This window comes from Xenopus tropicalis, chromosome 2, assembly GCF_000004195.4.
Source record: "Xenopus tropicalis strain Nigerian chromosome 2, UCB_Xtro_10.0, whole genome shotgun sequence".
Lineage (NCBI taxonomy): Eukaryota > Metazoa > Chordata > Amphibia > Anura > Pipidae > Xenopus > Xenopus tropicalis.
The window spans coordinates 78,906,057-79,194,414 of NC_030678.2; the positions used below are offsets into that span (position 1 = coordinate 78,906,057).

Consider the following 288,358-nt stretch of genomic DNA (forward strand, 5'->3'; position numbering starts at 1 on the left):
AATTTTGCCATGTGGCTAATTTTTCTGCAATTTCTTATGGGCCACTTTCGCTCATCACTAGTTATCCTCTTTCCCTGGAAGCACAATTTCTGAGCTTTATGCACTTAAGCACTTAATCAGTTTGATATGTGTAATAAATATGTAATTATTACCCCTGGGCGGTGTGTTCCAGCGAGTACTGTGTTTCAGTCTTTGTGGATTTATAAAAGTGATATATTCTTATTGGAAATATTTTTTGAGGATGTGTGGATGTGCTGAAGGTATAAAGACCTCATGATTCACCCGTCTTGGGCCCCCACCAGCATCACTTGCTCCTTCCCTCCCTGTAAATTCCAATCATAGTTTGTGTTTTCACTTCCTGCTTCATGTGGGTTCCAGTTTCTTTGTGAAATTGGTGACCTTTACAAAACAAGAAAATGCCTTCCTTATGTTAACATAAGATGAATTAAGTGCTGTACTTAATCCGGTGAGCAGATCTACCTTCTAGAGCTGACATTAAATCGCACAAGCTTTCTCATTTATATGGGATCCATCTATTGTTCTTCAGGAATGAATTATGGTAAGGGTGAATCTATTCTTCCTTACAGATGTTAGGGTGGAGAACAAAGGGCGGTTATACTGGGCTGCAGTATAAAAATATAAATATTTTAATTCTTCGTTTTTATCATTTTAGGATCATGTGATAGAAAACAATTGCGTTCCAGTGAACCTTAATGGGGTAAGATGCAAAGGGCAAAAACTATTACACGTTTATCCATTTTCTTGCATGTTGTTTGGAGGGGAGGGCACAGTGAGTGATTCTTTGGAAGACAAGTTAGATGATGTAGTGGGCACAGTAAGGAAAAATGGGGCAAATCTGTCCTGTTTCGCTTTGCCTTAAAAGATCAGCGAAACGACGAAAATGTGTATCAAAAAAAAATTGTTGGCCTCGACAATTCCTTTTACAGGGGCGACAATTCTTTTGACTTGCGACTATTCTTTTAATGTGCGACTATTCTTTTGACGTTGGCAACAATTCTTTTGAAGCGGGCAACAATTTAAAAAAAAATTTTGACGCGGGCAACAATTTTTGGACGTGGCAAATTTTTTCATATGTTTTGCAAAAAAGGCAGCCAATGGCGAAACGCAGAAATTCGACCCAAATCAATGCCAGGTGAAACATTTCACCCATTAAATGTTGGCAAATGTGCTAAATCAGCTATTTTCTTCAGTGTATACAATAGAGAAGCCAAAGTGCCAAGATCCACCAAATAGCTGCACTGTTGGCTCAGCTCAATCTAGTGGTTAATGCAGGATATGGTACATAAAGGGTTACTCAAAAATAATGTAAACAAAGCACCAGGGCCAGATGGAATACACTCTTGGGTACTGAGAAAGCTTAGTTCAGTTTTAGCCAGGCCTTTGTTTCTGATATTCTGAGAATCGCTTTCATCTGATATGGTACCTATGGATTGGAGGAAAGCTGATGTCATTCCTATATTTAAGAAGGGATTATGATCGCAGCCTGGCAATTATAGGCCTGTAAGTTTGGTGGGCAAGTTATTTGAAGGCTTGTTAAGGGATCACATACAAAATTATGTTGTGGAAAATAGCAAAATGAGCAGTAATCAGTATGACTTTATAAAGGACAGGTCATGTCAGACCAATTTAATTGCTTTTTATGATGAGGTTAGTAAGAAGCTGGCCAGTAGGGGTGCAGTAGATGTGACATATTTGGATTTTGCCAAAGCATTTGATACAGTGCCCCACAAACTACTGCTTTCTAAATTAAGGTCTGTTGGTCTTAGTGAAGTCGTTTGCATATGGATAGGAAACTGGCTACAGGATTGGGTACAGAGGGTTGTTGTACAGTCTCTACTTGGAGTAAGGTACTTAGTGGGGTCCCTCAGGGTTCTGTGCATTTTTATTTAACTTGTTCATTAATGACTTAGGAAAGGTTATTATAAGTAATGTATCAGTGTTTGCAGATGACACAAAACTCTGAAGCCCAATTAATTCCATCCAGGATGTGGCATCCTTGCAGTAGGATCCTGACAAACTGGCAATCTGGGCAGCTAAGTGGCAGATAATATTTAATGCCGACAAATGTACCTGTGATGTAAAAATATACAAGCCACTTACACAAGTATTGGGACTGCGCTAGGCAAATCCATAATGGAAAAGGACCTTGGAGACCTTGTAATTAATAAACTTGTCTGAAGCAAGCAATGCCAGGCAGCAGCTGCAAGGGCAAACACGTTTTGAGCTGTATTAAAAGGGGCATAGATTCACTGGTGGAGGAGGTTATTCTTCCACTTTAGAGAGAGCTGGTAAGGCCCCATCTAGAATATCCTGTGCAGCCTTGGTCTTCAGTGCTCAAACGGGACATTAATGATTTAGAGAGAGTACACAGAAGGGCAACTAAGCTGGTAAAGGGTATGGAATGTCTCAGTTATGAAGAAAGACTGGCCAAGATGTGATTTTTTACACTGGAGAAGAGGCACTTAAGGGTTGATATGATAACTATGTATAAATATATAAGGGGATCTAATAATAATATCATTAATGCTTTATTTACCAGTAGGTCCTTCCAGTGGACACAAGGGCACCAATTCCGATTACAAGAAAGGAGGTTCCATCTAAATATTTGGAAAGGGTTTTTTTATAGTGAGAGCTGATACATTATATAGCTTCAAGAAGGGGTTGGATGGCTTTTTAGCAGGTGAGGAAATTTATAGGTTATGGAAGATAACTCATAGTACAAGTTGATCCAGGGACTGGTCCGATTGCCATCTTGGAGTCAGGAAGGAATTTTTTTCCCCATCTGTGGAAAATTATAGAGGCTTCAGATGGGTTTTTGCCTTCCTCTGGATCAACTAGCAGTTAGGAAGGTTATATATAGGAAAAAAAGGTTGAACTTGATGGGTGTGTCTTTTTTCTTTACTGATATTTTTCCAGAAAAGTTGGCAAGCAAACCCTTAATCAGCTGAGTACTTGATTTGGTTGAGCATGGCTAGTTTTAAACTTTTCTGCATGGACTTTGTTCTAATGCATGCCAGTAGAGCAGTGACTGGTCTTTATACAAACCATAAGTTATTACTAACCAGAAAATGTCCAGGGCAGGAAAAATTCACATGGAAAGCTTATTTGCCAGTCCTAGCCATCTTTTTTTAAGATGGACATACATGGGCCGATTTCAGCTGCCGATATTGGTCCTTTAGACCTGCTCGCTTGGCAACCTTGCGAAGAGTGGTTCTTACAGTGTATGGCCACCTTTACCAGCACTCTGAGCAAAGAAAAAGAGTAAAGAAACAATGTCCCTTAATCAAAACTAAAAGCCCATATAGAAGCCATTGGGCATGACCATACTTCTCATTTAAATACTTTAATGCTTGTCTTCATTCAGCAACAATTAAATATGCATGTGGCTTCTAGAATATCATATTCATAGGCTGCATAATGTGTCATCTGTGATAACTCTTGCACTTAAATTCTTTAGCTCATGAGCTGAGAACTGTGTAAGACTTGAAGGTTGGTTTACTATGAGTAGGTGCCAGTCCCTCTGCTATTCAAGATTTGTTCTTTTATACAGTCTTTTATTAGTTTAAAGGAAAACTATACCCCCAGAAGGAATTCTTAACCAACAGATAGTTTATATTATGTTAAGTGACCTATTAAAGAATCTTGACAAACTGGAATATATATATCAGTAAATATTGCCCTTTTACATCTTTTCCCTTGACCAACTATTTAGTGATGGGCTGTGTGCTCCCTCGGAGATCACCTGACAGGAAGTAATGCAGCTCTAACTGTAACAGGAAGTAGTGTGGAAGCAAAATACAGAACTCTGTCCATTAATTGGCTGATGTGACCTAGCATGTATGTGTGCCTTGGCTTGATTGTGTGCACTGGGAATCCTATGACCCCAGGAGGTGGCCCTAAATTCTTAAAATGGCATTTTTTTTATTCAGGAGTACCCAGTGGCACATACTACTAAAAAAGTATAATTTCATGAAAATGGTTTATTTAGATGAAGCAGGGTTTTACATATGAGCTTGTTTATGCAATATAAGAATATCTTAAGAATATTTTACAGTCCACCAACAATTCAAAGGAAAACATTTAGGTATTGCTACCAACACCAATTAAACAGCCAACACCCTGTCTGAGTTAAACAAGATTATAAATGTGCTATGAACACTCCCACCGTACTGCATAACTTGGTAGATTTGCATTGATGCCTTTCAGTGCTAATATCCTGGGACTGATTCCAGCCAGGGCTCCCTGTGTTTGTGGAGAAAGGAAATTTAGAGGGAATTTGTGCACATTATGCAAAATTTCAGCACATTATGCCCACAACAGCATGTTTACTATTTTAAGTAATCATAAAATGTTGTTGTATTGATGTCCTGATGTATTGAGTCAAACGGAGTAAAAAATAACTTTAACACTAGTAAATAAGCCCTATACACATTAATCTCCACTATGGATGGAATATAATAATACAAACAGTAGAGGGAGCCCTGTTCCCTGCTGCAATGCTGCATTCTTGTTTCTCATACTGAGCTTGCTCTGCTCTACTGTTTGATTAGAGTAGCTAGAAATAATATATTGAACCACATTGTAAAAACCAGCCCAGTCTCCTCTCTGTGTATATATGATTCTCCCCAAACTTTTTGCTGAATTAAACACACTAGTGAGAATATTAGTTGTCTATATGTAATGCTGCCATAATCCATATTACTATCACCTGTTTTTCTACCAATTAGTAACTGGATAAAGAGTATTCGATTGCCAATAAAATATTGACATTTAAATACTCTGACCTTTGTTCTTTTCCACTTGGGTGGGTGCAGCTTTATTTAGACATATTTCTGTTAATATTGCTTGTTTGTGAATATTTGCTGGGAAAATTCATGAAATTTACACCAAATATTGCACTGCATATCTCTACTAGGTTGGTAGGTACAGTAAAATAGACTTAGCAGATGTTATAAAATCCCACAAGGCAATTTTGTTGGCCAAAAAAAGCAGTGGGAAAATACACCTGCAAACATTCTGTCAGAGGCCCCACCAGGGTTACCTTAAATGATAGGTGCTGCACAGCTAACAGTTATGCAAACAAAGCCATACGTACCATAGTCTTTGCTTTGGCTAATAACGTGTGGCTATAACTCTTGCTACATTTGAAATCATCATTATATGGACAACAAAATCTGGACACCTGTCTGTCCAATATCTCATTTCAAAACCAAATGTATGCAATTGAAGTCATCCTCCTTTTGCTTTTAGAATAGCCTCTATTTTTTTTGGTTTTCCACTAGATGTTAGAACATTGTAAGTGAGATTTGCTTCCATTTATATGTAAGAGGTTGGGCAAAGATATTGAGGATCAGGCCTGACCGTGAACCTTAAGCAATGGCTAATAAATATTATTAAAATAATATATATATATATATATGTTTTAGATTTCAGTTTCTACAGTGAAGTTTCACAGCCTGCAGAGGCTACTAGGCTATAAGTGTGGGTGACTAGTTACCCTGAGCTTCATATTCAGATAAAAGCTCACAATATCTTATAGTGTTCTAATCTGGGTAATTTAGGGTGTGCCTCTGAGCCACCCAACCACACCTGATCTGCCAGAAACCCCACCCATTTTTGTTTAAAGGGGTACATCACCCTCTCAAAATCTACTGTTTTTAAATTTAATAATACAAATAATGAATAATAACCACAAATAATGACTTTTTTTTAACTGCTTCACAATTTTTATTGTTTAACGATATTCTAAAATCTATGTTTAAAAAACTATTTTTTTTGTTTTTTCCCAGGTGCAGTTTAGTAAGCCTTGTGTGCGATTCTCTCTTAGTTTCACCATGTTAACGTAGGCCAGTCAGCATTGCTTAATTTTGTAACCTTTACATTGAGATAGTGACTAAAGACTACAGTCTAAAAGTCTCATGCAAGTGTGACACTTTGTAGAGATAAGAGGAATAATTTCTTTGGGTTATTAGACTTAGAGCAAACTTTGCACATGTTATTACACTGTCCCATATAGGGGCAGACTTAGTCAGCAGAGGGGCCTGATGATTCAGGGCTGCTATGAGCCCTGAAGGGCTGTGCATCTGCACAGGCTGAATTTACAATGCCCCCTTATATTATATACTGGTGAAAAAATAAATTACCCCAGAGAGAAAGATGCCTTGGAATGGCAATGGTCCAATCTAAATATAACAAGAAGTAAAATGGCAGGTTTTATCATTAAAATCCTAAATGGTTATTGCTATGTATATTTAATTATACTGTATGATTGTATGTATTTTATTATTTTATGATGCTCTGTGTTATTTTTAGTCTATTTCATTTTGTAAAGTGACAAACAGAATTGCAGGTCGTATGTAGACGTTTTCATAGCAACACAGAAGCAGTGTGCCTTGGTAACCATAATGAAGGTTTAATGCAACCAATCAACAAGGAGCATATAATGGTCACCAGTTTGAAAGCAAATATCTTATTGGTTGCTGTGGGTTACTGCACCTGGCAAAAAATTATGCCTTTTATTACATGCGTGGGTTACAGAGAACATGGGTGGCATTTGCACCATGGCAACCAGAAAGTATACATGTAATTCCCAGCCAAATGAAACACCAATGTAAACAATGAGTGCCATGCCAACAGTATAATAATTGTAAACATATTATTATATAGCACTAGTGCAAACATGAATAAAATTGAATCAATAACAAAAGAAAAGTGAAAAGTCCATATAAAATAAGTGTACAATATAGACACAATATAATAAACAAAAGTGCAAACAGCAAAAAAAATGTAGAAAAGGTCCTTTTTGTTCAGTCACAGAGCATAAGGTTTGTCCCACTTAATAGTCACCAAGGACAGCTAATGCCAAAAATGCAAAAAAGTTAGATCTCATAAAAGAAGCAGTAGGCTAAAGGGAGAGAGCATATGGAGGATCTTAGATCTTAGATAGATCTTTTTCTCACATGCAAGAGAAGCATAAACTGAAATGTGAAGCAGCCAACAGTGTAATATGCAGGGCTGAAGACATATAAGGGGACTGAAGAACTGATTTAAGGAACAACTGGTACATGAGTTTTGGGGGTGACAACAAGGAAGGGGGGGTCCAGCTGGCTCATGGGTGCATGGTCCCATTTGTGCTTGCCTCTTTATAAACTCTTTATACTGTAAGCTTGTTCAGTTTGTATTCCATGTATTGTATCTCATACAACTGCATTGTTAATGTATTTGTAACTTATTTTCTGGTTTTACTCCTATCATTATTAATGTGTTTCTCTTAAGATACATATTTTCTTTCTGATATAATTGGTGAAAACTGCTTTGAGTACCATCTTAACAATAATATTGTCTCTATGACAATGATAACCTTCAACCTCTGTTACACTTCTTATGCAAGAAAATGATGAAAGTCATATCATGGCTGCTTCCTGCATTCCCAGCCAACCACAAACAAGCTAGATCTCGCCTTTCTGTTTCAGATACATTTCTCATGTGTAATCACACAGCAGGATTAGGGACAGAGTATTGCAGTCTGCACCAGATATGCACATTGGTTGCCATTTGTAATTGCCCCTGTTTGTCCTGAAATATATTCTGTGCATTTGGAGCTTTATGAAGAAGTAGTCCTGCCACTGGTGTTTTGCTAAAAAGACTGTGATTACGGGAAAGGCTTTATCTGTAGCTGCCTTGATAGAGATGCCATAAATGATAATACAAGTTGTTAAAAACATTTGCTGATTCTGCATGGCTATAGATAAATATTTATGCATATTAAACTTGCTAGGAGACATGCAATTTACACACTGTACAGCGCTGCGTACATAAGTAGCGCTTTATAAATAAAGATATACATACATACACGTCCCCTATGATCTAATGAGTCTGTTGGATGCAAACTAATGTAGAGTACTGTAATCAAAGCATGGCTGCATATAACTGGCAAATTTCAGTATGGTGTCAGCATGGGTTTAAATTCAATTCTCAGGCTTTAAAAAAAAGACATAAAAATATTTGCTGTGTTTTACTCAAATATCTTTTTTTCCTTTTTTCCAATTCTAAATGTATGTTTTTATTACATTGGCTACTGTAGAAAACCACAGCAACGTTGCTGTTCTATAAAAACTGTAATCTGGAGCAGTACAAGGTGACCTTTCTGTGCTGTTCCTTTATTTTCATTTTATAGTTTCATATCAGACATACTTTCTGGCTTGTCATTTGTTTCTTGGGTAATGTAGATGTTGTTGTGGCATAATAATAGATGCAAATTTTATTCCGCTACTCCAAAAACCCATAGCAACTAATCCACAGATAGTATTTACTGCTTTGCTGTTTGAAAGCAAAACTGTGATTTGCTGCTGTGGCTTACTAAACCTGAGGTATACACTTTGCTTTATAATGGATATTTGAACCCAAAAAACTACAGAGCAACTGCATAGAACTTAATGTAAGCACTAATAAAGTACAATCAACAATACATTATACATACCGCCTATATGCAAAAAAAGTAAAGCAGACACATGGGCAATAAAAGAGAATAGCCTGATGTTTCAGAGCCAAGTCCTTACTCAGGGAAATCCACTTGAATGAATAACTGTTTCATTTAAGGTTTAACTGTTTCACATTTTGATTATGATGAGCAGTATGCTATCATTCACTGCATTTTAAGCTCTTGCTCCTTCCATGGCAAGACAATTTTTATTGCCTAATGGTATAATTTAAGGGTCTATGTTGTAACAGTACAGAGTTCCATGTCCTTATCAGTAGTCTTGTTTTATTCTGCGTACCCCTTACAAGAGCATTTGTGGATAGAAACTCTTCTAATATGGCTACAAAATAAAAACAATTTGGGGGGGCACCTGTGCTTCAATAAAAGAGAAAGAGTAGGTGACCATGAATGCAGAGTAGTAACAATGTACACAGTAGTTAGGTGCAAGAGGCAGCTATGCCAGCGGTTCTCAACCTGTGGGTCAGGACCCCTTTGGGGGTCGAACGACCCTTTCACAGGGGTCGCCTAAGACCATTGGAAAACACATATTTCCAATGGTCTTAGGAATAATTTTATGGTTGGGGGACACCACAACATGAGCAACTGTATTAAAGGGTTGCGCTTTAGGAATGATTGAGAATCACTGAGCTATACCCTTGAAGTACCCAGAGGTAGAAAGGCCAGGGAGTTAGAGATACAGTCGTCCCAGATACTTATCTGACATCAGCAGGAAGGAGATATTCAAAGGGTTCCAAAAGATTAATCTGTCATCTGTAGCATGTGAGTTTGGTTGCACATTTTCATTGGTTATATAGGGTATTTTTATTGTGCTTATTCATTTAGAAATAAGAGGCATACAGTGTCCTTAAGTTGGCAGCACACAGGCACTTAGAACTAACTTGTCATTTTCAGGGTCAGAAACAGAGGGTTGGTATACTTCTCTTTGTTCGGTGGCAGCAATGTGGGGGTGGCTAGGCGCTGGAACTATGTGGGGGAAACTATATGACTCAGATTCTGCCTTCTGGCCTGGGGATAAAAGAGTTGAAGGTCAATAAATAAGGTGAGTGAACACTGAAGGGCTCCCTGGCACTGATTTTGCTTTCAAGTCAAGGAGTACTTACAGGAGAAGCCATTCACATCTGCTTTGACAACTGGGCATGCGGTTGTGCATGTGGAACTGAACTGTTGTTTAAGACTCTGCTAGTCACCTTGGAATAACTTATCTCGTTGTTTATCACATGAAAACTCGATTGAAGTTTATGGGGGTAAAAACTGAAACTGAATTAAGGGAAAGTTTTTTCTCCTCAAATTAAGTCATGTGATAAACAAAACAATATAATTGTCTCATGGATCTGAATCTGGCCAATAATTCCATAATATATGGTTGATGTATGTGATTAGATAAACTACCCTGGTGTGTCATTGTGTTATTCTTCTTCAAAAAGATTTCCATTGCAAAGTGTGTAAGACCCAGTGTAACAGCATTCCTTGAGTATGCATGGTTCCCAGTGATAAAAAGGTTGCACTTTTTATATATCGCTTTAAATTCTCTACAAGCAGTGCTGTTTAAGCTGGAAGTGACTGGAATAGCATTACAAGCTAGTTTAAGAGCCTAGCACTGAATGTTTACTGTATGTTTCATACATTTGAAAAACATGCAATAAGACACAGCCATTTTTAAATAAATTAAAATTCCTAAAGGCTCAAGGAAATTGCTGATGAACCCTTCCTGTAAATAATCTCAGCTTATAGTTTCTTTTTTACTTTATAAGGCTATTATTATTTATTCTTCATTTACAGTTTCGATAACTGTCACTCAAACGACTCACAGGCATATTTAGCAAAGGCAAAACCAAATTTTATGTTAAGGAAAAGCCCTATTCTTAGCATTTTGTCAGTGGGTCTCTGATTATTAATTTTGTATAGTTTTTTTTAATTACGGTATTTGCTTTGCTCTTCGGCCTCTTTACTTTTTTATTACTTACAGTTTGATTCGGAACATCTCCTATTCAGTCTTTTGCTCAAACTATTGCCTGGTTGTTAGGGTAAATTGGACCCTAGAAACTGGATAGCTGCTAAAGTTCAAAACTGCAACTAAGCAAAAAGTCTAATAATTGAAAAAAATAATGCTCAAAAACTAAACATGACAACCATTTGCAAATTGTCTTAGGATAATTGTTGTAATTGTCTCAGACAAAACGTTAACTTGAAAGTGAGCTGCCCCTTTTTGTTGCATACTTGTTATTTCACTGCCTGATTCTTCCTAATAAAGCTTGCAATTAGCAACGGATTCTGTTGGCTTTATTCCCATACGCTTGACATAAACTCAGCGCTCTGGAATGTTGGGGACATCCAAATGATGTCACTGACAAACAAAGTCTAGGCCAAGACGGCACTGTGTGAATGATATCATAAGAACCCATGGAATAAAAATGCCAGTAATTCAGCAAGATTACACAACATGACATGGGTCTGTGTTCCAGGCAGTAGTGGTTAGCTGCCAACAATTGGTTTTCTTAGGTTCTCCTGTTTATTTTGGGTTTTGGAGCTGGGAGTCTGTTTATATGCCATGTTTATGTAGATAAGCCAAATACGTGAACATTCCCTGTATGTTAACAGCAACTGATTAAATTAGTAAGGAATGTACCACCTTTATTACAGTCACACCCTCCAAATAAACATATTAGGTCATTTGTCACTTTACCTACTTTAACATTTTTCTCACTTTCTGTAATTGCTCCTTTAAAAGAGAGAACTAATATTTATTGCCCTATATGTAATGCGTACTAACATGTTAAGATCACAGTTACTATTCACTAAAAGTACATGCAGTGGGTGCTAGTTGTCAGGTCTGGGATTCAAAATACGCCCTGGCATTGTAAGTATACAGAGGCCAAACAGCCTTCACCAGGCCCGATAAATAGTAACTGTCTATGGCATCTTACAGCAGCCTCTCTGGCATTTGCCAAAACTCACAGATTGCTAGTGCGGCCATCTAGTAGTGGTCATCAACAGTTATTAGGTTGCAAACTAGCCAAGACCAATATAAAGCTTTACTGCTGCCATCTTGCCCTGATATGCCTGTTATACCTCATTCTGACTACCCGCAACTGATGTTCTACCTCACTGTGTCCTAGCACCAGGGCACAATGTCACTGCTAAGTGCACCCATACAAAAAATTGCTCTGCTGCCATCTCGGATCCTAGTCTTACTGCTAAGTAAAGGAGGATCCATAATGACACAAAACATAAAAGTTCATGCCACTTTATGTCAACAGAGAGGCTCAGCACTTATACCTGGCTTTCTACCACTGTGACATATTTATAGACAACCATTGCCATATAAATGGGGTCATTTACAACCCTCTTAATAACACGATATTATAAATGTTCTTCCAATTTCTTAACCTCCCATTATTGATAACTTGTGCACTCCCTGGTGGTTTTTTTCTGCACATTTATTTGTGTTTGATGGCTACTCTTTTACTATTGTATATACTTTGTTCTTATTTTTCTTCCCTAAAGTAAATATACCCTTTTGACTTTTTTTTTACTATGGGCTCATTCACAGGTGTAGTAGAATTTGCAAAGAGCAGATTTCAGATGCAAAATGCCATGTCTTTTATCCATAATTCAGCCGTTTCGGGATGCATCAATTTAGTTGCAAATCAGAGCCTTTTTTTAAATGCATTATTGGCAAATAGTGTTATTTCTCATCTGAAGCGTTAATAATGGCTTTAGCGACCTGAATTACCATCAGATCCAAGTGGCCAATAATTCCAGGGTTCAGTAGAGCCTGTGCACGCACTTCATCGGGGCAAGCTGGGTAGACACATACGTGCTCCTTGCAAGTTGCTGAGGAGCATATAGGGACACAAAGAAACTTGGTGAATAGGCTCAATGCTTATTCAGTTTTGCATTCATCTTAGCACTTTGCAGTTGCACTTGTATTCGTAAATGTCCCTTTTATTATTTTTGGAGGATAGTGTCTAGGAGTATATATACCCTTAATATGTCCGTCTATTCAGTATTGTTACACTACATGAATAATGCAACATATAAATATATGCTAAGAGACTATCAATAGTACCAATCCCTGAAAAAAAATATATTACAATTTTTTTCTGGGAGTTTCTGTGGAAGCCCAATGCATCTTTTCATCTCTGCCACTGGAATCTCTACAACAGCATGCAAAGAATGCTAGCTGCTTATACTCTTTGTGAGCTTTACTTTGGCATTTATGCCTAGAGCTATTCTGGATACATTATTAGCACTCCAAGTTTTCTTTCTTTTTTTTTGGCATGTTTGCTTAAACTTGGATCTAAAGTTGTATTTATAGAAGGCAAACCAGCTCTGTTGGTATATGCGCCTCGCTCTTTAGCCATTAAACATGTCACGTCAAAGACCTGCAGTAATGTTGTCTCCTGGGCACTGGCCCTGTTCCACATTTAAAACATCACAATCATTAGGTCACCCCTGTCTTGGTGAAACATGCCCATTACATGCAGCTTGGCAATGACAAGCCAACTTGATTAATCCCTAAAGAATTCTCTGTGAGGATCAAGAAATTACAAATAGTAATTAGGATTAATGTTTGTTTGACTTTCTAAAGGACAAGTGACGTCACTGACAGCCAATAAGCAGCCCTGATGTGCTCTGTTGTTTAACACTTTAAGTTCCAGAATTTCTTATGTGTCATCATTTTAATGGTATTTGTCCAGCAAAAAAATTGCTATTTGATGTTTAGCTGAAAATTCAGACAGCAATGCTTCCTATGATTTACTTTTATTTGGCTATAAACTTTGTGATCCATGTATTCAGTCACAATGAAATGTAGCTATGGTGGGGAAAAGCTGCTATGTATGTATGTATGTATATCTTTATTTAAAAAAGCGCTACTTATGTATGCAGCGCTGTACAGTAGAATACATTAAAACAAACAGGGGGTTAAAGATAATGGATAAATACAAAGTACAACAATAAATACAAATAAATACAAGGTACAGTTACAATAAGAGTCAGAAACACAAGATGAAGGAGGTCCCTGCCCCGTAGAGCTTACAATCTATATGGCAGGGGTAACTAACAGACGCAAATGTAAGTGCTGTAGGTCACAGTGGGTGACACTACTATGTTGGTTTGATTCCTTATTATGGTTATTTTGTACCAACTGTGCAACTCCTTATTGTGCTCAAGAAGGCTATAGAGGTCACCCTAAAGTGAGGATAGATATATGCTTGGCTTTGATTCATGCCACAAAGGGTGTCCATAATGTGCTTCGAAAGGCGCTAAATAGATACCCAAGGTTATGTTGCAGAACTGCTTCTGCACTCTACACCCAGGGCTGGAACTAGGGTTAGGCAGAAGAGGCAACAATTGGGGGCGCCAGGCAAGAGCCTCTCCTGTCTACCCCTAGTCTGTGCTCCTTTGTCATTGCCCCGCCACTTGTCATTATGCGGTGTGGGCAATGACCCATCGCATTCCATTCCAGGCAAGAGCCTCTCCTGCCTACCCCTAGTCCATGCTCCTTTGTCATTGCCCCGCCGCTTGTCATTATGCGGTGTGGGCAATGACCCATCGCATTGCACCCCCCTGGAACTGTGCATGCGCACCAAAGCACACGCGAGGGGGGGGTAAGGTACAGGGGCGAGTTGCCTAGGGCACCCGGTCAGTTTGGCCCACCCCTGTCTGCACCAGATCAAAAACCTGCCTCTACATACAGAGTGCAGAGCTGTCTGGTGCAAGACAGCCCTATGTTTAATGCCTAAGTGCATGGCTAGTGCCTACTGCAAGCTAGCTAAGAGTGTCCCATGGGATGTAGATGTTCCACCCACCCTTCCACTTTGCGCTGTATACTAGGAGAGCAGGAGAATACTTTGGGCTCAGCTTGTAAATTGGATTGGGAAATGGGTCATAGTGAAAAAAAAACATGAGGGGTCAGTTATGACCACAAGTGCAGTTGGATAAGTGCAATTTATATACCATATAAGTGTTATGACTGCAAGTGCAGTGTTTTTTTGGTATCCTTATAGGCACACTCTCTGGCCTCTTCACCACCAGCATATACAATTAACAAAGTAGAAAGTAGTCAGTACCTGTAGTGGTGATATAGGGTATTCATATCCCTGACGTGCCCATAGTCTTATTCCTCAATAGGATTTGACATGTATCTGTCCTGTTTCTCTTTTGACTTTTTGTAGCATTTTTTCTGTGTTCCCCTTGCCCCTAAACATATATACACTTACTTAATTGTATGCCCAGTATGCCCTTGCTTAATTGGACATACTGTAGCTGACTTCCTTGGAAGAAATGCAGACAAAGCTCTTATATAGAATGATTTGCTATTTTTATCCACTGGTTTATGGTATAAGGATGTGCAGTATCTGTTCTCCTGCCTTTTTACTCTTATTTACATTCAAAAATTCACAATACATTTTTTCATAGTTAAGTAAAAATTTGATGGTGTGGTTTACTTTGTTAATACATTCAAAGAATTGCCACTCCAAATAACATATCATCCACATACCTATTATACCAAAAAACATTTTTAAAGGACATGTAAACCCTATAAACAACAACAAGAGATCCTCTGCACTCACCCATTATCAATATACATAGGACATTAAGACATTCGGTGCATTTAAGCTACTAAGAAATGCCCTCCCCTTTAAGCAAAACAGGGATTGTTTGTCCATATATTGCAATATACTTCAAGCTGGCTAACTGCGTCAAAGTCATCCCTTTTGACCAGTTCCTACACTGACTTATGCGATTCATTAAGATTTCTACTGCTTCAATATACATTTAGCCAAGGGACTAAGTTTTACCTGCAACTTACTTGCTTTCAAGGTTAAAACCCCCATATGGTTGCCCTTTTATTGGCTCCTCTGGGATCACCTGGCTGTAGCTGGGGAGGGTGGGAGCTACAACATGTGGTCACAGCCTCATTGCACCCCTGCCTAATGATTTCAAATGTAGTGGATGAGCACAACTTTCCCTTTTTTTGCTTTAGTTTATACAGGAGCAGTGGCCAGCTCCATGTTGCAGCTCCTACCCTTCCCAGCTGCAGTCAGGTGATTAAAACAGTACCTTGTACTTGATCCCAACTAAGATATAATTGATCTTTGTTCGAAGCAAAACAATCCTATTGGGTTTGTCTAATGTTTAAATGATTTTTTACTAGACTTAAAATATAAAGTTCCAAATTACAGAAAGACCCCTTATCCAGAAAACCCCAGGTCCCGAGCATTCTGGATAACAGGTCTCATACCTGTATTGTTAAGCTGAGCTCAGAGGAAATTAGGTTTCTCCAGTAGAGTGCACAGCTAGAGTTTCTATGGAAACTAGTAATGCCATCTCTTCACTGGCTGCTAGACTGGGGGGGGGTGTTTGGTAGCCTGAGTTGAGAAGTACTGAGCATGCCCAGTAGCCAACAGCCAAAGTGAATTCCTAAGAGAGGGGGCTGAGTGGGTTACAGGAGGAGAAGGAATCCTAAGTGATTAAGGAGATGCTGCAGCCTTACTACTAATCTTTTAACAACCAAAATGGCAGGCATTTAAAGATTTCAAAGAGTTCACTGATTACATTTTTTTGAGGGGTGTTTATATATTCTTTATAACATGGTATGCATGCATGGTATGCGGTATGATTTCAGGTCATACATGAAAATATTGGCATAGCTATGAGCTATGTTGGTACCCATACTGGGCCCCTGGCTGCCTGGTTGAGAGGTAGTGATAGAATGGAATATGTAGTTCCAAGCGCAACTATACTGAAGTGTAAAGAGTGCCCTTTGATGCTTTTTATGGTAAAATTCGCTGCAGGGAAATTTGTGCTAGCTGCCGTAAATGGGCCTGTATATGGGTCTGTAGAGTTGGCTGGGGCATGTGGCCAATATGGCTTTACACTGGAGAAACACATTATATTCTATAAAATTTTCCTTAACATTATCTATACTGCAGTGAGCAATGAATTGTTCCCTTGTTTAGAATTAAACACCAGTCTAGATGACATTGCTACAGCGTCACCCTTAACCTTTCTTAACACTAACTGCTGTCATGTATAGCTATGTATAGCCATGTATAGCCATAAACCATGATGTACACTGGGAAAGGAATATAGCTGATACTGTGCCAAGTGGCATCTGAGAAATGCATTCCTTTCCTCTGCGCTGTTTGTGTTAAGTTTCCTATGAGGGAACATGTATAATGATACACAGAGTACCAATGATAAGGCAAGGTAGATTAAATGAATCATCTCATACTCTTCGAATAATTAAATTAGAGGATTTTTGACATTGCTGTCTCCCCACAGGGAGAGACAGGGCCACTAAAGGTGGCCATACACGCACCGATAATATCGTACGAAACCTCGTACGAAACCTCGCAGGAAGCTGCTATCGGCCGACTCGCCGATCGGACCAGTTTGAAAATTTTGATTCGGCGCCATAGAAGGCGCCTGACCAAAATCTCCCTTCAGCGCTGAATCGGCAGAAGGAGGTAGAAATCCTATTGTTTCTACCTCCTTACCTGCCGATTCAGCCCTGAATGGTGTGTGGCGGATCTGATGATGGTCGCACGAAACATCGTCAGATCGCTACGTGTATGGCCAGCTTAAGTGATTTAAGATACTCTCATCCCATGACTATCTGCAGACAATTGAATATTGTTTCCTTACACTGTTGCTCTGTAAGGCTATGTACAAACATAGGTCCTATATTGCACAAGTGCAGTTGCCGAGACAAACTAATTAAAATTAGTTCTGAACAATCTACTAAAAGATAAAAAATAAAAGCAATGACCTGATTGGTTACTATTGGCACCTCTGTTCCTCAATGAGCACCCCCCCCTTGTATTTTAGAATCCCCAAATCCCAAAATGATATAGTCCTTGTGTCTAGACAGTTTCCCATCAATATTGTGTAACTCAGGACCATTTAAGTTGCCAGCCTGATCTCTGTTTTTATACTTGTGTAGCCTAAAGTAATTCCACAACAGTAGCGTCCACTAAGGCATTCAGTCTGCACTAACATTATGTACATTTCTGTAGTAGGTGTATATTTAGGGACAGTGTAACAGAGATATATGACCTTAAATTTTCGCAGTCGTGACAAATACGTCACAGTTACAACAAAAAAATAAATTGCGTCAGAAAAGGTCACGCTTGTCAAAAATTTCATGGTATTTGCATTTCGCTAATTTTCCAGCAGTTTCACTAATTCGCACATGTATATACAAAGTAATTTAACCATGCAGAGAAAAATGTGCATTTATTACTGTAAGTTTCAATCAGAAGGTAGAGTGCAGAGAGGCTGGAAAGGAAAGCAAGAACTGCCCTGGTTTTCAGTCAACAGTTGTGACCTTAGTTGGAACTTGCCAAAAAACCTTGATAGTCAAATACCTTCCATACAAAGTATAGGGAATGTTCTATCTTTGGCAGATGCAGATGGTCAGGCAGGGGTAGGCAGAAAAGTTATGTGTGCAAGTGGGGGGAGCACTAGGCTTTTAGTACCAGCACTGCAGGTGGTTATAGGTGAGACCACTCAGAAATGCACGCTGCAATTAACCACTAGAACATCAAAGTTCACCAAAAATAAACTAAACATGTACATTTAAAAATTATGTCCTGGGGGAAAAGTGCATGGCAGCCTGGGTCTAATATGGCTGGCCTAAGGATTCGTAAGTGCAAATATTTATTTATTTTAAGATATTTCCTACAATTTTAAGTTGATTGTAAAGTATTGGTAGAGCAGAAGGAGCACTGAGTAGTGAGGCAGCAACTATACAAACCCCTCCTATCCTGTATTACTTTGTGTATTTCTTGGAGCAACTACATCTGAAGAAGGCATGAGCAAGCAGAAGGCCACAATCGTTTTCCAAGACCTGAGGAAAGTCACTTTCTGTGATCGAGATGCTGAATAGTTTTTAGTTATGCACTTTCTATTTACATAGTACTTATATATAAAAACAACACAAACAGGGTTGGACTGGGCTGCCAGGGCATGGGAAAAAACCTGGTGGGCCCCAGCGGCTCCGACCGAGTCCCTGTTGCCGCTCCCCCAGTTGCCGCTGTCCATCCCCTGATGCGTTGGATGTAAGTTTCGCTCTGGGGAGGACGTCAAGTGGGTGGCGGGGGCCCCTGCGGGGGGTTAGGGTGGTGCGGCGGGGGGTGCTGGGGATACAGCAGGGGCACCTTGGGGGGGTGCAGGGACACTGCACCCCCCAGTCTGACCCTGAACACAGAAATGGAACAGCTGGGAAACAGTACAATGAAAGAACATAACTAAATAGCTACAATTAAAATTGCATTTACGATAAATGAGAAACAAAAAAGAAGGTCAGTGTCCCATAGAGCTTACAACCTAAGTAATTTTTAGTTATATTTTAAGTCTTTTTGAGCCAAGAAACTTTGCACACACAAGTGTGAAAATAAATCACAGCTGAAAAACCTCAGAAACTGAATAAGTAAATAGGAGGTGACTGTTTAAATACCTCTCGTTCACTAGACCTTAGGAAATGTACTTTGTTTTAATTGATCTGCCAGGACTTATTTTCCCCTTGTCTATAGAACTGTAGCTATCATGCACACCAGGGGGTTGATCTTTCTCCGATGATGGGCCCCCTGCAGAGGCTATAGAATGCATAATGCAAAAATGACCAAATAAATGGAAATTCTTGAAGTGTTTTAACCCTGTAGCTAGTCTGATGGGAAATAACTGGAAGTCTGAGGTTACACACTCCTTTGTGTGTTTGAGTGTGTGTATATATATGTGTGTGTGTGTGTGTGTGTGTATGTATGTATATATGTGTGTGTGTGTGTGTGTGTGTATATATGTGTATATGTATGTATATGTGTATGTGTGTGTGTGTATATGTGTATGTGTGTGTGTGTGTCTGTGTGTGTTAATAGCTGTCATTCGCACCAATTTATTACTATACTTCAGCAATCCCTTTTATGCAGGTCTTTTAACCCTGTAGCTAGTCTGATGGGAAATAACTGGAAGTCTGAGATTACAGGTAGAGATGGGTCAGCCTCTATGTGTGTTTGATTGTGTGTGTGTGTGTATGTGTGTGTGTATTTACATAGTTACATAGTTACATAGGGTTGAAAAAAGACCAGAGTCCATCAAGTTCAACCCTTCCAAGTAAACCCAGCACACACAACCTATACTGACCTATCTATACACTCACATACATAAACTATAAATACAACCACTAATACTAACTGTAGATATTAGTATCACAATAGCCTTGGATAGTCGGTTTGTTCAAAAACTTATCCAGGCCCCTCTTAAAGGCATTAACAGAATCTGCCATTACCACATCACTAGGAAGGGCATTCCCCAGCCTCACTGCCCTCACCGTGAAAACCACCTACGCTGCTTCAAATGGAAGCTCCGTTCCTCTAATCTAAAGGGGTGTCCTCTGGTGCATTGATTGTTTTTATGGGAAAAAAGAACATCCCCCATCTGCCTATAATCCCCTCTAATGTACTTGTACAGAGTAATCATGTCCCCTCGCAAGCGCCTCTTTTCCAGAGAAAACAACCCCAACAAAAACCCCTAGATCCTTCTCCATTAAGGAAACCCCCAACACACTACCATTCAGTAGATAGTTTGCCATTATATTATTTCTACCAAAGTGCATAACTTTGCCATTATTTGTTTGTGTATGTGTACGTGTGTTTGTGTATGTATGTGTGTGTATGTGTGTGTGTTAATGGCGGTCATCCACACCAATTTATCTTACTATACTTCAGCAATCCCTTTTATGCAAGTCTTTCACCCATGACTCAGGGACCTGGCTAAGATTCTTGCTCATGGTCCCACAGCCGTATTGGAATTTGCCTTTGGCATGATCCTAAGAATAGTGGAATTATTTTGCTTCTGCTCTGATGGTTTCACAAAAATCTGCTGAACAGAATTTGGATCCTTAATTTAGGAAAATAATTAACACTTTAGGAATTGAGCACTGAATTATAATTCATCGCTAACATCATTCTTAATGCGGGTAAACTACCAGACCTTTGCCCATTTTAATCACCTAAATGTTGGGGCAAAGTGGCACATCATTTAATTCACACATTCTCATTATATAGGGGGACAGTTTAAAAGATTTCCAGATTCCAGGGCTGAATGTGGTCTATGGGATTTTCCACCAGTTCTATGCAAATACATTTTGCACATCCATGGGCCAATCCACTGACAAGTCTGTGAGTTCAGTGGCAACCGGGGGATCCTGGCAAATACCAGTGGGGCTGCTATGAGTTGCCAGCTATGAGACAGCCACTAGTTACTGGGGGTTGTTAGGCCTCTATGTATTGTACTGAAATGATAGATTTTATTTAAAATCTCAGTCCAGACCTGTTGGCATTTCTACAGCTCCAGACACATAGTAACCCTATTTTAATGAGTTTATCCCTACATTATATCTTTATAATATTTCACAAGAATATGATGAATGACAGGGAAAGACTATTTGTTTAACACCTTATTATAGGGACTGAAGAGTCCAACCCTCTACTCTCTACATGTTTTCTAGAAACTTTACACTGCTGGCAGTTTGAGCCTGTTCCCAGTTTCAAGGACATTCCCTTGATGTCTAGTACTAAGGTATGCCGGTTGCTTTAACCCCCAAAATGCCAGATGCTGCTTAGTCAGTGATACATTACGCATTTTAATTGTATGTTATAATCACATTGTTTCTAGATTAAAAACTTAAAACAAATAATAACATAATAGATAATAAAGTGTCTTCCCCTTATTCTGTCAAGTTACAATTATGTTATGTAATCAGATGAAGGCACAGGCTTCTCTTGCATAGGGTTTGGGTAAATGTGCCACCATACTCTGCAGGTTCCAAAGTTGTGGAATGGGGATAGGCAGAGAAAAATACAGTGATAGGAGGTGCCATTAATGTTTGACATTTAGCAACAAGCCTAGTCGGTACATTATCTGCAAAGTCCAGGAGACCCCCACTGTATCCCTGCATAGACTCCACATAAGCCATAGCTCACATAGGTAGGCTAACAGTCAGTGCAAATTGGGTTAAAATAAGTTTCATTGTTTTCTTGGAGTGCCTAATAAATAACTTGCTACATAGAAATCAATGAATCATATTTTAAACAGCAATAATTAATTTCACTGTGCAAAATTGGTTTAACACCATCGGCTCCTGACCTGGTCAAATTGCAACAGTTCACGTCTTATCAAAATCTGCTGCTGAGCTGCTGCCAGTTTTTTTTTTTTTTTTTGGCAATGATGCTGTTTTTACAGAACCAGGACTTTGTATGTGGTTTCTAGTAATAAAACATTTTGGGAACAGCAAGCTGTGGTTTTCCATATCTGGGACCAATGTTTGTCAGTAACAGTAATGTTAAGGTCTTTATTCCATGCTTGAGTATATGGTAGAGGGTCCTTTGAATGTGTGTCCAGTAGTAATCTATACCGGTTTGAGATTAAACCCTTTGAGTATGTCTATGAAGATTCTCATTCATCCAGGTCATGATATACAGTATCTAGTAGAATTAAGTCTAAAACAACTGGACTTTTCTGAGTTTTTCTTGAAAACGTTTCACCACTCATCCAAGTGGCTTCTTCAGTTCAAATGACTGGTAGGGAATTCCCCGGTATTTAAACTCTTGATGGTAGTAGAGTCACAGACATCCAATCACAATGGTTCCATTGAACTTGTTCAGTTAGGTGTTAGCTGAAACTGACAGGTGTGAGAAGGTATGATCCAATCACAATGGTACCAAGATTCTCATTGATGAAGGTGTTAATCCTTCAAAGTACATGACTGGAAGTGTGAACTGTTGTGAAACTGCCGGGGTAAGGATGTCAACGCGCCATTGTATGTTGGTGACAAGCGGTGTCTCAGGCCCCCTCCTCTGTTCAGGGATGGTTTTTCCAGGCTGGCATAAATGGCCTCTTTCACACCTCTTTCAAACCATCTGTCCTCTCGGTCCAAAATATGCACGTTACTGTCCTCACAAGAGTCACCTTTTTCTTTGAGGTGTAGATAGACTGCTGAGTCTTGTCCTGAGGAGTTTGCCCGCCTATGTTGGGCCATTCTCTTACAGAGAGGTTGTTTTGTCTCCCCAATGTATAAGTCAGAGCACTTTTCACTACACTGGACAGCATAGACCACATTACTTTTCATGTGCTTGGGTGTTGGGTCTTTCGGGTGCACCAGCCTTTGAGTATGGATATTTGATACAGACTGTTTCAAAATAGGTGGGAGTTAAAGGGGATTTATATTTGTTGATTGTGCTGACAAAATAAAATTTATCGGTTGGTAGTGAAAGGCATTAAGGGAGGTGAATTATAGGCTTCTTGAATTATTGCCCATGTTTTAAGGCCTGATAGAGGGTAAAAATGATATATGAATGTGAAGCCATTTAACCATTGAAAGTAGATGGTGTTGCCGGGAAAGTTGGTGATAAAAGTTTGGCTAAGTATTTATATTTGTCCCAAATTGCTTTAGAATGAACTAGGAAGGGGTCTGTATATTCAGGGCATTTTGAGGGGGGAGGACCATAATAATGCATTTGGAGAAATCAGGTACAACTGGTGTTTTAATATAGTAAGCCACTTAGGGGGAGTTATGGATTAGTGGCACCGATTGGGCCGCCACATACTAGTTTTGTAGGACACTCAGACCCCCTTGATATTTGGTTCTATACATAGTTTGTTGAGTAATTCTAGGATGTTTATCTGCCCATAAAAATTGAGTAGTATGTAGAGAATTCTTGAATTGTTTTTTGGGGGTTACTTGTTAAATTACCTGTTCTCGTGCAGATTGTGGTTGGTGGTGGGGTATAGTAGGCTGGTTGATTTAGTTTCTGGGCTAGAAGTTACTTTGTTACTTTGGGTATAAAACCTCTGTTTAGTCCATTGTAATTGCTTCTCAGTTGCTTGGATCATGGAGCTTTTGCAGTCCTGAGTACATTTCTTTTGCAAATATAGTCTATAGTATATGAAACACAGAAAGAAACCAGTCATTGACCAGCTGCAAGAAGCACCCTTTTGCCAGCACTCAGTCTAACCCACGTTCTGGGGTTGAACAGCTGTTAGAAACCATAAAAATCCATTATTTGTAGACAAAAAGAAAAATTGCCAATCCCCGGTTTGCCTTTAAAAAGTAATTTTTACAAAAAAATAAGGGGTTTGTACCCCACTGTGGCCAAAATGTAATTTGACATGACATATCAACATCCCTCATTGTACATGAGTCCTACACTACCTATTAGCATTCTAAGGTGTATATTATCATGCTGTGTAAAAATTGAGTGAAATATTACCAGTGATGTTGCTTATAGCAGCAAATCGGATGCTTTGCTTTGGTTTTCTAACTGTTGAAATCTAATTTCTGATTGGTTGCCCTGGGCAACATCACCGGTAATGCTTCACTCCACTTTTTACTCAAGATGATAAATATACCCCATAGTCTGTAGTGCAATTAAAATCATGCCCCCCAGAAAACAGGGTGACTAAGTATTAAGGCCCTGTTGCACTTATCCTTAATGCAGGAGTTCTAGGGAGAAAGCAAATTGTAACCAAACATTACTTCTAGCTGCCATTCAGCTAAAAAGCTAGTAGTAAAGTTAAAATATTTCATGAAAGGTAACACAGGTGTTGTTAAGAAAAACGGAACATATTTGAAGGAAAACACAACTCCAGGAAATGCACTCACTGAAATGCATTAGGATAGGAAGGGGCTGCAAAATAAATTGTGTAAAATGCGGGGCCATAAAATTGACGTTTGACTGTAGCATAAAGTACAAAAAGCCCCAGTCTGATAAGCCCCTGATATTCATACAATCACATAAAATAGTAACAAGTAGTGTAATAGTGTGTACTGTTGTTTTGCGCCTTCAACTAATGCCTAACTTATTAATTGCTACAGCAGTATAGGTATATCAGTAATAGACTAACAGACAGAACATCTACATCTTTCTTGTAAAATGAAGAGGTTAGGGTCATGCATGCAAGGATGTATGGTTTGTTTGCAAATTGCTACTTATGTACTGAGCATTATTAAACCAAACATTAATCATAAAGACAGGAATATACATACATACAGGTATGGGATCTCTTATCCGGAAACCCATTATCCAGAAAGTTCTGAATTACGGGAAGGCCATCTCCCATAGACTCCAATATAAGCAAATAATTCTCATTTTTAAAAATGATTTCCTTTTTCTCTGTAATAATAAAACAGTACCTTGTACTTGATCCCAACTAAGATATAATTCTATAATATATAATAATCCTTATTGGAGGCAAAAGAAAACCTATTAGGTTAATTTAATATTTAAATGATTTTTAGCAAACTTTAGTTATGAAGATCCAAATTACGGAAAGATTCCATTATCCGGAAAACCCCAGGTCCCGAACATTCTGGATAACAGGTCCCATACCTATGTATGTATGTATATATATATATATATATATACTCAGTTATATCAAAGCAACAGGATAAAAGTAGTACCAAATATTAAAGAAAAAAATAGTAAGTGATGGGCCATAAAATCAACAAAAAGGACCAGCAAAGGTCTGTATAAAAGTAGAAAAGGATTTTTTCTTTAGATTCCAATGCATTGCTCATGATGCTATATACCCATTTTTAAGGCAAAGTAAATTTCCCTGTCATGGCTTCAGGACAGGTTCTTTTGAAATTGCCGAAACCTTTGGCCTACCAGTATACTTAAATATCAATACCCATTGTTCTGTTGTCTGTTGTTACAATGTTATACGTACAATCAGCTCAGCTGCAAACATTCAGGGGACAATGTTAAATCATGCATAGAAACACTGCTACAATACAAGTGGATATGAACGGCTTAGAAAGTACAGCCATAAATACCAAACGGTTGTGAAATGAAAGAAAGCAAAAGGGTTTTGGCGTAAAATGGCATTTTATTGTATTGTTTGAAAGCGATAACCTGTAGTAAAGGTATTTTATTATAGTATGCACTGTAAGTTTAGAGTAAAAAGGTTTTTTTCCCAGTCAAAATATATGGATGCAAACAAAATATCACACTGGAAGGTAACAATATATTATATTAGAAATGTACAGAATCCAAATGCTAATGTACTTATTTTTCTTTTTTTGGATGGGCCTTTAATTTGTAATTTTGGATTTTTTTATATGCAAATATGATGAAAATAAAAGATGACTTGACTTATTGGGAGAAGCTAAATATGTAATCATTTTCTAAGCTCACATAAAGGCCTTACCCACAAATCAAACAAACAGTCTCAATATTATCCTTATAGAACAATAATTACTACAGAAATTATAAGGTATTTCTAAAGAATCATTAATCATATATCAAATGATTAAAAGGAGATTTTATTACTAACAGGTCTTATGTAAGAATTGCATCTTGCCCCAGGACCATATCCCTTAGAGGCAGAGGCTCATGGGTATAGGGTTTCCAAAGTCTTACACCAGTTTTTTTTTCATGAAAGATAACTCATACGTGTGCCTAATCTGCTCCGGTGGTGTGGGACTCTCACAGAATGCAATATCCTGCATTTTAAGGTTTAGCTCCCCATTTAAAAATTCCATCACATTTCTGAAAACAAAAATTGTAATGGCAAAATAAAACCAGGAACTGAAACTACTCCAGCATTAATGGCAGTTGTACTTAAAAGGGCCAGATGGAGACATCCCTTCTAAGCCATCACCCTGATATCTTATCAGAAGTTCTATAGTTGAAAGAGTGTTGTAGCGGAGTGCAGTGAGCGATCTCTGTCCCCAACATCCAATAGTCATGCCATCCACGTGTGACAAGTTTATCTTCTCCAACTGCCAGTATTTCTAACAATCACATACATGGCACCTCAGCTATCATTTCTTTTTCAGCAAATTATGATTCTTGGGTGTCCCCAGGTACTGATATGTTCATTCTCAATCTCTTATCAGAGCTGCTGCATGAGGAACTTGCCAGACAATGCAACTAACTAAGTACTGTAAATACTACTCCAGTAAACGCTGGGAGAAGGGTATTAAGCTTTCAGGAGTGGCCCGTTTCTTAGGACCACTAACCTTTGGAACCTATGGGCAGGGGTACATGGGGAGATTAGCCTTGAGAGGAAACTTCGGGCAACTGCAGGACATGTATGCCATCCCACCGGCGATTTACATTCTAGCCGGTGGGATGGCATTGCGGGGAGATTAGTCCCCGCAACAACAAAGATTTGTCGCTGGGCAACTAATCTCCCCATGTACCCCTGCCCTGAGAGAATGATGAGAGGAGGAGAACATCAATCTTCATCATACTTCATAATCTTCCACACTTTCTTCACACTGAGATACTGAGAGGATATGACCTGTTTTCAGTTCTATTCAGAAAAATTAAGGGCAAGCACCCACGGAGCAACTTACTCAACCCCGATAGATTGCTGCTATCGTGGGCAAGCACCCACTCCGAAAAGGGTTTTCATCGGCAACAACAGAAGTCGCCAGTGAAAATCCCTTTGCATAACTTTGGTTTCCAAAGTTGTGTGGAATTTTCTCCTGCAAGCAAACCGGAGTGATGCAAAGGGCTTTCCACCGGCGACTTCAATTGTTGCTGGTGGAAACCCTTTTCGGAGCAGGTACTCGCCCACCATAGCAGCTATCTATCGCGGGCAAGTAAGTCGCTCTGTGGAGTCTTGCCCTTCATGAAACTGGAGTCAGTAATCAAAAGAGTCAGTAAAGAGAGCCTTGCATTGCTTCCAGCTCTATTAGCTATCTTCTCCAGTTTTTACAAAGACAATTTTCATTGGTAACCCACCCTTCATGATTGTTTCATAGTAAATGTATAACAAAGAAATCATAGTAGTTTACAAACATACTTTATATCACAAAAAAACTGTTATCTGAACCATTTCTATTCAAGACCTTTGATTGTACAGAAGATGCCACCTACTGAATGGTGTAATTTTTCCACTATTGGTGACCATTAGACAAATGTCTGTTATAGAAGAATAAGAGCTGCTACCTCAGTTTTCTGTAGCTGCACATCACATTGCCTTTCCTCGCATCATATAAATGAGAATAATGTCTTAACAGTTACATACCGAAAAAAACGTCTTTTCTCATTTTTGGGACATTGTGATGTTGTTTGTCTTTCTCAAGCACTTTCAATAGTAATTAGCTTTTTTCTGTGTGCAGACATTTCATATTTTCCCTTGATCCACTGCTTTCATATGTCTCTTAATTTGTAAAAATTCCAGTCACGTATTAGCTCTTTTAATCCGGTATTGTTCTAGATGGGGATCTCTTCAAAGCAAAGGGAACACACGACAAAAAGCTTGATATTCCTTATTCCATCAACTTTATCATAACCCTTTTCTGAGTAAATGCACAAGTGTTCTGCATGTCAAAGTCTTCAGGGTCATGAAAAAAAGTTGCTTCACCCTTGACAAGTATGGCTGAACAGCCTTTGGTTATGGAATATAGCTCCATCTGGGAAACCAAAAAACGGAAGAACCCTCCTCCTGAATATTTGGAGCTTTATTTACGCCTCTATTATTTAAAGGCTTTTTACTCTCTGCCTCTCGCTGCCTCTATTTTCATAATCTATCTCTTCTTCTTCCAACTCATGGAGTCCAGAAACAGTGAGGAAGGGTTAGAGCCATGGTTGGTTTTTAGGTTGCCCAATGCTGAGATGTCTCTGTGGAAGAAAACAGTCAGTAAGTTCTTTCCAAATGTCATCTTACTTTGCAATTGATAAACTTCTAGCTACAGTAATTGCTGTCAACTTTTATTTCAATCAAGACTGCATATTTTCTTGCTATAACCCTAAAATCCTTTAGATCCATGCCAAGGTAATTGAGTTTGTTTATATCTCTTATCTCAGTAATGTTTATAGAGCAATCTAAGGCTTTCTGCCCTCACTGTGCCTGTAAATGAGAGGGGTGTGGGAGGTAAAAGTTAAATCTAAGGGCAAGCCATGAGCATAAACAGAAGCAGACTTCAACTTAAGCTTGCCATACACGCACCGATTTGTGTGATTTTTGGACCATGTCTGGGCTCCGAATTATTCCCCCCATAATTTTCATACCATGGTGATCAGTCATTTAGTCAATTGGACAGGTTAGTAACTTTAGGTTGAATACTGATATAATCTGTGCATGTATTGTGTATCTGACGATATCCTTGGGGGACCTACAATGCAATTCCAGGAAGTAACTTTTGTACGATTGGTGTCTGGCAACTATTTCATGTTCAGAACATCCTCCGATTTAGGGCTTTATACTACAATTTCAATCTGAATGTTAGATGAACATCATTGCATTTAAACTACAATCGATATCTGAACGTTCTTCGGAAAGTGTATGGCCAGCTTTACTCCATTTTAACAGAACTGCTTGGGATTCAATTTCTACCATGGCTACTGCTGCGAGATAGGAAAGCTATGATGGAAATAATGGGTCTGTTTTACTTTTGCCAGTGGAATAGACTTGTGTTCAGTATATTTAGAGATTACACACTGTATGCCTCCTGTATTGAAATCAATACAATAATACAGCATCTTTAGGAAGGAGGTTTATTTATTAAAGGACAAGAAAAGTCCAATAAAGAGTTTACATCCTTTGAAAGGCAGACCTCCAGTGTGTATAGCATTGCTATTCTCTATCTTCTCTATTTTCATCCATTTATCTGTTTAAACACCACATTTTAAATGACATTAAGAAGAAAAAAACCCATGATGCAGCACTCCTTCACTAAGACCAAGACCTGGAGCAAGCCCATAGGATAGTCATTAGTAAGCAGTGTATGCGCATAAAAGAACTTCCTGAGCGCCCAAGGTGAGTGTTGAGAGGAATTTTCTAGGCTTGCGCATATCTTTTATGGTGGCTATCTTAATGACATAATTAGAGGAAAGATGCTATAAGAGTCTGTTATTGGAAGTCACCAGGGGAGAAAGGAGAGCTATTTTTAATAACTAAGGTAGCAATTGGGTACAGCAAGGGGGTATCTCTAGATACTAGAGATTCGGGGTGCAGGTTTTCCTTGTCCTCTTAATTGTTTTGTTACCTGCTGTAAAGGGATAAAAAATAATATTGAATCTTACCGCCAAATATGTAAGAAGTTGACTTGCGATTTCTTCACTTTTCGGAAGTGTTTTTGTAGCAGATCTATATTGACCGCTCTTGATTTATTGTCAACAACGTCCCTGAAGTAAGATAAGGCAATTTAATGACATCTATTCCAAGTGCAGAGTGGATAAGGACAAGGCGCAGACTCAGTGTGAAGCAAAGGTCTGGCCACTGACATTAATAAATCACTAATCTGTCCTACCCTTTAGAGTGTCAGAGGTGATAGTTCCCCTTGAGGAATGTGTCACAGTGCATTGAGGGGAACAGACACAATGTCCCAAAGATATGCAAAGGGTTAAAGTTATGGAATGTATATTTTTTATGTTTAATTGTTTTATTATGCCTGTTTTACGGGTGCAATAAAAGATAACAGTATTTTGTGTGCCTTTCTTCCATGACACCACCCAGCTATTAGAAGCCTGCAAGACACAACTGAATCGGGTGACGAAGAAAGACATCCGCCATGTGCGGGCATCAAGATCAAGAAATGCTTGAGAGGAAGATTGTCTAGGGGAGTTGTTTACTGTTAGTTCTTGCTCTCTTTTATTGCAATGAGGGTGACGTAAATAGCCGAGATAAAGATTACCTATTCATAGCCAGGAAGGTAAGGGTCAAACCTTCCAACCCACAATGGAATGGATGGACTTCTACTTTAAGGGCTCAAACTCCCCAGCGTTTTTTCCTGCGCTGCCCTGTGGTGGCGTTGTTGTGTGTTCCACTGGGGTGTGCACAGAAAGAAACACATCCCATTCTTTCTAATGGGGCTGTACTAACTGTGGCATGATCCAGTGTGTTAAAAATCTAAATGCTATAATTCCTACTTTATAGGATCGTCTTTAAAGGTTATATCTCTTTACTTTGCACTGCAAATAAAATATCTGTTGGCGGCAAGAATTCTATTTTATATGAGAAAGGTTTTCATCCTATAAGTGTGTATAGAACTATGAATGTCATTTGACCCCTGTTTATCTTCACTCAAACAATAAAACCACTGCATTCTTAACAGCCTGCGGGGCCTATAGCACTAACAAAGCTATACTGCATCTTTAAAAGTCTAGCAAATCCAAAATAAAAAAATTATGAAATGTACCTTTTTATTAATTTTCTGCATAAATAAAAATTATTTTTGTGCAAATTAATTTTTTGTATGATTGGACATTTAAACACGTTATAAATATTCTAAGTAAAACTGAAAGCTGAAACGTTTTGGTCATCATAAGAGACTTGCACCTGTGCAGTGGCCCTTAGCAACTACATAGCAACACAAAGTCTCCAACTTTCCACTCACTTTTGTTACTTTGCCCTGTTGGAATTTTTGCATGTGACTAATAGGGAAGCTTCTGCACTATGCCCTATGACCAATTCTGATTAGTTTTAATGTGTTATTTATTACTTGTTCCAGACATGTGAATGGCATGTTACCATATGGTAACTACAAGTGAATGCAGAAAACTGCATATATTAAATTCTTACCCCATGTGTAATAAAAGGCCCTAAGTTAGCCCAGTAGCAGTAACCCATAGCAACCAATAAGATGTTTGCTTTTAAATAGGTGACCAGTAAATTCTAACTGCTGATTGGTAGCTATGGGTTACTGCTCCTGGGCAAAATTAATACATTTTATTACATCATAAATTTTATTACATAAATGATCAAATAGATTAAACTAGTCCTATTTTTTTGCCTAGCCAAATACAAGTCTGTGTGAAAAACCATCAAATTCAGGTTATAAACTTTGTAAATCATGGTAGAAGCATATTCTTCTAAAGTGCCCATATACTGCCAAGCCCACACTACAGGGGATATATAGCTTTGTCTACTCCACTGCAAAACTAGATGTAATTGAAAAATAAGAGTTGGTGAGCACAGATTAGGTTGGACATTTACCTTGCTTCTTGGTGGCAGAAGGTTTCACATACTCTGTCTCCCTTATTCTCACATTGACAGCGGGATGTTGTTCTCTTACGACGCCTTGGTGGGTTCCCTAGCCCATAAGGAAGGGTTTGTCTATAACAACAGGTAAGAAGATGATCCAAATAAGAACACAATTGCTCAAGCTCAGTTCAGCCTGAATTATTCGGGCCAGACTTTATTTCCTTTGATATTCAGACACATTAGAATGCAGTACAAAAATTGATAAACGTCACCCATACTTTTCTATGGTCAGTGGTTTTAAAATTGCTTCTGTATGTACAGACATATAAAGAAACATGATATGGTCAACCTGTGACTGTTGAAGTTAGATAGTATAAAGCTGGCCATATATTTAAAGATCCACTTTCCTCGATTTCCCCCCATATGCCCACATTGAGGTAGGCAATATTGTGCTGATCCAATCACTTGGCCTTTGGGCCAAAGCACCGGATCACAATGATGGTAAATGCAGGCTGTCAGGACAAGAACTACATTCAGGAGATGATGCTGTCCTTGACTTGATGGAATTTTTATACCTGTCCAATCAATATTTGGTTGATTATTTAGCCAGATATCAACTCAACCAAAAAAAAAGTTGATTGGGTAAAATTACTGCTCCTCACTAACCTCAAAAAGGTCAACATTGCAATAGCCTCCTATATGTATTTCGCTGTACACTCTATTTTTAAAGAAAAGGAGAGCAGGTAGTATTCCCAATATAGAAAAAGATGCTAATTACATTTTGATGCATATCTGGGTAAGAAAGAGGTTCATATTGGTGCTACTGTTTATGATAAAAAATAGTCCCAAATAAAGTAGAGTAGGCAAGGTACAATTGCTAAAAAGTGTAACATTTATTTTACATTAGCTGGGACCAGTCAATGAGGTAAAGAGCTGATCTCTGGAAAGGTTCTCTTTAAAATCTGTCTATAATAAAATTGAATCGTTGTTCATAAATTAAACAGTAAAACTACCCAAAATAATGCAACACTCAACTTTTCCCCTAGAGAAAAAATATCCCATGGGTGCTCTGGCAGCACGATCTGTAATGATATTGAATCTGCCTGGTCTCGAGACTGAAACCTCCAGAGACAGATACTCTTGGCAACAGCTGTTAAAGCAGGTGCACATTATCTGGCTATTGGCTGTGTCCTCAGTCTCTTCAATAAACCTTATATCAAATATCTTGGTGATAATCCTCCACTGTTCCTTAGTCCACACTGTCGTACTGCCTATTCTAAGTATGTGAGATGACTAGATTATAAGGGCATCTTCAATCGAACTCTGGTTTTGCATAATATTAAAAAAAAAATTATTTTTAACATGTTTAACTGGCAAATTACACCTTGGGTTGCTTCTGAAGGTGCCCAACCCAATTTGTTGAATACACAATGCATTCAATTTCTCTGACCTTCACAGCAATGCAGTAAGGCAAACTGCTCAGAAACTAAAAGATGACTCAAATGTAACTGGCTGGGATATATTTGCACACCATCAGAACTTGCCTGTAATCAGACATGTGGGATAAGTATGGAAGTAGATATTCATTTTTACCTAGGGTGCACTTGATTGAATATGTGTGGGTCTATAGAGAACAAGGAGTGGTACCCCAGATATGGGGTATATTTATCAAAGGTTAAATAGATCTTTTCACATTTCACAGTTTTCTATTCACTAGTACATTTTTAGGGGCATATTTGGGTAAAAGCGAGAGTTTTCCCTTTGATAAATAAACCCCCATAAAATCCTGAGACAAGTTTCGTTTACCTCTGATAAAGCTACCCTTTTGTATTCTTACGGGCTGTCTTCCAAAACCTCTGTATGTATATCCATAACTAATTCATAAAGAATTTCTTTAACATAGGGCCTATTGTCCTGACAGTCAGTGGTAACGGCACAGAAGGAGATTTGTTGCTTGCGGGAAAATTTCACTACAGTGAGTGACAAATCTCCTGAAAATGCCATGCCATTCACTAACCTTTGGATTGCCATGTATAAGACATATTACGTGTAATCCAGTTTCATCATGGGAAAATGCCTGCTTCCACATTTTCCAACGATTAAGCTGGGTCGCTGCATGTGCAGACAGTAATGTGTTTTAAAGGCGGCAGTCTAAAGGTTAGTGAATTGTTAGGCATTTTTAGGAGACTTATCACCTGTGGGTAGCTCTGATTTCCCACAGGCAAAAAAATCTCACCATGCACCATTGCCCTAAATTTAAAGAATGATTACTGCTGTCTGTGGAGAGAGCACAGATACTCAGATACTCACCCTCCAGTGTTTACCCATATAATATCCAGGTGACAGAAGTACACACACTCCTTATCCATCCATGTATTGCAGGAACATCTCTTTGCCCTTGTGTGCAGGTTGAATTTTGGGAGAGAGGGAGGTGCTGGGAGGGAAAGCACTGCTGTTACTGGAGAAGGAAAAACACAATTAAGTTCCAAAATGATGATAATTTAAAGAAATCAACCATAATTACTATTACTGGAACTAGTATTATTATTTATGAAGAATCATCATTTGTGTTCTATTCTTAGGGGCACATTTACTTATCCACGAATGCTCCGACCGTTCGCTCGATCGGTCCAATCTTATTTTCCGTGACTTTTTCGTACCTTGCACGACTTTTTCGTATTTTTAGCGCAAAAAAATCGGATCGGTTTTGCCGCTGTTTACAATCATTCAGTACGAAAATTTCATGACTTTCGGATCGCCAATACGATATTATTGTGACTAATATGATTTTTTCGGAAGCATTTTTGTGATATTTGCGATCTTCAGAAATTTTTGTTTCCAATCCGAATTTTTCCCATTCGGGATTCAAACTCGTGTTTTGATAAATCTGCCCCTTAGAGTAGTGTTGCCTTTTAGTGAACAGATACTATGGAACAGTTATTTTCTGCTAATTTCCCCGCAGTAAGTTGCACTTAAAGCCCCATTCTTTAAAGGTACTTGTGTCAAAATGCTTTCTTTGCACTTCGTATAATTGCGCTCTGCACCGGACTGCTGCCTCAAGTTCTGAAGTGCAGTTGTGTCTACTGACACAGAGCAACCCAGGGTCACCGAGTGCAGCACAATCATATCTAGAGAATAAGGCACACACATCACTCACACATACAGAACACTGGAAATAATGCCAACTAGGCTTCAAAAATATTAAATATTGTGTGAATTTTGACACATCAATTGCAATAGCGTCAGTACCAATTCCCCCTCCCGAGCACAACAAAACTGGAATTTTGAGAAAACTGCTGCTTTTTTTTTTTTTTTTTTAAAAACTATGGCATTCACACTTAAAATTGCACTTTGCTCAATGCACTTGCAGATGTAAATGAACCCTAATATGCTGTAGTAGTGCTTAACCTCCTGAAAATGAAGGAAACCTGTTATCCAGAAATCTCACACATATTAAAATGTTATTTCCCATAGTTCCTATAACGATTCTTAATTTTTGACTGGTTTGTTTCTTTCTGTGTAATAATGGCAAAGTACATTGTACATGATGATAACTAAATTAGAGTATGTGTTGACAAAAAAAACATCCTATTGGTTTGCTTTCATTTCTAAATTTGTTGTAGCCTTAAGACATGCTGCTTCGTTATACAAAGATCCCTTATCCAGAAATTTAAAGATCCTAAGCATTCTGGATAACAGATCTAAAACCTGTACAAAGAGTTATTCTGCAAATGTAATGCAGTTCAGGGGTCTGGGGGATAAAGTATGAGTGGGAGTATTTCCATATAACACTGACTGACTCATACATTCAAATTTCCCTAATCTGTGTGGTAATAATTGCCATCATTACACAGAGCAGCCTGTTGGCTAAGACTGCTGCATTCCTTACAATATATTAATTGCTAGCATACACATAAGCATATATCTATAGAGCCACATATCTCCATTCTTTTTTCCCTTGCTAGAGAAGCTGACAGGGCATATTCATTTATGGACCTCAATTAACCACTAATTCACCTTTAAAACACACCTTTACTCCGGCCGGAGTTACACAACAACCAAACCTGACGCATGCCAAGGAAAGGTTTATATAAATAAATCATTTAGAGCAGCAAGGTCCAAATCCATTGAGCCTCATGGGAAGAATACTAAGGCCATAGAACACCTTAAATCTGGCCCATGGGTAGTTGGAAACCCCTGACTTAGGGTGCATAGATACTCTACATTATAAGAACTCTTCAAATTGCTGCACAAGCAGCTAATAAGATGAAACTGCATGCACTGGGAATGGGACATAAGTTGGGTGGCTGGGTATTTCCATAGGGTGAGTCAGTATGAAGTGTCTATCAACAGCGGCGGAATTCCACACATCTGACACAAAGTTTCTGTTAACTAAACTCATGCACCGCGTTAGTGGGGAAAATCCTGTATTATACAGTGGCACTGACACACGCATACATTTCCATACAGAAAGGATTCCAAATACGTAATGCAACCATTTTAGTTTTGTGATGCCTCTGTTTATTAGACTTTAGCAAGAAATCCCTTACATCAGACAGGATATAGCTGAAATTCAGAATATTTATAGAAAATCGTTCCCCAGCAGAATGTGTTCTAATTAATGACAGTTATGTTGTGCTGGGGAATGTCCATGACTATTTTATAGTCACATCAAATGAGATCCGGCGTTATACAGATAATACACTGTGCATCATCTCAGGGTAGCTGCAGGTTTATGGCACACATTGCATCTAACGCATTCTTTCCATATTTCAATTTTAGACGAATTCTAAGGCTTCTGGCAATGTAATATGTATGTGTAATATGTATATGTGTTTTTTGCCATTTTCAGTTGATAATTCATATTAAATCATTTCTGAGTAGATGTTCCTGAGCTCTTGTATTGCTTCCCTGTATCTAGTTGCTCTTTAGTTAATACTGTTTTATACCTATCCAATTGATTTAGAGAAATAAAAAATGTATATACAGTCATGGGACCAATTATCTGGAAAACGGTTTTTCTGATATATCCAGCAATGTCATTTTGAATAGTATCTAATATAAATCTTTCACCTTTGAGTTATGTTTTCTAGACAGGACCCAATAATTAATATAGCATATATCCATATTAATGTTAGAACCACCCTATTAGGATTTTGTTGAAATGTTTTTATAGCCTTAAGATATGGTGCTCTATATTATAGAAATACCCCTTACCTAGAAACCCAAGTCCCAAGCATTCCATGAAATAGATCCCATAACATAACTGCAATGTAAGCATTGTATAACACGTTATTTAACCTGGTGCCGATTGGCCCACATGAGTATCCCAGAACAGCCAATAGGATACTTTTTCACAATATCCTAACTACGCTAAGCCATGGAATCTAAAAGCTCATTGGTTTCTATGAATTATTGCAGCATAACTGCAACTGAGGTACTGGAAGCACTCGCCACTGATGTAGTAAAGACTGGCCATTGTGATAAATGTTTAGGTTATAGCGCAGATTCATAATGAATTTCATCAACATATCATAACACATGAGAAATGTGTGCACTGTAAATTTCTGTTTATAAACCTTTTATCCAAGAGCTAGCTTTACAACCCAAAAATCTCTTTTCATTCACTTTATCTTTCCTTGCTACCCCCTAATGTATATGCAATGGCTTTACTTTATCTTACACATACTAGCTTATTTTCTTCATTCCAGGCATCTGTGAAGCGTAAAGAGCAAGCCCTCAGTTATACATAAACCTGCATAGTCATCACAGAATATACTCATGAAAGAACTTACCTGCTATAGCAATGTACGGCAGTATTAAAGCTGTTCTCTGCATCTTGTATGCTGAACAGGTGCTCAAGTGGCCTGAACCTTCCCTTGTCCTACTGTTTAAATAACAGCCCCCTCCCTCTCCTGTACCACACCCTCACTCCCTGTCTCTTCCAGGTGAGGGATATAGGTGCTGCTTGGCTCCCTCCCAGCGACTACCTCTTGTTGGATAAGCTGCAGACAAAAAGGACTGGGTGATGAGGATTATTTAACCCTCACGGTGTAAGGAAGGGGTGGGGGAGAAAGTGTCAGGGAAAACAAGGCTGTCAAAGGCATCTGATTTTGTAAGAATTAAACAGAAGAGAACAATGATTTAGTACATAGTGCTGTACAGTACATTGGTGCAGAATGTATTTGCTAGAATTCAGTACAAACCACCATGTATATTTCTCTGTTGATTAAACAGGATTTGTATTCTTTATAATGATATGGAAACGTGTACCTTTCCAGTAGAACATCAGAGGAGCTTATGACTCAGATTCAATAATCCGATACTAGGCTCTACTGCAGAGAAAGTACACAAAAGCCTGTTGATATTATTAGTTGGCACATCTATAGATGTAAAAAAGTGTGCAAAATTGCATATGTTTACATGTCTTTGGTCAAACTGTAAGTATGGGGCTCCATTTGCACTAGTGAATGCCTGTGAAATATCATGCAATTGAAAGGTGGCTATACCCCACTCATGTAATACCCATAATGCTAAAGTAGCAAATTACATGGTCTTTAAAAACAGACTTACGTTTTCCACCCATGCTGTGATATAAATTGATTTTGGCAGTGATTTGTCCTGATTAATTGAAACTACATATCAGTAGTCATCTCCCCTTCAGACAAGGTTCCTGATCTCACAGTGACTTGCATATTCTGTAAGTAACAGACCTGTAAAGTAGCAGAATCACAATGCAAAGCATTTTGGGAAATGAAGAGTTGGCTAAAGGAGAGTTGACTACTGACTACATAGCATTGTGTTAATGTTGCATGTAATTAGAACTAACATGAATGATTAACAAAGGACAGAAAGATACTGTTTTCAATAACAAACATATACCAATATCCTTTTATTAATTACAACTATGTAATTAATTCAAGTTCCCCTGGAATTTCTGTAGAGCTAGAACCTACAGTCCCAATACTGGGATAATTTAGAAATTATATCTTTATATTAATTAGAAATTATATATCTTCTTCCTTCGCTTCTGATTGGCTGGTGGGCATGTGTAGCTCAGAACAGGAGACAGGATCAAGTTACACACATGCTCAGAGAATAGGAAGGCTGCCGCTGGCACCTACAGGAAGGGGAGAGAGATTTCAGTGATGTCACTGTAGTCTTTACACTGCTGTAGGCTGCCAGCACCATATCTCAGAGAAGCAAGCAGGGATCTGGGAATTTAGATATGCAGTAAGTACTTAAAAAGAATGCCTTTAGACTTACTTTTAATTTATATTAACCTTTCCTTGTCCTTTAAGCCTTGGAGAAGGACACATTTATAGGGGTCCCCAACGGCCATTTTCTAATACACCTAACTGTGTGTAGCACTGGTAAAGTAACCCACAGTGAGTACTATGTCAGTCTGAGCATAATGGGCCTACCATAAGTTTATATGGGAGACTAAAGATTCAGGGTACATAAAGAATCTTTTAAAAACGTTTTAGAAATAGGTGACAGTTAAGGGGACTTTTATCTGAACCTACACAGCAAGCCCTGTCAATCTGCTATAATACATACGGGTGATGTGGAAATTTGTCACGTTGTTCTGTATTGTTACAGTCTCAGTGCAAAATGAATACTATTTGTTTGCATCAGTACATATGGAAAGGGAGTATGTCCCACTTCTGAGGGGTAGCTAGCAATATTTGTTATTCATGTAATGCACGTTACTGTATAATTGAATTATGGATTCAGTATTTTTATAAAAGAAAAAAGTAGGGAGGTAGTTTTTTGTGCATAGAAAATAAGGAAAACATCCTGTAATCTGTGTGTATATTTCCATTTCCAGCCAGGATCCAGGCACATCTTTGTAACATATAACCAGACTGCAAGAGTGTGATAATATACTTATAGGAGGATGATAATAATAACAAATACCTCATACCACAAGAGACACCAGAGGTACAGGGAATGTCTACTCCATTACCAAAATGATGGCATTGCTTAATAAATGTGACTGGCAGGTACTTGGAGTGCATAACACATTGGGTAGATATGAGAAAATGTTTCCACAATGTGATATATCCAGTGTCGGACTGGCCCACCAGAATACCAGGTAAATTCCCGGTGGGCTAAGGTGTCAGTGGGCCCTCCTGCTCCTGACCTTTTAGCCTACTTCATGGGTATTTGCTATTTCTGAATGGGAACAAAGAGGAAAAAGAAGGATAGATGCTAGCATGTAATTAAAAATAACAGGAGAATAAAGATGTTGACTGAGAAAAGAAGGAAAAATATTTTGGAGAGTGGGCCCATGATCTAACGTTTTCTGGTGGGCCCCTGAGGTCCCAGTCCGACATTGGATATATCAATTATGAACAGTACATACAACAAGCAAAAAAAAGAACTAGAATGAACAGTATTGTGTGGAGATGTAACTAAAGTTGCAAAGTTTCCACCAGGTCTAGTCACCCATAGCAACCAATCACAGGGAATAATTTACAAGTCTGTAAAAGTAATATATCTAATTGGTTACTAGACCTGATGCAGGTTTCTGCTTGCTATATTGTGCTGTGCATATATATTTCTTTGCAATAACAAAGGTTTCACTTTTCTTATATAGGCTTTGTGTATATTTGTGACGAAAATACAGATCAAAAGATGCATAGCGCATATAATCTATAACACATCTACATGACATAACAAAATCCTGTATATTTCTTTCTGTTAACTGATAATAGGGCAAATTATGGAATAAGGCTCTGCACATTTTGACATCCTGCCTGTCTTGAAATGTCATAAAGATAAGATGAAAAATAAGATACAAAGGCTGATTGATTCACAGCCTTCCCCTGTATGTTAAGGCCAAGCAGGAAAGAGAGGTACATTAGTGGGACAGGTCCACAGAGACTCAATCACAGGTAGGTATTTCTCTTTACTGCCTTTGACATGGAAAATAAACATAGTATTGATTTGTATTTCTGAGACCATCTACCCTTTCCAATGTCCCATCAAATGACAGAATGGAATAAAAAGTAGTGATGAGCGAATTTTGTTCGCCAGGCATGGATTCGCAGCGAATTTACACATTTCGTCATATAACTCCAGTGAAAATTTGCTGCGGAAAAATTAGTTGCACAGAATTTTTTTTTGTCGCACGTGAAACTGGGCACAGTTGCATCAGAAAGGGCGTGATCGCGTCAAAATTGGCGCGGCTGTGTCAAAAAAGCACGAGCAACAAAGTTGTGGTGACAAAAAAATTGCTGCAGGCAACAAAAAAGACACGGGCGACAAAAAAATCACGCAACAAATGCGTTTTGCAAATTTTTCGCCGTTTCGCAAATTTCCTTGCTGTTTCGCAAATTTTATGGTGAAGCGAAACAGGACAGATTCGCTCATCACTAATAAAAAGTATTGTTCCTAGACAAGGAATCTGAATTAGGACACCGCATTCCCTTACCTCCTGCTACGGAATAAGTAAAGGTCCTATTACTCACAATGAAGAAGCTTTACAGTAACCACTCAACCAGAGGGCCCAAGAAATGTTTTACTCTGGAAATTACTATTAGTTGATACATTGAATATTAGTTGAACATTACAGTGTGCTAGACAGATTAGTGCTCTCTGGATTAGCAGGTGATGTAGGAAACATATTTGTGGTTACTTTTACACCAAAGGTCACTGTAAAGTTATGGCCACGTGGGGCTGATTCTTGGCCTTAAGATAAATGCAGGCTGAGAATCAGCTCCTATGCTCCAAATAGCCTTTCCGACTGTCTGCACTTGGAGCCATTGTGTCGGCCTGGGATGGGCTAAGGCAGTAGCTCCAGGTGCAGGTACATGTGAAAGCTGAGAATAGGGGCCAATTCTCAGCCTGCGTGTTTCCACAGGTCAAGAATCAGCCCTGTGTGATGCTAGCCTTAGGGCCTCACAGCTTGCATTAGTCGGGTTGCTACTAATTTGTGACTGCCACACATAATCCAGCTGACGAAAAATACTGCATGAATATACAACATACCTCCCAACTGTCCCGATTTTCTCGCAGTCCCGTATTCTTATTGAAAAGTCCCTCATTTCCCTTTGATCTCCTGCACTGAACGCCAAAAAGATACAGAGTTTCTCAAACTTAATTAGATAAGTAGCTTTTGGCTCAACAGTCAACACCAGCACTTAGATACAATTGCAACTAATAAGCTAAACAGGTCAGTTTGGGAACTAAGGCTTGCAGCTTAGAAGGGAATTTCACCTTCATTAGCAAAACTGTAATAACACATAAAACAAGACCCCAAAATCCCCATAAATGTGTTCAAACTTTACATAACCTGCCAAATTTTGTAAAATGGGAGTGGCATTTAGGGGGTGTGGTCACAAAAATGGGCGTGGTCGACATGTATGTGTGCCATTTCTTTCAGTCCCTTTTTGCATTTTTCAAATGTTGGGAGGCATGCAATCTATCCACATGTTTCTTACAAAGTATGGGCTGGCAGCTAACTACATTTCCCAGAATGCAGCAGGGCAGTGAAACAACCGTCGCACCAGAGCCCTATTTTTAATCACACCCCATTCTTAATACTGTATAAACAGTAAAGATGCACCAAAACTCAGATTTGTCTAAATCCAAACCTTTTTTTGCAGGATTTGGTAAAGCCTGACAGAACCTACTCTAAACCCTAAAAAAATCATGTGATATACTGAACTCTTCTACATGTTAGAGGCTGGATTGGGTTGATTGGGATTTGGCTACATCTTTTGATGCAGCATTCAGTTAAATCCTAAAATTGTGAATTTGATGCATTTCTAATAAAAAAAAACTGTGGGACACAGAAGGGAGATTCTTGCTACTGATCCTAACTGCTGCTAGATCTGCTATGCACTAAACCAGGCATCCTGAAACTATGGCCCACGGACTAGATATGGCCCCCAAGGTAACTTACCCGGCCCCCATTATGATCTGATGTGAGGACGCAGGGGGGAGCGAGAGGAAGCAGCAGGGAGCGAGAGGAAACAGGGGGGAGCGAGAGGAAGCAGGGGGAGCGGGAGGTCAAAGCGGGGAGCCAGAGGAAGCAGTGGGGAGCCAGAGGATGCAGGGGGAGCTGGAGGAAGCAGCAGAGAGCTGGAGGACACAGGGGGGAGCCGGAGGTTGAAGCGGGGAGTTGGAGGAAGCAGCGGGGAGCAGGAGGACGCTTATGGATTATTTGTAACAGCTAATCTGTGATAGGCACCCAGAAGCAGACTTGCTAGGGTCTAAAGCTAGGGTTTGTTGATCAACTAATATCAAATTTTAACAGGTTAAGAGCAGTGGCTATAGTAACTATAGAGGAAGCAGACCCTGCAGTCGCACGGGGGCCTGGGAGACAGGGGGATCTGCTATCTCTATAAATGTGAAAAAATCCCCTCCTCCACAGCTGCTTTCCTACCTGCAGCCAGGCAGGAGGCTCCAGTGGGTGGCAGTCCAAGTAGTTAGAGTTGTGTGCTGGGTCCTTCCAAACTTTTTTTGCAGGGGGGGGGGGGGCGGCATACCCTAATTACACCACTGGTTAAAAGAGTCATTTACTGCTCCTGGGAAAAATGAAAGGGTGGCAAAAAAAAAAAAGAATTAACCAAAAATTATGAATGCAAAGAGATTCAAATTACTGATTCAAAATTACTGGTTGATAACCTTAAAGGAGTCCTGTCACCTAGACATAAAACGCAGTCTAATAAAAGTCCTTTTCAAATTTAACATAAAACCAATATTCTTTTTTTTATTAAAACATCCATACTCAGGCACAGAGGTGGGGTAGGCAATTACTTTTACTTTTAATTCTGCACTTCCTAGGTGTCACCATCTCTACTTGCTGCCTAGGACTGTGTATCCCCTGCATGGGCCTCAGATGCCCAATCCTGGTGCATAAATGAGATTTCTGGGATGATGCAAAGCTTGTCTTAATAAAAATGGTGCTTGCCTTCTTGCTGTAATTTTAAATTCTGAGACTGAAAGTTTTATATAATTTATATAGTGTAAGTAAAATGTATTTTACTTAGGATGATAGGTCACCTTTAATTTGCTTAATATTTCTTGTTACAGTCAGTTACCTACAGTAGTTGCTAATTAGGGACATGGCCCATGGTGAAATTAGTCGCCTGCGGTTAATCTCGGCTACTGTGGGCAACTGACCTCCCCAAAATTCCTTTTCACTGGCAATAAAGTAAATCACCGGTCACTTCATTTTGCAAAGGTGTGCGAAGTTTACTCTTGTAGGAAACTTTGCACAAGTTTGAAAACAAACACATTTTTCCTTCCAAGCGGCAATTCATGCCAATGGGAAGACTAGTTGTAGTAACCTGCTTGTGTAGATATTTTGGTTAATGGCATGGTTGTTCTGATCAGTGCACATTAAAGGGATCATCTACTATTGCAAAAGTCCAAAAGCACTAAGGGGCACAAGAGTGCATCCCTTAATGCTCATGCACGTGGCACATGGCCGGGGGAATGGTTGTGCTGTGCACCTCATGCAGATAAATATAAATATGGTGCAAGGTGCACAGTTCAGTATCAGAGGCACATTAAAGGAAGCTGCACAAAAAAATGGGCTGCATTTCTTAAAGTAAATGACCCCTTAAATCTTTTTGACTATAATCAAACAGTGCCCATAATGGTAAATAATAAAATGCTTACTTAGTTTAACAAGGTAGTAAACATTTGAATGAAGCATCTCCTCATCAAATCCATGTTTCACCCATCCCTGCCTTGGGAAATACCACTCAGTTGCTGCAGTTAAAGCAAGGTGCTGAGTATGATAAAGGCCAAAAAATCCAGCCAAGTGAATATTCTCGTTTGCTAAGGTGAAAATGAACGTGAATTATTTAACAGGAAAATAATTTGTTTTATGTGAATCATTTACTGCAAACAGGAGAATTCATTCACTTGGATGAAACTTTTATTAAAGTGTATAGTCTTAATGCAGGTTCGTCTGTTTAGGGGCCTGATATCGTAGGGCCCACCAGAGTACTAACACCGAGGTTCCACTCTGGCAACAAATAGATTTAGACATGCATGGGGATTATTTATCAATACTGGGCAAAACTGCCCATGGGCAGTAACCCTTGGCAATCAAATTGTTGCATTCATTGTTCAACCTGCAGCTGGCTAGAAAAAGCTAATCATTGATTGGTTGCTAAGGGTTACTGCCCACGGGCAAATTTGCCCAGTGTTGATAACTGAGGCCCATGTGTTAGGTGTATTATAAACAGACCTGGACTTGTATTAAAATTAGGCCCTGGCACAGAGGCCCAAATAAATAGTGACTGCCTATGGCATTTTACAGCAGCCCCTCTGGCATTTGCCAGAATCTACAGATTTCCAGTCCAGGCCTGATTATAAACCTTTAGTGTAACAAATAAAGACCTGAGGGAAAGTGTGCTTGGCTGGGGCCTGAGAGCTCCTCTGCTACTCAGTCAGCTGAGATCAACCTTTTTATTCAGTAGGCAATTGCTTGTTATTTTTTTGATTCTTTATCTGTTTGCATCATTATCATGCTCAGAAGTAAACTGTGCAGCCAGTAGAGGGCAGTAACTAAAAACAATCTCATTTCTGGCAAAATAATTTGGCAGGCATGGATTCACAGCGAGTTTCCGCGTTTTGCCATTGGCAGATTTTTTTGTAAAATGGGCAACAAAATTCGCTGTGTGACAAATAATCGACCCCCACGTCAAAAAGTATTTGTTGGGTGCATAAAAAAAAAGTTGCACACCTCATTTTTTAAGCGCGACAAAGAAATTAATACGCAACATATTCACCATTTTGCGAATCTTTTCAAAGATTCTCAGATTTTTCACCAAAATGAAACGGGACAGATTTCCTCATCACTACCCAGCTGGTTTGGCCTGACACTGTAGTCAATGAGCTTTTTGCTTCAATGTGATTTTTTTGGTTCAAAAAAAGAAAACAAGAGAAAGGCAACGGTTCAGGCCTAACTGGGCTCTTCATCAAGCCTTTATCCTTTATAAAGATAAAAGGGCTCAGTAAGGCCCAAAACTGTCTTTTCTCTTGTCTACTTTTTTAAACCAATGAAATCATGTGGAAGCAAAAAGTACTTTGATTCACAGTGTGCTGCAGTTTTTTGGACTTGAGCTACAGTAAGGACCCTGGGCAGGTTGGGTCAATTCACCACATAGCACCTGATCCTAAAGGATTTTTCCACAAAAGTAGAGCACTTCAATATAGTGTGGAACTGTAGTCAACCAAAATGCTGGTAACTTATGTACTTTAATTTCCAGTATGTGCTACAACAGCTAGCTAAATAGTATAAAAGCTGCTTATAATAGTACAATATCTGTGACATAACATAACATTGGTCAAACCTAAATATAGTTGACTTCAGAATGGCGAGATCTCGGCATAAAAGTGTTTAACCAAAAGAAGAGAAGCAAACTGTGCACTTACCAGAAATGCATGACCCAGAAATGTCTCTGTAATAAAACAGCAACATTGCAAAACTGAAGAAACATGGTTGCTTAGAGTCAAATCATAAAATAAATAGCAAGGATAAGTAACTATATAAACGGTAGATAAGCAGAGATACAGTTGGTAGGGAAGATAATATAAATTAACCCAATAAATGTTGCCGACATGCTGTGTTACGGTTAGCATTTCTGGGATGTCATAAAAAGTACAGCAGTGGCTCAGCTCACCTTAGCTTTGCTGTACACATACTATTTCATGTTATAAAGTCAGAAATTAGGAAGTGAGTAATTAAGCAATTATACAGCATGAGCATGGCAGAATATGATCTTTGGACGGCTACTTTGGGGGGGATAAGAGGGACTGGAATGTGAACACAGAAAATTTTAGGGCAATATGGGGTCTCCTTTACCCATGGTCATTCTAGCACTTACACAACAACCATTTAGTTAAATGGGGTCTGCAGATTAATGAAGAAAGAGGTGTGTAGGAAAAGTGACAGACATAGCAGCACAAAATTGCAATAGCAGGGTAAAGTTGGGGACTGCACCTCATTCTTCTGATCCTGTCTCTCTTCAGTTGCGAGTAGGGTTTCCAGCTTTTCTGTAAAAAAAATACCAGCCTTGCTATATTTTTATGTTTTTTTTCCTACATTGGCATCAAGCAACATTTTTTTCCCAGCCAGGTAGTAACCCTACTTGCTGTTAAAAAAGAATGTCCAGCACCCACCATATATATATATGATAGCAAAATGTGATATTGTAAGAGTTACAATTCGGAAGATTACAATGGTTTCCAGGGGCAGATATTTTAGAAAAGACTGTTAAAGTCCCACCTGATTCAGAAACTATTAGCTGTAAATGCTGCAATTTGTACTTTTATTTCAGGAACTATGGACCGCAAATTATTTTCAGCATAGTCTGCCACCTACTGGCCAAGTATGAATTTATTACTGATTGGGATACATTCTTTATTGAATGTGCAAAAATGTGTCTGGGATTTAGCTCAGATGTGCCCACAAGGTATTCTTAGAATTGAATTCACAGAGGGTCTGAATGCTGGTGACCGATATGAGAAAAGAGTATCACCTCAAAAGTGTTCTTACAACTTGCTCCAATGTACCCATTTAATGCAGTTGCCCAGGTGCTCAATATAGGGTACCCCTTAAGGAATTGCACCTTTTAAGGTCTAAGAGAACTTGTTTCTGTGCCACAACTTTGTTATTCCAACTTTTTAAACAAATAGAATTTTCCCAACATCTGACTTTCAGAAATTCCCAGCCCCCAAACATTCAAAGAATTATGGCAATATGTTTCCCTCTATAAGACATACTTTCCATTCTATTGTGGTTCGGGTTCCTCTGCCTCTGTTTAGCTTCTTTTATTATTTTAACCGCTCTGCTACGTTGCATAGGCTTTAACACCAAAGAGAAACAGAAGACAAGTGGTCTTGATTCATTTTCTGAGCTCTGCTTTAATGCCACCTTGATGAAAAAAGAATCTCAGGGTGTAACTTTCATTCAGAATGGGCCCTGCAGCCCTGTACAGCTGACCCCACTGCAACAAAAAGTTATATATAGTAAAGGTGTTATGGATTCTGAAGCAAACACACAGCTTTTAAATGTGCAAAGTAACATGGAAGTCAGTGGCAGGGCAGGGAAGGAAGTTTTTTTTTTTCAACGGCCCCTGAAGGAGGTTATTATAGTACACATATAAAGAATCAGTTCTTGGTAATTCCTGTTTTTTCATTTTCTTTTCAAAGCAGTGACTGCTGCATTGTCATGGGTCTTCCATCATGTGCATGTCACATTAGGCACCTCAGTATCTGCTTTTCTATGAGCAGCGCTCTCTGCACTTTAATAGTTTAATGTTTCATTTACCCTTGCTCTTATGTAGATACACACACATATAGCCAGGTTAACTTGTTGCTCCTTACATCTGGAATTCCATCCTGGAAAGTCTCCGTGAAGCCTCTCCCACACCATCTTCAGTAGCAAACTTTTGCCTGTGTGCAGTAAAAGACACTGGGGTCATTTCTAAATTTTGCGCAGCGCATATTTTTTTCACAAGCGGTTGTTTGAAGTGAAATGCAAATTGCCACAAAAATTTACAAATAAGATTGCGGTTTGCATGAGCATGCCCCCTGTGTGCATTTATTATGTGTGAATATAGCGCCAATTTTGTATTTGCAAATATAAATTTGAAATTTGCTAAATCAGTTTAGTGAATATTTTTTCTGCCACTAAAGCTGTGATGTAACTTGGACATAGAGCAGGGGTGGCCACAATTTTTACCTTTGCGGTTGACAACCGTGGAATGCGGAAGTGCGGCTTGAATGCGTACGTACGCGACGCAGAATTAACAGGTAACCAGTTAATTCTACCTGCTAACTGGTTACTTTATGGGTAACTTTAGTGCCTTTTATTAGAAAACCCCCTTAAAGCACTAATTGTAAGCAATTTAGTATTGGCAGCTATGCACCTGTACCCCAGCCAATGTGAATTGATGCACTTATCACCCTCTCTGTGCCACTCACTTAGATTGTTAGTTCTGTAGGACAGGGACCCCCTTGCTCAACTGTGCCTTAACACCTTTGATGTAATTGGGTATATATTTACTATGTTATTTATGGTCACCACTGTTCACAATCTGTACTTTATTGTAAGAAAAGGTGCAGGGTTGTGCAAATTAGTGCTTTATAAATAAAAATATACGTTGTTGGTATGTTGTTATACATATGTATGTTAAATACATATATATTATGTATGCTTTATGTACATTAGTTATATTTAAGTGCAGTTTTTTGCAGCTTGTTCTTAAAAAGGATTTTACACATATCTGTCTCCTTTTGTCCCCATGGCAACCTACTGCTAAATTAAGAAGATACAGTTTGCTGAGAGAGCATATTGGGAAGGAAGTGTTGTGACTATACGGCTACACATGGAATGTGTCCTATCACACGCCATGATATCTCCCCTACCTCATTCCTTGATCTTCTGAACTTGGTTTATTATAAGCTTTCATTTTCCGACAACGGTATGTTCATTAAACAATGTACAGTTCATTAAACTGAACATCCATTATATCTTTTTCTACCTCCTCCTGTACTTCTGTCTCCTCCAATGGCCAAGTCATCACTCTGGGCCAGTAGGACATTTTTTATGGATCACAAGATTTGATATTTCCACAGCTCTAATGGCACAAAAAAGAGACAAAGCAATTTATCAATATCATTTTATAGTTGTAACACAAAGGATGCTTTGTGGGTGGATCTGGAAAAAACAGCCTGTCTTTTATTGCTTCTTTTCCAGCATTTTTTCTGCTGTCCACAAGGAGGCGCTGCCTTATCACACATCCTACAGAATGCTGCACATTCAGGCTAAGAGGGGACAGATTAGGAAATTATCTATTATTAAAAGTTTGAAGCTGTAGTTCTCAGGGTTAAACATTATCATTTATTTTGGCCAATATAAATTTACTTTCAGTTCAAATGTATCAGTTTATAGATTTTGTTTTAAACTGTCAGGTAATGAATCTATTAGTTCCACAATTCCCACCGCCTGGGTTATACATGCAATCCACATGTACTGTGGGAACAACAGACTCTCACCAATAAATCAAATCCTTGCTGCTACATGTGAATGTGCTTCTAGGTACTAAATACACTTCTCATCATTTCCCATAATCCCATCCTTTAATAGTCCATCACACATTTGTCCATTATAATGTGTAGAAAATCTTCAGGCAGCTGTTCCCCTTACAAACTGAATTTATATCAAAGTAACAGGAGGCTGATACCTGTTTAAGATTCTGTTGTTCCTATAAAAAAATGATGTGAAATTAGATAACTGTACCTGCTTTATCCAACGGCTGAGTCACTAAACCATATGCCTTAAAGGGATACTGTCATGATATTTATGGGTATCTAGTATAAATAATTTTACAGCAACTGGACTTGTTCAGTAATCATTGAAGACGTTTCACTACTCATCCGAGCAGCTTCTTCAGTTCAACTGACTGGTATGGGAAGTCCTCAGCATATATACTCTTCCACTAATCCAATCACAATGGCACTTTGTAACTCTTCAGAAAGGTGAGAGTTACAAAGTGCCATTGTGATTGGATTAGTGGAAGAGTATATATGCTGAGGACTTCCCATACCAGTCAGTTGAACTGAAGAAGCTGCTCGGATGAGTAGTGAAACGTCTTCAATGATTACTAAACAAGTCCAGTTGCTGTAAAATTATTTATACTAGATATACCATGACCTGGATGAATGAGAATCTTCATAGACATATTAATGGATACTTTTTATTTCTTAATTACATTGTTTACATAGCAAATTATTCACTCTACCATTTAAAGGAGAAGGAAAGATAAAAACTAAGTAAGCTTTATCAGAAAGGTTGTAAGCACTCATAGAAACACTGCACTGACTTCTATGTCAAAAGATACAGGATTTCTTGTCTCTTTGTTGTCCTGTGCCAGAGTCTGCACAGCTCTTTCCTCTCTCCCCTCCCCCTCAAGAACTCCCTCCCCTCCTTACGAATGTGGATCTGAGCCAATCAGCAGGAAGCTTCCTCATAGTCTTACAAACTGCGCATGTACATCAGTCTTGGTGCAGGAGTGAGGCATTATGGGAACTTTCTTTACAGAGCTCAGTGTTTTTTTTTTCTATGAGGCTTCTGATCATCTGAATGGGAGAAATATGGGGAGACTTAAGGGCACTATTGAGACAACTGAAGGTATGCCTGCAGCTTGAGATTAACTCTTTATTAGCCTTTCCTTCTCTTTTAAAACTTTAGAACTGCTTTCCATTGTTATGCTGATCGGCTGCTGGGAGGAGGGTGATATTACTTTACATTGCAGCTCAGCAGTAAAGTGTGACTGAAATTTATCAGAGCAGAGTCCCATATGAAATTTCAAAATTAAATATAAAAAAAACATTTTTTTTAAACAGATTTCAATGCAGGATTCTGCCGAAGATTCTCTATTAACTGATGCATTTTGAAAAAAAAATGTTATCCAGTGACAGCATTCCTTTAAAAGAGAAGGAAAGGTAAAAACTAAGTGAGCTTTATTAGAAAGGTCTATGTAAATACAGCCATAAGCACTCACAGAAAAGCTGCACTGAGTCCTCTGTCAAAAGAAACACAGAATTTCTTGTCTCCTTTTTTTGTGAACATGTTCTTCTGTATCAGACTTCCTCTCTTTTAGGGCTCCTTCAGGTTTGGGGCATGAATCTGCTCAGTTACCTCCCTCTTTCCCATCTCCTGCTCTCCCCTCCCATAAGAATGCATAAGAACTCACTGCCCCCTCCCTTAGGAATGTGTGATCTGCACTTCCAATGGCTATAACTGCAGCAGGAAGCTACCAAGACTAAGCTAAAATGGCATCTGTTATCAGAGGGATAGCCACTAATGTGGCAAATTTATTGGCAGTAAAATGCCAAAATGATTTCTTTTCCTTAAATGACACCATTTTCACTAACCCTTTTTCGAGCCCTGCTTTACACAAAACTGAGGGGTTGGCTATTCCTCATATAAAATATGTTTGAGTACTGTGAAAAGGGCAAAATTCTTGTTGCCCTTTAATATGGAATTAAAGCCCTTATCTTTTTTTAACTAGCCCTTTGCACAGGTCCCCCTGAAACCTCAACTCCTCAAACAATTTTAAACCCTTAAAAACTGACCCCTTCCCCCATACCTGAAAGACAAATTAAAAGCGGAGTGGCAAGGTTGGTGTTAGCCATATTTGGTTGTCACATCCAGTCCCAGGCTTCCTGGCCAAGATGGCAGACTAGGAGCATACCCTCTGGTAGTCACGGTGGTTATCTAACCACTGGAGGAGAAAGTAAGAAATGCAAAAGAGACACAAAGAAATAGAAGAAAAAACCTAGCAGGGCACAAATCAGGCTGAGATGGTGACTGGCCTAAGGGATCAGGCAGAAAATTACCTTGTATTATAGGGAATTTTATAGTTGCTTAAAGTGATCCTGACACGAAAAAAATACTTCAGAATTTAAATATACATAAAAAGTTACCTGTAGCTTATGTTGACTGGTTTTCATGGATAGTCCTGCTCTGTAAGTAATTGTTAGCTGAAGTTCCCAAACCTGACTGTCCCTTTACAACTTGTCTGTTACAGCTTCTAATGCTGATAATGCCTAATAAGGCAGCCCCCATATATGCTGTCTTCAATACTTTTGCACTTGTGGAAGGAACACACGTATCTGTGAAGACTAATATGATCCAATGAATAAAGCAAATCTTTCAAGGAAAAAAACATTGTAAATATGTAAATTTGCAAAAAGATATTTCCTCTTTAATTATTGTTTGGGATAAAGTATGTACCATCTTTGCACGCTGTGATGTTGGACTATTTTTCTGGGCATATATGCTCTAGGTTGTTTAGGATAGTTGAAGAATAGAGGTCAGAGCTTGGTTGGTCTCATTGTAGCACATTTACATTCATTCTTTGTTTCCTATTTAATTCTGTTAAGGGTTCTGAATCTTTTAGTGGTTCAGAACTGTAAGCAGAAACTGTTCCCAACTATATAATGTTTTATATATAACATAATCTTCAACAAACAAATGTTCAATACCCAATTAGTTAATTGCAGATTCCTTATCATCCATCCTCCAAAATCTGATACAAAAGTGGTAAAACTACAAGGACACGCACATTAATTAAAAACTATAAAGTGTAGTAATTTAATATGAATTATGTGTTTGTATAGATATACAGTGGCTAGCAAAAGTATTCGGCCCCCTTGAACTTTTCCACATTTTGTCACATTACAGCCACAAACATGAATCAATTTTATTGGAATTCCACGTGAAAGACCAATACAAAGTGGTGTACACGTGAGAAGTGGAACGAAAATCATACATGATTCCAAACATTTTTTACAAATAAATAACTGCAAAGTGGGGTGTGCGTAATTATTCAGCCCCCTTTGGTCTGAGTGCAGTCAGTTGCCCATAGACATTGCCTGATGAGTGCTAATGACTAAATAGAGTGCACCTGTGTGTAATCTAATGTCAGTACAAATACAGCTGCTCTGTGACGGCCTCAGAGGTTGTCTAAGCGAATATTGGGAGCAACAACACCATGAAGTCCAAAGAACACACCAGACAGGTCAGGGATAAAGTTATTGAGAAATTTAAAGCAGGCTTAGGCTACAAAAAGATTTCCAAAGCCTTGAACATCCCACGGAGCACTGTTCCACCGATCATTCAGAAATGGAAGGAGTATGGCACAACTGTAACCCTACCAAGGCAAGGCCGTCCCCCTAAACTCACAGGCCGAACAAGGAGAGCGCTGATCAGAAATGCAGCCAAGAGGCCCATGGGGACTCTGGACGAGCTGCAGAGATCTACAGATCAGGTGGGGGAATCTGTCCATAGGACAACTATTAGTCGTGCACTGCACAAAGTTGGCCTTTATGGAAGAGTGGCAAGTAGAAAGCCATTGTTAACAGAAAACCATAAGAAGTCCTGTTTGCAGTTTGCCACAAGCCATGTGGGGGACACAGCAAACATGTGGAAGAAGGTGCTCTGGTCAGATGAGACCAAAATGGAACTTTTTGGCCAAAATGCAAAACGCTATGTGTGGTGGAAAACTAACACTGCACATCACTCTGAACACACCATCCCCACTGTCAAATATGGTGGTGGCAGCATCATGCTCTGGGGGTGCTTCTCTTCAGCAGGGACAGGGAAGCTGGTCAGAGTTGATGGGAAGATGGATGGAGCCAAATACAGGGCAATCTTGGAAGAAAACCTCTTGGAGTCTGCAAAAGACTTGAGACTGGGGCGTAAAATCATGTATGATTTTCCTTCCACTTTTCACGTGTACACCACTTTGTATTGGTCTTTCAAGTGGAATTCCAATAAAATTGATTCATGTTTGTGGCTGTAATGTGACAAAATGTGGAAAAGTTCAAGGGGGCCGAATACTTTTGCAAGCCACTGTAAGTGAAAAGTGAGCAATAACATTCAAGTGCACTTGTCTGATCTCTCCTTCACTACGCACCCAGTGAGTCAGCCTGCTCACCAGATAGAGATCACTATTAAAACAAATGGAAAGAAATTATATGGGGCATATGGTTCTGCAGCAGATCTTCAAATGATCCAGCGATGTCAAAATATTCTAATGCTCCACAGGTTGGACATGGGATATACGAGTGAGTAAACCACTAAAAATGGGTACCATATTGGCGCATGTTAAATAAAGGGAGAAACTCCCAAGACAAGGCTGCTATTTTTATTTAATGTATGCTTCCTTTTTTACTTTTTACTACTTTTGTATGACATTCAAGATGGCACCCTGGCATAATAACACAATATGATAGACTACAACATCAGTGTGTATATTTGTATAACAACCTACCTGTAGCACTTCACAAGCTAAAAAGTAAAATAAACTTAAAATAAAAATATTAAGCCTCACAGCCTTACAGTTTTGGCCTGCTCATAGACATGCAAGCTCCACTGAACCCCAAACATTATAAATGAACATATATATTTATTACCTGCAGCATAACCAAAATAAAGACATCACAATTTATTGGGAATGTAAAAATTTATTCCACATGCTCATTATTTTTCTTACTTTTTATTATTAAAAATTCTTCCCAGGCCATTGTCTTGACCCGGGCAGATACAAAGAGAAATATTGTACAGGGAGAAAGATTGATACTCACTGAAAGGGTCATTTACAATAAATGAGGGGCGCTCATATCAAATACTGACACAAACACAACCTTCTACTTAAACCTCTCCAATGTATTTTTTTTTTTTATTTTACATGACATTCTGTGCTTTACACTCCTTTTGCTGTTTTACTGGTTTGCTAATAACTCCCCAGACCCCACAATTATACCCACCCCCTGCTTGTATTTACAAGTTTACAGCACCGTATCTCGTGCACGTAGGAATGTATTGCCATTTGACTCTAGGAAACGGGTTTAAAGAGGACAGGTAAGCTCTCCTAAGCCAACCCCTTCTGTGCGAAAGAAGTGTACAGACTGCGGCCACATAAGTGCAGATAGTAGAAAGGGCAGTTAAGGAAAGTGGGTAACCGTAAGGGGAATGAATGATGTCTAGGAGTTATGGGAGATGAACATATGAAAGCAATACATATACATATAAAAAGTTAGTTCAAATAGTTAGAGATGCAGTAAAATGTGCAAAAGATGGAATAAGAAGTAGTCTTCAGTTAACACCAGGTATCTTCCTATAAATGCCTCCCATTAAGCTCGAAAAAAGGGTAACAGATGTTCCTTAATGTAACAGTTGGACCTCAACATCCAAAGCCCATTTTATTTCCTAGTATTAATGAAATGTATTTAGAGATAGGAATTTAAGAGCCCTTTAATCCAGAAACAAGTCAGTGAGGGGTAACAACATATGCTCATGGAATGTCATTTAAAGTGCAATCTACATCCAAATGAAGTCAAGAATCTTTCACTTGTTCAGTAATCATAGGAAGAGAGTGTCTCCCACTGGTTTCATATTAGCATGTATCAAAAGGTGTGACACAGACACTTTGCTGATAATATGTAAACAATCCATGAATTTCACAAGGCTGAGACATTTACAGAAGTCATTTTATTTTTTCCGTTTTCCATCTAATTGCAGCTGTAATTTTGTCCCAAATCAGGTTCCCCTGGATGCCTATTTAAGCCAGTAAATGGACTGGTAGTAACAGGCTATATCTGTAACTCACTGAGTTAATAAGAGTCTCAGACCAAAAAAATAAATAAATACCCTTGCTAAAAATGTACTATTACAGTCTTAGAACCTTGTAAACCACTAGTCCTGAATTTCCCAATGGTTTTGTTAATATAACCCTTCTTGCAAGCAAACCTCTGCACAGGGCTAAGACACTGAGTGATGTTGTACAGAATGGAGGTTGCTACTTCTAACATCCCCCGCCCAAGAAAAGGAATCAGCAGTTATTTCATTTTTAATTGCGCTACAAAAGAAGTCTTAAACTTTGTATAAAATCTAGCTGCCCTTTTGTAAGTGATCCGAACATATAAACCAGACTTGCAGTCAGAGCATTATGCTTTTCCTTTATTTGGAAATGCTTTAGTGCTAAAGGAACATCGGGGGCTTAAAGAAAATTTGGCTAATGTGGAAATTTATGGTGGGGTTGAAAATCTTAGGACATGGCACATATAAAATATTGTGTGTGAAATGGAACATAAGGCATTGTGTCTGCGAATATAAGGTTATTTGTTGGAGAAGACTAAAATGGGATATGTGTCTTACGAGTAAACAAGAACATACATGTATTATGTACATGTTAACTGCTATATGTATAACGTTTATTATAATGTGTTTTTATCAAGCACAGGCACACAGATGAATGCTTATGTGTGCGTATTAAATTATAGCAAGATTAAGATTCAAGAAATCCCACGGCTTCAAGGAATGAAAGTATATATCATAACAATTATAATAGCCAGCTACTCATCTTTAACAGGCTTAGGAAAAAAACACAGGTCAGTGGGGGAATTCACAAAGCCATGGCAACCAATCAGCCATTAGCACAAAACGGTCAACTGTACTTGGTTGCTATGGGTTACAGATCCGGAGAAATTTTACTTTAGTTCTGTGACCCCCACCCCCATGTCTCGCTAGTATTTAGAAATAAAGATACATTGTATTTTTTTTCTTCTCTTGTCTGTTTTATCCTATGAAATAAATCTGTATTTTTCACACAAGGCAACATATCTGAAGGGGGGGGGGTCTCATTTTTTAACATGATAGAAGATGATAAAATTCTAAGAAAATTTGCAGTTGGTCATGAATTTTTCACATTTAAACTGCTACTTGGTCTCTAACACATGATCTGTTTCTCAGCATACTCTGAAAAATTAGACAATAAAGAAAAGATTATCCTGATAGTATAGGGAAACCAAGCAGTTGAGATGAAAAATATATGTCGTAATATCTTCACATTCTCAAAAACAAAAAGCCAAGAAGCATTTAAAAGCTTGTCAAACTTCTAAGTAAATAATACTGTGCTTATAACAAGTAATAATGGAGGCTGGAGAAACCCATGTGCCCCCCACACAAGGCACAGCGCCCCTTCGGGAAAATTAATGGCTTGGAGCTTTCCACTTGACAAGCAAAAACTTATGTGTAGCTGGGGGATCACTGGCACATGGTGCACCATTCCACATATTGGGGTTTGGACTGTTTAAATAGCCAGCAGGTAAAGAAAAGGAGGTGAGCACATTTGTTGACCTGTTTGCCACACTTCCATCCTATGCATTAATATGGGACTGTAAAGGCTCATATTTATTAATTTCAAACTTAAGATGCACTGTGACCACACACACATATATAAACATATAAAATCATCCAATACACTATTATTAGTTACCGGATATACTGTGCACACATAAGGGTTGATTCACTAAACGAGCGCTTAACGCACGATTCACTAAAAGGATACTTGCGTTAATTTAGACTCAATGGTGTTTGCGTTATTTAAGTCGCGAAGACTATTTTTGTTCGGTATTTAAAACAACGCGCGCTAATTAACGCAGCGCACGCAAATTGTCACCGCATGGAAAAAAACGCACACCATATTAGCCATACACGCCATTACTTTGGGAAAACTACTGTTCTGAAAATGACCATTTCCCTGCAAACTGGAGGATGCATCACTGTAGGGCCAACACATACTTGAATAAATCCCACTGCAAAGTCCATATTGTGTTGCCAAAAGCTCATGAACTGTACTTTTCTATAATTACCGCCTGCCCCAAGTAGGTGTTAATTTTCGCACAGACTAATGCGATATTAGCGCATCTAAGTGTTTGTGAATCATGCGTTAGTATTATTTCTGCGCACTAATTAACACAATGCGTTAAAATTAAGGCATTCGGTTGCACACTTTTTAACGTATGAGATATGTGACAGCGCATGTGATAATACTTTAGCGAAACGCGCGTTTTTTCGCATCAATTTTAACGCAAAAAAGCATGCGATAATGCTTATCTACCTTTAGTGAATCAACCCTATAATGTGTACACATAATAAGTGATGCGTACCAATCCCAAAACATTTTGATCCACTGTGATTTGACAAGTGTTAAAATGATCATTCCGTCACCCACACCTCAGCAACACTAAGTACCATTAAACACTGTGCCCAACAATCACGCCAGTCCCAAAAATATAGTTTCCTTGTGCCTTACACTATTTCTCCTAGAAGGGCATCACAAAATCTACTTTGTTGTCACAAGTTAATAACCATATATTAAAGGTATAATGAATAAAAGATAAATTATAAACAGAGTGCTTTTCTCCTATAATGGGATGGATAAGAGCATTTTCAAAATACCCCAAAGTACCATTGTTTTAGAATAAGTTAGAAAAACATATAGACCTGTAGTCAATGAACCCTAGGGGAAAACAATATTTCTACTGTTTATGTCTAAATCCATTTAATGGATGACATGGATGATCAATGGATGAGAAAATTAAAGCACAGATACAGCCTGTAGCATATTTGTTATTTATAGTATCGTTGCCAAAATGTTTGAAAAGAAAACAAAATTCTTGTCAGTGAAAAAGCAAATCCATTCCTCCAAAACCTTAGAAATGTAAATAGGGTTTGGCAGTATTTCTAGGGGAAATTTTCTTCTGAGCACAAAATGCCCCTAAAAGTCTTCATGTGCAGGGTAAAATGTGAATATCCATAACCAAGCCAGGAGCTCCTCTGCCTACACACAGCCTCTGGCTAAAACACCAACTGGCAGCTATTTCTACATGCCAGCATATTCTATTAGTACGACCAAAACACTTTTTGTCTTACTGCATGTCTGCATATGATACATTAGAGGCATGTCCACTGTAAAGATATTTGTGAGCTATGCACAATAGGGGTATTTTGGTGGTCAGCAGCTCCATTTTAGCATTGCTGCTGCAAAAATACACATGCTTCACGGATGCAGCCATAAAGTATTCCAAAAGATAAGTGCATACACATCACCTGGCATGCCACAAGGAAAATATTATTTAGTCTTATTCATCCTTGTTGGTCAATACCTATGGGGCTACAGAAAAAATTTGAACACAAAAAACAAACTGAGTTTTGGTCTCTGTCTTCACAAGTACATTTACAAATGCTGTGTAAACACTGTTGATATGTAGTTTTATATATATATATATATATATATATATATATATATATATATATATATATATATATATAATATACAATATGTATGTATGTGTGTGTGTATATGTATGTGTATGTGTGTGGAAGTGCAAGTATTAGCCCACAGGGACACAAAGCTCTTTTTTTTTATTATATAGCAGAACAATAGGGCTTCATTTCCTTTCTGTTTTATATTTGGCTTCAAATATGTAAGGTTCAGATATAAATATTTTTTTCTTTTTAAGTTATGTGGCAGGAACTGTGTAATGTGGAACCATAAATACACTTTAACTAAAGAGTTGACAGATGCTAGGGATAACAGTTCCAACTATGGCAATCATTATGGGATCACAGTATCAGCTATGGCAATCATTCAGGATCTTGTCATTTTTCCCAATCTAAAGTTGAAAAATTAAATAGTGCAAAAAAATCCCTTTTATGTATTGTGGATGTGCTGATTTAGGGTTAAATGCAATTGTTGGAAGAAGAAAATCAGAGATTAGTTAAATATGGGGCTCATGGACATGATTCAAGTGGGATAAATCTTCATCAAAAGGTATAGTTAGTAGGAAGGACATGGAAATATATGTAGAAATATAGGAAAAAGAGGAAATTAGAATAAGGTGCAATGTGGAATCACATCTATCTATATAAGTGCTATGACAAGAGATCATGCTCTAAGTAGAACTAGAAAGAAGCAATACATTGCAAAAAGGGCAGTGAGTGCAAAGACAGCAGTTCATTAAATCTGGGAAAGCTAACTAACAATAGCAGGCCAAAGCAGCTCACTCACATATAATGACACCAGACCGGAACGTACCAAAACCCCATTATTAACCATGGCTAATAGGTCTGAGGGTTAAAGCTACACTGACGTGATCCCTGCTGTATAGCAATGCTGAATATGTACTTCATAGGTAATAATACTTGGGCCTGCTGTGTAAAGAAGGGAGTTCTTTTAAGATCCTCCTCATTATACAGCGCAGAAAGTTAATTAATATACAGATACTCAGCATTATTATACAACACAAAGTGTTATTACTGAAATAGACACAAAACTGCACAGAGTGCATATTTTCAGTAAGTATATACTCAGTTTCACTAAAAGCACAGCAGTGTCACTTTTACCCACATTAGAAGTGCTGGGTGTTTAAAAAACATTAACGATTCAAAATAAAGTCTTCTCAACCCCCCCCCCCCAAAGCTCCTTAAAGCAGGAAAAAAGACAATACAGCTTTTCTTAAATAAATTCATAATATAAATATATTTCTGTACACCATGGCTGATGCCTATCCCAGCTCAATATATATAGATATATATATATTTTTTCTGATATATATGTTAGAAATAAAAATAATTCAAATAAAACACCTTAAATTTTTCAGTGCACGTCCTACCCAGATCTCAATATCACATTAAAGTAACAATGGGTGGGGCTCCCAGAGCAGGGTAGTCACAGAATGTATTCCCACCTAATTGTTTCTTACGAATGGGTGCATGATACAAATATTTCACATTATTTCACAGCATTGAAAGTTCCGTTTTCCTTGTAGGATTATTGTGATTTGCATTTTAAAAGCAAATTGGTTATAAAAGGCACAGATAAACTGCATATGAAAGAGGGAGTAGTGTACTAAGGGGAAAGGAAGAGAGCTAAATGGAATGAAATGAAGGTAGTCACTCTCTCCAAGCCAAGAATGGGAAGAAGCAGAACTTCTCTGTGTTCCTAAAATAATTCATGTTGTAGATTAAAAAAAGATCCAGGATGTCTATTATAATCCTAACATAATTTTAAAAGGATTGGTAAACTGTACCATAAGCATCCTTACTTTAAATCCTAAATTGATCCCTTTTCCGTACCATGGATATCCATCCCATATTCTATAAGAAAGTCTCTCTTGTAACCTAGGCTGTCGATCTTATATCCACAAGGGACCTTTATTCCAGACCTAGGAAATGCCCTTTATACTGAAAGGACTGCCATCCCATACCACAGTATTCTCACTCTATAATCCAAACACTGTGCAACCAAAACTCGCCTGCTTATTCGAGGATTCTTTCCATGTATCCTTAACAGATCCTTAACTAACTTCACAAGCCCATTATCATACATCCTAGGATTCCTACTATATATCCTTTACAGGATCCATATTCCATATCCTAGGATAATCTTTTCTCCTAAAGGGGTTTCTTTCTTGTATCTTGAAAAGATCACCCTATATCCTGAACATACAAGATATCATAAGGAGAGTTTTAAAGGAGGGTGTTCCCTATCAAAGGTGTCCAGTCATCCTTCTCCCACATGCTCCCCATGGCATAGGTCAGTTTCAGCTTGGGACATCTCAGGCTGAGGAGGGGTGGAAGCTGTTTGGCAGTAAGTGCTTGAGGGAGAAACTGTTGGGGCTGTGCTGATAGGGGGTATTACCCTGTCTTTTGCCTCCTCTTTCCTGCTAGTCCTGATTTGTTCATCATTTTCTTCTTGGTGCTGCTGTTCAAATGGCACTGCTTCAAGATCTCCAGGTTGTGGTTCAAAGAATGATTGCCCCAACAGTTCTGGGTGAGGGCTAGGTCGCGCCTGAACCATTTGGATGCCCCCAATTGGTATCATTGGGTAAGGGGTTCTTTGCAGATGCTGAGAGTGCAGCGGTAGGTGGGTGAACAAGTTTTCTGCACTTCTTGCCAGGTAGTGAGGTGTAAGCTGTGAGCAGAGGGGTCTTAACATGACTGGGAAATTAGATGGTCCCAACTTCTGCAATAAAAAGGTTTAAACACAGGCATAAATCATCATCACTTGTTAATCACTATGTCTATGTTCATAGTAAGCACTCACCAGATTAAACAATTCTGAATATTTATTCATTTCTTCAGTTCAGAGATGTAATGAATCCATAATTTTTGTATTCTGATATTTTATGCTCTAGAAGTGGTCCAATACTGAATCTAAACTTCAATTAGCATTTTACATTTTTAGCAAACTCAGAAATATTATAATTTATCAAAAACTGTATCATCTTTAGGTATTGAAAAGTGACACAACATATCAAATATTGACCTGGTCGGTATTTTTGAAGACCATCTTCAAACCTGATATATGAGTCAATTTATCAGAAAGTGATTGGCTGCTTTAAGCAGTTGAACACCATTCTGATCTACAGAGTAGTAGTATTCAGTGCCTCTGAGAAAGAGTTAAGCATTATCACATGTCTGAATTCTTTCTTAAACTGGACACCCTTCTCTAATATTCCTTGTAAATATTCCTTGTAAAGTTTATACAGGGCACAATATAACTAGTATTTTATGTATTACGTACTTACTGTACAGTGAGATGTTTATTATCTGTAAAATTACACTCTATCTTTATTATTACATCTACAAGCATGTACTTTTCAGTGAATTCACAGAATCAAATACATCAGCCTTGTAGAGAATATTTTCCTTCGTAAGAAAGATGCCCTTTCATTGGTTGAAATAGCTTCCAAAATTCTTACCTGTTTGTTGCATGCAGCCTCAGAAGTCCGATGAGGTAGAGCCAGGGATGAAAAAAACCCTTGCTGAACTTTAATGTGTGTCTGAGTCTCTGATCTACTTAGTTGCTGCTCATCCCTTCCAGGGGATGCATAACGAGGTGGTGAAGCGAGTCCAGGTCTAAGAGTTGTGCACTGAAGACCTGTCAACTCTCTACTTGGGGAAATATGTCTCACTGGTGGGGAGGCCCCACGCTCAGGTGACATGTAGGTCCTTGGTGATAGATCTCGATGCGGAGACAGGTGTCGAGGGGAAATACACCGCAAAGGAGAAACTTCTTTTGCAGATGCCAATCGTTGGCATGGTGACATGCCCCTGCGGGGTGAAGGACAACCAGTTGTCGAAAAGCATTTTGGCGAGGTTTCTCTCTTTTGTAAAAGATGCCTCCTTGAAGGACCTGGCCTACTGCATCCTGATACTTCCTTGCCAGGAGACCATCGCCTACAAGACAAAGTATCTCGGGAGGCAGGCAAGTCAAAGCTCCTTGCTCGGTTGTCTTTCTCAGGGGCCTCTACAGTGGGAAAGGGATTTGGGGAGAACTGGTATGCTGGAGAACTTCCTGCAGTCTCAGGATCTTGTGTAGGTTCATTAGGAGAGTCTCTCACTGTTGGTGAAGGGTGCTTTTCTTCCTGGCTTTCCTCTTCATCTTCTTCCTCATCGTCCTCTTCATCAGAATCTTCATCATCGTCAGAGTCCTCAAAGTCTGAGAACTGGTGCTCTTCAAGCAAATCACTATCCTGCCATCGTTCATCACTGGTCCCTGTGAAATTAAAAAATACAATCTAGTTTATAAACACAAAATGAAGCAGCCTCCAGACACCACTAACAATCTAACTGCTAAACATGTATAAATGGAAAAACAGCTTCAACATTTTATTGCTATCATGTTTAATACATCTCTGATACCACGTAAAACTTTACTGTGTGTAGCAATTTGTAGCATGCTAAAGGCCTCAATGAGATAACACCATTAAACACACTGTAGCATGCTAAAAGCATAAACAGAAACAACAGCATTAAACACAATATATTACCTTCTTCTGCATCCAGCTCTGCTTGGGATGGTGGCAGCAGTCCTAGTTCCTGGCACTTTTTACTATGTGCTTTGGATTTCATGTGTTTAGTCAAGTTCCCTGAAAAAGAATAACAATTATCAAAAAAAAAAGTCTGAATTTTTTTGTCCAGCAATGACAACTTTATGATGTGCTTGTGGCACTTGTTATCTACTAAATACTCTGGTTTGCCATGGCATATCTTTTCTGCCCGAGAAATGCCAGAAACTACTTATGCTGCCTGCATAAAATAGAAAAAGCCTGCTTATAGAGGCAGATTTCAGCTGTAAAATACTTAAATCCATATTTGTGGGTGAAAATACGTATTTGCCATGAAAAATTAATGGCAGGTGGTGAAAGTGCTTTTGGGATTTTCTCTACCAGAAGAGATGTGCCATTAGTGGCAAAGAGATTGCAATATTACACTGTGTTTTTGCGGTGACAGATCAAGCTCTCCTGTCACAATATACAACACATTATAGTTACCTTTGGTTTTAAAAGCAAAGTTACAATGTTTGCAAACATAGGGTCGGAGGTCAGTGTGGGTACGAATATGCTTTTTTAGCATGCTTGGTTTCTTGCATCGAATTCCACACTCCTCACACACGTATTTCCCTCGTCCGCGACCTCTTACATAGACATACTCCTCATTGGATTTGTACCTGGAGCAAAAATAACACATGCAGAGAGTTAATACATACATAATGAACTTTTTTTTTTTCTATAAAAAGGCTACATTTAATGAAACACCAACATACTGAACATTTTTTTAGAGACAGCATGTGCTGCAAAGGTGTGTTAATTGATCCAAAAGAATTTTTGTTAAAAGTAGTAGTGTCACAAGACATAATATAAATTAAATAAGGAGGGTCTAAAAAAATGGCACATATATGTATAAGAAAATGTGTTGAGTTAGAACATCACTGATTTTGTATTCTCACAAAACTAAATGATAAAAATGGCTCATGTGTCCCTGGGTGGAGAAACACGAGAGTGTAGATCAGAGCAGGGGAGTGGCTTTTCTCTACTGCCCCGTGTGGCAGAAGCCTAATAATATAGTAGGCAAGTTTAAAAAAAAGACTGTTCTTTTCACACAAGAGATAGTTTTGGAACACTAGCATTGGCGAATGGCAACTAAGTAATGTGTACCACAACCTGCATATAGTCTATCAATGCCATGTGTTTGCTTTGGTAAACTAGGCTTATTTAAAAAAAACAAAAATAAACAAATAAGTATAAAAAAACAATAAATCTAAATTGAACCAATGCAGTTAACCATAGAAACCAACCAGACCTTTCCTTTCATATTTTAACTTGCAGTAATGTGTTCAAAGATAATTGCTGCCTGGTTGCTACTGGCAACTGTACTTGTGTAATTTAGCACCTACAGTCTTCTCCCCAGGTCCTTTTTGCCAGACACATCGCGTGGCAGTTTTTTCCTGCCGCCTGGCTCTGCTCTGACAACCACATCATGCATCGACAAGAAATTTTATTACAGAAGTCTGAAGTGTATGGTGTATTTGCAGAAACACACCATCATATCAGCTTCTGAAAAAAAATACTCTTTTAGGACAGGAGAGGTGGGAAGGCACATATACTTATTTTTCCCCCTACCTGGCTCAATGTTTGACCAACTATGAGGAAACAATCTTATGTTAGCATCCTTAAGGCAACTATTAATTCCAGGGCAGCTTTTTTTTCAGCAAAGTGGAATTATTGAGTGTTTTGACACAAAGCATTTTGCACTTGTGCAAGTAAATAAGCTTTACAGTGTTTTTTATGAGATGGGGTGCTGTGCAAAATAATATTTTGATAATAAAGAGCATCAATGAGCATAACGAGATACAAAATATGAATGAAATGGAAAATCAACCACTTTTTTTACAGGTGGCCATACACGTTACAATTACGATCTTTCCTGCGACCACTGGTCGCAGGAAAGATCGTTCTTATACTCCACTAATGGATATGGAGGTAGAAACAATAGGAATTCTACCCCTATCTGATGATTCAGTGTAAACGCACACCTTTACGCAGACACCTTCAACAGAGCCTGATCAAAATCTTCTGTCCCACCCGATCAAAGAGACATTCGATATCCAAGGCTTTTGCAATATCGGCCACCTCATCAATCCACCATACACGTGCTGATATTGTACGAAACCCTGTTTCCTACGATAATATCGCCCCGTGCATGGCCAGCTTAAGTACTGTTTACATTCACTTTGTTTCTCATTTAATGTTCAGTAGAACATATTGGTATGGGATATTCTACACAATGAAACACATTTTGTAGTAACATCCAAAGGCTGCAAAGAAACCACACTACAGTGAACAAATTAGCATGAAAAATAACAGTGTATTTGGTTTATTTTACAGAGTAACTGCTTTCAAACCAAGCATCATTTGGACATGTTTATTTGTTGGAACACGTTGTGGGTACATGGAAAATGCCTAAGTGTAAACATTGGCAATGACAGTCATCCTGTGTGCATTAGAAATCAGAATGAGGACATAAAGGAAACCAGGAACACCAAGCTGTACGAGAGTGAAAAGCAATGCAGTATAGTAGGTCTGCATAAATCAATATGAATAATTTACATCTGCACTTGCATGGAAGCTGGTAGAGAAATATATTTTAAGGCACAACTATATTTGGTATTTTTAAACAAGTGGTAACAAAATAAATATAAGAGCATTTCAACTAGCAAAATTAGTGAAAATTGAACTTGTACACATTTTACTATATTACTACCGTGTAGTCTACAGCTCAGTCACTATCAGTGGAACAGCAAGAGCAAGTCATTGCATGCAGAGTTGGTAACAGTTCTGGTTTTCTTTAAACATTAGGATCAAGAAGTTGATTAAGTGAAAAAGGTCTGCATGCTCCTAGTGCACAAAAATAACTTCAGAATGACCACAAAAACAACATTAATATTTGTTATTAAGTAGAGGAACAATCTAGGTCACAATATCTATGTGCAGTATTATAAGGAAGCAGTATACAAGAGGAATCCTGAAAGTAAAAGGCGGTTGAACAGGGCAGTTGTAATCATATAAGGCCAAGGTGTTGTTATTATTATTTATTATTATTTATAAAAAATAGTACAGAATGGTTACCTAACAGTAATTGGGCCACATTGACACTGCGTCTGATACACCAATGAAAACTCTGATCCTGCATCTTAGCATGCGTTGGGAAGCAGTTTATCTACCACTCTTCATGCTCTCACCTTTTCCTTCCCTTTCTTTCTTTGTTGACCTTGTTCACAATGCTGTGAACGGTTATATGTTATTTCCAATTCCAGATGAAATAAAGAAGGATATTGAGCTGGGGTGTGGGGGTATGCCAAAGCTACATCACATATATGTATGTCTTGGGGTCAAGTACTTTATACCTGCTCATTTACATTAAAGCTTCTTTAACAAGATTTTGCCACCAAAGAAGCAGATAAGAAGGGAGGTGTTTTGGGGTAAATGCCTGCCTTGTTAACATAACATTATCACCTTCAGGACACAAAGCAGACAGACTTCTGGTGAGTACATTTGGGAGGGGGACTGGGTGGTGAGATCATTGCAGAAAACTCGAGCCTGAGTTAATATGTGTCTGCAACAGCATGATGTAAGATTTGAGAATGCAGTCAACTCCACTTAAAAGAAGTAAAAGGGGAAGTAGTACAAGGGAAAGAATAAAGACAGAAAAAATGAAACAAAGTATAGGATAAAAAGAAAGGGCCTAAACAAAACAGAGGGAAAGGAATAGAGATACTTTGGATTCTAAGCTGATTTTCAACAAAATGAAGATATAGAAATGATAGAAAGTCTGTTTTTTTATGCATAACGTTGATGTTATGTGCTCTCAATAAAGTCGCATTGCTCACCCTATTTACAGTGTAATATCTAAAGCTGGCCATACACACACCGATATAAGCATACAAAAACAAATTTGAAATGCACACATTTTACAAATCAATGAACAAAAACGTGTTCAGTTCAGCTGAAAATCTTGGATTTGGTAAAATTTGAATCTTGAAAAAAGTGCTGGATTCAGGACAAACCCCCATATAATATGGAATACCATGTCTCTATTAAACTCACCCTCCTTCAAATATCCGAATGCGTGCTGGTTCACTCCGCCTGACAGTTGGCCCTGTATCCTCTGGCTTTCCTCTCTTGTCTTCCTCCTTTTCTGCATTTGGTACTTCCTTCTGCACACGAGGGGGTAAGTGAGCCTGTAAAGCCACAAATCAATGTAAAATTAAGGCACAGTAATGTTGATGATAACACACATACATAATACATTGTGGAGTTTGCCCCATAAATCCCTGATACAGAGGGTATTTAATTATGTGTCCTGCTTTATCAGTTACAACCTATTAGAGGTGTCACACAGAGTTCCCTGCACATAACATTCTGGTTCACAAATATGCTGTTATTAAGGAATATAAACATAACAGTGAGAATGCTCTGTAAGCATCAAATAACCCTTATGTTTTCATAAGTGTACACGGAAGAAATAAAGATCTATATAAATTAAATTAAGGTCAAGGTCATTTACAATTCATAATACTCTACTGAACTTCTATTTTTGGGTGGCCAGTTAAAGTCAGACTGACCACCTTTGAAGCTATATGGAACTTAACATCAACCACATTGGATCATTGTGTGATAAAATAGCCTTCGTTACTTTTCTCGGAATCAAGGATGTATTTGTTTCCCTAGTTGACCCTTCCCACAAATGGCGACCACTCTGGGACTTCCGGACTCTGGAACAGGGTTCCTCTGGGACACATTAATGCAGTAGGCATTTGGAGAAGACATTCCCACTCCTCAGCTTTTGCATTCTTTTAGGGGCGGATTGTAGGGACCACACAGCTGTGCTTGAAGATAATCCTGTGGTGTTACCACCTCACAGCTCCACATATAGCTTCAGTGGGAATGACTATAAAATACTTATTAACTAAAGCTTTTTCTGGTTAAGGCCACAAACCCAAAATAGGACAGCTAACCGCTCTGGTTTATAACTCTCCAAATATGGACAGCACTACTCACTGTGGCTTGGATGTTACTTGGGGTCATCCCAAAAACAGCAGAATCAGTAGACATATATCTCATATCCAAAATAATCATTCCAATGAAAACACCATAATGTAGCATAGAAATCCACACAATAATTTGGAGGAAACATACAGTTATCTGTTAAAAATTACTATTCTCATTTGGAAAACTTGGGCTACATTGGTACAACATAGATGAGCAGTAACTAAGAGGCACTAAAAGTACAATAGTAAAATAGTAAAAAAAAAAAAAATGAACAACAACTTTTACTTTAAAGTAAGCCACACAGATGTGAAAAGTGTTGGTGAGCCACACAAACATAAATAAAGATCTTTGGGGATGCCAAATAAGGACTGTAATTGGCTATTGGTAGCCCCATGTGGACTGCTAGCCTGCAGGAGGCTCTGCTTGGAGTAAAGCTGTGTCTCTGGGCTTCTAAAACTTGTCTCCAAGCCATAAATTAATAATGGGCAGCTACTTGGAGGCCACTGGGAGCAACATGTTGCTCATGAGCCACTAGATGGGGAATCACTGATACAGAGTATACTAATTAAACAGGTAAATACCTTAGGGGAAATATATTATGTGATATTAGGTTCAGTGTCAAATACAAAGGAAGCTAAACTAAGCAAGAATTAGATGCAGGGTACTTAAAGGAGAAATAAAGGTAATAACTAAGTAAGCTTTATCAGAAAGGTCTATGTAAATACAGCCATAAGCACTCACAGAACTGCTGCACTGACTTATCTGTGAAAAGATTTATTGTGTCTGTAATTCATGTGCCAAAGACACACAGCTGCCTGCTGTCTCAATCCCCACCTTAGGAATGTGGATCTGAGCCAATCAGCATGGAGCTTCCTCATAGTCTTACTAACTGAGCATGTTCACTTGGTCAGGGTGTCTGTGCAGGAGTGAGGCATTATGGGAACTTTCTTTCCACAGCTCAGCGTTTTTTCTTCCTGTTTGGCTTCTGATCATCTGAACGGGTTAAATATGGGGATACTTAAGGGCACTATTGAGACAACTGAAGGTATGCCTGCAGCTTGAGATTAACTCTTTATTAGCCTTTCCTTCTCCTTTAATTCCTGAAAAGACATGTGGCATTGTTCCCTCTAAGCTTTGCATTCATGCATATACACACATCTTTTAGAATCCTAAAACAATCTGCAGTTGGTCTGTATTCTTTATTTTGTTCTCATTTTTTTTCCAACTACTGCATGCTTTTCTGCTGTTCACAAGCTTAGAATTTAAACCGGTTAAGATAATTAGTAGAATGCTTCAAATTAAGCTCTAAAAATGTTTTTTTTTTGTGTACCAGGGTCAGTGACCCCACAACCAGACAGGATTGTGAGCTTAGAAAGGTTAACAATTCAAAAACTATACAAAATAAATAATAAACAACAACTGAAACAATGCTTAGAACAGGTCCATATATAACAAACTAAAAGTTATTGCACTTTAAAATGACCCTTTAAAAATGATGGCATACATGTTAAATTTTGTGCAGTGCTTGCCAGTAAGTATGACGCATTATTCAGTAACTTTACAGAGCCATATACAGAAGCTGCACACATAATGCAAACCTTTTACAAAATGTTAAACAAAAGAAAATATTGTGCACACAAAAAATGACAGGGAACATTGGCTGAAGATTTACTATAGGCATGCAGATTGCAAAGCAGGCACTTCTAGTCTGTGATGAACCCTGTGCCAGGCAAAATATTTAAAAAAGCATCCCCTTAGTAAATGAACCCTCTGTATGCACATTTATTGATGCAAGCCAGCAGCAGTCACTAAGCACAGGGAAAAGGGCTGGGAGGCATCAAACACAACTTTTGGAGAATACATCGATTTATGATTTTTAATGTAATAAAATGATTTGGTTACCTAAGCCTAGCCCCCTGTTCTCCTGCTAATCTAATGGACTACAATGAGACTCAAACATAATGTAACAGCAGCCGACTGTCCACAGTCTGCCTTCAGCCTGCATCCTCCAAATCCTACAATTCCCTGCACATATGATGTCAGTAAGGAAAGTAACACTGAAGTACAATGCAGTGTAAGCTTTGTAGTTCCTGCATGCTGTCTGTAAACTGTGGAGAAGTTGTTAAAATTTGCAACATCCATGTGTTTGTCCCTCCTCCCTTACCAGGATTTCAAATGATGCAGAAAGAGAACTGTTTTGAAGGTTGTTTCAGCATAAAAAAATGATATTTATTCAAACTTTTTGAAGGAAAAGATTACAGTAATAGGAATACCGGGTGTTTCTGTGTTATGTAGGGCTCTACGAATTTTGGTTAAGAAGCTGGAGTTACCCTTTCATTATAAATTAAAACGGTTGTTTCTTTTATTTTGCAAAATTTATGTTGTAAGGGACATGGTAAACTTAAAGTGCTGATTTATTGACATATAACATTTTTTACTGCGATTCACAAGAAAAAATCATGATCACAGTTTTTTATCTCAATCGTGTTGTTTTATCACAATGATAAATTTCTGGCAAAATCAAAGTTGCATGTTAACACATCAGCTTCTAAACATTTGATTCCCATCATAATCTCAGGGAAGACTATACTGACCAATGAAATCTTGAACCACTAGCAGCTATTTCTCATGACAGTGTACAGAGAACACACTGCCTGCAGAACACAATTATGAAGATAGATTTGTCTGCACGCTGCCTTGTTCAATTTTTTCATTCCCATACACCATAGGTAGCCTTTTTTTTACCCTTTACTGTAATGGAAACAGCTGCCAGAAGTTTAGGGCTATTTAATAACAATATTTGTAAGTCATAAGTTTGCCCTAGGTAGGACTGGCATGTCAGAGTACCGGGAAAATCCCCAGCAGGCCCGGGGGGAGTTGGTCCTTCCCCATTTTGCAGCAAAGAGCATTAACTCCTTAATGCCTTTTCCAGGTTCAAGCTTGTGTCATTATTTTTCCCTAGTTGTAATCTTTTTCAGAATGCAAAAGTGTAAAATTCTCAAGTGCTATAAAATCTGTTAGGATAGGACAGGGCTCAACAAATGCACAATAGGTAGGACATATGTATTCTGCCTATAATTTTAATATATTCATAGTTCCCATTTTTTTTTTGCTAATACAAAGCATTAATGGAAAATTGTGTTGTTATTCACATAGCTCCCCCACCCACAATGTAATTTGTTCAAATGAGATCTGTATAAACAAAACCTGTCTTCCCTAAGCTACAGACATAGGCTTCAAGATAGGGAGCAACTAATTATTCAAATGGAGATAATAAGCTCTGTATAAACAAACACTGCCTTCTCTAAGCTGAAGCCTTCCTTAGAGTTTTAGATAACGAGCAGGTGACTGTACAGAAGGTGTATCTGCCGACTGCTCATTCCTGCTTGACATGCGGCAGGAAAATATATCTGCATTCTGCAATTTGGACATAATATCTATAAACAGGCCATACACAGACCAATAAATAATGGGTAACAGATGACTGATTACAGTCTATTATCATGTTCCAAAATTACACAATAATCTCAGTATGCAAGATGTCAGTGTTGGTAACAAGCATTTTCATTGATGAACTCCATAGTAGCTGTAACAAAGTTTTTGGTCTGTAGTAGGGGCAGGGCCACCATTAGAAAACTTAGGGCCCTGTGCAAGTTTTAGGTCTGGAGGCCCTCCCAAAAACACAATCGCATAGTACCCATTTTTTGGCCACACCACTACACTGAAAAATTAATTAGCAGTTAGGCAGGTTTTGCTAAGACAAGAGGTTGAACTTGATGAATGTATTTTATTAACCACAGGTACAATGACACAAACTCATAAATGATTTTACTTAAAAGCATGGGTGTAACTATAGAGGAAACAGATCCTGCAACTGCTTGGGGGGGGGGCGTAGGCATTATAGGGGGTCAGTGGGATTTTGACTGATAAGCGACTGCAATATATGATTATGGAAAATGAAAACTGTTCACAAATTTAAGTGGGCCTAGTACTCTTGCTGTGGGATCTAATATAACTTTGCTTTATGGAGGTGACAGCTCAAATAATAAGTATAGATCACAATAAATATAGTTGATGTTACTCTACAATTAGCAATTCATATAAATAGTAAGTAGATTAATGTACTAAAGTGATACTGACGTGAAAAAACTACTTTTCAAAATATGAATATACATAAAAAGCTACCTATAGGTCGTGTTGACGGTTTTTCGCTGACAGGTTTGCTTTTCTAAGTAATTGTTACTTGAAGTTCCTAAACCTGACTGTTTTGCCAACCTGACTGTCTCTTCTCAGCCTGTCAGTTATAGCTTCTAATGCTAACGGACAGATATGGCCGCCCCCTCTTTGAGAAACATGGGAGATCAGACAGGTAATGTAAAAGCACCAGGCAAATAGTTTTATGGCAAAATTATAAACTTCTTGCAAAAGACAATGTTATGATAGATGTAAAAAAAGATTTAATTTGTGGTGTCAGTATCTCTTAATAAGTCAGTCAGTTCATTGGTGGTCCGTGGTGTTTAAACCCCGACACACCTGCTGTCCCTGTGAAGCTGCTCTTCATTGCTGTTGCTTAATATGTAAGTTCTGTAAATTATTAAGTTCTGCAAGTGTTTACGGTAATATGTAAATTTCAACATAGTTTAAGCAAATTACCCAGCCGCCCCCTTTTTTTAATCAAATTTTACCTGGGGACCCAGGCAACAGGCCCCCTTGTACCAACCCCCCCCCCCCCCCCCCCCCGTCATGCTGAGAAAGTTATATGAAGGGCTAAGGATCCCTTTAATATATGAAAGCTCAGTTCCTATTTAATAAAGCAAAGACTACTATGCCTTGTTCTAGCCCTGCCAAAAAGGGTAGGACATCTGAGTTGTTAACATTTCCAAACCACATGATGGCACTACAAGAATAGGGTTTGGTATACAGTTCATTCCCTTGTGATGTCACTTTAGAAAGCAGAATCTGGCAATAACAATTCACATAGAATTTGCTATTTTCAGCATGAGTGCGCAAAACCTGTCATGGAAAGTGCGGCCCATCAAACTTGTCTATTTCTATTCATACAAATATTTTCTAAGTTTTCACCACCATTTTCTCTCATACTATCGCTTAATATATAATTATAAAATATACTTTTTAGCACTGTTCTGTATTTGAAAAAACATCAATGGAAAATACATGTAATATCCAAAATGTAAAAAAAGTCAGGATTTTATATTTCTTGGTCTTCTATTGTTTCATTAGCAGGAATAACAATAATCTCAGCAAACTGGATTTGCCTTATTTAGTGATTCCCTTAGGGTAGGCAACTAGACGTTCTGCAGTCCCACTAAATCTCCTCCAAAAAACATTTGAATCTAATAATCACACACATACTGGAGGACAGTCAGACTGACCTCGATAAAATGTATTGTCACCCACACTGGAGTAGACTTACAGTATATGACAATAAATCCTGTGTGCCATTACCCTTAAACAGCAATTAAAGTCTAAATAAAAACTCTCCTCTTACTTTTTCTGATGCCCAAGGGCAGTGCTGTCCAACTTCTGTGGTGCCAAGGGCTGGAATTTCTCTAGAATATATAGTGGAGGGCCACTAATGGAAGCCAGTTTTGACCACATACCTTTGGTGGTAGTGCAGCAAAATCCCAAATGGTTGGTGCTCACTGCAGGGATATCAACCATCATTCATATGTGAAAGAATTATATTATGTCATATTAAGACTCACCCTTAAATCCATACGCCTCCTCCTCCCCTGTGGATAGCACAGCAACTCCCAGAACATAATTACACACCTTAGGGGACATTTAATGGCTATTTCCAACTACTAATAAACTCCCAGAACAAATCTCTGCCAGATTCACCTCCTACAGGCAGCATAGGGCAGACAGAGCATGGCACACACAGGAAGCATAGGGCAGACAGAGTATGGCACACACAGGAAGCATAGGGCAGACAGAGTATGGAACATACAGGCAGCATAGGGCAGTTAGATTATGGCACACACAGGCAGCATAAGGCAGGCAGAGTATGGCACACACAGGCAGCATAGGGCAGGCAGAGTATAGCAGACACAGGCAGCATTAGGCAGGCAGAGTATGGCACACACAGGCAGCATAGCACAGGCAGAGTATACATAGTTATAGTTACATAGTTACGTAGGGTTGAAAAAAGACCATTGTCCATCAAGTTCAACCCATCCGAGTAAACCCAGCACACAACCTATACTAACCAATCTATACACTCACATACATAAACTTTATATATACAACCAGTAATACTAACTGTAGATATTAGTATCACAATAGCCTTGGATATTCTGCTTGTTCAAAAACTCATCCAGGCCCCTCTTAAAGGCATTAACAGAGTCTGCCATTACCACATCACTAGGAAGGGCATTCCACAGCCTCACTGCCCTCACCGTGAAAAACCACCTATGCTGCTTCAATGGAAGCTCTGTTCCTCTAATCTATAGGGGTGACCTCTGGTGCGCTGATTGTTTTTATGGGAAAAAAGAACATCCCCCAACTGCCTATAATCCCCTCTAATGTACTTGTACAGAGTAATCATGTCCCCTCGCAAGCGCCTCTTTTCCAGAGAAAACAACCCCAACCTCGACAGTCTAACCTCATAGCTTAAATCTTCCATCCCCTTTACCAGTTTAGTTGCACGTCTCTGCACTCTCTCCAGCTCATTAATATCCTTCTTAAGGACTGGAGCCCAAAACTGCACCGCATACTCAAGGTGAGGCCTTACCAGGGACCTATAAAGCGGCAAAAATATGTCCTCATCCCTTGAGTCAATGCCCTTTTTTATACAAGACAGCACTTTATTTGCTGTAGTAGCCACAGAATGACAACTTGTGATCTACAAAAACCCCTAGATCCTTCTCCATTAAGGATGCCCCCAACACACTACCATTCAGTAGATAGTTCGCGTTTATATTATTCCTACCAAAGTGCATAACTTTGCACTTGTCAACATTGAACCTCATTTTCCAGTTTGCTGCCCAGTTTTCCAATTTTGTCAAATCGCTCTGCAAAGCGGCAGCATCCTGCATGGAACTTATAGTTTTGCACAATTTAGTGTCATCAGCAAAAATAGAAACAGTACTCTCTATGCCCACCTCCAGGTCATTAATAAACAAGTTAAAAAGCAAAGGACCAAGGACTGACCCCTGCGGTACTCCACTAACCACACTGGCCCAATTAGAAAATGTTCCATTTACCACCACTCTTTGTACTCTATCCTTCAGCCAGTTTTCTATGCAATTACAAATATTATGTTCTAGGCCAATATTCCTCAATTTGATCATTAACCTTCTGTGAGGTACTGTATCAAACGCTTTAGCAAAATCTAAGTAGATGACATCAACTGCCATTCCAGCATCAAGGTTCCTGCTCACCTCCTCATAAAAGGCAACTAAATTAGTCTGGCAAGATCTGTTACGCATAAAACCATGCTGGCACAAACTAATAGTATTGTGAACTGCAATGTATTCAACTATCCTATCCCTTATTACCCCTTCCAGAAGCTTTCCTACTACTGATGTCAGACTAACAGGCCTATAGTTTTCAGGCTGAGAACGAGATCCCTTTTTAAATAACGGCACCACATTAGCAATCCGCCAGTCTCTCGGCACCATGCCAAACCTCAACGAATCCTGAAAAATTATGTGAAGAGGCTTGGCAATCACAGCGCTCAGCTCATTTAATACCCTGGGATGAATCCCATCCGGTCCTGGACCTTTGTTTACCTTTACATGTTCAAGTCTCTTTTGAATTTCCTCCTGAGTGACCCACGCGTCAGTAGCTAAATTACTAGCACTGGGTATATTAAAAGGGAAGCCTTCATTATCTGGCTCCTCAGATGACAGATAGACAGATGAAAAATAAGAGTTCAAAATTTCTGCTTTTTCCCCGTTCTCATCAACCAACGTACCTCCCCGTGATAATAAAGTTCCCACCCCTTCTTGCTTCATTTTTTTACTATTCACATAATTAAAAAATAATTTTGGATTCTTTTTAATCCTAGCTGCAATATCCCTTTCCATCTCTATTTAAGCTTGCCTGATAGCTTTTTTGCATGCTTTATTTGCTTCCTTGTACCTGATGAAAGTTTCCGCTGTCCAAGCTAACTTGAATGCTTTAAAAGCACGTTTTTTATTACCAACCTCGACCTTAACTCTTTTATTCAGCCATAAAGGTTTTGCTTTGCGATGCCTCTCCTTGCTTACAAGGGGAATATACTGTTGTGTATACTTGCAAAGCAATGTTTTAAAGATGTTCCATTTTCCTTCTGTGTCTAACCCCATGAAAAGCCTTTCCCAGTTGACACATTGCAGAGATGCCCTTAAACTGGCAAAGTCTGCACGTCTAAAATTGAGCGTTTTAGTTACTCCCTTATAGAGCTGTCTCTGTAGCATTATCTCAAAGGAGACCATGTTGTGATCACTGTTCCCCAAATGCTCACCCACACAAATGTTAGAGATAAGTTCAGTATTATTAGATATTACCAGGTCCAAAATAGACTTATTCCGAGTAGGTTCTTGAACCACCTGAAATAAAAAGTTGTCATTTAGCATATTTACAAACCTACTAGCTTTTTCTGACTTAGCCACCCCATTACTCCAGTCAATGTCCGGATAATTAAAGTCCCCCATAATAACAACTTGACCCAATTTTGAAGCCTCCTCCATTTGCAAAAGTAGCTGGGACTCATCCCCCTCATCTATACGGGGTGGTTTATAGCATACACCAATGATCATTTTCTTTGTGACCTTCAGCCCTACTGAAATTTCTACCCAAAGAGATTCAACGTTTTCATTTGTAATGTCTTTATTACATGGCTTTAAATCTGACTTTACATAAAGACAAACCCCTCCACCCTTTTTAATCCCTCTGTCTCTCCTAAAAAGCGTATACCCATTTAAATTCACAGCCCAGTCGCATTTTTCATCCCACCAGGTCTCAGTGATACCAATTAAGTCAGTACTCTGCCTGCCCTGCCTGTGTGTGCCATACTCTGCCTGCCCTATGCTGCCTGTGTGTGCCATACTCTGCCCTATGCTTCCTGTGTATGCCATACTCTGCCTGCCCTATGCTGCCTGTATGTGCCATACTCTGCCTGTCCTATGCTTCCTGTGTGTGCCATACTCTGCCCTATGCTGCCTGTGTGTGCCATGCTCTGTCTGCCCTATGCTGTCTGTGTATGCCATACTCTGCCTGCCCTATGCTGCCTGTATGTGCCATACTCTGCCCTATGCTGCCTGTGTGTGCCATGCTGTCTGCCCTATGCTGCCTGTGTGTGCCATACTCTGCCCTATGCTGTCTGTGTATGCCATACTCTGCCTGCCCTATGCTGCCTGTATGTGCCATACTTTGCCCTATTCTGCCTGTGTGTGCCATACTCTGCCTGCCCTATGCTGCCTGTGTGTGCCATACTCTGCCCTATGCTGCCTGTGTGTGCCATGCTCTGTCTGCCCTATGCTGCCTGTGTGTGCCATACTCTGCCCTATGCTGTCTGTGTATGCCATACTCTGCCTGCCCTATGCTGCCTGTATGTGCCATACTTTGCCCTATTCTGCCTGTGTGTGCCATAAACTGCCTGCCCTATGCTGCCTGTGTGTGCCATACTCTGCCCTATGCTGCCTGTGTGTGCCATGCTCTGTCTGCCCTATGCTGCCTGTGTGTGCCATACTCTGCCCTATGTTGCCTGTGTGTGCCATGCTCTGTCTGCCCTATGCTGCCTGTATGTGCTATACACAGTACATATAGTGACACAATGCTGGCACTGTTCCTACAGTCTGTCTGAGGTGTGAAGAAGTGAACAACGTGGGGGATTACAGCCTGGCCCGCGGCCACCAGCTGGACGGCACTGCCGTAGGGTACCAAATCCCTAAAAACTCTCTACCAAAAAACCTTTATAAATATGATATGCTTCATTATCATTTTCTCCCAATTTTCTTTCCCAGCACTGAACTATTTCTGGATCAGTCAACTAGACCATGCTATCAATAAAAGACTGATGACACAACACAAGCCACCTATGCAGTAGAGAGCTAAAATAGCCTAGTGTACAAGTGTCATAAATATTAAGCTAACTGTGATGCAGGCAAAATAAAGATTGTACTAACAATGACCATACAGTAATTAGGAGCTTGTGAAATGTAGACATTTAAGGCATAGATGAATAACTTAATCTGTGACAGATCTAATTTAATATATCAATGACTAAATCATACAGGTTGTTAACAGGGTGACAATTGAATTTGCTAGTACAGATATGGGATCACTTATCCGGAAACCCGTTATCCAGAAAGTTCCAAATTATGGAAAGGCCATCTCCGATAGACTTTATTATAAGCAAATAATTCTAATTTTTAAAAATGATTTCATTTTTCTCTGTTATAATAAAACAGTACCTTGTACTTGATCCCAACTAAGACATAATTAATCCTAATTGGAGGCAAAACAATCCTATTAGGGTTATTCAATATTTAAATGATTTTTAGCAGACTTAAGTTATGGACATCCAAATTAAAGAAAGATCCCTTATCTGGAAAATCCCAGGTCCCAAGCATTCTGGATAACAGGTCCCATACCTGTATATGGTTTATTGTTACATGGCTATACTTGTTTGAAGAAAAACACATTGCAGTTTACCATGTGTACTTTTTCACATAAACCTGTGTATCCATAGGAACACTATTGCTGGCCCTAATATCTCCCCACAGGAATCTTTTATTAAATTTTAAAGGAGAAGGAAAGGTACAATCACTTCTAGGCACCCCCCAGTGAGTGTAATCACATAGCTTATACCCAGGGCTATTGCTCCGCACCAGTACAGGGTAGCTGCAAGACAGCAATCCTCTTCCTTCTTTTCTCTTTGCACCACTTACGCATGTGTAGTAGAATAAAAAGCCATACTTTAACAAAAAAAAGTTGGCTTTTTCTCTCTACATGCTCCATGAGAGAAGGAAGAGGAACGCTCGTTCACAGCTACCATGGGCTGGTGCTTTTTTTGTAACAGGAGCAACAGCCTGGGGTATAAGGTAAGAAATTACAATAATTTGGGCATGCCTAACATTTTGGCACCCCCAGTGATTTTACCTTTCCTTCTCTTTAAGAGGTTGTACATTCAAATATGAAAATTTTTATAATTAAAGCAAATATAATTCTAATATTTTTCCATTACATTTAATAACACATTTTTCATTAATTTAAAGTTAGTTTTCAATATAATTGCTATTGAAAGGAGTAACTATATATTGCTATTTCCTGGCTTGCTGGTCTTGACTACATGTACCATTGAAACAATGCTGCAATAATTAGTTCCACCCCAGCCAAGGTTTCTGTTTGCACAATGTTTAGCATGTTCTATGATTAATAGACCTTCAAAGAAAATAGCATAGACCATCCAGGTGATGCTTTCAATAGCAATTACATTTGCTAGTGTAAAAAAGTGTCACATCAGGGAAATACTTTATGAATTATAGATTTGTGGGTCCACAAAAAACATTAAATAAAGGTATGTTGGATTAAGGATTCACTGTATCAACGTGCATAAGCTATGCTACACCACACCCTTAAAATGCAGGAGTCAGTAAAACAGAAAAGGGGTTGCTCATCTTCAGTGTCCAAATCTTATTAAATCACCAACAATGCTCTCAGCTTTTTCTACTTGTTAAATCAGTCCTTCTTCTGTCTTTCTAATCAGTTTTTTTAAGGGATGGGAGTGGCCTATTTTGAACCTGACACACTGAGAACTTTCTATATGCTTTCATCATAACGCTGGTCACTGTCATGGGCACAGGAAGCAATGTCAGATTGACAGGAGACACAGCCAATAGGGGTTAAGCCTGCTGCCAGTACCACCCCCAGCACAGTGTCTGTGAAGAAGTGAAGGATCAGCAGAGGGATGATTCTGAGGGGAATATGTCTTCAGCTGCACATTTTTTGATAACTATATATATGGCATAGATTGTTCTATTAATGTTAACTGTTAGATTTATGAATGTTGTACAAAGGTGAACAACCCCTTTAAAAGAGAACTAAAGCTTAACAACAAAGTGGGCTAGAAATGCTAGACAATATGTTTTAGGCGTCTTTATTAGTTCAAGGCAACCAATCACCTTTTAGAAGCCGTTGTTCTGTGCCTCTAAAGGTGTCCCCAGTAGGTCACCACCTTCTTTCCTGCTGTTTCACATCATATGCTCTGGGCTGTTGCCAGTGTTCTGAGCTTAGGAACCAACTCACAATATACATTATATATTAAAAAAAAGTCATGACACAAGACTAATGAGAAATTAATTTCTTCTAATCAGCTTTCTAGCATCAGCTTCTATGACAGACAAACCTCATGTTCTGCTTAATTTCCCAACAACCCCAAAGCTTCTCTTTTCAACAGCAGCCAAGAGTCAATGAAAACGTTGTAGACATACTCTGTTACAGGGCTAGGCTAGTACAGTAAGTACAATATATGAAATACAGCATTTATAGGCTTTAAGTCTCCTATAAATGTACCATTTAGAATAGGTAGCCCCCTCTAACATGCAACATTCCCAGCACAAGGTCATCTCACTACATACAGTAGTGTTCACTAGATAGAATCCATGCTACAGAATAATCCTTGATCTCAAGTTACCTAGATCCACAGAACAAATAAATAAAGTTTATAATGTCCTGGGTTTAGGAAGGGTCCTGCCTATTACAAAACATAAATACAGTTTGCACTACAGGGCTATATAAAAGGCTCACTCGTAGCAAAGGGTTTCAGTGCTACCACAGGCCCCCAACACTTACAGAACATCTATCATACATCCTTTCTATTTAGCTGGTAACACACTGGTCATCATTTCTGACCACATTGTGTCACTATCTTTCCAAATATGGGCCCCCAATTAAAGATTCAGCCAAAACACAGTTTGAGAAAAGCATAAAAAACCCAGTGTTGCTCAGGGTAATAGAAGCCCCTTTATCAGTAGATTTATGTATATTTTTACCATTAACTCTTTTTTAAACTGTGTGTTTTTCTACCACATTAACCAATTGTTCTCCATCATCATTATTTTGTGCAATCAAAATTGTAAACATTTGTTTCCTCATGCACCTTTAACATAAAACTTTTATGTACTTTATAAGTTCCAACATAAATTAATTTTGCAATTTTCGCCCTTAAATTTTGTAATGCCATCTATTCCTCAGTACATTTAAATATTATTTAACCACTGAATCTGTCGGTGAACTTTGCCTATATGGATTCAGCCTTTACAATAGTTTCATCCTTTAAACTCCATCAATACAATTTTTTGACATAGAAAGCAATTAAAAAGAAAGTGCTACACATGCATTTGCACTTTTAAGAAGGAGAATATGTGTTTTGGATTTATTTATGGAGCAATTCTTACCTCTGTCATTTTGGGTTTTCGGACTCTGGAGGGCACAACCAAATCTGTGTCAGAGTGTGTGGTATCGGCTGTTGTATAGATCTCAGTGCTAGTCTTTTGCTTGGACCTTAGCAGGGAGAGTGCTGCCCTTGTGGATATGCCTGGAAGGTTGGGGTTGTACAGACTGATGCACCAGCTACCGTAAACAGAAGCCCTTCGGTCGGTTTGCTGGGCATGATTTGGCTTAACATAATTCAAGTAGCACCAACTGACATTAGTGGTTGTGTGCAGAGTAGGGAAAGTCTGCACCTTTTTAGTTTCTGTAACTTCTGATCCACCCGGCACATAAAGGTTGACCGGTACCCTGGTGCTCAAAGAAGTGTATGTGGAAAGGGGTTCAACAAGTTCCTCAGGATGTTCTGTTTTAACAGTTATTTTACATGAATATATCTGCTCTTTATATTCCTCAGGTGACTTGGTGTGGGATGGGCCTGCAAGTGTTGGAGATAGACTTTTGCTGCTGGCTTTTGGTGATGAATCCTCATGGATGGCTTGGCAGGATGGCAACTGCTCTAGCCTGCCTTTTGCTAAGCTGACAACTGTATCAGTGCTTACTGTTCTACCTTCATCTTGTGCCTTCAACATCTCACAGTGCCCCCCCTCTTCTGGGACATTTTCCTCTTTCACTCTCTTCTGCTGCTGAGTCTCCATTGTAAGTTCCAAGCTGCCAGCAGGAGATAACATTCGTTTACTGCCCCCAACAGATGCAGAGCTTAGATCTGATCCCAGTGCACTTTCAGAAGATGATGCAAGTGGCATATAGTGGGTGGTTTCCACCTTTGTAAATGGCACCCTAAGATAGGGTGTTTGAAGGAGATTATCCTGATGTACTGGTAAAATATGTGCCAAATTAGAGCCATGAGATCCTTCAGACTGGTTCTCAAGCCTCTGTATAACTAATGCAGATGGACTGCAATGTGAATGGGTAACTAAGATTTGAGAAAGAGTGGTATACATTGCACTACCAATGGACGGCATATGTGTTTGAAGTCTCACAGGAACCACAAGCGAAACCACTGGATCTGAATGTACAGTAACCCCCTGAGAAGAAGGCTCTGAAGTGAGTGGACTGTGAGATGGGCAATGCAGTGCCTCAGAGAAATAATCTTTGTGTGGTGATACACTAGATACACCAATGGGAGGGGGGATAACTGATTTTAACTGAGAATAATGTCCTTCAATTTCAGTTGGAGTTGACAAAGCAAACTGGGGTTGTACTGGAATAAATAAAGTTGGTGAAAATGGTGAGGATCCTGGATAAGGCAAGTGTACATATGGAGGCAGCTGTCTGAAAGAAGTACCCATAGTTTGTTCATTTAGATGATGTGGTATCTGAAGATGATCTGGGTGAAGTAGTGCAATAGGTGGTCTGTGAAAGACAGATGGAGTAACTGAAGGAAGAGAAAATGGAGCAGAAAGAATATCAGACAGTGGCTGAGAAGGAAAAAGCTCTGAAGATTGTTTAGGTAGTATTAGGGGATGTGGTAAAACAGGAAGCTGATGTGATAAACAGGCTTTCTCTTGTAATTCAGTATTGGGCTGAACTGCTTTAGGAGTTTGTTTTGGTTGAGGAGAATCACTCTTCTGATCCTTTTGTGAAGTGACAGAAGACTGATAGAAAACACTTTTAGCAATGATATGGCTAGATGAAGATGGCTGCTCTGTTTCACTCCAGTCTCTGAGCATCATATCAGGTTCATGTGCTACATGTTTACTAAGGGAAGTCTGACGGATGGAAAAGCATTTTCTCCTTTCCTGAGCAGTAGGACTGGATGTTGAAGCTGGGGATGTTAAATTTCCATAATCAAAAGATTTGCTTCTGTTTTCTGATATCTGAGGTGTTTGAGACACATTAGGAGTCTGTTCTGATGCAGATCTTCTCATCTCTCTTGCATGATGATGATGTGAGGGCACAGTTAGCATATGATGACCCTGAGACTTAGAAGGTGACTCAGATGTTTGACATTGCATCTCAGCCTTAAAGCCCTCCTCCCTTTCAAATGAAACCGAACGGCTTGAGGCATGGGAAACACTGCTTTCTTGGCTTGGACTTCTTGTAAGGGACATAGATTCAAAGCTGGATTCTCCAGAGGACTGGGTCATCTCTGCTAAGCGCAGTCTCTTCTTTTTTGGAGGAAGTTTCTCTGCAGGTAGCTGAGAGAGTGTCTGACTTCTCTGAGGCCACTGGAATTCTTCTGCTTTTCCCTGCTCTTTGGGAGGTGGCTCAAGATCTGTTTCGGATTTATCTGGTTCCTCTGTTACTAAAATTTCTGGTACCTGAATGTTGTGCTGACGAACCAGTCTAGGCTGCAATGAGTGAGGAGTGTGTCTTGCAGAACATAAAGATGCTAGTGCTGCTGGTTTATCTTCCTCATCAAAACTGCTTAGTTGTTCCATTGACTCTGATCTCTCAAAGGAACTGGTATGCTGGATAACTGATATTTCTTTAGAGAGGACAGCCTTTTCTTTACTCTCCAAGGCTGGCATTCGACACTGCACATCAGACACTGAAACTGATTCACTATAATCTGTGGCTGTCTTCCCAGCATCCCTATGTATGTTTAAAGCTCTATCTGATAATGTGAAGGGGGATCCTGGTGCTACAGAAGTTGCCTGACTCTCAGGCATATCAAAAGATTGACTTTCTTCATCATCACCTGGACTCTTCACTATTCTTCTTTTCCTTATAGTAGACTGCTCTAGGCCTGGACTGACTTTATAATGGAGCATATGAGGCCATTTTTCATGTTCTGTAAATCCTTTTCTTGTTTCCACAGACCCTTGATCACCAGCAATTTGTGGTTTTAAAGTCTGCAGTTCTGAGCAATAGTATTTCTTATGAGTTTCGTAGTTGCCCCTTTTCTTGTAACGAGCACCACAAATATTACATTCATACAAGCCCTTGGCTCTTCCAACTTTCCCTGACTTTTTAGAAAGCTCACTTTCTTTAACTTCCAGTTCATCTGATGGCTTGCATGGGGTATCTTTAATTACTGAGCTACATTCCTCTGAGGTGTACTCCATTCCCAAAGGCAGCTCAATTGCTGGTTGTCTCTTCAGAAGCCGTGGGTGTGAGGAGAAGACGTGGCTTTGGCTCGAGACTGCAGGTTCAACAATCCTGTCATCAAATGAGTAGCTTGCTCGGAAAGTGTGTGGAGAGCTTATAGTGCAGGCAGAGGAAGGCATTGAGTGGCTTCGGAGAAGAGGCACAGTCTCTGTGGCACTATGAGATTGCTTAAGTGATAAAAATGAGTGCTCACCTTTTGTTTTTTCGGGTAGGCATTTTGGATCAAACTGGAAAGGGTCTCGATACAAAGCAGCTTTTGGAGATTCTATACTGCTCCGTCTTGATAGTGAGCTTCGCCTTGGTTTTACACTGTCAATCTCACTGGTATCTACCACAGCCTCATTAATAGTAATGAGCTTGGTGATGTGTTCAATGACCTGAGTCCTGGGCACTGATATAGGCCCTATACTTGGCTTTTCTTCAGTAGGTCCTTGCTGAAGAGCAGGTGTAGTCATTGTCGATCTTTGCCCAATTCTTCCACATTTTCCCAAAATTATTTCTGCATAAGATTTAGCATTGGTGTTGGGCGGGCTAAGCTGCTGTTCTGCACTTTCTGAACGTGAAAAATAACCTGATTCTGTGCTTCCTTTGCTCCCTGGGCTGAGAAACATCTGCTCTTCACTTGCCTTTTTTCTCTCACTAAGCCTCAAGGCTAGTTTCTGTTTTATGGTATGGGTGTCTTCTGATTTATGAAGAGGATCCATGGAGGGGTCTCCAAATTGAGTAAACTCCTCTGGTTTTATGGATACAGATGGATGTGGTACAGAAGTAAGTTCATGGCTCAAAACTTTCTGGCCTACTATAAAGGATGAATGACATTGCTTTTGTCGTGGAGAGAGCTCTGTTAGGCTTAACATTGTGCTTGTCTCTTCCTCAGAATCTGTGCTTTCTCCTTCAGTAGGATAATCAATTTCCTCACCTCCTAGTTGCTCCATCTCTAAACAGGGCGGATACATCTCTCCTCCAGTTTCTGAGGCCAGACCAGCTTTTATTCTGTGAGCATGAGATTTCCTATGTTTGTACAGATTGCTTTTTGTTTTGAAAGAAAATCCACATGGAATGCAGGGGTATGGACGCTCCCCTGTATGAGACCTGATATGTTTTTGGAGAACACTGGGCTTGGCACATGGCCGACTGCAGTACTGACAAATATATTTGCCTGGTTTTTGAGGCTTCTTTTCTTTTTTGTGGGGTTCCTCTCCTTGTTTAACAGAAACCTCAGTTGGTCGGTGAAGATAAGTTTTCTGAGAAGGGTCCTCTGTGGGACAGGTAATCCTGGCATGTAGGGCAGAATAGGAACTGGATGGACCTGGATGTATTGGATCTACAACTTGCCATGTCGACCCTTCAAGGCTATGATCTGGTGCAGCCCGGGGAGCCATAAATGCTGGTGATGTTGTCTGTGACTTTGACAGCTGTTCACTGAGTGGACCTTTGGGTTTGCACGGCCTCCCTACCCTTCTGGGGGGTCCCTCTCTTGGAATTTTTAAGGAGCTTGGAAAACTCTGTTGTACAACAACTTCCCCTGGCGGCTTAGAAGGTAAGCCTGCTGGAGATGATGGGACCTGTAAAGCCTCTTCTTTGGACAGCCTTTTCCTCACACCTTCCTCCAACTTCCTTGTGCTCTTCTGGCTTTTCTCTGGCTCCATTACCTACAACAAAGGCTCCCAGTCCTAGGTTTGTAAAGTCCTGGGGGACAGCACGGACTAATAATCATGGTAAGAGTTGCTTAAAACTTGCATTGCAACTCCTGAAAGCAAAGCTTAAGAGCAGAAAATAGTTTTTTTTTTTAACTTTTAGTCACTTTTAGTCTTTTGTGAAATGAAATAAAAAAAAAAAAAAAAAGAATCCAAGTTTCAGTTTTTGTAATCCATAATAAGTCATTTAAACCGCAGGACAAGCAGGAAGTCGTCTAGTACAAATTTAAACTTTTTAGAAAATTTGAGTCTAGCCATTTTTATCTCTTCATTCCTCTTCCAAACTTTAACATAGTCTTTGAATGTATCTTTTTAAACAGTGCTTGGTAACTGCAAAGTGTTCACTGCAGTCATATAAATGAGTCCCTTCTCAAAGTTTTAGCACTGCAGACCTATAGGAAAATAAAATTATAAATATACTTAGAACATGACACATACTTTTCTAATGTCTAACAGAAAAAAACACACCACAATTATATATATTGACAAAAATATATTATTATATTATATTATAATATATTATGACTATATTATTATGTAACTATTATATAATTATCACAAATGAAAAGGGTGGTTCACCTTTAAAGTAACTTTTAGTGTGTTAAAGCATGTCATTTTCCTAGCAACTTTGCAATTGGCCTTCATTATATATTCTATAAAGTTTTTGTGTTATATGCCTTCCTTAAATCCCAGCTTTCAAATGGGGTCCCTGACCCTGGTAGTCAAAAAGCTATTGATCTGCGAGGTAACAATTGTATTGTTATTGTTCCTTTTTATTACTTATTACTTATTTTATTACTCGGGACCTGGAGGCGTTATATGCCTTGATTTAAGAAAGTTCTCACAGCAATATAGAGACATTCACATTTTAAATAACTTTTAGCAAGTTATCAATGGGCCAATTCTAATTAACTTTTATAAATTTATAATTTTTGTAATTTTTTTTTTTCTTTTGAATGTATGCTGTTTACATGTATGTGTAAATGTTATTATACACACACAAAATTGTTTATATACAGGATTATACATAAATGTATATACAACAATTAAATAATTAAGTAAATAAAATAGTATTACAATTTTAACTCACTGTGAGAGGTAAAAAATAGTTCTCTTATAGGGACACACTTATCAAAATGTGAAATTAGAGCTCAACACAGTAAAATTCACACACTTTAATTACTATGGGTTTGTTAAAGGCATATTTATCAATGGCTGAATTTAGAATTCCCCATTTGATAAATACACCTCTACAAATCCTATAGGAATGAATAGAGAGTAGGCGAATATTTACCAAAGACAGGGTCTTAATGATTGTGCTTAGAAATTAACACTAATAAGAGTTTAATTCTATAATACTGTTCTAAATAAAACCAATTTATGTACCACTATTCAGTGCACTGGTGCTCCTTCGTGTAAACTTCATTGATCCAACATGTGGGTGTTCTAAGAAGAGAAGAAAATGTAATGATTAAGGCAATACAACAAAGATTAAGTAATTTTGCAAATGGCCTAACTTCTTTTGAGTGTTTTCTCTTACTGAAAAAAACACCAATAGCAAATTGTCACATTAACCTAACTAGTTTTCTGGCAGAGACATTTTTATTTAAGAACTATGTGTAGAGGGGTTACAAAAACAAAGTACAAACATGGATGAAAGAGTTAAAAACAAAATGCAAAAAGACAAGACACACGAGCAAATGAGTACTAAAGAAAAAAACAAAACAGCCACATAACTGAAGGTCATGTATTAATTTAGACAGTAGCTAGTTTCAGAAAATGTTACTTTTTAGTAACAGTTATGTTAGCTATAAAGTACCTAAAATGTGTTCCACATTGTAGTAGTAGTAATGGGAACTGACGCAAACACTTAACAAATACATATTTGGGGTTAAGTTTGGGTATAGCATGTTGAGGTTAAAAGTCACGGAGTTTAAAAAAGCCACTGGCAATATACCCTATTACATTGGTTCCCTAGATGCAGGGCTCAGTGATTTGGCTTTGATTCTAGCTGGAGGACAGTAGGGGCAGACTTGGGTAAAATGGCTTTCTTCACTAGATACTCTGGAAAGGTCCATTAGATCAAGATGTGTTTAATGCCTTAGATCAGTGCTGTCCAACTGGCGGCCCACAGCCCTCTCCTTGTTTGGTCCCCCATCTTTCTGGCTGCTGTGATTGCTTATTTTTGTGTAAGCTTTAAATGGCATCTGTACTGAGATAAACTGGCCCCTGCATTGTTCACACCTCAGATTGAAGGCTGTAAGACCTGTATTGTTCACATCTGTAAGGCCCTGCATTATCCACATCCATAATGCCACACATTGTTTACATCCTTAAGGCCCTGCATTGTTCATACCCATAAAGCCCTGCATTGTTCATATCCGTAAGGCCCTGCATTGCTTGCACCAGAAGACCTAAGACTTTAGGCGCCAACTTTGTTCATCTGTTCACACCTCAAACAGACTGTAGGAGCAGTACCGACATTGTGTCACTATACGTAGTACAGAGTATGTGTTTGCCATACTCTGCCTGCCCTATGCTGCCTGTGTGTGCCATATTCTGCCCGCCCTGTGCTGCTTGTATGTGCCTTACTCTGCCTGCCCTGTGCTACCTGTGTTTGCATACTCTGCCTGCCCTTTCAGATGTTTGTAACATTAATATGAGCTTATGAGAACCTTGACCAAATGCTAGGCCTCAAAGCACAGACTGAACTGAATAAGGACACTGCCCTATTACACAAAGCACTACAAATTCTGAATTTCATTACATTACCCACACAGATTAACTCCTTTATTGTGTTTGTGGATTCTATCTACCTCCATTGGCTAAGACTATAGTCACACAGGGCTGTTTGTTGGCTTCTGCTCGTGTTTGCACTAACAAGCACTGCACTGGGCAGTTTGTTAACAGATGGATTGGAGCTTGGTACTAAAATGCGCATTCGTACATTTCCTCGGCAAAATCTGCTTTGTGTGTCTGCATGCAGACAAACACACTGCAGACACAAGAGCGGGCTAAGCATAGTCGATTGCGTGTTTATACGCAAGCTGGGAAAAAAATACTATATAGTGCCTATTAATTGCGGGGCATTTTACTTTAAATGTGACATTGTACATTAGATGGTATTTGGTGGCAATATCCTTAGGAGCATAGCAATGACAAGCTCTTTGTAATTATATTAATATATCTGATGCTTATCACTATATTAGATAAACAGGAGGCATCTCTCTTTGTCAGACAGGTGCTGAGATTTCTCACCTCTGAGCCGAACAGAATATGCTTCTCTCACCCTCTATGCTGGAAAAAACTGCTAGACTTTTCACCAGAAACAACTGCTCAACTGTGTGACTGATTGAAACTGCTCATATATCTGTGTTAAATAGAAACTGGTCATGTCTTGATACCAAATAAATTGTGCTAATTCCTGTGCCAGTGAGAAGGTGCTCCTCTCATACAGGATTTAAACTGTGTATCTCTCTGTAGATTACAGAAACAACTCATCTACAGTATCTGTGCTGAAAAAAGGCTACATACTGACACGCACAATCTTCTTTCCACTACCCAAAGCTATTTTGCTGAACACCTAGGGTCAGAGGGTTTGAAATTCAAAGAATAAGTGTATAATCACTGGCAATGACTAATTGGTACATTTCCAGATAATAATATTCAGTAAAAGTGACAGCAGACAGAAGGCAAGGCCAGTGTATAAGGACTGCAATAGGTATATTTCTTTCTTGTTTCTACAATTCTTATATTATTGAACATACACATTAACCCAAGCCCCAGTGCAGCCAGCCTGCCAGATATTCTAAGCAACATTACAATGCAATGCAAGCTACCTGTTCTTGCCCAGACATATTAAAAATGAGACATTCCAGTGCCTTGTTTAAAGACTAGTGGTCAAAATAGATTTGTACAGAATTCTTGGGACATGGTGTTTTCCAGATGGGACTTTTTATACTGCTAAAAATATTAAAAAGCAACAACTTGTTTTAACTTGTTCGTTACCATCAATTTATGTACAAGGTACTATCTTATTGTAACAGAGCAAAAATATATAAATAAGAAAATATCAGGACATTATGGTAATTTTATGGATAATGGGTTTCTGTATAATAGATCCCATACCAGTCTAGTGAAAGGTAGTTTCAATTCAATGCATTAGGAATACATGTTATGTACAGGCAATAATATCTGTAAAGTAGATGACTGGTGTGTCAGTGTTTGTAAAGGTGGATTAGTGACATAATTATACACAATGTATATTATACATGGTAGGTAAAGCACATAGTTTTTGTATGGGGTGTGTTATCCAGAATTCTTGGGACCTGGGGGTTTTGGACAAGTAATTTATTAACTTAGATCTCCATATTTAAGTCTACTAAAAAATCCTATAAACACTTAAACACTAATTAAAGCCAATATTTAGGGGCCGATTCACGAGTTCAAATCCCAAATGGGAAAAATTCGGATTGGATACAATAATTTCTGAAGATCGCAAATATCATGAAAATGCTTACAGAAAAATCGTATTAGTCACGATAATATTGTATTGGCGATCCGAAAGTCACAAAATTTTTGTACCGAACGATTGTAAACAGCGACAGAACCTTTCCGAATTTTCCGCACAAGAATACGAAAAAGTTGCGCGGGCGCCGAAAAAATCGTCGAAAATACGCTCAGAGCGCTCGAATGAACGCTGCGAGCGTTAGTGTCTTAATAAATCTCCCCCTTAATGTTAGTTGGGATCAAGTGCAAGGCCCTGTTTTATTTTTACAGAGATAAAGGAAATAATTTTTTAAAATTTGAATTATTTGATTTATAATGGAGTCTGTGGGAGATGCCCTCTAATTCTGAACTTTCTGGATTACAGGTTTCCAGAAAATGGAAATCCATATTGGTGGAAAAACAATCCTGGGTTTAATAAATGTTTAAATATGTTTTAGTAGACAAAAGAAATGGAGATCCAAATTAAGGAAAAAGCCATTACTGGGAGCGCCCCAGGTTTAAGCATTTCAGATAACACATCCTATTCTTGTATATGTAAGAGAGTTTCCTGCTAAAAACATATTTGTGCATATAAATGTAGATTAAATGGAATAAGCATAACCTGCTAGTTTTAGCTTGTGTAAAGTTTAAAATGTGGCAATAAATTATGAGATTTTTTCAGACCAACTTTTCACCCGTTCTGGCACACGTGGTGCTATCAATCAACAGACAACTACCCAGGCCTGCTTTTTTACTCTACCAGAAATCAGTCAGATCATTTGCTCATCCTGAACTGGCTGGTCATGATGATTAAGATAATGTGGCCCATTAATGAATTATCCTCTCAAGAATAAATAATAATAACAATACATATTTAGTTGTCATAATATCTCATTTAAGGGAGCAGTGCCATGCCCCTGATGTGAGAAAGAACAGTGTAACAGATGCCATCAGCTTCTTGTGATGGGCTGCTCACTAAATTTTATGATCACTTAATTCAGTTTTGCAGTTTCTCCAATAAAATCAACACCACCACTAGGGTATCTAAGGCCAACAGCACACAGGCATTTTGATCGTGACAACTTGCTAATAATGCCCACTCCCTGTGTTGGCTTGCTTCCTACTGAAGCATAGAAAGCACCATAGAAAAAATTATAAGCTGAAACGATATTTATATGCAATAGCTGACTGAAACTAAAAATGGCATATAATAGGCATATAATGTGGCAAAGTTTCTTTTTAGAAACATAACACATTCATTAAGAGCAAATAAGTGCCACACATGTTTATTTTAAAGGAAATCACTGACAGTGAGAAGTAGATTTAAATGCTGGGGAGCTTATAGTGTCTGCTTCCTCAGGCAGCAAAATATCAATATGAGCCCAGTCCCAATAATGCCACAATGATTCTGATTAGACCTTATAACTAATGCCTCCTTTTTATTAAAAATCACATACCTTAATAACTATAGGAAATATAACAGACTTAGATTACTGTTGCAATGTTCAGCACAGTTTTTAGAGAGACTGAACTATGAAATTACAAAAAATAATTAAAAGTCTATACTAGCAGAGAGGAAACAGCAACAGAAATGCTTCAAGTCTTCCCTTTCCTGACTCTACCCATCTGTTAATTTGTGGTAAAAGTACAAGGTGAAATAGAGTATTGTGTATAGACAAGAGGAACTGATATAATTCACACATCAAATTAAAGGATTGCTCCTTAAAACAGATGAATAACTCCCTCTCACCAGTGTAAGGGTATGTGTACTTAACAGTATGGGGGGGGGGGGGTTATGAAATGACAAGGAGGTAAAGGGTTCCCCTCATCTCAACTTAAGTTGAGTCCCAGTAGGGCTGTAAAGTGGCCAACTAACAAGAAAGCTTCTTATCCCAAAGTAGAAGTTCCTCCCAGAAATTCCTCCCTACTTCAATCTGACAAACAGGGCTTCTCAGTATGTAAGAGCTCACAATCACAAGGAAGAAAATAGAACGATGTACACGTGGACATAGAACGCTGTAATAGAGATAGATATATATATATATATATACACACAATCTCCAAGAAGAGTGCCAGACACATTTTTTTAAATTAAGAGAGGGAAAAAGGGTGGCTGACACGTCTTACATGTGAGAACTAGAAAAGCAATGCACAGAAAAATACTGCCAGTCCCACAGGCTAATTCTTCCATACACTTAGATCTTTTGCTACAAAACAAACAGCAGACAGCGATGTAGACAGAAAACAGGGACAATATAAACCCTAAACATACAGCCAATACAGTAAAATACACAGCAGAGATTTTGCACCATACAGAACTGGTCATATAATCACAGGAATCCTACCACCAATCAGAAACATTGTACTATATGGAAGAAACAGTAGGACTAGTTTAAGATCCAAAAAGGTACATTTTTAATTCTACGATGGGAATTCTACAAAAAACTATATATATTGCAAACATGTTCCAGACTGTATTAGTCTGCACTTCTAAGATGTTTATTTTTAAATCTTTTCCTCCTTTATACAACACTGCAGAACATCCTGATGCTAGATCAATAGAAGTCAGTCAGGGAATATACAAGCATAGAAATCTTCATGGTGAATATATAATTCCCATAATAACAAGATAAGGAAAGAAAGGTGCACTAAAAAGCAAAGTGGAAGACAATAATACTATAAAAATTATATGAAATCAAATGAAAATAAAAATAAAGAAAACTTGTGAATGAAAGTGTAGCTATCTCAGGGTCAAAAGAGATAACAATCAAATGATAGAGCAGAATGACACACTTCTCCATCCTGCAACTTATCAAAAGGCCAGTCTGAATGAGTAGCAGCATACACAGTAGTAGTGTCCCTGAAGTTGTCCAGTCCTTTCTGACTCCCACTATATTCCTCCTGCAGCAGACGGGAGGGGGGTATCCTCAGACGCCCTCCACCTCTTTCCATAGACTGAACTCTTATGAACACCTTTCTCTAAGGGTAATTCTCTATGCAGCGCTCCTGTCGATGTAGGCTGTTTGCAGTCACAATGAATGGGCCTTTCAGTATATGTAAATAGGTATGTCTCACCTGCACCATGCTCGTGTCTGCTCTGCATTCAGTGTTTCTTCAGCGGCTAGAGGAAATCATGAAAGAAAATAACACACATTTATTTCAAAGCTCCTTATTTGGGCCGTGATGTCAGGGGGGAAATTGCTAATCTGAGAGCCGCCCACATCTCTCCCCCTCCCTTTCCCCTTTTCCTCTCGCATCCTTTCTCTATCTTTTCCTTTCTCTCGCTCATTCTTTTTCCAGTCAGTTCAGCTGCCCTAGCTAAAAAAAATAAGGGAAATCTTGGAAGAAAAGAAGGAAAAGAGGAAAAGAAGAAATTGGGGCGAGGAGAACCATAATGAAATGTAGTCTCTGGAAGTGACCGGGAAAAGATAGAAAGATAAGAATAGCATGCAGAGAAACATGTCACTTGTGGGTCACTACAGCTACTCTCATCCCATCCTGCGCAGACATTCAGAGACCTAATACTGCCACTAATGCTTAAACTAAAAGGGAAACAGTGCTTACACAGGAGAACTACAGTATACAAATACATACATATATAACTCCTATGTACTCCAAGGTACACATAATAGGTATAGGAATACTGTTGTCAGAACTGTTTTACTTTGATCTTTCTCCCACAATTAAAAGCCAGACATGAGTGCTGAAACAGTCAGACGTAGTGGCATGAATGCCAGACTGGGGTCGGCAATGGATACATTTAAAATAAAATAAACATAAGCAGATAATGTCAACTTATACATACTGTTACAAAAACGTACATTCTCAAGCAGCTTATGTTACCTCTATTAACAACATAGTAAAAGTTCACTTTTACTTGTCCTGTGTCTTTTAACAAGCTTCAAATAAAATGAAACTGAGACAATTATGACATTATTTGGCATTCATTCAGGGGAAGAAAAGAAGAAAATATGCTTAGAAAAAAGAGTATATTTATATATATATATATATATATAAATAAAAAAATAGTTGTCTTGCCACTTCAATAAAGTACTCAAAATGAACCTTAAGTCCTGTGTGCGCGGTACCTAACTACTGGATTTTATTACTATTAATACTGTCCTGTGGGTAAGCACATCTCATACCCTGAATGTGAGCTGACAGGTTGGGCCGTCTATCCCAGTTGTGGTATATACTACACAGGAAGTTATAATGACAAAGCAAGAGGCATATTCACTGCTTCCTGGTACATTTAACCCTTACTTATTGGAGTCTTCCATTGCTACAGTGCTTTTATGAAGCTACTGATTAACTAGAAAGTACACTTAATTTAGTTTTGGCAAGCATACAGAAATGTTGGGAAACTGCTTAGCCACCTGGTCTGTATTCATTCATAAACAAGACTGATGAACCGGTAAACATTTTAAATTTGTCAAAGAAAAAGAAACAGCAAGACATAACAAGAAAAAACATTTTTTTTGTGGTAATATGATACCTTTTACTGGCTAACAAATATATATATATACATAGAATGCAAGCGTTCAAGAACAAATTACATCTCTTCATCAGGCATTTCATTTATATATATATTATATATATATATATTTAGTCCAAAGTGGGGAGGGAGCACACCATAAGAAAAGTTAATAATACCTAGGTGCCAGAGCTATGAAACAATCATTAGGCAAAAATTACGGCACTCATAGGCTTTTCACAATAAAGAATGCGAGTGGTGAGTTTTTAATGATCCAACATTTCAGTCCATAACTCGGACTTCCGTTAAGTCCGATAAACAGAACCTGCACACCATTTCACAGCAATTCCTCTATTTATTCATTCACCGTGCATTCCAACGTTTCAGTCCCTCCTGGGACCTTTATCAAGGACACACAGCTTGACTATATATATATATATATGTCCATAAAGATGCCAGCACTCACGTCTACTGGGAACGTACAGGAGCCTGGGTGCAGGTCACAGTAGATTAACAGATGCAGCAAGAAGAGGATCCGCACTCACACCGTTTTTTCTTCATAAGTCCTGTGAGTGCGGATCCTCTTCTTGCTGTGTATATATATATATATATATATATATATATATATATATATATATATATATATATATATATATATAGTAAGCCAATAAATGGTATCATTTTACCACAAATTCTATTTTAGGTCTCGCTGTTTTTTTTCCTTTTTAGAACTATGGATAACAGGGTATAATACTCTACTACTTGACATAGTAAGACACAGAAATAATGGAGTAGCCTGGTTAAAGACAGTTTATGGAATTTGCTGAAGACCTGGTAAATACATTACAGGTACATGATAATGCATTTCTATCATGCATATGGCATTCCTTAATAATAATAACGAGAGGTTGTTTCAGCTATGACAAAGTGAAAACATAACAGGACATGGCCAATAGTATGCGCAGAAAACTCCTTCAAGTTATACATATAATACAGAAGGCTTGAATATTATTTCACAGGGATTCTTGATAGCAGGAAGGTCATTTTTTGGCAAGCTCTTAGTATAATGCCCTTCAAAAGCCATCTGATGAAGTTCTTCAGGAACATCAAGCACTTGCATTATTAACATGCATGTTTTGTCTCCTTTGCAGCCTGTTTTACAGTCAGCAATATGTATTTGTTTTACATTTTATATGAAATGGCCTGTTCGTCAACACAAGTCAATAGGGGTCATTTACTATACCCCAGGAGCAACTGCTAAAACACTTACTTCTTAGTTCTTACTTAAAAAGCACTTGGTAAGCTATGGTCTTTTCCTTGCACCGGTTTGAAAGGCTGACACAAGGAACAGAGTGAGGCACATCTAGCTTTGTCGTCACACCCCCCCAAGGACAGGGCCCCAATGACTCCCACTCACTCCTTTTAAATCAAATGCTCCCTAACGCCTGTAGCGCTCAATTCAAAGGTCATGCAGCAGGTCTCTGCATTTCAGAAAGGAGCCCACTGCAGCCTGTTTTTGCACTTTGCACATTGTATGGTGCATTGTCAATAACCAACTGTTAAGTACAAACTGTGAAATTAAAATAAATATCTGTCAAAGTGCATGTATGCCTACTTAAATCCAGGCAACCAACAGTGACTTAAGGGTTTATTTCCAAACTTGTGCCTAAACACACTTCCCAAGTACGTGCTGTGTCAGCACAGCAGACTTTTGTCTAAAGCATCATATGTAGACTTCATTTTACCATCAAGGGCTAACTCAAATGGGTGAATTTTACCACACTGGCTGCAACTGGACCGTGTGCAATCCAATTGCTGCTGCAAATAAGCTGGGGAAACACTTTATAAGAAACAGTACAAATTGAGTTTGAACTTGCACTTTGCACATGGCACTCTAGATGTAAACTATTCAGGAGATTTTGTAGGCTTGTGTCAGATCAGCAGATCGCATCATACAAGTCAGATATATTTGCATGGGTCAAACTATACTGGGACTAATAATAAAATGTGATGTGCAAACTACAGGAAAGATTTACCTTTCGACACACCTGTCAGATGGGAACGCAGCATAACAATGCAGATAATGACCCACAAAATCTGATCAAAATCTCCCATCTAGTTTAACCCTTAACAGATCATGTTTCTAATGAGAAAACTGCTATGCTCATATAAGCTGGATAAATGTAATGCAGTGAGTGGATGCAGAACACAAATTTTTCAAAAGCCCATGGTTCAGAATATCACAGACTTTGCAAAAGATATTCAGTATACCTGAAGGCTTTCTCAGTGGCTGTCCTAAGGGGAGTGAATTAAGGTCAAGTAAAACCGCAAGAAAAAATATCAAGAAACATATTATTACTGACCACGCTGAGTTCAGCAGGGCTACTGATGTGAATGGGGCACTTTACTGCACATTAATATGTCCCAGGCTTAAGAAATATATTTAGATGCATCTACTAAAAAAAAGAGGCCCTCAAAAATATATTTTTTTAAATAAGCCCTTATTTTGCATAAATATTTATAGATACAGATGCATAAATAAAGCATAAAGTAGCACAGTAACTATTATACTGTGTCCTTTTATATCTGTATTTGTAAAAACTGCCAGTTGAATGGTTAAAGTAATGCTAAATGCTTAGTTACTAATTAAACAGCATCATACTGAAATCTAATAAATCGGGAGCTTTAAACCATGGGTTCAAACCCATAGTAAATACAAAATGGTACACTGTTCATTTTAAACATAATCTAAGATAGCAAAGCAGATTTCCCAAATGAATCTGGGACCAATCTTACAAAAGCTAAATAATGAGTTTAATATACCCATAAGGTGAGTAAAAAGTGAACTCTTCAATATCATACTGTCCAACATTTGAAAAATGAAAAAGGGGATAAAATAAATGCCACACCCATTTTTGTGACCACAGCCCCTAAATACCACTCCCATTTTAAAACATTTGGCAGGTTATGCAACATTTGAACACATTTCTGGAGGATTTGGGATATTGTTTTATGTGTAATCATAGTTTTTCCAATGAGGGTGAAACTAGCCTTTAAGCTCCAAGTCTCAGTTCCCCCAAGAGACCTGTTTATCTTGTTAGTTACAAATGTATCTAAGTGCAGGTTTTGACTGTTGAGTATTCTGGGCTATCTGCCAAAAGCCTACTTATCTAATTACGTTTGAGAAACATTGTCTCTTTTTGGGCATTCAGTACAGGAGAGCAAAGGGAAATGAGGGACTTTTCAATAAGAACCCTCAACTGCAGGTTGAGCTGTTAAAATCGGGACTGTCCCACGAAAATCGGGACAGTTGGAAGGTGTGTTCAATCTTAATACTTTCTTACATACAATTATATTTATTGTATATCTAGTGTTATGTTGAACTAAGTTTTTATGCTTGTATCCGATCACTCTAAACCCTATTGTTTTTATCCCCCTTACTGCTCTTTACATAATGCACATATATCACTTTCTGTTGGGCACACTCTAGGCTTATGTAGAACCTTAGACTGATCTTCTCTTCTACAGTTCATCAGGCACCACAGATAATTCAACTTCCATATGCCCTAAATATCTTCAGAGAAGGTTACTTGATTAGTGGTCATTCACCTCTTCCTACAAACTAAACTGACCTTTACCTATCTATCCCTAGCACTTAACATTCAGCCATATCTTAAGGGTGAAGACACATGGGGCTACTAGTAGCAGTTACTTGTCATGGCTACTAAAATAGACAATGATGATCATTTAACTGTCTCTACGTGTGTTTTAGCAATTCTCAGTATTATCTATGGCAGGGTATTTTCTGGCAGTGTCGGACTGGGTGTCAAGGGCCCACCAGAAAACTTTAGACCTTAGGCCCACTCTCCTTTTTCACTCCCCTTGTTCACTCACTTTCTTTAGTCTGTTAATTACTTCTTTTTACATACTATTATCTATCCTTTCCTCCATTTTTTCTGTTTCTTCTCATACAGAACTGAGTAATGATCATAGTATAGGCATACAAGGCAAATGGCTGGGTGAGCAGAAGGGCTCACTGACACCTGGGCCCACCGGGAGATTTCCTGTTATCCTGGTGGGCCAGTCTGACACTGTTTTCTGGAGTCTCATAGCCATTAAAAAGTATATGCTACTAAAAGCTCCATGTGTCTTCACCCTTATTGCAGTGTCCTGACGGGTGCAAAATTACCAACTTCTACTAAAATCTACTAACTTACATCAACCAATGTCAAAGTAGAAATACCATGTCAGCATTGTGATAACGTTAAATTGAGTTCTGTGGGTTGTTAGGCCTGAAACTTTGCACGTGCTTATAATCTCCCTTGTCTATTTATACAACATTTAAAGAAGAGATCCTCAAACTATGGTCTGCCAAGGTCATTTACCTCACCCCTGCCCCTACTGTGTCCTCACCCCTGGCTACTACTCGTCTGCCTCAGTGTTGTCATTGGCCCCGGCGTGTTCTGTACAGCGTCATTAACGTCAGCTGGTGTGACGGGATGGCACCCTGGGGCCCAAGGGCGGCTCTGAGGTAGACAGGTAGTAGCCAGGGATGAGAACACAGAGGGGGCGGGGGGGCATAGATTGAGGCCTAATTATAGGCTGGCCCCCAAAAGTCATAGGGACCGTGAACTGGCTCCCTTTTTAAAACATTTGAGGACCCCTGATTTAAAGTTTTCCTAATTATACCTAGTACATATTCAGTACACTTTACACTTTTTGCAACAGGCTATATATATTGATTGTGAGCCACCTGCCCTTTACTACCACTTCTTCCACACTCACATTTTAACTCTACACTCATAAAAATTGCTTTGATTGAGATGTTTTGGCCAGGTCCTCAGCCTTTTTTCAAACCTCTTGATAAAAAATGTTTATTTCACTTTAATTCCTGTAAGTGTGGTGTCTCCTTGGATGAATGTTTGTACATTTTTGCACCATTTATAAACTCCCATGACTGTTCTTTTTTATTATTATTATCTGGGATTCATTTTTTAGCACCAGGATCCTTATATATGACTGACATGTATTATTTGGTTGCTATGTACAACTTCTGCATCTTTATATGGTTACATGTTAATATGTATCAATTGTATCATGTATCAATTCATATAACCTTAATGTTTTTGAAAAGATCTTGAGGTGATGAACCTTGAGTTAAGGAGTTAACAGCTGCATGAGGTACATGTTTACAAACAGAGATTTTCTCTCTTGTGTTCCACAGCCAGCCACACTGTAGCTGGACCAGCTCCAAGCATGGTGCGGCGAGGTGGATTAAATGTATTATCCTGAGGGAAATTTATGCCTCTTAAGGTGGCCATACACTCTATAATTACGATCTTTCCCACAATCAATGGTCGTAGGAAAGATTGTTTGTCCACTCTACTAACGTTATGAGCTGAATTGTCAGATATGCAGGTAAAAACAAAGGAATTCTTTACCCCATCTAACGATTCAGCATTAACGTTACAATGTTTGGGCACTTTCAAAGGCGTTCAATCAAAATTTTCAGTCCTGCTCAATCAATGAGATGACCGATAGCCAAGATTTTTACCGATATCGGACGCCGCGTCTCGCACCATACACGCACCGATTATCGTACGTATGATAATATCGATACATGTATGGCCACTTTTAGAGCTGAAGGTCAGGGATATCATAAAAGATAAGTCTGTTTGTGAAAGAGAGAGGGTGTGTGCTTCTATCACTTTAAGTTGGGGAAGAAAACCTAAAAGAGAAAAAGACAGGAATACAGACACAGAAATGGTGGATTAGGTGTATTATTAGCATAACCTATTTCTTCTTCTTAGTAGTATTATTATTAACATGTGCTTAAATAAAATGCCAACATATTCTGCAGTGTTGTACAATGACTGTGTATACATTAAATTGAGTATCATACTAATATAAAATAATGTACACAGGATTATCTAGAATAGTTGACAAATTATATTCTCAGTGGCATCAGGTATCCACACAATGGTAATAAACACATTACATAGCATGCTGAGTGTCTGTACATGGATAATGAATGTATTGCACTGAGTATTTTAGCTGTGATAAGGAATATGTTACTCTAATAAACTACCCTGAACAAATAAACTACCCTGTACATGATGGCAAAAATAATATTTGCATTGTTAAAAACAGAGTTAAATTTGGGAGACACCCAGCAAAATGGCACCTAGCAAAATCTAGGAGAAAAAGATTTCTATGTCACCCAGCAGTTAATTCTACTAGGGAGATACATTTCTTTCAGAGCAAGAATTTATATACAAAATGTATGTGCAGTACTGTGATTTGTAAAGTTGTATTATAACAAAATCCTATTTGGTACTGAAGTAGGAGGCTCCTTTAAAATTTTCTTTTCTTTGAAAGGTTAGCTGAGGACACCTCTGGTATGTGTAAATACTGGCCCTTTAACAAGATGCAGCTCTCCCTGAGAGTTAGAGAAGATGCTAAATTGGAGAATCATTGTCGAGTTGCCATAGCAACAGTGTCACGGAACTGATACTGCATCCTGTGGTCATGGCAACAAGATCCCACTTAACCCCCTGTGTACTGAATGCTGGTAATGACAAGCTCTCAGGAAGGAGATGACCAAGTGGAACAGCTATGATGTATTCATTGCTGCTGTACAATTAGCAAGATGTTTGGAGCAGGATGATACTGTTTGTTGTATTTGAAACAATACATTTCACTATATTTCTGAAAATTTGTAAATTTGTCTAAAAAATAATGCCACAAAACATGGTTGTTTTTTTTTATTGTAAAGTCATATTAAAATTTCTATTGCGTGATATAAAACAAAATCATATTTGCTCATCTTTTTCAATTTCAGCTCCAAGCTAAATCTCTATATCCCCCTTTATTAATAAGGCTTCTCTTCTATTAATAGTCCTTCTTCATCTACAGTGTACACGCAGAACCTTATCTCCCAGTATAACTGCATTTATAAATATGATGAGTATGATCTTCAATATACCTAAATACAAGTTGCCATAAACTACAACTGAAGAGTAGCTTCAGGTTTCAATAATGAAGTCAGGTTGAGACTACTAGGATGACGTAATGCAAAAGTCCACAGTATAGCTATTCCCACTGTAATAAAACAGTCCAAATTTGTAGAGAAAGAAGCATTTATGCACTGGCGGCTGCATTTAAAAAACACAGATTAAAAACCGGAACATTTTTAAAAACAGACCTGATTCATCCAATTTCATAATAAGCATTTTACATGATATAGAGTTTAAAGTCAGATATAGGATGTGAAATCTTTTTTTAGACTGAAAACGAAAACATGCAGGGCTTTCCAAACCTCAAAGGTTTTATTTTCAGAAGAAAGGAAGTTACAACTTTTCCTTTACTTTTATAAATACAGTTATCAAGGTTTCAGATTAATCTATGAAGATATGATTCCTATAGGCAGCTAGATGTCCAGTTACCACTTTCCGCTTTTATAAAGCACTGAAGCCTGATGTGCAACAAAGAAGCATGTAAACTCATTTTCCTATTCAGTCATGGCCATTAAACAGTAATGTACAAAGAAGTTATAAATGCATTTTCCTGCATAGCAAATAAACTAGCCTGTAGTGTGTTTAAAATATTTATACAAAATAGGGGTGGTTACCACAAAGAAAGATTTTATTTAAAAATGCAGGAATGCATGTAAAGTCCTTCTAGGGAATCAGAGAAAAAAAAAGAAAGGTCTGAGGATAAGAAATGTAATTTGCCAATAAACACTCACACAGCTGCTGCAAAGCCTTGAAAGGCTGCTTGCTTTTATGCTAAGATTTCTGCACAGATGAATGGGGGACAAAGGGTGACAGTCACAGGACAAGCCCAGTAAAGCAGTGACAGGGGGAAGCATCAGGGTGTAAAGAGACCTGCCAGATCCTCTGCTCACTCTACCAGGGACAATACGTATTCTGTGTGCCCTTCTACTCCCACCATTCAGTATCCCATACAAAGCAGAAAAGGAGCATGTACACATATATTACGTATGTAAACAACAAACAAAGTTAACATGTATTGAGTATTTTGCACAAGTTATTTGCAGTAATAGCATAAATATGCACATGCAGTAATTTAAATGTACAGTAAAACCAAAACCAAAGAAGTATATAATGTATGCACTTGCATTTATATTATGAATTGCTTTGGCACAAAGTCAAAGATCACAGGCAAGCCCAAATGAATCCCCCTCTTTACATGATGACCTTACAGACAAGGGGCAGGTTGTTTTACCTCTGCTTTTAAAGAAGACTATTTGTAATATATTTGTGTAATATTGTACAAGAAGCCTTAAACCACACCACTGCATAACACTCTCCCCATTAGCTGGAGGCCACGATGGCAAGCTCTCATGAAAGCACAATTCAGGGACAACACTACAACCATTTGCAAACTACCAGTGATCAGATGATCAGGCAGAACTGTGGTGAATAAGTGAACTTCACAGTCAATCAGCATTATAGTGCAAAACACTACTACAGAATCCTGAAAAAAAACTGTATAGTGTGTAAAAGTACCAGGGACACAGACTTTAAATTCTACTGTGACTTAGACTTATGTGAAACTGATGTGATGTATAATCACTGTTAAGTGCTGCAAAATATGTTAAAGATATACAAATAAATAAATAATAAAATGTAAGGGGCACTATACACTACTTTACTGCACTTCTCAACTACACATCACTCAGTTGTCGATGAACTACAAATTCCAACATATTTTCAAGGTTAAGACATGCTTGGAGTTGTAGTCCAGCTAGTCAAGGTTATTACTTAAAGGAGAAGGAAAGGCTAAATCATTAGGGGGTGCCAAATGTTACCTGAAACCCCCAGGTCGGCTCTGCTATTTGAAAAAATCTGCACTAGCTTGGGGTAAATGCAGGTGAGCGATCCTCTTCCTTCCTTCTCCTTTTTCAGCAATCTTGGGGCCTGAGCATGTGGCTTTTTTGTTAAAGTTCAGCTTTTCACTCTACCTCGGCTGGAGCAGTTTTCTCCTAACAGGAACACCGGCCATGGCTTTCAGGTAAGCAATTACAATCACCTTTTCTTACAAAGGAACTTGAAGAAGTCCACTTATACTGCCTAACTTTTCCCTATCGGTTTCATCATAATTTCACATGGTATAGTTCTGCAATGAATCAGGTACCTGAAGGCACCTGCCAAACACCCGCAAAATGGTTGGAATAACCTTTATTTTCCAGCCATATGGGCAGTCCACAGGCAAACTTTAGATGCAGGTGGATAAAGTGTAGGCCTACTTTACTCTGGTGATAATGTTCTGCAGCGCAATGTCACTTGCGATTCCATTACAGCACATGCGTTTTTTGCGGGGCGGGTTTGACATCATGGGAAAAAGAATACGGGTAATCTGGTTGGGTGGTTGTTAATTTGTTGGGAAATACTAGACTTCCAATCTGTTACCTCTGTTCCTTGACTTCCAATCTGTTACCTGCCTGTGTGTGCCATACTCTGCCTGCCCTAACTTGCCTGTGTGTGCCATACTCTACCTGCCCTAACTTGCCTGTGTGTGCCATACTCTGCCTGACCTATGCTGGCTGTGTGTGCCATACTCTGCCTGCCCTAACCTGCCTGTGTTTGCCATACTCTGCCTGCCCTAACCTGCCTGTGTGTGCCAGGGCCAGAACTACTGCTCCTACAGTCTGAGGTGTGAACAGGTGAACAATGTGAGTGATTACAGTGTGAGCCTGAGGTGTGAACATTGCAGAGGGTGAACAATTTAAGGATTAAATGGTGTGAACAACACAGGGGATTACATTTTTAAAACAATAAAGGGGGATTACAGCCTGAATCTGAGGTGAGAACCATGCAGGGGGCCAGTTAATCACAGTACTGATACCATTTAAAGTTTACACAAAGGTAAGTCATCAAAGCAGCCTGACAGGTGGGGGGCCACACAGAGGGGGGTCGCGGGCCACCAGTTGGAGAGCACTGGTTAAGCCATTTAAAACTTAAGGTGGCCACACATGTGGCAATTTTCGATCTTTGTGTGCCATACTCTTTTCATACTCTTTCGCATGAAAGATCGTTCAATCCGCCACTAACGTTCAGGGCTGAAACGGCAGATAAGGAGGTTGAAAAAATAGGATTACTACCTCCTTCTGCCGATTCAGCCCTGAAGGCAGATTTTGATCAGACGCCTTCTATGGTGCCTGATCAAAATCTTTTAACCAGCCCGATCGGTGAGTTTTAACCAGCCTCCTGAGATATCGGTCGACTCGCCCACTTGCCAATATTACCCTTTTACATCCTTTCCCTTGATCCACCATTTTGTGTTGGTCTGTGTGCTCCCTCAGAGATTACATGACCAGAAATAATACAGCTTTAACTGTCCTAGCATGTATGTGTGCCTTGGCTTGTTTGTGTGGACTGTGAATCCTATGATACAAGGAGGCGGCCCTTATTCTTATAATGACAGTTTTCTATTTAGCAGTACCCAATAGCACAAACAAACAAAGGTTTATTTTTATGAAAATGGTTTACTTACACGAAGCAGGGTTTTACATATGAGCTTGTATGCAATACAGTTTTATAAAGACCTAAAATGTTCAGGGGTATAGTTTTCCTTTGCAGGGGAATTGTCTTTGATAGCCCAGCAGTTAATGCTTAAAGGATGCCTTCCTCCCCCATCCTGAAAAGCTGCAGTGTTGGTGGGTGCTCTTCTACAATTGCCTGATCAAAGCATGTCCAGTTGAAGCCTGGACTAGATTGGCTTCAATTGTGTATGCTTAGTGTCAGCGATCACAGATAGGAGGGACTGAAGCTGGCACAAGATGGCTCCTGCCAACCCCACTGCGGTACTCTGCTTTTTAGGTACAGCAAACAGTGTACCTTAGGAGAGTCTAAGTTGAGCAGTTCAGGGGGGAGAGAGGGCAGCCTCTGGTGGGAGGCAGAATATTATAACAGACTTTTCAATTATTTTTTACAAATAGGGTTTACTTTTTTCCCATCCCTTTTCACATGTAAATTTTGCTTCCTCAATCTAAAATATTTTTCCTGTTTTTCAGTAGTGCAATGCAAATTTCTGGCTCAGGTGGGAATTAGCCAGTTACAGCAGCTGTCTGCCACTCAAGGCATGAGTGTGTTGTTTACAAATGAAAAAAATGTTGAGCTGACGAACTTACAAATTAAAGGGCACATATCTCACATATGGGTTAACAGCCTGGATTCCGATTAGGGGAAACAATAGAATTTCTTCAAGAAGACCACCCCTCATGAGAGCTATACCCACCGCACCACAAGGAAGCTCTCATTATGGCATGCATGTGACTTGGTATCGGTTGACGCATTGTTACATATATGCATATAATGGCCGATCTGGGGGATTCACTCATTATGTGCATGCATGAGCCACCTGCAAATTTTGATGTGATAGGTTTTAAATTGTAATATACATGGAGCAGTGTTTGAACGGAAAAAAAAAATATTAAGTGATGTAAAACCTTACCAATGATCACTATTTGTAGGTAAAATGCATATATCTGGGAGGCGCAATGTTACTACATCACTTGAAGTGACATAGGCAATTAAAGAAAGAAAACATAATTCTACGCAACTTTGCAATATACATTCATTACAAATTTGCAATGTTTTTTGACTTATTTGTATATATAATTGCTATTAGAAGCAGTCTGTCCTTTTCTGTTCTTTGCCCTTGTGGCTCTGGCATTTGAAACAATGTAACACAAGGCAGCAGCCACAGACCTGACTTGCTGGAGGAGACTTACTTTTGCAACACTGTTTACAAAGTAACAACCAGGAGTTCAGCAAATGCCGCTTTCAATAGCAATTACATTTACAAATACGCACTAAAATTTTTTAATAAATTCACATTGAAAAGTTGTTTGGAATTATGATTTCTTTTATTAGGCAAAAAATTACTTTTGGGGTTGACATGTCTTTTAAGTTTTAAACAAATATTGTTTTTTCTGTATCCCTTTGTAACATATCAGACAGAGGAAGACAACAACTTGAGGTTAAAAAAGTGAACATAATAAAGTATTTTCCTATTTTTACTGTATAAAGGGGAAAATATGAATGTGACAAACTGTATAAGAGCACTGTTCCAGATTCTGTATAAATGTGCAGAGGTGTAAAATTTACAACCTACATTCTAGTACAGGTACAGAATCCGTTATATGAAAATCAGTTTTAAATCTTCCACAAAGTCCATTTTAATCAAACAATTCTAATTTTTAAAAATGACTTCCTTTTTTGTGTAAAGATAAAACAATAAATTGTACTCGATCCTAACCAAGACAGAATTCATCCTTACAGGAGGCAAAACAATCCTCTGGGGTTTATTAAATGTTTAAATGATTTTTTAGACGACTCCCTATCTGGAAAACCCCAAGTCCTGAGCATTGTGGATAACAAGTCTTGTACCCTGAAACATAACTTTAATTTTGCCAAGAATTTCCTTGGGTTACAAGTCATAGCCGAAAAAGTACTCTGCCACACACATCGCTTTCCTGTAATTTAACATCCTATTGTCAAATTAATAAAAATCAACAAAACAAATACATGTTTTATTTATATTTAACAGCAGCCTTAATTATTTTTTTACCTAATTTAACATGTATATCTTGCTATCTTATATTTGTTCTTTTTGTTCCCAAAGGGATCTTACACAAAAACTTGTCATATTAGCTTCAATGCAATTTGAAAGGCAAATTTAAACCATAAAACTAAACCATAACAATTAAAAATGTCATATTTTATATACTGAACTTATTGCACCAGCCTAAAGGTTCAGCATCTCTAAAACAGCAATGATCCAGGCCTTCAAAGTTTGTATCTGTATTTTACTTATCGGTCTTATATTGTGACATTTGTATTCTATGTTATACATTGGTCTGATCTCAGTAACTGACACAGAGCATATTCAGTGAATCAGCAGAAGAAAAGATGGGGGGGCTACTGAGGAAATATTTGGAGGCACAGATCTTCACTGCTAAAGGGCTGTTTCCTTAGGGTGGTACAGAAGCCCAAAACATAATGTACAACATTTCTGCTCTAATTTTTAGTTAAGCTTTAGTTCTCATTTAGCTGCATAATCCACAAACCTAAATAGCTAAATGCTATTACTGTATAATGCAGCCCACTGTAGCATATACATATATGCTTCATCAATATCAAACCTATGAGCGCAGCCTATACAATTTCTATGCTGTTTTTCAAAGCTCCAGTACTAAATAATTCTGCACATTATTCGCAATTTATGGCACTTGTACACTGGACAATAACAGGAATTTAGCCTGCTGCATTTATCAGTAACCCAAATACAAGAGAAAAAAATGATTAATATTCGCCCTCCATTATCCCCAATGAGAATTGCATGAATGCCCTAGCACTGTTCGGTTAAGAATTATCATAGAATACAATAAATGGTGATTTTGAACATTAGGGCCCCTTGTAATTGGGCTGCAAGATCAGTATGTGAAGCTGCACTAAATTACAATTTAAGAGCAGGGTTGACATTACTGCTGGAAAACTGAAAACCATTATATTGATGGAAAATTTTTAAATGCCTCCGCTGCGGTTTTTCAGGAATAACCAAAAACTGTGCTACAGAAGGTTTTAGGAGTTTGGCAGCACACGTTTGGGTAACTAATATGTAGCAGGAAAGACATGCTAATGAATGTTAATAAATAAGCCCCAAGTGTAGGAAATTTTAAGGACCAGCCTTCTCATGTCCAGTTGCCCCATTTAGCAGCCTCATATACATCACACTAGTTATGTTTTATGTTACAGCAAAACCACTGTAAACATAGCAGATGGTCACAGAAGGTCAAGTAGTATCATTCTGATTATTTTAGTAATATTGGTAAAGAACAAAACTACTGGCCATAAGCTAGCACAACTAGCCATAATGTGTCATCCCTTGTGGTTTTACTTTCCACTATGTCACACTGATAATCCAATAAAAACAAAGAAACAACTGGTTGCAACAAGCAATTTAGCACCTATTCGGTCCCCCCAGTATACATATCTAAAATGTTGATGTTAACCAAGCTAGCATAAATTCATGTTTGATGACAAAACAACCCTTTTCTTTCTGTTAAAATGTTTTAGTAGCCTTAAGGTATGGTGCATTATATTACACCGTAGATCCCACAGCCATGTATGCATATTTGTAAAAACACTGCTTTACTAACATAAGCTAGTACAATTATAATGAACAAGTCACAGTGTAGTTTTGATTACGGAAGTATTTCCAGGCTTACTTTAGCCTTTGGTAGAGAGGAAGTGTCTATATATAGCTAGATTTCCACCCCCGCATTGCTTTCTGGTGCCCACGCACACTCTAACCCATGTCTATATTTAGCTGCCTGAGAAATAGCTCTACATGATAACATAGTTCTGCGGATGTGGTAAGATGGGGAAGTTTAAAAACGTGGTAACATGACAATGACACAGACGTGGGATCAAGTGAAGTCATCATACACCCACTAGTCTTACAGTCTTAAGATAACAATACATATATTCAAATCCCTTCCCACTCAACAGTAGTTGATGTCATAACAACTGCATGCACAGTTTCCCCTGCCTGCGACTGGCTGGACAGCACAAGGCATAAAATACAGTTTCAGTTAGTGTGATCAATTATTTATGGTGAGGAGTTGCGTTTGAGACATTGATTTTGAGATTTACAAGGCATATTCTTGATCTGTGTATATATAGATTGGAAAGCAGCAGAAGGAGTTAAAATAGCCCTGTCATTCTATCTCTGTTCTTTTCCACTATTACTTCTCTTCCAATATATACTATAAAATCCACTAATTAAAACAGACATAGACTGTTTTATAGGGCACAGTTAAGTGTTATATTTGTTTTTAATATCTCTGTACTACTGATGCGCAGGTCAGACAAAATTGCAAGCCTAACCTGCTCCTAAGTGACCTAAATTTGCCCCAGCCCAACTCCATCTAATGTATATATAACTCCATCTATTGTATATATAACCTGACCCTGCAGGTTGGGGAATTGGCCACACCACTGGCATCACCAAGGGGGATGGGGCAGCAGGAGAAAACAGCTCTTAAAGTGGTGAAGGGGATAAGGGAGCAAGCACAGAAATACGGGCATTACACCTGCCATCCATCCAAACCCAAGCAGACCTCTGGTAACCAGAACTCTCACTGCACCTAAATCATTGTGTACTTTTACAATTACCCAAACGTTAGACAACTGCTGTTTTGACTTAGGTCTATGAACTATGTACAAGAATTAAAAGGGTATGATGTAATACGTACACACATTAATTAGTTTATGAGATAAAAGACAATAGGGGCAGATTTATCAAAATGAGTTTAGAGCTTAATACATAATAACCCACATGCTATAGAAGCATATTTATCAATGGGTAAAAGTTAGAACTCACCATTTAATAATCATGCTTCTAAAAATTCAATAGGAATGAATAGACTATGGTTGAGTTTTTATGTATTAAGCTCTAAACATTTTGATAAATCTGCCCTATAGCCACCAATAAGCATGTACCATTTACTGATCACCTGTTTTAAAGCAAACACCTTATTGGCTCTAAGTTGGCAAACTTAGCACCACTAAGAAAACACAATTAAATAACAATCACATGGCTTGGCCAATGAAAATATACCATATGCCAGTTTGAAAAGTTTTTCCAATATATAGAAAATGCAGGACTATGTAAGGGCTTAGCTGTGTGCACAAAGACAAGTATTAAGTTTTAAAGTATATTAGGCAATTAGGATTAGTTTATGCATGTAAGATAGACCCTTGTGCCTCACTTATATAAATGAGAATAAATTATCAAAAATAATGAAAACACTAATACAAATCTCTTATTAAAATCTGTATTACCTACAACAAATAATTGCTGCTTCCCTGCTTATGATTTAGACTAACTATGCCTGCAGGATCTCCCACCCAGCATATGCCCACAACCATCACAAAATTCACTATATAGTTGCACGGAGGCAAGCTGAATGCAGATTATTGCTGTGAATTAACCTGACTATGGAAAGAATGCTTAAAAAGGATTATTATAAGGCACAGCTAGAAATATTCTTCACACATAAACTGCAATTGTGATTTAGTTAAGGCTGCCATCCAAGCATTAGTGTTTCTGGATCCTCAGTAACAGCTGGCCTTGTGTTTTTTATTTAGGGTTGCCTCTTCACTAGCATTGTGCCAGCCTAGTGTTTATAGCACTAGTTAAAGTGATCTAGACCCAAAAGATTATTTGAAGTAAAATGACACTGAGCACTTTTGTCATTCATTTCTTTTCTATTGAGCCAGGCTTTTGGCTCAGTGGTTCTATCTGAAAGTTATAGAGTTGGCAACCATAGGGTTATCTGACTATACAGTAGTGCATATACAGGGTTGCTGACACTCTGACCTTCAAAGAAAGCTGTTGAGCCTAAAACTGTTAATATCCAACTGACTTGACCAGATTACAAAAAGATTTTGTACTTACTTAATGTTATAACCATGTTCTCTATTCTCAATAGCAAAATATAGAATAACTGAAACTTGGTTTTGCCTTCTTCAAACTTATTTTAAGGTACTTTGTGAATTATTTGAAAAAAAGTGCAAAGGTACCTTTATTTTTGGCCACAACTGTAAATGTCTTTAAGTAATGGTCATAGCCACCATCAGTGGGCATAGAGCCCCATGGCAGAAGGAAAGACCCAAGCAAGGCAAAGACACAAATTAGGGTTCACAACAGGGACAGGCTTGTGGGTTTTTTGCTTGTCTGGGGTGGTTTCTACAATGACATTCTTTTGGGAGCATTATTCCTCTTTTAAATACACTGCAGTCACTATTATGCATTTAGGCAGGTAGAGTCCTCCTGGCAAACCAGTGCTATTCATCACTTCAGAGAATATGTCAACACTCCATTAGCAGTAACCTTTATACCTCTGCAGGCTCGGACTGGCAATCTGTAGATTCTGGTAAGTGCCAGAGGGGCTGCTGTCAGTTGTCACCAAATGGAATCCATTTTGTTATGATTCTGACAAATAGTTTTTGCACTGACAAGGCACAGGCACAGTTTGGAATCAGTGTTCGAGTTAAGGAGTTATATACTTCCTGCTTTGGCATTCACCAGAACCTTTCCATAGCCTACCATAAATGAACTGTTATTTCCTTTTTTCTACGTCACAAACCTTTCACTTTTAGTGAATATGGATAGCTTTGACGCAGCAGAAATTTGATTAATTTGAGTGGAACAATATAGAAGTCATTGAGCTCTCTAGTATTATTAATTCTTCTATTGATACTTGTTGCAGGTGATACCATGGCTGAATGTTTAATCATACATTTTTGTCACCAACTATCGTGACTCAAATAGATACTTTTATTAATCAAAAGTGGTATGCAGATACCCCTGCCATATACAGGTATGGGATCCCTTATCCAGAAAGCTCAGAATTATGGGAAGGTGTAAAGTCACAATTTCAAGCAAATAATTCTTATTTTTAAAAGCAATTTCCTTTTTTTTCTGTATTAATAAAACAGTGCATTGTAGTTGATCCCAACTAAGCTGAATGAATCCATATTGGTGGCAAAGCAAATCATATGATATAGTAATACTCCGATTTCGTGCACACGTAAAACCCCTCTATGGAGAGATCTGAGTCCTAAACAAGCCAATGTGCATGTGCAAATCCTAACTTATTGGACAAAGAGAAATAGCTGACCAAGGTTGCACTGTGTGTTATGAGCTCTCTTCCTATAAGTGCTTCATCTCTGATGCTATCTGTGTACTTGGCCCCTGCTAAATTTGTAACACTTGCTGTCTTTAAAAAAACATTATTGCAGCAGTGCAGGCCTTGTAATTACTGGTGTATCTGTGGTCACACATGCTGTGGGAAAGCAAGCTGTTCAACCCTGCTCCATAAAAGAAAATCTTAATACTACAACTGGGATTTCAGCTTTTCCTTCCTGCAGGTTAGACAGCAGCATTGCTATAGTTTCAGATGTATTACTTAGTTGCAGTGTGATGCTCTGGGTGTCTGTGGCCACAGCGTGTATCTAAACTGTATCTAAACTGTATCTAAACTGCTTGCGCTACCAGTATCCACAGCATTTTATATTATGTGGTTGGATTCCAAGAACCTCTCCGTCTATAAAGTTAATTGAGGTGCCAGTGCCCACTGTTTCTAATTATATAATGTGCTTGGGGGTTACAGTTCTTACAACTTTTGCTGTATAATGCTCTTGGGGTGCCAGTGCCCAGTGATTCTCACTATATAATGTGCTTCTGATGCCTATGCATTCATAGGTAATCATGCTTGGACTAAAGGCTGCAAGAATGTTTAATGATATTCTCCAGCTCAGAGCTGGCCGGTCCCATTGCCAAGCCTACTCTTAACTAATCACAGTCTATCAGAAATATTTTCTCTGCAGCTATTTCAGTCCATGTTTGGCCACCCAGCCTACTCTTAATTTGAGTATATCAGTAAACTTTTCTTTGCAGCTTTCAGTCTTTAAGTTTCTATATATAAACTTCAGAAGGACAACACAAACAAAATAATTAAGAAGGGTTAGGGTAACAGAGAAATCAAGGGAGAGAATGGGGCAATGGGAAGAAGGGAATGAGAATAGTAGGAAAGCAAAATGGTTGAAATGGTTGGAGCAAAGAGTGAAAAGATGAAGCTGGGAAGAGGGGCGAATATATGAAATTGGGTAGGGAAAGAATGAGGATAATAGAGCAGAGAAGATATATATATTTAGATATATATGTCAATTAATGCCCAACAGGTACTACCATTGATAGTATTCTTTAATACACTGTGATCTTCCTACAATAGACAAATGTATTTAAAATGTAAAATGGCATTAATACAATTCCATTTCTAGGAGCCCTAGGGTGCAGCCCCTATTTCCCATTCTATTTTAAAAAAATTAAGAAACATAAAATTTATCAAAAATGGCAAAGTGCGTTTTATTCATTTTACAGCTATTTGGAAGTTGCTTTAAAACCAACCAGTACATTAAATACAATCCATTTCCTGAAGTATATTTTGTGAACCTAAAGTAATTAAGGTGATTTAACTTGAAAAAATTACCATTTACTTAAAACTTAACACCTATCCTATTGGCTGGGTTTATATTTATTATGAGTGGCTTTTGCATAGTAAAATTAGACCTGTCTTTCTACTTTCCATACATGTATGTAAATTGCCAGACACAGAGCAAAGTGCTGGTGGGTGGGTTGTGTCCTGCTGAGTAAAAAGAGGAACTAAATCATAAAGATAAAATACAAAAAATACAAACATTCATGAATGTTTACAGAAACTGTTAGTTACCTCAAAATATAAAATGGGTATTATACAGTAATGAAAATCTGCTAGTATGTATTTGTATGTAATTTTCATGTTTCATGTATACACCCCTTTATTGTAGAACACTGTAGAATATGCTTTAGAAAGAAAAGTGTTAATAATGAACATTCCTACATCTTGAAACACTGCTACCTTGCCTTTTTCCTAAGCCTTTCTCATATTTTAGCAGTAAAGGTTATGAGTGATGTGTAATCTCCCTAGGGAATATATCAGCACTATTTAAAGTATAATAATTAGCTATATTACTGTGTATTGCTTGTATAGGTTTGTTTTCTTTATTACTAAAAAAGCACACTACATATTGCAATACTTTATGTCTATTTGTTTTGTTTTATCCAATTTCTAATACACATGCCTATGCTTGGGCTGCTGAGCTAATTTTTGGCTGACCATTGCTACATAAGAGAAGCAGTTTCAATAGATAGTCCTGTGATTCCAATGCATCACAACTAGTCTTTCAGAAGAGAAACTCTCAGAGGCAATAACTGTACATTTAAAAGAGAAATAACCTTTTCTACAATTAGAAGTTGTGTGGATCCTATGGATAATTAAATATAGGCCCAGTGTATTACGTTTTTGTGCCATATACATATTTTGATGCTTACATTTACATTTGTGCAATGGCAGACCATAAATACATGCCTAATAAGTTAGCCAAAGAAAAGAGTGGGGGGTGGCAATAACATTGTAAACATATTTTACCTTAATAAACCAATAAAAAGTATAATTTACTTTAAATAATAACAAATACTTATATTTCGATTGCCCTTAAATAGTTTCTCCTTCATTACCTATACCAATAAATAAATAAATAATGCTATTATTTACATTTTCCTTACGTTTTATGACGTCTCATAACTAAAATGTGTGTTTAAAATTAAAATAGATACACAAGCTTGCATTAACAAAAATTTTTTTAAAAAATGGCTATTAAATTTCTATCCTTTTTAGTGCTGTATGAGGTGATCCTAGGACATGAGGGAAGGAGGAGATTTTCAGTGTTGTTAGCTGGCACTGTAGAATCGGATGAGACACACACACTGCACCTGCTCAGCCACCCCGGCTGATTCCTTACTGCATCAGTAATGAAGCTGTATGGAAGACACACAGTGGAGTCCCACTCATTTATCGTGACTCTATTAAGACCAAATAGATCAGCCTAACAGCCTGGCCCTATCCATCTGCCTTTTTTGTATCTACTTTAAAAACCTAAGATTCTAGCTTTTTCTTGTAATTATTTTGATATTCACAATGTCAACCACCTTGGCCGAGAAGCTATTCCGTTACTGTAAGACCCCCAGTTTTATTCTTTCTTAATTCAATATTCTTGAATTTTTCAATACATTTATTAATTACTGAGTACAGAACAATGTTAAGCTTACTGGGTACTTTTCATAAACAGACAGATTTAAATGGATTTGTGTTTAAAATGTCTTTTTGTATACATCTTCTAGAACAAAAGGCATAATAAGCTTGGTATAATGAGATCTTAGCTCTTGTCCATGTGGTCTGTACTCTGAGACATAATCAAAAGTACTTACAATGCAGACAGTGAACACCCTAACCTAACATGAAGATGTGGACTAATAATGAAATTACAGAATATATTAACCATTGCAAAATTTAAGGGATAATATATATGACTTTATAATACAACACGCTGTAGCGTTTTTTTCATCACTGTCGCGATTTTTTCGTATTTTGCACGACTTTTTCGTTGCCGTCACGACTTTATCGTATTGAGCAATTGTAAACGGCGGAAAAACCAATCCGAATTTTTCATGATGGCGATGAAAAAGTCGCGGAAAATATACGAAAAAGTCGTGCAAAATACGTGGATTAGTAAATGTGCCCCTAAGTGTGGGGGGCTGGGGCAAGCATTACCGCAGATTTGACCAAAGAAGCTTGTTGGGCTTTCTGTGCCCTTGAACACATAAATTAGGATGGCTTGTTAGCAATCCAAAGAATCCAAGAGAAAAGTGGCAACAATGACTGGTAAACTGTGGCATGAAAACAACAGAGCAGTGCAGCAGAGAATGCATGAAGAGTGGATATGTGTCACGGGGGTTCATTGCTACATAAAAGGATATGAAGAGGAAATGAAAAATAATCAGAGAAGGCACAGGCTAGAAATACACAAAAAAACAATTTGCTGTTTGGTTACTACTGGTAACTGCAGTAGAGTTATTTAGAACCTACAATAGTAAATTAGCCACATGACATTAAGCTGGGTTGGTGATATTAAGGGTTGTTGAATGTAATTTTCATCACACTTTATTAAATTAAAGTAACACATTTTCATTTTAATGTTTTTAAAAGTCTACAATGTTCTTGAACAAAAGCTGCAATTTTACAATTTTTCCAAATAATCAAGTTACTAGTAGGAACCACACAGCAATTAGCTCTGATCAGTATACTAGAAGTCAGAAGATCATTTCAATTACTTTCATCACAAGTCACCACCCACAATTTCTAAATCAGCAGGTAAAAAGGCCTACCTTAATTAACAGATTTTCTGTGCAGGAATACTATGCCACTTTGTATTTTCTTCCTGCAGTAGGGTCTGTAGAAAAAGGAAACATTCAAGCTATAACTTAATACAGTTTTAGGTTCCAGACCATAACATGCCTGCAGTCCCATTATAAAAAGTATGTCCATCCAATCAGAGACCAGCACCATTATCCTGCCCAATATAGAATGCATGGACACCCCACTATTTAAAGGGGATCTAAACCCAAAAAATAAATTTTTATAAACTTACCATAAGTGGTTTCTGAGATATTACCAAATTGAATATGAATGTAAATTGCAAATGTGCTCAGAGAAGTAGCACACATAAATTTCTTTGATTTGTTTTAGGTTTAGATCCTCGTTAAAGAGGTAGTTTACCTTTAAATAATTTCTGGTATGATACAGACTGATAATCTGCAATTTGCCTTCATTTTTTTATTTTTGTATATTTTTAATTATTTAGTTTTTTGAAACTTTTATTTGCTAGGGTCCAGTTTACCCTAGCAATCAGACAGCTGACCGAATAAGAGATGTAAAGATGAATAGGAGAGAACATGATTAAAAAGAAAAGTAATTAAAAGTAACAATAAAATTAAAATTATTATACCCTCACAGCAATTGCTTTTTGGCTGCCTGGGTCAATGACTCCTTCTGAAAGCTGGAAAGAGGCAGAACAGGAAGATAAATAATGCAAAAACTATAGAAAAAATAAAGAATTAAGATCAATTGAAAAGTTGCTAAGAATAGTCCATACTCAACCATACTGAAAGTAACTGAAAGGTAAGAAAAGTACATCTAAGCCAATATTCCCTCTAAGCTGGTCGCTTGTGCACAGGAACACAAATTGTGAGACCAGCGCACACAATAATTTGTTGTGCACACAAGGAATTTTGTGTGAAAACATATAATTTTGTACTGGGCACACATTTTTAAAAAGTGTGCACAAAAGAAAATTTTTGCACACATAGCCAAGAAGAAATTAGAGGGAACATTAATCTAAGCCATACCTCTTGAAATTAGTTTGAAATGATCTTTTATAAAAATCAATTACATTTTTAATTTCATGATAAAACTGGCCACAATGATAGCTTACATTAGAAAAGAACAAAAACAATGATACTTTTGCACCTTGTCTATATCAGAAAAAATGGATTCTGCAGTGTTTTGAGCATATAAAATACAGCACCTAATATAAAAATATAGTACAGGTATCGGACCCCTTATCCGGAAACCCGTTATCCAGAAAGCTCCGAATTACGGAAAGCCTGTCTCCCATAGACTCCATTTTAATCACATAATTCAGAATTTTAAAACTGATTTTCTTTTTCTCTGTAGTAATAAAACAGTACCTTGTAATTGATCCCAACTAAGATATAAATAATCCTTATTGGATGCAAAACAATCCTACTGGGGTTAATTAATGTTTTATTGATTTTTTAGCAGACTTAAGGTATTGAGTTCCAAATTACGGAAAGACCCCTTATCCGGAATACCCTTGGTCCTGAGCATTCTGGATAATGGGTCCTATACCTGTATATAAATAAAAATATACAAAAATAAAATGCAACACACATACCATTAGTATATGTCCAATATAATAAAAATCTGTAAAAACAATAGTTTTGTTTTTTTCTGGCCTTCAATTTGTATAAACTCGACATGGTATAAATTCGAATTAAACTCGATCATTGTTCTATTTATAAAATGTAACGATAATGCTTGAATCAGTCATACGAGAATTTCGAGTTTACATTTGAAAATCACAAATTATTCAAGCAGAAAATATCATTAAAACTCGAAAGATTTTAACCGACATTTGTTTCCATGAATCCTCTTTATTTTTCCCAAATAGGGGCTGCTCCAGCAGCGATTGTAGGAGCATTGGCACTCACACAATAATGTGTTTAAGTTTCACTTAAAACTGGGTAAAATGGAAAAAAATACAGGATTAATTTTCCCTTGAAAACATGTGAAATAGAAACTATGAATGGATTCACTTCCTCTTGAAATTGGGTGAAACAAACACAAATTGGGGGATTAACTTCTCCTTGAAAATGTGTCAAGGGCATGCTGTCACTGACTATTCTATTCCACTACTATTCCTCATAGGACTCAATGGTACTCGAAAAATCAAACCTGCCTATTTTTTCTTTTTTTTTTTTACAAAAAAAAGTTAACTATTAATAAATAACAAATTATGGGAGTTATTTTCGAAAAATTTCCAAAAAACTCAAAAAAGTTTTCAAGAAACAATATCAGAACTGGCAAGGCCCCATTTGTAAATCGACTTTTTCTCTAAATTGTTTAGTAAATGTGCCCCTATGTCTCCAAATTTTAAATTGGATAATTGGTAGAACCCAGTAACAATTCCAGTTATAATAATAATTTATTAATGTAAGTATGCATTGTGGCTGGAGCTTTGAATCTTACCAGATGGTTCTAGCAAGAATACAGCAGTGCATACTCTAAGAACAAAACTACTAAACAAATTATTATTGATAAATACATCTTGGTCCTAATTAGGTTGATTGTATTACCATTTATAAACAGCGAGCTACACAAGACACTGCAAAATATTTATGAGCATGATTCTTCCTTCCTCCCACTTCTCCAGCTCTGTCTGTCACATTTAGAGCATAATAACAGCAGTTCGCCAGCATCTGCTTTACTACACATGGAATGTCACACAGAGACAAAGACAGAGGGAAGCAGTGGGACAAAATCTCCCCCTGCAGCCACAGCATGACAAACACGTTAAAAAAAACACAACCAGAGATCCTCAGTGGCAGTAGGGTTTTTATATGTATGTGACAGTAACGGCCACAGAAAATAGAAAGATCTAAGACACATTTTTACTATGGATGATTTTGCAGTAAATATTACAACAAAGGTTTTCAATTTTTTCCACTATAATGCTGTTCTCAAAAAATATGAACCATCATAAAACCAATAATGGATTTGGATTTTGCAAATTGTGAACATCAGCCCAAAAGACTTCAATAATCTATCCTTAAACCAGGAATGCCAGTCTAATTCAATCTCAAAAGAATATGCAGCACTTATCAATTGAAGCATGAAATGAACCCTAAATTTACAAACAAATGGGAACTGAAATTTTTTTCTGGCAGATTGGGAGCAGTGCTTCATATTGTCTCAAGTGCCTCCACGACAACTCAAGAAACGTATTATAAAATGATTGTTAGATAGTATTTCTGCATGGAGATCCTTCGCCAGGGGGGGCATTTATAAATGGTCTCTTTCTGATTGGATTTTTAGAGCTAAAAGTCACTGAAAAAAAGATGTGAGTTTTTCAAGACTTACTATGCATCAAAATGTCTAAAAATCTGAATCTGACAATTTGCCAGCTAAAACCTGCCAAGATCATGTAGAAGTCAAAGGCAGATGTCCCTTGCCATTGGGATCCTTCTTTTGCTTCAAAATTGTAGAGTTTTGGTTTTTTTAAGCTGTTTTTTTTTGTGTGACAATTCAAAAGAGAAGAGGTTTCAGCGCAACAATTCGAAAAAAATCCACAACTTTTGTGCAACTTTTTCCTGCACTTTTTCAGTTCAGACATTTGTAGAAATAAGTTTTTTCGAATTTTAAAAATAAAAAAAGTGACTAAAATGTTAGAGTTTTAGTAAATGCACTCCCAGATGTTCCCTGACAAGTACCCAGTTTGCTGGGGATGTAATACAGAAAAAGCCACCACACTACAATATGGCAGTGTTGTAGGCAGATCCAACCATTTTGGACACAGGTCATCAAATATATAAAGACCCAGCAGTTATACTACTTTCTATGTTGCCAGGTCCAGTCATCACTAAAAAAAATCTCTTCCTCCTATTTCATATTTAAGCAGCCAGGGAAGGAGCCAAAGACAATGGAAATCTACTCTAACCCCCAATATAACGGAGTGGTTAGGGAAGTACTTTAAATCATAACAATAGAATATCTCACATACACAATAAAAGGTCAACCTCTGAAATTTACAGAAAATATCAAATTAATTTATCTGGGATTAGACAGGATATTCATGATTATCATACCATGTGTATAAAATGGGAGTTTAGTTGTTAGTGTAAACATAGTTGGACTAACTGTATTTTATGCCAATTTGTCTCCCCAGCTCCCACCCCAATCTTATTCCTTATAGAACCATCTCTCTACACCCATTTTGTTCCGATTACTGTGTGACAAAACGGAAAAATCCGAATCCGATAATACGCCAGCTAAAACTTGTGGAGATCAAGTAGAAGTCAATAGCAGATCTTTCTTTTGCTTAGGGGTTTTGGATTTGTGATGCTGAAGAGGTTTTGATGCGACAATTTGAAAAAGTCGCAACTTTTCTGTGACTTTTTCCCGCACTTTTTCAGTTCAGACTTTAAAGTAAATGTCAGACATTCATAGAAATTAGTTGTTTTGAATTTTGAAAAATAAAAAAATTAAGATATGTTAGAGTTTTAGTAAACGTGCCCCTAAAAGTATGGCCTGTGACCTACTATTATGGCGGCATGACCCCAACCAACACATCACCAGTTATATTGTTTTTTCTCTTTCCTCCAACTTTCTATTCTTTTATATTTCTCTTCTCCTTTCAACTACTACCCTCTTCATGTGCACCCTTTTACCTTTCTTCTCCTCTATCATCTTTTCTTCTCTCCCCTCCTCTCTACTCCATTCCTAAATAATATCCCACATATACTCTCTCATATGTATCTGCTTTTCCACTGTCTTGTAATCTTGGCACTTTTATAGAAATTATCTCCTTTCCCTTGTTTAGTTAGCAGCCATTTCATATCTGTGCCCTTATTGGGTCAGTGTGTGGCTCTCCCCAGCCCTTGTCTGGAAAAAGAGGTTCAGTGTTGATAAGTGCAAAGTTATGCACTTTGATAGAAGTAATATAAAAGTGAGTTATATACTAAATAGTAGTGTGTAGGGAGTATCCTTAACTGAGAAGGATCTGGGGATTTTTGTAGACTATGAGGGAGGACTGGCAACTGGACATGATTACTCTTTTTCTCTTTCATTTCAAGCAGTGTATGTGGTTTTTCATTGTGTGGTCAGTGAGGTTGTAGAATATCCTGCTGGGTGATGTGATGGCAGATTCTAGTAATGCCTTTAAGAGTGGCTTGGATGATTTCTTGAACAAGCATATTATCCAAGGCTACTGTTATACTAAAATCTACAATTGTAGATTGTAGAATTAATGCAATGTGGATTGGCATGAATTTTGAAGAGGAGCATGTTGTTTGGCAACTGAAATGTCCTTGAATTTTTCCCATAGCCTCAGTATAAAAAATGTATAGTCTAGCCCAGTGATCCCCAGTGGCTTGGGAGCAGCCCCCTTAGATGTTGCTTCCAGTGGCATCCAAGCCACTGGAGGCACATTGTGATTGCATAGAAACCAGATGTTTAGTAGGTATTATACAAAATCAATAGTGCATTACTAGAAATACAGGTAGGGGATCTGTTATCCGGAAACCTGTTATCCAAAAAGTTCAGAAATAGGGAAATGCCATCTCCCATATACTCCATTATAAGCAAATAATTCTAATTTTTAAAAATGATTTTTTTCTCTGTAATAATACAATAGTACCTTGTACTTGATCACAACTAAGATATCATTAATCTTTATTGGAGGCAAAACAATCCTACTGGGTTTATTTAACCTTTAAATGACTTTTTAGTAGATTTAAGGTATGGAGATCCAAATTATGGAAAGATTCCTTATCTGGAAAACCCCAAGTCCCAAGTATTCTAGATAAAAAGTCCCATACCTGTACTGACACATTATGGGAACATGTCAGTATGGACACCACTAGGGGGCTATGTTGTATGTACCAGTGGATTGCTGATAAAAGTGAGCTGTTCACCTTGTGGATTGCAACTGGTACTTGCTTGCTTCCCCCAAACCTTTTTACTCTTGAATGCAATAAATTTCCAGTTTGAATCCTGCTAATAAAGGGTGTTGTATTCATGTTTCGTGCTAGTTTGCGACACCTCACACTTGTGGTATGACATAAATTAAAGGTGAACTAAACATGGAAATATGTGGAGCAATACCATAACTTATTAAGGGGCTCAGATTCATCAGACTCACAGTTTAGACTCAGAGTCTATCCCTTAGGAAAATCTGGTTCACAGTATACATAGTGAGGCCACACGGAGCAGCAGTTGGGCAGGAAGAAAGCTTACTAACACACAACAAATCTACTTATTCACTACAAAGGCAACATCTATAGTAGTTGAGGGAATAATAAAACCTAGGTCTGCCAATGAGTGGAATTATTGATATAGCAGGAAAAGGTAGCAACAGTACCACAGTGCTGCTCACGTTGTGGTCTTCAAGCTGAAGTTCACCAACAGCTGAATGACCATACATTTTACTTTAAGATAATATTCCTACTTGATATAAATAATTGTCTCTACAAAGTCTGTTTTGCCCTGAGCACTACCACAAAGATGTTCCAATTTTTTAAGGCTTCAAGCACACAAGCATCTGTTACTGCAATGGTCCCCCCAAACCCTGTTCTGTATGACTGGCATCAAACTGGAGCAGAAAGAAAAATAGGGTCCTTTGCTTTCCAATGTGACAGACACATACATATGCTAAATGAAAACTGAACAAGAGAAAAATAGGTCAACCTATTTTTGGATATCAACCTAACATATAAATTGCTCATTTCTAATACAGCAAATTGTATTCATGATTCCTACAAATGTGGTATTTTGGTTATCTAATTTTTTAGCTTCACTTTCCCAGAGCATCCTTCTAATGAGTTTGCTACTGGCTGCCATATTTTTGATCACACACACACTGACTTTCCCAGTAAAATGCTTGAAGCTGCTGCTAATTGTATGAGACTAAACTCTGGAGATGTAGAAAAACAAAAGAGGTGAATGATGGAGATCACTGCAAAACTGATATTACATTTTTAAATATTTCCAAAAACCTATTAATTAAATGTCAACCATAGCTGATGATATGTTGCTGTAGGACAATAATGTGTCTTAAACCAGTAATTCAAGGTTCCCGTGCTCATGGCAATTATTATAAGAATATACCCAAGTCCATCTCCTAAAGGCTAAATTACACAAGGAGACTTCAGTTTGATTACCATGTAACCATGTGTGACAGCAGAAAATTTGAAGGGTGCTACAAAATCTGATCAGATAAAGTGAAGCCAAAACCTATATCATTTTAACATTTTGGATAAAAATGTAGATTGTAGAGTTCCCTACCAACAGTTTTATTGTGCTGTGCAAATTAGCAAAAAATCATTTAAATGCCCTCCTTTTTATAATGCCAGTCTTGGTTTGTTATTGAAGTATGCCAGGGAAGTAGTAGGGTTCATATCTTCTTTTAACCCGGCAGTACACTGAGACGACAACTTGAACATTCTGAACAATACCCCTACTGGTATAAAAACCCTTGCAGTAAGATTTTTTTTTTAGCCTGCTGTAAGAAACAAATTAGGTAATATAGTATACATCATTGTCTCCAAACAGGGGCATCATGTTACTTATGATTTAAAATCGTTTTCATTATCTGGTAAAAAATGTTATCGAAATTCCACCCAATGTCCATTTTTCACAGCATCCCATATGTTTCACTGTTGTTTACTTCATCAGATTTCTTCTGCTGTTTACGATGCTAATGTTGGTTTACCTGTTGCCATGGAAATGAAAAAAATAACAGTTCTTTTACCCTTATAGTTGTCTGAAAGGACCTGAAAAGATTTATAGCAATGATGTCATGTTTTCCATGTCATTTTATTAATCAAGGTATCTATATACAATTACATTTTTACCTATTATTTATATACCTAGCAATATCCAGCAAGCCCTATGTACTTCACACCAGAAAGTAAGACCGTCCCAGGAAAAGCTGGGCATAATATATTTATGATCCATTAAATTAAACAAATGCTACAGGTAATTAAAAAAAAGTAGTAAAATTGTTTTAATTCAACCTTGTGCATGCTGGCTTAAAGCAAATCCATATTCTAAAAGCAAAATTACTCTTCTGTTTATCAACTTTAGGAGTGCAGTAGACATAAAAGGGTTGATTCACTAAAGTGCGATAACGCTTATTGCATGCTTTTTTGCATTAAAATTGGAACGGAAAAAAACTGTGCGAATCGCTACAGTATTATCGCATGCGTGAAGTCGCATATCGCATGTGTTAAATAGCGCGCAACCGAATGCGTTAATTTTACCACATTGCATTAATTCTCGGGCATAAATAATACTAACGCATGATTCACAAACACTTAGACGCGCTAAATATTGTATTAGTCTGTGCGAAAATTAACACCTACTTGGGGCAGGCGGTAATTATAAAAAAGTAGAGTTCATGAGCTTTTGGCAACACAATATAGACTTTGAAGTCTGATTTATTCAAGTATGTTTTGGCCCTATAGTGATGTAGGGAAATGGTCATTTTCAAAAAAGTAGTTTTACGAATGTAATGATGTGTATGGCTAATATGCCGTGCGCGCGCTAAGTAGCACACGTGCGTTAATTAGCGCGTGCAACAAGTAGCGTGCTGTGTTGTGTTAATTAGCGCGCGTTGCATCAAATACCTCATGAAAATAGTCTTTGCGACTTAAATAGCGCAAACAGCATCGCGTCTAAATTAACGCAAATATCCTTTTAGTGAATCGTGCATTAAGACGCGAAAAATAAGACACGATAAAATTTTTAGCGCATGCTACAAATAGAGCTCATTTTATCGCACTTTAGTGAATCAACCCTAAAGTTTCTTGTTTCCTTCTCTACTCATTTATACATTGTTGTTTTCAACTTTTCCTTTACCATACCTTCATATTTTAGGCCTTGTGCCATCTTGTGTGTGACAGATCTCTGTCAGGAATCCAGATCCTCTTGACTCAGGTCAGTCCCACACAACCACGCCTAACACAAAATCCAGCTATTTTGAGGTCAGTCTTAGTGGCCATAGGATATACATAACAAAGTGTATGTAATATGCATAATTTAATATACCTGCAACATTGTTCTGACTTAAAAGGGGCTGATCAACTGTTGGACTACAGCATGGGATTAAAAAACAAAAAATGCAATAACCAATTCCTTACTGTCTGGCCTTCTATACCACAATTTATAAATAAAGCTTCCATTTAGTATTGGCTCTTCTTTTGCTCTGCCATTCAGTTTCCACAATACAATATAACAACTTATCTGCTAAACTCTACAATATTTCTCCTCTATACATTTTAGCTGGTGTCCTATTAAATCATATTGATTTCAAAAATATCAAGTTGTAAAATATCCATGTCTTTTGAGTAAATTTATCTGATTAATAATGGGATACAATAGACTATATAGGCTTTATTTTATTCAGCGCTATAACTATGGCTCACTATAAAGACTAACTACTGATAATGTTGTCTTCATTAATTTAAAAAGTAGCTTTTGGCAGAAAGCCCAGAAAAGTTAACAAGCTGCGCATTCCATGTGCATCAAGGCAGATTCTGCAACTGCCACCAGAAGTGTCACAGGGACGTGACAATAAGGTCCACAGAAAGGATCTGAGATGACACTCTCTAATGCACTAGATGCTTTGGGAGACTACTGATCGTTTAATTGATTTTCCCACAGGGAATATTCATTACACACCTGCAATAAAAGAATATATCACAACAAACCCGTAAAGGAAACTTAATAAATGACTTGCATGTTTAAATAGCTAGCAGGGGCTTTTGCTTTCTTTGTTAAAAGGTCAAGTCAGAGCAGCAAGAGAATGGCAGTCTCTCACCTTAACCTACCTTCTGAGCTTCCCTGAAGCAGCCCAGCTTTTCCAAGTCACTGACATATCGCATATTCCATGTGCCTCCTCAGACAAAAAGGAAAAGACCATAGCCTAATGAACCTGAACGGTACATAGAGTAGTTTGGGAACGATGTCTACACACATATGAATCTTTATGAACACACTACTCTGGGCCAACAATTATTGTGATTTTAAACATGTTTAAACCATTGGTTTAGATGGATAATAGAAAATATACTAAACAGAAAAAGATATTTTGTATATTTAAGATAATGATGTCTATATCACAGAGTGGTTCCACATTATCAGTAAAATAAGTTTTAGTCACATCTTAAAATAATGTGTTTTCTAATTAATAGGGTTATAATCTGAAAGAGTTAAGTATAGCATAAATAGATTTTGTTTTACTTGAGTGCCAAATCCTTTCCTCCAGCTTCAATGTGTCTGTGTAGCCTACAATGAGGCTAAATTAGTGGTTCTTATCTAAATTATTAGCTATTATTATTACAACGTATCATTAACACGTTTTTATAATGCATCAACACTGTACCATATATGGGTATATACAATGCACACACACATTATGTACAACGACAAAGAAGATTACAATACAAGAGGTGAAGAGTGGCCTGCCTAAAAATGAATACTGTCAAAGCCTGCAGCCTAGGAAAACATTAATTGTTATAGGGACACAATCATCAGATATTGTTATTTTCTTTTTTATTTATTTTTTATCATTTTAAAAGTGTGCTTGTAATTAGGGTTTTTCTAAAGCATATTTATTTTATTTGTTCCACCTTTCTTGTGTAAACAAATAATCAAACTGCAGTGTTGTCATATATGGCTATGGCCACAAAAGTCCGATTCTCGGCCACCTGAATAAATGCAGGCTAATGATCAGCCCTCAAGGAGAATGCGGTTTTAATGCAGTTTCGTTTATTAATTTTGTTGCAAATACAGGTATGGGACCTATTATCCAAAATGTTTGGGACCTGGGGTTTTCCGGATAAGAAATCTTACTATAGTTTGCATCTCCATACCTTAAGTCTACTAAAATATAATTTAAACATTAATTAAACCCAGTTTTACCTCCAATAAGGATTAATTATATCTTAGTTGGAATCAAATACAAGGTACTGTTTTATTATTACATAGAAAAAGAAAATAATTTTTAAAAATTGTGAGATGGCCTTCGTGTACTTCGGAATTTTCTGGATAACAGGGCTGTGGAGTTGGAAGCAATTGTGGGTACCTAGAGTCAGAGTCGGTGGTGCCATAAACTGAGGAGTCAGAATTGGAGTCAAAGGATTTATGTACCGACTCCACAGCCCCACTGCATAGCGGGTTTATGGCTAATATATTCTTTACCTGTATACTTAAATGAGGAAGAAAGCTGATATTTAGTAATGTACTTATGAGTCATTTAATGGGGGGGTGAGAAGGAAAGAGGTAGCCTGCCAGGCAAAGTAATCATGTGTTGCTGCAGCTAGTCCACATTTTGGGGTACAATAATATTCCAACAATAATATGCTGTACCCCTAATTGCGTCTATGTCATGTAAAGCAGTGTGTGCAACAGCACACATTTCTACAGCTTATTTAGTCTAGATTTTGCTTTACCTTATTGCACTCAATACTGATCTTCATTCTGGTGGTTACAGACCAATTGGGAATCAAGATGGCACCACAATGCAGAAAATATCTAAATAACACCTGGATATTTTTTTTACAGCAAAGTGTTCCAAATTGCTGTAAGCTCACAGCAGAATGCTCCCTTATAGTAATTCTGTGCTAAATGCAGTGTATGCTAAACATTGGGGCTGATCTACAAACACAAGTGCTACATTGTGCACCAGTGGCTGATTTTCTTTTCACACCAGTGTTGGCATATATGGTTATGTCCCTGCCAGCCCTTACATTCCTAACAGTATTAACTTGCAGGCCTGTGCTAAAAGCTTAAACTACAATCGATGTTGCTGGTGCCAATCTATGGGGCACATTTACTAATCCACGAACGCTCCGAGCGTTCGATCGGCGTATTTTCGCCAACTTTGTCGTACCTTGCGCAACTTTTGCGTATTTTTCGTGACTTTTTCATACTTTGCGACAAAATTTGTGCGACAAAATCGTATTGTCGCGCCGAGTACGAAAGTTTCGGATTCATTCAAGCTTCGGTATGGTGACTTTCCTTGGGCCAGGTTGGAGCTGCAGAGTGCCATTGATTCCTTTGGGAGGCTTCCAAAATCATGCACAGAAGGAAAGGTTTTCCTGCATTTCCTGCATTTTACGATCGTTCGGATATGAAAATTTTGTGACTTTCCGATCGCTAATACGATATTATCGTGACTAATATGATTTTTTCGCAAGCATATTCGTGATATTTGCAATCTTAAGAAATTATCATATCCAATCCGAATTTATCCCATTAGGGATTCGAACTCGCGTTTTCATGAATGTGCCCCTATGTCTATGTATAATGAAGTAAGGATATATGTTGCCAGTTTTGTTTGGGTAGGAGCTTGTAACTGTAGCGCAGGGTTTCTGATCAGCAAATGGGAATGATGCCTGACATAAACAACACTGAATAGTCTAAATAAGCCTCTGAGTTTGTATAATAGCATTCATAATCCAAGTTTAAGAAATAAATAGAAACCAGTATTTTTCTATAATTAGAATAATAGGCAGCGTATATTTTCTTTCTAGTAAGAACATCATAACGGCATGAAAGGTAATGGAATGAAAGGTATATAATATTAATAGGCTTTTAATAGGCTTTCACTCAGCATCAAAAACAATTATGTTAACCAGTTTTATGAATGAAATATGACCCAGAATCCTGGCTTCTAACACCACATATCTTATGGTGGGACTGATGCAGGAAGTAAAATTGAAAAGGAAGTCTCATAATAAGGCCTTGAATTTGTTATAGAGGATGTAAACCAAAAATTCTTGGCAACTTTTTAGTATACATTCATTACACATTTACAGTGTAAATAACACTGCAAATTTACAAATAGTAAATGTTTTTGCTATGAAAGGCCTTTCTGTCTGCCCCTTGCTATTGGCTGCTCTCCTGGTTGTCACTTTTAACTATGTAAACAAAACTAGCTGTGCACTGTGGGAAATGGAGTCATGGCTGTTGCTGTTTTAAGATTCTGAAGCAGCAGTACATGGAGGGGCAGAACAATACTGCTTTCAATTGCAGTTACATTTACAAATAACCAGAATCACTGAAATATGACTTACATTAATATAAAATTGAGATGCACCAAATCCAGAATTTGGTTTGATATTCAGCCAAGATTCAGCCCTTTTTAGCAGGATTTCGGTCGAATCCATGGTCCTGGCTAAACTGAATCGGAATCCTTAAAATTACGAGACTTTTTGTCACATAAATATGAAAGTAGACACTTTTTGCCGCGCGTGTAGAGCGCAGTTCTCTTTAACCCTTCTTTAGCCCAATTTGCATATCCAAATTAGGGTTTGAATTCATTTCGGTATTCGGCTGAATCTTTCACAAAGGATTCAGGGTTTCGCCACCCCCCCTCAAGTCACTGATTGGCTACTCACTGTTTAGAGCTTAGAGAGCTGTAACGGAGGAAGTAGTGTTATGGCCATTTTTGGACATTTTTGCCTAACTAACTATATTGAAAACATTTTTTATTTTGCGCAGTCTATCTATTTTGCAAATTATCATTTTTACACTGATCTGCTTCTTTAAGTTGAAACTAGGCTGGTAACAATAAATTATAAAAATATAAAAAAGCGGCACAGAGATGAAAAAGCAATGTCACTATTTTTAAACCTGCTGGAAAGATGTGAAAGTTTTCAGATACTTTGTATCATTGTGCTACTAAAGAAAACACATAATTTATCTAAGGCTTATCTAAGTTTTATCTAAGGCAACCCAAGCCTTCAAATAATTTGTTGATTAGTACCCAGTTTCTGTCTGATATCAGAGGATCTCCTAATAAAGCTAGCACAAAGTGGTTAATGAAAGTGAGAAAATGGTGCAACATATAGATGAATTCAGTAGATTTCAGTTGGCAGAAATAACAACAATCCTGCCTCTCTCCAGCCTGAATACAATTCATCATTATTGCTACTTTTCTTAAATTTTATAGAACTGAACAAAAATACAAATAAAAGCAGAAAGAAATAAAATCACCTACATGAAAAAGCTAAAACTTCCCTTTAAAAGCAAGGGGGGGGGGTGGATATGAATCTCTGAGGGACATAATTCCAGCCAAAGACGTTAAGCAATTCAGGAGGAGCAGGGAAGTCATGCTATTTACTAGAAATGAAAGAGAATTTGCATCTGAGAAATGCAGAAGCACAAAAAAAACTAAAGTAAGTTTAGTATCTAAGGCAATGAACAAGGAGAGGCTGCATATTTTCAGTAGTATGGATAAATACAATGTACAGTTGTAAATCAGTGTATATGTCGGCATAAAACTAGCAAATATGTGAGCTAGACAGAGAGACATATTTGAACCATGAAGCAATCGTTAGTTTCATTCCAAGTAGGTGGAGCCAGACTGTGTTCTACTGTGATACATACAAAATATTTGTAGCATGGACTAAATTTGTGTTATTTAACTTTTTTTGTTCCATATTTACTGGTGCTAAAGCCTTTTGGGATGCAGTGGTTACTACTGTCATTATTTCTTTTCACAACTGAAGGCTACATCTAAACTACTTTTTTTAATTTAATGCCAGAGTTTAAATCTGGGCATGTTACTATCAGGATGAACATTGTAGTTCTATACATTGTAGTTGTATTGAATATCTTAAAGAAACAATCAGAGAATTCAGCCAGTAGGAAGTGTAATAGATGGGTGGAACTTCTCAATAAATCAGTCCAAAACACAACTTTTGTAAGCACAATCCTTCCAGAATTGGTGTATAATTCACTGGTACATTCTTAATTTTTATATATGTTCTTTTACTCTTGTTCTTTCACCTGCACAGCTTTATAAACTACAAACCCAGGACCCCAGAATACCTTCTATGGCTAACCATATCACATGCAAGTATTCTAAAGACTATTCAGTCAGTGGTTTGGATTACAATGTATCCAATTTTCAAACTATTTTTCCATGGGCGGATTTTCATTAAGGCTCCCCAAACATGCCTAACACATCCCACCAAATTAAAAAAAAAAAAAAAAAGAAAACAATAACAAAACAAAACCTGTAGTCTGCAGTATGTCCTTGAGGACTTCATATTGCTGAGCCATCAGTGGCTCCACTGGGGGCACTGTTTGGTTTGCTCATACCGCCCTCTTAGGAACAGCAGGTATGGCAGTAGTAAGAAGCTCCCAACACCTGATTCTGCCTTATGGTCAGGAAGACTCAAACTGATTTGTGAGAAGTAACTGTGCCAGCAAATCAAAGTGAGAGCACAGAGAGATGGCAGCACCTGCAAGCAGGTATTGGTGGATATTGGCTGTTATGGAACACTAGCAGTCAGCACCCTAAGTATGTTCTTTTATAATGTACAATTGTCTTTACAACAAAGGTCAGTGTCCCTGTGCAGGAATTTGTGTGATGTAATAAATGTTTTACATCAAGGTTCCCTCAACATTTTGTGAGATTGCTGCCTGGTAGGAGAGCCATCTTTTTACATAGCACTTGGGCTGTCAGAGTGATCTTTCAGAAGCAGAGGGGGAGACTTGATGTGAAATTTTATTGGAAGCAAAAGGGATTCCTGCACTAACCCTGAAGCAAATATTCTTATTCTTATACTTTATTCTTTTCCAGAACAGCATTGGTACTATGGAGAACATGGGGATTAGGCTTCAACATATAAGGAAAAAACTAAAGCAGAGCATGCTTATAGTTTTTACATGTAAGCACCATACTTTTTTGTAAATTTGACAATATATATCTTTTTCACACAATACTGCACCTTTAACTCCATGGATATTGTAGTAAAGCAAAACCTCAGTTTTACAAACCCTGATTTTAAATTTCCCTCATTTTACACAGTTGTTTTGTAGTCCTACTATGTACTATATAAGGTATAATACATCTACCAGATTTTACATTTTCCCAAATTTTATATAATCTTTTTTAGGTCCCCTGAAAAGCATAAAATGGGGGGTCTACTGTATTATAATTACCCTGCACACTGAGTGTTCCAATTTTTAAATTAGTTGGCCATATAGTAAAAACTGCGGAACACGTATCAGACCCTCTATCTGGAAACCCATTATCCAGAAAGTTCCGAATTACGGAAAGGCCATCTCCCACAGACTTCATTTTAATCAAATAATTAACATTTTTAAAAATGGTTTCATTTTTCTCTGTAATAATAAAACCACACATTGTACTTGATCCCAACTAAGATATAATTAATCCTTATTGGAGCCAAAACAATCCTCTTGGGTTGAAATTACTGTTTAAATAATTTTTTTAGAAGACTTAAGATAGGAGATCCAAATTACAGAAATACCCCTTATCCGGAAAACCCCATGTCCCGAGCATTCTGGATAATGGGTCCCATACCTGTACTGTTTTAGCCAGTGGCAAAAATAAAAAACAAACAAATACAAAAGTATTGCAGAAAAGATACTCATTTTGGCTAAAATACATTATAAGCTTTTTGAGCACCGGGGCTCCTTTGTCAAACAAAATACCAAGCGTGTATCCTATATTGGCACTTGAATTATAATTTTTATTTAACTTTACATATGTTTTCAGTTGTTTGGCTTTTAGCCTCCCCAAACAGATAATTTACCCTCCACTTATGCATTTGTCAGATAAAGAAAGTTGTAGAAGACCTGTAAAAAATTGCACCCTAAGCAGAGAAACTGTAAACCTTAAACCATAGCAAAAGTGAAAGCTGAACAGAGATCTTAACAAGATTTTTGGGAAATCCATACAAGAACAGGTGGTTCTGCTACTTGTTCAGATAGGCTGTATCTAAGCCACTGACTGATCCATATGTGTTTATGTGCAAACATGCATGTAAATGAGGATCAAGAGCAGAATTTGATCTTAACCTCTCTGTGCATTTCTCCTGGCTTGTATACCCTTATAGATAATCTACTTTAGTCTTAATACTTGAAACAAATCTCTTAAGTGCATTATATAAACAGACAAGAGCAGGCTACATACAGTCTAACCTTAGCATGTTATACTGTTCAAGGGAGCAGTTCAATTCTATAATGAAAGAAAATGTCATTCTAAGCTTCTTTCCAAACGCTGTTAAATATACTAAATATATTTAATAAAATGCTCCATGCTTTCATAGTTATATGTAATATATAAAAAGCAGTTTCTGTCTCTTTCAACTTACCCCTCTCCTTTCCCTAACTACTCATACCATTGCAACATTGTATCTGTAGTCAGCTCTCCTCCAGCCAAGGTTCCAATTCCACAATGACTTGCGTGTGAGTGTGTGTGAGTAACAGATCTGTGAAGAAGGAGAATAGCAGAAGTGTGCAAGGCATTGTATCAGCAAGAATCATGGCTGGAGGAGAGCTGATTTTTAAAACATTATTTCTGTAGTTTTTCAAAGGAAATAATACCAAAGGACAGATAGAACTGCTTTCCACTGCAAATATATTTACAAATAATTTAGCATGTTTGATTAGTACACATTAATTAAAGATTAAATTAATTACATTTTGTGCTAAAAAGTTTTTTGGTTAGATACCCCTTTAAATACATTAGTTTCAGAGCAAAAAGCAACTGGTACTTCAAATTTGACACTATTTAAAATAACATTTCCAAAGCTCCCTAAATATCAAATTTGGTGATAACAAAATAAAAGTTTTCATTACAGTTAGTTAGGCAAAAATGTAATCTATAAGGGCTGGAGTAGGCAGATCTTCAACATAATAGCCAGAACACTACTTCCTCCTTTACAGCTCTCTAAGCTATTAGCAGTCAGTAACCAATCAGTAACTTTAGGAGGGCCATATGAGACATAACTGTTTTGAATCTGACCTGTGTGATTACAAGCTAACTGAACCGTTATGTCCCATGTACCCCACCCCCTAAAGTCACTGACTAACTAAGAGGTTAGAGAGCTGAAAGCAGGAAGTAGAGTTCTGGCTATTATATTAGACATCTGGTCACTCAAGCCTTTATAGATTTCATTTTTTACACTGAACATTTTTTACACTGAACTGTTCCTTTAATTAAAAGAGTATGAACATTCACAATTTAACACACAACAGCTATGAATATCTGTAAAATGTACAATTATACACAGTGAAATCAGTAATTTACAGTACTTAAGTGTGTCATTTATATTATATGACCAACCAAAACTAGGAAACTATAAGAAATAATGTACAGCACTTTTTAAAATTTGCAGAAAACTCAGTCTGCACACTTTACATGGTCAAGGATCTTCGCAGTGCCTATTATGATAGGGGGTAAAATATGCCCTTTATTCACAACAGCACCGACTGTCAGTTTGTAAGGCCTTAATCAGTTATATTACCCAAATTATTCAACAATATTTGTAAGCAGAAAAAAAACAGAGCCTGAGACAGACCTTAAATTTCCAGTTTATAATACTGGGCTTACTTACATTATACAGCCATTTTTTCTGGCATGAAATCACTATAGACATGCCAGAGACAAGGGCCAGGTGGTGTAAAAAAATTAAAAATCAAAGCTCACTTTCATAAAAAAAAATAAAAATCAAAGCTCACTTTCATAAGGCCTACAGGGATTGTAGTCTGGACCAAGAAGGAAGCTTTAGTTCAGGCAGATAGTCAAGTACACAGTATCCAAGGGGTTAAAGAGTATCCAAGGGTTAAAGTCAAATTCCAACCACAGGTCTATTCAGGCAGCAAATAGGAGTCAGAATCAAGCAAGAGGGTCAGGAACCAGAAGATCAATCTGAAAAAAGTAATTTAGAGTGCATCCAGCAACAAGAAAAGTCCTATATTTCGGCAGTGAACCCGGGTCCTCAGTTACCCCTGGTAACCTGCTGTCTGGATCAAGGTTCTCACCTTGCCACATGGAAGAAGTGGCCCTTGTCACAGAAGATGATTTTGTAATTTTCACCATTTAGGTTCTCTGTTAGAGCACCATTCTGAGCAAAATGCCACAGGCTTGACTAGCACAGGTAAAAGCTTAAACTTAGCCAACCCACATGTAAACCTGTGGGTATGGAATGTTTTCAGGGCCAACCTAAATAATTATCCTTTATATATATCACCATGTAGAACATAGATCACTCATGGGACTTAAATTATGTGGAAAAATGTAATGGGGTAAGTCGACGTTTCAGTCCTACACAGAGGACCTTGATAAACGTTGACTTACAGTACACCATTAAATTTTTGCACATAATTAAAGGGATCATAATTTGGATCTCCATGCCTACTAAAAAATAATGTAAACATTATTTAAACCCAGTAGGATTGTTTTGCCTACAATAAGGATTAATTATATCTTAGTTGGGATCAAGTACATAGTACTGATTTATTATTACAGAGAAAAAGGAAATCATTTTTAAAAATTAGAATTATTTGCTTATAATGGAGTCTATGGGAGATGGCCTTTCCGTAATTCAGAACTTTCTGGATAATAGGTATGCAACTACAGCTTTCTATGGAGAGCTCTGAATTGCAATGATACAAGTCGATGTGCAAAATGTGATCTCATCATAACGTGGTTTTGTATATGTGCACTGACATTGAAAAGTAACTGGTTGTATCATGAGATACAAAATATGCAAGGAAAAATGTGGGGGAAAAGTATAGCTGTGTGGCAAGTGGGTGGAGGAAGAAAAAGAGAATGCATTTGCGCAGAGAGGACATGAATTGATATACAAAAACTGGTGCGGGCATGAAATGTAGCTTTACTAAGGCAAAAATGTTGGATGGTAATTTCAGAGAGCAGGAGTTAATGGCATGATATGAGAAATATAATGTAACTGGCATTGTTGTAAAGTTATACATTTGGGACTTACTAAATATGCAAGTGACTTATAACCTTAATGGGTACATACTATAATAATTCTTGCTGGAGAAGGACCAGGGAAAACTTGAGGATAATGAACTCAGCTGTAGCAAGCAATGCCAGTGAGCAACAGCAAGGGCCAGTAACTATTGTCCTAAATTACAATCATTCTCCACCTTTACAAAGCTTGTAAGTCCCCATCCAAAATATGCAGTGCTTTTTTGTTTCCAGTGCTCGGAAGAGATATTAATGTCCAAAGGAGAGCAACTAAAGTTGGTCATACACGTGAAGATCTGTTCATTTGGTGAAGCCAGATATCGGACGGGACTTCTTCAAATGACATGGCTGATTCTTGGCCTGTGGATAAACGCAGGCTGAGGATCAACCCCTATTCTTGCATTAAACCCTTCCTGTGCCTGCACACAGAGCATTGCACTGGTTCAGGCATTTGGTACGGATTTTGGTGCCAAAATGCATACTTAGCTAGATAAGCACGTACCTCGGTATACTGTTTCTAGAGCCCCCTTGATGTTACCAATACATCAATGGGCCTAAAAATCATCTGGCCACCTAGAACGACCTGAACAGCAAAAAAATTACCTTAAGGCGGCCATACACATAAAGATCTGTGAAGTTGCAGTTACATTTGTATTTTTTCAGCTACATAGCCAGTCAGCACAGTCTCTGCATCCTGCTGCAATAAAAAGAACACAAGCTCCAGATAGTTTAAGACACCAATGGCACCAAAGCCCTGCTTAAAATTCTGCACCCACTTCCCCCCCAGTCCCTACACCTTCCCGGCTTGCACTAATAAGGATGGGAGACCACTTCTCTAGGTTTCTTAGGTACTTTGGTGAAGAACAAGGTTATAATCATCTTCCTCTTCTTATATCTTCTATTCAGCCCGGGGTCAGTGCACATCACAGTACAGTTAAAAGTTGGCTGGAACAGCACAAAAAAATGGCAGCCTGGAGCTTCTGCTGTAGTATCTCAAGCACCAGCCCAGGGTATCAGGTAAGCAACTGTAATAACTTTGGGGGTGCCTAACATTTCAGCCTAGTTATACTTGCCCTGTTGTTCCTGAAGCCTAGCTCAGGCTCCAAAGCCTGTCATCAGACCCTGCTCGATGGGCATCTGGCCAAGTTTCAGACACATATCGGTCAGGTACCACCTGAGGGCCCCATACACAGGCCAATAAACTACCGACTACCGTTTATTCACCTGGCTTTATGGATGCTGAGTCTTCCTACTCTTGAACATCTGTCAGTCACTTGTAGCATGCAGGCAAGTATGTAACCTGCATGTTAGCTCCTTTCACATTATTCATTTATGTACCATTCAAACTGAATGAGAGAAATTGCAACACAATAAAATGTACACACAAGCAAAACCCTATGCAAACTAAAGTTTTATAAAGTACTGGTTGCACTAAGCAAAATGTCACTGGCTGTCACCTGACACAATATATGATATCTAAATGCTACGTGTTGTTTAGCTAAGTTGTAACAGACTTTTATTGAACCAATACGTTTATGCTCTTTGTATAGTAATTTCCTGTTGTCTTATTCTGCAAGAGATGGAGCTACTGTCTATTCTGCAGAAGACGGAGCTATTGTCTGTTCTGCAGAAGATGGAGCTATTACACTACAAAAGGTATCTTAAAGTCTCTCATTCAGACCACTGCATCATTGCTAGGGAAAATTGGACCCTAGCAACCAGATAGCTGCTGAAATTTTAAACTGGAGCGCTGCTAAACAAAAACTTAAATATAAAAAAGACCAAATGCAAATTGTTTCTTAACAGCACTTTCTTTATAATAATGAATGTAAATTTAAAGGTAACTTTAAACTATACCCCCAGAATAAACACTTAACCAACAGATAGTATGTTATGTTAAGTGACCTGTTAAAGAATCTCACCAAACTGGAATATATATCAGTAAATATTGCCCTTTTGCATCCTTTCCCTTGATCCACCATTCAGTGATGGGCTGTGTGCACCCTCAGAGGTCACATGACCAGAAATAATGCAGCTCTAACTGTAACAGGAAGTAGTGTGGAAGCAAAAGACAGAACTCTGCCCATTAATTGGCTGATGTGGCCTAGCATGTATGTTTGCCTTGGCTTGTTTGGTGCACTGTGAATCCTATGATCCCAAGAGGTTAATTCTTAAAATGGCAATTTTCTATTCAGGATTACCCAATAGCACATACTATTAAAAAGTATATTTTTATGAAAACGGTTTATTTAGAGACCTACATTGTTTGGGGGTATAGTAGAAATCCAAACATTGAAAATACTAAATATTATTAATAAAGTGAACATATTAAAATCAATACTGATTCTGAAAGAAACTTTGGATACTCCATTAAATTCGCTTTTTTTAGCAGACAGGACTAATAAATACAACATGTCCAGCATGTTCCACAATTGTGGGTTTTTGAGCATTAATTAGGGTGAGGGAAATACTGTCAACATTTTTTATGGAGGGCTGTAAAGCTGATTAGTTACTCTGTGCCCCCAGAGCACAGCGAAGGCAACAGTTTAAATCTGTAGTCTTGCACTTGACCGTGCAGTACATTTAGTATTTATGTTTGTGAATTCACATACATGCTCACTGGTAAATTGCTGCAGATGTTGAGTAGCTTTGTCACCATAACTGTACTCTAGGAAAAATCCCTGTATAAAAGGACTCCCAATGAAGATGACAGGGTGAAATAGTGGGTACACTTACCTCTACAGGGCCCAGTCACCTTTATAGACCTGAAAATCAATACTTAGCACTGTTCAGAATCTCAAAGGGGGGTCTCAAACCAATTATGAGGAAAACAATGCTAAATGTGGAAAAAGGGAATACAGAGCAGCACATTTACACAGTCCGGTGTGCAGAACAGTGCACCACTTTCATTCTGTGCAAATCCCAGTGCAATTAAACTGCAGGATGTATGCACCAATACATAAGTATGCATGCATATACAGAACATATTTTTTGATAAACTATAATTGCTTGGGTTTTCTTTCCATGAAAGTTTTCTGCACCATGACATAAGAATACCTTATACACACACAGAACATGACCCATAAGGCAGTGTAATGTTGCCTGTATAGCCCTAAACAACGTACCCCAACCCCACAGGTGCCCTGGCATTTAGGGAAGCTGCGAGTTATGTATGTGTATTTAGGCTGCTTTCAGTGAGGAGTGTGTCACAACACAAACAATCCATTCAAATGCAATGGTTTCTTAAATACATGTTGGGTATATGCATGCACGAACAGAAAGCACTTCAGTTAAATATCAGTAATAAAACATTTGATCTCTTTTAAGGCCCTCTTGTCAGGCCGCACTCACCACAGATGATGTCATATATTCGCAACCTTGCGGCTCGGTGACGTCACGGACCCTTAGCTGCACCCGCCGTTTCCCAGGCAGCTCCAGGCGGAGGAGCAGGGTTAGCCGGGGATGTCATTCTGCCTCACATCCCAACTTCACACTTCACTATGGGCCTCCGCAACCGCCGCGGAACACCCCTGTGAGGGGAATTGGTACGTACCGCCCTCCTCTGCTGTCAGACAGAAACTAGACGCGCCCACTAAGCAAAGGAGTTTGGTTGCGTAAAGCCCCAGTCTGAAGAGAATGGTAGCGCCCGCCCCCTGCTGTCAATAGCAAAGGCTTGGACGCGCCCACTAAACAGGAGGGACTATAGGTTTGTGTTTCCTTGTTCTGCAACATGGTACTGTCCGTGTTATCTAGGGAGCTGTGGCGGCTTAATTGATCTGATTCACGTATAGATATGTGGTGGGGAAATAGTTACTATGCTGTATATGTTATTTAGTGGTGAGTTGAAGCCAACTATTCAGGTAAGAGGTAACCAAACTCTATATACTGTAGTTTATGGCGGCGACATGATATGGGTGGGCATGAGCTATATAGGGAGGGGTGAAAATGTAGCAGCAGGAGACACATTCTACTCTTTGAAAAGAACAGTTGCATTTACACCAAAAAATAGAATCTGTAGTTTATTTACAAATATACACTTCGTTATTCTGGTTACATAAGGGATGATTCATTTATTTAGAGACAGCAGGATACCAAGGATATGACAGTAAATCAGGGGTGGGCAAACTTTTTGGCTCAGGGGCCACATTGACTTACAGACGGCCCGGGCCGGACCAGCGATACGCCCAGGGCCGCCATTAGAAATCACAGGGCCTCTCAGCTCCCCCCTCAGCATCCCACCCAGCATCCTCCAGCTCTATTCCTCAGCATCCTGCAGTTCCCCCCAGCATCCTTCAGCTCCCCCCCAGCAGCCTGCAGTTCCCCCCAGCGTCCTTCCCATCCTCCTCCTCAACATCCTCCCACCAGCTCCCCCCCCCACAGCGACCTACAGCTTCCTTTGGCTCCATCCTCCAGCGACCTCCTGCCTCCTTCGGCTGTGTCAGTCCCTCGGTTCCCGCTGCATCTGAAGTTTTATACGGTTGCGCCCGTGCGTTCTGACGTCACGCGCACGCACGGGGCGCAAACAATCAGGTGTCGGCGGGCCGGATTAAAAAGGCAAACGGGCCGGATGTGGCCCGCGGGCCGTAGTTTGCCCACCCCTGCAGTAAATTGATAACAAACAGGATCTTAATAATTTTACAAGGGTTAAAGATTTAAAAATAGGATCAGAAGGCCTGGCTCACAAGAGCTTACAATCTAAAGGCAATGTGTAATTTTTTTTCTTCCCATAATTGGATGCTTGTAGCCTAGGCACAAAATGAGGTATGCCTGAATGAGTGTCCATTGTGACAACACTGCAGCCTGGGGTGAAGATTAAGGCAAAGTGACAGTAGTCATATGATTTTATTTATTTTTTATTGTCTAACCCTTGTCTAAGCACAGGTCAGCTTTGATTTTGCCCCCTTGCCATTTGCAAAGCAATAAATAGTAGCAAATGACTTACTCGCTGCTAAAGCAAATGGCTATTCCTGCTTGACCTTTCTGCAGCTTTTGACACTCTATCATTTTCTCTTGCTCCATATTCTATCTTCACTAGGTATGCAAGAAAGGTTCTTTCTTGGATCTCCTCCTATCTTTCTGATTGATCCTTCAGTGTCTCCCATACAGCCTCCACCTCCTCTCCTCGGCCTCTCTCAGTTTGGGTACCTCAAGGCTCTGTTCTTGGACCCCTTCTACTACTCGTTGCTCACTCACTCATTAACCACTGTTTTTCACCTATTTCTCTGCACTTGCCATCATTTTACAAACCAACAAGACCTCTACCATCACACTGATTACCCTGACCTTATTTATCAACCACTTTTCCTCTTAGAATGTAAGCTCTTATGAGCAGGGCCATCCCCCCTATTGTCTCCAAACAATATCCAAATGTAACTGTGAATCACATCGGGAATTGTTTGTATGTATATGTTAACTGTTTGACCGTGTTGTACACCTTTATTCTGTAAAGCGCAAAATGATGGCACTATATAAATAATAAAATAGAGTTAAACAGAGAAGAATGAACAATAGGAAGATCACAACGTACCCTAGCCGGTAAGTAAGGTGTTTTTTTACCCTTTCTTGTTATTACACAATTTAGAGATGCTATTTAGCCACCATTTTCATGTTTCCTTTTTTTAACCACTTTTTTTTTGTATAAACAAAGCCCCAATCTGAAGTGTTGTGACAAAACACACACAAATAGAAGAATGAGGCAAAGAACAAGGATCTACTCTAGGGCTCATTTACAAAAAATGGTCAAAGAACCATGTTCTTGTTATGTATCATTTAGACATGGATCTGGAGAGCACTGGGGGACTCAAGCTATAAAGAGTTCTTACTCTTTAATAATGGCATGCGTTAAGTGCATGGAACTCATGCACCTAATAGTGCTGCGCTGTGCCAAATTTGTAGACTGGTGCAGAGCACAGTGTAATCGCTATACACAGTGCTTAGTGCTTGGGTCAAGTTTTTATTGCACTTGTGAGCTCTTAAACATTGGCAGCCATAAACTAGCTAATCCTCTGCTGTATCCAATTGATTGGCCCATGGGTTTAACAAATGGATACCATATATATATATATATATATATATATATATATATATATATATAGCCACCTTCCCATTGTTCAGTTTATTAGGGCCTACAATCCAAATAATCCAAACTGCAGAAAGGGAGTAGGAATACCCAGATCGCTATTTTTCGACTGTTGACAAGTTCAAGCAGATAGCATTTTCCTGGCATCTGTCAAATCTAAACTCACCCATCAGACTTCCAGATGGCAAAGTGCAATTCATTACTCCAGGGAATGCTTTTATACTGCTCAAGGGTCCAATGGGAACAACTTGACAACACTTTCCACCGTGCATGGTGATGTCGAGGTTTATGTGTGGCTTCCCACCATTGAAAACACATCATGTCATGTTTGTTATAAAGTACACCCTTCAGAACTCAATGGCCTTTTCCAAAAATTTTTGTGAACTACTAGAAACTGTTATTTCTGCTTCACAATTTTCCCTTACAGTCAACTAGGGTCCAACTCACTTGTTAGAAAGCAGACATCCTATAATAATGCTGCATTTAAACTAACTTAGAGTTCTTTAGTAGGACTCATTGTATTACCAATGTTTTTTGGGTGGAGATTACATGGACGTGTGCTTATTTGTACACCTGTGTCATAAAAGATTGTTCCTTAAACAGTCAATTACACTAATAAGGTGGTTTCCAGATAATTTTGCCCATATAGTGGTTATATATAGACATATAATATATGCCACTCTTAACCAAACTTAATTTGCAGTGTAAGGTCAGTTAGCTTTGTTAAACAAAAAACTATTGGTCCACCACTCTCATACTAAAGGAAATTGTATTGGATCAGTTACTGCATGTTGTGTTGTATATCTCTTATATCCATCTATACTGCTCTCCCCATATTCCTTCTTATGGCTTCTGTTTATACCACTATCTCTACTCCCTTTTGCTGTTTTAGATTTCCTGGTTTAATTTTATTTTCTCATCCCTGTCTCCCCAGCTTCCTCTACTCCAATGTTCTTCTAAAGTGCTTTTCCTTGTTTCCCCATTACCTTGACCTCTTCCTTCTTCTCCAGCATTGCCTCTCTTCACGATACCCATGTGTCCCTTGAATTAATTATGAAATTCTAATCTGCATTACTAAGTGGGACTTGTAGATGATATTAATATAAACCATGCCTTTCCCTCTGGTCAGCAGAATTGTTTTCCTGTCACTTCCTTGTCACTCAGTATAAGCCACTTCACTTATAGGACACATGGGCAGTAAGAGTAACTTGTGAGATATAATGAAGGATATGACAGGCAAGCATGCCAGCAACAAAGAATTATGTTTTTTGAATAAATAGTAGCCACAAGGCACCTAAAGCAGTGCCAGCCACATTTATATAATTTAACAGCTCCCAGCCTATATCACCTTGCTACTGATTTTTGTAAATACTTGGAGGAAACCTTTTAATATCTGCTGTGAGCAAGTTAAAAAGTCATCATTTAATCTTTTGTGCTTAACCATTTAAAACTAAATTATAAACTCCAAAAAGTAGGCAGTAGCTGACTATTCCATATTAGACATGGAATTTAGAATTGCTGCTTTTTTTCCTTTTTAAAAAGAAAGCCAGTCTACTCACTTTGCAAAGTGAGTAAAATAGTGTGGTATTAACAAATTAGTTGTGATTCATGACATAACAGCAACAGTTAAGTCACATGACAATCAGGGATTAAGTCAACCAGGGGTTTAAGGTATATACCTAAATAAAATCAGAAGTAACATATACAGTAAAAGATATCTCTGCATAAGCATCCGAATATCAACGTTTAGATGATTCCAAGCATTGATATGATGAACTTCACAGATATATATTTTTATTGTGCTTAAGAATGAGTTATTATGAGTATTGAGACAGTAGTGTATTAAATGTTCTTATAGGTCATCCTTTGAAGTCACCTCTCACTCAACTAACCTACAATAACCTTGTTTTTCTTGTTAAATATCCAGTCATGGTAATGCTGCCACCTAATGGTTACAAGTCAGCTATGCGACCTATGTATTTAGCATATGGTTGCACTTCTGCACCCTCTGGTGGTTAAAAATAAAACAAAATTGAATTGCCATACTTTATATAGTTGCTAAATGTTTATACTTAAAGAACTGGCTGTAGGATAAAAAGTAGTGATAAAGGGAACACTAGCTATCTGGAAAAGTGTTGTTAGTGGGTCTGTCCTAGGCCGTTTCCTTTTTAATTTACCAATTACCTAAAGCTTGGTGATGTAAGTACGGTTTCTGTTGATGCTGATAATACAAATTTGTGCAAAACTAAGTTCTGAAGGATGTTGCCACTTTCCAGAGAGAGCTGTTTTTTACTTGTAGGTGATGGTTCAAATCTAATTGCTGATTGGTTGCTATGGGAAACATTATTTATCTCCAACATCAGTAAACACACTCCTAAATTCAAGAACTGGACATTAAACGGGCAAATGAGGTCCAATTCCGAAAAGTTCTAGGTTATTCACTTTGACAGAAATAAGGCTAATTATACATTGATGGTAGGTTCTATTAATGCCTCCAAGATTTTATTAGATGACTTCTTGGACAAGATATTAGTCACTAAAGTAATTGTAGGCTTTAAAAAAAATGTGAATGTTACATGTAGTTGCATAATAATAATACATTCCGATACAATACAGTCCAAGCCTCCTATTTAACCTAATTGTACTTTAAAATTAATAAAAATATGTATATATCTGCATGGATACAGTACACTGACTAGTATTCACTATAAACTACCAATCTTAGCCTAGTGAAACATTTCAGCTAATATTTTAGTCTTTCAGCCTCCCCAGCAATGCCCTATCCTGGGTTTCAGCATAATGTGCTAATCTCAGTCCATCTGTCCTGGTCACTACCTCTTTTCGCTAAATTAGTTTCTATTTTCATTCAGTAATTCTTTTTTATCATTGCAGAAATGATACTGCCTCACCTGCAGCCATCTTTTCCATGTTAGCTAGAGCTGCAAATAAGTTTGTTGGCTGCAAATAGAAATAGTAATGGAAATTGGAGTCAAATGAAACTTCATTGGCAGAGAACATACCTTGGCAAAGGATATTATGTGCAGATAAATAAAGCTGTCTACACAGAATAACTTAATGCCATATGCTTTACTGAATAGTTATAGAAACCAGGTCAATTATTGTGTTACTTACAGGCCTGCACTGTCAATATATACATTCAGGCAATTGCCTGACATGGCGGAGGGGCTGCTGTAAAATGCCATAGTCAATATTTATTGGGCCTGTGGGGAGGCTATATGGACCTCTGTGGGCTTGAAAAGTCGGGGCATATTTTAAAGGAACTGTTCAGTGTAAAATGAAACTGGGTAACTTGGCTGTGCAAAATAAAAAAAATAATTCCGATATAGTTTATTAGCCAAATATAAAAAGGCTCTGGACCACAAGCAAATTAAGTTATGTCCCACTGACTAAGAGAAAGAAAGGAGAAAGTAGTGTTCTGGTTATTATGTTAGACATCTGCCCACTCCAGACTTTATAAGATTACATTTTTGGCTAACTATATTAGAAACATTTGTTTTGCACAGTCTGTTTACCCAGTTTTATTTTTACACTGAACTGTTCCTTAAAGTCTCAGGACCTGAGTTTAGTTATTCATTTAAAGGACAAGCAAAGTCAAAATCTATTAAAGGAGAAGGAAAGGCTAAGTCACTTGGGGGTGCCAAATGTTAGGCACCCCCAAGTGACTTAAATCATCTACCTTGTACCCCGGGCTGGTGCCCCTGTTAGGGGAAAACAGCACCAGCCCAGGGTACCGGTAGACACCGCTTCCTCCTTCCTACTCGCGCTGCTGTGAATTTCCCGGGGCCGGCGCATGCGCAGTAGAGTGAAAAGCAGACTTCTCTGTTAAAGCTCGGCTTTTCACTCTACTGCACATGCACGCACAGCGAGAACGGAAGGAGGAAGCGCCGGCAGCTACCCTGGGCTGGTGCTGTTCTCTCCTTACAGGGGCACCAGCCCGGGGTAAAAAGTAGGTAATTGAAGTCACTTGGGGGTGCCTAACATTTTGGCACCCCCAAGTGACTTTCCCTTTCCTTCTCCTTTAAGCACACTATTCAACAGTACTACTATTGCTATGTAAAAACGCTATATTTCTGGGTTGCCTAATGAAAGATTTACAGAGATACATTTACTGCATACTCATTGCAGTGAATGGCACCGCCACCTTTAATAAGGGATGCCCACTTCCTTTCCCTCACCGTCTCTGCTGTGCATGTGTCCCCAGCATCCTCCCCCCAGCACCTGCCTGCTGCGTCCTTCTGCGTCTTCCCCCCCCCTGCTCCCCCAAGCACCCGCCTGCTGCATCTACCCCCCCCCCCCATAGCATCCGCCTGCTGTGTTCTTCTGTGTCTGGCTGTGTCTTCTTATGGCCCCGGCTCGCTGCTGCTATGTCACCATAGCAACCGGACACTTGCTATTGGTGCACGCTTGTAGTGGGAGTGACAGAGGGTCTGTGGGAAGGGGAGCACTCCTGTTTGTGCGCGCTCACATAAGAGGAACATGCGCATGTGCCGCCTACAGTGCTGGTCTTAGTGTCTGTGCAGGAGCGATGCATTATGGGAATCCTCTTTACCCAGCTCTGCGTTTTTTCTTCCGGTTTGGCTTCTGATCATCTGAATGATTGAAATATGGGGAGACTTAAGTGCACTATTGAGACAACTGAAGGTATGCCTGCAGCTTGAGATTAACTCTTTACTAGCCTTTCCTTCTCCTTTAACCTTAAAATTAAATTAAGTGCCAGAGCTATATATTCAAACTTTACGATGGCCTCAGACACAATGTTACAATCTGAAAGGTTAAATTACTTTTTATAGCTATATTTCAACCTCAAATGCCTCTTAGCCCCATGTGAACAAAAATGGCACAGGATAACAAGGGCCAGAATAATAGAAAGGGTAGCCCTGGCACAACAAAACTATATAGGGTGTATTACAATATAACATACAAATTAGATTCATGCTTTAATAAAATGTTTTCTATCCTTTTTTTTTATTTTATTATTGCATTCTGTTCTTGCTATTGGGGTAGCATCTTTTGCAAGAGAATTTAGTTTTAAGCTTTTAATAAGATGGCAGGTCAAGAGCAAGGCTGATTGGTGAGATGGAAGCAGTAAGAAAATGCCATTCCTTTAAATGCATTTCCCAGACTGCTGTTGCATTCTATGTATTCTACAGCACTGAGGGAGATGTGCATTAAAATAACCAAATGTAAAAATACAACGTGCTATTTGTAAATCGGTTTATTCATAATGTAACAATCAATAAAATAGTATAAAAATATTCTATAAAAGTAGAGTGTTTCAGTCTGCTGTAGGTTAGACAAAGTGAGAACAAAAAATACTCATATAATAGTTTAAGAGAGAGTTTGGGCAGGGAAATGATTAAAGAAAAGAGAATTTGGGAAAAATAAATGTACTTAGAATGCACATAATCTCATAACATGAGACTTTTTAGATGTTTTCACAAATCTGAGACATACTTGCAGCCTAATTTATAAACTATGGGAAGTAAAGCACGCTGTTTATTGCACTTTGCACAGTGCCCCAGGTGTTGTGCCCTGAGTCACTTTCTGCAGTACTACAATGCAGCACATAGGGTTTCATAGGGTAGCTCTGCCTGCATTTGGTGCCACTTCATACAGAGCGGGCATCAGATAGTCTGCACTTGGGCTTCTCCCAGAAAGTTCCCTCGCTTGCATGTTTGAATGAGCTCTGGGGGACTAGTACCTACCATCTGCCATGTTCATCTATTAGTAAAGCCAAGCCCAATCAGAAAGTGTAGACAGTTTGCATATCACTACATTCTAACTAAGAATTTAGGAAATGTCACACAGGCTGTTAAATCCCTGTAGCAAATGACCTGTACTTGACAAACAGGCACTGGTTGTTGAACTGGAATCAATTTGGTGCATAATACTGCATAACGCTATGTAGAAATTATTGTGGGATAGTCATCCACTATTGGTAAAAAAAAGTTAATTTTATTTCTGCAGTTATTAAGGAATTAAAAAAAAAAAGTTTCCTTAACCAACTACATTAAATGGGGCTAGCATAGATGATTTGTTCAGCTTGTGCCAAGCACTAGATTTACTTACATCAAAGCAAATTTAACTAGGCCCTATTTATTTACCCTGCACTAAATCCCTTGAAAGCAGGCCTTAACTGAATAAGGGTTTTCATAGCAGTCTTTCAGGGATCTTCACCACGTATCAGTGGTATTTCATAATTCTTTGTTTTATGGTAAACAGTGCACTGGTTAAAAAGTTTGGGGGTCTTGAGAAAATAACAAATACAAGGCATCCAATTTAGCTGAAATCCCGGTCGCGGAGGATAAGAGGAGCAACCAATGTCCAAACATAGAGAAGGAGTCCAGCCCAGCTAGCAGAGATCTTCACCCAAACAGCTGACCAAGGGCTGGTTAAATAACTTCCATCATATCCAGGCCTGAGTAAAAAAAAAAAAATATATATATATATATGTACACCTGCTGTCACTTTGTACTATACAAGATCAACACAATTACACTTTTGCTACAAAATGAGCAGATACCCCAAGGTGTGATAAATACAAATAATGTTTGCCATGTAAGGATCTGTTTGTTGGCCAGGTGACCATATGGTGGATTAAATTAAGCTCTCCTCATTAGATCATCATGGGAACCAGTGACCATAGATGACTTGCACAGGCATATGTATGTTAACAAAGCTATCACAGTTGTGATCAGAAATGAATTAAAAAGGCTATCATTTAAATCCTTTAAATTAAGACAGTAGGTTGCTCGGTCAGTTTGTGATTACTCGGCATGTTTTAGCATGTCTATGTTTTACATGCTAGAATGTAAATCACCGGTGGGATGGCATTCGCAGCGCCGAAATCGCCGAAATTTCCTCTCAAGGCAACTTCGACTATTTAGCCCGCGACAAGGGAGATTTGTCGCACGGCGACTGATCTCCCTGTTAGTCATGGCCCTTAGTCATAGAAAGGAATTTTTGGCCAGAATTAAAACTCAGATTGTAATTGCCATTTAGCACTTGAAAGTAATTAGAGGTCATTTACTCACCAAGGTGTGGTGTGGAGTTGTGGGCACTAGTCAGCATGTGTATTAAAATGACATGTGCACCAGTATCAATAGGTGCACTTGTTTACGATTTTTGGTCACTTGCAACTACGTGGAAGTGTAAGGAGCAGCTTTAAACCCAAGTACCTTTTTAGTACCTAATTTTACATGTACTTTATAATTCTGGATTCTGTTTAGCACTTCATAGCTTTTCCAAAGAATTATATGCTGGTTCTTACCAATGTCCACTGCTTTCACAGTGCACATCCTGCTTACTTAGATATGCCACTAACAGCACCTATCTTTATTTTACTTTAATTGCATTTAGGGAATACTCACAAATACCAGTTGGTTAATGTCATCATGATGTAGAGAGAAGCAAGTACAAGACAAAAATGGAAGAAACTGTAACTGTAGGACACAGAATCTTCCTCATTATCATATGCTCTGTTTTCTCCACCACTTTCCACAATGGGTCCACCTGTATCTCCAGAGCTGTCCTCAGTCAACATCAGCTTGTTCACCTGACGATTACTGGAGGAGCGAAGGCTGCAAAAAAAAAAAAAAAGGGGGTGGTATATATTTTAATTATGGTATAATAAAGATGATAAACCAAGAAAACAATGATACTTCTTGTTCCACTTTTAGACAGTTCTATGTAAAATGTAAGGCATTAGCAATAACTTCCCTATATGAGTGTAAAGCAACTTTCCCCCATAGTTACAACTTTCATGTAATGTGCAAAATAAGAACTGTCCACATTCATCCCTTTCTCCTCATTTTTATTACTTTGAATCAAAAAGGAGGGCTAAATATGGAAGGTTATTGCACATTACATGTATTGTTAACTGTGGAAAAAGACCAAAGTATTGAAAACTTAGAGGCTGTAACATCAAGAAGGCATAAATATTGTTAAATATTGTCTATTCAATAAGTACTTCACTAATTCCTGGGAAATGCAAAAATGGATATCCAAAAGTGAAGATGTCCTCACCTTATGAACAATGTACAGATGATGTAGATGGCTAAACCCACAATGCTAGGAGCATCCCACCACTGGGCCGGAGTAGTGGAGGTGGAAGCAGTGGTGGTGTTTGTAGCAATAGCAAGTAATGTTGGGTTGCAAATCTTGTCTGTAAAACAAAGAGGAATATCATAAATATGCATTTTAATTGTGAATGTTTCATAACGTGTGGTTACAATGTGATGGACATATTGCCCTTATGTCACCAAAATACAATGCCGCTTTGACATCCTTAACCCAGCGGTTTCACAACAGTTCACACTTCCATGTACTTTGAAGGATTAACACCTTCATCAATAAGAATCATGGTACCATTGTGATTGGATCATACCTTGTTACACCTGTCAGTTTCAGCTAACTGAACAAGTTCAAAGGAACCATTGTGATTGGATGTCTGTGACTGTACTACCATCAAGAGTTTAAATACCGGGGAATTCCCTAACAGTCATTTGAACTGAAAAAGCGACTCGGATGAGTGGTGAAACATTTTCAAGAAAAACTCAGAAAAGTCCAGTTGTTTTAGACTTAATTCTACTAGATACTGTATATCATGACCTGGATGAATGAGAATCTTCATAGACATGGTATAATAAAGATTTTTAAAACTTTTTGAGTGCAGAATGTATTTATAGGTTGCAAGTAAGTTTATTTCCCAAATGATAACATTTTACCTGTGTTATATGGTCAACTATCTGCTGTAGCATATTCACAGCTATAATTTTCAAGTTTGTATACAGTCCATGCCATTTAGTTAGATTTGGTGACTTTTTCATTGGGACTGAAAACTGCTGACAATTAGGGGCAAGTGGTTTCATATCTGCTGTGCGGCTGTGATCAAATTACTGGTGCTGAAGATTAAAAAGGAGGGCTAATTATAGAAGGCTATTACCAACTTAAACTACACACTACATGAATTGTTTACTGTTGAAAAAGAACAAAATATTGAAAACTAAGGTTGTACCATCAACATGGCATAAATATTGTCCATATAAAATGTATATGTAAGCGTATGTGCTCAATACCCTGATTACTTCACTAATCCCTTGTCACGTTAGAAAAGTGCACCAAAGCTGATTTTTAAGCCCCTTCAGATGCTGGGTAGTGCTTCACATTTGGGAAAAATGTAAACTAAGTAGTGTGATAAATATTGCCACAAGTAGCCAGAATTAAAAGACTGCATGTGTCCTTGCCTTAAAGCCTACCGCTCTCCATCACAATTTAAAAAATACCAGCTGCTCTTATAGGCTTCAAAAAGTATTGCCTCTTACCTGGAACATTGGCCATGGCAGACCAGGTGACAAAGATTGTATACAGTGTAATAACTGATGCTTGCAGCAATCCAGAATGGGGTTGAGCATCCTGCAGAAAGAATGGTAGAAAGATTCAATGGCAACAGTGAATTCTACACTTTATTTTATTTTTTTTTTTTTGCATTACAAGCACAAAGTGCCTTTTATTTAAGAGTAAGAGTAAAACATAATAAGAATAATGTGGGTCATGTCAACTTGCTAAATAAAAAAAGGAATTTTAAAAGTCTTGATTAAAAAAGAAAGGTGTTTGCAAAACAATGTTATTTATCTTTAGCAGCACATTAAGAAGTTTTGTATTGAAAGATATAATCTACATATCCTGGTAAGTTTACTGAGAATATTTAAGTAGGTAAATATATGTAGAATCAAATGATAATTTAGCTTTATGTTAAAGCAGTTTTTTAGGGATGCCCCAAATCCATAATTTTAATAAAATTCAGCCAAATACTGAAATGTATCTGAACCCTAATTTGCATAAAATACAGTCAGTGGGACCCCAATGCCCTCCTGTGGGTGCTCTCCAACCACCCAAACTACTACAATCTATCTTCCACTACCTGTACTGCTCTAAGAATTTCCCAGATGAAAGGGCATAGAATTAGATGAGAGTTTCTCACCTGGACCTTTGGCAGAATGGAAATGATAGAAATGATTACGCAAAAAATTAGATTGAGACTGATGAAGAGTTTGTTGAGGACACATTCACTTGAGTTGGTGTAATAGATATACAGAAACACAATGGCGGTGATAGAAGCAGCATAGAGCAGGAACGTGCAAATAATAAGTGCTGGTGAAACAAAAAAAAAATAGCAGTTACTGCTATGGCAGACACAAAGGATATCTATCCTCCCATGAGAAACAATATGTGAATGTTAAGGACAGGGGATTCCCCTTATGCCTTATGCTCTGACTTCTCCCAGCATACCTGCATACCAGCACTTGCTGTTTCCATTCTCCGCATGCTGCAACCAAGACTGACTCCATCCATGTGCAAGGTCAACGATGAGGATAAGCTGGATCAGAATGAATAGGAAACCACCTACCATGCCAAAGTAATACCACACTACGAAAAAAAGGTATTTTAGAAGAGATACTCTCATGGATGGAAATGAAAAGATTTCCATAGGTCAGCAGAGAGAGAAGTGCAAAGGAAAGAAATATACTGAATGGGAATCACTGATATTAAAAAAAAAAAATCACTAAACCAAGCTCTTTTCTAAGACATTCCCAAAAAAACTCAAAACAAAACTGCCTTTTATTTTTTATGTAATTTTTTTCTATAATTGAGGGTCATTTCAGATCAGGTGTTTTATGTATCTGTTTCCCTCCTCCCCGACATCACTGTGCACCAATAGGCACAGTATTGGCCTGTGCACAGATGGGGAGAATTTTAGTAAGGAAACATGAAAGTATGCATTTTTGCCCTGAAATTCATCCTGTTTGTGCACCAATAGGCCAATGTTATGCCAGTCAGTGCCCAGTGATGTTGAAGGCGAAGGAAGTTGATCAGTGTCTTCTCCCCAGCATCGATACCCTGGGGGAGAAGATGCCTTGTCTAAGGGGTAGTTCATTTTTTTTTTTTCATTCACCTTTATCTTCTATATCAACACAGCAATTTAAATTCTATCTGGTTGTTAGGAAGCACTGACAACAAAAATGAGACTACAATGCTGTTGCTAATTTTAATGTCTTATCTTCCTATGCAAGCCCTTTCCTATTCATCTTTCAGTCTCTCACTAAATCCATTACCTGTCTGCTAAAGTAAATTAGACCCTAGCAACCAGATACCTGCTGAAATTTCCAAACTGAAGAGCTACTCAACAATTTGAAATTGTCTCAGAATTTCACTATGACATAAAAAGGTGTACTATGCCTGAAGTTTTCTTTCTACCATTTTAGTGGGTTGTGGACTCTCTGAACTGTTTATATTTGATACTACAGTAATTTCAGACCCTACGGAGTATGCTCCCTCAGTAAACTGTTGCCATTGCTCTGATGCTGCATGGATTAACTAAAAAAATCAACTAATGTAGCCAACTGTACCACTTCATAGAGTCTGTAACCTGAGTATAACTGCTACTGGGAAACACCCGAGGGAGGAAAATTAAGCAAATTCATTTATAAAATAGAAAAAAAACCTAAATAATAAAAATGGAAAGCAATTTTTAAAAAGTTGTTATTTCTGGTGCACTGCAGTGTAAAACAACTTCTAGATTTAAGAATGATTTTATTATGAGTTCTTTAACCTAACTTTTTTCTCCCAGCTGCAACTAATAGCCACGTTGTGAATTGTGGACAGATTTATTAGCGCTAAGTGCATGATTTCAACATGAGTCAGCAATTTACAATGCACTGCCAACAAACAGCAAGGCTGAGTAGTTTGCAGCAGAAAAATAAAGATTGAGTGGAGAAAGAACAAAAATAAACTATTCAATGATGGCTCCCCTTTAAGAGAAGGCAAGTTTGAAAACAGCTTACCGATTGTGAATGTTCCACTAGGAATATAGAATGCTCCAACTGTTATTCCAACTAATATCAAGAATTTAAAAAACCAAAACCTGAAAATGAAATACACAAAATTTAGAAAGTTATTAAGATCAGTCAGTCCTTCAGTATGAAGCAGGAGGGCTCCATGAAATATATATAGATCATTTCAAGAGATAAGTTCAGACGGAGTTATGAAATGCCTAGAAACATCATAGTTTGAATGTTATCCTAAATGGCAGCAGAGCCAGTGTAGTATTGTCAGCATACAGGTGGTATTGGAAACCTAGGACAGAGCCTTAAGGAACCACAACAGAGAGAGTACGGTAACCCAGCAGATTATGTGCCATAATAGGAGACACTGTAAAAGCAATTTAAACGGAAAACCAGGACAGGGCAGTGTCACAGGCCAGTAGAATAGTAAGACTTGAGCAGAAGATGGCGATCGACTGTGTCAAAAGCTGCAGAGAGATTTACATTATTGGTTGTGAGAAATGTTTTTTGGCTTTTGTAGTTCAGAGGCCCTTGGTGAGTCTAGAGCAGTGGTTCTCAACCTTCCTAATGCTGCGACCCTTTAATACAGTTCCTCATGTTGTGGTGACCCCCAACCATAAAATTATACCTAAGACCATATGAAATATGTGTTTCCCGATGGTCTTAGGCGACCCCTGTGAAAGGGTCGTTCCACCCCCAAAGGGGTCCCGACCCACAGGTTGAGAACCGCTGGTCTAGAGGATAATATAACTCTGTATGAAGATGTCTGGTTTTCCAATTAGCAAGTGGCAAGAGAATCTATACCCCTTTCTTCATAATAGTTGCCGTCCAGAAGTTAAAGGAATACACAATTTAAAAATAATGGCAAAAGTAAGACATTAATAAAAGCAATACGAGCTTGCAATATTCTTCTTGCTGTGGGTGGCCTGTGATTTCAGCCAAGGGTGCCCAAAAGACATTTTCCAGGAGGGCCTGAGCCCCCCAGAGTTACACCACTGTGAATAACTTTTGAATAAAATATCATCTACTATTGGCAGAGCTCTCATCAGCAGGGAGTGTACTGCCCTTACTGAATGTCCTATTCAATTATCCAACATGCTAAACACCTTTGCATAATAACTTTCGGACCACGAGATGATGATGAAAGTGTTTACTTATGCAAATGGTGTGAAACTGTAGATACAAATACATAAAGAAGAATCGGCATTTGAAGAAATGACAACAGTATTATGAACATAGCTAGCTTCTATAAATGAGAAGGATCTGGAGCTTTTTGTAGATAAAAAGTTGTCTAATTCCAGGTAGTGTCATTCTGTGGCTACTAAAGCAAATAAAGTTCTGTCTTGTATAAAAAAGGGCATTGACTCAAGGGATGAAAATATAATTTTGCCTCTTTATAGGTCCCTGGTAAGGCCTCTCATTGAGTATGCAGTGCAGTTTTGGGCTCCAGTCCTGAAGAAGGATATTAATGAACTAGAGACAGTGCAGAGATGTGCAACTAAACTGGTAAAGGGGATGGAAAGGTTAGACTGTCAAAGTTGGGGTTGTTTTCTCTGGAAAAAAGGCACTTGCAAGGCGACATGATTACTCTGTACAAGTACATTAAAGGGGATTATAGACAGATAGGGGGTGTTCTTTTTTCCTATAGAAAGGGTCAGCGCACCAGAGGCCACCCCTTTAAATTAGAGGAATGGAGCTTCCATTTGAAGCAGCATAAGTGGTTTTTCATGGTGAGGGCAGTGAGGTTGTGGAATTCCCTTCCTAGTGATGCTGTAATGGCAGATTCTGCTAATGCCTTTAAGAGGGGCCTGGATGAGTTCTTGAACAAGCAAAGTATCCAAGGCTATTGTGATACTAAAATCTACAGTTAGTATTGATGTTGGTATTTATGGTTTATATATGTGAGTGTATAGATAGGTCAGTATAGGTTTACCCTATGTAATATCTAAATAGCTTCATAAACTAAATAACATTTTCATTTCTATATAAGCTATATAAACAAAGTTACAAAACAGAATAACTTACAGGGAATGCCTTCAATGGGGTAATGTAAGAAGTCAAAAAAAGGCAAATGGCATTCAGGGCTGCAAGCAAGGGAACAAACCCTTTAAATTTTTATTGCGGAGGTGCTTTATCAAGCATGATGCTTGATAAAGGGGTTATCTTGCCCTGAAACGTTGCACCTCCGCAATAAAAATTTACATTGCATTGCATTGGATTACATTGGATTTGGGAGGGTGCCGATCCCTCCAGCAGTGTGCACCGGGGGTTCAGCTATTTTGGAGAGCTAGGGTGTGCGGAAAGGTCTCTGTTGTGCTTAGCAATGTAAGAAGTCTCAAGACTGTACTGTAAAGGTCTGCAGATTAAAGCAGCAGTTCAGTGTAAAAGATGAAAACAAAATAGTTTGACTGTGCAAAATAAAAAAATGCTTTCAATATAATTAGTTAGGCAAAAATGTAATCTATAAAGGCTGGAGTTAGCAGATGTCTAACATAATGGCCATAACACTACTTCCTGCTTTACACCTGTTAGTAGTCAGTAGCCAATTAGTGACTGAAGAAGGGCCATATGGGACATAAGTTTTCAGTTAGTTTGTATTTAAATATGACGTGTGTTCACAAACTAACTGAACTGAACAGTTATGTCCCATGTGTCCAACACCCCCACCTACCGCCACCGCCAAAGTCACTGACTAACTAAAAGGATTAGAGAGCTGAAAGCAGGAGGCAGAGTTCTGGCTATTATATTAGACATTTGGTCACTCCAGCCTTTACAGATAACACTTTTGCCTAACTATATTACAAATAATTTTATTTTGTGCAGTCTATCTATTTTAACTAGTTTAATTTTTACACTGAACTTTTCCTTTAAAGAATAAGTAAACCTTTTTTTTCTATCAGGAAAATTATTCTAAACAGCCTCCAGAATTGCCTACCTTTGTCACTCTGTTCTTTCTGACCTGGTTCCTCAGTTACAAGCTGCTCAATTCCTCTCCTTCCTTGTTCAGGGTGAAGCCCCGCCCCCCACTTTCTGTTCAGGTCTCTCATCCAGAAAAAAAACACTGCTAATGCACAGACTGGCTCTTGCTGCCTCCAGGCATGCGCAGAAGGCTCTCCACTTCAACCACGGGTAGTCGATGTAATGAGAGACCTGAACAGGAAGTGGGGGCAGAGCTTCACTTTAAACAAGGAAGGAGAGGAACCAAGCAGGTTGTAACTGAGGAACCAGGTCAGAAAGAACAGAAGACAAAGGTAGGCAATTCTGGGAAGCTGTTTAGAATAATTTTATTAATAGAAAAAAAGAAAGGTTTACTAATTTTTTAAGCCTTTAATTGTCAATACTGGCTTTACTTCCTCTTACTCTTATGAAACAGTTTAACTAGCAATCACAGGGTTAGGAACACAAGAGATCACCAAACAGGCTAATTATATGTGGCAGGGTCATAGCAGGGAGGCTTTGGCAAAATTTCAGTTTTTTGAAAAAAGATTTAGAGGACCTATAAATTAACATGGAAGATAAGCCGGTTTCCAACATGGAGTAACTATATTTATTGCATTTAGCATTTACTTACCTCCTTATGGGTAAACAGCAATATTGATCAACAAGTTATAGAGATAGTAACTGAACATTAAGCATACTTCAAAGTGGTTGTAGGTACAAGCCCTTAGAGTGAGACTTAATAAATCAAATTTACACTCACCCATTCTGCACTATTGCTCTTGGATCCCGACTGCTCCTCACACAGATCATTAAAATGACAAAAAGAAAGAAAAAGGCAGCCAGAGCAAAGCACATTCGGTACACAGCCTGGTGTCCCACCATGACATCACAATTTAAAGAGCCAGAAAAGGTTGTAGAAGAGGAACACAATAACGGAATCTGAGAGAGTGAAAAGCAAAGGAACAGATTAAACTGTTGTACTGGTGAAAATGGTATCATTTATGAATAAAGCTTAAACGGCATCACTTGGGCACTAATTAGAGATAATAATACGACATCCGTAAAGAACTGATTTATTGGCAGTATGAGCACAATCATCAGAATGATCTGACAAATAGTGCACTTTTTGCATTGGCAAATAGGTACACTAAAGAGCAAATGTCAGCCTTGTCAGTGGCCTTTGTCCATCCAGATGTATGGCATGATAAAGCACCCAATGAATTAGATGCAACCACCATTATGTGCTCTGAAAGAAATGCAACCCCAATCTGAACATGCTAGATGCTACTTCCACCCTTTGTGTCAAAAAGCATGAGTCCATTGTGACACATCAGCAACTAGGAGTGCAGCTGCAATTATGATGGGGTTATGGTAAAAAAACACTGTTTTACGGGCAAAAAACAAGACAATTTGCATCTGAAATTGCATTATGCACACTGCACTTGTGTTTGTAAATGACCCCTTATAACATTATTTTAATATATCTTCTGTACAAAGGAAATTGTGCAGACACTATTTGTAAGTAAACTGTTGCCAAACATGTAGAGGTTACCCCATTTTCTGCATTGAGAAAATTACTTACCTGCTTTTCTAGCATACTTCATTAAATGAGAATTGCAGTGTTAGGGAGGGTTGGATGAGAAAGCACTGGTTTTGCTTTTGTAATTCATGCAGCAACAAGTTTTATAGATGCACTGAATCATTTTACAGTGGTCAGCCCCTTGGAGTCCAACCATTTTGTGTCTTGAAATTTTCTGCTATCAAACCACTCATCCCCTTAACCCCAGATAAATGAAAGGGATTTTATTAATTTACCTTTTTAAGCCCATTTTCCACTCCCGGTATGATCATGATGCAAGCCACAAGAGTTCCAAGCAGTAGAAAAAATGAGAAGGTCAGTCGGGTGATAGTGGAGTTTTTTGTTGAAGGGCAACAGCCACAGAGGAGGCATGGTGCTGTACCACAGAGACAGGAAGCCTGAAATAGAATTGAAACATTAGAATTGAGATAACTGACTCAAATGTGAAACAGCAAAAAAAGGCTACCAAAAATAACAGATTTAGTCATGGAGACTGCAGCCTTACAAAAGATGAACAGAGCAAGGCCACTTATATTGCCAAGTGCAAAATAATCTCCTAGGTGGAAGCACCAGCATATGACTGCTGATGTCTCAGGATGGCTGTCTGCTAATAGGCTAAGCCTCAAATCACCTTTTTTACAGGGTCATTGGTTTAAGAAATGCCCCTAAAATAGGGGTTGTCATACTCTTTGTTCCATGGCAGCTACAAGATACATTTCAGTTGACGTTTCTCTCAGCAAAGGTGACCCGTTTGACAGAGGTGATAAGCAATTAAGAATGAGGAGTATGTGCTGTGTTAAGGTGGCCATACACGTTACAATTACGAACTTTCTGCAGGAAATATCCATGTTCAGGGCTAAATCATCAGATATGGAGGTAGAAACAATAGGAATTCTACCCTAAATGCATGCCTTTGCTCGGGTGCCTTCAACTGCGCCCAATCAAAATCTTTTGTCCCGTCTGATTGACAAGACGACCGACATCTAAAGCTTTTGCGATATTGGCTGCCTTGTCAATCCACCATACACGCACTGAATATCGTACGAAACGTCATCAGATACAGTATGAATTGCATGTTTATTTTTATTTACATGTACTACTAATGTACGCAGCGCTGTACAGCAGAACAATAAACAAGTGGGGGCCATTACAATAATAAATAAATGAGTACAATTAAGAATACAAATACATAAAAAGTACAATTGTATTAAAGACTCCACAGAGCCAAGAGGAAAAAAGGATAGAGGTCTCTGAACCACAAAGCTTATAATCTAAGTGGGTGGGTAATTAACAGACGCAAATAGGAGAGTGACAGCATCTTTTGTGTTGCAAGGCCACAATCCAAGTTCAGGTATGGGACCTGTTATCCAGAATTCTTGGGACCTGGGTTTTCCATATAAGGGATCTTTTCGTAATTCTGATCTCCATAACTAAAATGATTTAAATATTGAATAACACAATAGTTTTGCCCTCAATAAGGATTAATTATATCTTAGTTGGGATCAAGTACAAGGATATGTTTTATTATTACAGAGAAAAAAGAAATCATTTTATAAAATTAAAATTATTTGTTTAAAATGGAGTCTATGGGAGATGGCCTTTCCGTGATTCGGAACTTTTTGGATAACCGGTTTTCAGATAAGGGATCCTATACCTGTATTTAGTAACGGAGGAAATGTGCAAACAGCTGGTGTGGCCCTGCAGTTTGTAGATGTCCCCAAAAATAATCCTTCTTCATACCTTTCTGTATTACTTGGTGCCATGTAAAAAGTGCCATGCTTAGTAAACAAGTAGTGTTATATAAAGTGATATACATTCATACATGTAAAGCACACCAATCTCACTATGCAAGCATGGAAGCAAATTCAAAGGGAAGAGGAACAGGGCTACAGCAAGGAAGAAGAAGATCTAAAGAATGTTTAAATCCTATTCAAACTGTCCTTTGTTAGGCATTCACTGTGAAACCTTTAAACGTATCTTCTTTGATTAAGTGCAGTGCTACCACCTCCCCCCCATCTACAGTGGATATAAAAAGTATACACACCCCTGGTAAAATGTCAGGTTCCTGTGCTGTACAAAACTGAGACAAAGATAAATAATTTCAGAACTTTTTCCACCTTTAATGTGACCTATAAACTGTATCACTCAATTGAATAACAAACTGAAATCTTTGAGGTTGAGGGAATAAAACCAAAAAATAATAAAATAATGTGGTTGCATAAGTGTGCACACCCTCTTCTAACTGGGAATATAGCTGTGTTCAGAATTAAGCAATCACATTCAAAATCATGTTAAATAGGAGCCAGCATACACCTGCCATCATTTAAAGTGCCTCTGATTAATCCCAAATAAAGTTCAGCTGCTCTAGTTGGTCTTTCCTGACATTTTTTTAGTTGCATCCCACAGAAAAAGCCATGGTTCACAGACAGCTTCCAAAGTGTCAGAGGGATCTCATTGTTAAAAGATATCGGTCAGGAGAAGGGTACAAAAAAATTTCCAAGGCATTAGATATACCATGGAACACAGTCTGGACGTCCATCCAAAATTGATGAAAAGACGAGAAGAAAACTGGTCAGGGAGGCTACCAAGAGGCCTACAGCAACATTAAAGGAGCTTCAGGAATATCTGGCAAGTATTGGCTGTGTGGTACATGTGACAACAATCTTCCATATTCTTCATATGTCTGGGCTGTGGGGTAGAGTGGCAAGACGAAAGTCTTTTCTTACGAAGAAAAACATCCAAGCCAGGCTTGCAAAAAACACATCTGAAGTCTCCCAAAAGCATGTCGGAAAAGGTGTTATGGTCTGATGAAACCAAGATTGAACTTTTTGGCCATAATTCCAAAAAATATGTTTGGTGCAAAAACAATACTGCACATCACCAAAAGAACACCATACCCACAGTGAAGCATGGTGGTGGCAGCATCATGCTTTGGAGCTGTTTTTCTTCAGCTGGAACTGGGGCCTTAGTTAAGATAGAGTGAATTATGAACAGTTCCAAATACCAGTCAATATTGGCACAAAACCTTCTGCTAGAAAGCTGAACATGAGGAGGAACTTCATCTTTTAGCATGACAACAACCCAAAGCATACATCCAAATCAACAAATGAATGGCTTCACCAGAAGAAGATTAAAGTTTCTGGAATGGCCCAGCCAGAGCCCAGACCTGAATCCGATTGAAAATCTGTGGGGTGATCTGAAGAGGGCTGTGCACAGGAGATGCCCTCGCAATCTGACAGATTTGGAGTGTTTCTGCAAAGAAGAGTGGGCAAATCTTGCAAAGTCTAAATGTGCCAAGCTGATAGACTCATACCCAAAAAGACCCAAAAAGACGGAGTGCTGTAATTAAATCAAAAGGTGCTTCAACAAAGTATTAGTTTAAGGGTGTGCACACTTATGCAACCACATTATTTTAGTTTTTTTGTTTTTGTTTTCTTCCCTCCACCTAAAAGATTTCAGTTTGTTTTTCAATTGAGTGGTACAGTTTATAGGTCACATTAAAAGGTGGAAAAAGTTCTGAAATGATTTATGTTTGTCTCATTTTTGTACAGCACAGAAACCTGACATTTTACCAGGGGTGTGTAGACTTTTTATATCCACTGTAACTGAGGTTTGCTTCTGTCTACAAGTCAAGGATCAATAAAAATGTCAATTGCAAACTAATAATTCCTTTGATATTTGAAAGGAGCACTTGAACTATCAATTGTGCTGCTGCAGAATAATCAAACTTTCAAATGATTTGATCAAAAAATTTTAGTTGGAAGACCACCCCTGGGCGACAACGTGGCATCTGTACCTAATTGGTTACATAGAGCATCAGATGTAATGTGATGTGATCATCACACAGTGGTGATACAGCGCAGTTCAAGGTGTGATAGCAGTACAATAAACATGTATTTATAAAGCATTAACATATTCCAACGTGCATATGCTAGTGGTACAATGCAGAACCCAAATATTATTACAATGAGAGTCCAGCTGTCCCTAACTCTCAAAACTACAATGCAGGATCCACAGCACCAATGCCTAAAGTACAACCCTAAATTGTCTATTAAACAGTGAATTCCAGGAGCTGTATATTTCTTCAACATCACAGACATGGATAGTACTAGTGGGCAGCCCAAGACAAGTAAGCATGTTTGTAAGTTGTAATATGCATTTGAGGTATTTGCTGTATCTTTCCATGTTATTATGAGAATGTCAAGTAATGTATCAAAGGCATGTGTGTGCTGGTACCTTGCACATTGGTGTGCTAGAAGAAAGATTGCCCCTGTAGTGGAACTGATCAGTTAGGACTGATTGTGGCCTTTTTTGCATTGTAAGCGTCCTGCATTGTAAATGGGGCCTATATCTCAAAAACATGGTTGCAAACACAGTTCCTGATTGGGGAGATTAAGCTTAGGTGCCTGCAACTTACAGACCTCATAAGGACACCAGAGAGAAAACTTTGCACCAAAATGCAGCTAGAACATTAAAAAGTCAAAATGAAATAAAACCTGTGTCCCCTTCATCAGTTCAACACAAATATATACCTGCCCTTGACTTACATCTGTATACACCTGTACTTACTGATGGATTGATAACCGAAAAAGGTTCTCCTACCTTTTGCACACATTTTAGTGTATGATTCCAGCAAGTCATGTGTTAGTGTCTGACAAAGGGCACACCTTATATTTCACCAATGTAGCCTTATGTAATATATTATGTGACTGGACCAGATTCCATTCAGCTTCTAGTCTACAGGGCATGCTACAGTTTCCTAAAATAACTACTAACAAGGAATTTCCTCTTGTATCGTACATTTCCTCGTGTATTCGCTTATTTGCATAAAAGCACTATTGCACACCTAAGGCACAGGTAGCAGAGAAAAAGGGGTTGTGGCATAGCTAGCCACAAGGGAATAACAGGTAGCAACTGAGGCAAAGGGAGCCAGAGATATGGTGACAAATCTTTGCAAAAACCAAAAAAAGAAAAAACAATAGATAAAATTAAATATATTGATCCAACCCAGTCTAAAATCCTCACATTTACAAAGCCTGAAAATCGCTGCATTAGCATGTAGTTGAGCCAAGCTGAACAACCCCATGCACAATGATTCTAGCACAGAAGAGATGAGAACAGGAAGATATAACAAAAGTGGGCAGAGTGCTGCTTAAGCACCACCACCTTTTGCAAGAGGGTTAAAATATGCATTACACCTCACTGTGTTTTTGTCAATTTATATAAGTATGTTATTACTGTTCTGTTAACTCACTTCTCCTTGCTTGAGGTATGACATTGACGTGATCAGCAAAACTTTTTCTCATCAGTTTGCTTTTGTGAAACCACTCCTCAAATCCGTTGACAAAGTGTATACACCCTAGTATAAACTTTTACCGAAAAGAGAACATTTGTGTTACAACATACCTCAGTATGTCAATTAGCACATTATGTAAAGCATCTATATATATATGTACATGTACATATGTATCAGACAACAGGAAGTCCATAAGAAAAAGTAGGAGGTTTCATACTTTTTTTTTTACAAGATTTAAAAAAAAAAAAACACATTAAACAAAAAACTAGTTCAAGAGTCAATAATAGGAGCTGCCCTTAGAAAGGTATTTGTAGTTAGCAACTATAAGTGTACTTGGATAATTTTCCTACAGTAATAAGCTTTCTTGAAATTTTAAAACAACTCTATTTGACTCAACTGAACTCAGTGTTTCTATAAGAAACAAACCACAGGAATCCATAATGCTGTACTTTCTGGGCTTATTTAAACCCTAGCCAGAATGATACAGATCTAAGAGCTAGTTAAAAACAAATTCTACAGCACTGTCAATCAGGATCCTAAGCAAAGCAACCATCACAGTTAGGGTCACAAGGGCTAAAAATAGCTAAAGAACCATTCTCATTGGAAGGCATGCAGTTGGAGCCTTCTTAATCAGAAGGAATTTACATGCAGAGCCGTCAACCCGAGTTGATGTAATCTGGGGGAATCCTGTGGCGGGTGAAGTGTGCCACCTAAACTTTTCCCTGCTAACTGTGATGTCACATATGTGGAAGGGACATCACATGCAAATGCTCTTCTAACGCAGCTGAATGTTACCCACACGTACATATGCTCCCTATGATGTCACTGAATGCTTAAAAAATGGCAGAATGCAGTAGGGTGACAGAAGACCAGGGGCTGGGGGCCAAAAACGGGTAACTCCCGAAAAAATAGGGGGAGTTGACAGCTCTGCACACGCCTCATCCCTCATACCTAGCTCTTACCTCATAACCAAAAATGAGAGGCTTTAACCTTATGGTCCCAGACATGCAAATGACTCAGTGTCTCAATATGCAACTGGAACTGCCGGTTTAAAACCACAGATACAATCTATTAATTCAGAGACATATACCCAAACTTTTCTGCTCTCCAAGTCCTTTTCTCCGAAGCCATGTTCCATTGTATTACAGTGATATGGTCTAAGGGTGAAGACAGGATTAGTTGCAGCAACTTGCATAGTAACCTTTGGTGGGAAAGTCGCAGCGACCAAGAACCATAGTGCTTTAAGTATAAAGAGCAAAATGCAAGACTGCCAGCAAGGCACAATGTCGGAAGGCAAGCAGTTAAAGGGATACAATTGTACTTTTTTTCTTGTGCAAAACTGTACAATTATTATTATTAACATTTATTTATAAAGCGCCAACATATTCCGCAGCACTGTACAATAGGTGGGTTTCATACATTGGACATACAGAGTAACATATAAAGCAATCAATAACCGTACAATGAAGATTAATGCTGGCTTAGTTTTATGGTGTTGTTCCATAGAGGAAGTTAAAAAACTCAAATGACCAGTAACACGAGAAATAAAAATGCCATGATTAGTTTTACACATTCAGGTTAATTTACCATTGGTACAAGCCCTTTTAGGCACAAGCTGTGCCTTTAGGCCCATACACATAGGACTATACCCATAACATATCCAAGCTGTGCTGTGTGGCTTGTGTCATGAATAAGTATTATTAAAGTGATACTGACACTAAAAAACTACCTTTCAAAATATTAATGTACACGAAAAGTTACCTATAGGTCATATTGATCATTTTTCACTGACAGGTTTATTTTCTGGTGTCAGTATCTCTTTAAAATCTGGCCATAAATGAGTTGGTTTCCAGCCAACTCCACTCCGCACAAAGGTCCAGATATTTCTTTGTTTACACAAAGATAAAAGATGGCTGAATAAAGCATTAGAGATGGCTGCAAACACACTGTAATGAAATCTCTGTTCATAGAAAATATTTTACATGTACAGGACTGAAATAACTCATACGTCAATTAAAAAATTAACATTAAAAATTTAACAGTATTGTCACTGCTTTGGAATGTTCCATGTGCAGCCTTGTTTAGCTATGCCCTCAAAATATATCATACCACACCTCTTATCTGCTAGTCCCCACCAGTTGGTACCTTCTAAAAAGAGAAGTATAGCTATGAGTAGACAATGGAATCTGGAGCAAAAAAAGTACAAGATAATCAAGAAACAGGATATGGAAAATATGGAATCTCAAGGGCTGGGACTGTTCAGCATGAGGCTACAATAATGGCTATATAAGAATTTCACAACAGAGTAGGTCCCTTCATGACTTAAAGGAACAGTAACACCAAAAAATGAAAGAGCTTTAAAGTAATAAAATTATAATGCACTGTTGCACTGCACTGGTAAAACTGGTGTGTTTGCTACAGTAAAACTACTATAATTTATATAATAAGCTGCTGTGTAGCCACGGGGGCAGCCATTTAAGCTGGAAAAAAGGAGAAAAGGCACAGGTTACATAGCAGATAACAGATAAGTTCTGTAGAATACAATAGTGTTTTATCTGTTATCTGTTATGTGCCTGTGCCTTTTCTCCTTTGAATGTCTGCCTCCATGGCTACATAGCAGCTTATTTATATAAATAATAGTAGACTTTCTGAAGTAAACACACAACTTTTACCAGTGCAGGGCAGCAGCACATTATATTTTAGTTACTTTTATACACTTTCATTTTTTGGTGGTACTGTTCCTTTAAGGTGCCCATACACATGAAGATCCACTCGCTTGGCTTTGTACCCACCACTGTACTGAACTGCCAAATGTAGGGGACATGCTGCATGTTGTGTATGCCAGTTCAGCACAGAGTCATGAGTACAGGGACAATTTAAAAGAGTAGGGTACCAAAGGGGTAGTTTACCTTTAAATGTTAATATGGTGTAGCTCACATGTGTCAATCACAAGGCCCGTGGGCTGAACACGGCCCTTCTGGCTCCTGGTGACTGTGCCTGACCGTACAGTACGTTAATAAAAAATTTGGCCAGTGACTTAAGCTGGCCATACACGCACCGATAATATTGTACGAAACCTCGACACGTGTGGCCATCTTTAGCCTGTGTTTTGCATTTCGGCCCCCCTATGTGATTGAGTTTGACACCCCTGGTGTAGATTGTGATATTCTGAGACAATTTACATTTGGTTGTTATTGTTTATGGTTTTGCTCAGAAGCTCCCCAGTTAGATATCTGGTTGCTAGGGTCTGATTTACCCTTGCAACCAGACAGTGGTTTAAATAAGGGACCTATATACCAAGAGGGCCTAAATAGAATGATAATTAATAAAAAGTAACAAAAATAAAATTGTAACCTCACAGAACAATAGTTTTTTGGATGCCAGGGTCTGTGATTCACATTTGAAAGCTGGAAAGATGCAGAAGAGGAATATAAATAATTTGGGTTATAAAAAATAAAAGATTTGAACGAAATTAAATGTCAATAAAAATAGAATTACCTCAACAAATGAGATGGCCCTAAGTAGGGTAAGGTCTCCCACTCGCCTGCAACATGCTAAAAGAGTGTGCTGTTCCATGAACAAAGTCCATTGGGTTTAGAACCCATTGTAATAGAATGGTACTGGGAGCTGTAGTGCAACAACAGCCCACAGAACATTTTTAAAATACAGCAGGACTACACTGGTGAAAAGCATCTGTTACAAATCTTGTGCAATTTGTATTGATATTATAATGGTACTAGGAGTTGCAGTTTAGCAATAGCAGTTCAGATAGATGTCAAGTTTAACTGCTCTTTTGTTTCTACATTTTACAGTTTTTCACACATTATTGTTAGTAAAAATGCAAAAAAGCCGCTCCTGGTAACTTTAAGAGCCGAATTTTAAACCGGAAATTCGGCTCTTCTAGTGCAGAGAACGCAATTGCGCTCTCTGCACTAGCGATCATCCAGGAGCCGCCTCAGGCGGCAATATGTCCAGAATCGCCCCTGGCCAGGACTTTAAATTTCCCTGCTTTCTCATTAGAGCTCCTGAGCTAAGGGTAACTGCAATACCATCATACTGTTTGCTGGGGGACTTGATTTTAACTGCACTAATAAGTAGTGCAGGACGTACAATGAGGGGCCTTGACGTGGCACGTGAGATTACATATTTTGGTGTGTGTGACATGTGGTTCTAACACCTCACTTTTTGTAAAAATTATTTTTAAAAGCAAAGTGAGCACTGGCAATTTTTCTTCTTTTTATGAAATGCATATGTTTTAACACCAGTGACTTAATTCATGTAGAAAGACAACTAGGGACATATAGTTACCCACACTGGAGGAGATTAAGGATAGTTGACAATATATCCTAAATGCCAGAGCCCAAGGTAAAAGGCAAGTTATAAGCACAGAGGGGTGCTATACTGATAAGCATCCATCCTACTTCTACCCTGTGAAGCTCCTCCGAGGGTACTTTACTTGTAAGCAGGGCTGTGGAGTCGAGGAGACTGAGGCAATTTTGGGTACCTGGAGTCGGAGTCGGCAAAAAATTAACCGACTCCGACTCCTACTAAATTTAAATGGGAATAAAAAAACAAAAAATAAAGAAAGTTTAAATGTCCCAATTCACAAACAGTCATAATTAATTACTTCTCTGCTATAAGAAAAAGCCCAATGCACGCAGTGCATAAACGAACACGTTGAGTGACTATGAAGCATGCTTTTCATTGACTGTATACTTCACTAAATGGGATGTAACACACAGTTAAGGTGCGGCAGCTCCACTGCGTCGTGTTCCTCTGTTACTGGGAACCCAATGCCCACTGGGAACCCAGCCTAACTCTCACTGATAACTAATTAAGGAAAAAAAAATTGCAGGACTAGAAATACTTGTATACGTGAAGGGAATGGATAGTCAATAGTTTAAAGGAACAGTAACACCAAAAAATGAAAGTATATAAAAGTAACTAAAATATAATGTGCTGCTGCCCTGCACTGTGTGTTTACTTCAGAAAATCTATTATAATTTATATAAATACCCTGCTGTGTAGCCCCGGAGCAGCCATTCCTGCACTGGTACAGCTGGGGTGTTTGCTACAGAAACCTTACTATAGTTTATATAAATACCCCGCTGTGTAGCCCCGGGGGCAGCCATTCCTGCACTAGTACAGCTGGGGTGTTTGCTACAGAAACCCTACTATAGTTTATATAAATACCCCGATGTTTAGCCCGGGGGCAGCCATTCCTGCACTGGTACAGCTGGGGTGTTTGCTACAGAAACCCTACTATAGTTAATATAAATACCCCGCTGTGTAGCCCCGGGGGCAGCCATTCCTGCACCGGTACAGCTGGGGTGTTTGCTACAGAAACCCTACTATAGTTTATATAAGTAAGCTGCTATGTAGCCATGGAGGCAGCCATTCAAAGGAGAAAAGGCACAGGCACATAGCAGATAACAGATAAAACACTATTGTATTCTACAGAACTTATCTGTTATCTGCTATGTAACCTGTGCCTTTTCTCCTTTTTTCCAGCTTGAATGGCTGCCCCCGTGGCTACACAGCAGCTTATTATATAAATTATAGTAGTTTTACTGTAGCAAACACACCAGTTTTACCAGTGCAGGGCAACAGTGCATTATATTTTTATTACTTTAAAGCTCTTTTATTTTTTGGTGTTACTGTTCCTTTAAGACTGAAGCTTTAAAACATTTGAAAAACTGCTGTAATCCAGCTGTAATGTTATCTTAAACTTTAAACATGACTAAGGGATTCTAGGGAAATCATTAGGAGTAGGAGTATAGATAAAATTGTCTATCAGTTTATTATCAGTTCAGTTGTGTTTTAAGTGCCCCCATAGGCGGATTTTCAATAAGGCTAGGGGAGGCGAAGCCTCCCCAAACCTGCTCTGGCACCCTAAAAATAAAAAAATAAAATAAAAAAACCTGGCTCCGTTTCTGAGCTGTCCTGCAAATCTTCTCCTGTCCCTGCAAACTCCGGGTTCTGCTCTAATCAGCTGTGCTCTGATTGGATCTTTCTTCTTGTATATTCTCCAATCAGAGCACAGCTTTCTTGACAGACAGTAAAATTGACCAATCAAGACACAGATGCAGACAGGGATCGGGAAATTTTGCAAACTGCAGAAATGAAGACTTAAAGAAGAATCTCCAGACTGTAAGTTTACCCATGAACCAGCTTTAAACTTTGCTGCAGTTTTCATCCCACAGGTGCTATACTGTATATGTTCTAAAGACTGACCCACTAGCTGGAATTAAATTGTTTTTTGTCATCTGACATTTATAATATCCCCTACCCTGACAGATGGAGGGTAAGTTAATTTTCCCCCTGACAAAGCTCATTGTGCTTTTATATATTTGTTATGGTTTTTTGCACATTCTATTTTTTTTTTACTTTTGTCATTGTTTTTTTCATTTATAGTAAGTTACAGTGGGGCCAATGCTGTGTATCAGTGCCAGTGTTATAGTGCCAGGGCCTGAATATCTGCCATCAGTACCCACTGCTCCTCATGGCATATAATGTGCTGGTTTTGTATATAAAGACTGCATCTCGCTGTATATAACGTGCCTGGGATGTCAGTACCTGCTGCCTCACTTTCTATAAAGCTAACTTAAACACATCTAATGGGGAGGTTCACTTTTAAGTTAACTTGTAGTATATTATAGAATGGCCTATTCCTAGCAACTTTGCAATTGGTCTTCCTAGTTAATTTTATATAGTTTTTGAATAATTTGCCTTTTGCTTCTGCCTCTTTCCAGCTTTCAAATGAGGGTCACTGACCAAAAAGTATTGCTCTGTGAAGCTACAGTTTTATTTTTCCATGCAGGCCCCTTAACTATTCATATTCCTATTTCTTGTTTAAACCACTACCTGGTATATAAGACCCTAGCAACCAGATAGCTGCTGAAATACCAAATGGAGAGCTGCTGAACAAAAAGCTAAATAACCGAAAAACCATTAAAAATAAAAGAGGACCAATTGCAAATTGTCTCAGAATATCAGTGTCTACATCATATTAAAAGTTAATTTAAAGGTGAAAGGTTTGGGGGCACTGAGAGCAGCATCCAAGGGGTTGGGGAGCTCATGAGCCACTGGTTGGGGATCACTGTTCTATGGTCTCCATGTGTCTGAGTGGGTTTCCTCCCTCTCCGTTTTTTTTTTTTCACACTCCAAATGCATACAGGCAGGTAAATTGGTTACTGATAAAAGGGGCATTAGACTGTAAGCTCTGCTGGGGCAGTGAATGCCGTATAATGTCTTTAAAGCATTATATAAAATACAGGTATGTGGTTTTTGCTAAACTACAAATCTCAGCATACTTTAATATATTATCAAGGCTAAGACATGCTGTGAGTTGTAGTGCAGCAACATAAAGGTTGTATTCTTAAAGTAACATTGCTCAGTAAATCTTTTCCCCAGTTCTCCAGGGCCTGTGGCTGCGATAAAATGCAAAATAATCCTTCAATGTCCCCTTTAACCTAACTGAACACAAATGTATAGAGAACCCCTAACAGAAGTGCACGTATGAATGCTTTTACATCCTAAGCATTTTAGGGTTAAAAAAATCCCCCCCCCACCCGCACTTTTGCACAGTATCCCTGGGAGTCAGTAGGAACGGCAAGAGGTAGTTGGGAAGTTCATTTTTTACACCAGCAGTGAATCCACTAAGTGTCACATTAGCTGTAGGTCAGTCTGTGTATGGGCCATCTTTAGCCTCCCCAAACAAAAAAGTCATCCTCCGCCTATGAGTGCCCCTTCCCCTTCCTGGATGTATAAAATACATTAGCATATTAAAAACAGAGGAGTCGGAGTCGGAAGTATCAGAAACTGAGGAGTCGGAGAATTTATCTACGACGCCACAGCCCTGCTTGTAAGCACTGTGCTGCCATTTACATCTATGTCCCAGGCCCGACCTCATCCTATTATTCTACCTTTTCTAATCTTTTAAAGGCACATAATGTAACTAACAAACACGCCCTCTGAGATCTTAGGAAAACCATTTAGATACCTGCCACTTCGAGCACCAACCACCTCAGCCATAAAGGCCCCCACATTGTTGAAAATTCCAACCCCCCCCCCGCCAACATGTACCTCCAAGTGGCGCCATGTCATTTCTCTTCCTTTCTACTGCCTGCCAGAGGCTGCTGCAACTGTATTTCCCAGCATGGTAAGCGGCAAGTCTAGGGTGGTGGAACCAGGTATTCTCCTGGAGCCCTGTTACCCCAGTCTGACACTAGACATACATATCCAGAGTCTTGGCAAGTACTATGAGCCTCATGTTTTTAAACTATTTGTCTTTCTATCCTACTTAAAATGTAAAAGGTTTGTTGCTAGGAATTACACCCCATAGCAACCAGAAAACAAAAAAAAAACACAAGAATAAAAAAAAACTACCTGTAAATGGTAGATTTACCACTGTCTACGATCATCATACCAAAATTTCAAGATAAACAAAACCTTTAAAGCACAAGCTTTTTAAAATTCATTATAAGTATTTAGGTTGCTGGGCTATTGTACTGTATTTTGTAGTAGGACATTGATTTGCAGGGGAAACATTTGATTTGTAACTGTTTGGTGCTCTGGTTCTATTATTATAACCATTTGTAAATAATAAAATGTTTCATGTTTATTTTTATCATTTACAAAGAAGATTTTATCAAGTTGAGATCCTTCTGAATATAAAAAATGAATTTCCCTCTGAAGCTACCAGATTCTGTGTTCAACTACTGGTACCCTAAAGGGGAACTACACCCTAAAACAGTTTTTTTTGCATAATGAATGAAAATGTAATTCAATCAACTCTCCAATATACATTAATTACAAATGTTAAATGGTTTTATAAGTATTTGTAAACAAAATTGTTAACAAAAGCAGTAACTGTTTGGTTGTTTGTACTGTCCCCATCTGCTATAGAAGAAGCTGATTGGAACAGAATTAAATGTCATAACAGGATTCTGGTAAGAAATTCCTTAAGGCTCCTAGAAAAGTCCATTTACATGGGCTTTGTCCCATTTACATGGGTTTATCCTATAGGCTAAAGCTCACCCACTGGGTTTAAAAGCAGAAGCCAGGATAACAGCTGATCAGATTCCCCACTACAGACCGGTTTCGCCCTTTTTGGGGCTCATCAGTGTAGCGCAGGGTTTTCTGATCAGCTTAGGTAGAGCCAGGAGTGGGGATACACGAACAAGCTAAAGGGATTGAGGAGACCGCCTCATACGTATGCAAATATCATAACAGGATTCTGGGAAGAAATTCCTTAAGGCTCCTAGAAAAGTCCATTTACATGGGCTTTGTCCCATTTACATGGGTTTATCCTATAGGCTAAAGCTCACCCACTGGGTTTAAAGCAGAAGCCAGGATAATAGGTGATCAGATTCCCAACTACAGACTGGTTTCACCCTTTTTGGGGCTCATCAGTGTAGCGCAGGGTTTTCTGATCAGCTTAGGTAGAGCCAGGAGTGGGGATACACAAACAAGCTAAAGGGATTGAGGAGACCGCCTCATACGTATGCAAATGTCATAACAGGATTCTGGGAAGAAATTCCTTAAGGCTCCTAGAATTAACTAATACATTTGAAAGTTGCACAGAACTGTGCATTTTATTTTATTATATAAAAAAACTCTTGGTTTGATTTGCCTTTTATCATACACTTTTTTGTTTCATGGATCGTACCCCATAGCAAATAATCACGTTTGGCTATTTGATTTGTTAGGGAGAAAAACCAACAACAGACTAGCCCAAAGACAAATGGGTGGGAGGGATGGAAGCAGGTCAGACTCAGACTCTGAATCGCCTTCAAAAAGAAAACTGTAAGAGGCAAGTAGACTATTGATGCTGCTTTACATTCAAGTGAGGAAACATTCACATGTTCACTTGCACTGCAGCCTGTGGTTATGCAAAGCAGATGCCCACAGCAGCTATTGGGCTATTATTTCAGAGCTCAGACCATGTGTAAGCGGAACAAACCCATTTATCTGCACTGGCATCACTGTGGCACAGAGCTGCAGTCTGAGGAAACTAGAGAACTACTGTATGTGCATACATTTCCTAACTTAAATAGGCTCTTGAAAAAAACTGTTTCTCTGTTATGAACATAATATGTAGCAGCCATAAATTATTTTATGATTTCAATCGTTGACAGAACTTTCCTGAGCATGCAATGCATGGAATACATTATATAACCTGCATCCCAACTTTTATAGTGTTCATGCTATCAGGTATTTAAACTACAAAGCTTTAATTTCCATAAATGACCAACAGTTATTTTTAACATTATTACAATGGAGGTTGATAGATGAGCAGCTAATAAAATAAGCTTGGTTATGAGGTCATTTTCTCTGTGGTTTCGATACATCACCACTTAAGAATATGGCCTATGCTGTTCCTCCGCTATCTGTACTAAATGGGTTCTTTGTTTCATTTCCATAAACAGAATGTGTTTACGTTAGCACAAACAAAAATAAACATTTATCTATGAGCTTGTACTCATGGGACATAATACTTGCCCCTACTTTGTATTCTTTTTTTAAGAGTAGCAAATGAATGAAGGATGTGAGCTATCCAAAAGTAGGTAAAGTTCAGTGCACTGGACATATTTAAATAAGTATGGTATTTATTAAGCACGCTTAAGAACAAACCCATAGTCCATACATGAATAACATAATGTATATACATTTATGTGCTAGCCCAGAATGTAAGGGATTTAAAATATATATTTTTCCAGCCTACACAAACAAGTTTCATGTTTTATTCATGGCATACATAGAAACCTGACACTTATTTTCATCAGTACATGGTACAACAGTTCTAAAAAGATACCATTAAATAAACATAACATAAATATTCCATATGCTGTGTGAGGAAGTAAATGTGTTGCAGATTAGTGGTTTCCCTAGCAACTATAGTGGCTACACGGAGGTACCCCTGAACATAATCACTTACAATGGCTTTCTGTTTCCAGCCAAACAAATTTCCATTATCAAAAAATTCCATATGGAACCGTTTTCTATTAAATTAGGTAACTTAATCAAAGCAAAAAAAAAAAAAAAAAAACGACTAGTCCATGTTACAGAATATTTTTAAAATTCTGTTAAAATAATAGATGACTGTGCAAGTGCCTAGTTAAGTCATTTGCTTTGGGTGGGGACATGGTTGAGCAATTAAAACCCGTCTGTATCGAAAAAGTTCCTTTAGAAGAAATGATATGTCATTCTAACATCAAACACAAAAGGTTTTAAACACAAAAGTCGCAACACGAATGACTGAGTCTAAATAAAATCGCCGTATTTGTGAAATCTAGATACAGAGAACAGGAGAAAGGTAATGTATTCATGCGCTAAAAGAATACCGTGCGGCACGTAATTGCTTGTTGCTACGAATGCCAGATTTCCCAGCGCTGAAATCTGATCCAAATTCTAGTTAGCAGGAGTCTCAGCAGGGGATGATGAGTGAGAGAAGGTGGGGAAGAGGTGCCAGAGAGGGCACAAGGCACAGTGGCGTTACTTACGCAGCTGAGCAAGGAGCAGATTCCCAGGCAGGCGCCCATGGTACCCGGAATAAGGCGCACTCACACACACACTAAGGCGCACTCGGTACGGTAGGTGCTGGTTTTGAGCAGCTGTGAGGAGTTTGTAATGTCACGGCCATGTGACCAAGATGTGTGTGATGTCAGGAGGGGAGTGTCTAGCTCCTAGCTTGGACCTGCTGCTGCCTGTGCAGTACTACTGTGCCTGTGCCAGTGCCAGTGCCAGCCTAGAAGTTGGAACTGTTGCTTCTTTATAAAAAGAGAGGGAAAGGCAGGATTTCATTAGAATATTGTGAGTTGCAGCATTACTAAAGTGAAAATTTTACAAATGTGTCTAATTCTATTTTTATTTTATTTTAATATTAATACTACTGTATAATTCTTATGCATATTTATTCTTAAAATTGTACAACACTATTGCTTGTGTAGCTTACACATAAGAATTTCACTCACATGTACTGTATCTGTGTACCAGTAACGTGATGTGACAATAAAAGTGATTTGATTTGATTTGAGCCCTTGGGTGTAAGGGCTGCAATGCATGCATGGGTATTGCAATACTGTCCAATGGCGTATAGGGCAAGATCATTTTAGGCCCCCAAAACTTTGGGAAGATGTTTTATGACCACATATTTTGAAACTGCTAAGGAGAAGCAGTAGACTATTTGTCTTCTAAGTAGTTACAGGGAGTGCTTCCTTTATATCAGTGATCAGGGTTTGACTGGGGGGTGCAGCACCTCCTGTTGGCTGCCTGCACATAGAGGACCTACCAAATAACCAATAACAGTCCTTATTTGGCACCCCGTGATCTTTTAAATGCTTGTTTTGCTCCCCAATTAATTTTACATTTGAGTGTGGCTCATGGGTTAAAAAAGGTTGGGGTCCCTGCTCTATAGTAACACTGCTGCTACTTAGGATGAAGACACACAGAGCTACTAGCAGTAGCTACAGAAACAGACAATGCTGATCAGTTGCTGATAACAGTCTCTACATGTGTTTTACCAGAGGAAATTCTCAGTATTGTCTATGGTAGGGAATTTTCTGGCATTTAGTAGCCACGACAAGTAGCTGCTACTAGTAGCTCCATGTGTCTTCACCCTGGTACTTAGGTATATGATACATAAAAGAAGGGCTGTTGTGATATGTTTTGTTTAGGGTTGCTGAAAGATATCATGCAATGCATGCAGCTCACCGTAAAACAAGCCCCACCCAACTAATTAAAAAAAGGAATTCTTAAAAAAGAAAAGAAAGAAAATTGTATTGCTATTGTGATATAAGGTAGCATTCTTCCCTACTGGGTCACTACTGGCAACACAGTTTTAAACACACAGAAGTGACGCAACCCCTCATCTGAAAATACTAGATGCAACTTGCAAGCGCAGTTGCATCAATTTTTTGTCATATTTGACACAATTATGGTGGATGAAACTAGAAGTGCAACCGCAATTACAATGAAATTAAGATTTGTGTCAGAAATACCTCTTTGTACACTATTGGGCAGATTTATCAACATGTGAGTTTAAAGCTTAATACATAAAAACTCACCCACATTCTATTCATTCCTATGGGATTTTCATAGAAGTGTATTGATTAATAAGTGAACTTTAGAACTCACCATTTGATAAATATGCTAAAAAAGGAGTCTATATGTATTAAGCTCTAAACGTTTTGACCACCATGGTTCACTTGTGGAGAACTCCTGAGGTCAAAACACTCTTAACTGCCTGATGCTTTCCACAGCAAAGCATCAAATGAATAAGGATAAAACATGTTAAGCTATGTACTTGTGCATGGCTACATTATATGTAAATTATTAGCCTTTAATTATTTAATGCTATTGAGTGTTGTGGATAATTGCTGTGGATAACCAGACTGTAAAGTCCCTGTTTTCTATAGCTCTCACAATAAAAAGTTAATAATTACACTATTAAAAACCTTAATCATTTACATGTCATATAACTGTCCATAAAGTTGAAACTACAAATCTACTGAACAAAACAAGCAAAATAATTACAAATAAAACTACAAAGCATATAAATGAAGAACATTTGAAAATTGTTGCAGAATATCACTGTCTGCATCTGACTAAAAATACATTTAAAGGGGAACTTATTTAGCTATAGAAATGCAAGAAGTTCAAGATTTCTTGTACATGTTTTGTTGTCGAGTCATATAGAACTACTTGCACTGCAATCTGACAAATTATTTTTCAGTTTAGAATTGCATCACCAACCGCAAATGTAAACAATCTATATAGATTGTAAGCTCTATGGGGCAGGGACCTCCTTCATCTTGTGTTTCTGACTCTTATTGCAACTGCACCTTGTATTTATTGTATTTATTGTTGTACTTTGTATTTATCCATTTTGTATTTACCAATTATTTTTAACCCCCTGTCTGTATTAATGAATTCTACTGTACAGCGCTGCGTACATAAGTAGCGCTTTATAAATAAAGATATACATACATACATACATACAATTTACAACAAATTTATGACAATTCTTTTTTTTCCCTGCATTTTGGTAACAGGTCAGGGAAAGCCCTTTTCTGTGTAAGATCATTAAAACCCAATACATAGAGAGAGGTCTGTGAAGAATGGTTTTGCTGAAATGGGAGTGAAAAAAAATTGACTGGCCTACACAGAACCCTGACCTCAAACCAAATATCACCCGCAGGATAAACTGAAATGCAGACTGTGGTTAAAGCCTGATTGCCCAGCATTAGTCCCCAACCTCATTAATACTCCTGTGACTGAATGGAAGAACATCCCACAATAAAACTCGCATCCAGTGGAGAGCCTTCCATAGAAGATCAGAGCTGTTATAGCAGCAAAGGTTTGACCTGGGTTCCAAATAAGATGTTTTACAAGCCTGTACAATATTTTATTTAATATAATACATCTGGAATAACATATTATAATAGTGGCACAAAGAACTAAGTAATACATGGGATATTTCTTGCATAGAGGTCCACCTCTCACAGCTTTGTGTGGATCAGCTTTGGAGTGACAGGTAGATTAGGAGCAGTGACAGATAGATAGGGTTGCAGTTGTTTCAGAAGCTGTATGCTGGGTTAATACAGATTTAACTATTTATTTAATAGAAAACTGGGATGCTGTGCAGTGCAGCAAGGATGACTATCTTTGGCATTTTGACTGGTGTAGAATTATGGATCATTTTCCATCAGCCTTTGTTTCAGAGCCGCTGTAAGGCACTGGTAAGCCCTGGTCAAATATGCCAGTGGTGACCCCCAGTCCATACAAAATATTTGGTAGTACTCAAGTAAAACAAACATCCGGAGTCTCTTTAAGAATTTCTTCTTTAATATTATTATAATTTATTTGATCTGTGTTTTATTTTTGTATAAGACATTTCCATTAGAAGCATTTATTTACAGCAGGAGTTTGGATGAAATGGCTGATGGCAGGTCCCTTGTTCTGGTAGATATTCTACTGTGTACCTTTTGCCTTTTTATTTAAGCCATTGCTGTGAATCTATCATTTCTTGCCTCTTGTAAGTTGTATTATTCTCATGCCAATACATTTAATAAACTTAGGTAGTACTTGTCTCTATAAACTTCTTTTTAGGGCAAGGCAAACATTTTTATCCAGTTCCGTACAAGGTTTATGGCCTTTGTAGTTCAGCAGCCAACAAATGGAGAAATACCATGATTTTTGTTACATTACTGTAACCTCAGCCTTCTGTCTAGTGGTGGGACATACAGTACCTACTCTTACCCCAGCCTGCGTTTCTAACTAAATTCCTGCCTGCTATGATCCTGTAATCTTTTGCAGTAAGACCTTTCATTAAGCTAGTATTTATCTGTAGTAGACTATGTGCCCTTTTCAGGCCTTAGGTATTTTACCAATTAATCCATTCCCGTACAATGCTTTCAGGTAGATTCCCCATATACACCCTATGACTACCCTGCCTGTCTTTACACAGTGACCAGAAAGTAGGTTTCAATCACATGTCCATTTGTCATTCAGTATCAGGTTGGTTTGTGGAAACAACATGACAAAACTGACCTATGATAATTAACTGTGACTCATTTTTTGACTGTGCTCTAACCGGTTTCACAGGTTTGTCACTAGGAGCCTGCTTTATTCACTCAATGACACCGCCCTAAGCAAATGTAATCACTCTACTCCTTGCATTTCTCTTTAGGATCAGCCCAGGATAAAGCCAACCTTTTCTATAAAAAAATCAAAGCACTCTAAACAATATTAAAGAGTAATTTTGTTTTATCCAGGAGAATTTCATTGTTCTCATGTAGAAGACGTGCTGCTTTTTTAACTTTCTTAACACCCATAATCTGTTGGACCGGCTGCAATCTGATTTTCGGCCTGCGCACTCTACTGAGACGGCGTTGTGCACTCTACTGAGACGGCGTTGTGCAGAGTTACAAATGACCTTCAGGTTGCCAAAGCCAAAGATTACTTTTCTATACTAATCCTCCTCGATCTATCAGCTGCGTTTGATACAGTCGACCACTCCCTCCTGATGCAAATTCTGCATTTGATTGATATCCGTAGTCAGGGTGCATCCTGGATCTCTTCTTACCTCTCTAACCAATCCATCACTGTCTCCTATGTAAACAAAACCTCATCTCCAGTTCCACTTAATGTGGGGGTACCCCAAGACTTTGTACTTGGGTCATTGTTGTTCTCTGTCTACACACTGTCTTTGGGAGATCTTATCCATTCATTTGGCTTTAAATACCATCTGTATGCTGATAATATCCAAATGTATTTTTTGAGTCCTTCATTAACAGTTGAAACTGAGTTTCAAATCTCTAACTGCCTCCTAGCTATCTCCAATTGGATGAACCAACACCACCTCAAACTGAACCTAACAAAAACTGAACTAATGATATTTCCGCCTAAGCCTGATCCTACCCCCCCCCCCTTTACTATTTCTATCAATGGCACCCTCATCAACCCCTGTCGATTTGGCGCGTTGTCTGACCATATTAACACCACTGTCAAAACCTTTTTCTTACGCAATATTGCCAAAATCAGTCCCTTTCTTTCTACTGCAACAGCTAGGCTGCTCATGCATGCTCCCATCCTATCCCGCTACTGCTGCCAGAATTCTCTTCCTTTCATCCAGGAGAGTCAAGGCCCTTCCCCTGCTAAAGTCCTGATTGTGGCTTAAACAAATAATATCTTACAAACTCCTTCTCTTAAAGGAGAAAGAAAGGTAAAAATTAAGTAAGCTTTATCAGAAAGTTCTATGTAAATACAGCTATAAGCACTCACAGAGTTCTCTGTCAAAAGATTTCTTGTGATTGGCTCAGATCCACATTCCTAAGGGGGAAGAGTGAGTTCTTAGCATTCTTGACAAGGAGGGAGCAGGAAAGAGCAGAAAGCAAAGAGCTGTGTGTCTCTGGCAGAGGAAAACAGACACAACTAATCTTTTGACAGGGAACTCAGTGCAGCGTTTCTGTGTGTGCTTATGGCTGTATTTACATAGACCTTTCTGATAAAGCTTACTTAGTTTTTGCCTTTCCTTCTCCTAACAGTAACACCAAAAAATTAAAGTGTATAAAAGTAATTACTATATAATGTAATGCTGCTCTGTACTGGTACAACTGGTGTGTTTTCCTTAGAAAGACTACTATAGTTTATATAAATAAAGCTTCTGTGTAGCCACGGGGGCAGCCATATACAGGAGAAAAGGCACAGGTTACTTAGCGGATAACAGATAAAACCCCATTATATTCTACAAAGCTTATCTGTTATCTGCTATGTGCCTGTGCCTTTTCTCCTTTTTCCCAACTTCAATGGCTGCCCCTGTGTTGACATAGCAGCTCATTTATATAAACTATAGTAGTGTTTCTGTTGCAAAGTTACCAGTTTTACCAGCACAGGGCAACTGTACATTACATTTTAATTACTTTAAAACACTTTCATTTTTTGGTGTTACTGTTCCTTTAAGGGCACTATTGAGAGAACTGAAGGTATGCCTGCAGCTTGAGATTAACTCTTTATTAGCCTTTCCTTCTCCTTTAACCTTCAAAGCTCTCCATTCCTCTGCTCCTCACTACATCTCTTCTCTTGTGTCTCCATACGTTCCTGGCTGACTCCTCACAGAGCAACTGCTTGTTTGTTCCCCCCACTACTACTGCTGTTTCCCCCTTACATGTTGATTGCCCTCCCTGATCTCGTCCGGGGAGAATCCTCCCTCAGTCTTTTTAAAATTAAACTTAAAGACTACTTCTTGGAGCACTCACCCAGCAACTGGGAACTAGCACTTATATTGTACTGTCACCCACTGTGACCTACAGCACTTATATTTGCCTACTTGTGTCTGTAAGTTACCCTCCCATCTAGATTTTAAGCTCTACAGGGCAGGGACCTCCATCGTCTTGTGTCTTTGACCTTAACTTATTGCAAATGTATCTTGTTTTTATTTATTTATATTTATTGTTATACTTTGTATTTATCTATTATTATCTTTAATTCCCTGTTTGTATTAATGTATTCTACTGTACAGTACTGCGTACATAAGTAGAGCTTTATAAATAAAGATATACATTTCTCACCCCAATATGCTTTTTCTTCTTTAGTTGCTTTCTAAGTCCTGCCCCTCACAAGCCACATTACAACTTTGCATTAGAAAGCACCTCTTCTGGATGGATAGTAAAGCATAATACATGTGAAGGCTTTTCGGAACACTGTGAGCAGTTGATGCAGCCCTCCAACAACAGGTCTATTGGATTGTAATAGAATTTAATTTTTGGCCCGAAAGCCAAAGAATCAGATTAGTCTGATCTGGACCAGCACATGAGTGGGCAAATCAGGCATGGGTGACCAAATGCGGATGCCAGTTAAGGGCCCTTTGTATGAAGATTACAACTTTGCATTAGAAAGCACCTCTTCTGGATGGATAGTAAAGCATAATACATGCGAAGGCTTTTCGGAACACTGTGAGTAGTTGATGCAGCCCTCCAACAACAGGTCTATTGGATTGTAATAGAATTTAATTTTTGGCCCGAAACCCAAAGAATCAGATTAGTCTGATCTGGACCAGCACATGAGTGGGCAAATCAGGCATGGGTGACCAAATGTGGATGCCAGTTAAGGGCCCTTTGTATGAAGACATATTGTACTTTAGAATGTTGTACTTTATTAATTTACTGCACAGTTTGTTCCCCTTGTCTGTACAAGGGCAATAGCGCTTTCTGCACTAGAATAGCAGATATTCTGATTTTAAAAAATCATTAATCTGTCTCTTAATGTTGCAAGGAGCAGCTTTTTGCCATGTCTTGTTGTACACAACAATATTGTTTATGAAGACAATTATACCCTGATCAATGTACTGTACATGATCCATACCACAATTATGTTCTTCAGCAGTCTTATCCCTCTGCCTGGCAGAACGCTCTGCATATCTAGAGAAAGTCCAGGGGACAGATTCCATGGGGTACAAGGTTCTCAAATTTTACTGAGCACATGATAATGTTTAGTTGATCATTTGATATTGTCATTATTATTTATATAGTGCTTCCATTTCTCTCAGCACTTTACAGAGCTAGGGGATTCCAATTCAAGATTTAACAGACATACAGGCAAACATTTCACCTTAATAGATGCACAAAAAGGGGTTCTGGGAGCACTCCAAGGCTAAATAAAATATACAAATACACTGGAAATGTGACTGGCCTTTGAAAAATATGACCAGAGGTAAATAGTTAGGACCACCATATGGGGTTTGCCCTGATGTGGTATGGTGGCTTGCCAGTTTTATGATCATAATTTTGTAACTACAAACCCCTGTTTCTTGAAAATATGTGCACTAACATAGATACTGAATTACATATGAAACAGGGGATCAGGAAATGTGCATTTATCAATCCCCCTCTCTCTTTTGTATGCTTGTACCTAAATAGATGTAGACTAAGTCAGCAGCTTATCTGCCCATGTAAGGGCCCTCCTTGCCTCCCTACCAGACTGCCGACTGACCAAATATATATTGGACATTTTTAAAAATTCCCTCATCCCCATCAGCAGTCATATTAGCACATTAATATTTACATAGGTCTCTACTATAATCTGATCATTGTTGTGAGAGCCAATTGATTGGATCAGCCCGATATTGCTTAGCTTAAGGTGGCCATATTGGGGAAAGATCCACTTAATGAGCAGTTTTTTAGATGTATGGGCAGCTATATAATTGCATATTAATAGGCAATAGGGTGAGGGACTTGCTTTCTTATTTGGCCAAAATAGTTGGTACTGACCAGTAAAGTCACATAGATACATGTCGACTTTAGGTCCATGGCACACAGGGAGATTAGGCACCCGCCATAAATCTTTCACTTTCCTTGGCAGGCACCGCAGCAACATAACAAAAGATTTGTCTCCTGCAGTAGCATAGATTTATCATGGGCAACTAATCTCTCTCTGTGCCTTCACCCACAGGGAAATATCACATTTATCGCTTTGTTGCCCACTAAAGATCACATCTCCCATGGTTACAAATCAACCAAAAATATCTTTTGCTGAATCAGATAATGTGACACTCAACTCAACAAAAAGGGAAATGCCAGATGAAGATTCTACAAGAATAGATATTCTTGTAGCAGCTACATCTGGCATTTCCCTTTTTGTTGAGTTGAGTGTCACATTATCTTATTCAGTAAAAGTTATTATCATGAATTATCATGCAATATATATCAATTAAAAAATATGTAGCCTTTTCTTGATTTTTAATGTAATAATATGGTTTGGAACAATTACCTTAGCCTAGCCTCCTTTTCTCCTGCCGATCTGACTGTCTACTTTGAGACTCAAATAAAATGTAACAGTAGTCTACTCTCCTCAGCCTGCATCCTCCAAATCCCGCAATTCCCTGTACATGTGACATCAATAAGGAAAGTAACATCACAGTGCAATGCATTGTGGGTTATGTAGCTCTTGCATGCTGTCTGTAAACTCTAGAGAAGTTTAAAGGAACAGATTACAATGATAGGTATATTATGGGTTTCTGTGTTGACAAATTTTGTTTCTGAAGCCAGAGTTCCCCTAAATGTTTTTAGCACATTTAGGATATTGTGATCCTAATTGCAGAAAATTCCCTTATCTTAAAAACCACACCCCCGAGCATTCTGGATAATCAGTCCCATACCTGTATTAACATGCACAGCTAGGGTTAGTGCCCTGCAGACCTGAAAGGCCTGCTCAAAGTGTTGTTACTTTGGGAGGAACTGTTTTTTCAGGTGCTATAGGAACTCAAGCTCAAGCTGGGATAGCACCTATAATATATGCTTACATTGATTAGAAACCTATAGGCCAATGTCAATAAAATAATCTAAATAGTTTATAACACCTCCTTTCTCTGCTCTTTCTTCTAAACACATTGAGCAACCCATGCTTAAGCAATGTTCAACATAAAATGGGTTATCTGTTTTGCAACTCATTAACTGAAAACTATTGGTTTTAATGGCAACATTCTCAAAGCAGTCTCTAGTAGTGATGTGATCCACACATCCATTTTGGCTCACTGACAGGTTCAGGGCCAAATCTTCCTTTTGCCCATGCTGCCTGTGACCTTATTATGCCACACTTTCTCCTTCAGCAGTCTGCATTTATAGACTTGCACCTGCTTAGCCCCACCCTCGTCAGGGATGTCAGAGATGGGCAGGGTAGCACAGGGCTATAAATACAGATGGCTTACCTCGCCATAACTGCTACATGACCTGTCTGATTAATTTATGTCAAATGTATCATAGGTTCCTAAACACAGCTCTTCTTTTTATTAACTGACCCTCGACTAGGACATAACAAGTGTTGAATTTGCCCTTTTCTTTGGGCCTAAAACCAAAGGTTAAAAAGACACATGCTGATTTAGCACAATGATACTTCATCCACTACCTTTAGGATAAAATTAAAATGACCCTGATATTCAAAGCATACTTCTGCCCCACCCCACATCTCCAAACTTTAGCTACTCACCAATCCACTTGTTACTCTCTTCCACTAATCTATTCCTTACCAGCTCACTCATTACTTGTTCACATACACATAGATGTTGCTAGAGCTGCTCCCGAGCTCTTTAATTCTCTCCCATTTGCCATTCAAGTTGCTCCCAATCTCTCTGAACAATCTCTTAAAAATCTTTTCTTTGAGTTTACTGCCATCTAGACTTGCATAATCATCATCATTATATACTATATGCACTATATACCACTGCTAACTGCAATGCTCAGTACTACATCTCTCACTTTACTGATGTGATCTTTCCCATCCCTACACCTTCTGCATCACACCTCTTTTCCTTTTAGAGGAGTCAATGTGCTTCCATCTGCTCTGCTGTACCACTTTACTGACACACGTCACTGGCCTGCGCTCAGACATCTATGCAATTTTACACTTATATCCGCTCAGGGTACACAGTGGAGTGGATGGGAACACATGGGCTTCTTTCTTTCTGTAAAGTAAATGCAGGCAGACAGAACCCTGTGCCCTTAGTAGCAAATGTAGCCATTACATTTTTTAAATTCTCTTTCTTATACTGTAACACCCTCCAGCTTCTAGCAGCTCCCATCAGAAACATTACGTTCAATATGACCCATGATTGACTCAGCTCCTCTTGATGGTGCTGCAGCAATGGATCCTGTTGTATATTTGGTTTCTGTCATCTGTAAATAGAGTTGGGGGACTCTAAGTCCAAAAGAAATTTCCCAGCTCATAGGGGCAGATTTCAGAATTTTGCTACCATATACTGTCCATTGCATCATACACATCCCCACCCCCTGCAAAACCCGCATTGGGAGTCATGGGGGGAATATGTCCTCTCCCCTGCTGTGCCCCATCTAAACTGGGTGTTATGCTACCTAAAAAAAACAGAGCCACCCAGGGACAGGAGATTGGACAGCTGGTGCAGCTACATAGCAAGTAGCATGCTAACCCTTAAACTTTGCCACCCCAGACTTGGACCTTTGTGTCCTTCCCACAACTTCAAAGTGATTCAGTGTACTGTACTAATTTTGGTTGCATAATAGAAGGTATATTTGTGTTCACGCGCCTGTTGTGGTGAATGAGCTGTTCTATGCGTGAAGCTCCTGGGCTAGTACTGCAAGGTCAAAAGTAGCACCTAGCGCCCCTGTCAGTGCCGAATCAAACTGTACCCATAAGGGGGAATATAAAAGAATCAGCCACAAGTTGCTGTCATTGCTTAGCATAGGGAAAGAAGCCTGCTGTGTGTTTAGAACATTAAAGTTAGTATTTGGGCACAATGGACCAAGGGAAACACTGATGGGAAAGGGTATTTTTCTGCTTACCATTTCGCGCAGAATGCTTCCCTGCTCTTTCTTGTGGCTCACTGAAGTGAAGTGGCCTCATGATCTTTCTTTTCAAACCAGGCTCAGAAATCTTCTGCCATGCTTCCATTTCTTCTTCCGTTCCTGGAAAACAAAAGCAGGTTAGTAAATGACTACAGTCTTTTCTCTAACCCTTTTAACCATATTAAGGTTATGCTCCCTCCCAGTTTTTACACCCCACTCCCTGCTTCTATTATCTTTAATCCTCCAGCCCCCTCCTAGCCCCCTTAGCAATGTGAGCAGGCTTCCCAAACAAAAGGATCTATTGCTGCTTTGCTAGCTATGCTTGTCTCATTTTGCAGCCACAGAACACCTCATTTTTTATGAACCCTATGATCTCCAGGAACTGACTGGAATAAGGGACAGAACGGGCGAAACCACTTTACAGACGGGGGCAGGGTAGATCTTACTAATTGGTAAATGCATCAAACCAGCTTTTTTTCCATAAAATAATGTATAAACAGGTTGGATTTGGTACAATAATGTGATGCTGATTTTTGCAGCAGGAAAGTGGCTTAGTCCCATCACCCCTTATGGAGGTAATGGTATGATCTCCCCCTCCTCCTTTTATTTCCTTATAAGCTACCCAGAGAAGAGATGCTGGGTGGAAGAATGTTCTGTTGAGAGTGAGTGAGAAAAGGGGTTCACATCAAGCCATCTGTTACATCTTGCCACAGGAAGGGGGGGCTTCCATAACTAGGTAAGAAGGGGGTATTGGGCTTGTGAGGTGTACTGTATTGTGTCAGGGGCTTTACTGTGTAAAATGTGGTAACCTTTAGATGTCACTGTCTCAGTGTGAATGCGAGAAAGCAGCAAGGAATAGTAGGAGAAATCCTTGTTCACATCTCTATAGGGGGAAGGGTGTAATATAGATATAAATAGAAAGATAACAATGCATGCTCATCTCTGTATCATTTAGTTTGCTCAGTTGCAGCATTGAAGCAAGGTGCAGAACGTTTTCCATTTTTTTTTCTGTTTTACCACATCTGCAAAATAAATGCCTGCTTTTGCCCCAGTAAGGAATTCCTTTATGATACAGAACTTTTGATCCATAAATATTTGCACTCTGGAGATCTGTCTTTGCAACTAAGGACCACCTGAGTCTGTCCTCAGTGTCTTCTTAAAGGAGTAGTTTACCTCACACTGAACTTTTAACATGATGTAAACCATAGACAATGTAAACTGGAGTGTTCTAAAACAATTTGAAATGGTTCCTTATTTTTTGTTTGAATTTGAATTACTCAATTTTTACTTAATTTTTTTGGTGCGACCCACAGAAACTCTTAACAGCTATATGGTTGCTAGGGCTTAATTACCCTAGCAACCAGGCAGCATTTATAAAGTCAAAATGGAAATTGAATATTAGAGGGCCTGAACAGAAATATAAACAAGAAAAAATAAGAATGATGATAAAACTGAAGCTTCACATTTAGTCTGTTTTGGTATACTAGGGTTGCTGATTCAAACTACCAGACAGCATCTTGGCCTGCAAGACAAGAAAGTATAGAATTTGATGACATTTTAAAAAAAGCAAAATAAACCCACAAAAGATGAAATGTTGAAAAGTTGTTTTGTCTACAGCATCCTTTAATGTTTATTTAAAGGTAAACTTACTATTTAAAGTCCTTGGAGATAATATAATAACTTGTCTACATACTTGAACTAGTGAACTAAACCATAGCAACCAATTAGTAATTTGACTTAATTATTTAAATTGCTCTAAACTGATGGGGTGTAGCTATAGGGGAAACAGATCCTACAATTGCTGTGAATGCCACTGGGGAACTGACTAATAGGCAGTTTGATTAAAATTGTCTTGTTCACAAAATTTAGAAAGGCTTAAATGATTTTGCTTTGTGGCCTAGTAACTTCTGCTTATGCCACTGCTTAATCAGTTAAAGCTCACAGTTGATTGGTTGCGAGTGGGTCAATGATCTGGTGCAAATGCATGCTATCCAATCAATACATTTCTACATTGGCAATATAAGAATTTTTTTTTTTTTGTGTCCATTCGACATTATATGTTTAAATATCCTATTTTGACATCTTTATGTTATCAAAGGGTGGATGACTTGTGATCTACATGTGACATTATAGCTTAATTCTTAGTTTCATGCTTTCTTGAAATCTGTCACAAGCTTGGGTACAATAAGCTTAGCATAAAATATATATTTTTTAGGTTTAATTCTGGGAAAGCTCTGTGTCTTTTCTGTCCTTTGGCACATTGTGTTGCCATGTTGGAAACCTAGTTCTGACTTGAATACCGTCATGTCATCTAAGATTATCTATGCGCTGTAGGAACAGCAAAAGTGATTAAGGCACAGGGTATGTTCTGCTCATTAGAGAGACTCCCGTTGTTCATACCAGAGTTGCAGCAGCTTGAACACATTGAAACCTGAGTGAAAGCAGCATGTGGCATGACAAAACTGTTGCATTATGGGATGTGTAGTTTTTTTGGGGGGTTGCCTTAAATTTGTGAGAAACATTGATTTAAGCTTACAAATCTCAAAGTGAATTTAATGAACATGACAGGTTTAGGACTCCTATTTATAATTTAATTTTTTTTAAAAAAAATTGGGTAGGTAACAGGCGTTGGACTAAAACTCCCAGACAAATGAGGCCTAAGTCGATACCACAGAGCAGTGCTGGGCCACATGTGAGATGCACACCCCCCTTCCTTGATTGCCTTTTCCCCCCAGTGAGGTGATGAACGGTGGGAGCAAAGCTGGGTTGCAAGTGTGTGTGTGTGTGTGTGGTGGTGGGGGGTGGGGTGATGCAGAGGGTGGGGGGGGGTGAAACCCTTTTAATTCACACTTTATTCCACCAGTATATAGAATTGGTCATTTGAAGTCTGCCTGTGTGCATATGCTTGTACCCTGTCTGCTTCTTGGCACAAGAAAAACAGCTGTTGCTATGGAAACAAAAGTCAGGTTACCTGTGGTCCTAAGAAATAAATTCCCATAATGCATCATACTGTAGTGTGTTTAACTCTGTCTGTTCTTAAATTCCAATACGAATGTAGCTGTAGAAAATGTCTCACTTTTGTAAAAATAATCTATATTTTTGTTATTCTGCTACAGTGTTGCAAGAAGCACACAGCTGCGTTTTTCTCAAATGTTTCCTTTCAGTGACAGCTCACTAAAACTCAAGAGGATTAGAAAGAAAATTGACCCATGTGAAGCATTATATGTATTACAAATTCTCACAGAAGGGAAAAATTAGACTGCATAATCTTCCCTTGGGTTTCATATTAAAGGGGAAGTGTCTCTTTAGACACTTTTAGTATAGTATAGATGGAGCCATTCTAGGCAACTTTTCGGTTTCTTTTTGAATTATTACCAATCCTGATCTGTTTCTCTAGCCAGCAGCTGAGAATGTTGTTTGTTCATTGGGGTGAATAATGCAGCTCTTGCACACCCTAGCCTGCCTGTGATGAGATAAGCCCAATGCTTCATGTGTAGGACATCGGCACCTCCTATACAGTATAGTAAAGATTCACACAGACACACACATGGCGTTTTCAGCAGGATTAACCCTTGCAAGTTTAACCCTAACCCAATAGGATTGTGTTGCCACCAATATGGATTAGTTACCATCAAGTACAAGGTAATGTTTTATTATTACAGAGAAAAAATCACTTTTAAAAATTAAAATTAGTTGATTAAAATGGAGTCTATGGAAAGTGGCCTTCCCATTTTTCAGATTTCTAGATAAGTTTCTGAACAGACCATATGGATTCACTTAGCCAAGTTAGAATCAAGTACAAGGTACTGTTTTATTATAACACAGAAAAAGGAAATCATGAGTAAAAATGTGATTTTTATTTTTGCTAATAATGGAGTCTATGGGAATTGGCCATACTTGTATTTGGTAGGGTGTTTTCAGTACTTCTCAAGGTCCACTATACCGTCAGATGGGAATACCTGCTGCCGTTTTATGATATCTCTAAAGCTTGTACCTATCCACCCTGACGAATATTCTAGAAATGAATAGCAAAAGAATAAATTAGAAGGATTTTTTTCCAGCATTCTAATCCTGTGACTCGAGATGAAAGATAAAAAAAAAAGAAATGAGTGGTTCTCCAGAACATGAAGGTTTGATGAGTAGCCTGGTATGAGTGGAGTAAGGATGTAAATTTCCATTGTGATCAAAATAAATCGCTTTCCAGCAACTGCACAAGGATTTGTATCTAGGACATAAGTTGATATACACTGTACTGAATCCTTTTGGCACTATATAACATATTTTTCATATGTGCCAGTTGGCCAGACCTGTCTGATTGCAAATATAGTAGTCATTTCATGTGCACTGTATTGCTCACTATAGTAATATATCATCAGAAAGCTTGCATTCATTGCCCATTTCTAAGTCACTAAGGGGTGCATCGAACCCATACATTTTAGATTTGGCTGAATGCTGAATATTCCACCAAAGAGGGGAAGTAGCTAAATAATAAATTAAATCCAAACTCCAATTTGAGTTATCCGGCATCTTAAAGTCACATGACTTTTAGGGCTGTGGCACATGAGGAGATTAGTTGCCGCACCCTAGGGGGTACATTTACTAATCCACGAACGTCCGCAAAGTGTCCGAATGCGTTTTTTTCGTAATGATCGGTATTTTGCGACTTTTTCGCGAATTGTCGGGAATTTTTCGAGCGCTCAATACAAAAAAGTTGCGACAATTCGCGAAAGTCGTAATGGCTATGAAAAAGTCGCGACAATTCACGAAAGTCATAATGGCTATATAAAAGTTGCGACAATTCACGAAAGTCATAATGGCTATGAAAAAGTTGCGACATTTCACGAAATTTGTAATGGCTATGAAAAAGTTGCGACAATTCACGAAATTTGTAATGGCTATGAAAAAGTTGTGACAATTTATGAAATTTGTAATGGCTATGAAAAAGTCGCGACAATTCGAGCAAATCGTAACGGCTATGAAAAAGTCGCGACGGTGACGAAAAAAATCGCAAAAAATACGAAAAAGTCGCAAAATGTTCGTTTCCAATACGATTTTTTCCAATTCGGGATTCAGATTCATGGATTAGTAAATCAGCCCCTAAGGGTTCATTTTCAGTTTGGCCAGTTGCTCAGAATTTGATCATAACTAGATTTTACTTTTCCGCACCTCAGAATTTGTTTATGACCTCATCTGCTTCCCAAAATGTTTTCTAGGGCTAGATTGTCCATTTCAACCCACCACATTCTCTGGGTCTGGTTCTATCTATTATGCACAATAAAAAGAAGCCTAATTACTTTCATGATTTCTTGCTTTAGTTATAATTTTATACAGACAAAAGCCACCATCTCACTGATCACGAATCAGGAGATTCAAATTTAAGATCTATTATTAATTTAACTTATTTATTTATGTTTAATAATAACTGCTCCCTACATGCAGCACCCAACAATATATAAAGACCTTCTTCTTTCTTGTAGCTATGTGGCCTTAGACCCCCTGAAACCACATGCCATTGGTGGCCTTCTAAAAACCACTGCTATAACTCTTCATTGATTATTCTTGTGCCTTTAGATATTTTTCTATGGATATACGCATAAGCTTCCCAATACAAACAGGACTATAGAAAGTAAATGCATAGATATCAGTGTCTATGCAACATGCTTTTGGTACTGCCCAGAAAATTTGGCCTTTGATAAAGCCTCACTTTGTTTTATTTTTAATTAGTGAAGAACTGTACTGTATCTGTTATTCACTAAACATGTATGGAACATACAACTTTAGCTGGGCTTAGGTTTAGGGTTTAGGCTGGGTCGGTAAGCCTATTCAGTGTGCCTCCGAGTTTTCCGATAGGTAGTTGAGTAGAAATGGACAAGGAAAGGGATATTTGTCTATTGGTTCTGTGTGTACATAGGCAGACCACTTCTAAGCACTATACCTGCCACATTCACTACACTCATGACTCATAAGTTATAGATATTTATTGATCGCATTTTATATCTTCTACAGCTTACCATGTGTAGGCTCCTTCACATATCAAGCTGGTACAAACAAGCTGCACACCCTATGGGTGTTTTTAACAGTTTTACACAGCTTTTTCTCAAATGATTCCCCCATTCAGTGACAAAACTATAATAGAGTGTGGAGGGTCCTGAACTGCAGGGTCTGCTGTATGGTTCTACCTCATACCTGCCTTGGCTCTCTCCCTATCCTAAACTTAGCTGACTGTGGACATGGGGTTGCAACTATGGCAGCCCTAAATTATTTTTTGGTGGGGGGAGCCAGATGAGGCATGTTACTCCACTGCTTTCATTACTTTGGTACATTTAGCAGGATAGGTATGAATACTGACTGTTCCTTGCAGAAAAAGTGTTAATCAGAAACACGTATGCTGTGCTCCTGCCTGAAGCATTATTGTTTTTGACCACAAGATGGCAATCCTATTTCAAGAATAGGGAATTTATAATCTATTCTAGAAGAAATGCCTGTAAAATGTTACAGGGCAATCCTTTTAAAATAAAAAATAACAAGTGGTATAAAGATGATACCTTTATTGGCTAAAACACAGTACAGCAACTTTTTATGCATCAATATGGGTGAAACAAATACAATTATAATACATAAAAAATGTTTCAAGCACTTTCAGTGTATATATAGAATACAAGTATTTTGTTTTTGTGCATATTTATTAACCTTTTATTTTTGCTTTAATTGGTTTTAATTAAAAAAAGAGTTTTCATTTATACTTTAGTAAGTTGTGTTTGAGTAATCGATCAGCTTTTACTACTGTAACCATGAGCACCGTGGTTCTTCATGGTGACAGTAGTGTGGTTGTAGAATGCCCTGCTGGGTGATGGCAGATTCTGTTAATGCATTCAAGATAGGCTTGAAAAGCTTCTTGGACAATACAATATCCATGGCTCTAGGGATCTTAGAACACCTGTGTGTGTGTGTGTGTGTGTATGTATGTATATATATATATATATATATATATATATATAACATACGTAGATTCAGCACTCCTAAGCGTGGTCAAAAGACCCAGGTGCTACCAATTAAGCATTAAATCCATCAGGAGGGGTGGTGATAGGTCCCAATTGCTTATGCAGAGGGAAGTGTTCTGGATTAAAACGCTCAAACATTTTCCCCTTTTGGGTTGAACGAGTATTGTTCTTACACATGTTTTCTGAAGCAATGTTAACATGTGCTTTAGGGCGCTTGTGTTATATATTTATAGATAAATTTGTTCCTGTTAATGTTCTTATACAGTGCTTGGTAAGATATCAGCAACATTGTCTGCGTGTTGTGGCAAAAGTACATTGTATCTTTTGATTGTACTTCATGCTATACTGTCTGTTTACTTTAGCTTGGACTATACTCTAGAGCAGTGCTGTCCAACTGGCGGCCCGCGACCCCCCTCTGTGTGGCCCCCCACCTGTCTGGCTGCTTTGATGGCTTACCTTTGTGTAAGCTTTAAATGGTATCAGTCCTGAGCTTAACTGGCCCCATGCATGGTTCTCACCTCAGATTCAGTCTGTAATCCCTCTGTATTGTTTAAAAATGTAATCCCCTGTACTGTTCACACCTTCTAATCTCTGCATTGTTTACCCCTCAGACATTGTATGTACTGCCTGGTCTATGCTGCAGCATAGGGTAGGCAGAGTATGGCACATAGGCGGCAGGGAGGGTATGGCACACACAGGCAGGGTAGGGCAGGCAGAGCATGGCACACACAGGCAGCATAGGGCAGAGTATGGCACACACAGGCATCATAGGGCAGGCAGAGTATGGCACAAACAGGCAGCATAGGGCAGGCAGAGTATGGCACACACAGGCATCATAGGGCAGGCAGAGTATGGCACACACAGGCAGCATAGGGCAGGCAGAGTGCTGCCTGTGTGTGCCATACTCTGCCTACCCTATGATGCCTGTGTGTGCCATACTCTGCCTACCCTATGCTGCCTGTGTGTGCCATACTCTGCCTACCCTATGCTGCCTGTGTGTGCCATACTCTGCCTACCCTATGCTGCCTGTGGGAGGTGAACCTGGCAGGGGTTTGTTTTGGGAGTTTGTTAGCAGTTGGAAATAGCGATGAAATGGTCCCTAAGGTGTGTAATTATATGCTGGGGGTTGCTGTGCTATCCACAGGGGAGGAGGAGGCATATGGATTTAAGGGTACGTCTTAATATGATATAATATAATTCCTTCACATATGAATGATGGTGTGAGTGAGGAAGAAGCATTTGGGTTTTTGCTGCACTACCACCATAGTGATAAAATGGGTGTGGTTTGAAGTGGGTGTTGTTTAAAGGGGGAGTGGTCAAAACTGGCTTCCATTAGTGGCCCTCCACTATGTATGCAAGAGAAATTCCAGCCCTCGGCACCGCAGAAGTTGGACAGCACTGCTCTAGAGGGTTAACTCTTCTACCTTTCCTGCTTATTTGTTTTATTATGGTTTCTCCTCGACACAGGGTTTCTGTTTCTTTGGTGTCTGTTTCAGTCACATGATTGGGTGGATTCCTGTCTCCTGGGGGTGTGTCTGTTTTGTCTTAAGTATTTATTAAGGTACTGGTTTTAAAGTGATTATGGTCTTGATAAAGGTCTTAGATACAGACCGAAACGTAGGCCTGTCCTTACTATTTACTATAATAAAAGCTATTTTTTAAACGATTCCCGGTGTGCACCAATATTCACTAGATTTTATATATATATATATATATATATATATATATATATATATACAGTATATATATATATATATATATATATATATAAAAGAGCAAAAAAGACCAGCACTCACGGGACTTTGTGAAAATAGTTTGTCAGCAAAAATAAATGGTATACAAAAATTGTCTACATGGTTTTTTATTTATCCGACGTTTCAGTTCCTAACAGGATTTTTCATCAGAGAAAGATCTTTCCCTGATGAAAGTTCCTGTTAGGAACTGAAACGTTGGATAAATAAAAAACCAAAAAAAATTTTGTATACCATTTTGTATACCATTTTTTTTACCATTTTGTATACCATTTATTTTTGCTGACAAACTATTTTCACAAAGTCCCGTGAGTGCTGGCCTTTTTTGCTCTTTTATTTGGATTTTTTTTTGCATGAGCACCCGGGCAGTTACAATTTTGTATGTGGTGTGCTTCCTGTACTGGGACTATATATATATATATATATATAAATATATATAAAAGTTTGAGCACATTTGTAGGGGTTAACCTTAACCCAAATTAACTATGTAACTGTAATAACCAAGGCAGTAATATCCACAAAGGTGACTTTGTATGGCTATTAGCCTTACCCTGTCAAAAAACTAGCATAAGTTTAGCAACTTGAGATGGTGTTAGGCTGTATGTAGTGGTACCAGTTGCACAAAGTAGTTACAGAAAGCTTCCATTTATATGTTAGTTATGATAATCCAGCTACTGCATAGAGTGTAAACTTATTTATTCCAAATAATAATATTTTTTTATTGCTATATGTTTCCCAGGTTAATATGACAGAAGTGGAGCCAGTTCTGGACTTTGCTTCTTCTGCACGGACAGGTCGTAGAAATGCACTGCCTGATATACTGGGGTCTCCAGCAGGGGTCACACCTTCTGACCTCCCACTTAAGCTAGCAGAAATGTCTCTAAATACAGGTGAGTAGAATCTGGTTTTATAGAGACAAAATGTCATATTTTGTAAATTGATCAATTGATAAAAGTAGTATACAGCCATCATATGCATCCAGAATAGACCAGCAAGTTCCTGGCCAGATCAAGTAAAACCACAAGCCATTCCAAAATTCATGACTATATGCTCTAGTCTATTAGTGCAGTGAATATTTTAATAGAGTGGTTTACAGACTGTGTGACTGACCCCCATAGCGGGTCTCCAAAGTAGTTAAGGGGTCCCTGTCTAAAAGCCAATTCTGGTTAATTGTGGAGTGAATTCCTATTAACTGACTTGGGCTGTAGGTATCCATGTTTCATATACAGTTATCTGTAACAGTTTCAAATTGATATCTTAGAATGATAACAGCTTTGGAAAAATGTTAATTAAAGGTTGTTTAACCTGTGACATTTCTCTTAAACCAAGGTCCAGATCTGCAGTCTCCCTCTGCAGAGTCACCACAAGAACTAACTGACAGCCCTGAATTAAAAGACACATCGTAAGAATTTAGTGTTCCAATTAGAGAAAGTATTTTTTCCTGCAGCCAAGCTGGAGAGGATCATGCAAAGGTCTAAGAAGATTTGTGCAAAGCAACCAGCCTTTTAACACCATAGGAACCTGACAAGAAGGGTCGCAATGGATTGTCTGAGATGATGGGAAGGGTGGGGGGAGAAGCACTGGTTAGAATGAGCACCCACTCTCTGAATACGTGTTTTGCTTGAACACCTAAATATTAGTCGTAGGAATGGAGGACATTTTGACAACATATATCAAAATTCACTGCGGGCACAATATCCGCATGTGTATGAATGTAGGTATTATATATATATTTATACACAAGTACAGTTAATGTAATCCCTTTGATAGTCTTAAATGTGTGTGTAATCTGGTCTTTGTGTGTGTAATATGCATTTCTTGATTGACTGTATAACAAAGAAAGGGGTTATAAGAAATCTTGCAAAGTTTCACTAAAAATATTCTGGTCAGCTGATTAATGAAATAAAAGCATGGTGTTAAGGCCCTGCAAATGTTCAGATTAATGCAAGGTGCTGTATGAGTTTTTGGCAGAGACAATGTAGAAGAGTAGGAAAACCTGGAAAACAGGTGGATATGTGAGTAGAAAGTGTGAGGTTCAGGTTCTTAAAGCAAAACAGAGGAATCTATAGAAGAAGCAGACCCTGTGACTGCTCTGGGGTCCAGGAGGTATAATGGGCCCAGTGGGGCACTAAGCTGTTCAGTATACATTTTTGAAAAATATTGCATTGCTAAAGATTTGGGACAGGGACTAAAAAGATTTTGCTGAATTGAACCCAGTTTACTTTAAGTTATGCCCCTGGCACAAACCATTATTTGAGTATACAAAACAATTTAGCCCAGGAAAAAACATGATGTTACAGTACCACAGGAAGAAATAATAAAGGTGATGGGGATCCTGGGTATGTTCCTAGCAGAGAACAATGGTGGAACAGAATGCAGTGTATGTGAGATGCCAGGCTTCATTAAATGGAGAAAAATAGGAGAGACGGTGCTAAAAAGACCAGGATGAGAGTGAGGAGCCATATTTACAAAAATATTTACAATGGAATCGATTTTTTTTTTCCTCAGTGGAAACAATTTTGTTTTTGGTGGCATTTAATTGACTGAAGCATCTGCCAATGGAATTTAATATTTAATACAACTTACTTAAAAAGTCAAAAATAAAACCTGGCACCTTATAGTTTGGCCATGAAATGTCCAATGAACAATATTATATTGCAAATGGAAATTTTAGTCTTTATTATGAACATTTTCTAATTAGTTCATGACTTTCTTACCATTTCCCCGTTAGAGTCTTGTTTTAGCAAAGTAAGGGCAGCCTGCAACCCCTTTCAGATCTGTATGAGAGTGCCATGGGTAACACCAGCATTCAGAGACCTTTATTAAAATACAAAGAGAAAGGAGAAGTAAAAAAGGAAAAGGATATCTGGAAAATTACTATGGCTAACTTTATTCCCTTCAACTTGTATTGAATATATTATTGTCTTAAAAATTCTGAGGGTGCATTCCATTAATCTTACTGCTGACAGACATTAATTAACTTTTTTTTATATCTTATGAATTACAATTATGTATTTCACATTTTTATAGTAATTTCAAAGCCAAGTGTCTGTCTCATACATGTACAAAATGTACAAAATTACAGTTTCTAAAAAATAAACAGATTTCTCACTTATCAGTTTTACTGGCTTTTCTTTTCTTAGGTGTCAGTAAGGTTTCAAGCATTGTACAGAATATGAAACCTTAGTACAAGTAATCTCTATGGTTTTCATATTATAGGGTCAAGCTCAGGCCCAGATTTGTGACGAGGCCACGAAGGCTCGGGCATTGGGCAGAAAAAATTTAGAGGTGGCATGCCGGCCCGCCGCAACAAAATTTTGAAATTTACCTCAAATACGGAGCAATGGGGACTTCTTCCCACTGCTCCGAATGGAAGTTTAAATGCCCGCATGCGCACTTGTGGCAGCGCGGGTTGGGGGGGTGGATTGTTCGCGCATGTGGGGGGGGGGGGGGCGACGGCTGGGGAGGCCTAGGGGTGCCCGGATATGAAATCTGGCGCTGGTCAAGCTGCATATGAGAGAAGTGTTACCAGGGCCGGAACTAGGGGTAGGCAGAAGAGGCAGCTGCCTAGGGCGCACTGATTGGGGGGCACCAGGCAGGAGCCTCTCCTGCCTACCCTAGTTCTCTTCCTCTGTCATTGCCCCCGCCACTTGTCATTAGCGGTGGAGGCAATGACCATTTGGATCGCGCCCCCCCGCTTGTTCTTTGGCGCGCATTCGCCATTCCGGAGGGGGTGGGTGGCCAACCGGGTTACCTAGGGTGCCCGGTCAGCTTGGCCCCCCCCGAGTGTTACTTTGTCACCAAATTTTGTAGACACTTATAGAGCATGAATGGAGGATTGCTTTCTCATCCTATACAGTATCTAGTAAAATTAAGTCTAAACAACTGGACTTTTCTGAGTATTTTCTTGAAAACGTTTCACCAACTCATCCGAGTGGCTTCTTCAGTTCCCTGGCATTTAAACCTTTAGGGTAGTACAGTCACAGGCATCCAATCATAATGGTTCCATTAAACTTATTCAGTTAGCTGAAATTGACAGGTGTAAGAAAGTATGATCCAGTCACAATGGTACCATGATTCTCATTGATGCAGGTGTTAATCCTTCAAAGTACATGACTGGAAGTGTGAACTGTTTTGAAACCGCCGGGGAAAGGATGTCAAAGCAGCATTGTATGTTGATGACAAGCGGTGTTGCAGGCCCCCTCCTCTGTTCAGGAATGGTTTTTCCAGGCTGGCATAAATGGCCTCTTTCACACCTCTTTCAAACCATCTGTCCTCTCGGTCCAAAATATGCGCGTTACTGTCCTCAAAAGAGTGTCCTTTTCCCTTGAGGTGTAGATTGACTGCTGAGTCTTGTCCTGAGGAGTTAGCCCTCCTATGTTAGGCCATTCTCTTACAGAGAGGTTGTTTTGTCTCGCCAATGTATAAGTCAGAGCACTCTTCACTACCCTGGACAGCATAGCCCACATTACTTTTTATGTGCGTGGGTGTAGGGACTTTAGAGTAACCAACATTTGTCTCAGAGTGTTGCTGGGTTTGAAAAACACAGGAATGTGATGTTTTTCTGATGTTCCAGCAACATATGGGATCACTTTGTTGCTTTGCCTGCTGTATTCCTCCCTTCTGTTTGTTTGTTGGTCTGGTCTTTTTTCTTGCCTTTGATTTAGTTTTGATAAAGGCCCAGTCTGGGTACACACAAGTTTTCATAGCTCCTTTTAGATGTTTATATTCTTTCTCTTTAGCCTCTGTTTTGGATGCCACAGTTTCAGCCCAATCATTTAGAGTCCTAATAACACCCAGTTTATGTTCATGACCTGGATCAATAAGAATCTTCATAGACATATTTCTCATCCTACTTTTGCTTATTTGAAGGAAATCAGTTCTAAGGTTGATTCTGCACTGCAGTCTAAATTCGTTGATCAAAACATGGCCAGTGTCGGACCGGGATGCCTGTGACTCACCAGTGACTCATCATTTGTCCATGTGGCCTATATTTTGTGAAAAAATGGTGCAAAAACTAAAATATACATTTTGAAAACACAAGAGCATGATCAACGCTGGCACAGAGACAGCTCCATTGGTTAGACATTGTGTTAAACATCACCATAATATTTCATCACTCAGATTAATGGAAATTTAGCAGGTAGCCACGACCAGTGGGGGTGTGGATAAAATATGCTTTTTTTTTTTTTAAAAAGAGGTGGAGTGTATATTTCACCTAAATACCATTATTCCATTGGGACTTAATGGTTGTCTGAATTTATCTTTCTTGACACTCAATAGACCTCCAATTCCAGTGAGGATAAGCAGGTTTTTTTCTTTATACAGGAGGACATAGTCCTGTTGCTAAGAACCTGAACATGAATTAAGACTCTAATTATGTGTCTTAGGTAAGATTATTTTCCTTTTACTGTTGGATGATCAGGTGACTCTAATGTGGCCTCTATCAGCGCATATTACAATTCACGTTTTAATCACTTTCCAAAAAGGTTGAAGACAATAATATGATTTATTTCTTAATCATTACTTCTACATTTCTCATGTCAGTAGGTATATGTACTTCCTCTTTAAAAATACGTCAAATGTAAATGATTTTAGTGCTCATTGATTCTGATACTATTTGTCATCATTTGTCCATGTGGACTAAATTTTGTGGGAAAATGGTGCAAAAATTAAAAAATATATTTTAATATATATTTTGAAAACACAAAAGCATGATCAAGGCTGGCACAAAGACAACTCAATTGGTTAGACATTGTGTTGAACATCACCATAATGTTTTATCATTAAGAATAATGGAAATTAAGCAGGTAATCACCACCATTGGGGGTGTGGATAATAATATGCTTAAAAAATAAAGAGGTGAAAATATATTTAACCTAAGTACCATTATTCCATTGGGACTTAATGATTGCCAGAATTTATCTTGCTTTTTTGACACTCAATAGACTTCCAATTCCAGCTAGGATAAGCAGGATTTTTCTTTATACAGAAGGGCATAATCCTGTTGCTCAGAACCTGAACATGATCTAAGACTCTTAGGGGCAGATTTACTAAAAATCTGATTTTTTTGTTTGTAAAAACTCAGAAAAATGTGAAATCTTTTTATTACAAAAATTCTATCAATTATGTATTTATTATAGTCACAATAATTTGGAACAGTGTCGGACTGGCCCACCAGGATACTGGGAAAACTCCCAGTGGACCCAGGGGTCTGTGGGCCCTCCTGCTCTTGACCATTTGGCCTGCTTCATGGTCATTCCCTATTTCTGAATGGGAAGAAAGAGGAAATATAGATTTCTTAATCATTACTTCTACATTTCTCATGTCAGTAGGTATATGTACTTCCTCTTTAAAAATACATCAAATGTAATTGATTTTAGTGATCGTTGATTCTGATACTATGTATCTTCATTTGTCCATGTGGCCTATTGTGCAGGAAAATGGTGCAAAAATTAAAATATATATTTTGAAAACACAAGAGCATGATCAAGGCTGGCACAGAGACAGCTCAATTGGTTAGACATTGTGTTGAACATCACCATAATGTTTTATCACTCAGAATAATGGAAATTAAGCAGGTAATCACCACCACTGGGGATGTGGATAATAATATGCTTAAAAAATAAAGAGGTGAAGAATATATTTCACCTCAGAACCATTATTCTATCCTGTTGCTCAGAACCTAAACATGATCTAAGACTCTTACGGGCAGATTTACTTAAAATCTGATTTTTTTTGTGAAAAACTTGTGAGAATTTTTTGATTAAACATTATCAATTATGTATTTATTATAGTCACAATAATTTGTAAATTGATGTTAAGAAAGTTTCGAATTTTGTTTTATTTTTTCTGAAATTTTCGAAGTGCTGTTTCTTGGAAAAAAAAGTATAACATTTTTATTAATATACAGGTATAGGACCTGTTATCCAGAATGCTTGGGACACGGGCATTCTGGATAAGGGATCTTTCCGTAATTTGGATCTCCATGCCTTATGTCTACTAAAAAATCATTTAAACATCATTTAAACCCAATAGGATTGTTTTGCCTCCAATAAGGATTAATTATATCTTAACTGGGATCAAGTACAGGGTACTGTTTTATTATTACAGAGAAAAAGGAAATCATTTTCAAAAATTAGAATTATTTTCTTATAATGGAGTCTATGGGAGATGGCCTTTCCATAATTTGGAACTTTCTGGATAACGGGTTTCCGGATAAGGGATCCCGTACCTGTATTGCCATTTATCGAAAAAAGCGGACATTCATTTCCATGAATCCTCTTTATTTTTTCCGAAACTGAAAGTGCTCCAGTGGCCATTTTAGGAGCATTGATGCTCATTCTTCAAAAACAATAATGTGTTCAAGTTTCACTTGAAACTGTGTAAAATAGAAATAAATGATGTGATTAACTTTCCCTTGAAAGTGGGTGAAATAGAAACAATGATGGAGTTAACGTCCGCTTGAAAGTGTGTGAAATAGAACACAATAATGCTTTTAACTTCCCCTTGAAAATGTGTCAAGGGCAGGCTGACACTGTCTATTCTATTTCTCTACTATTCGAAGCCTCCATAGGCATAGAATGGTTCTTAACAGCTTAAACTTGCTTTATGTCAGTTTCAAAAAGTCACATAAAAACATTTGTGGGTTTTTAAAAAAATTATACACATTTTTTGAGAAAATACAATAAAAACAATCATATACTGCCAAAAACACAAAAAAAAACCATAAAAAAATGAACATTTCCCTTAATAAATGGGCCCCTAAAATTTGCTGTTGCTTCATTGGCTGTTTAATTGGCTTTAATATGGCCTCCATCAGCATCCCTTACACTTCATATTTTAATCCTTTTCCCTAAAATGGGAAAGTCAATAAATATGTCTGATGTAATTGATTTCAATGCTGCTTGATTCTGATACTATTTGTGGGTAACCATGACAACCAGGGGAATGCGTGTAGGTTTCTCTGTGTTTAATAATGCATAAGACATGATTATGTTCAGTATTAAGGGGGAACTATAGCAAAAATGAAAATATAATATTGCCTTTATCATACTGACATAAGAAACTTTCTAAATATAATCAATTACAAATTCTGTATCTTTTTTTAAATAATCAAGTTTATCTGTACTATCCCTCTCAGCATCTATTTATCTTCATACTCCCTACTTGCAGGAGTTGGGTGTAAGATTTTTATTGACAGATCCAATATATATTTTTGTGGGGGCTTTATTAATTAATTAATTAATTAATAAATATTTATTAATACTAACTCAACTAACTGATTCCAGTACAAACAAAAACTAACAAAATAACTGACTTTGGCACAAAACTTGATTGTAGAGAGAGTGAGACAGGAATACTGGTGGTTTTAAAGGTGAGCTCTAAATCATATTCTTGGCAGAAGAATATACTCGAGTATATACTCGAGTATAAGCCGATCCGAATATAAGCTGAGGTACCTAATTTTACCTAAGAAAACTGGAAAAATGTATTGACTCGAGTATAAGCCTAGGGTGGGAAATGTAGCCGCAACTGCTGGTTTTTTTTTAACTGTCTATACTGTCTATTTGTGAGAGTGCATCAGGGTAGACTTACAGTTTGTGCAGGTTCACAGGGGCCTTATGCAGCCATGGAGAAGCCATCAATCGCATTTGTGCAGAATGCATACACATCTTATGAACTTATCATTTACAGTAGGGGGTACATTATTCCATATAATACATGAGTGATACTCAGAGTTCCCTGTATAATCCTTTAAAACCAGGTTTAAAGCATCAGTGGAGCCCCATGTGGAATAAAGATCTCTCAGCACCAACAAAAGCTGGAGGGGTGCAGCTTGGGCGCCTCTGTTGACACCACCCTGTGCCCCTCTGATTGTTGAAAATTATATCAGAAGTTATCTGGAGGCCCGGCCCCCTCTATCGCTCCCAAAACGAGCCACGCCCTCCCCACACAGGTGCGTCCCACCGGCTCCTGGCGCGCATCCCTCCGGCCATACCTTCTGCTGCCAGGGTGGCTGAAAGTTGTGCTGCTGAGTGACCTGCAGGGAAGCGCAGTACAGAGCAAGGCGGGCGGCGAAGAGAAGAAACAGCAGTACGTATGGGGGTGCGAGAGCGCGCAAACGTACGGACAAGAGGGGGGTTGTGCAAGTGCGTGCGCAAAAAACGTACAGGCATGGGGGCGGTGGTTGTGCGAGCGTGCGCAGCAGCACAGGAATGTATGGACACGGGGGGGGGTGCAAGCGTGCGCAGGAGCACACGAACATACGGACACGGGGGGGGGTGCAAGCAGGAGCACGCGAACGTACGGACACAGGGGGGATGCGAGCGGGAGCACACGGGACATATGGACATAGTATTTCTTATTTAAAATGCCTTTATTGCATACATCTTAGGGCATTCCAGCAACGTTTCAGGCCAGGTGTGGCCTTTTATCAAGCTTGATAAGCTTGGATGTGCCGATGGGAAGTGGCCATTGAAGAACTTGCACTATTGTTAAACTGATTCAGGGTATTGTTCTGACTACTACTTGCAAAAAAGGAAGAGAGATAGACATTTAGAGGGGGAGGTTATTTCAGAAATGGGTTAGATTTTTTAATTGATTATATTTTGAAAACTTCTTATTTCAGTATGGTGAAGCTTATATTATAATTTTCATTTTCATGATAGTTCCCCTAATATATAGCTGATGGCATGTCGCTCTTGTCTATAAGAAGTAAACGTGACTGTGTTTTGGTTTTGATTCACTAGTTTGCACAGCAAGACAAAGTGGCAAGACATATAGGGGCCGATTCACTAAAGTGCGTTTTAACGTGCACTATTTATAGCGTGCGTTAAAAATTTTATTGCTTCTAAATTTTCGCGACTTAATGCACGATTCACCAGTAGCACACTTGCGCTATTTTACGCACGGTACTGCATGCGATAGTTTTGTCGCGATAAATAGCGTGCGCGGTATAAATGTTTATTTGCAAAAAAAAACCCCAAAAAACAATAAAAATCTAAGTAAGAAAAAAAAAGAAGTGCTATAGATAATAAAATGGGGGGGGGGGGCATTTAAGAATATTTAGCCAAATACTTAGGGGTCCGTTTGCTAAAGTGGCTTAAATTAAGTGGGAGATTTTAGACACAGAATAAATGGCAAATATGTTATGGGCACTTTATTAAACGGGAACAAATATAATATTGCAATTATTCTGGCAACAAAACATTTGATTGGCAGTTATCACACTCGCCAGAAAATACGCTACGTACTAATTAACGCAAGTTTTACTATTCAGCAAAATGGGCTAAAGACTAAATTGTTGGCAGAATATTTGCAAACATTTAACCCATATAGCATATTGATGCTGTTACTGCTAAATGTAAGAGTGTAGGGGAAACTACATGAAAGTATAGAATACCATATCAATGAAGGAAAAATAATTAGACATTACTCAGTTCAAAAGTCCAAAAATAAAACAACTTTTGTCACTAAAATTTTAAAAACTTTTAATCTAAAAAAATAAAAACTTAGGGCTTGCTGCCCATAAATGAGTCTACTTTCTGCTCCACTCTGGCCAACTGGGCCTTCATGGAGGCAAGGTCCTCTTGTGTGGACCGAAGAGTGAGGTCTAAGCTCGATGGTGATGTCTGGGTCCCCACTTCTTCGGTCGGAGGACTTGCCGCAACCCAGTCTTCGGCCAGGGGAGCAGAACTTGCCTCGTGGGCCTCGGGTGGCTCGTGGGCCTCAGGTGCCTCGGGGGCCTCAGGTGCCTCAGGGGCCTGTGGGGCCTGGAGAGCCTCTGCAGCCCAGTGTGCCTGGGGTTGGGCCTCTGGATGAGGCGCTACATCCAGCTGAAGTTCTGTGAGATAGTATTGCAAGATGTTATTTAAATATATTATACATATATATATATATATATTATTCATATATATATATATTATTCATATACATTATATATACATATTCATACACAACGGGCCACCATCATAAATAACGGGGCCCCTCACAACAACATTTTTGTGGCCCCCCCTTCTCCCACACCTCCAATGGCCCCTCCCCCTGTGAACCCTCACATCAATACAAAGGACACACAGACATTGTTAGCCAGGGCCCCCTAAAACATTCGTGGCCCTTCCCCAAATGACTATGGGCCGTTCCCTGCTGCTTCCCCCCTGCTTTAAACTTATTTATGCATATGTTTTGCCAAATAGATGTGTATATATATATATATATGTGTATATGGTTTTCTTTTGTTCAAAATGCCACAACATATTTAACATTCCCTCTTTATTGTGAACTTTATTGTGTGTGGTTTTTGAAAAAACATGCATATATACACATATATATAGGAACAGGTCAAAGCAGGCACTCACGTATAACGAAGTAGTAAGATAAATATAAGGTCATGCACCTGGGATGTAAAAATAAGTAAGGATTTTTTACTGTGAGAGCTGTGAAGTTGTGGAATTCCCTCCCCGAATCAGTCTTGCTGGCTGATACATTATATAGCTTTAAGAAGGGGCTGGATGGATTCTTAGCAAGTGAGGGAATACAGGGTTATGGGAGATAGCTCTTAGTACAAGTTGCCCCAGGGACTGGTCCGATTGCCATCTTGGAGTCAGGAAGGAATTTTTCCCCTCTGCGGCAAATCAGAGAGGCTTCAGATGGGGTTTTTGCCTTCCTCTGGATCAACTAGCAGTTAGGCAGGTTATATATAGGCATTATGGTTGAACGTGATGGACGTATGTCTTTTTTCAACCCAACTTACTATGTTACTATGTAATAATTTGCCTGGGTGCAGTAAAAAGTAAGCATACAAAACTAGAAAGAATATGCTGCACACTCAGGTCTTGGATGCAAAAAACAAAAAATGTTTTTATTTGGATCAAGGACTTGATCCAAATACAAATTTATTTTGTTTTTTGCATCTAAGACCTGAGTGTGCAGCATATTCTTTCTAGTTTTGTACACACATATATATATATATATATATAGAATATAAATTTCTTCAATTTTTAAAAGTACAATATTACCTTCCGCTATTTCAGCTATTAATTCGGGACTCCTGCGCTTCATATCCGACCATATCCGCTGGAGAGTCCGGAGGTCCATTCGGAGGGCATAGCGGTGTTGTAACCTCCGCATCAGCCTGTGGAGGATTGCCCTCTTTGTTTCATGGACCCCTATCATCCCCAGCGGCTGCCTATCATAGGATGAGAGCAGGAAATAGCGGCAGATGTAGCGCCTCTCCACCAGTCGTAGCTCCGATACCCCAGGCATGTTGACTCTCTGAATCACTGCAGGCTCTGACACAAAATGGCCGCAAGTCGCGCCTATCACGAGATTACAAACGGCGAATAGTCGCCAAAATATAACGTGTAGTGTATTTGTCGCGACAAAACGTGCTGTATATTATCGCGACTAAATATTTACCGCTATAGTACTGTATATTAGTAGCGAAATTCCATACATGCCAAGACTTTAGTAAAATTTAGTAAAAAGACACATACTTGAATAAATAAATTATAACACTGTAAGTCCATATTTTATTGCCAAAAACTCATTTACTGTACTTTTCTATAATTTTTCGCCTGCCTGTAGTAGGTGTTAATTTTCGCATAGACCAATGCGATATTTAGCGCGCCTAAGTGTTTGTGAATCATGTGATCGTATTCTTTTCAGCGGAAAAATTAACGCATGCATTAAAACTAGTGCGAAAAGTACTGCATGCGAAAATGGCGACTTAACACACGCAATAATACTATGGTGAATCGCGCACTAATTTTCGCGTTTTTTTTAACGCAAAAAAGCGTGCAATAAATTTTATCACACATTAGTGAATCGGCCCTATAGAGTTTGCACAGTAATCTTCCCTGTCCAAATGCCTACTGCCCATCATCATCAGTGTTGTCAGTATCTCAGTGACATACTAATGCATGGGTGCTCAGACTTTATTGATAGTACAGTTTGCATCAGGGGTTACCACCTTGAGTGTTATAGTGCCAAAGGTAATATTACTTTATTGTGTTCTTTGTGTTATAAAAGAAAGAAATTAGGGGCTGTTCACTTTTGTAAACTTCTCCCTTTGCTACTATGTGGTCTATAGGGACATGTTTACAATGTTTTTTTTTTTCTAATTTTGTTTTTTTTTACCAAGCACATGACTGATCAGCCATGTTATTCCCAGTGAAGGCATACTGTAAAGATACAGCACAGCACAAATTTCCACTATTGCGAATTATCTGTCTTTATGTAACGTAAGTAGTATTGGCTGACAATATGAATAATATTATGGGCTAGTGGCACGCACAGAAGTCCACAACATCTTGTCACTGACCACTGATAACCCTCTATTAAAGAGTGTAGCTGTGCTCTAAAACAGAATCAAGAGACCTGTGGCAATTCTACAATAGGAAAGGCATTCATAGGCACGTTTACACTACATATGGGTGTGTAAGGAATTTGTTTCTGTTTTGTTCTCTGCTGGGTTTATACCTGTAACAAGGCTCTCTATTGCCTTAGGCCCTTATCTCTTCTGTTCTATACAGGCAAGTTAGAGATATTAGCTTTCCTTGGTATCAAAACCTATTATTATTAACATTTATTATTAACATTTATTTATAAAGCGCCAACATATTCAGCAGTGCTGTACAATAAGTGGGTTTCATACATTGGACATACAGAGTAACATATAAAGCAATCAATAACCGATACAAGAGGTGAAGAGAGCCCTGCCCAAAAGAGCTTACAATCTACAAGGTACCTATTCTAGGTTCTACCAATTGGCCCATCTCTCTCATGCACAGTAGGAAAGAAAGAGGAGAGCTCAGCAAAGGAAAGATGGCAGAGCATCACACTAGACTAGGAAGTAGCTGAGATTTTGAGAATGAGAAAAAGTCATCTGAGGTTTCTGATCTTTTTCCTAAGCAGAGCAACATCAGAACAGTTCTCTGTGTTCCTTTTTAGTAGTTGAAAAACTGACCAGCAAGTGGTGCTGTTGTACAAATCACACCCACAAATGTCACAGATTGTAGCTTAATAGCTTTGAAACTAAAAAAAAATGTACTACTATTTTTTAGGCCTACTTTCCTTCTGGTCACCCTGGTGTTGTATGCACTCCTGGTCGTGTTATCAACCCATGTCTTTCTGACCCTACCCGAACTATGCCAACCTTGATCCTTTGCCTGGACTTTGTACTGCATTTATTCCCTGTGCTGAACTTTTCCTTGCTTTACCAGTATGCCAACTAACTTCTCTGTCTTACCTCTTTTCCATTCAGCTCTCTCCTTAGTCCCTACTTCAAACCCTAAGACCAGTTGCCCCCTGATGGTCATTTATAATATGCTTTGGCTTATGGCTGCAGCAAAATTTCAGACTCGAATAGTTGCTATTTACTTAAACTTGAAGGGACAAATTATGAGTGAGAAAAACAAATACAAATATATGCATATAAATGTGATTAAAAAAAAAAAAAAAGAAACATGGAGATATGAATGCACAAAGATGAAGGCCATCCATGAGTAGTTAATGATAATGTGTATATTTATAGCTAAAGAGTAACGTGACACTATTTCACCTAAATAATATCAGGAAATCGTCCATAATAACTGATTGCTGCTATCTTATAGACAGTACTTTGCCCTTTAATACTGTATCTTAGCAGTAACTTGAAGTGAGCTGAGTGACAAGCAATGGTATCATTGTAGTTTTTTATCAGCCCTGCTATTACAGAATAGATTGAAACTTGCACGTCTTTGAATTTAAACCACAAATTGCAAATATAAACGTGCTTGTTTGCAAAACTTATTACAAAGATATACAGTATGTATGTTAAAAAAGATACTGCAGGAGCCAGATGTCATCCATTACTATACAATGGCAATGGGTAAACAATGTAGAAAAATGTTAAACTGTGCTGACTATTGTATAGGATTGTACTGGGCACACAGAAAAGCAAAAGACTCACTGCACCTGTCTGTATCAGTGACAATGGTGAAGGGCCCAGGGTGCTTATGGAATTTCACATACACAGAGCTGGTGTGCAAACTGACATTTACACTGCTTTATGATCTGGGCTTTAGTCTCTCATTTTGGATTTGTTTGCTATCTAACTATATAAAATAAGAACATTATTCATGTTACATTAGCTAGGGTTCTATTTAGCAACACTGATTTCTAATAAAAACTTGCTTCTGCTCATCTTTATTTTATCCTAATTTTTTTTAACACCATACCTTGCCCTACTGACCATCTTCTAAAGTTTCCCAGTATACATGTATCCCATTCTCTTGCATTGCAACTTCATAGTCTTTTTAATGTGTCTATTTATTTTTAATTGTTTTCTCTGCTTCTTCTTCTGCCTTAATTTAGATGGGGGTCACTGACCCCAGCAGCATAGAAAAATATATTTATAATATTAGTTACTTACCTATTTAATGTACCTGAATCTACACAATGTTTGGTTGACTGACTTCAACCATTTTTCAAATAGACAAAGACCTCGCCAAAAAACTTTAATACCTGTATATAAAATGGAGGTCCCATACCTGTATATAAAATGGATGCAAGCCTGGATTATTATCCCTTAAACTAAAATAAACTTGGAATTTGAATGAGCCTCACAAACTCTAATTGTAATATTCCTCACATAAGAACATCAACCAGTAAAAGACCTATCTGGTTTATATAGAGTAATTACCATCTTCTATTTTAATAAACACTTAGTAAGACATTTACCAAGGGGAGTTGCAGTTCAGTATAAGAGCCAAGTAACTCTTTATACTTCTTTTTTTAAGCAATGGTGTTCTACTGAAAGCAGATTCTTCCTCCCCGGATACGAAAAAAAGCTCCCAGGGACAAAGGTTCCTTTCATAGGGTGAAGAGTCCCAGAGGATCTGTGCTTATTTAAATATCCAACCACCCTACCCCAGGCAGAAGCAATGGTATGCAGAAGGAGAGCTGGGGAGTACTATGTGTAATTAGATACCCCCTACCCTACAACAAGTTCTCTGCTTTAAGGAAAATGAGAATCCTGAATACTAAGAAATCAGGGGAAGCTCACATTATAGAGTTCTGTGCCCCTCTTCCACTATGGGTCATTTCTAGCCAAACCTTATAATCAATCCCAAAGTAAGCTCCCAGGGATCCATCACACAGCTGATTTTGCAGCATGGGAAGCTACAGAGAGTGTGTACTACAGAAGTGTGTATGGATCCATCAGCCTAAACAGTATGAAGTTGCATATATTTCTTAAATAATAGATATTAGAGGGCTAACAGGAAAACTGCAACTACTCCATGGTAGTCCATTGGAGCAAGGGCACACAGGGTCAATTGTCAGCCTGCAGATAATTCTTCTAGTTGTGTCTGCACCCAGAAGCATTGAATCCAATTGGGTGCAGGCACACACAGCTGATATGCACCAACAAATGCCAAGTCTTGCGTTAGCTGGCAGATATGCAGTGTATGTCTGCACCTGTTTCAATGCTTGCACTGGTAATCTATTTCTTTACCTTGCCAAAGAAAAACAGATTTTTTATGATTAAAACACCAGAAAAACCCTATTATGCTGTAATTTCACTCATTTTGAACAAGGGGGTATACTGCCCCTTTATTGCTACTAAATGGCTTTCCCACAGAAACAAAGGGCCACTGTATGGTTGCATGTGCAGACCTGTAACGTACATCCCAAGGATGGGCAGAATACAACTCAGGGCCTAATGTGGCACATAGAGCATTTTTGTACTTCCCTACATGACTTCTCGCAGCTAAAGAAAGCTTTATATAATTGTGCTTTGTCTATTATAGTTATAATGCTGTATTATTCATTACTGTGAGTGGGAATAATACAGCTGATGCATTGATTCAGAGTTTCATTGTAATAAATAAGGAAAATTGTGCAACTTGTTCATAGTAGCAAAGTATGCAGGGGATGTAATAATAGAAAGACAAGGCCCAGAAACTGCTTAGGGGTGCTGTGCAGATATTCTGATGGGAAGGAAGGACGAAGTTGCAGGTGTTTGAAACTCCTTTCCATGCTCATCCACATTGCAGCTTTGTAATTAATTTTAACTTTTGTGGATGGCAACAGGTTAATGCATACAAGGTCAGGGGTGTGATGCATTTTAATGGGAAGGAGGCCTTTACTGGCCTAGAGGTGCATCATTTCAAAATCCAGCCCTGTACAGGGCTGTGTTATCTCCTGTCCTCTTAACTCCTGGCCATCTCCCATAGTACTTAGTAAATTTATACTTACTGTAATTTACTTTTCCCTTAGTCCCTTCGGCAGCAACCCTGAGATTTATAGAGATGTTTTTATGAGATTTTAACACAAAATCTCTTTGAATAGTTGTCTGGCAACTGATCTTCACAAGCTCTGCATTGCAAGTGCTTAGCCTTTCTATGCTTTTTTGATGGGGGCTCATTAGTAGTGGACATCTGTAAAAACAGAATAAGACAGGGTTAATCCCTAACCCAGCAAGTTTCTGAATGGAAAGCACTTCAGCGAGGGTTACCTTAAGCCTAACTCAGAATAGCAACACTGTCAGTGTTATCACAGAATTCCCATGTCTAATAGGCAAGCAGGCAAGAAACCGTCAGTTTAAATACCTGTAGCCCCAATAGAACTGCCTCTGCAGCGATCACGGAGCGCGTCTGACGTCAGGAGCTTCCATTTGAAGCAGCGTAGGTGGTTTTTCACGGTGAGGGCAGTGAGGTTATGGAATGCCCTTCCTAGTGATGTGGTAATGGCAGATTCTGTTAATGCCTTTAAGAGGGGCCTGGATGAGTTCTTGATCAATCAGAATATCCAAGGCTATTGTGATACTAATATCTACAGTTAGTACTAGTGGTTGTATAATATAGTGTATGTATGTGAGTGTATAGATTGGTAGGTGTGGGTTAAGTGTGCTGGGTTTACTTGGATGGGTTGAACTTGATGGACACTGGTCTTTTTTCAACCCTATGTAACTATGTAACTATGTAAAAAATTGTAAGGCGACCAACCACCTTCAGTAGCGCTCCCTCTGCAGCGTGTCATCTACATGCGCTGCACAGACCTTGCCAGCGTGGCAAGCCTTTGTGGCTCATCCAGACGCGCCTCCTCATACACATGGGCCAGTAGTCCTAGTAGTAGCCCCCTGATCTTTGTTTACACCTGCCAGAAGCCCCTGATGTGTGCTTACACCAGTCTCTGACATCTAGATTCTGCTATATAGTTTCATCAGTTGAAGGAGGATTCAGATAAAACGATGGAATAATTGGTTCAAGTAGATGAAAGGAATATACAACTTTAGGTAAAAATTCCGACATAGTTCTTAAAACCACAGTTTCTGGATAGAAGACTGTAGTAGGAGGTTTACATCACTGGGCTCTTAACTAACTTGTTCTTTTTGATGAAGTCAGTGAGATGCCCAGGGGCAGACTGAGCCAACGGGACACTGGGAAAAAAACCTGGGTGGTCCGAGCCCTCATGGGCCTGCCCCCCACCGACCCAGATCTGGTCTTACCTCTCTTTCCCCTATTTGCAGCAAAGTAAGTATTTGATAGTTGGATGACTGGGGCCCCTGAGAGGGCATGTGGGGCCACTTTGGTAGCAGCCCTGGTGGGCCCCAGGACACCCCAGTCCAAAGCTGTAGGTGCCACAAAGAGACATATTCCATAGGTGAAAAAATCTTAGATGTTAAATCTTTAGGACAAGAGGAACACATCGAGAAGAGGGTGAATTCTTTTACCTGCCAACAGCCACAAGGGGATCTTCAGTCCACCTAATGTTTAGAATGCTGAAAATGCTGAGATTTGAACTCTGAGAAAGCTCCAGAATAGGTCTTTATCTAATCCTCATGGTAAAAATCCAAGAATATTCCTAGTGCCCAATCTGAAAAACACTCCCAGATCTTATATACATTGGGAAGAGTTAGAAGTTTTACTAGCTTTAGGAAGAAATTACTTAATTAGAAACACCTAAGGCTACCAGGTTTCCCCTCTCAACCTCCAGGCCTTGGAATTCAAATGTTGAGGCAGGGGATAAACTGCTGGGCCTTGCAAAACAATGTTAATTCTGTTTGGATAGGCTCCATTATCCCAAGTGAGGAGTGGGTACAAAGGCCAAAGTGGCAAGTCTGGAAGTGTCGTTATGATGTTTGCCCTGGAAATCTTTATCTTGAGAAGGACAAGAAAAACCAATGAAAGATGTTGGAACATGTAAACCAGCTCTTTTCCCCAGTCTTGGGATAAGGCATCAACTACCTTTGCTTGAGAACAAGGATTTCTTGAATAAAATTGTGCTACTTTTGCATTTTTAGGAGTTGCCATGGAGTCTATAACTGGGATCCCCATACGTGGGTTATTTATAAAATTTTAGAAGACCTCTTGATTTATTTCTCATTTTGTGTAGCCTTTGAGAAAGAAAATCTGCAGTGCTGTAAATAGCCATAAGATCTTGTAGGTTTTGTTATGCCCATTTCATTATTGGTTCTCATTCTTTGGGAAGGTTTAGGCTTATGGTTTAGGGTGACCAGAAAAATCAGGGACAAGTCTAGGAAATTCAGCTCACAGGGCTGAACTGATTGCAGTTTAATTTAAATGCAATCAGTACTGCCCCAGTGGGCCTTGCACACCCCAGTCCAACCCCGCCACTGTATGTCTGGATTCACCATACAATACAACTCATCTGATTAATAGTTATAAAGGTATAAAGGGCAGCACTGCAAAGCAAAGTGTAAAGGTTGTATACCAGGGTTCATTGATGAACTTTACCCAACATTTATGGTGAAAAAGGCATGAAATGTTGTGTGTTTGTGCATTAGACTAATTTTTTAAAAAATGCATTGAATTGTTTATCAGTTAGTGACCAATGGGGCCTCCTATACCTTCTGAGCCCCTCAGAAATGGCCAGGTCTGCTTCCTCTATAGTTACACGCCTGCATAGAGGCTGATTGCTTTTATTCATATAACTATTACCTTTCCACTTCTTTGCTATAACACTCTAGGAAAACTGGTTCTGTAGGTATAGCACTGTTAAAAAAAACTGCAGGTGGACATTCAGTGTGGTTTTGTCAGCCATTCCCTATAGGTGCTACATTATACATTTATTTACAAGTCATATTTGATTTCAAATGACTTTATGCCTCCAGAGAATTCTGAATAGTTCTGACACAGGATGCAGATACTTTTATTTTTTCTCAGTGAAGCAGTTTTTGTTAACTCCCCACATCTGCCCTTTCATGTTACACTTCAGACTGTGGAAATAATGGAGGAGGGGGTTGGTGGCAGTTGCACTGCATTTCTTCATGCCTGTGTTATGTGAACTTGAAACTTCTTTTGTCTGTAGGACAAAGGTCACTTTCTGACCACCTGCTCCTCTGCCATGTTTTACCATTTCCTAGATAACTATCTGTAAGGCCAAAACCATGACATGCAAAAGGGGGTATCTCACTATAGTCTTAATAATGCCACTAAGCCAATGATCAGTTTTTAGAGTACATGTATGGGATCTAATCTGGGAGCCCATTATCCACAAAGCTCAGAATTACGGAAAAGCCCACAGAGTTCATTTAAAGCAAATAATTACATTTTTTTTTTAAAATAATTTCCTTTTTCTCAGTAATAATAAAACAGTACCTTGTACTTGATCCTATCTAAAATATAATTGATCCTTTTTGATGGGTTTATTTAGATTTAGATGTTTTTTTAATAGATGTAAGGTATAGTGACCAAAAGTACAGAAAGATCCCTTATGTGGAAAATCCTAGGTCTCAAGAATTCCTAGGATAACAGATCGTGTACCTGTATTACTTCTTGACCCCAAATGAATTCCCTGTACTGCAGACAAATTTCCAGTATTAAACATACACCACACAATGCTGCTAGTGCCGGCCTGATCACTAGGCATAACTGCCAGCCTCAGGGAATATTGTAAAGATAGTTAACAGTAAACACATGTAGCAGGGGGGGTGTTTTTTGAGCAGCCCAGAATGTGTTTTACTGCCCCTGAGAACTCCTTCACTGTAGTGAACAGTGATTATTCCATTTTAAGTCAGCAATATGTTAAATCTGCAGGAAGATGGAAAAGAAAAATGTCAGTGGGCAGGGTGGGGGGAATTCATGAGTGTAGTAGTAGTGGGGCTACTAAAGTGGCATATTTGCATATCTCCAAGACCATGGGATGTATGGGTATTTATGAGCATTTGTTTGAAAACAGGGCAGCTGACTTCAGTATGTGCAAAGAAACAAACTCTCTTTATCTGAGACTTATCATTTAAAAACATGTCTTTATCAGCAACTCAGATATGTTATATTGCATCTCTATCTTCAATTTCAGCTAGTTAATCAAAAAATGAAAAAAAAAAATGAACAGGATCAGAAAGATGCAAAAATATATTCCTATGATTTAATGTTGCAGCTTTCTATTTGGTAATAGAATTTAAAAAAAAAAAAAAAAATATATATATATATAAACGTGTGTGTATTGGGAGCACAGTATAAAGGGCTGGTAACATGTAATAACGGAAAAAAGGGGTTAATAAATTAACCCTTGTCAGGTTCCTGGGAGGAGCCAGCAGTCAGACTATCATACCACCCTGTGATCAGAGGAGCACACTATATATAGAGAGAACAGAGCAAGCACTGTACTGCTATTCTCTCTTCTGCACTGTCACACATACTGCTTCACCAAGATGGAGAGATTTGCTGGAACCTGGCGGCTAGTGGAAAGCAAGAATTTTGATGAATACATGAAAGGTCTTGGTGAGTAGAGCATATTATAAATGATAGTAGAGGACTGTGTAAATGAGCAATTGTGTAAATAGGGGGATATTATAAGGAAACTTTAATAGATAGATTCAGGGCATGTCTATATAATAGAAAGGCTTAACAGTGAGAATAAGAGAGCATGAATGATTTTATATGTTAGCAAAAAATGCATAAATGAAAGCTCAGATACATAGATGCATGTGTGAAATGTGGCTCTATGTGTATAAGGGACGTTCTAGTGACTGTGTATATGTGGCTCTTTCAGCTTATACATGTTTGTGAATGAATGGAACCAGACAGGCAAGATATATGAAATATCCTACCCACAGTCCCACAGTGTCAGTCAGTGTTGTGTGGGAAGGAGTGTGCAAACAAGTATGAGAAGGGGAAAGGCTGAGAGATGGACACATGGAGGGTAATGGGAGTTGGTTAAATGAAGTCTCAGTACTGTGGGTGGGGAGTAAGTAAGGGGTGTTTGCAGAAATCTAAGAGGGAGGGGGAGGCTGGGGGTAAGGAAGACTGCATGCAGCAATGCAGGGAGAAAAAGTGATGAATCAGTGTGTGCAGGAGTGTGTGCAAAAGGGACCATGGTGTGCTTAGAGGAAACTAAAGCAAGAGGCAGAGCAAGGGCAGGGGACACAGGTGCAGATCACAATGTGAATGTTATTTGTGGGCAAAAGGGGTAGGTATATTTATGCATAAGCAAACAGTGAGTAAGGCATACAATATGTGACAGCACTAAATAAATAAAGGATAATAAATAAAATATAATTGTAGTGGGAACAAATGGTAGAAAGAGATTGTAGCACAATATACACAAGAAAAATGACTGATGGGCTGGTGGAATCAAGGGGAAGTATTCACATAAGAGGGGGGTAGAGAGATCAGTTGACTGTAAAACAGACCACAGGCAGTTCCTGCAACCTATTTAAGAAAAGACCCAATTGCTTAAATTCTAAAAAACACTTTGTTGTTGAGTCATATGAGTTCTCCACTAAAAGAGGAATGGTTTAGCCTGACATATGGAAACAATGATTACAATTCTCAGCAGTGGTAGTTTACAGTGTACTTTACCGTGCTACAGTGGGTCTGTTGCTTCATGTAGGTGAGCAGAAAACATAATGTAGCTCATTGTTAGCACATTGTGTGTTGCGGCTGTGGTTTTTTATGTGCAAGCAGGCCACAGAATGAATTACTTTCACGCCTAGCCTGGCTCTAAAATTCTAAATTGCACCCCCTGTTGCCTTCACAAAGAACCTTAGCAATGGCATACAAACCCCTCTTTTAGTTTGTTTTGAGATAAAATTGCTAGCATGTAACAACATTTCCTGTTGGAGGGGTGATTGACATAAGTGGCCATGCTGTGAATTGCACCTCTGTATGAAAAAAGCTAATTCATTCGCTCAGATTCTTTGTGGGTCAGAAATCTCAATTCACTACTGAATTCTGGCAATCAATGCAGAGCAATGTAAGCCAAATCAAATATATCAGAATGCCTGAAAATACAGGGGCATGTAAGATATAAACTCATATCAAGCTTTATAGAGAATCTATTCTGCAGTATCTTGGAGAATAAAACCATGATTAATTGTAGGCAGATGCTGATCACTAAGGGAACAGGTACATGGAACGTTTTGTTCCCTTGCAATGTGAAGGCAACAAAATGTCTAAAGTTTCCCTTCAATTGGCATTAAACCAAATCACAGGTGGGAAAATATATGAACCGTCTATGCTTCCCATTGTAGCCCCAAGTTTTCACAAGAAAACTTTGTCCTACTATAGGATGAATATCTTTTCCCACTACTTTTCTTTTACTCCAACCCATCTAGAAATTATTTCCCTGTCTTTCCTGTCCTCATTTCTTCTAAGCTTTTTGCTATCCAATATACGCCTTAGTGCTCATTTAGAAAAAAAAGTACATGTTGCAAAATTCCCATGCAACCCACCATGTTTTTTTAACCTACTATACATTGTTCACTCCACTGTCTTTATATTCCCAATTGGCAGCTGAATCCATTCTCTTTTCATCCCCACCATGTATGGGGCTTTAAATTCCTTTCTTAACCATTGAAAAAGCAGTAGAATAAAATGGAGTGTGGGGGTGTTGTTGTGACAGGTATTCAGTTTCTGTGTGTTTTCTTTAGAAATCTTAAAGGCAATCTATAACGGAATTAATGCCTAAATTAATATTTCCAGAGACCAAAATTAAATGTTAGGTAATGTTCACAACAAAATACATTGGCAGTCTTTGTTAACACTAATAGTATGATAAAATTAAAAATTAAATATAAACATGACAGGTTATAAATAAAGATAAGGCTTAATATGAGTAATTGCAATGAAGTGTGTTTACATTTGACCTATCCGTCAAGCCAAGTACACTGGCCTGAGTCCTGCCAAATGAGTCACATGCAGTGCCAGGAACAGCATTAATAATGTTCCTGTGTGTTTCACCGTCATGTGAAGGTCATTGAGAATGGGGCCAAAGGTGAGTTCTACAGCTTCACTTTGCAGTCCATAACACCTTTCTGTCATATACTGAACTATAACTGCTGGCAGGTATGGCAATTGGTCTGCTTATCCTTGGAGTTGTTGCTACACAAATGCAGCTGCCATGTAATGTATGTGCAATTAAACCTAATTTAATTGGCTAAGGGATGGGATACTTTGAAAGGAAATAAAGCAGGGCCCCCTAACATCCTATAATTTTCCTTTAAAATGCCATTCACAAAATGCCTATACCTACTATCCTTATCTGTACTAGCACTGTAATTGAATTTGCTGGTTGCTCTTATATTGGTGCATAAGGTACAAGGAGCAGAAGGGTTTCCACCTTTTCTAGAAAAAAATACCAGCCTTTATATAGTCCTATCTATTTTTTTTTTTGTTATTATTAACATTGGCATCAAGCAAGTAAAATTCCAGCTAGTCAGTAAAAGGAGCCCTGCCTAGACCTAGTGGAAAGTATATGGCTTCCTTTGCACATTTTACATAATTATTCTGGAAATCTGTAAATGGTTCATTGTTGGTAAAAAACACAAAATACTTTTTATATAATTTCGTGAATGTGCCCTCTTGTCTTTGCACTGCTATACAAATTTAAAGTGGTAAGCAATAATATGTGGAGTATACACATTATAAAATGATTACCATTGTAAAATTATTACCATTATTAAATTGTTCTATAGAGTGATTGAGTCTTTCACTTTTTCTAAGAATTTTGTTTTGTTTATTTTAGGAGTAGGATTTGCTACCAGACAAATTGGAAACGTTACCAAACCTACAACTATAATTAGCTTGGATGGGGACAAAGTAAAGGTGCAGACACAAAGTACTTTCAAAAATACCGAGGTCAGCTTCAAACTCAATGAGGAATTTGACGAGTGCACTGCAGATGATAGGAAATGCAAGGTAAGGACCAGCATGTGCAGACATTAACTTTACTTTGAAAGAATTAGTCACTTCTTCAAGGAGTGGAACAAATAACATTTACCTGAAGAGCAAATAAACCCTTTACATGAGACATAGTTTGTAAAAAGAAAACAAGAGGAAAATGTTTTATAAAGTTGTCCTTCTGTCTGATAAATTGAAAATTTCTCCAAAAACCCTTCTAGTCCCACCCCCTGTTCCACTTCTTGCTGCCTCCTTTCCCAGGCTGTACAGGGGAGTCGGGGGGGGGGGGGGGGACAGGAACCAATCAGCAGCTAGGCTGACCTAAGAGACAACTGAAACCTGTCTTTGCTTGTGTGAATACAGGGCTGTGATTGTCTATTTCCCTTATACTGAGCATATTGACTACATTTTTTTTCTTTACTTATCCTATGTCTCCTTTAAACTTTTAAAAATACATAGCTGTATAAAGTATAACTCCTATTAAAGCTACTATCATGTTGCCAAGACAGATTTATCCTGTGACTTCAGAGGCTGTGGGAAAGAGTAAGGACAGATTTTGCTGAGGTTTTAGAATGGAAACTATTTTAGAGAGGCATCATACTGGAAAATATCGTGTTGAATTAACCACAGCCTGGTTGGAAAGTCAAATACTTCTCAGCTCAAATGTTTACTTGGGGAATTACCATTGGTACTTATAGTTATTTAATATTAAAACATGAATTTTATGTATTTAAAGAGATATGCTATTTTTTTTCAGTCTTTTGTAACTATAGAAGATGGGAAAATGAAACATGTCCAGAAGTGGGATGGTAAAGAGACCATACTAATAAGGGAGGTTGATGGAGACAAACTAGTACTGGTGAGTACACTTACATTGTACCGGTAGGTAATTCACTACTGTTAAGTAAAAGTATAACCTAAACAAGGATTAATATGCAATTCCCCAAGTTACCTTCAATCTGGGAAAAGGCACATGCTCACTGCATGCCTGTAGTTCCCCTTGTGCGTATATATATTTGCTTCTCTAGGCATGTGCATGATATCAATAGTGAAGGGGATCTGGCGATTTGGCACCATGAAGAAAGTAAGCAAGATTGTCTCAGTGTAGGACTGCTATCCATGGGGTTTGGAAAGCAACTACCGGTATATCTATTACTGCTAATATATGATATGCATAAGTTGCCAGGGATTAAAGGTGCCCGTACACAGACAGATTTAAGCTTCTGATTGAAGTTCTTCAGACTGATTTGGCAGTTTATTTGTTTGTGTATGGGGCCATCTGATGGGCCTCCCCGACCAATATCTGGAAAATATGAGCAGGTGTCAGTCGGGCCAACGATCGAATGAGGCCAATATCACCCATCTTGGGTGGGCATATCGGGGAAAAAAATTAGCTTGTTTGGCAACCATGTGTATGGCCACCTTTAGGGCTCGTACAGACAAGTGTTGTTTCCTGTGCTCCCCTGCAGTTGCGTTCTCCTGTATTCCACCACAGGGGAAAGTAGGAAGAAATGCACCCTATAGTTTCCTATAGGGCTGTACTAACACAGGCATATGTAAGCACCGAATGCAGGTGGAACGCAACATGCTGCATTCCACCTGCGTTTGGCACTTACATTTGTTAGAATGTTAGAACAGTCCCATAATGAACATATAACCACAAAGGCTATATTGTGAATTGAGGATGCCTTAGCCCAGACAAACCCCCTACATTAAAATATTTGTATTGGAAAATAAGCAACAAACTATCATATAATTTGTACCACCAAGATACACACAAGCTGGTTTATGACTTCTCTAAAGGGTTAAAATGCAATATATATAATTTAAAAGAAATACATAATTGTTAAGTAAAAAGAAATGCAAAGTTAAATACTGTTGTTCAGTTACGTGACATGCATTAATGTTGGGTTCTGGTCAGCTATAGTGTGCTGGAGGACTGACCTATACTCCTGACCTTGGGAGAAGGGTGTTTACTTTTTCCGAAGACTTTAAACAGTTGCTCACGTGTGTTTACACAGTTATCTGAGTTCAAACTACTTCACAGCAGCTATTCCAGGTCTGTTAACCCTCCAACAGCTGAAAACAAATAGCAGTTTTATTGCTACTATATCTTCCTTGCTGAAAAGCAAAGTTAATTTAAATTTTTTAACCTGCCCGAACCGACTGGGCCTATTCACCCGATAAAGCCCACCCGTAGGTGGGGATATCGGGAGAAGATCCGATCGCTTGGCAACCTCGCCAGGTGAGCGGATCTTTACGTATGGATCTTTACGTGTATGGCTCTGGCACACGAGGGAGTTTAGTCACCCGCGATAAATCTCCCTTGTTGCGGGCGACTAAACTCCCCAATATGACATCCCACCAGCGAAAATGTAAATCGACAGTGGGATGGCATATGCGGCGCCGTGATTTGCGAGAGGCAACTTCGGCAATCGCGCCGCCGCGTATGCCATCCCACCGGCAATTTACATTTTCGCTGTATCGCGGGCGACTAAACTCCCTCGTGTGGCAGAGCCCTAAGGCATCTTACAGCGGCCCCTCTAGATTGCCAGTTGGGGCCAGTGCCTACCACTAATACTGATAATGTAAGTACTATAAGTCTAATGTCTAACTAAGAGATTTAGTCGGCCACAATAGATCTCTGCTACAAAAAAGGGAATCTCGGGTGGAAAGGTCTACACATCGTTTCGTGCGAAGTGATGCATAAGCCTTTTCACTAGCGATTCCCTTTGTTGCCAGTGGAGAGGCATTTCGGAGAGATTAGTCGCCTGAAGTCTGCCGGAAGCAGAGATCTATCGCGGGCAACATGAGCCTAAAAGAGTTTGAAAGGATATACAGTTATACAATAGCTTGCTGTATGGATTACCTTTCACCTTATCACTGAATCCTATAAGCAAAGAAAAATGTACATATACTATAAATTAAGGTGTGGATCCCATGAGAAGTACTTGAGCTGTGGCATGTATTGTGCATGGCTGTTAAATGAGGTGGGAGGGGACTAAAGCAAATATTCTTGTGCCGGGCTTTCCAATTTCAGCTTTCTTATAAATAGTGCAATGTTTAGGCCTATGCAGGACAGAAACAACTGAAATTATTTTACAAACATAATATATAGAAAATCTTGCAAAAGTACCCACATGCTATCAAGGGCTTGAAAGGGACACAATCATAAAAAATGTATTTTTATTTGAATTTATTTAATTTTTGTATAATGTCAGTGACACTCACATGCTCAGTGTGCTCTTGGCAGTATTATTTACTAAAGAGTCTTGTATTGTGACATTTACATTCTATTTATACATTAGTATACAGTAGACAGCTGCACAGAGCATATGCAGTGAATCAGCAGAAAACAAGATGGGGGGCTACTAGGGCGACAAATCTCCCTTGTCGCAGGCGACTAATCTCCACGAAATGCCATCCCACTGGCTAGAATATAAATCGCCGGTGGGATGGCATATGCGGCGCCACTTTAATGTTTCGGAAGCATCCACTCCCTTTGTCAAGCCCAGCTTGCTTCCAAAACGTTAACGTTGCTGTCTGAAATTTACTTCCATATTAAAGAGTAATGCAAGTGATGATGGGAGTGCTGTGCTTCATTGAACTGTGTGTACATACAGTATATATATATGGTTAATCCTCTTTCTCTTGTTTCAGACTTTAACCTTGGGAGATGTAGTCAGCACACGTCACTACGAGAAAGCCTAAGGACCAGCCACATTATTTGTCTATTACGTGTTTTATTTGATTAACGTCAGTTGCGTATTTGCCAACAGAAGCCTTGATATTGATCCTTTTTGTACAATTACAAAGAACTAACAGTTTGAATTCAAGAACTCTCCTCAATGGAAAAGCCTTCACATCAGTATTACAGCCTTTTCTTGATCCTAAATGCAGCATTTCAATATACAACACAATGTACTCAGACTAAAGAAACTGGTGCTTTCCATAACCATGGCACTTGTTTTGTTTCTGTTCATATTTTTGTATTGTTTTACACACTATGTTCATATTGCATTATGAAACTAGGGTAAATGTTATGCCTTATTTTGTTTGGGTGCCCTGAATAAAAGGAAAAATGTCAGTGTTTGTCATCAATTATTTCATTTCCATACCAAAAAAATACCATTAATACTCTCTACTGATTTGTGTTAATGCTGTATATAGAAGTAGGAGCTGCCATATGCTTGCCTAATAAATCAAGTCTGTTGTACAAATCTTACCTGATGAAAAGGAAATACAATTTAAAATGTTGTTAAAAATGAAAGAGCTGGCCCAAAATGTTTTGCCTCCCTCTGTACCCCCACCCTTCACAGAAAGAATGAAGAGAGAGAGAAGGACTTTGTCCTATGGCCCCCACTTTTCCAAAAACTAGTTGTGCCCTAGGCAGTAGCTTGTGCTGCCTACCCCTAGTTTTGGCTACAGAAAATGTCGGAATGTATATAGTCATCAATACAGAATTCCCCCAACTGTGGCAAAGGTATGGCAGCTCTCTATTTCTTTACAAATATACAGCTGACAAACTGTAACATTTATTGCACAGCAAGCTATGCCCTCATATTTTATACCAGATTCATTGAATTAAATGGATAATAGAAAATTATGCAACATGGTATCTTCTTGTGTTTACATAATCAGAATAATATAATACTGATTGGCAGTCAGGACATTTTTTAGCCGTGCAGGTGCCCCAGCCAGCCGTGTCCCCTACCCCCCCAGGGGCCCCCCTAACCCCCCCCCAAGCGCGTATAAATTGAACGCATTAGGGGAGGAACAGTCAGTAGGGGGAGCGCCGGCAAAGGTCGGACTGGGCCGCCGGGGCCCACTAAGGCGTCCCGGCGGCCCAATCCGACTATGATAATAGTCTTTACCTTTTATAAAAGGAAATAAACAAACAAATTAATTAACATCATTTTACAGGCTTTCATTTACCTTCTTTTTGTCTTACCCCTATACACAGACACATAGGGGCAGATTTATCAATATTCGGTTTGTTGTTGTTTTAGATTTTTTGAAGCCAAGACTTAACTCATTTCTACAGACACCACATGTCTAGTGATTAATTAAAAGATCCTAATAGAAAAAAATGTGAAAAGCACAACATTTCCTTATTGTTGCACAAATACAAGAATAAAAAAGCAAAGAAAGATCTATTTGTAAAAAAGAACACCTGCCACTGACTTCTACATGACTGCAATGGCTTTTACATGGCATATGGTCTTCAATGATTTCTTAACAAATCCAGTTGCTTTAGATTTATTTATACTAGATATACCATGACCTGGATGAATGAAAATCTTCATAGACATACATGGTATATATTTTCTATTGGATTTGTCACAGATTTGTCGCATAATAAATGGCAAAAAAATGTGTTTTTTTGAGACAAATCATATTTTGGCGCACAAATATGAATCCTGAAAAAAAAAATTATGAATGGCATAAATACTTCTGTTTAACTTGTTTGAAAGTTAAACTGATTTTACATTTAAATGTCAAACTTTAGTAAAAATGTAGCTTTTTGTAATATCCAAATGCTTAGGATATATCAGATAACAATAAAGTAAATTAACCAGTGACAATATTTAGCTGCATGTAAATTTACATCGTATTCACATATTTGTCCTCTAAGTTTGCCATGGGGAAACATGTCATACCATAGACATAAGGGAGAGAGCACACGTGGAAATTAGTCGCCCCGCGATAAATTTTGCTCTACCCCAGATGAAAATGCTCTCCCTGTGGCTGGCAATAACGCAAATCAATAGTAGAAAAATATGAGTCGCCTTATTTTTTGGGGCTGCCGAAGTTTCCCTGTGAGGCTTGGGACACAATATGTATAGCTTAAGGTGGTCATTCACATTAAGATTTTAGTCTTCTTCCGACAAACGCTCGGATATCAATTGTATGTTTAAACACAATGATCTAAAACTAACATTCAGATTAAAATTGTATCCTAAAAATAACTAACCATTAATAATTGGCAGAAAACAATCGTACAAAAGTGATGTCCTGGCAATGCATTTTAGGTCCCCCAAGGACATTGTCAGCTACACAAAACATGGCCAGTTTAAGGCTTATTATGCCTCAATATGAAAATGTGCCCTTTTCAACTAATCAGGACAGTAACTTTAGATTGTGAGTATCTTGTCTCTGGCGGCAAAAGTCACCAGTTTGCAAACCAGCAAAACCAAAATATAATTCCTTATTATGATTAATATTTATTAGGGCTTGACATTTGGAGTATTTTGGGCACATGTCTTTGGGCTACCCCCATAAAAAAAATGACACTGTGTGTTGTTGCCCTAAGGCAGTGCTGTCCAACTTCTGTTGTACCGAGGGCCGGAATTTTTCCGACCTACGTGGTGGAGGGCCGATAATGGAAGCCAGTTTTGACCACTCCCCTTTTTGAAACCGCACCCACTTGAAACCACACCCATGTTATCACATGACCATACCCATATTAATGGTTGTAGTACAGCAAAAACCTGCCATACTCTGCCTGCCCTACCCTGCCTGTGTGTGTGCCATACTCTGCCTGCCCTACCCTGTTTTTTTGTGTGCCATACTCTGCCTTCCCTACCCTGCCTGTGTGTGCCATACTCTGCCTGCCCTACCCTGCCTGCATGCCATACTTTCACTGTGTGTGCCATTCTTGGCTGGTTTGTGCCATACTTGGCCTGTGTGTGCCATACTTGGCCTGTGTGTGCCATACTCTGCCTGCCCTACCCTGCCTGTGTGTGCCATACTCTGCCTTCCCTACCCTGCCTGTGTGTGTCATACTCTGCCTTCCCTACCCTGCCTGTGTGTGCCATACTCTGCCTTCCCTATCCTACCTGTGTGTGCCATACTCTGCCTTCCCTACCCTGCCTGTGCCATACTTTCACTGTGTGTGCCATTCTTGGCTGGTTTGTGCCAAACATGGCCTGTGTGTGCCATACTCTGCCTGCCCTACTCTGCCTGTGTGTGCCATACTCTGCCTTCCCTACCCTGCCTGTGTGTGCCATACTCTGCTTGCCCTATGCTGCCTGTGTGTATGGCACACACAGGCAGTATACAGTGACACAATGCTGGCACTGCTCCTACAGTCTGCACAATAACTATATATTAAAAAACTTTTTAATTGCAGTACCACTGTAGTAGTATATGCAGTATATGTTCTTTTTGTAGTATGCAGGGATTATTTGTGGGTTTCTACTGCTCCTGAGGTGTGAAGAGGGGAACAATGTGGGTGATTACAGCCTGAGCCTGAGGTGTGAACAATGCAGTGGTTGAACAATGCAGAGATTAAAAGGTGTGAACAACACAGGGGATTACATATTTAAACAATACAGAGGGATTACAGCCTGAATCTGAGGTGAGAACCATGCAGGGGGGCAGTTAATCACAGTACTGATACCATTTAAAGCTTACACAAGAGTAAGCCATCAAAGCAGCCAGCCAGGTGGGGGGCCACACAGAGGGGGGTCGCGGGCCGTATGCGGCCCGCGGGCCGCCAGTTGGACAGCACTGTCCTAAGGGATAAGCTTCTTCCACATGTGTAATAAAAGAACTAAGTTTGCCCAAGTCTAGTAACCCATAGCAACCAATGATTTAAAAAAGGTGGCCAGTAAATGCTACCTGCTGATTGGCTAACTAGGTCTGTAGCAAACTTTACACCTTTTATACATAACCCCCTATCAAGAGGACATAATATAAGGAGCAACGTTTGCTATAGTCCTTATCACCTATAGCAGAGATCCCCAACCTTTTGTACTTGAGCTACATGGAGGTAAAAAAAGTGTTGATGGGCCACACAAGCTTAAATAAAGTGCTTTGGGGATGCCAAATAAGTATTGTTATTGGCTATTGGTAGCCCCATGTGGACTGCTAGCCTGCAGGAGGCTCTGCTTGGAGTAAAGCTGTGTCTCTGGGCTTCCAATTTAGAAATGGGCACCTACTTTGAGAGCAACATGTTGCTTACTAACCACTGTTTGGGGGTCACTGACCTATAGCAACCAATCAGCAGGTAATATTAACTGGTCACCTGTTTAAAAGCAAACACCTCAGTGGTTGCTATGGATTATTGCACCTGGGCAAACTTAGTGTCTTTTATCACATAATCAGTTTCAAATGTATGAATGGAACTTCCAAAGTCTCTACTGGCACAGCTCTCATGCTATGAAGAGGAAGAGTCAACTAGACTAGACTAGAACTAGAGAGTGTCTCTAAGCAAATTTATATCATCCCATAACAGACTTTTTAAGCAACACCACTTAATATGTACACTTGAAGTACTGTGGAATTTTCTGTTGTAATCAATTGGATACTGTTATCGTTTGTAGCACAACAGCTGCTCTGCTTCAGATGGCAGAGACAGAAACTAGCATGGGCCTGTATCCGCAGTCCTATAGGACGGCACTAACAGCTGCTAACAGGAGCTGAGCCAAGCATACAACAAACTAGCGCTGACCCAAAATTTCCAAGCTGCAGCCAGACTTTTCTATATCTAAAAAGTTTTAGCCCTTGTGTGGCTAGCTTCACTGATAATTGGTCATATGTGCTGCCTGGCCGCCTAGTAGTCTGCTCATTTAACCAACAATGAAAAGATCTATGTCTTTCAAACCCTACCTCTATGAAACTTTTAATGAGGGCCATATCTGTTCAGCTGTTACTGTACTCATCTACTATTGTGCTCTACGATGATTTTAAAATCGATCGGTCTAATCGTATTTTCCGCAACTTTTTTGGCGATTTTGCGACTTTTTCGTATTTTTAGTGCGAAAAAAATCGGATCGGTTTTGCCGCTGTTTACAATCGTTCGGTACAAAAATTTTGTGACTAATACGATATCGCAAATACGATATTATCGTGACTAATACGATTTTTTCGTAAGCATTTTCGGGATATTTGTGATCTTCAGAAATTTTGGTTTCCAATCCGAATTTTTCCTATTCGGGATTCGACCTCGTGTTTTGATAAATCTGCCCCTAAGTTTGCCCAGGAGAAGTAACCTATAGCAACCAATCAACAGCATTAACTGGTCACCTGTTTAAAAGCAAACATCTTATTGATAGCTATTGGTTACTGCTCAGGGCAAACTTGGTGCCTTTAATTACATACTTTGTCTTGTCTTGAATGGCTAGCCCATGTAGGGCAGATAGACTATACAATCCAAGCATATGGGGTACACAGAGACATGGGAGGTGCTGAGATGTTTAAAGGAGAAGGAAAGGCAAAGTCACTTGGGGGTGCCAAAATGTTGGCACCCCCAAGTGACTTTAATCGCTTACCTTTTCCCCCGGGCTGGTGCCCCTGTTCAGAGAGAACAGCACCAGCCCGGGGTAGCTGTAGCGCTTCCTCCTTCCTGTATCGCTTTTCACTCTACTGCGCATGTGCCTATCGTGTAGTCGCAGCGAAATGAAGCCGGAAGGAGGAATCGCTGCAGCTACCCCGGGCTGGCGCTGTTCTCTCCTAACAGGGGCACCAGGTACAAGGTAACCGATTAAAGTCACTTGGTGGTGCCTAACATTTTAGCACCCCCAAGTGACTTAGCCTTTCCTTGCCCTTTAAATGCAAATATCGATACCATAGACAATAATTATTTTTAATTGCTCACCAAACCTTTTTTTTCATTTGAATGTGGCTTACAGGTATAAAAGGTTGGGGATCCCTGATTTATCGGGTGGGTGGGGGCTTTTTCGCAAGAATCATTCTAAAAATGAAATATAGATAAATGTATAGTTGCCCTTCCTTGACTAGTAATTTTAAAGTGTCCCATATGTAAGTGAGTTAACCTTGGATGCCATCAATAAATGTACACTTCAGTGGTTTCGTTGATGTTGAGCACAATTACTATTGACTACATGTACTGCAATGAAAGTCGGTTCTATATCTGAAAAGTTAATTACTTTCCAGCTGAATGTAATTACCAGTCATGTGTAAGGCCTCTTTAACCCTTTCCTGTCATTTACTCATTCATCTCCAAGCATAAATGACAGATTAAAAAGGCAAGGGTTTAGTGTACAAATATCTGGGGCTTTGTGATTAACAGCAACTTAACAGTATAACCATAGGGACACAGGTAATTAAAGTATTTGGGCCTTGTGTGTAATGGGTATGCATTCAGGGCCCAGAAATGCCTCTGTGTGGCACCTCATACACTCTCCTTATTGTCTGGCTATTTTGAGTGTTAGGGTTGCACTGAATCCCCAATTTTCTGATTTTGCCAAATACTGAATCCTTCTACAAAGCTTATAATCAAATCCAATCTCTAGTTTGAAATATACATATCTCAGCGAAGGCTCTAAAAATGCACCATCAAAAGCACATTAAAATCACCCTTCAAGCATTCGCAATGGGTTTGATTAGGCACTCTGCATTTGGCTAAATTCAGAAAAAAATGGTTAGCTTTGGTTAAATACCATGAAGAGTCTTGAATTTGATGCACCCTTAGATAGTGTGCATGGAGAAGCTGCTATACTAAGAATCTGAAGCTGCTATACTAAGAATCTGAAGCTGCTATACTAAGAATCTAAGAGACGATTTTGGTAGACAGGAGAACACAAGGCTGCTGTACCACAAACAAAACAAAAGAGTGATCACCAACACTGAAAATTTGCAGTTGAGGCATGGCAGTTGATCTGGACATGGCATTAAAGGAGAACTACACCCCTGGGTGCAAAAATGTCTGTCCCTATTGCCAACTGCTAGCTAATAATGCAGAGAAGAGCAGCTGCCTACCAGCCCCACATCTTCTTACCGACTGAAGATACTTCTAGTCTCACCGGCAACACCTAACCTGCTTGCGCAGTAGAAGCTGATTTCCTGCTACCTCCAACTGCAAATGCGCAACAGGTTTGTATCGGCGGAGAGACTCAAAGTGTCTACAGTCAGTAAGAAGATGACAGCGAGGTACACCGCTGCGCTTCTTTGCATTTTTAGCTAGCGGTTAGCGATAGGGACAGACATTAAACTTAAAAGCAATGCGATAAAGGAGAGGTGAGGGGGTCTAGGCAGTGATAGTTATGGGTGCTTTTTGCACCTCGGGGGGGGGGGGGGGTATAGTTCTCTTTTAATTATGCATGCTCAGTTATCAGTCACCTGCAGGTGGTGCAACATGGTGTCCACCAAGCCTGCTGTGCTCCCCTATTTTTTTAACAATGGATTGGGGTAGAGGGCACTGGTGCAGTTTGGGAGAGGGGAAATTAGATCTGAAATGAGGTCTCTCCGAGCAAACTAATTTTATCTATGACTTGTCACCTTTGCTTATTTTTTTTTTATATTTCAGTTCAGTTCCTCTCTTATTCGTGTTACACTTTGACTTCTAAACTTGTGCATGGTTGCTAGAGTAAGTAAACCATAGCACCCAAATAGCATACTAGCTTTAAACCTGCTAAACAAAACATGTTAATATTTCAAAAGCACACAAATAAAAAATATGGACCAACTGCCAACTGTCAGTATTACTGTATACACCATATTAAATGGTATTAAATTCCATTAAATCCCTTGTTATGCTGTGTTAAGAGGGCATGCCCTCCTTTATCTCTGCTGAGAACAGGCTAACAAGATGTGGATCCCGACCATCTAGATGTGTTTGTATTTCCTTTAAGTAAGAGCATGTCAGTATTATATACTACAAATACTTACAGAAACACATTATCTTAAATCATGTGTAAATTCACCTTTGAATGATCATGGAGTTTTTATTGCAATATTCGACAATCACAAGGAAAATGCAGAAAATAGTATATTTTGCATGTCTAAAAAGACCCATGCCCTGGCATACATTTCCACACAGTCAGGCTGGGTATGTGTGGATGGATTTAGACTAATTTCAATGACAATTCAAACAAAACAATTCTATGGAAAGCGCAGTATTCAAAGCTTGTGTTATTTTTATATTTTTAGGCAAAAAACTCAATGTAAATTTTTTATATAATTTACATTGTCTTTAGTCAATAAGATCATCATTTTTAAAAGGCAATGATCACTTATTTAAAGATGAGTTCATTTCTTGTCTGTACCCCATCAGCTCCACCTTTATAAGCAAGAAGATGATCAGTGACAGGAAAGGGCTTATGACACATACACACACACAGTTATTCACCCTTTCCAGAGTTCTTGTGTTTTTTGTGCTTCCTTTTCTTCTTTGGTGTTTTTCTGCTTTTCTCTTCATTTTTTCTTTTCTTTCTCGATGGGCCAGATTCAGAGCTGTCAGAGCTGGAACTTTGAGTGCTGTCTGATTCAGAGTCCTGCTTTTCTTTGTGGTGCTTTTTCCTCTTTTTTTCTTTATCCTGAAGTTAAAAGAGAAATTGTTAAAATGTCATATTAGTGAATGAGGTTTCATTTCACTATATTGTTGTATAAATGTTCAGTGAAGCACATGGGCTAGTAATTCTGTAAGAAAAAGAAAAAAGAAAACAAAAAAGTACTAATATGTGTCAATGCAGCCATACTGCTTAATGAATCATGGTAAAATAAAGGATCATTAGTTCTACTAATGGACCCTTTATGAAATGTGTGAATGTATACATTCTTACTTGTAAATCCATGTTTGGTTGTTATAATATCACTTCAAAAAGTATCATTTACATGTTCTCAGTACACTTTAAATCCCTCTTTGTGCTTTATGTCAGTTCTGCACTTTTGCCCTGCTCCACTGTCTTCCCTTTAGCACTGATGTTCTGCTCTGCTAGCCTTGGGATGATATATTTGCATAATGGGATTTAGTATTGGGCGGCAAACCACTGTCTATATTCTATATTATATCTGCTATAGACACATTTGAACATGTCTTTCTCTGTGATGAACAGATCTGTCTTTCTACCTTACCCTGTTTCTTCTCCATATTACCTTTTTTTTCTTCTTTGCAGGCCTGGTATCCTTTTTAGGATCCTCATCCTCCTCTTCTGGCAATAAGCTGTATTTTGTTCCTCCTGGCTGCATAAAACAGTCCTTAGCAAAGTGACCTGTAAAAAGGTAATACAGACATGATATGCTTTCTTTTGCCACATGCAGTACAGTGGTTAAATAAATGCATCATTTTCCAAGTTATGCTTTTAGTTTTTATATAAAAGAACCAAGTCCAATGTATTGGCCACATTTTATAAACGTGTATACTGCCCTATAGAATGGAAGCAAAGCCCAAAACCCAACTTTAGTTTGACTGAATTGAATGCAGCTTCCATGAATGGGTCATTACTATTACAGGATGCTTGTACAGTAAGTATAGGATGCTGCTCAGTTATACATAACATAGTAAGTTAGGTTGAAAAACGACAGACATCCATCAACTCCAACCATAATGCCTATATATAACCTGCCTAACTGCTAGTTGATCCAGAGGAAGGAAAAAAATACCCCATCTGAAGCCTCTCTAATTTGCCGCAGAGGGAGAAAAAATTCCTTCCTGACTCTAAGATGGACCAGTCCCTGGATCAACTTGTACTAAAAGCTATCGTGCCTGTATTGCCTCACTTGCTAAAAAGCCATCCAGCCCCTTAAAGCTATATAATGTATCAGCCAGCACGACTGGTTCAGGGATAGAATTCCACAACTTCACAGCTCCCACAGTAAAAAATCCGAATATTTAGACGTGTATAGCGCAAACCATAGAATCCCAAAGCTTGAGCTGTGTTCCACTATAGTAGATAATCTGATATGAAGACCAGTGCCAGGCCTGATGTTAAGGGTTCTGAAGGCAAGCCCCACCCCTTCATATCCCAGACTGCCCAAAACTAGGGGTAGGCAGACAGAAGAGAACATTTTTAAACTAGACATAAGGAAGTACGCATCGGCAACAAAATTCTTGTGGCTTGTACTGACCCTTTTAGGATACTGTATAAGGCAGGAACTGGTATAATTGGGGGTCCAAATCTGTAAAAGATTGTTTTATTAAAACCAACCTTTGCAACCACACTTCTTACACACGGTGTTCAGCACAGCCTCCAAAGTAATTTTCTGCCTGCTGTAGTCCTTAAACTCTCGCCTCTTTCTCTCATCTTGTCTGAGGGGACATACAGTTAGTAATTTTAAAGTTATAAATGCCTCTTGGTTCAGTTAATTGATCTTACATTTTTACCATGGCTATGAACAGGTATTAAGAATTTAAGCTTCCATGAAAACCTTTCTTAACATGGGAAGGATAGTGAACAAATCAGATCTATTTCTAGGCTAGAAAATATGTAAAATGTACTGCAGATGACCCACTGAAGTACAGAGAATTCATTGTATAGCATGATTTTAATTTCATCCTGCCCACTAACATGCTGTATGGGAAAAGTCTGCCCACTACATGTAATAAGTTGGACAGCAGTTGTACAGGGTATAGGGCTGCCATCATGGTGGGAAATATTTTGCAGTTTGATGTTTAAAGAGTTACATCTTATTGAAATGTAACTTTTATTTAGTACCAGTTATTTGCCTCATTTTCTCAAAACACAGCACATGAATATAAAACTCCAGTTTGTTGAAAGATGTTTCTTTTATTTACCTTAATTTAAGGTTTGTATCTGTTTAGCCAGGATCTTCAAATGAACTTTTTTAGCAACACAATTTTAAAAGAGAAAGGCTTTCATTCTTTTTTTCTTTTAAGAGGTTTTCATTCATGCTATGAATGGCATTTAACCCATTTACCTTCCTGTGTAAGCACTAAACCCGCTATATTCTACACAGGTTATATGCTATGTAACCATGTTTCTTTTTGCCTATTTAGATTAAAAAGCAGCTTTTTTATATAAACTCAACTGTAGTAGAGTTGAAGCAAATACAATTATTTTTACTGATGCAGGGTAACAGCACATTATATTTAAATAATTATATACACTTTGTTTAGTGTTACTGTTCCTTTAAAAATCAACAATCGCCATTCTTGTCTCTGTGACAAAGCTTTGGTGTGAAGAGAATTTTTACACTGTATTTACTTGGCACACCGAAAATATTTCAATGGATTGCATATAACCCAAATGCTCATTTTCTTTCTGATATGGTACTGCTGTTATTTTGCTACTCTATGTATTTTGTACAATGCTGCAGAAAATTGAAGATCATTTAATGAATGTGTGTATAATGAGAAAGCATAGAAACACAAAAACATAGAAACTAAAGGTAACATGAGTTCAGCTGTTACTTACTCTAAGCCAACATTGTTTGGGTCCAAATCTTTCCCATCTCCTTGGTTAACAACCTTCATGGACAGAGAAACTTTCTCCTTCCCATCTTTTGTCTGGGAACAATGAATCAATTAAAAACGGTTAATTCCAACTGTCTCCTAGTCTTTCATTGCTAGCTTCATAAAATACATATAGGTAGGGAAAAGGCAAAAAGACAGAATGCAAATATCTTATTAAAAATACAAGTCACACCAACATTACAATAGTAATTTTTTTCCAACCCACAAAATCAGTTAACACAAATGACCTGAAAAGTAAAGCAGTCAATGTCTCATTTATTAGAGGGTCCCCACTTACAAATAGATACTGACTGCCATCTTATCTAAAAGGGAAATGAATCTATGAAGAACACCACATTACAGCACTTTTAATGCTGCTGATACAGATTAAGGAATCCTTCCAAAAACTCATCAAGATCCAAAAGCCTGACTATTGGAAACAGAACAAAAGCGTATATCTTGGGGCACAAAATACCTTTGGATTTAGTTTGCACCCATTTTGTAACAAAATCTTTATAGTGGTTTTACATTTTCTACCAAGCTCAGTTTGCCATTTAGCCACCTTTTTGCCCATATTCATTTTTAATACTTTAGTTCAGCGGTTCTCAACCAGTGGGTCATGACCCCTTTGGGGGTCGAACGACCCTTTCACAGGGGTCGCCTAAGACCATCGGAAAACACATTTCCGATGGTCTTAGGAATAATTTTATGGTTGGGGGTCACCACAACATGAGGAACTGTATTAAAGGGTCGCACCATTAGAGTGTGTCAGACTCCATTACAGTCTTAAAGGAGAAGGAAAGGCTAAGTCACTTGGGGGTGCCAAAATGTTAGGCACCCCCAAGTGACTTAAATCGCTTACCTTGTATCCCGGGATGGTGCCCGTTAGGAGAAAACAGCACCAGCCCGGGGTACCTGCAGTAAGCGCTTACTCCTTCCTTTTTCTTCTGTTGCCGATATCCGTGGGACTGCGCATGCGCAGTAGAGTTAAAAGGCGAATTGGTTGTTTAAGTTCGGCTCTACTACACATGTGCGCGAGAGTGAACAGGAAGGAGGAAGCGATCGCTGCTACCCTGGGCTGGTGCTGTTCTCTCCTAACAGAGGCACCAGCCCGGGGTAAAAGGCAGCCGATTTAAGTCATTTGGGGGTGCCTAACATTTTGGCACACCCAAGTGACTTTGCCTTTCGTTCTCCTTTAAGGTCCTCTTCCCCGCCTCTGACGTCATGGTGGGGAAAGGGGCAAGCCCTTGTCTATAAACAGACGCTGCTGGATGTGGAACAGCTAGGTTGCAGGCGGGGGAAGCAGGAAGAGCTCAGGCCGCACCCGCCCACAACCCATATATTTGTTGTGCTTGTCTGCCCAAACTCACAGGTTTTGGTTTGGCCCACACAGTCCCTCTGGGCTTTTAAGGTGGAACCTAAATGCTTGACTGCCAGGAAGAATCGGGCAGCACAGTTAAATAGTGTTGTTAGCTTATACCATGGTGACCACACAGGGTCACAGTCCACAGCTTTCTCATCACAGTGCTGCTGCTTCCTTGTTCAGAATGCGCCTATACAATAACGCCACCATGCTAAAAGATCCTCTTTCTCCAATGCTCTTTTAACTCATTCATCCTTAATTGATCATTTATGCATGGCACTTGCATGCCTGTCTGCTTGCCTTTCCTATACTAGTGTAATGATCTGTGCTAGGACTGCTTGCAAGACTAACCTTTCAGCCCTCAGGGCTGGAGTAGATTATTTGTGCAGGAAAGGCTAGCAGGTACGCATAAATCATCAAGTAAGAATGAGTTTAAAGCACCATTAGAAAAAGAAGTACATAGCAGTGCAGAGAGGAATTTTACAGAATTATTTTTTTATTTTTGCAGGAAGGGGCATGAGATAACAGAGGAAAAGGAAAACTTCAGCAACAATAAAAGATTAGTACCCACCCCCTATAGTAGTTTCCTTCTGCATGAGTAAGTGGAGTGCTTTTTACAGTGATATATTTTACTAATCTGGTTTTTATCAGTAATTTTGTGATTAATAGTCATTATTGCTCTCTAAGAAAAGATCTATTCACAAAACTAAAGGTGTCACTATCCTTTAATTCTGGTACATACATCCACTTCTAGATATTATTAACTGATCATGTTAACCACTTAGAGCCTACCTCTCGTCCAATCACTTTTACCCATACTTTCTCACCAACATCTACCACTTCTGAGGGTCTATCTACATGGCTGGATGACATGTGCGACTTGTGAACAAGACCTGCAACAAGCGAAGATATAATGTTAACAACGTCGCAATATTAAAATTACAGCTAGGATCAACCTTAACATATTGCCAATATGAACAAGCAGAGAAACACACACTGAATCATTACTCATAGGGCAACTGCACAGATATTATCTGGCAACAGTTCAGATGAATAGGCAGTCACAAATTCAGTTAAATACCCTGTGTGCCATCAGCCTTACATGAGACTACATAAAGGGTGCTTACCTTGTCTCCTGCAGCCAGGAATTTTAATAAATGCTCCATAATCTGTCACACTTGCAACCTGTGAAAGTTACAGATTGGATTAAAAAGAGATTCTATTTTCTAACTATGTTTAAAGAGATACTGGCACCAGAAATATATTTTTTCTACGTCTTTCCTAACATTATCTTTGCATGCTATTTATAATTTTGCCATAAAAGTATTTGCCTGATGCTTTTTACACCCCTCATCTGATCCCCCATGTTCCTCTATGAGGGGGCTGCCATAATTGCTGTAACTGACAATTATTTACAAAAGTAGGCATATCAGGGAAAAACAATCAACATGACCTAAATGTAACTCTTAATATACACTCATATTTTGAAGAGTAGTTTTTTAGTGTCAGTATCACTTTAAATAAAAACATGCTCAGTACTCCCTTTATTACTACTTCCTTCCCAGTTACAGGCTGGCACCGCATGAAATGCCAAATGTGGCCAGTCTACCACCAGCATGTTTCCCATGAAGGGCGATTTGACCACATGCATTCTCTAGAGGAGCACCAGAGCAAATATTCTTGTGTGCAATAGTCAGTTGTACAGGTACAAGAATAACCTTTTTACCTGTGTGTTTAAAATATTAAATTAAAAGTTTTTTCTGGTTTGAAAGCTTAACATATTTGTGTATATAAGGCCCCAAGTGTATTTGCAACCACTGTAGCTACACCTTTGCACCTACACTAAGCTTGTGTACATTGCAGAAATTCTCCACAATAAAGTAATTTTTATACTGCAGCCCTCATGAATACTGCATATATGCCCAGCAGGTCTGAGCTGAAGGATTTCATGTAAGTACCAAGTCTAAAAGCATATATAGTAACTGGTGCTTCTCATTTAAAAGCCACAAGGAAGACGTTTAGATTTTCTAGAAAGCAACAACACAAAAGAATACATATTTTAGTCTCATAATTTACCTCTCCTTTGAATATGTCATATAGCTCTGGCAGATTCTCCATGATTTTACTGTGTTTCCTTCTTTCTTAAAATTGCAGTTTAGTCACCTTTGAAAGTGAAGAAATGAAAATGTATATTATCTCATGTTTATAATAACTGTACCTGCAAAAGGCTTTTATTTACGGAGAAACAATATGTATATGAAAACTTTCTCCAACCATAAATTACACATGCTTTAAGAAACACACACAATCTAAACACTGGACCTTATTAATTAATAACATATGCCCCAAACATTGAACCTTTAATCTAAAAACATATGTATGACAAAGAACGTCTAAACACATTTGGTATCATTGGACATACCAATAATCTGGTTGGCCAATTTCAACAATACTGCCTGACATTCTGGGCTTCTATGTCACCTCCAAAGACAATTTCCAAAAAAAAAATCCACCAACCAAAGCACTTTTGCTTTCCTATTTAATAGATTATAATTCTGGTTGACTCAGGAGGAAGTTCAAAACAGAAAGTACACGTAAAAGTCTGTGACAGGATGTTATTAATCCAGGTGTACTACAAGAGGATGGCAAGATGCCCAGACATTGGCAATTAAAAACATGAAGCCATTATTCAAATAGAGGGTTTGAAGATTGTTGTGGATAAAAGACTCTGTATCTCTAGGCACTGTCAGACAGTGTCTTCTAAAGTTAATAATGTACGGTCTTAAATAAAATCAGAATTAACTCAAAGGATAAAAACAATATTTTGCCTATTTATAGATCCATAAGGCCTCACCTTGACTATGCAGTGCAGTTTTGAGCCCAATCCTTAAGGAGGATATTAATGAGCCGGGAAGAGGGCACAGAAATGTAACTACTCTAGTAAAAGGAATGACACTAGAAGGAAAGACTGTCAAGGCTAAGAAGGGCCATTGGTGGACTTTATAAACAGATAACCAGGAATCTTTCTTCCCACAAAAAAACACAGATCACCAATTTAGACATGAATTATTGAGAAGTAATTTACTATTCCCTGGGGTGCAAGTGCTCACTCACTTACCAGAACTTGTTACATAGTTACATAGTTACATAGGGTTGAAAAAAGACCATTGTCCATCAAGTTCAACCCATCCGAGTAAACCCAGCACACAACCTATACTAACCAATCTATACACTCACATACATAAACTATATCTATACAACCAGTAATACTAACTGTAGATATTAGTATCACAATAGCCTTGGATATTCTGCTTGTTCAAAAACTCATCCAGGCCCCTCTTAAAGGCATTAACAGAGTCTGCCATTACCACATCACTAGGAAGGGCATTCCACAGCCTCACTGCCCTCACCGTGAAAAGCCACCTACGCTGCTTCAAATGGAAGCTCTGTTCCTCTAATCTATAGGGGTGACCTCTGGTGCGCTGATTGTTTTTATGGGAAAAAAGAACATCCCCCAACTGCCTATAATCCCCTCTAATGTACTTGTACAGAGTAATCATGTCCCCTCGCAAGCGCCTCTTTTCCAGAGAAAACAACCCCAACCTCGACAGTCTAACCTCATAGCTTAAATCTTCCATCCCCTTTACCAGTTTAGTTGCACGTCTCTGCACTCTCTCCAGCTCATTAATATCCTTCTTAAGGACTGGAGCCCAAAACTGCACTGCATACTCAAGGTGAGGCCTTACCAGGGACCTATAAAGTGGCAAAAATATGTTCTCATCCCTTGAGTCAATGCCCTTTTTTATACAAGACAGCACTTTATTTGCTGTAGTAGCCACAGAATGACACTGCCTGGAATTGGACAACTTGTGATCTACAAAAACCCCTAGATCCTTCTCCATTAAGGAAACCCCCAACACACTACCATTTAGTAGATAGTTCGCGTTTATATTATTCCTACCAAAGTGCATAACTTTGCACTTGTCAACATTGAACCTCATTTTCCAGTTTGCTGCCCAGTTTTCCAATTTTGTCAAATCGCTCTGCAAAGCGGCAGCATCCTGCATGGAACTTATAGTTTTGCACAATTTAGTGTCATCAGCAAAAATAGAAACAGTACTCTCTATGCCCACCTCCAGGTCATTAATAAACAAGTTAAAAAGCAAAGGACCAAGGACTGACCCCTGCGGTACTCCACTAACCACACTGGCCCAATTAGAAAATGTTCCATTTACCACCACTCTTTGTACTCTATCCTTCAGCCAGTTTTCTATCCAATTACAAATATTATGTTCTAGGCCAATATTCCTCAATTTGATCATTAACCTTCTGTGAGGTACTGTATCAAACGCTTTAGCAAAATCTAAGTAGATGACATTAACTGCCATTCCAGCATCAAGGTTCCTGCTCACCTCCTCATAAAAGGCAACTAAATTAGTCTGGCAAGATCTGTTACGCATAAAACCATGCTGGCACAAACTAATAGTATTGTGAACTGCAATGTATTCATCTATCCTATCCCTTATTACCCCTTCCAGAAGCTTTCCTACTACTGATGTCAGACTAACAGGCCTATAGTTTTCAGGCTGAGAACGAGATCCCTTTTTAAATAATGGCACCACATTAGCAATCAGCCAGTCTCTCGGCACCATGCCAGACCTCAATGAATCCTGAAAAATTATGTGAAGAGGCTTGGCAATCACAGCGCTCAGCTCATTTAATACCCTGGGACGAATCCCATCCGGTCCTGGACCTTTGTTTACCTTTACATGTTCAAGTCTCTTTTGAATTTCCTCCTGAGTGACCCACGCGTCAGTAGCTAAATTACTAGCACTGGGTATATTAAAAGGGAAGCCTTCATTATCTGGCTCCTCAGATGTATAGACGATGTATAGATGAAAAATAAGAGTTCAAAATTTCTGCTTTTTCCCCGTTCTCATCAACCAACGTACCCCCCCGTGATAATAAAGTTCCCACCCCTTCTTGCTTCATTTTTTTACTATTCACATAATTAAAAAATAATTTTGGATTCTTTTTACTCCTTGCTGCAATATCCCTTTCCATCTCTATTTTAGCTTGCCTGATAGCTTTTTTGCATGCTTTATTTGCTTCCTTGTACCTGATGAAAGTTTCCACTGTCCCAGCTAACTTGAATGCTTTAAAAGCACGTTTTTTATTACCAACCTCGACCTTAACTCTTTTATTCAGCCATAAAGGTTTTGCTTTGCGATGCCTCTCCTTGCTTATGTGACCCATATAAAAAAAATCCAGTGTTTGGTGCAGAGAGCAGCATCAGAAGACCCAGTCCAGTTCTCTCCTTAATGCCTGCCATAGTTTCTCATAAGCAAAGAATTAATCCTTCATGCTCCACTACATCTCTTAATAAGTGTCTCTACTCAGAGGTGACCCTTATATAGACCAATGTCCACACCTTAATAAATGACTGCACTTATTACCCTCCCATTCATGTGAATAAGTTTCCAACCTTCTTAGATGTTAAGACAGGACAAAGAACTCATTCTTCTTGTGTCTCAATGTGTGGCACTCAATCTCTTTAGCTGCTAATATTTTATTTATTGCACTGTAATATAAAAGTATTGTAAAAAAAAAAAAAAAAAAAAAAACAATTGCATATAAAATTAGAGTCACATAAAGATATATATACAAATATGTATATTTCGTAAGTCTCTGAATAATGAGATAAATACGCATAACATAGGGCAGGGACACTTTCATTCTTTTTCACTGCAGGTTCAAACCCATACACTGTGTAACTGGGTCACTGTGACAATAGATTTGTAATACCTTATAGTAATCATGGCTGCTACAACACATAGGGCTAAGGAAGTCACCCGAAGTTTCCTCTTAAGGCAACTTAAGGCGACTTCAGAAAATCGTAGTGACGCATATGCCATCCCACCGGCGATTTACATTCCTGCTGGTGGGATGGCATAGCAGGGAGATTAGTTGCCCGCAGCAACAAAGAATTGCTGCGGGGCGACTAATATACCCGTCTGTCACCTCTCTAAATTTACAAATACGCTTGTAAATGTGGCTCTATGTGCAGAATAACATATGGCCTTAATCCTTAGCCTATTTACTAGCGTATAAGCCAATATCACCAGTGATGTTGCACATAGCAAACAATCAGCAATTAAGAGTTTAGCAGTCACCTAAAAGTTAGAAATCCAAAGCAAAGATCTGATTGGTTGCTAAGGGCCACATCACCACCAATGATGTCGACTTACACACTATAATAGATATGCTCCATATAGAAGAGAAAGTGAAGGCATGTCCAGCCTATGAATCCTTCAGTGTGCGCTAACAGCATGTAAGGCACCTAAAGCCAACAGCCCCTTTTACTGGAGTAGACAAAATTACATGTGATGTGCCTAAAAAAATTGAATCACCTGCAGAGAAATATCAAGCTGCGTTAATAATGGTTTATGTAATAGCCTATTAATCTTCTTCTAACTGACTTGTTATATATTTTACCTTTGATGGGCCGCCATTTCGCTGTCTCCTCCCCGGCCGATCACATTTAACCAATTACAACAACTTCTACGTCATTTTCTCTTTCTCCTGTATCAGCCCAGTTGCTTAAACATCCTTATACGCGCAACCCCGCCCATCGTACGTCATTACTAATGGACAAAATCGGCGCAAGCTCTGTTCCGCCCCTTAAAGGCTTTCAAGGTCACATGATTGTCTTAGAGCCAATCACCACTATAATCTTTATCAGGTAGTGACTGCGCAGGATAATTGCGTGAGCATCCTGCGCTGCTGAGTGGGAACGCAAGCGAGTCTTACAGTGTGGCTGGGTTTGTGAGTGTTAGACAAGCTGGAAGGAGTTCTTGGAAACATGATCGAGCAAAACAAGCGGAAGGGAATGGAGTTGGTGCCGGTACAGGCAAAAAAACCGAGGAACGAGTTGGTGGTTTCGGTAAGAATGAAGAATTTGAATGAAATGGTTGGCTTGGATAAGTGTAACCATTCATTCCTTGGGCATATTTGACTTGGACTTTAGGTAAAATTATAGACATAATCTAAATCGTACCATTATTTCCTTTATTAAAAGATTTAGACGGTATAAGAATAAGCTAAAAAGTGTAATCATAAGGCTCTAACGTCTGAACATAGGTAGGGGTATAATTACTTATAGTATTGACTCGTCTTGTGCACCCCACACAGCCATTAAGGACCTTGTGATTACACTTTGCTACGCTAATGGGTTGTGGTTTTTCGTTTATGGGACTTTCTAGTTGTTTTAATGAAGGTAATCAAGTTAAAGTTTTCTTTTTTAAAAAAAAAACTTTATTTCCAAAAGTTATAAATAGTAAATAAAAAGCTAGTATTTTTACTGCTATGGGACTTTCTCTTAACCCATTTTCATGCCTTTTTTCTGAAAGGGGTAGTTCAGTTTTAAAATGTCCTTTAGTATAGTGTAGACAGCATGACCTTAGTCTGTATATCTGTTTCTCATGTTTTAGTTTGATTATTTCTTCTGCGCCTCTAAGGTTTGTTTGTTTAGACCTCAATTCTCCTAGCAACCAAGAAGTAGATTGGAACTCAAAATGGCAAATAATTAGGGAAGGATCTCAATAGACTGATAAACAATAGGCAATATAACAATAATACTAAAACTGAATTTTAAGGGGAGAAAATATGCCAAAGAGTAGTTAAAAGAATACTGACGTGGAACGTGTCAGTATTACTGACAATGCAGCACTTGGTTGGGCTTCCCCCAGCCCAAACACACTTACCCCATCCCAACACTACTACACGCAGAATGTTACTTTAACGAGTTGTCTGTCAGTCACACTGGCCTCCATGCAATCCTTCCAACGGCTGGAGTACAGTTTACATTTGTATTCCTGCCTATAGAATGATGGCACCACCCACAGCCCGCATGTCTGCAGGGAGCATCTCTTTATCCAGACTGCTGGCTTAAAGGAACAGTAACATCAAAAAATTAAAGTGTTTTAAAGTAATTAAAATATAATGTGCTGTTGCTCTGCAAAAAACTGGTGTTTTTGCTACAGAAAAGCTACTATATAAATAAGCTGCTGTGTAACCATGGGGGCAGCCTTTCAAGCTTGAAAAAAGGAGAAAAGGCACAGGTTATGTAGCAGATAACTAGTAGATCAGCCCCATATAATGGGGGTTTATCTGTTATCTGCTAAGTAACCTGTGCCTTTTCTCCTTTGAATGGTTGCCCCCATGGCTACACAGCAACTTACTTATATAAACTATAGTAGTCTTTCTGAGGGAAACACACCAGTTGTAGCAATGCAGGGCAACAGTACATTATATTGTAATTACTTTTATACACTTTCATTTTTTGGTGTTACTGTTCCTTTAACTCTGCCTGTGGTAAGTGTGACTGGGCTGGAGGAGATTTGGGGTAAATCTTCAATAAAAGCAGTAGTGTTGTGCTGCATTATGGGTAATACTGACAAGTTCCTTACTGTTATAGGAATGTGTCAGTGCCCCTTTAAAATAGAATAGAAATGGTAATTTATAGAATACTAAAAATTTAAGGTGAATAAAATATTTCTTTAGGTAATAAATGGAACTGAATCTACTTTGATGTTTAATTCTCTGAACTTGTTGACTGCAGGGTCCCCCAAGATCATCCAGTCTTCAGGCTCCCATCATGCTGCTTTCTGGTCATGAAGGAGAAGTTTATTGCTGCAAATTTCATCCCAATGGTGTAACTTTGTCTTCTGCAGGATTTGACAGACTTATCTGTAAGCAACTTTCACTTGTTTTATACGCTTTGTATTTTGCAGCTGTTTGACTTAGTAGCAGATGTTGTTTTTCATCTGTAGAATCACACAATTAATTGGCCATCTATACGTTACTAATTAAGGATTAATCTGCACCTCCTGTAATTTTGTTATGCTTTTTAGCTCCTTTTTAGCACATTATCACACTATACAAGCTGTAACATTAATTATGAATGTTACAACTGATCAGATTAAGAAAGTTATGCAGGTATGTGTTATTTTATTTTTTCTTTTCTTGTAATATTTAATCAAATTAAATAAGCTACCATGTTTTGGCAGGTTTGCCCAGCAGGTAACTTATTCTATTAAACAAAGCAAGTAAATTTAGCAGCACACATGAACTTCTTTGTAGGTATTTAACTGATTTGCAAGAAAACTGACACCGTCTGAATCTGGAATTTACAAGGAATATGAAACCATTTAAACTTTAGTTTTATGCTGCATTGTACATTAATAACAATTAGAATTTGAATCCAAAAATGAAGCTATGTATTTTACCCTTAAATTGTGAAGTTATTGAGTGAGTTTATTTTGACTTGCCTTGTAGTGCTATGGAATGTATATGGCGACTGTGACAATTATGCAACTTTGAAAGGACATAGTGGAGCAGTGATGGAGCTTCATTACAATACAGACGGGAGGTAGGTAATTGTCTGGTCTGGGGCTTATGTAGTCATTTTTGTTTTACGGGTACTGAAAACTATCCTGTGTATTACACATTGGTGGTACTAAATTATGCATACTAATTTCTGTAAAATTGCAAAGACCAGGATGCCAGACACTGTAATATCTTTGGTTTATGCCTGATTTTCCTTAAATGTGTCAGTGCTGTTCTAAATAGGATTTTAGTTAATATAGCTATCCTTGCAATACTTGCCATTAATAGTGATTTTCAAGCCTTTTCCACTACTTTATTCTATAGCAAGTGGAGAAAGTTTAAGAAATACAAGCCAGTACGGCAGAAAAAGCCATGTTTGCATCTTGAAAAATGTTCTACAGGCTATGTAATAAAAAAAAACTCTTAAAGGGATGTTTAGTTTTAATTGTGACTTGTTCAACTGTACTTTGTAAAATCAGCATATCTTCAGTTCAGATTCTTTGATTATCTTTTTTTATTAAATGGATCCTGAATGTAATCATGTACATGCTCCTCTAGTTCTGTCTCATCCAGGGGTGGAGGGGAATTACTTATAGAGAATGTAGTTTTGTTTTTTTTGTTTTTTTTTATCAGAGTAAGGCATTCAGTGGGCATATATGTAATGGTCAAAACATTTTACCCTCTAAAACGAAAACGGTGTTATTCTACCAGTAAGGACACGGTGCTAGTAACAGAGTGTTGAAACTGATACACTACATAAAAGTATTTTATCAGTGATTTGACATTGGATTGGGTTCTGTTTGGCAAGGGAATCATTATATATGTTCCAGTCAGTAAACTCTGGTATATTGAGCAATTAATTTGGAATTTTCTGCTTTCTTAGGAATGCATGCATCAGGCCATTTCGAAGCTTACTGCAGTGCACTTGCTATTTTTATACCAGTGACATGATAGCTTCATGTTACCTTCTACCACAGAGAAGTAGGCAGCTGTAATACGTACTAAGCTTAAATTTCAAGGAAAACTGTGTTTTTCATGTTTTAAATTGATATGTTGATAACAGAGTCCCTACATTTTCTTTCAGTCTGCTATTCTCTGCATCAACTGATAAAACTGTTGCTATTTGGGACTGTGAAACAGGCGAAAGAGTAAAGAGGTTAAAGGGACATACATCATTTGTAAATTCATGTTACCCGGCAAGGAGGGGACCGCAGTTAATATGCACAGGGAGTGATGATGGCACAGTAAAGGTTGGTAATATTTATGATCTGTTGATGTTTGGGTAATCCTTGTTAATTGGTTATAAATATATAATAATGGGGAAGAAAAGGAAATAAACAAGTAGGAAAGGTGAATAACTACCAGAATGCATAACTGTGCTAATTGTTATCTTATAGCTGTGGGACTTCAGGAAAAAGGCTGCAGTACAGACCTTCCAAAATACATACCAGGTACTATCTGTCACATTCAATGACACCAGTGACCAGATCATCTCAGGAGGCATTGACAATGACATCAAGGCAAGTAAACACAAAGGTGATTAGCACTTACTTGCTAAAGCAGTGCTGACCAGACCAAGCATATTTAGGAATTGCATGTAAAGAAGCAGCAAGTATTCTGGCATAGCCCTGTATACTGCAAACATTGTTTCATTTTTACGAAGTGATATGTTATAGGACCAGCCATGAAATGAGGCAGTTTTCAGATCTTATCTTTTGCCAATATCAGCTCTGTCATGTAAAGTTTGCTTCATGTTATTGAATTACAGCATGGTTCATAAAAGTGAAAAGGGTTGTTATAAAATGTCGTTTTTTGGGGGGTTTTTTTGTTTGTTTTTAGGTATGGGACCTGCGACAGAACAAGCTTATGTACACAATGAGAGGTCATGGTGACTCTGTGACAGGGCTTAGCCTTAGTTCTGAGGGCTCCTATCTTCTGTCCAATGCTATGGACAACACAGGTGAGTATTCTTATGCCCTTTTAAAATCACAAGACAAAACACACATGGAGGTGTTGCTGAATTGATTCAATAGCCAGTGAGTTTACTTCTTTGTTCTATTTTGCAGTACGTGTTTGGGATGTTCGTCCTTTTGCCCCAAAAGAGAGATGTGTGAAGATATTTCAAGGAAATGTGCACAATTTTGAAAAGGTCTGTATTTTGCAATATATCCAGATATATAACGTTTTTCTTTTCGATTCTTTGTATTGGGGAAAAATAGATGCCACTTCATATGGATTAGTTCCTTATCGCAATAGCTCACATTGAAGGACCTTGCACCTTCCCCTACCTAATTCAGATGATCATTACATATTTATTTTTCAATTAAAAAAAAAAAAAAAAAAAAAAAAGTAATGGTTTATATTCTTTCCTTAACAGAACCTGTTACGTTGCTCCTGGTCTGCTGATGGAAGCAAAATAGCTGCAGGATCAGCAGACAGGTATAACTGTTGTCTTTGGTTTAAATATTGCTTTGCCTCTGAGGTCTTTGTTTAATTTGCATAGAATGTTTATGTTTATGTTTTTTTTTTTTTTTTATTTTATTAAGATTTGTTTATGTTTGGGATACTACATCACGTCGAATTCTTTACAAACTTCCTGGTCATGCTGGGTCTGTAAATGAGGTAGCTTTTCACCCTGAGGAGCCAATTAGTAAGTCTCTCTTGTTAACTACTTTTCTCTTAATAAAACTTTCAAAGCAGAAAAGATGCCTTTTTTTTTAATAAGCTTTGTCATTTAACCGTTATTTAAATACACAATAAAACTTAATGCCATATGATAGTGTGTGAGGGGCAGGGGTCATTTTATCCAAAGCTTTATTTGTATAGGTGTGATATCCCATAGTTATAAATTCATTTAGTCTTAGACTAAGAAATCCTTGTTGTCTTATGGTCATTTTTGTGAAAATTATGACGTATTGATTTATAAATTCTTTGCTAGTGCAATGTTTATTTAAGGAAAATTGTTTTATCTGTATTAGCTTAATTTGCTCTGATTTAATTGTAACCACCTTTTCTGTTTCAGTTCTTTCTGCCGCTAGTGACAAAAGATTGTATATGGGGGAGATCCAGTGATTCACCCAGTGCACACAGATCATGGAAAGCCCAAGCTTTTGACAAGCCCCACTTATCTTTAAAAAATCCTTTGGTTCTCAGAGACTTACAACAGTGTGTATGCTAGTCTGCTCTGGTTTACTGGACTTTTTTTTTTTTAAGACATGGACTTCTGACATGCTTGTCTAAGACCTTCGGCATCCCTGTGCTAATATAAGCTCTTTCTGGGGCTTTGTTTCTGATTTTTTTTTTTTTTTTTTTTTTCTGCCCCACTACCCTGGGTATCAAAAACCTATAGACATCCCTTATCACACCAATTTATTCATTGTGGCTTGATATGAACTCTGTATATCCTGTGTGTTTATTTTATATGATAAACTGTTTTTTATTATAGTTTTGTTGTTTATTTAAATCTAGAAAGAATATTCAACATATTCCGATAGATGCTGTCTCCTGTGTTGAGATTGTGTGTTTTGGTTAATACAGATTTTTACCAATTTTTTTTATTTGTATATACAGGCACTGGGAGCATCAAGAGTAGACTATGGGTCTGGTTTTCAGTAAAGACCAGTGGTTATCTATAGGGATGCAACAAACCCACTTTTTTGGCTTTGGCCGAACCCACCCTGAGGGATTCTGCCAAAACCCGAACTGAATCCTAATTAGCATATGCTAATTAGGATCGGGAAGGGTTAAAAGTTGGTGCGTGTGGCGAAAAAATTTTCCCTAAAGAAATTTAACCCTTTCCGAATGCTAATTAGGATTCAGTTCGGCTGGGACCATGGATTTGGTATTAAGTTCCTTGGTAAACTTTCTACCATCTTTTTGTGTATGCTGCCAATATTTTAACTTCTTTATTATAATACCTTATAACTTAATGAGCTCAGTTGGTTTAGGGGGAAGTTTTGTGAGCATGTGTTCAGGGGGCATTAGATGAGTGCTGACAATCAGCAGTTAACAGGTAAGTTCTTTAGGTAATACAGTAGCATTAACGAGCGGATGTGTAATGTTTCCTCGCCCTTACTATAACCAAGCTTTTCCACTTTGCTGAATGGCTGTTGCCTAAAATGTGAATTTGATAACTTGAAAGCTCCTTTTTTTCCCCAAAATGCTATGACTTTGAAAGGTGAAGCATCTATCCATGCATTTTTCTCCAACTCCATAATATAAGGGGCTCCTCCAAATAAAAACATTTTGCTTGGAATGGAATTCTAAGCCAATTTCCAATGAACATTAATTGAAGCTTTCCAATGGTTTTACCAGTTCTGTTCTTTCGTTCTGACTCTTAAAGGACAAGGAAAGGCTAAGTCACTTGGGGGTGCCAAAATGTTAGGCACCCCCAAGTGACTTTAATTGCTTACCTTGTACTCCGGGCTGGTGCCCCTGTTAGGAGAAAACCGCACCAGTCCGGGGTAGCTGTAGCACAGCGCTTCCTGCTTTGTTTTGCAACGACTAAACGGAAGGCGCATGCGCAGTATAGTGAAAAGCCGACTTCTCTGTTTAAGTTCGGCTTTTCACTCTACTGCGCCAGCAAAGCAGGATGGAGGAAGCGCTGCAGCTACCCCGGGCTGGTGCTGTTCTGTCTGAACAGGGGCACCAGCCTGGGGTAAAGGGTAGGTGATTAAAGTCACTTGGGGTGCCTATGTAATCTGTGAACAGCCTCTTTGAAATCTATCAATACCTGCCACACTGGTTGTCCAGAGGTTAATAGCAAGGCTGCAACATCTCCTACCTACACTCGCCCACCCCCCTCAGGAATTTGCCAGACATGCTCAGTTGTTCTAAGCTTAGATTACTAAACACACCCTCCAGTCTAGCAGCCAGTAAAGAGATGACATTGCTGGTTCCCATAGAAACTCAGCTCTAGCTGTCTGCTTCAATTTTTTTCTCTTTACCTTCTCTCCTGAGCTCGTGTGTTATTTGCTTTAGGAAAATGTGACTGCGCTGGCAAACCGAGGGGATAAATGCAGTACAAATTATGCCATTAGGCCGGGGGAGACATGCCCAACTGATATACATTGTAGGCAAATGTAGGCTTTACATGTTTTTTTTTTTTTTTGAGGAGCCCCTTTTAAATAAAAGTCATTCTAAGCTTGAAATAAAGAAAAGTTGGTGAGGTAATATTTTTGAGACAACATTTCAAAACAACAACAATGATGGTGATCGTAGACACTTGCCACAATGAAGAACTCAGACTCAGGCTACCACCTGACCCCCTCAAACACTCCAGGAATACTATTGTATTCATGCCTTCTAAGCTTCGAACTAATGCACATAGTAAAATCTATACAGTTCAATTAAATAAATAGATTTTTTCAATTATTGGGCATCCCTGGTGCTCACAAAAAAAATGTTGTCATTATTAAAAGCATGACGAGACTTGTTGCATTGTTCTGGCTCTAAATACTATTCACTCGACATTTGTGGTTCATCATTGGTTGATCTGTACTGAATTGCATGGTTAGTAGTGATACTTGCATATGTTTAGTGCTAGAGCAACCGTAAAACTTACTAAACGGAATTCTGGTTTTCAAGAAAGATGGAGTTGTAGTCAAATGTGGACATAAAAGATGCTTTACCTTTTGTCTAAGATTTAAATGGTATCAGTACTGAGATTAACTGGCCCCTGCATAGTTCCACCTCAGATTCAGGCTGTAATCCCCCTGTATTGTTTAAACATGTAATCCCCTGTATTGTTCACACCTTTTAATCCCTGCATGGTTCACACCTCAGGCTCAGACTGTAATCACCCACATTGTTCACCATGTCACACCACGGTCTGTAGGAGCAATGCCAGCATTGTGTTATTGTATGTACTGTGTATGGCACACACAGGCAGCATAGGGCAGACAGAGCATGGTGCACACACAGGCAGCATAGGGCAGACAGAGTACTGCCTGCATGTGCCATACTCTGCCTGCCCTATGCTGCCTGTAGGAGGTGAACCTGGAAGGGGTTTGTTCTGGGAGTTTGTTAGCAGTTGGAAATAGCCATTAAATGGTCCCTAAGGTGTGTAATTATGTGCTGGGGGTTGCTGTGCTATCCACAGGGGAGACGGCGGCATATGGATTTAAGGGTGTGTCTTTATATGACATACTATAATTCTTTCACATATGAATGATGGTTGATATCCCCACAGTGAGGACCAAGCATTTGGGTTTTTTGCTGCGCTACCACAATTGTGATAACATGGGTGTGGTTTAATAAAAGGGGAGTGGTCAAAACTGGCTTCCATTAGTGGCCCTCCACTATGTATGCTAGAGAAATTCCAGAAGTTGGACAGCACTGCTGTATATAGATGTGCCCAGTGTAAGAGACCGACAACTGGGCTATTACAGAGGGTAGCTAGATTATAAGCCTATACTTTTTATACACTTAGAAGGTACCTGTCCTTTATCATTGTATTTCACATATATTAAAGGGCAACTACACAAAACTGCTGATTTTTTATTTTTATCTTGGCTTTATATACACTGCATTATTACAAATTTATTACCACCACTATATACAGTGCCATTTGTGACATAAAATGAACCCAAACTGCAAAATATCTCCTGATTTCACAGCCAGCTGTATCAACTGCTTTTGACTGTTTAACTTAATATAAGGGATTAAGGGGAAAGTTCAGTTTGAGCAGGAATTGTGTAGTTATATCAACTTCATCCCTTTTAAGGTAGACTTATTTAAAATACACTTGCGCATATGATTAGTTATCTGTAAAAGTTTTCTTTACTGGAGCTTAGAATCCAGTGCAGTGTGTATTTCTGCTGACATGATCAGTTTTGTAGCATACATTTATCTAGAAGGGAAAACTGTCTGCAATATTTTTTGCAAAATGGCATTGCAGCAAAGGCTCCAGATATCGAGGCCTCTTACGGAGTTTCAATTAAACACATCTCTTTATAATGTCTACAAATGGAGCAAGTAGGTGTAAGCATAATTAGCTCATTACTGAGGCAGAGGTGCCATCTGTCACCTTTCTAGTCATAGCAATGGTAATAAATCAACTGTTTTAACCGTAAAGTTTTATTAAATAATATACACAATAATTAACTGCCAATGGACCCCTGGGGTCTCACTTGACCCATGAATGATACAAGTCACAGACCTCCAGATCAAGTTAATCTTACAAGCTGAGATACCAGAAACACATCAAATATCACTATTTAAATATAGCTGGTAGTTTTATGGTGTAAACTTTTCATAGAAAATATTGGGTCTAAAGCACACGTGAAAACCCCCACAAAAGAATGTAATCAGTAAACAGTTTCAGATATTTACATGCCTTCCACTCCTGTGTTAAAAGGTTAATAGTAAGGCGGCAGCATCACCTTAATCATTAAGGATTCCTTTTCTTCTAACCCACTCAGTTCCCTTCCTTAGGAATTTACTTTGGCTCTTGGATTACTGAGCATGATCAGATCTTAACTCCAACGCCTAACAGTCTAGCAGCCAATGAAGAGGTGGCACTGCTGGTATAGAAACTCTGCTCTAGCTGTGAACTCTACTGGCATAGCATGTTTTTTCTCCTAATCTCCTCTTCTGAGCTCCGCTTAACCACTAACAACTGAGCTCAGTCCAAGCAGAACTTTTTATCAAAGATAAATATATGCAATACAAATGGTGTAGTTTGGGTGGGGGAGATGTGCCTTGGTAGTAAAATGTAGGGTTTACATGTCCTTTAAAAAATGAAAATTGCATTGATCCTATCTACAGTAAATAGCTTAGTTAACAAACCCATAAGAGGATGTGTTCTTTAGTTATTTTTAGTGCCATTGTTATAATATTCTTAATTTGTGTTGGGAGAAAAACTATTTGTTAGACTATTTAATGGTACTGGAGAACCGCAACATCCCAGCATATCCTTGATAAGACTAATCAATTATTTTTGTGTATTTATCAATCTAGCTGACTTTGGATTGAATGTGATCTCGGAATACACATGGATGGTCTGATTGCACTGATTCAGTTGCTTGACCCACAGGCCAAATAAACAAAACACAAAGACAGTGAAATGTAGCAGATGTGCTACCTCTGCTTTTTCCTGACACTTCATGACTTCCTACCTTTATCAAGGTGCACGGGTTGATAGTTCTAGTACAAATTACTTCTCATGATAAAGCCAGTCCAGATCTCTAAAAAGGCAGTTTCTAGCACTTTCATCACTTGCTGCATTACATCTGCTATTACTCATGAGTTGCATTTAACCACTAGGTCCTTTCTATAACACCAGAGCTTATTTGATGCAGACTTCTGCCTCACTGACATTCCGGAATGATGCTCCCCATGCGATGCATAATTCTGTAGCTTAGGAATTGCTATCCTTAAAGGAACAGTAACCCCAAAAAATGAAAGTGTTTTAAAGTAATTTAAATATAATTGAATGTTGCCCTGCACTGGTAAAACTGGTGCGTTTTCTTTAGGAACACTACAATAGTTTATATAAGTAAGCTGCTCGGTAGCCATAGGGGCAGCCATGCCAGCTGGGCAAAAAAGAGAAAGGGCACAGGTTACATAGCAGATACAGTAACAGATAAGATGCCATTGTATTCTACAGAATTTATCTCTTAGCTGCTGCATAACCTGTGCCTTTTCTCCTTTTGAATGGCTGCCCCATGGCTATACAGTAGGGTGTTAATATAAACTATAGTACGGTTTCTGAAAAAAACACAACATTTACCAGTGCAGCAGTACATTACAGTTTAATTTCTTTGATATAATTTATTTTTTTAGTGTTACTGTTACTTGAATGGGTCACTAAACTCTGTATTCGTGGTACATTAGTATACAAGTGCAAGGCATAGCTTTGTTGTTTTTCTATATAGATTATAAGCATGCTCACTCTCTTGCTGTTATGCCTTTCCTTTTCATTACATTTGTTTTTAGCTGATGTTACCTTCTAAAAACGGCGTTATACACGTTATATAACGTTAAGGGTTATATAAAATGCTGCAGGTAAGTAAGGTTCAGGATAGTTGCCAAAAATAATGAATTCCTGTTAAAACAGAATCTGCTATATCAGTCAGCAATACTGTTATACAAGCAATACACTTGTATGCATATAGCATATAAAGAAATTAAATACTGCTTCTGCTATATACTGGGCTTGTGTTTTACTGACTCAGCATGACATCCACTGATGAGGAGGAGATTCTCTTTGTCTCCCCGGAGAGAATTTACCCAGTGCTGGTATAAAAAAAAAATTTATATTATTTTGACTTGACTTTTTTTCTACATGTAAATACCTTTTTGTGCAAGTTAGGGCTATGGCACTCACGGAGTTTAGACCATGGCAGTACTTTCTGGTATGTATGCCTCCCATACAAAAGCATGAGGAATACTCTACCTATGAAGAAGAAATGCAGAAGTTCCTTGCCATAGACAAAGCATTTCCCATGCGTTTCAGTAAGAAGCATTGACAGGCAATTAAGAGTTTGTTTGACTGCCACAGTTTTTCCTGAGCCCTACAGTGTTCAACATCCCTTGTTAATGCATTATGTTTGCATTCAACCATCCAGCCTCTGTTGGAGGTGTTCCAGTTCATCCCATGGATGTTCTGTTGGGTTGAATTTAGAACTCTGTGCCATCCAGTTATGTATTTCCACTCCATTAGCAGCAAAATAGTTCTGTATGAACCTTTTTTGTGCATGGAGGCATTATTGTGCTGAAAAAAGGAAAGGGCCTTTCCCAAACTGTTGCCACTAAGCAAGCACAGAGCTACAAAAATGTAAGTGCAAGGCAAGTGGTTGCCTGTACTGGAGCAAGGAGCCTTAGCCAAAACAATATAACAGACCATTATTCTACCAAACTTCACTATTGACAAATTCAGACAGTTTGTATTCATTATGCAACTGAAAAAGATGATTACTTTGGTATTCATATAGAGTGTATTTAAATGCCAATGTCTTTTGAAATAAATGTATAATGTTCTATATTCTGCCCCAGTTTGTTGTAGCATTCCAGGCAATTTTTTTTTTCTTAGTTCTTAATGTTATAATCTGTCTTTGCTGCCTATTGTTTGATATGTATATCCTCCTCGTTGGGGACAAGCTAAGGCATCGATTGTTTGTAGAAACAGAAAATAGCATTTAGAAAATTTTCCTAAGAGTTTTTGTTTTGTGAAGAAATATGGTGGTGCAGTCACAGAATTGCAAAAAAAGATCAAGTTCCTTTGAAAAGTGTATGGCATTTATAACCAATGCTATTCTTCTCAGCCAGCTTAAGAGCCAAATTGACTGTGACAGGGCCTGATATGAAGACAGTTCGTGAATGGAGAAGTCATACAACAGAACTGATATTTGTCACTGACTTAACTCCTAGAGGAGGTATTAAAACCAAAGAGTGTGGCAGCTGTTCTAGTTAGCTCAGCAAAAACATTTAAGATTACACCACACTCACTTCAAACCATAATGTAAAAAATGCAGCAAGCTGTGTGGTCATTAGCAATACTTCTACAAATAAAAGTTATAGTACTCCATTAGTATAAAATAAAGCCACAAAATCTGACAACCCAATGACCAGAAGAGCAGGAAGTGAAGAGGGGCGTGAGGGCCTTGATAAAGGGCCCAGGGTAACCTGATATGTTGCAAGCTCTTTTGGGCAGGGACCTCTTCACCTCTTGTATCGGTTATTGATTGTTTTATATGTTACTCTGTATGTCCAATGTATGAAACCCACTTATTGTACAGCGCTGCGGAATATGTTGGCGCTTTATAAATAAATGTTAATAATAGTATACAGTATTATATATTTATGTGGGCTGAATAAACCACACAAACCACTGGAGTACTGCTGTTATTTTATACTTACACTATAAAGGTATAAGGTGTATAATTTGGGCCTTTTCATTTTTTTCACAAATGTGGTGCGTCTCTGAATCAGGCTGAGGTAATCTGGTACCAGGGTACCCAGACTCTTTCCAAGCACTCAACCAAGCACTAAAACTAACATTCAGATTGAAAATGCCTAAAAATAACAAATGTTTTGGCCATCAATAATTGCCAGACAACAATCGTACAAAAGTTACCGTATTTTTCGGACCATAAGACGCACTTTTTTTCCCCCAGAAGTGGGGGGAAAAAGTCCCTGCGTCTTATGGTCCGAATATAGCCTACAGATATACTTTAAAAAAATGTTTTTACTTGCCCGTGTGGTCTCCGTGCAGGGCCCTCCTCTATTTACCGGCGCTTAGCTCTAGCGCTGTGCGCATGCACAATGACACGCATGCCCATACGCATGCGCACAGCGCCAGAGCTAAGCGCCGGTAAATAGAGGAGGGCCCTGCACGGAGACCACACGGGCAAGTAAAAAACCTTTTCTTAAAGTATATCTGTAGGCTATATGCTGGTACAGATGGGGGCAATATGTTGGGTGCTGCTGGTACAGGTGGGGGGCAATATGTTGGGTGCTGCTGGTACAGGTTGGGTTTTAATGCACATAAAATATTTTAGGACACTATTTGTTTCAGAATCTTTTTTTCTTCATTTCCCTTCTCTAAAAATTGGTGCGTCTTATGGTCCGGTGCGTCTTATGGTCCGAAAAATACGGTATATCCTAGAAGTACATTGCCACCCATGTACGTCGTCAGACAAGCAATACCTGCACATAAATTATCCTTATCCGACAGAAATCGGATCAACTACACAACCGTTCATCATGGTATGAAAATTGTCAGGGTAATAATCTGGATCCCACACGTGCTCTGACAATCACTCAAAACTTTGTTTCATATGATTATATCGGTGCGCCTATGGCCAGCTTAAGGTAATAGAACGAGTGCAAAAGAGTAGCAGTAAAATAATACTTTGTGCAGCTTTGCATTCTGCCAGTTCAAATGGGATAAATAGACAAGAGTATTGTTTTTCTTACTGCCTGCAAAGTAAATACATCCACACATTTTACAGGATCTGCATGAATCTATTGATTCCATTAAAAAATAAAGCAAAAGGGTAATTTCCTATGGGTGATACCAAGCATTTTATTGAAAAAAATGGTGGAGACAGAACACCTTATACTCTATACACATAGGGGCACATTTACTAAGACACGAATCTGAACCGAATTGGAAAAATTCCGATTTGAAAACGAAAATTTTGCGACTTTTTCGTATTTTTGCGATTTTTTCGGCGTCTTTACGACTTTTTCGTTACCAATACGATTTGCGCGAAAAAACGCAAGTTTTTCGCAGCCATTCCGAAAGTTGCGCAAAATCGCCCGATTTTTTCGTAGCGTTAAAACTTGCGCGAAAAGTTGCGCCTTTTTCGTAGCGTTAAAACTTAAAAGGTGCGACGTTTCGCGCAAGTTTTAACGCTACGAAAAAAGCGCAACTTTTTGCGCAAGTTTTAACGCTAAGAAAAATCGCCAGATTTTGCGCAACTTTCGGAATGGCTACGAAAAACTCGCGTTTTTTCGCACAAATCGTATTAGTAACGAAAAAGTCGCGACATTTTTCCGAAAAAAACCCCCAAAATACCGATCATTACGAAAAAAACGCAATCGGACGCATTCGGCCCATTCGTGGCTTAGTAAATGTGCCCCATAGTGATTCTAGTTCATTGGAAAACAACCCATGATAACTGCCAACTGGTTTTTACCATAATTTTTCCCAATAAAGACAAAACACCATGTAAATACCATGAGGCCTCAAACAAATCTCAAGCTTTGGAAAAGACAGGAAAATGTCCCCTTAATTCTAAGGGGCTGCAAGGAAAAGCTGTACTTGCTAATAGAAAATAAATATGTAATGTACATAGGCACATTGCTAATTGATGAAAAGTAGAGCATATAAGTCTAATATACATATGTTATTCCTGTATGTGTGCATCCATACATATGGTGGGCAAAAGAGGACACATCTGTTTGTATGGCAGGGGTATAATAAATGCCCTATAATAGGCTGGCAGTAGCAGCTTTCTTTACAGCAAAACTTGAGGAGAAAAGCCTACTAAGGTAATCTGCTGCAGTAAGAATTTTGCTTACTACAATAAGACAAAAAGAATACATTATGTATGTAAAGGACCTAAACAATTTCAAGGCACCCAGACACAGATCAGTACAGTCATTTTTCTAATCATATCAAGGACTTTGGCAATGTTGCTTCTAAGGAGCACTCCTGCACATTGTGGGTGAACGTTACATTTTGTAATGTATATGAAATTATTTCCTTGACTATATCAGATCAAATGGTAATACATGTGCCTTTATAAAAGTATGATCTGTACATACAGAGGCACATCCATTTAGAGCATGCACACAAACACAAACATTTTTTTGCAACTGAAGTTAAGTGGAAAGGGTCACCATCCTCAAGGTATTGTGGGGCCTAACAACACTGGTATTCCTGGAATCTATGAGCACCTTTGCCCTTTATCTGGGTCCTCAAGCTGCCACTGTTGCAACCATGCTTTTAGTTGTATTTTATTCAGGGACTTAAGTACAACAAGTAGGGTATTAGGGAAAATGAAACACTGTTTTGCACAGAATAGTAAAAATCTAAAATATTTAGGGGGATTTATGCACAAGCCCACACACAAGGGTTAATGGTGCGGTATAAGGAAGCTGATAATGACTGGTGACATGGTAGTTTTTAGAAAAAAATTAGGTCCAACCTGGACATAATTTTGAAAGCTTCTAGTTAAAAACCTAAAGATCTCCAGTGGTAGGAATATTAGTTTAACTGAACATTTTATCACACAGGCTGTACATTTTGTGGCACAATATTCTCCACATCCCTCAACTTCACCCCCTCCCCAATTAAAATAAAGAACAGCTTATGATAATACATTATAAAAGAAATATGATGGTGTGCCCTGTAGCAATGATAGAGGGCAGACAAGAATGGGTTTATAAAAAGATGCAGTGACCAGATCCCCAACCCAGCAGCACTGCCTTTCTTTTGCAGAGTAACAATAGAGATTTAGCAGCTGCTACATATACCCTCGAGTGTTCATGGTGGGAAAGAGGGGGGGTTGGATTGTAGCATACAGACAGCCCTCTCCCCAGTTACACTGAGCAGGAAGCAAAGAATAGCATGCTCCCTACTACACAGGGGGAGGGAGGGGGTCTATGAAGGGTGGGTGTGTGGCTTGTCCCTTCTCCCTGCCACTCCTCTCCAAGCCTCCTCTCTCCGTACACAAAACACACAATAGAGCAACACAAAGAGCACACAAGGTTGTATGCTCCTCCTCTCTTATACAGAATGCAGATTTGTAGGGTGGCATTCCCAGCCATGGTCCTATAAAGCACAAGGCCCTTTTTCTTCATGGAGGAAGGATGCACACAATGCTAGGCTGAAGAGCTAACATTTTGGGGATTTCATCCTCTGACTAGGATCAGTCTCCACCAACCGTCGGTGTTTACAGAATCCAATCTATCCATCATGGGCAGATGCAGTGGGCGATGTACCTTGGTTGGGATCTGTTGCCTACAGCTGGTGAGTATAAAGCAAACAATAATAATCAATTTTATTGGACTGCTAGGACATTAAAGGGGTGGGTACATTATCACTGATATGTATTTCTTGCCACAATCACTAGGATGCCTATGCAAATCAGTTTTGGGTGTCTGGCATTTGCTGACATTAGATTGTAAGCTCTTGCATCAAAAAACACTGAGCTGCATGTATGACATGACTGCACCTTTGTAATTAGCATTGCAGTGTGATTACATTGTGGATATGTGGACTTGAACCCTGTACTTCAGCTACATGCATTAGGTTTATGATAGCAAAATGAGCTATGGAGATAAATATTTATATTACCATGTATATATCAATGTGAGGTCATACTGTAAACCGGCAAATGTGTGCATTTATTTATCTCTTTGTATTCAGATTATATGAGTTCATTGATAAATGTCTGAACTATACTCATTAGGTTTTATATTTAATTGCATGTTAATTGTTGCCTTTTAAGCATTTAAACTTTCTAGAATGTGGGTGCCTATTATCCTTTAGAATGGGTTAGATATATAATGATTTATATAAACTGTTCAGAAATTATTGCCATTGCAATTAATCAGTTAATAACAGGAGAGCATTAGGAATTCATAATGCATCTTCATTTTTAACAAATGGTAAACAAAGGTAAAGTTGCAGAGTATATTATCAGATGAAACTAAATGAAACCTTTTAGAAGGTGAAAATAATAGCACATATCTGGGGTCCTTACTTATTTAGGAACAAGTTTATAAAGCTGCCTTTAATTTGATTTCATTTATGTGAACTAGAACGACTAATTTCCCAGGAATATTGTCTTACATTTAGAAACCTAATTATAGCCGTCATATTCAAGAAGCCAAGAATGATTACGTGTGCTCAAATGGGTGCTGAGTCAGTAACCTAAACAAATAGAATTTTTAAATCCCAATGGCAATTACCCTACAGCTGGAAACATTTTTTATTGGTGTGAATCTCAATGGCTTTCCTGTTTCTGGAACATATATATAACCTCTTCTACCTGGCTAAACTCTCTAGTATGGTGTTAAGCTCAGACTAAGGTTAGGCATTGGCAAAGCTAGTTTAACCATGGTGTGCCAGAAGGTTCACATTTTATAGTGGATGTTTTTTTGTGTCAGAAACTACTTCCTGTTTACTTTAGTAAAATCAAAATATAATTGAAACAAATACACAAAATCAAAACTTTATTTCTACTGAGGCTGCATTAAAACTTAGTGACAAACTTTTGCTCTGTGGGCAGCAGGATGCAGTTCTGACTTATATGGTATTTTACCGACTATGGATGGATGCTGGCATCTTATTTCTGTAAGAGAATGCTGCTATATAACAGTGCTAAATATACTGAGCTATTTACTGTACTATAGTTTTACTTTGCACACATGGAATAATATACAAAGTAATTCTACGGGTGCAGATCAAGGGTTATTATAGAGATCACAGAATTCAGCGGGTGAAAGGTGGCCATACACGGTGAGATTTGGTCAACCAGTTTGGCCAGTTTTGATCATAAAACTCAATTACTGGCCATGTATGCAATCTCAGGATTTAAATCCATGTTGGCTGCAAAACAGTCCAGGCCATGCTAAAGCACGAAGGGGAGCAAAAGTCCTTCAGTGTTTACTCTAAAATTACTTCAGTCAAGAGTCCTGCTGCACTCTGCACCTCAGGCCAGACTGCAGCTTCAATGGCACAAGGCCATAGGGCTACACTGTCTCCTGCAACCGCCATCATCGAGAGGGGATGCCCATATGCCTCCTCTTGCCCACCCCTCTTGCATACAGTGCTGCCGAACACAGGCAGTGCTGTATTCATGGGGAGAATGCAGGTCTCTGGGCACCCTTTTGGACCACAGAGAGTTGTGGAAATTCAGAGACGTGCAGAGCATGCAAAACACATTGCATATTTCACCCACTTTTTGTATAGTGCTACCTCCCTTGCACTTACTAAATTACCCCCATAATACCCCCTGCCTGCTCTTTAAATTAGGAGCCAATCAAAAACAAACTTGGTGCCTAGCAGCAGCATCACACTTCCTTACCATGTGTGCTTGTTTCCGAAGGGCTCCCGCTGCAGTGTGGCCCCAAGTTTTCTCAGGGACCACTTCACTGAGCACAAGAAGCACAGGCAAGAATGCAGAAATTACCAGCATTGGTTGCAGCTACTTCCTTGTGTCACTTCTGGAAGTGCTAAAAAAAAAGGCTGACGATTTTCAAATTCTTGCCCATTATACAGTGGCACAGTAAAGTTTTTCTTTCTAGGTTCCTGTGCCTTCCCACATACAGCATGCAGGTTACTGGATACACATGTTCACTGGTACCCCGCACCTAGGAATGTTATTCTGCATATATGTCATCATGTGTTAGAAAATTAGGAAGAAAAGGGCAACTTGCATATATAGTTGTAGCAACTTGCATATAAATTTGTGGTTGCATAGGGGGCTCTGATATAAGGTATAGGTTTGTTAGATGTTGCCCTATACTATAAGAATAAAGTATGATAAATGTTTGCATCACTTGAGTGGTACCCGTGGGCCCATTACCTGGAAAACTCACAACCGAGAGCCGTCCTGAGGTAAATATGATAACACAATTATCAAAAGACTCTGGTCTCAACCCTGAACTAACATTCTCTTCCTAAACGATCCCTACTTCTCCATTTAGTTAGAACAGCCGGTTCACAATACTTTGAAATAGCCTACAAGAGAGCTGACTTGAGTCAATATAGCAGATTGGCTGATGTACACAGTAGGCTAAGATGAAACATATTACATCACTCTGTGAAGTTTATTAGGTGATGAACTGTTAACTTCTTTTCCTCTATTTGTTAAAAAGTGCACTTAAAAAAATCAATTAAAAAAATGTCACTATCACTTTAAATAACATTTTACCGTACTATTTTGTACTGTTATTATTGTTAGGCCGCATGCAATTGATATCTCACCCAAAAATGTTTTTTTAAGGATTCCAACATTGTTTTGTATTTTAGCCCTTTTTGTTTTTGCTAGGGTCATCAGGTAATGTTTTGAATGCCGGACTATAGGAGTGTTTTCCAAAATACTATTTATTTGTTACCCAGCAGAAAAAGTGCAGGCTGAAAGAACTGGAGCAAACATACCAAATACTAATACTATATATTCTGCTGAATTAATTACATTTGTTAGTTATTTTACATGTTGCCAGTAGGTTACACTGTATCATTAATTCATGTATCAAATAACACCTTTCTGTGAATAGTTTAAAAGACTGACATCTCCTGTCTCTGGGGAAAGAATGGTATCTTGCAAAGTATTACAGGAGAGAATGAGGAGTTGTACTTCCTCTTGAGATCTACAGACAGCCATTGGGAAAGAAAAGATCATTAACTTGTATATAGGGTTAAACCCTCAGGGGGACCCTCTCTTAGTTCTGGCTAGGATTAGCCAGCTTGTTATAGGAGTGGGTCAGCACCCCTTAGTGCCAGTCAGGGTAGCCAAGCAGCCCAAACAGATTAGTGGGTTACAACTATGGTTGTACAAAGGTAGAGGCCTGGTAACCCAGCATAGATGCTTCAGTAATAAGGAGGTAGTTTCTCTATAGAGAGGATCCCTGTTCTACGGTGTCTATCATCATACCTGGTTGGGTGAGACCACAGAGAATTGTAAAAGGTTATATTTAATTATTGCCTGCCAGTGCCGGACTGGCCCACCAGGATACCAGGAAATCTCCCGGTGGGCCCAGGTGTCAGTGGGCCCTCCTGCCCTTTACCAAATGGCCTGCTATATGGTCATTACCTATTTCTAAATGGAAATGAAGAGGAGAAATAGAGGGAAGAATAGATGCTAGCATGTTCAGTAAATAAAAGAGACTAGGAGAATAAAGAGGTTGGGTGAGGAAAGGAGGAAAAATAGTTTGGAGAGTGGGCCTATGGTATAAGGTTTTCTGGTGGGCCCCTGGGGTCCCAGTCCAACACTGTTGCCTGCTGTTTTATGATCATCTTGCCTGACTGCTCATAGTATTGCATTATCACTGTATTACTCAACTTGGTTAATTTACTTGTTACCTTTCAGTTGCTGCATAAATAAATACACCTTAAATATATCTTCTAAGAATTCCTGGCACCCATTAATTTATTATTTTATTAACAGCACAATCTATCTATATTTGCAAAAGGGTTATGACATTATGGCATAGTGAGTGTGCAGTAATGAAAACCATTTGTAATGGTCTAGTTTCATTCACATAATTGACCTTTATGCTGATAAAACTGCATATGACTGAAGGTTTCTTTTGCTGATTAAAACTGAAGTACTTTCAAGCAATAGGGCAGATCCCACTAATACACATAAATGCAAAAATTCAACAGTGTATTGCTTTTCTCTATTGTACTGTCATACAATAGAGAAAACCTATTACTAGTATGTACTCTAGGCCTGGATTAAAAATTGCCTACCACTGTAAAACTTCACTCAAGAATACTTAACAGCCACAGGACAACACAGGAGACATTAAAACAACTGGTATCTAACTCCCCAACTCCTTCTGTAATGCTTCTATCTTTGCCCATGAGAGTGGGCAGCATGCAAATCAAAGAACATAAGACAGCTAAGAAGGCAAATTTGTAAATAGCATATTAGTGTGACTAGGCTACTGGATGACAGCTGCTAACACATCATTAATGCTCCTACTCATCGCTGGAGTCTAGGGCTTGATCTTGACACTATGGGGGCCATTTTCTGATTTGAATTTTTAGTGCTAAAAGTTGCAACTTTTTCAGGATGTACTATGCGTCCAAATGGCTAAAAATCCAAATTCCAAGTTCTTAAAATGAAGAAAAAATGAGAAATGTTAGAGTTTTAGTAAATTTTAGTATGTGCACAGAGTATGTATGTTTTCCCCATGTTTGTGTGGCTTTCCTCCACTGTGGCATAGGTCTTTGTGCTCCTGAATGGCATGTTGGCACATAGATGCACAAGTTAAGGAGCGCTAGAGAGCACGTGGTGCTAAAGGGCCCTGTTCTCACCACATTCCATCAGTTCTGGGCACCCAAGGCAAACAGGCCGACAAGGATACAATGCTACGATGCGCACAAGCAAGGGGCGGCAAGGCTGCTGAAGGGGCGCAATGCAGTGGTGGCAAATGGCCTGGAACTAGTGGTAGGTGAAAGATGAGTTACTAGCCTGGTGCCCCTCCAGTGTTGCACCCTAGGCAGGTGCCTCTTTTGCCTACCCCTACTTCTGGTCCTGTAGCCCATTACGATCTGGGCTACCTTGTGACCCCCAGGGCTGTGTTCTGTACTTTGTATCTTTAGTACTCTAGCATTTATGTCTGGAATATTTGTACATAACCACCACATCCATGAGCCAATGCAGTCCCCAATACAACTAGGAAATCAAACCTGCCTAATTGACACCTAGCAGATTGTTGGCCAGATATCAGTTGGGTAAGGCTGTCGGGGGTCCCCATACGGCAGATAAGCTGCCAAATTGGTCTAAAGGACTCAAATCAGCAGCTGAAATCTGCCTGTGTATGGCCAACTTCAATTTTTTCTAAATCAACCTCAAAGTCTTTGTTTTTTCTTATTCATGTAAAGTTTTTTTTATATTATAATGGGGTGTAAGTGTACCCTGACCCTGGTCAGGGTTACCAGAATCTGAAATCTATTTTTGAAAAACTGTCCCGCATCACAAACCAGAAATAGGGTAGGACTTAGCAGGTTCAGTGTGTGGCAGATCATGGGCATAACTGTATATAAAAGACACAAGACACTAGCAGCATGCCCAAAAATGTACTACATTTTAAAAAAACAAACAAACCCACAAATTAACTTGTGGTTTTAGTAATTATACTGCATAGGAGTGCAGTGCTCAAGACCAGCAGCCCTGTTTCATTTAAAAGGCCAGATAAACTGATATTTTATCCATTATATGTATCCATAATATAATATCCATTTGTCCAGTATCTGCATATAAGATACTGCACAGCAGGCCTGGAGTGGCAATCTTTACATTCTGGCAAATGCCAGAGGGGTTGCTGTAAGATGCCACAGACAGTCACTATTTAGTAGGCTGGTGAGGTGCTGTTTGGGCCTCTGAGTAATTGAATTGCCAGGGCTAATTTTGAATCTCAGTCAGCGCATGCTGCATATCAACAACAGTGCTATTTTATATGTGAAAGTTCTTCATCCAATTTGTGTGTAAACAGCCTTGAATGTCACTTGTACCCTTAACAGGTATGACTTTGGTAGTAAATTTATAGCATGGGTACAAGCTATGGCCTTCTGATAAACTGGGGTAAATCACATATATTCCCACTAGAAGCTGCAGCGCCTCATCACAAACTGCCCAACCAGCCCCTTCAATGGGTCAGAGACTTCCAGTAACTTTGCATCTCCTTCTCTAAAGATTACCAGCAAAATCTAAAGAATAATTTACATCCCATCCTTACCAAAATCACTAATCAAATGACAGCATGGAAAGCACTACCTTTGACACCACTGAGCAGAGCAGCCATATGTAAAATTTTTTACTAACTTTTATATGTATTAACAAACTCCCTAGTTAAAATACCTAAGAAATTATTCTCTTGACTAGACTCTGTCACCAAGATGTTTATATGGGCATGGAAGCGTACCAGCCTGTTATACTCAACAATGCAACTAGCTAGATTCCAAGGTGGAGTGGCTCTCCCAGATTGGAGATCAAACTATTTGGCTTCACAATTGCAGCACTTATTAGTATGGAGATGTAATAAAACAGATGTCTCCTACAATGTTCTTAGCACCTGCTGGGGTCAAGATGCTGCACCCCCTCAAATGTTTTTGGAAACCCTGGATAACTTTGCATGCCCCTTTAAATAACTGGGATAATTTTTCAGTATCAGGGAGTCTCCCCGAACACCCCACCATGGGAAAACAATAAGATGGTATACTTAAATAATCTGGACCTGCAATGCTTTTGGCAACCACAAGCAATACAAATAGCTGATGATCTGTAGATGTGGTATTCAAATCCTTTGATCAGGTTAGAGACGACTGATGTAACCCCAAATGCCTGGCTGCAATACTACCAACTTAAATGTGCACTTAAGGCCCAATGTCCAATACTCCCTGTACCAATAACTAAATCCTCGGTGGAAAACATACTAGATTACTTAGCGAATATGTGCAGAACCAAACCATTGCTTTGGATCTATTCTACCCTACTTAAAAATAGAAAACAGACCATAGGTGATTTTAGAAATAAATGAGAGCAACATATCTCAGATTTAGATGATGACTAGGAGAAAGCTTTGGATGTTCCTAGTTTGGTATCTCTTAGGAACAGATTCTCCTAAACACTTTCCAAATTGGAAAAATTCCGATTGGAAAACGAACATTTTGCGACTTTTTCGTATTTTTTGCGATTTTTTTCGGCGCCTTTACGACTTTTCGGAAATTGTCGCGACTTTTTCGTTACCAATACGATTTGCGCGAAAAACGTGAGTTTTTCGTAGCCATTACGATTCGCTCGTATCTTGTCGCGACTTTTTCGTATTTTCAGACTTAGCATGATTTTGGAAGCCTCCCATAGGACTCAATGGCACCCTGCAGCTCCAACCTGGCCCAAGAGAAGTCACCATACTGAAGCTTGAATGAATCCGAACGCTACGAAAAAATCACAACATTTTGCGCAACTTTTGGAATGGCAACGAAAAAGTCACAATAATTTTCCGAAAAATTGCCAAATACCGATCATTACGAAAAAAACGCAATCGGACGCATTCGGCCCGTTCGTGGGTTAGTAAATGTGCCCCTTAGTCTACATCAAGCATATGTTACCCCTGTGCGCATGTACAGTATAAAGCTAAAATATGGCCCAACGACTGCTTCCCAAAATGTCAAATTGCTGGGTGCTGATTTTTTACGTTTCATGTGGTATTGCCAGGTAGTTGCAGAGTACTTTCTATGGTCACTGCAATCTCAGTGCATGCATACCCCAAGAAATGCCTATTGGGCATTATAACTCACCTTACTAGATCCCACTAAACTCGAATATCAATAAGGTAATCACTATTCTTAGCCCGCAAATATATTGCCCTTACATGGCTCTCGTGGGACCCCCCCCCCCCCACTAATGGCACGTGAATAACACTTCTGTGGGAACACCTCACATCTCGCATGCTTGGCATATACCAAAACAGATATACCTCAAAAATTTGACCAGAGTTGGCAATGCTGGCTAGACTTCTTGGACTACAAGGACATTCCCCATTACTACTATTATTTCTTTGACTGTATTTTATGGCAATGTTGCCCTTTTCTCTATATAAACTTGCTAATGACTGTACACAAACAAAAAGGCAATGTATATCCAACAACTCTTTTTATTTTGACTTGTTTTATTTTGTTTGTTTTGAATTAAAAGTAATAAAAAAAGATGCTAACCTTTTCTATCAGTCTCTTTTAACTGCTAATCATGACTGTTTTCATGATTTCAAAACATGAAAGTGTTATGACATCAGAAAACAAAACAAATTGTATGTGCCCATGTTTGCACCCCTTAGCGCTCTAGCACTTGGCCCCAGGTTAACTGAATTCTAATGTTTTCTCTAGAGAGTTAGTTTGCTGTTCACAGCTAAATGAAAAGCTGTACTGTGGAGGTTTACAGGACAACATGGGCCCAAAAATACATCCCTCTTATTTTTCATCAGCCATTAAAAGCAGTATTTTTCACATTAATAGAAGCATTTTGAATGAATCTTCACAATGCTGCCTAGGAATAGGTTACTTGTGAGTGTATCTGTGAGTGTATTTTGGTGACAGACTCAAAGGTGTGCTTCTCTACAAATGAATGGTCAATAAATCAATAGAATTCTTTTAGGTCCTGCGAGTATGACCCGTAAATATTTTATGTTATCGGCAAAGCTATTTATGAGGCATTTAGCTGTGCTTGCTGTGACTGAGTAGTTTTTCTAATTATGTCACTTTAATTTGCCATAAGGTAGCACATAGCGAACATCCTGGACCTCCCCCAGTACTACATGAAGGATCAAGTAAAAAAAAACATTAGAATCAATAAATGCCTCCTTGCTCCCCCCCACCCCCAGCAGGCAATGTTAATACAAAGCGTTAAGAAAAAGGCAAATGTACATCATTTATTTTGGAGAGAAATGTTGTACTGGCAGAAGAAAATAAACTAAATATGCATTTCTTCTTTTCTTTGCATCCTACTGGCTTATGATGGAATGATAGGATCATACCAATTGGATTAAAGCTCCCTACAGTCCGTTTCAGTTGGGCAGCCCCCAGGGAAAATTGGCCCCAAGCAGAGGCCCCATCTGCAGCTATTGGCTTAAGAAAAACAGCAGTGTGACAGCAGCAGCGACAGTAGCCACAAAGTATCACATGCTAACATTTTCATTTTTTTTATTAAATGGAAATAGGGGTGACCTAAGTACAAATTTGTATAATGTTCTTTGACACCTAACCTATTTCACACTAAAAATCTGAAAAACTTATCTTGAATCCGTGCTTCTAAATCTCGGTTACAAATGGTTGCATCTTGCTTGGCTTGCTAGGTCAAATCAGTAGTACAGTGGAGGTTGCCTCAAAAATGCCTGTTTTTGCCTTTTTTGGTTGACTTCCTCTTTGTTCCATGTAACTGCACTTAAGTGGAAGTGGAACAGAGGTGTGGAAGGGACCAGATCCACTTATCTCAGCCTGCAGAAAAAATACTGTCTGCTCTGTGTGCCCATGGCCTTAGCCACAGGGCTCTTATTCCCACTGTTTAAAGTTCCATTGTTCTAGCATCAACTTTTTAAGATATCTACTGAAACATCACAAAGGAAGTCTAAAGCAAGTTTTATTTCAATATGTTTTATTTCAAATAAAAGTAGTAGTAGACATACACAGGCTGGTCTAAAGCAAGTTTTATTCAATATAATATAATGAATATAACTGGATTTATATATGATATAAAATATTTTCACCAGTAAACTTGTGGCTTCAAGTGCCCAGACCCTCAGCTAAGGAAAGTGGATCAGTGCACACAGCAAACTCGGTAGCCCTCACAGGACAAAACCCATAGACAGACAAGTGTAAAAAAAAATGTTCAAAGCCCTCTGTTTCCATGCCTATTTGTAGAGATTTGTGGGGTTTTTATTTTGCACTCTACACAGCACATCAAGTTAATTTCTTACTTTATTCTATTGGTTCATTGATTTTGTGTTCTTATTGGCTAAGATATCCTTAAATATAAGTTGGTCTGTTGCTTGTATATTTCTAAAGGCATGAAACATATGAGGCGTTTGCATGTTTCCTAAATAAACATGGTGCATAAAAATATATAAATACCATACCCCAGAAAGAAAATCCTCTATCTTCAGGAACCAGACAACATTCTTCAGGCTGAGCCAGGTGCCATAATGGTTGTGTGTATGGAGGCATTTCTGAGCCATGCACCACTTCTGATAGCCAACCTAATGCTCACCCTATGCTAACTTTCTCGGCGCCATGACGTTTACACTGTCTACACTAGAAGAACCATATTTCCAGTTAAAAGATTGAGTTTCAGCTCTTAAAGTTAACACGGCTGAAAAACTGCAAAGTTCTGTCTCCTACCAGGTGAAGGTCCATACCATTAACCCTTCACTAGGTGCTGAATGTGGGATGCAAAGAACACTTTTGTTTTTGGCAAAATGTAAAATATATATTTTTTTATTTCAGGCTGCTGCCTTGCAGAGACAAATCTTTGACTTCCTTGGTTATCAATGGGCTCCCATATTAGCAAACTTCCTTCATATTATGGTGGTGATTCTGGGAATACTGGGGACTCTTCATTACAGATCCAGGTATCTTATACTGGTGAGTTAACCTACAGCAATATTTCCATACATTGGTTCTATTCATTAGAGGTACTTGAGACAAAAGATGCGTTTTGCACTACCCTCTAGTTGCGCTCAGCATCAGTGCATCTGTCACTCATCTTCTTCACACACAAGTGCACCTATTGACCCAAGTAAACCCTGGGGCTTCAGCCGGTGGTGATTCCAGGTTTCCCTCTGTGGGCTGTGTGGGAGCAACAACAGACTTGCGCCCAGTGCATCATGTCCAAATATCTATATAATGCAAAACCCTGCAAATTATGTAAACTTTAGATACATTTGTGTCCCATTTGTCAAGATGAAAATCAAAGTGTGAGAAAAAAAAACAGGAAATTGCTTCCAAAATGTTACCTTATACACTGCACTTGCATTCGTAGATGTGCCCTTTATTCTTTATCAGGAGGAATATGTATTTTATTCACGTATTATATTTCTTTTATTCAAGTAGAATTATCTTTATTAGTGCTGTTCAATTTTGGTCATTCACTTTTTAAACCACAACCACTCTAACCCATGTCTATATTAACACAAACATTTTTTAGACCATAGCCACATTAATGGTGGTAGCCAGGCTCGGACTGGAAATCTGTGGGTTTTAGCAAATGCCAGAAAGGCTGCTGTAAGATGCTATAGACAGTTACTATTTTGTGGGCTGGAGGGGGATGTTTGGGCCTCTGGGTACTTGAAATGACAGAACCTATTTTGACTTCCAGTCCAGACTTGGTGGTAGCACACCAAAAAAAATAAATGGTTGGTGCCCACTGCAGGGATATCATCCATCACTCATATGTGAAAGAATTACAGTATATTATGTCATATTAAGACATACCCTTAAATCTATATGCCTCCTCCTCCCTGTGGAGAGTCCAAATGCTAACACCCAAAACAAACCCCTGCCAGGTTCACCTCCCACAACAGAGTATGGCACACACAGGCAGGAAAGGACAGGCAGAGTATGGCACACACAGGCAGCATAGGGCAAGCAGAGTATGTCACACACAGGCAGCACAGGGCAGGCAGAGAATGGCACGCACAGGCAATATAGATCTGAGGTGTGAACAATGGAGAGGCTTACAGGTGTGAACAATACAGAGGCTCACAGCCTGAATCTATGGTGTGAACAATACAGGAGGGCCAGTTAATCTCAGTAGTGATACCATTTAAACAGCCAGACAGATGGAAAGCCACACAGAGGAGGGCCATGGGCCCGCAGTTCGACAGCACTGATCTATATTATAGCTTCTTTTGGTAAGGCTTATAGTGTTAACTTGTACTTTTACGGTCCTTATAACAGTTATATTTTTTCTGTGATTTTGTTGTAGTATTCCATATGGCTGGCATTATGGGTGGCCTGGAATGCTTTTATTATATGTTTCTATCTGGAAGTGGGACATTTCTCACAGGTAAGAATACTTCTTATATATATATATATATCATACATTGAGGGAGAACCTCTACTAGGAGTGTCAGTAACATTATTTTTGGGCTGATCTTTAACAGGTGTATAAAGGGCACACTAGCATGATCATAAAAAAAAAATATTTATTCTATATCAATATGCCTAAAATAAGTTATATTATAAAACAACATACTTAAAGGCTGCCCTAGTCCTCCATATAAGCATTAAGAGCTGTTTATAAAATTCTTTCAACCAGGGGGCACTTCTGGCCTCCCTGACTGTAGTGGAATCCCCAATTTATTGATTTATTTACTTGTATGTATGTATATCTTTATTTATAAAGCGCTACTTATGTATGCAGCGCTGTACAGTAGAACTTCAGTCTTTTCACTTCTTTTTTTGCCCATACCTACTTACTTCTTTTTGGGCAATTCACATATCACCAGTGCTACTGTTACTGAATAGTTTGGGAAAAGTCACAAAATTCATATCAAGATGTAGTGATTGCTCATGGTCATATATGCCTTATTGTTATATTTTATCCAAAAGGTAATTCTTGATTTTTGTATCTTTTAGCACAGGGACCTGATCATGAACTTTAATACCTCCATGCATCGGTCTTGGTGGATGGAGAATGGGCCAGGCTGCTTGGTGACCCCAGTGCGTGGCCCTCCTCTACCACTGGCAGATCATCACATGGTGACAGTGACTGGCTGTCTCCTGGACTATCCATACATAGAAGCTTTAAGTAGTGCTCTACAAATCTTCCTGGCGGTGAGTTGATAAAAGACACTTTTAAAAAAATTTGACTGTCTCCTACTAAAGTTGACATTTCAAGAAGAGCTTTACAAAATGAATCACAAAAAATAGTTATCTTTTATAAATCGGCAGTTCAACTGAATGAAGGTTCATCCAATGCACAAGCACACACAATATAATATCTAAAACAAAAGGAGAACATGTAACCTCCCAGAGTAAAATCATTATTATATGATTATAAAAGATATTCCATTGCTGTTATATAAGTGTTATTGATTAAGTGGACATGTTGTTTGTTTTTATGCAATAATTGATTCATGTATGCAATTATTGGTTCAACAACATTCAATACTATATAGTCATTCTATATACTTTATGAGCATTTGATGGTTAAAACAATGGTAGATTGGTAGATGCATGTGAAAACCTTTTAACTTGCTAGTGAGTAATCAAGAATGGGTCATCTGATAATTAGTTTTAATTAGGAAAGGGAAAGTGTTCTTGTTCAGGTACTTGTTTATTTCTCACCTGGGCACTATTTTAACTATCTAACCCATATTCTTCTTTCTCAGCTCTTTGGTTTTGTCTATGCTTGCTATGTCAGCAAAGTTTTCATGGATGAAGAAGACAGCTGTGAGTACCTTCTTTCTCTGACACTTCCTTTGTGCACCATCATTTAAGCATTACTTTTTTCTAAAAGTCTATATTTGTAATTGTTCTTTAACCTTGTCTTTTTGGGTAATGGTGAATAGCTGGCAGGATATGGAAAATGACTGGGAAAAAATGTAGTCACAGATATACATTTCTGATATCTCCTAATATATCTTAAACACTTTATGCAGTCTGGCTATATACTTCTTAGGTAAAGATGCCACTTATTTATTATTTGAAAGAGCTTTGCTACTCCACATGTGGCTGAATTATTATGTAGTATGCAGCTCTTTATTCTGCTTGGCATACTTATGACCACAGTAAACACTAGACTTTTGTTGTTTGCTATTTTCTCACATGAGGTCCAATGATTTACCCGGTACATTAACCATTATGTTTTTATGGGCAATAGTTCTATGGCCTCAACACCACTGCAGAAGACTTATTCTCAACATACCAAGATGCAAGCACTGCGCACATCAAATTAAAAGAGTGCCCATGGCTGAAACAGGCTGAAATATTATGGGGCTCGAAAATGAATTTGACTATTGCGTCTGGATAGTATAATTCCCTAGTGGCACAAAGAGATGAAACTCTATCCATCTAATTACCGATTTTTGAACAACAAAAGTGATCCTGATGTTAATGGGATAGTTCTGGGTCACAGAACCCCAAAGGGATGCAGCTTAGTGGAATGTGGGGGTGGATTTTATGACTGATTGTGGGTGTGCCCAGTTAACTAGGTGGACCAGGAGAATTAAGGTGTGGACTGAATTGTCCTGACTTAGGATTTTATAATCTTGGTATGTGTGAGATACAATACAGTATGCTATACTGTACCTTTCTCCTGACAACCAAGTAACAAATTGAACAGACAACAAGAGGAGGTGATTGCACCAAAGCTAATGTAAATAAAATCACAACTCCCTATTTTAAAGCAATCAGTCTGAGGAATCTAATATTGTCTAATCAGACTTTCATACCAGTAGTGGGTATGGATGGGCACACTGGATAATTTGATATAAGTAATTTGTTTATGGAATATATGTTTGATTAAATTATTAATTATAGTTAGTTAACCTGTTAATATATTGGCAACTTGGTTATCTGAAATTGAGGACAGTGACATATGTTGGACCACAAACAGGGTACATGGACCCAAAAAGTCTAAAAATAACTTTGTGTTTTATAGTTGATTTCATTGGTTCATATGATTCCTATGGATATCAGGCTCCTATGAAGACATCGCACCTCCAGTTGCAGCCACTGTACAAGTGAGTCACTTAATCTGCCTCCCTCTGGTGCCATTAACTTATATAAAGCAGCACACAGTCAGGAAGAGATACACAAAAGGACTGTTTAGTCTAAGAATCAAAGAAGAGCCAAATAGTATTGGCACCCAAGGCACTCTACCAGCTTCATCCCTGCCCACGTGCTCCCCTACTTGACTGGTGTAGGGATTGTACCCCTAGACACACAAGTGAGTTGGCACTTGTATCAGTAGTTTTGTACTGCTAAATTGGTAAGCAGTACCATTAACCACTTCTGACAACTGGTACTCAAGTACTCACACCAGATCCCTGCTCTATGTGGATTTCATATAGGGCTAGTATTAAAGTGGTAAGGTTGCAGCCCAATTATCTTATATAAATAAATGAAATCTGTTTTTGGCTTTCTTTAAACCGGTTATGCGCATAAGCCTTACACAGCTCAACTAATGAGAAATGCATTGAATGATGCAATTAACCCTGTGCATTCTTGTTTCTTTCACAGGCCTGGCTAAAAGGCTCTGCTGAGCCTAAACTATACAGCGGACCCTTTGAAGGAAACACACCCACACTACTGTTTACTCTGAGCCTTTGGTTTTGATACAGAAATTTCTTTTATGTCATTATTTCTGATAAGTGGTCAAAAGCCTTAATACAAAAAGGCAGTTGTACTGATATTTGAAAGCATCTTCTTACAGTTGTGTAACTGAGTTTTAAAGAAAGTTACTATTAATACTTGTTCTTAGAAAATATTCAAGCAGATATGGATATGTCCACAAAAAACCTCATTACATCCAGCAGCCCAAATACGCATAGTTGCTACCCCTAATACCTGGAGGTCCTTGCAAATGCATTTACCAGATGTCGAATCACTGTTACAAATGAGCTTAGCACCTTTTTCTGGCACTTGTGAGTGATGTCACCTGGGCTTTAGTTTTTTTTTTGTTGGTTTTAACAAGCCCTTCAAGAATAATGTTTTTAATTCTTGGTCCAGCATATGCTGAATCTGAACGACATTTTAGAATTGTTTGCTCTATATTTTTAATTGTACTTTAATTGTACTGTAGGTTAATGCCACTGTATAATGAAGTCTGTGTTGAAAAATCTAAAATGCGTATTGATTGAGAACATGCTTTTCAACAGCAACCCTTAACATGATCCTTTGCTGTGGCAACTATACATTTTTGATTAAGGCATGTTATCAAGAATGATCATAGTTCTGTCAGTTTCAGATATGTTTAAACCGGTTGTAAATGATACAGGTATAGGACCTGTTATCCAGAATGTTTGGAACCAGGGGTTTTGCAGATAAGGGATCTTTCCATAGTTTGGATGTCCATACCTTAAGTCTACTAAAAACCATTTAAACATTAATAAACCCAATAGGATTGTTTTGACTCCAATAAGGATACATTACATCTTAGTTGGGATCAAGTACAAGGTATTGTTTTATTATTACAGAAATTTAAAATTATTTGATTGGAATGGAGCCTATGGGAGATTCAGAGCTTTCTGGATAACGGGTTTCCACATAATGGATGTACAAACCCACACATGCCACAATTACCCTTTAAAGAAGGTAGTTTTTGAAAAAAGCACTTTACAGTAAGCTGCAAAACCCCTGGGGTTGCCAACTTACCCTCTTTAAAACTAACTTTAGATCAATGGCTAGATAGTAATTACTCTCATCTCAAATTCCATTTGTACTTTAACTAGCAGAATCCCCTGAAATATTTTTGCTGTCAGGAATTCTGAAAGTTGCATTAAACCCCACCTGTTATAGATACATATAAAAAAACATTTTACTTTAATTAAGACAAATAGTTGCTGAAAGTTCTAGCTAAAGCATTTTCTAACATTCACTTGTGCATACATCAAGATTTCCATGCTTTTGGCTGGCATGTACAGGTAAATATTTGCATCAGCATGGGGAGCCAGTTGTTCTTTGCACTACTCATGTGATGAATACTAAGAGCTTTATGAGCACTCTGCTTCTGCTGGTTTAAAATATGTGTCCTGCTGTTGAGGTTTCAGAAGTATGGAAATATTTACAATAGATTTGTGAGTGTCTTAATACTAGGAGAACTTCTTCTTGAGACCTGCCTAGGACTGCACTGGTTTCTAATTATATATTAAGTTCTGGAGGTACATGTTCTTACTGATTCAACATGGGCACCTGCATGTGTGTGCAAGTTTAACTGCAGTGCCCAAATGCCTGTTCATATCCTAAGTCAGCCAGGGGCTTTGAGAAGAGTGGTTGAACAACATCTACATGCTGGCAATATTCACAGAATCTGAAAAAGCTTTTTTTATCAGTGAAATACTCATTTCACCTTGTGCCTGTATTTAAATATACCGAACTGCAAATTATTACAATGGGGCGATTGTTTTTCTTAGGCTGTTGTCATATGCAGCATTTTCTCTGCTTACATTGGTCCTTACAGAGTTTCACCTTGAGCGTATGAGTGAAATCCACCCTGTGGGCAGCAACGCGTGGATTTCATTCCTGTTAATGCATATACAAATGTGGTGACAGTAGCCTTACGAATGGCAATAGCAGGAGCCCCCTTTACAATGCTTACCTCTCCTCCAATTGGACAATGGCAGGGGTTGCAGGATCACTAGTGCAGTGGTGCCTCTATAAACACAAAAAGAGCAGGATCAGTACCAGAGGTGGCTTTTTATAGCTCTCACCTTGCCTCATGTTAGAACCACCCCTAAGCTATAGGTGGATTTTCTGATTCAAAGAAATTGACAATGAATTTAGCTTGCTTAGAATGGGTGAGGATTGTCAGGTCAGACCCTATACCATATGTGACAGGTTCTTCCAACCAGTCTGGGTTTCACACAATAGCTCCTGCCTCATCCTCTAGCCTAATTTATTGCTATGGTATTATTTTATATTCATGGGCTAGAGTCCTGAAGATACAGTTATTTGGCTCAAGGACATTACTTGATAATTTTCCTGCATAGCCAGCAATGTAGCCAACATTTATTTTAACGATAACAAACATATATAGCAAACATTATTACCTTACTGATCTGGATGTCATTAACATATCTGTTCATTTAATAAAACACCTTTGACGAAATCAAAAAACTTTGCTCCCAAAAGACCAAACAGACTATGACATTAACTAAACAAAGGTAACAGTCCCCATGGCCTTGATAAACTTATTGCATGCCATGTATTCCAGAAATTAGGAAGAAAAAAGTGATCTTTTGCACTCATGGGCTTTTAGATGATTAGTTGTAGTTATACTTTTTTATGTTTGTCTGTGGATAAATCATGGGTGGGGGAAGTGTTTTTGTGCCACAAACATGATGTGGTTGATATATTAACATGATGTGATTAATATATTAACAGTGGGCAAATTTTTCTCAGTGCAGTAAGCCGTCAGCTACCTCCTTTTAAGTATTTTACTTGCAGGACTGTGATAAAAGCTAATTGCTTATTGGTTGCTATAGATTAATATTGTCCAGTGTTTAATAAACAAGTTCCAGGGTGACACTCAAAGCTCAAAAATATCCTGGTTATCACATGTAATATGTGTTATCACATGTAATATATCACAGCACAGCTTGATTAGTTTACCAGTAGGTTTCCTTGCCTTTCACCATTGCCCTCCAACTTTGTGAAAGATGTGTTGTGGGCTGCTGAACCTAATGGATTTCAGCACAGTTCTGCACAATATTTTACATATTGTTATATGCTCAAAAGTGACTATGAGATATTATAAGGAGCATTAGACTTTTTCACTAAGTGGGTGCTGGTTCAAAATGTGAAAATTTAAAAAAAAAAAAAAGTACTTCTGCCTAGCACCATGTCCTTTATTTGTATTTCTGATTTTTTTTTCCCCCAGCATGCTGTAATGTAACTGTGCATGAGAGGCCAGTGGGTCTATTCACTAAATGTTGATAAGAAATAACAGGAGTTATTGCCTAAAATCATTATCACCATTTTTATTTGTCCCTCACTTTTTTTTTTATCTCAGATAATAATTACTATTTTACTTCTTAAAGGAACTTTTGAAAAAAATAAAACTGGGTAGAAAATGTTTTCAATATAATTAGTTAGCCAAAAATGTAATCTATAAAGGCTGGAGTGAACAGATGTCTACTGTAATAGTCAGAACACAACTTTTTTTTCCTTTGCATCTCTCTAACCTGTTGGACATACATGTTAAGATTGTAGGACCAAACTTATTCTGAAACAATCATTTAAAAGTGTGGTTTGTCCATCAATGAAAACGACTATTTTATTTATTGTCTAGCTGAAGTTAGGAAAACCACCTGCTTGGTCCTGCAAACAACTGAACAATGGGCAAATTTTATTGCTAACGCCAAAAATTTTCAAACCTGCCCGATGGATTTGCTGACTGATATTGGATAAAAATTGATATATGTTCGATGTTCGGTGCCCACTAACCTTACGATAATTTGACAGATTTGCTAGCTCAGGGGTCCTCAAACATTTTGGACAGGGGGCCGGTTCACGGCCCCTCACACTGTTGGGGGGGCGGTCTACTCCTGTTTCGTCGTTCTGCTCTGCCCAGCGCGTCACGGCGTTACATGCGATGCGGTGATGCGCTGGGCAGAGCAGAACACCGACACAGTAGTAGACAGAGGAAGAGACTGCCTGCAACTCATTTATGCCTAAAACTGCCGTAGTTTGAGGACCCCTGATCTAGCTAAACAGTTATATCCCTTGTGGCTCCTAAATAATAGGTTAAGGAAATGCAGTGGAGGAAGTTGTGTTTTGGCTATTACGTTAGACATCTGTTTACTCCAGCCTTTATAGGTTACATTTTCTGGCTAACTAAATATATTGAAAACATTTTTTATTTTGCACTGCCTATCATTTTGCCCAGTTTTAGTTTTACACTTAACTGTTCCTTTTAAAGGGAGATACTAGAACACTGTGAGTCAAACAGTACCATCAGAAAAATAAGAAGGGTGGAATACTGGCAACTTTATGCTCATGCTTTTCTTATTTTAAGTGAATTGTTCCCCCCAAGAGACAATAATCAAGTCTTACTGTTGGCAACAGACGAATATCATTTATAAGGACATTTTGCCACAAAAGCATTCTACGCAAAAAGGGCAAAATATGCTATATTTTAATATATGACATACTGATGTCTGCAGGGCATAATAAGTCTGAAACAAAGTATGCCTGTATTATACATTTATTGTTTTTACAGCTTTAAAAATCAAATAGCTTGTTTTTTTAACCACTGTAATTTAAACAACTTCTGATTCCCTAGCTAGAAAGAGGGTCAGTAGGAACCAATGGGAAATAAATGGGTCTGCTTGCATGGACACTGTGTTATGCTTTGAAAACACACCTACTCATTTTCCTTTGGCTCCATTTTTGGTTAGTAAATAGTACAGCCAGCAACACTTTGGGGCAGATTTAACACTTTTATCACCATCAGCGAGGAAAGTGTTTTACTAAATTTATCAATACAGGTATATGTGCCAATGCAAAATGTGTTCCGCTCCAAACTGCCAGTGGGGAATAAAGATTCAGACAATATTTTTCAATTTTGAGATTAATCATACCAGCACTGAAAATAAAAGTTAAATATAAAATTAGCGTTAAGATGATAAGTATTAGGTACTACATTTTATTATTCAGTCAATAGATTCCCTTGTACCTATTTGTTTTGCATACCTATTCCTTTTCATCATGCATTTCAGTCTGGCTTGCTGGTCTGAACTATGATACATTAACACTAAACATATATTTTTAGTATTATCATTAAACTGTATTTAGAAAGGACCAACCTATTCTGCAGTGCTGTAACATAAAAAGTTGCATACATCAAGCCCTCCTGTCCCCTGGGTACAACTATACACAAACAAACAGGGTGGATTGAAATCTTGTTGCAGTGGAACAAATGCAACTAAAATACTCATTGGTATTGCACCACAGGTTAAATGATTTACGATGCATGATGAAAATTTCCAATTGAAAAAGAAGTGTTTATGAGAAATGTTTAACTACTCGTCATTTTAACCAGCACAGTCCAGCACTATTTTTTAAGAAACAACACTAAGGGGCTGATTTACTAACCCACGAATCCGACCCGAATTGGAAAAGTTCCGACTTGAAAACGAACATTTTGCGACTTTTTCGTATGTTTTGCGATTTTTTCGGATTCTGTACGAATTTTTCGTTACCAATACGATTTTTGCGTAAAAACGCGAGTTTTTCGTATCCATTACGAAAGTTGCGTAAAAAGTTGCGCATTTTGCGTAGCGTTAAAACTTACGCGAAAAGTTGCGCATTTTTCGCGTAAGTTTTAACGCTACGCAAAATGCGCAACTTTTTACGCAACTTTCGTAATGGATAGGAAAACTCGCGTTTTTACGCAAAAATCGTATTGGATCCGAAAAATTCGTAAAGAATCCGAAAAAATCGCAAAGTACCGATCATTACGAAAAAAACGCAATCGGACTCCATTCGACCCGTTCGTGGGTAAGTAAATCAGCCCCTAAATATTGGGAACAGCAGAATTAAATGTCGGTGCAAGCTATATACATCTACGCACAAAGTAACCATTGTCAGTGTGGTTGCAGTCTCCTTAGTATTCCTGGAGTCTGAAACTAGACATAGTTCTACCTTAGCCTTTAAAAATTTCTTTTAAATGGAAGGGAACACACCAAATGCATGTTAGTCATTAAAGTTTGGCAGAACATCTTAAATCTAGCAATCATTTTTATATTGTGGTGTTTATTTTTCTTGAAGAGAAAATAAAATCACCCAGCAAGGTAGCTATAAACCTGAAGAGAGCTATGGAAGTATGACAAGGGGATTGTAAAGTCTACTGCTAGTAAAGGATTTAGTGGCATTATTATTTTTATAACACATGGGTTGTGTCTTAGTTATGAAACACTGCATACACTGCACTTAATTCATTTGAGTAATGCCTACTGTGCTTCATATGGCCACTTAGTGTCACTGTTGCACCAACATTCAATGATGTTTCAGGATAATACTTTATTTAATATATATAACGAGCTGTTTGTATAGAGGTTTTTAGCAGAGCAATAGAAAATATTAAGTTTACAAAGTCACACCTGTTTAGGATCTATTAGGTATGAAATTTTAATGTTGTGCAATGAGAAAAACTGGCACAGCATGTTGTTTAAATATGTTAATGACGTAGTTAAGTGTTCAGAGGACACTTGGGCTGCCTATGGAAAGCAAACATGTTTTTGTGTCAAGGATGTGTATGAGAAAAGCTGGCACTGATAGGGCAAGGGCAGTACCAGCGTGTGCATGTCATTGTGTAGTTTGTAATGGAGAACTGGTGCTGCCTCTAATTTTATTGTACCTGTGTTGCGTATACATGGGGTGTGAATGCATTAGAAGAAGATATCATTGCCTACAATCATTTCAGGAGGATTCACAAAACTGGAGTAAATTAAAACTGTAGTAAGAATTCATTTTGGTTTTAAATTGCCATTAAAATATTCGATTCACAAAAGCCTTACATGAATATGGAGTACTTGTAAGCTCTGGTGGTAAACTGCCATTCCAGATGCCACGTTTATGAATTTGATTGCCATTTAAGAATCTGACATATTGTTTAGAATAAATGACAACAATGTGTTGGTGCAATTTTTTATTTCATTAACAACATGCTTGCTTTAATAACTTCAGCTTCAAAAAGATGGAGTAAAACTGGTGAAATTGTTTTACTGAACTTTTTGGGGCTTAGGGTGGCATAAAAAGTGATGTTTGTGAATCTGTCATTAAATGATTTTGTGGTGACTGAATATTTTACTCCAATTTAATGCCAAATTGCCACTTGTATTAATCCTTCCCCCCGTCTCTTGTTTAAGATGTAAAACAAGGATTACAACATATCTTATTAAGCAGAGGTGTAATGCACCTTATGTAGAGCTGGACATAATTCAATACAGCCCCTACATTTTTCATGTAGCACTCTTATAGGGAGGTATGTAATTCAATTGACATATCAAAAGGGTCATAAGGTGAAGCCTTTTCTTATTATACATTAAGTTCTAAATAGGCAAGTGACACTACTGCTGTTTATCTCTAAGTGTGTTGCACAGACTCAGCCTTATGCATTTGAATACAGGTTATGGTCTGTAACAGCAAATTCACACTCCTGTGTTGTTAAAAATGGTCTGTAAACCAAAATATTAAAAGTTGTATAATGAAAAATGTCATCTTAAGCAATTTTGCAATATAAATTAATTACAGTAAAACCTCAATTTTATATCCCTTGATTTTATGTTTTTGCATATTTTACACCATTTTTTGTGGTCCCACCAATTTACAATGCATAATGTATATCCTTGATTTTATATTTTCCCAGGTTTCCCTGAAAAACATAATATGGGGTTTTGCTGTGTACATTTTCAATTATTTAAAAAGTTAATGCTAATGAAAGCAGTATTTGTCTGTTCTTTGCTATTCTCTGCAATACTGTTGAAAGAGTGTTGCAGTATTTGTCTCCCCTTTAGCCAATACTCCAATTTACACAGTGTGATCAACAGACATGTATAGCTACACCAGTATATTTCTGCCCAAACTGCTCATTCCATTTAAATGGAAACCTTAATTCACCACATTTTTTATCCAAAAATGCTCAAGGGCGCATTTCCTGTCCAATAGCTACCTATCTACATTGACAAAGGCAGTATTGGGCATTTTAGTGAGGGACAACTACTACTTTAGTGGTAAATATATTCACCAGCAGCACAGAGAACAGCAACATACCAGGTCCAAAACTAGAGGTAGGCAGAAAAGGCATCAGTAGAGCATAACTAGTGTGGGGAGGTGCAATTTAAAAAAATAACTGTTCTTGTACACAGAAGGAGAGGTAGAAACAGGAGTCTCAGCTCTCTCATACTCATACTGTTTTCAGCTGGCCTCTACGGTTAGATGTGAGGAAGACTTAGCTTAGCCTGGCTGGTGGTGGAGTGGTCCAGTTAGCATCTAGGAGAGTGAGTTGTAGGGAGCATGTGTTCCATTAGTCGAGCAGGGGCTGTAGCTGGAGAGATGTAGTAGGGTTGCCACTTTGTCTGAAAAAATAATACCAGCCTTCCTATATTTTTGCCTTTTTCACTGTTAATAACATTAGAATTATGCATAATTTGTACCGGCTAGCTGTCAAACCTAGACACTTGTACAAAAGACAGACAGATACTGTGAGTAAAATGAGTGACATGCCAACACTATACATCTAGTCGTATAACTACAGTGCATTGTACTACTTCTTTTTAGTTCAAAACTCTGCAATGCATCATAGCCAATTCATTAACTACAGAATTTACAAGGTACATGGCATTAGTAGGATTTGGCCAATCATGTACCCCCCAGTAGGCATCTTATCGGTTTTCTGATGGAATGAAAGAATACATTCTGCTTTAGTCTGATGTGTGTAGGAGATTTTTTTTAACGTTGTACCTCAAATGATGTCCACTTTTGTATATTTGAATTAAACAGTGTTGGATTCTTTCTGTGTGTGTTTTTTCAAGATGGGGGGGTCGGGTGGCAATTTTGTGTATTTTGATTGTAGCATTCTTCAAAAATACATCGCTGGTTTGTCTGAAATTGTGGTTTTAATAGCACTTTCTTTGCAACCCCTTTGTGCAGAACAACAATACCTCCTAAAGGACTTTGCTGGGCTGGCAAAGTGCTAAACTGGAACTGTCATATGCAGCAAAGAGAAAACAGATAAACCATAACTCAAAAAAGTTTCTCAAACCCAGGAACATTTGCAATAAAATTAATTCTCATTATTTGCCTTTATTTATATTACACATACTAGACAGTGCTTTACAAAGAATATACATCATTTCCTACCCGAATGGAGCTTACAATCTAAATCCCTACTACAGTTACACACTGTATGGTCAATGATGTCAGGAGCCAATTAACCTATATGTTTTAATAGTGAAGGAGGAAAAAAACCCACAGATATGAGGAAGAACATACAAACTCCATGTATATAGCATCCAAGCAGGACTTGAGCCTAGGGACCCAGCGCTAGCAACTAGCAAGGCAGCAATACTAATCCTACCCTGTGCCACCATGCCAACGTATAACAGAGGCTGATGCAGGTAGGGTGGAAATCAGGTTCTACTTGTAGTTTTCTAGAAACAGACTTGGTATTTTAAGGAAAATGATGGAAAACAAAAGCACCTACTTCAGCTACAAGTAGCAGCTACTAAACCTCCTTAGTGACATAAGCTTTAGGGGAATGACACAAATAACGATTTGTTGCACATGTATAAGGCCATCTCCTCAACCCTTGTGATATATTTGTGGATCCACACTCTTGGATTCTTAACCCTGCACTTTCGCCCCAAGAAGGGGTGAAACTGATCTGTAGTTGAAAAACTGATCAGCTATTATCTGGGCTTCTGCTTTAAAAACCCAGTGGGTGAGCTTTAGCCTGTAGGATAAACCCATGTAAATGGGAATTTTTGGAGCTCTCTGGGATAAGTTCCCAGAATTCCTTGTGGTTTACTGCAGGAAAAAGCCAGTTCTGTGGTAGACAATTCGTTACCTAATAAAATACCATGCCATCACAATTGCCTTGATTAAGGCTAATTGTAAAAAAAAATACATAACTAGGCATTTTGTAAATATTACCCATAATCAAAGCAAACATTTTTTAATGGCTTTTAGTTGAATTGTTACATTAGAGACCACTGAGACCAAAAAACTTTTCTTTACATCAGAACCATTTCTTCTTCATCATGATCCAACTACATTTTTGACCCTTGAAGTTAGGGATGCACCGAATTCACTATTTTCGGATTTAGTCGAACCCCAAATCCTTTGTGAAAGATTTGGGCAGATATTGAGTCCTAATTTACATATGCAAATTAGGACAAGGAAGGCTTATAGAGAACCATACACGTAGCATGCGGCTAAAAATATTCCATTACCGTGTCTATGTGACAAAATCATGTGATTTTAAGGATTTAGATTTGATTCAGCCAGGAGCGTGGATTCGGCCTAATCTGAATCCTGCTCAAAAAGGCCGAATCTTGGCTGAATCCCAGATTCGTTACATCCCTACTTGAAGTACATGCTTCTGAATCAGCACTAGAGGCAATTATCTCCCAAAGA

General features: G+C 38.6%; 8 protein-coding genes and 1 long non-coding RNA gene across 14 annotated transcripts; 5 read left to right on the forward strand and 4 right to left on the reverse strand.

The window, feature by feature from the left end:
* The first annotated feature begins 381 nt into the window (after positions 1 to 381).
* On the forward strand, positions 382 to 30,728 carry LOC116408845. Its single transcript, XR_004221306.1, has 3 exons — positions 382 to 559; positions 674 to 718; positions 30,002 to 30,728. It is a non-coding gene; the product is annotated as an uncharacterized LOC116408845 (long non-coding RNA).
* edn2 (endothelin 2) lies at positions 25,398 to 37,818 on the reverse strand. The gene is made up of 5 exons (XM_002939354.4): positions 37,264 to 37,818; positions 33,779 to 33,926; positions 31,481 to 31,600; positions 29,569 to 29,670; positions 25,398 to 28,164 (listed from the first exon to the last, which is right to left on the reverse strand). The coding sequence occupies exons 1-5, from the start codon at positions 37,304 to 37,306 to the stop codon at positions 28,071 to 28,073; spliced, it is 507 nt and encodes a 168-aa protein (XP_002939400.2). The 5' UTR covers positions 37,307 to 37,818; the 3' UTR covers positions 25,398 to 28,070.
* Positions 37,819 to 60,407: 22,589 nt separating this feature from the next.
* Positions 60,408 to 141,058, reverse strand: hivep3 (HIVEP zinc finger 3). Of its 3 annotated transcripts, XM_012957355.2 has the most exons (10): positions 140,806 to 141,058; positions 117,725 to 117,789; positions 94,465 to 94,510; positions 88,288 to 88,347; positions 82,099 to 87,293; positions 67,748 to 67,881; positions 64,136 to 64,311; positions 63,632 to 63,730; positions 62,561 to 63,357; positions 60,408 to 61,821 (listed from the first exon to the last, which is right to left on the reverse strand). In XM_012957355.2, exons 5-10 carry the CDS (start codon positions 86,851 to 86,853, stop codon positions 61,360 to 61,362), a joined length of 6,423 nt encoding a protein of 2,140 aa, XP_012812809.1. In that variant the 5' UTR covers positions 86,854 to 87,293; positions 88,288 to 88,347; positions 94,465 to 94,510; positions 117,725 to 117,789; positions 140,806 to 141,058; the 3' UTR covers positions 60,408 to 61,359. The 3 variants fall into 3 exon arrangements, with proteins under 3 accessions (XP_012812809.1, XP_031752753.1, XP_031752754.1); XM_031896893.1 differs by lacking the exon at positions 117,725 to 117,789; XM_031896894.1 differs by lacking the exon at positions 94,465 to 94,510.
* A 7,693-nt stretch (positions 141,059 to 148,751) lies between these two features.
* serinc2 (serine incorporator 2) lies at positions 148,752 to 199,584 on the reverse strand. 3 transcript variants are annotated; one of them, XM_031895980.1, is made up of 11 exons: positions 199,496 to 199,584; positions 188,024 to 188,146; positions 160,153 to 160,314; positions 159,098 to 159,276; positions 155,398 to 155,477; positions 153,845 to 153,982; positions 153,537 to 153,706; positions 152,878 to 152,968; positions 151,580 to 151,718; positions 150,925 to 151,134; positions 148,752 to 149,972 (listed from the first exon to the last, which is right to left on the reverse strand). In XM_031895980.1, exons 2-11 carry the CDS (start codon positions 188,024 to 188,026, stop codon positions 149,834 to 149,836), a joined length of 1,311 nt encoding a protein of 436 aa, XP_031751840.1. In that variant the 5' UTR covers positions 188,027 to 188,146; positions 199,496 to 199,584; the 3' UTR covers positions 148,752 to 149,833. The 3 variants fall into 3 exon arrangements, with proteins under 3 accessions (XP_031751840.1, XP_012812439.2, NP_001016562.1); XM_012956985.3 differs by lacking the exon at positions 199,496 to 199,584 and having other exon boundaries at positions 188,024 to 188,176; NM_001016562.2 differs by lacking the exons at positions 188,024 to 188,146; positions 199,496 to 199,584 and adding an exon at positions 176,717 to 176,767 and having other exon boundaries at positions 148,755 to 149,972.
* LOC101733718 (cAMP-dependent protein kinase inhibitor beta) lies at positions 188,083 to 199,893 on the forward strand. Of its 2 annotated transcripts, none has more exons than XM_004911556.4 (3): positions 188,083 to 188,163; positions 197,518 to 197,668; positions 198,108 to 199,893. In XM_004911556.4, the coding sequence occupies exons 1-3, from the start codon at positions 188,083 to 188,085 to the stop codon at positions 198,182 to 198,184; spliced, it is 309 nt and encodes a 102-aa protein (XP_004911613.1). In that variant the 3' UTR covers positions 198,185 to 199,893. The 2 variants fall into 2 exon arrangements, 1 of the variants encoding a protein (XP_004911613.1); XR_001169890.3 differs by lacking the exon at positions 188,083 to 188,163 and adding an exon at positions 188,192 to 188,762.
* Positions 199,894 to 218,420: 18,527 nt separating this feature from the next.
* fabp3 (fatty acid binding protein 3) lies at positions 218,421 to 225,995 on the forward strand. The gene is given in 4 exon segments (NM_001015823.1): positions 218,421 to 218,509; positions 221,754 to 221,926; positions 222,666 to 222,767; positions 225,569 to 225,995. Coding segments are annotated over 4 exon segments (396 nt in total). The 5' UTR covers positions 218,421 to 218,439; the 3' UTR covers positions 225,620 to 225,995.
* A 7,583-nt stretch (positions 225,996 to 233,578) lies between these two features.
* zcchc17 (zinc finger CCHC-type containing 17) lies at positions 233,579 to 244,959 on the reverse strand. The gene is given in 8 exon segments (NM_001017183.2): positions 233,579 to 234,189; positions 234,749 to 234,864; positions 235,801 to 235,901; positions 237,028 to 237,119; positions 239,221 to 239,321; positions 239,556 to 239,613; positions 240,505 to 240,591; positions 244,924 to 244,959. Coding segments are annotated over 7 exon segments (705 nt in total). The 5' UTR covers positions 240,547 to 240,591; positions 244,924 to 244,959; the 3' UTR covers positions 233,579 to 233,994.
* Positions 244,960 to 245,218: 259 nt separating this feature from the next.
* On the forward strand, positions 245,219 to 251,257 carry snrnp40 (small nuclear ribonucleoprotein, U5 40kDa subunit). Its single transcript, NM_001030373.1, is given in 10 exon segments — positions 245,219 to 245,371; positions 247,049 to 247,178; positions 247,765 to 247,858; positions 248,900 to 249,065; positions 249,213 to 249,335; positions 249,655 to 249,775; positions 249,882 to 249,964; positions 250,193 to 250,254; positions 250,362 to 250,465; positions 250,838 to 251,257. Coding segments are annotated over 10 exon segments (1,014 nt in total). The 5' UTR covers positions 245,219 to 245,290; the 3' UTR covers positions 250,888 to 251,257.
* Positions 251,258 to 262,024: 10,767 nt separating this feature from the next.
* On the forward strand, positions 262,025 to 281,042 carry nkain1 (Sodium/potassium transporting ATPase interacting 1cting 1). Its single transcript, NM_001079128.1, is given in 7 exon segments — positions 262,025 to 262,297; positions 273,002 to 273,139; positions 274,482 to 274,562; positions 275,135 to 275,332; positions 275,890 to 275,950; positions 277,161 to 277,242; positions 277,742 to 281,042. Coding segments are annotated over 7 exon segments (624 nt in total). The 5' UTR covers positions 262,025 to 262,243; the 3' UTR covers positions 277,752 to 281,042.
* The last annotated feature ends 7,316 nt before the right edge of the window (positions 281,043 to 288,358 follow it).

What these genes read in the sequence shown, in the direction of transcription:
- serinc2 (NM_001016562.2), bottom strand. Translation starts at nt 176,755, where the DNA reads ATGGGCGCCTGCCTGGGAATCTGCTCCTTGCTCAGCTGC. An exon ending in CCATTCTGCCAAAGGTCCAG is followed by an intron (nt 152,969 to 153,536) that starts GTGAGAAACTCT and finishes TTCTTTCTGCAG; the next exon opens with GATGCTCAACCCCATTCTGG. An exon ending in TGCCATGGCCAATGTTCCAG is followed by an intron (nt 151,719 to 152,877) that starts GTAAGAGGCAAT and finishes TTTGTTTTACAG; the next exon opens with ACAAGATTTGCAACCCAACA.
- LOC101733718 (XM_004911556.4), top strand. Translation starts at nt 188,083, where the DNA reads ATGATCTTTCTTTTCAAACCAGGCTCAGAAATCTTCTGCCATGCTTCC. An exon ending in TTCCTGGAAAACAAAAGCAG is followed by an intron (nt 188,164 to 197,517) that starts GTTAGTAAATGA and finishes TATGTTTCCCAG; the next exon opens with GTTAATATGACAGAAGTGGA. An exon ending in AGAAATGTCTCTAAATACAG is followed by an intron (nt 197,669 to 198,107) that starts GTGAGTAGAATC and finishes TCTTAAACCAAG; the next exon opens with GTCCAGATCTGCAGTCTCCC.
- edn2 (XM_002939354.4), bottom strand. Translation starts at nt 37,306, where the DNA reads ATGCAGAGAACAGCTTTAATACTGCCGTACATTGCTATAGCAG. An exon ending in ATATGGGTAAACACTGGAGG is followed by an intron (nt 31,601 to 33,778) that starts GTGAGTATCTGA and finishes CTGTTGTTATAG; the next exon opens with ACAAACCCTTCCTTATGGGC. An exon ending in AACTTCTTACATATTTGGCG is followed by an intron (nt 28,165 to 29,568) that starts GTAAGATTCAAT and finishes TTTCTTCCACAG; the next exon opens with AGACATCTCAGCATTGGGCA.
- hivep3 (XM_031896893.1), bottom strand. Translation starts at nt 86,853, where the DNA reads ATGGAGCCAGAGAAAAGCCAGAAGAGCACAAGGAAGTTGGAGGAAGGT. An exon ending in ATTCGGATATTTGAAGGAGG is followed by an intron (nt 64,312 to 67,747) that starts GTGAGTTTAATA and finishes TTTTTGCTCCAG; the next exon opens with GTACAAATCCAATGAGGAGT. An exon ending in AGGCTGCATGCAACAAACAG is followed by an intron (nt 61,822 to 62,560) that starts GTAAGAATTTTG and finishes TTTTTATTGCAG; the next exon opens with AAGTTGGGACCATCTAATTT.